Raw genomic sequence first — 236305 nt, 5'->3', positions numbered from 1 at the left:
GGATTCTGTATGCTTTGGGATCTTTTTTGTCACTGTGCTTGTAGCTTTCTGTAAAACACTCACTGCTTTTCCATTTAAATTTTCCATCACTTCTGCAATCCATTTGTGAGAGTCTCATTTTTCTGCCCCGGTGGGAGGCAAGAGAGGATCTGCCTGGCCTCAAACCGGGACAGACTGACATTAGAAACATATTAAAGGCTTCTAGTCATCTATTATAAGGTGTTAGGCATTATTAGCTATTAGCTAATTTGCACTTACATGCTAGTAGCATGTAGCTATTATAAATAGCACTGAAGATTGCTCTTCAGATATACACACGGCAAATAAAGCAAATGGAAATAAGGCTCACGCAACCACAGTAGTCCAAAACTAAGTAAATATTTTACCAGGCTTATCAGTAAAGATAATAATGATGAAATAAGGCAAAATTGAGATTTGTGGCTGGAAAGGGAATATGAAAGTCATACTGAATATATAAATAAACCTCCCAAGAGCTCAGAGGGACTGGTGCTGACATTCATGTCTTCTTTGAGAACCAGAGTATGAAATTCCAGGAGGAGAGGCAAGCAAGTTAAAGATATGTGTCATATAGATTTATGGTGAGTGCTGTGAACCTAATGGCTACATTTAGTGAGAGGACATGAAACTGAACTGGACAACGACAAGATTTCCAGCCATTTGAAAAACACATGTCTGGATTAGAATCTCAGAGTCTGAAAAGAAGAGTTGTGACACCTTCCCATCCTGCCAGACACCGGGTCATGATAAATAAGGACAGTGTTTTAAGTTTGGCACACGTCACTGTCATGGTTTAAATTTTTACCAAAAGTATGTTTTCCTGAAATTTGAGGAGAAAGTAAATCTTGATCCACTGTGCTGATAAATATCTTCATTTTTCAGCAGTCTGTAGTATTGCCATCAACAGTTTGCTTTACTGAAAGATTCACCTGGGAGCCTCTCATTTTTTGAGTTTCATAACTGCAGTTATTAGGTGAAAGATATCCTATTCCTGAATTCAGTCTGTGTGTGGTACAGAAAGAGACACTAGAGAGATATTAGGTGATACAAATACTAGACAGAAAAGCATACAACATGCCATCTGAAACAGAGATTTGTTTGAGAATAGTAAAGGAGAAACAACAGTAAGTCTCTTTCTGGGACTGTAAGTGCTTCACAAGAAGTAGTCTTGCCTCTTGTACTAAAACAGCATCCAAAACTTGAGAAAAGCCTGCCTCTACACAAAAGTCTTGGAAAATGACAGTTAGTGTTAAATCTGTATTTTTAAAATAAGCTTTCTCAGCTAGCAAGGAGTGATTTCCAAGTACCTAGACAGTGCCTGAGGATCTATCTTCAGGTTTTAAAACATCTAGTGAAGAGAAACAGCACTGGAGATATTGATAAATGACCTACTCTCTCTGATGAAAAAACAAGCATTGGTAATATAGATTTGTGTCTTATTGCTATAACTGAATGCAGGCCATTGTAAAACTAGCAGAGGTGGCAGGCTTTCCAGTAATCATTGGGCTTCCATCCTTACCTGACTTCACTGCTATTGGATGGATTTTTATAAACATGTTGGGGTTTTTTTTGGTGGTTCTAAACATTGATCCTAAAAAGGATGCAATTACTACCACGTATAGCTGCTCAGACATTCAGCAAATGGGCTGCAGATAACAAACTGTGTACACTGGTAATTCTATTGATTCCCAATACAACATAAAGTTTAAGCTCTCAGTTCTTGTTTTCAAGTCAATTAGTGGACGTGGCTAAAGAAAATTAAAACATCACTTGATTTTTAGGTATATGAAAATGTCTACTTCTCAGTAGTGGAAATGTGTAGGAAATAAATTCTGTAGAAATATCAAGACTACTCTAAGTCTCTGTGATTCTTAAAGGCACAGCCTCAAACAGTCACAGTCCCACTCGCAAGTACTACAATAAAAATTAACTTCACCACCTTTTGTTTTCTTCCGTATTTGTACACATAAATGTTTACACCAGGTTTATGAATTTATGGAGGGGGGGGGGGAAGAACTTCAAATTCCCTTCTTCAGCAGACTTTTCAGATGTGGGAACCCAAGGAAACGTGGGGTGAATGATGGACAGAAGCAGATAAGGGTACACATTTTTATTATTTTTTTAAAGAGAGAAAGAATCACAGAATGTTAGGGGTTGGAAGGGACCTCAAAAGGTCATCCAATGCAAAGGCCCTGTCAGAGCAGGATCACCAAGAGCAGATCACGCAGGACCACATCCAGGTGGGTTTTGAGTATCTCCAGAGAGGGAGATTCCACAACCCCTCTGGGCAGCCTGTTCCAGTGTTCTGTCACCCTCACAGAGAAAAAAAATTTCCTCATGTTTCCATGGAACTTCCTATGCCTCAACTTCCACCCATTGCCCCTTGTCCTGTCATTGGGCGTCACCAAGAAGAGCCTGACTCCACTTGGCACTCCACTTGGAACTCACCCTTTACATAAACATGAATGAGGTCACCCCTTAGTCTCCTCCAAGCTAAAGAGCCCCAGCTCCCTCAGTCTCTCCTCGTAAGGAAGATGTTCCACTCCTTTCATCATTTTTGTGGCTTTGTGCTGGACTCTTTCAAGCAGTTCCCTGAGCTCCTTCTTGAACTGAGGGGTGCAGAACTAGGCACAGTATTCTAGATGCAGCCTCACGAGGGCAGAGTAGAGGAGGAGGAAAACCTCTCTGTACCTACTAACCACAGCCCTTCTAATTCACCCCAGAATGGCATTGACCTTCATGTGCTAAATCATAGAATCATAGAATTGTTAGGGTTGGAAGGCACCTCAAGGATCACCTAGCTCCAACTGCCCTGCCATGGGCAGAGACACCTCACACTAGATCAGGTTGCTCAGAGCCACATGCAGCCTGGCCTTAAAAATCTCCAGGGCTGGGGCTTCCACCACCTCTTTGGGCAGCCTGTTCCAGTGTCTCACCACCCTCATGGTGAAGAGCTTCTTCCTAACATCCAATCTGAATCTACCCATTTCTATTTTTTTCCTATTCCCCCTAGTCCTGTCGCTACCTGACACCTAAAAAGTCCCTCACCAGCTTTCTTGTAGGCCCCCTTAAGATACTGGAATGCCACAATAAAGTCTCTTCAGAGCCTTCTCTTCTCCAGACTGAATAGCCCCAACTCCCTCAGCCTGTCTTTATGGGAGAGGAGCTCCAGCCTTCTAATCATCCTCCTGGCCCTTCTTTGGACGCATTCCAGCACGTCCAGATCCTTCCTGTAATAGTGGCTCCAGAGGTCCAGGTGGGGTCTCACCAGAGTGGAGTAGAGGGGGAGAATCACCTCCCTCAACCTGCTGGCTATGATTCTCTTGAGGCAGCCCAGGATGTGATTGGCTTTCTAGGCTGCAAGTGCACACTGGTGACTTCTCATCCACCAGCACCCCCAGGTCCTTTTCTTCAGGGCTGCTGTCAAGCCAGTCGCTGCCCAGCCTATATCGGTGCCTGGGATTGTCCTGACCCAGATGCAGGACTTTGCATTTGGTCTTGCTTAACCTCATGAGGTTGTCGTGGGCCCACCTCTCCAGCCTGTCAAGGTCCCTCTGGATGGCATCCCTTCCCTCCACTATGTCTGCTGCACCACATATCTTGATGTTGTCAGCAAACTTGCTGAGGGTGCACTCAATGCCACTGTCAAATGTAGGACCAGACATCCTTGGATGAACTAAGTCAGAAAGTTCATAGGACTGAATATAGGGGAAAAGTTCAGTGGAATGAGCAAAGGGTGTCCCAGAAGTCTTCCTAATTTAACAGCAGAAAAGCCAGTGTTTTCTCATTACTCCAATTTTAGAATTTTTAAATACAAATAGAGAATAGAACACACCCCCCACCCCCCCATGCCCCCCACACCCCCACACCCTCCCCATGATTTGTTTTGGTTTTAATTTTCTGAAGAATTACTTAAGAAACTATACAAATAAAAACCCCCAATAAGCTAAATAGGCTATGTAGAAAGATTAAAATGATATTTAAAATTAACTGTGGTTGAGAAATTGATACTTCTCTAGATTAAGCATTTCTGTAATATACACTGAAATATTCAATTCTAATAGCTTAGAATGCTTGAAAAATAGGGGCTTTTTTATATTATTTGATTTTAATCTGATACTAATTTAAACAATAATTACTCATTTTCAACAAGATAAAAATTACTTTCCACATCCTTAACTCCACAAACTTAACTGCACAAAAGAAGTCTATTTTCAAACTATCACAAATTATTTAACCTTTGTATATCTCTTTCAAAAAATGTTTTTCCTTCAAGAATTATAAGGGGAGAAACTAATTTAAAATAATGGAATAGAATTAGCCGGGTTGGAAAAGGCCTTTGAGATCATGGAGTCCAACCTATCATCCAACACTATCAAATCAACTAAACCATGGCACCAAGTGCCTCATCCAGTCTCTTCCTAAACACCTCCAGTGGTGGTAACTCTGCCATCCCCCTGGGCAGCCCATTCCAATGGCCAATCACTCTTTCTGTGAAGAATTTCTTCCTAACATCTAGCTTAAACCTCCCCTGGTGCAGCTTGAGACTGTGTCCTCTTGTTCTGGTGCTCGTTGCCTGGGAGAAGAGTCCAACCCCCACCTGGCTACAACCTCCCTTCAGGTAGTTGTAGAGAGCAAGAAGGTCTCCCCTGAGCCTCCTCTTCTCCAGGCTAAGCAACCCCAGCTCCCTCAGCCTCTCCTCATAGGGCTTGTGCTCCAAACCCCTCACCAGCTTTGTTGCCCTTCTCTGGACACATTCCAGCAAGTCAACATCTTTCCTAAACTGAGGGGCCCAGAACTGGACACAGTACTCAAGGTGTGGCCTAACCAGTGTGGTGTACAGGGGCAGAATGACCTCCCTGCTCTTGCTGGCCACACTGTTTCTGATACAGGCCAGGATGCCATTTGCCTTCATGAGGAACAGTATAAATGTACAATGGCAACAGGTTTTAGCCACGGGTGACAAATATGTCAAGACTTTTACCAACTTCTATATTTGATTTGCAAATCAGAATGGATCCAAATTTTCTCCCATATGGTTGCTAAATAAACTCTTTGCTATTTAAGGCAAGAGGTAAAATCAAATATATTAACTAGGTAATTCAAGAGACATGAGTTTTAGAAGGATGATCCATAATGTAGAGTTTAAGCACTGGCTGCTGAAGATGCATGAAATCTAAACACTGTGCAGAAGTTAAGGTTTGGAAGCTTTGCACTGCATGTGCTAAAAATAGGCTGCTGTTTGATAAAAATAGTTGGTGGTTAAGTGGAAGGAGATAATACTGAGATTTATAGCAGGACCTAATGCAGACAACAGACAAGTTGCAGAAATCAATGCTGCTGGCATAAACACACTCGTTTCAGCATATTCCTACCATTTGGCTGTCTAAAGTATGAATAAATTTGCATTCATGTAATTAACTGTCACTTAAATCCAAAAGAACATGCAGCAATATATGGGTGTGGGATATATTGGAGCAACTTCAGATTTTACGTGTGCAAACATGCATGTGTATGGATGACAGCCATTAAGGAAGTGCTTAAGGTGTATTTTTAATACGTGACATGTAAAATCGCATGAAGAAATACTTCAATACTGTGCATTTAAGATGTGTGGTTTTCTGCTGTTACTGCAGAATCTGGTCTTATTCTAACCTAAAAAAATCACAGAATCATAGAATGGTTTGGGTTGGAAGGGACCTTAAAGATCATCTAGTTCCAACCCCACTGCCATGGGGGTTCCACTAGACCAGGTTGCTCAAGGGCCCATCCAACTTAGCCTTGAACACTTCCAGGGAGGGCGCATCCATAATATTCCTGAGCAACCTGTTCCAGTGTCTCACCACCCTCACTGTCAAGAATTTCTCCCTAAGATACAGTCTAAATCTACCCTCTTCCAGCCTGAAGTCATTCCCCCTTGTCCTATCACTACAAGCCCTTGTAAAAACTCCCTCCCGAGCTTTCTCGTAGGCCCCCTTATGGTACTGGAAGGCCACTGTAGTCTCCCTGGAGCCTTCTCTTTTCTACAGCTGCAACTTGAACAGCCCCAACTTTCACAACCTGTCCCCATGGGAGGCAGTCCTCTGATCATCTTCATGGCCCTCCTCTGGACCTGCTCCAACAATATGTCCCTCCTTTGTTGGGCTCCTTTGTTGTTGTGATGTTTATGTCAAGACAGGGGTGTGAATCTCCTTCTGGCAGCCCCTGTGGGGTTTCCTTATCAACTGGCTTGTACCCTCAGCAAAGGGTCTTCCTCTGTCAAGAGGGAAAAGAGTCAGCCTGCTCAGTGAAGAGGGAAAGAATGTTTCTGCTACCTCACCTGGAGAAGACTGCTTGAGTTACAAGAGGCATTTTCAGTGGGTGATACAAGTAACATCCAAGGAAATATATTTGTATGCAGAGCAGGTCTCATTCGCTGTCTGTGCCTGGAAACAAGAACAGTATCTTTTCAGTATTTGAGTTGAGGCAAAAAGCAAAATAAAAATATTTAGTGCTAGCTGGTTTAGAGACAAAATATTCTTGAGACTTTAAAAACTGTGTTGTCAATTTCTATTGTTGTCCATTTCTCTGTTGACTTTCTATTTTCTTGAGTAGCAAGTATACTTTTATGAACTGTGGGGTTGGTGGCCAGGTGGGGGTTGGTCTCTTCTCCCAGGCAACCAGCACCAGAACAAGAGGACACAGTCTCAAGCTGCACCAGGGAAGGCTTAGGCTGGGTGTTAGGAAGAAGTTCTTCACAAAAAGAATGATTGGCCATTGGAATGTGCTACCCAGGGAGGTGGTGGAGTCACCATCACTGGAGGTGTTTAGGAAGAGACTGGATGGGGCACTTGGTGCCATGGTTTAGTTGATTTGATAGTGTTGAGTGATAGGTTGGACTTAATGATGTTGAAGGTCTCCAACCTGATTAATTCTATTCTATATGACAAATAAGATAAATAGGAGTTTGTATAGCTGAAAGAATCTGGATTACACTTTTAAAAAGATAAATAAATAAATCTGTCTCTGTTGGGTTATGGGTAAGATCCTGATGTCTCAGAACTCAAGACTTCTACTGGAACTGTTTGGCAAAAAACCAATGTTTGCCTCTGTTTCAAGTGCCCCAATAAGGATTTGCTCTGACACAAGTTCAGAAATAAAATAATAAAATACTTGGATTTATTAAAACAAGAGATACAATGCACTAACATCAAGATGGTCTCAGGTTAATAAATTCTGGGTAGTATCTGACACAGCTGGAGATGCAAATCTTTGCAATAGCTCTAATACAGAATAGAAATGCAGCAAAAGCTAAACTGTATATTGAGGGTGTAATTCTTCTCAAGAAGGGTGTCCCTGTCTTGGGTGGAATAAAAGGATCACATCCCATCAACCATCCTTGACCATGCTGGTACAGATGCCCCTGCACACACCTGCTGCAGCTGTTGTTCCCTCCATCAGAGATGCTCCTCTCACGGGTTTTATCCCCTATATCAGGTTGCCCCTGCCTTCAAGGTGATAATTAATATGGTTTGGTAGAAGAGCTGAATAACATAGTCATATCTGTTTAGCATGTACTCAGTTTTGTTCATTAGCATACTGAGGGTTGTCAACTTTCATATTAAAATTGCAGTTAATTAGGCAAGGTCTTTCTTTGAATACTCTGGCCCTAAAAATAGGTTTTGAAGCTGAGTGTTCATGTTATTTTAGCCTTGCTTCATCAGTTTTTGCCAAAACAGGTTCATCTTATCTTCATAAGACTTCCTCTTTCAGCTCTTTTGCAGGCAAACTTCACAGATCTTTATTTAACACAAATACCTGATTGGAAATGACCTTGTTCCTGAAGTGTACTAAATCAAATTGCCTTCCTGTCCCACAGTAAGCTAGGCAGTTATCACAGAACTGTCAGGGTTGAAAGGCACCTCAAGGATCATCTAGTTCTAACCCCACTGGCACGTTCTCTCATGCCTGATATTACCAAAAGCTGTGCTGTGCTGAGGTGTCAGGAGGATGGGGACAGTCTTTTTTTTCAGTGGTGCCTTGTGACAGGACAAGAGGTAATGGGCAGGAACTTGAACACAGGAAGTTCCATCCAGATATGAGAAGGAACTGCTTTACTTTGAGGGTGACAAGACACTGGAACAGGCTGCCCAGAGAGGTGGCAGTCTCCATCCTATCAGTCATTCAAACCCACCTGAATGCCATCCTGTGCAGCCTTCTCTAGGTGAACCTGCTCTGGCAGAGAGGTTGGACTAAATGATCTCCAAAGGTCCCTTCTAAACCCTATTATTCTGTGCTTCTGTGAAAGAAAGGACCAGACTGACACAAAAAGGGTGTAAACTCTTATAAACAGCTAATGAACTTCAGAGGTTTTAATATTTCCTTGAATTCTTCAGTGTAAATTACCAGTGATTGCAAAATTGTTACCTAAGTATGTTGATTCAAGAGCTTTTTCTGGCATATTTTTGCAGCCTATACGTAATGCAAATCTGTATACAACCTAAGGACTCTTGAAGCATTCACTGAGCTTTAGGTTAACTTATGCCAATTCTGCATGACATTGGACAAGCTGGGGTAACTTTTTCTGAATACTTTTTGTCAGTACTTTGAATGAACTTGGTGATGTTTAACTACTTGAGAATATGTATAGCTCACAGAATCACAGAATTGTCAGGGATGGAAGGGACCTCAAGGATCATCTAGTTCCAACCCCACTGCTGTGGGCAGAGACACTTTCCACTAGATCAGGTTGCCCAGAGCTACATCCAGCCTGGCCTTAAAAACTTTCGGGGGTAGAAACATATGTTTTAGTTGCAAAAGCCCTCTAAGATCATCAAGTCTGACTGCCCACCTAACACTACTATGGCTATTAAATGATGTCCTGAACTGCCATGCCTACATGTTTTTTTGAATGCCTCTAGGGACAGTGACTCCACCACCTCCCTGGGCAGCCTGTTTCAGTGTCTCACCACCCTCATGGTGAAGAACTTCTTCCTAATGTCTAATCTAAATCTCCCCTCCTCTAGCTTGGATCTATTCCCCCTAGTCCTATCACTACGTGACACCCTAAAAAATCCCTCACCAGCTTTCTTGTAGGCTCCCTTCAGATACTGGAAGGCTCCTCAGAGCCTTCTCTTCTCCAAACTGAACCCCAACTCTCTCAGCCTGTCCTCCTAGGAGAGGTGGTCCGGCCCTCTGATCATCCTCATGGCCCTTCTCTGGACATGTTCCAGCATGTTCATATCTTCCTTGTAATAGGGGCTCCAGAACTGAACACAGTACTCCAGATGGGGTCTCATGAAAGCAGTGTAGAAGGGGAGAATAACCTCTCTTGAACACACTTCTCTTGAGGCAACCCAGAATGTGTTTGGCTTTCTGGGCTGCAAGTGTACACTGGTGGGTCATATTGAGCTTCTCATGCACCAGATACATAGATATAGAGAGTTGTTTGAATCTCCTGTGCATAGATGTGTTTAAGGGTTAAAGTACAGTCATATAACAGATAAAAAAAAGTGGTTTGTGTTCACAGAAGATAAACTTGTTAAGCTTCTGTGCCATGAAGAGGTGTGTCAAACTGTCTGAAATGATGACTGAATCTTCTGTTCTGCCTACAGTTAGACCATATAACCCAAAACACAGGAAAACCCACAGTAAGATTTTGAGTCAACGGGAATCATAGGTGTTTGGTGCCTCTTGAGCCTGCCTTTTAGCTGTAAGTTGCAACTGTTTCTTCAGATTTTCAGTTGACTTAAAATGCAATGAAAGAGTGGACATACTGTGAAAAACACCTGCCCCCCAGCCCCACAGTGCTTTGGTATGAGAGTAAGAAGTCTATTTATCCACCATATGCAAGATTCACCTAATCTCACTTTAATGTCTGCTTGGATATGGTCTTTCCTTAGTCAATAGAGACAGATGGCCTCCCTAAAGGATGATTCTGTGTTAAGGTGAGACAAACTGCTGTTTGGAGATATTTTTTTTGTTTGGTTGGTTTTTGGTTTTTTTTGTTTGTCTGTTTTAAAAGGGAACCTGGAGGATGAGTTGTTAGGCAGCTTGCAGAGGTGAATCCTGCCTTAAGTGCCATCTGAATTGTGAAATCTGAGACTGCAAAGTGGCAAGCACCACCAAGATGATTCAGAAGCTCCTAATTAGTGATCATTTCATGATGGTATTGTGGTTTGCATTCTTTCTATCATAAAAATAATTGCTTATTTTAAAAAGCAAGACCTGATGTATTATTTTCCTGTAAATCATTAAGAATTCTCTCAGAAGGATGCAATATCTATTTTCTGTCTCTGAACACCTAAGCACCCTGGTTGAAGTGCTGTTCCTCTGGAAAAATCCTACTGCCACAAAGACTGAAGTGCTGGCTTCTCTTGTTTTTTAATGAAACTGACTTATGTGCTTGCATTCTGCACCAGGATTATTTCTTGATGATTGTGGTCCTTTTGCTTTTATAAGGGAGGAAAGCTTTATAAGCATCCATTTGTAATCAGCTGGAGAAATTAGAAACTGATCATCATTTATAGTAGCTTGGAAGCTGTTTCTGGGTGAAGGTGATTTAAATTTATAAATAAGTTGTTTGTGAAAGAGAAAGGAAACAGTGACATTAAGCAGCAGCCTGACAAATTCAGGTCATTACTACTAACTGAAAAAGCATTAGGTCTCTTTGGCTAGAAATAAAAATTATGAAGAAGAACAACCAAAGCTACCTCACACAAACATTTAGAAAACCTGAAAAGTTAAGCTGAAGTTAGGGACTAACCTTTTCAGCCTGGAAAACAAATGAACTTGTGCTAGCATGTTCATAAATTAGTTACTTCAAGTAGCTACCAGCTGAACTTCAGATATCACCTTTTGTTGTATAGTTATCCATTGGGAAAGGAAATTATTAACTAATAACTCTCAATGTAGCTGTTTCTTGACCTCCCTTTTTTCTCATGCAGTATTTTCCATCCTCAAAATTCTGAAAAGTGCTGGCATGCACACAAACACATCAAAGACAGAGAATACCTCCAACAGGGAGGGACTCTCTTCTCCAGGTTCATCTGCAGAAAACGATAGGTATCCTCTCTCTGCCCATGCATAGAAGTCCAGTTGGATGGTGAATTAATGAAATAGTTTGAAAAATAGTTTCACTCCATTTCTCAGGGATTCTTCCCAGCATTATAGCTTCACAACTAAAGTATTAATTGTTTTAGCCAGTAAAGGGTAAGTGCTCAAGGTGCCACTTCATTTCCCAGGTCTTGCTCATAACGTGTACTTACAAAATGTTCAGTTACTGAAAGATTTAAAAGATAAAATTATTAAAGGTTAGATTTGGGGGGAAGCATGGGAATTTCAGGGTATGTTGCATGCACTTAGCATCAAGGCTAGGTCCTGAGTCTCTTAAAAATATCTGTGGAGGGTTTGCACCCAAGAAAAGGGGTTTCAGAATCCATTTCAGACCCCCTTTCCTGAGAATCCTGAGCATGAACACTCTCCTGGAGGAATGTGCTTAAACCAGATCACTTTCCTAGTTAGATTTTTGTTTGGTAACCCTCCCTACCCCAGCCCCCCAGGAGAATAAGACAGCCAAGCTATACAATAGCTAGGACGCTGATCTTGAATATTAGGGTTCTTTTTAAGTCTCTGTCCTGCCCAAATGTGGCAGTGAACTGACACCTCTTTGGTCCCAGGGAGGTGCACTGATGCTCTCTGTATGGTCTTCCAGTGGTTCAGTTCCAGTCTTCTAGCTGTGGGGTAGCACAGGTGATGACTGTTTGGTGCTTCATGAGCAAAGGGCACATGTGTGGAGGTGTGCAGACCTTGCTTTATTCTTGCTATTTGCCATATGGCAGGATTAAGGCTCTCATTGTGTGATGGGCCAGGCTTACTGGCATACTGGTTTATATGAGAGGTTTTCATGGGCAAGTAAATAAGGGAGGGCCCAGGCCACTAGCTCACTGGTAGGGAATGTATCTCCTGCACTCAGTGGCACCAGCAGATGTGGAATTATCATGTAAAGAATTGGAGGGGAGAAGTGGCTTATATGGTGTCATGAAGTTTCTCAAACCAGATTAGGCAGGTACTTTAATGAAAATTGTTTAGCACTCCAACATTAGCAAATTTTAGAAAATTACAGGTTTGGATGTCTGTCAAATTGAACTAATATCACATAGCTGACATAAACTTAAGTTTTAGGGAAAATGACCCAAGAAGTGCTATCACCCAACCAACAGGGCAAGAGCTCTCAACGTTGAGGAGTTACCTTGGATGGTGTTCCAATCACAGTATCACAGTATCACAGTATAACCAAGGTTGGAAGAGACCCCAAGGATCATGAAGTCCAACCTGTCCCAACAGACCCCACAACTAGACCATGGCAAATCCAAAGAGAGTCTTCTCTGACTGCAGTACCACTGCTTTGAGGAGGACTGGCTTCAGTTGCCCTCCACTGGGGCTCCAATCGTACCCTAACTGAATGTGATCTGTGGTTGTATATGGTCTGCAGTCCAGAAACCTATCTCAGCTGAGGTGTTTCATTGCCTGAGGGCTTTGTGTGCTGACCAAAGGGCCTTGTCTTTCCTACCCCTTGACAGAGGAGTGCACATGCTCACAGTCACCAGAAGGCTGGGCAGCTCAACCCCCAAAATGTGGCTTCAAGTTTTAACTTGTTCCTTTCAGTGACCAAGAAGTTTTGGTCTTTATCAAAGTGGGTGCACCTGCCATATGTTGAAAGTAGAAAGGTAATAGTAGAAAGATAGTAGAAAGGAAAATAAGGGCCCTGTCAAAATACTGCGTAAGGCTCAGCAGTTGTGACTTGGCAAGCTCTTTCAGCTTTGGGTGTCCTGGGTTTTGGCATAAATTAAACCTCTCAACAGCTTCTTAGCTCATGAGCCGTGTCACTTTCCAGTTGCTGAGTGGCAAAATGATAAATGTCTAGGGGCTCAGAGAGCCAGGAGTGCTAGCTGTGCCTAAATTATAGATTTAGTAGAGGAAATCCAGATGAAAGTGAGAATGAGCATTGTAGTCTTCATGTTTGTGGTCAGGGATTGGAATAGGCTGCCCAGGGAGGTGGTGGAGTCACTGTCCCTAGAGGCATTCAAAAAAACATGTAGGCATGGCAGTTCAGGACATCATTTAATAGCCATAGTAGTGTTAGGTGGGCAGTCAGACTTGATGATCTTAGAGGGCTTTTGCAACTAAAACATATGTTTCTATATTCTACAGGTATGCCTATGCCAAACAGTAGACCTACATGTACCAAGCAAAGTGCCTAACTTATTCCTTCTTGTGGTCTAACAGGGACTTGGGCTCCAACTGACCCAAAGTGCTGAGGAAAAGCCTAAGGCATTCCTTGCAATGCATATGAATGATCCAGTCTAAAAGCAGGTCTAAGGCACAGGATTGAGGATTTATGAGGGAGGAAGAGGGGGTAGGAATGATAAGGTCTGACTTTGAGAATGTGCTTATCCATGGAGCTGGACTCCTTGGTATATATCAACAGAAGTGTTTAAGCACCTGTTTTAGCTCTCCAAATACCACTTTGACTTGTGCTGTAACTCCAGTTCACATCTAAACCTTCTGCTTGAGACAAAGTTCTGGTGCTGCTCTCTGCTTCCGAGTGCAAACATTTGTTTGTTTGTTTTGTGTGTGGTTGTTGTTGTTGTTGTTGGGGGGGGTGGGTTTGCTAGCTGACACCAGAAGATACACAAATTGTGTTAAAATGAGACACAAGAGCAATGGAAAAATATATATATATATGCTGCTTTTTATTTGGGAGTTTAATGTAAATACTGTAGAGATTCAATACCCCTTGAAATAAAAAGCATGAAGTACTTCACAAGATGGTCAGGCAGTGCAATTTGGACTCATGCCTTGTTCAAATACTGACAATATTATTTTATTGTTGATATTTGGAATGACCTTCAACCTCTAATGTAATAAAAAGGATCACTGACTGACAGCCAACCCAGTAAAATTAAATTATTTCCTTTTGAGTTTACTAGGATCTTCAAACAAATACATAAAACACCTTGTTGTATTTTTTATGAGGTAGTGGTGAAGCAGGAGAGGTGGTTTGAAAGAGCTTTAAGTCAGAACTGGCTGAGAACCAGCTGAGGGGTCCTGGTGTTGCTCCTGCCTGGCCCACACCTCCCCATCCTCACTGCCCCACAGTTGCCTGCAGCATTGAAATTACAGGTGAGGAGTGAAAATGAAAAACAAGCTTACCATGACAGAGAGAACATGCACTTGGACAGGGGTGTCAGAGTGGAGGCGAACTGAGTAAGCAAATGCTGTGCCAGTGTGGAGAGGGGGAAGGGAAGGCTTGTATTGGGCTGTATTATATTGATATTACATTACTTAAAAAACACCACAAGAACAACCAACCAAACAAAAAAACCCCAAAGCAAACACCAACACTCACAAATTTAAGTCCAGGGAATTTATAAGGACTGTTTTTGAACAAGTGTCATTATAATTTCCCAAACTGATTTACATAAGGAGTGAATTGGTTTCTGTGTTATGTACAGTTTCACAGAATTATTGAGGCTGGAATAGACCTCTGAGATCATCAAGTCTAGCCTATGACCTAACACCATCACACTGACCAGACCATGCCACTAAGTGCCACATCCAATCTTTCCTTAAACACCTCCAGGGACGGCAACTCCACCACCTCCCTGGGCAGTCCATTCCAGTCTCTAATTACCCTTTCCATGAGGAAGTGCTTTCCAACATCCAACCTAAACCTCCCCTGGCACAGCTTCAGGCCATGCCCTTTGGTCTTGTCACAAGTTGCCTGGCAGAGAGCCTGACCCCCACCTTAACCACAACTTCCCTTCAGGAGTATGATAAGGTCCTCCCTGAGTCTCCTACAGGCTAAACAACCTCAGCTCCTTCAGCCTCTCCCTCAGACTTTCCCTCCACTCCCTTCACCGGTCTTGTCACTCTCCTCTGGACGCAGCTAGTTCCAGCTATACTTTTAAGAAGTTTTGCTGCCTATGCCTCCCATGACTGAACCTATAACTGTGTAGCTGTGTTACCAGACACTGAAATGGCTCTGAATCTATCTGCTGAGGATATTTTCAATGTGAGGATATTTTAAATGTTGTTTAACCTATCAGTCATGTAAAAGTTTGTTTAGATATACTTCCAAGTTTTCACAGAATGTACCTATTGATGTAAACACAGAGCAAATGGATGATTATTAGAGATTAATAGAGATGAGTCCACATGGCTATCATTCATGCTTCATAAAAATACCATTTAATTTTTAAAAGCTGTTGCTAAATTTTAATGATGCAATATAATCTTGAGTCAAGAAGGATAACTAACCATTGCAATACAGCAAAACCAGCTTCACAATACAAAGGGATTCATTTAAAGGCATTCGCTTAAATACAAGCTAATAAAATCAAGCCTATGTACATTTTAAGAGCTAGATTAATCAAAGCTTAAAATGTGGTAGGATAATAAAGTAAAGCTCATCAATTAGGCATAATAAAAATACATACACTCACAAAGAGCTGGAATAAGCACAAGTTTGCAGTAAGAGAAAAGTGCTGAGCATGTAATCTTGTTCTTACTGAAATCACTGCAGAAATTCAGAGCAACTTCAGCTGGAGTCACAACACACTCGTAGAAGGCCAATCTATTCCCTTACTGTTATCAGTGATGCCTGTTTGGCTGTGCTGCAGGAATGTGGAAACTATGTAAAGGATGGCATTTCATGCTACCTACTCTCTGTTTGGAAAAGAAGGGAGACAAAAGGGAGAAGAGGTAACCCACTAACATGCAGCCAGGGGAACGAGGCTTTCATGAGCAAAGATTGATGGTTAATCAGGAGCATTTCTGTATATTTCTGCATGGATGTGCTCCTGTGTGATCTGCTCCAGGTGATCCTGTTCTGGCAGGAGGGTTGGACTGGATGGTCTTTCAAGGTCCCTTCCAGCCCCTAACATTCTGTGAGTCTGTGATGGCGGTAGGTTTTTTTTTCCACAGATCTTGAACAGAAAGTAGTAAAATGTAAATAAATCACTATTGGGTGTAAAAAGGAAAATGATGATAATTCTAAAAAATCCCATTGGAAAGATAACAGACTTAAGCTAGTAATATAAACAATTTCTCTCTCTTCTTGCTTCTTCAGTCTGTGAGAGACTAACTTGCTTCTGCTTGACCTTGGCTGCACTGCTTTTGTTGTGACCGCTATTAACTTCTCTGCTTTTGTCTCTTGCCCCTTTTGTACAGGTGGTTAAGGGGGAGGCAGGGAGCTTCCCCTGGTTCTTGGCCAGGGGGGTTCTTGTGTTGTTTATTAATTGTAGATATCTGTAAATATTGTAAATTTGTACATATTAATTGCATTTCATTGTAGATTGTAGTTTTGCTTGTAAATACTGCTTTCACTTATTTCCAACTGAGCTGGTCCAGCAAATTTAGTGTTGGGGGGAATTTTCAACCCACCACAGTGATATTCCATACATTTATAATCTGATTAAAAAAAAAGAAGGCATCATCAGAATATTTAATAGAACATTTAAATTGCTAGTGCAACTTCAGGTGTTTAAGTAAATCTAGCAGAGTTATACTGTAAAATAAATGGCATCATTAATCTGACTGTTTAATAGATTAAGCTGTCCTTGCATTTTCTTTTGCTAGGTTTCCCACAGAAGAAAGTCTCGTGCATTTGGGAGCAACTTATGATTTCAACAACATCTGAGAGATAGGTAGTAGCCTTAAAGCTATTCCACTACAATAAGAAAAGATGCCTGTGAAGAAGAGAAAAAGCCACATGTGCATCTCTCTGAAAAGCTGTCTCTTGAGATCACCCTTACATAAAAATGAGAAAATCTCAATTTCCCCAGCAGAGAAGAAGCTTCAACCAACCATGGGGTAAAAATCCATAGGAAATGAGACTTCATTAGTTCAGAGCTCACAGAACTTGTTATTCTTCAGCTTGTTTAGCAACTTCAAATTTTATACAACTCCGTTTTCTTTGATATGTCACCCGAAGCTTAACAGTGTATTAGATCTCCTGCTTTTTATCTGTGGAAGGCTATAATGAAAACAAAAAAAACCCAACCCAGCATTCCCTAAGTGATTTTCTTTCTGTGTGTATATGCATGTGTGTGACAGGTGGGGAGGAAAGGAGCAAGAAAGGGAAGAAAGAAAAGAACAAAAGGTTGGGTAAAGCAGTGTATTATTCACTCTGCATTCTACCTCCTGACATCTCGTGGCAGAATCTCTCCATTACAGTGCCTGCTCTGAATTTTTCAGAAAGCGTCCTGCCTCCTGCCCCCCCACCAACTCTATGGGCTTCTTTGACATTTGTGGGTGCTTAACACCAGTGAAAACCAGGGCACTTGTGGATAAGGAGTTAATTCTGGTGTCTGATAGAGAGCAGCAAATATGCCACAAAGCTTAAAGTGGGAGGAAACCAAAGATTTATGTATCGGGTTTATTGCTTTAGCAGCAGTATCTCTCTGCATCCCAGTGTATGATTTCTGTACAAAGCAGAGACATCTGAGATGCCTCTGAACTGCTTGGAAAAGCAAGTTTTTGCATACTGAGCTCTAAGCAATGAGCCTGCTTCCAGTTGCCAAACCCCAGCACACTTGCCTAACACCACAGCTACTACGGATGTGTACTCTCCCAACCACAAGTGAAAAAGCTCATTTTGCTCTTTGTGAATACTGAGTTTCAGGGCCAAAAGTGCATGAACAATTGGTCCTAAGATATGTTTTTAGAAGAAAACTATAAGCCATTAAGCATTGGTCAGAATGAAAACGTCAAAATGATTTTGAAGACCATACAAGATACATCCCCAAGGACCTGGGGCTCCCTCCATTATTGGTTATCTTCCTTTCCTCATATTTGGGCTGGATTTCAGAAAATATGTGTTACCTGCATCTAAGAGCAAGCTAAAATTTTTACATTACATTTACCATGCACCATGGGTGAGGAAGAAATGGAAATTAGAAGTGACTAGTTATGTGAGGCAATTTGGCAGGTAGTGAAGTTCTTCAGGTTGGCCTGAGTTGAGGCAGCTGGTCCCTTAGGGCAAATGTTGGATGCCAGGCAGGGGGTATGGGGTGCAGGGAGTCAGGTGATATCATTTCTGTCCATGCACACATGGCTGCTTAGCATGGGTAACCAGATACTAACTTCTCCTCAGTCAGATGAGAATGTACTTAGTTGCAACACCAGAGAGAGGCACAGGTAAACTCTTCTGAGCAGGACCACCAGGGCATCACAGCACTCTGCCATCATGCAATCCAAGCTTTGAATAAGACAAAGTTAATCTAAAAGACTGCTGACTACTTGCTTCAAATGAATCAGGTAACAAGAGCCACAAAAGCAGAAAAACTCAAGGGCACACACACTTTGGCATTTCTTACCATGTGTTTGATGAAGGAGGAAAGGCTTTAGAAGGAAGGCAGAGTTCGGTCAGTCCGAGTCCCTAGTCCTGCAGATCCTGAGATCTAAGTGGCAGCAATCCTCTCTAGGTATGTAGAGTTTTCTTTCATATTTACCACAAAGAGAAATTACTTATATTCAATCTGTTAACTCTTGTACACAGTTAACTTCCCATTTGTAATCTCATTGAAAGACACAGGTACTCTAAGTAGGAAATGTAACTTTTTACATATATGGAGTGGATATATACATATATTTTGATTCTACATTAATCTGAGGCATTTTTTTCATGATGAATTAATAGTTGCTTATCCTCAGTCAAGCCAGAATGTTCTTTGGATCTCTTTTAAGTGTTTCCCTTCTTTTTCCCTCCCTGTTGTTTCCCCCCCCCCCCTTTTTTTTTGTTGTTATTGTATTGAATATCTTTAAGGCTCCAATAATGAACATTAAAAAAAATAATATTCTAGTCTTTTTTTTGTCCCCACCCCCCCAGGGTTCATGCTGGTTTGGAATAAATTCAGTAGATAATAGTCTAACTAATAGTACTGCTCTTGGAAAGATTTGCTTTTTTCTGTACTTGATATGCAGAAAGATGGTATCAAAATACACTGTTGTTTTTATTACTATTAAACCACCATAACATACAAAGTCTGTAACAACCTTTAGGACATTGAGACACTTGAATGTGTCCAGAGAAGGGCAAGGAGGCTGGGGAGAGGCCTCGAGCACAAGCCCTGCGAGGAGAGGCTGAGGGAGATGGGGTTGTTTAGCCTGGAGAAGAGGAGGCTCAGGGGAGATCTTATTGCTCTCTACAACTACCTGAAGGGAGGTTGTAGACAGGAGGGGGTTGGTCTCTTCTCTCAGGCAACCAGCACCAGAACAAGAGGACACAGTCTCAAGCTGCACCAGGGGAAGTTTAGGCTTGAGGTGAGGAGAAAGTTCTTCACGGAGAGAGTTGTTAGCCATTGGAATGGGCTGCCCAGGGAGGTGGTGGAATCACCATCCCTGGAGGTGTTTAAGAGGGGATTGGACGGGCACTTGGTGCCATGGTTTAGTCATGAGGTCTGTGGTGACAGGTTGGACTTGATGACCTTTGAGGTCTCTTCCAACCTTGGTGATTCTGTGATTCTGCGACATCTTTTAATTTTTTGTTTCTTTGTTTCTTTCTTTTTTTTTTTCACATACACAAGCCTACTACATTCTTGAGTGCAATTCTCTTTTCTTTTTCCTTCCCTTACTAAAACATAGATGATTCAAATTCAGAGGAAGGACTTAAAATCATAAAGGAATGGAACAACTTATTCCTATTTAATGCACTGTAGCCTTCACTAACTTACTAACTTATTTACTGCAGTTTGGATGATGTTATTTGAAAGGGTGTGTTGCAACTATAAAACAGGCACAGTATTATTTCTCTAGTTAAAAATAAGTCAGGTAAGTTCACAGTGACTTCTTTTCTTGCAGCAAACAACACATCTGACAACCCCCTAATTTATCTCCCACCGTGAGAGAACTTGAGTTACAGGGCTAATAAGCTTTGACACTTTTGTTACCAGAATTTGTGATGCCTGTTTTTAAAATGACACTACACAGATTAGAAAGTGCTACATCATGAGATAATAAATGGCACCATGAATCTCTACAGTGAAGTCTAATCCTTCTTGTAGATGAGTTCTCAAGCCTGCCAACGTGTTACTTTCGGTAAAGAGGTTTCAGAAACAAAAAACACTCATTCTGTGAAATCAGCTCAGTCCTTACTTATCTTTACTATGTTTAGTTTGCCTAACCTCCTGTTTTCACAAGGTCTCCTCCTCATTAATATAGTTTAATTACATAAACATTATTAATTCATGAAAGTAATTCAAGACACAATTTTGGAAACAATTATAGTTACATTAAGATTAGTCAGAAACCTCATTAGGTAAGGAGGTCTGATTTTAGAATAGAATCGAATTAACCAGGTTGGAAAAGACCTTTGAGATCATTGAGTCCAACCTATCATCCAATACTATCTAATCAACTAAACCATGGCACCAAGCACCTCATCCAGTCTCTTCCTAAACACCCCCAGTAATGGTGACTCCACCATCTCCCTGGGCAGCCCATTCCAATGGCCAATCACTCTTTCTATGACGACCTTCTTCCAAACATCCACCCTAAACCTCCCCCGGCACAGCTTGAGACTGTGCCCTCTTGTTCTGGTGCTGCTTGCCTGGGAGAAGAGACCAACTCCCACCTGGCTACAACCACCCTTTAGGTAGTTGTGGACAGCAATAAGGTCTCCCCTGAGCCTCCTCTTCTCCAGGCGAAGCAACCCCAGCTCCCTCGGCCACTCCTCATAGGGCTTGTGTTCCAAACCCCTCACCAGCTTTGTTGCCCTTCTCTTTTTGTTCCCTGTTCTGTCTATAATGCAACCTTTAATGTGAAATTGAAAAAAAAAAGAAGAAAAATTAAAACACATTTAAGCAAAAAATGGAGTTCTTTGTAGAAGAATTTGCAAGAGCTGATGCTATTTGACACACAGGGAAATGGGGAAATGGGTACTACCATACTGTATAAGATTAACACAAACAGAGGCACAAATGAATTCTCTCATAAAGTAACCCAAATTTAGGCCAGATGTGTGTGAACACTTCTCACACTTCTCATTTTATTTTTTCTTACTCTTCTCTCCCAATTTCTTTCTCTGGATGCCTAATTTAGTGATTGTGCCTATTTTCTGCTCGAAGTGTCATAGATGTGGGTAGAGGAATAGCTGGAGATTTTCCTTTTAAAAAAAAAGGGAAAATGGCAAGTGCTTCTGTTTTTTTTTTTCCCCTGAGTATAGCTTGGTGTTTTCTCAAGGTTCATAAATAATACATACTGTACCTCTAATAAACCAGCACTGCACCTAATATTACTGTAATTTTCACCTTTCTTGTACAACAGAGTACAGCAGAGTCCCCCCAAATATCTGGACCCTGGACACTTCCTTTTTGGTGTATTACAGCACAGACCAGTTGCTTGTTAAATATGCAATATAACAACAACAACAACAACAAAAATTACTTTTTAAAAGGAAAAAATATAGGACTGTTTCCAGAAGCTGGGGAGGCCAAGTATTGTTCTACTTTGGACAGGAATTTCTCTGGTGTTTTCTTGCTTTTCACATGTATCGCAGCTTAGGTTCAAACCCAAATTTAGGAACCACAGCACAAAACATTGATCCACCTGACTTCTTGGTATGTGCTTCACTCTGAGCAAAACTCAGAAGCTGTCTGGCACTGTAGAGCTTCCAATGCAGAAAGAACATAAGGGGGGCACTACAGGTCAGTGTACTGCAAGATTATGGAGAAAATTATCCTGTAAGTAATTTCCAGACAAATGAAAGACAAGAAGGTGATTTGGAATAGTCAATACAGATTTTCTAAAGGCAAATTCTGCCTGATCAACCTGGTGTACCTTCTACAATGAAATGACTAGCTGTGTGGGGAAAGGGAGAGCAGAGGGTATTGTTTATTTTGACTTTAGATAGGCTTTTGAAGTGGTCACCATAACATTTGCTAAATGTTTATAAATATCTGAGGGCTGGGTGTCAAGAGGGAGGGGACAGGCTCTTCTCAATTGCACCCTGTGATAGGACAAGAGATAATGGATATAAACAACAGCACAGGAGGGGTTCCACCTCAACATGAGGAGGAACTTCTTCACTGTGAGGGTTACAGAGTACTGGAACAGGCTGCCCAGAGAGGTTGTGGAGTCTCCTTCTCTGGAGACTTTCAAGACCCATCTGGATGTGTTCCTCTGCAACCTGTGCTAGATTCCATGGTCCTGCTCTGGCAGGGGGGTTGGACTAGAGGATCTCTGGAGGTCCCTTCCAACCCCTAACATCCTGTGATCCTGTGACCATGGGATCCTGTGAACATCCTTGTACTCAAACTTGGCAGATATGCTGTGGATGAGTACTTTACAAAATGGGTACAAACTGGTTGAAATGTGAGGCTTAAAAAGCAGTGGCTGGTCATTGGTGGCATTCACAGTATCTCCAGAGTTCACTACTGGAGCCCATACTGCTTACAGTCTTAACAATCTAGATGACAGTGACAGGTAACATCAAAATGTGGGGAGCAGTCAATACACTGGAGGACAAAGCTGTCACTCAGAAGGATCAAAGCAGGGTGGAGACATGAGATCTCACAAATTCCATGAAGTTCAACAAAGACAAACCTAAGTCCAGTACCAGGGACAGAATGACCCCATGCAACAGGACAAGTTTGGCACTGACTAGAAAATAAATGTCTTTGCAAGAAAAATTCCTGTAGATGCTGATGGACACGATGAACTTGGGTCAGCAGTGTGTCCTAGCAGCGGTGAAGGCACAGCACACAAGAAATGTGAAAGCTGTGTTTGTTCAGCCCCTTCGAGAAGGCAAAAGGGAGATCTAACTGCTGTATTCAACTACTTATGGATGGTTACAGGGAAGATGGAGCCAGAGCCTTCTTAGAAGTGCGCAACAAAAGATGAGAGGCAATTGACACAAAAAGTGAAATTCTGAGAAATTTTGTTTGGTTGCAAGGAAAAAAAAATCCTTCATGCTAAGGGTGGTCGAATGCTGGGAAAGGGCCAGGGAGGCTGGTAGGTACAATCTTTATCCTTGGAGATAGCTGAAATTGCAGGACACAGACCTAAGCAACCTGATCTGACTTTGAAGTCCGCCAGCCCATGACAGGGGTTGGCATCCTCTGCGCAACCAGACCATCAAAGATGCCTTTCAACCTTTGGTTTTTTTCCCTCCTCCTCATTTCCCCCTCTCTAATTTCTGTCTTTCTCTCCTCTTAAATAAAACCAGCAAATTCTTGCTCCTAACCTAACATTGAATATGTACATGTATCTATTTTTTTTTTTTTCATCCTGGCAGATGTCATTACTCTACAAGCAGCATTCATGTTTAGCAACCCATGTAATTTCATAGCTTAGGAGAATGATTTTAAGTCATAAAAAAGAAAAAATAAATCATAGTGTTTATCTGTATCACGTGCTGTAGAAAAGAAAGAATGGTTACTTCTGGTATTTTTTTTGCAGTCAGCTTTCCTATTTTATGTGGAAGCTTTGAAAGATCAGTGATAATTCCAGTATTTCCCAGCTGCTAAACTGAACAACAATGCCACAGCTGCTACTTTTGGTTCGTTTAAGATAGTGGCGTGGTGACGTACTAGAAGCAAAACTGTTGGTAGACATTGGTGAACTCATCAGTTCTTAGAGATAAAATCTCCAAGTGGCTACCAAAACAGCGATGTTGTTTTTCTCTATTTAGCAGCTCAGAACATTATAGGATGTTAGGGGTTGGAAGGGACCTCTGGAGACCATCAAGTCCAACCCCCAGCATGTATGCTCTGAATAAAACCCAGTGTTTTAAAAAAGTTACACCCCAGATAGAATAGAATAGAATAGAATAGAATAGAATAGAATAGAATAGAATAGAATAGAATAGAATAGAATAGAATAGAATAGAATAGAATAAACCAGGTTGGAAGAGACCTTCAAGATCATCGTGTCCAACCTATCATCCAACACCACCTAATCAACTAAACCATGCAACCAAGCATCCTGTCAAGCCTCGCCCTGAACACCCCCAGTGACGGCGACCCCACTACCTCCTCGGGCAGCCCATTCCAATGGGCAATCACTCTCTCTATAAAATTTCCTCCTAACCTCCAGCCTAAACCTCCCCTGGCGCAGCCTGAGACTGTGTCCTCATGCACATATATGTGACTATTCAGAAACAAGTTTTTATATTGATGGGGGTTTTTTTGTGGTGGTTATTTTTTTCTCTGCAGTGCACCTTGAAATGGCAATGATGAAGTTGTTCTGAACATTGTCTCTGTTACGAGTGCCAATGCTCATTTTCATACTTCACACTCTTCTTTTAGTGTGTGGAAGAGCCCTATAAATTGATGAAAAGCAGGCAATTGTGACACTAACTACAAATAAACAAGCTGAAGGAATAAAGAGAGAACATTGATATAATAATTGTGGTTTGTAACTGTGTTGTGTTGTAAGGCCACAGTATTCAGCTGGCAATTTTTCAGTCAGAAAGACATAAATATAGGTAGCACAGGACAAAGACTGCCAATCTGATGTTTCAGAAAATGGTAAATTAATCATATTGTGCATGTGCAAAGGCATCTTTGGAGATGACCCAGACTTACTGAGTAAGCATCCGTAAAACCAGGTGCAGTATATAAGCGCAGTGGCTCACTTCAGTTTGTCACAGGAGTGTTGGCCATACTGTGAAAACACGAGAGAAGTTTCCTAGAAGCACATCTTTCTGCAAGCTGTGACACAACTTGTGTGTGGGTGCTGCAGATTGGTTCAGATTTTCAGGTGTTGTGTAAAGGAATCTGGAATGATTGATCACACAGCAGCATTGCGCAACACACAAGTGATGCCCGCATTTTCCAAGACTTGCACAGACAAAAGTCTTGGGTTTCAAACCAGGTAAGTTTTGCTATTGCTTTGTCTACTGCTGCTTCTTCTGTTGTTTGCATGTGATTCACTTGTATTTTTTGAGCCAAGTGATAACAGTTCTGTGGCTTCAGATGCGTTCAGCTCATTTCTGTAACAGCAGGGCACTGATATGAAACTACCAAGTATCCTCTGGTCTTGCAACGCAGAGTCAACTTGAGTGTAATGATATATGCAGCTAATATAGGTATACGTGCTCTTATAATTACAAGGTGTTTGTTATGTCTAAAGTGAAACACCTAATGCAGTTGCATTTTAGCAACTGTAATTACATTTTTAATGTGCTTTGACTGCTTTTAATCCAGAAACAATACTTGTGATACAGTGACCCGTGCAACGGGAAAGGTTACCCATTCCAGTATGTATTCAGGATCCCTGGTCAGTTTGCCTTGGTGGAGCAGGAACGTCCAACCCCTGCAGATCCAAAGTAGTCTAAGTCCATCTCAGTGCACTGAAATTACCCTGCTGATATCAGCATGGTCTTGATTGTTTCAGTTCCCTCTGCGTTATTTTTAACCATCTGCAAATGCAGAAACACAGTTACAGACTAGGGAAATTGTGATGTTATTGCATCAGCATCCAGTCAATGAGATAAGACCACATTTGTCTCTACAACCTGCAGCCTTTTAATTTGGCTGCAGTCCACATCCAGGCATACACATGTATACTGCAGTGCTTGCTGCAACAGCAATTGTAACAAATGCACCACAGGCTGCTGTTAACTTGCCCTTCCTGTAACAGCTTCTTTGTATTTCATTCTACAGCTGCATCGCTGTGTGTGCACGAAGCTTTTTCTTTTTGCCCTCCCCTTTTTTTCCTTTATTTTCTCTTTTCTTTTCCCTTTTCCTTTCCCTTTTCCCTTCCCTTTCCTTCCCTTTCTTCTTCTTCTTTTTTTTCTCTCTCTCGTTTTTTTTTTCCCTTTTCAACTGCATGGGCCTTTAGGTCTGTATTTGCTTTGAAAAAAAGTGATTCAACCACTTTACAGATCATTACTTGCATGTAGGAACTCTAGCATGAACATTAACAACTGAGGAAGTGTTTCACTTCCCGCTTTGGTTTCTCACAGAGCTATCAACTTGGTTAGGATGCGATGACAGTTAAGGACTCAAGAAAAGCTTACTTTCAGAAAACTTGCTGTTACACTAGATGGTAGAAACGAAGAATAGACAACAAACAATTCAGTACATCGGTACTTCTAAATGCTGCATGTATTCATCTCCATTTAATCTAGGAATAGGAAATAATTCTAGGAGAAAACTGAGAATTTAACTGTTTGGTATTACTGTAATGAACGAAGGACCCTTCTCGCCTTTGGCTTCCTCCCCATCTCTTCTCTGCCTCCCATTTCAAATAGCACAAACCACACTGAAATAAATCAGCAAGCTACAGTTTTATTTATCCTCGCCCATCAACATTTCCCGCTATTAATCAACAGCTGTGCCAGACTACTGCGACCCACAATCCGCCTTTAAGCGGAGGAAGATGAGGTCCCCAGGATCCGACACGTACCACGTTCCTCCTACCTCCTTGGACCAAAACCTACCATCCCACCACTGGGGACACCTCTCTGGAAAGAAGGGCTCTGTCGAGGCCGCGGCTGTTCCTTCGCCGGAGCCACAGTGCGTGACACCCTTCTCCCTCTGGAGGGAGACACAGTCCAGCTTTTGTGTGCAGCGGCGCCACCTCCCTCCTGCCCCTGCCCCTGCTCCAGCCGCCGCGGCCCCAACCCCGCTGCCCCGGCGTAGCTTCTCGGCCCGGCCTGGCGGCTCCGTCCGTCCCTCCCTCCCCGCCCGCTGCCCAGTTTCACGCCGGGGGGCAAAAGGAGGTCCCGAGAGAGCGGCGGCAGGGCCGCCCAGTGTCCGCAGCGCAGATCTCGCCGCGGCCACGTGTGTCTGTGCGAAAACTTCGAACCCCTCGCCTCGCCGCTTGGGAGGGAAGCGGAGAGGAGGGAGGAAAAGAGGGAGGGAGGGGAGAGCTGCGCTGCGCTGTGCCGCGGGGGCGGGCTGGGCGGGAGGCGGCCCAGCCCCGGTGTGCGTGGGGCTGCTGGCGGAGCCCCGCTCCTCATTCAGACAGTGCTGCGGCCGCGGGGACCTGCTGCCTCGTAAAGGGGCTAGGAGGAGAGCAGCGAGGAGGCAGATAAAGCGCCGGGGAGGAGAAGGGCGTCCTTCCCTCCTCCCGCGCAGGGTGCGCGTGGAGCTGCCTTTGCTCGCCCCGCCGCGGAGAGCTGCGCGCAGGCTGGGAGCGGGTGATGCTGCTGCTGCTGCTGAAGGTGAAGCTCTCACTCTCCTATTAGTTTTCCCAAGAGGGAGAAGAAGGCAGCGAGAGGAGGACGTCGTGCTGTGTGCGAAAGGCAAACCAATCAGTGATGCTTTAACGGAGGGATTGCTGCAGGACGCGACGGCTTTTCTCCCTTTGCCGGCGGGGCTGAATCGGGACCGCACGCAGCTGGCGGGAGGGCCAGAACCGCACAGGGCTGCAGGACTTCCGCACCCTTTGCTTTTCTCATAGCTAATCCATACTTAGTCCTCTTTTATTTTGGTTGATACTCTAAAATCGTGTGCGAGAAACACTTTAAGTCTTCCCACCCTTTCCACTTGCTCATCCTTCCTCTAGCATCTCTTAGCCGGATTCCTGGTATATTCCTAAAGAGGCGGGGGCAGATCCGGACCCCGGCGGGACGGCTGCCTGCCACAGCCCGGCCGAGTCGAGAGGAGCCGCTCCATGCCCCCGGGCGCTGGCGGGGCGCGGGGCGTTTACCGGCGATGCCTGGGCGGTGAGGCCGGAGCTCCCCCTCGACGGGAGGCGGCCGATCGCTAGGTGTTTCCCGCAGGAAGCAGGGCTGCAGGTAGGTGCTTGGAGGGCTCTAAGGGCTTGTGTCTGTGTGTTCGTCTCGGCGCTGGTGGGGGGGGCCGGGAGATGCCCTCTGCGGCTGGCGGAGATCCCGCGGGCCGGTGAGCGGAAAGCGGCCGCGGCTGGCCGGGCGCAGAGTGTGTGAGGGAGGATGCTGCGGGCTGCCGCTCTCTCGCTGCTCAAAAGTTGTAGAAAGCCGTGCGTGAGGAGCAGGTGTTTTCGCCGCCTTTCCTGCTCCTACCCCACTCCCGGGGATCTGCAAGGCTTTAAAAAAATATCTTTTAAAATGTTCTTTTAATTTTAAGTGATTTTATTCAAAGGAACACTTCAGCCGTTTAGAGGAACCCACTCGTTTTTCAGCCTGCCTGCTGGTATAGGAACCGTGGCCGCTAACTCGCAGTACCTCCGGGCACTTGGGGCTTTAGTCTGCATTGGAGCCCGGACGCTTTATCGGTCGCCTCCAGAGATCGGCTGAAAGAGCGAGGAGTCCTTTTGTCAATCCTTTTAAATAGAGAGCTATAAAGAGACAGTGATGGTTTCCGTTCTTTCCGTGTGTAACACTCCCCAAGTTGTGGTGTGCATAGTATGAAACGTATCTTGTCCATCCACGTTGCTTCCTTTGCATTTCAATGGACGCATTCACCTACTAAAATCTGTTGCAGGTTCTGTATGCTACAGTGAGAAAGCTTTTCCCTTTTTTCACCCCATTTAGAGCTTTGCAAGAGAGAGTTTTAAAATAACCTGCCCTGTTCCGTGGAGCCATAGGACCGGGCACCAGGTTATCTCTGCAAAGAATAATGAGCAATAGCTCGCACTGCCCTGTTAGAAGTTGCCATGCATGTTTCTTCTGTATGTTTCATACTTACGGGGACTTAAAATAATTGCTTGAAGCATTTAAAATTGTATGTGTAGTTAAAGTTGTCTCTTTCCAGCTTTTTTTTTTCTTGAGATCATCAGTATTTTTTTAAGGGTACCTCACTTCTATCACAACCCCCCCAGTAGACGCTGTCTCAGTATTTAAAGAACCGTGCTTTGATTCATGCAGAACTGTCAGTTTAAATAATAAACATACTCAACCCCTTTCCCTGAAAGCCCTGTAAAGTGTTCAGGGTCTTAGGGTCTTTGCACAGCAGTGGATACATTTAAATTACTATTGACTAAATGATAATTGTTATCTGGTTTCTCCTTCTTACCAACTAGTTCCAGACATTAGCATTCAGATTGCCATGTATTTAACACTTTATAGCTACTTCGTGGGCTTATCTAAGTGAAGTCTATTTAAGTCAAATAGATAAGAGTCTTTTCTGTAGGGTAGGATAAACTCTGGAAAAAATAGTTCAGTAGTAATAGGAATATAGCTTAGCAAAAGTTGGGAAAGAGCATGCTAAGGCATTTTTATAAAGGTGGTAAAGGCTACATTTTTCTTTCACTTTTTCACAGTAACTGGGCAGTCATTTCATACTGATGCCTAAATTGTTTTGTGAGTGCGTAGTTAACAGTAGTAAAGTAATTAAGTTGTGTTTCAGTATTAGCATTTCTGAGAGCTTCTGAGGAAGTACTGAAAGCTATGTGGTTTTCTGTTTTATAAACTGCTGATGTCCAAAACTACAGCACTGTTATTCTTACGAATGTAAACTACCAAAGTGTCCTAATTTCAGTGGAAAGCTTTGATCAGTTAGTTGACAGCATATCAGGACTACTGTTCGTGGTTCCACATGTTGTTTGAGCATAATCAGAAATGTGGGGTTAATTTTAGATATACTGCTGGTAGTGGGTGACTTTGAGATGAAATCTCAATTTCTGTCATGCTGTTTTAATGAGAGAGTGGTGACTAATCTATCTGTGTCTTTGTCATACTGGACATATGGGGTAACATTTTTACCTGTCCATTCTTATGATGGGAGAGATCTCAGCTTTATGTGTAGATGCTTGTAATGCACTTGATAATTTTAGTGGAGAATACCTGAAAAACTTTTTCTGCATGGAAGTAAATCGATGTATCTACAGCTGTATATTGGTGACAGCTTTACTGGCAGGTTACAAAGTGACAATTCATTGAACTCTGTCTAGATTTACATACAGCAAATGATATTTTACACTGAATTGTGGTGACAGAGAAGCGTGTAACAGCCAAGAACTTTCATCACAGGTGATGACAGACTTGATAAAGGACATCTTTACAAATGCAGACTGTATGTTTTTGGTGAGCAAAACATACCATGGGAATGCTCAGATCTGAGTGTCTTCACACTTAAATTTGTTGCTGTCTGTGTTGCTGCTTATCAGCCTGTGTAAAGTCTAAATAGTCTATTAGAAATATGTTGCATTTATTATCTTGTATGGTTTACTTATAAGTAATAGAGCAATGCTAACTAGTTGCCACAGTAAAGGAAACCACTGACTTTGGATGGTAGGAGTTCACATTACCTAATACTCATCTACTCAAAAGTGTAATCACCATCTTGAAAGATTATTCTGCATAATAAAATGAACAGTGAGCAAACAGTTCTATATCCCTGTTTCAACTTATGCAGTATTTTATTAGAAATGCTTCATTAAGTCACCTTATTCTGCAGCTGTTTGTTCACTGAAAATGGAAATAGAAATCAGGAAGTTTATGCAGCAAAGCAGTCTCATTTCCTTTGTTAAGTAGTAAAAGTTCAAAGAAACAAACAAAAAAATCCTTTGGCATCAGTGTTCCAGAAACACTGAATAGGTCCTATTTTTGTGATACATGGATGACATTTACTGATGCAATTCATCAATGTATTTATTAGTCAAACGTCATCAAACAAAGAAAGTAAACAAAGACTGCATGATGATGCAGAGGCTAAAGCAGGAGAAGACACTACAAATCTAATTAATGTACAGTCTCATATTTACAGTCTATATTTAAACATCTCATTTAAATGTCTTTCATCGATTTTCTACTACAGCTCCAGATAGTTCAGGAGCATTTTTCTATTTACCTTTTGAAACGCTGAATTTGAAAGGTGTTTAAGCAAAATTTGTCTTTGGATGAATGTAACAGAAGGGTTCTATGGCAGCAGAGCTGAATACTGACCTGCCTGGGTTCATGACCATTTTTATGTGTTAAGAGGGGCATCCCCAACTGATGCAGAGTTCCATTGCTCCATTGGAGTATTTGAAGCTCTGACATTTTAAACCAGCTGGAGATTTGCTCTATTATCCTTAGATCACTGATTTGAAATGTGCACTTTAAAAGGATTTTTTATTTTATTTTTTTTTTTAGGATGAGAAAATGTTTGCATAGTATACTGAGATTCACAGAATCACCTCCCTGGATGCGTTCCTGTGCAGGCTGCCCTAGGTGATCCTGCTTTTGGCAGAGGGGTTGGACTCGATGATCTCTGGAGGTCCCTTCCAACCTCTAACATTCTGTGATTCTGTGATATTGCAAGTGCACATCTTCATATTTGAAATACTTCCTAAAAACCAGAGGAGTTATTCCAACAGGAAGTTTGGCCCAGTGATTGGGTTTTGTAAACTGCTAATACATACTTAAAATACTCCTCCTCATAACTGTTTAGATTTATAGAACTCACCAGACATCAGAATAAAAGTGGAAACATCAACTATAAGGTGATTCATTTCTCCTTTTGCTGCTCTTGGTTGAACTTGAGAAAATAGTGAATGTTGTGCTTTGATTCTGTGTATGTTCTCACCAGCCCTTCTTGCTTATCATAGGTAGTCAGTTATTTATCAAAAGATGAGCAAAAATAGAAATGGCCCCTCAATTTTTCATACTGCTCGTGCAGAACCATCACATTTTTAGGATAAACAATTCAAGGCATTTATTTAATAGAGCTTGTTTCATTCATTGTGTTTTGAAAAAAACAAACATTTGGAGACAGCAGGGATCAAAGCAGACATTATGCATTACAGTACTAGTTATGCCAGGACACCACATACTTACATAAAATGGGACAGAGTCACTTTAAAAAAACATTCTTAGCTTTTGTTCTGGTTGGATGCATCAGGACACTGATTTTTGGAGTGTGTTGTAGCTGTAGCTACTGCTGGAAGTAGCAGTAGAAAATGCTTTGTATGGGTTTGATCCTTAGTCTTCCTGTGAGCAAGCACTTAAAGGAGTGTCTTTTGCAATATAGAAAGATCACTTGTATAATTGTATGTATAAAAAGTGGGAAATAGTTTCTTTTCCCTCGTTTAAAGCTTATCAAACCTCATAATCTCTGCTGTGTTAATAACTTACATTTTCCAGTAACCTCATTTCACATCTTGGTGATCTTATAGTATGAAACTTGACCAGAGGTCTCTTGGCACCAGGACAGCATTGTATACAGCTGTCTCTACTGTGAGTATCCCTTTAAACAATGCCAAGGGGAGAGCCATAGTACAGGGCAGCACAGAGGTGAAAGCACACAGAGGTTTCTAAGACTCATGGGTGTCTGGTAATTTTCTGTGCTTAAATTACAAATTGGAACTAAGGCTGCATAAGGTGCTTTAGATTGCCAGACATCAACAGTAAATAAATGTGTGAGTACAGTTCAAGAAACCTATTTTACTGTATAAATAGCAGAATAATAAGTAATGGGTTGGTAAGTGTGAAACATATTTGAAATAGATAACTGAGTTTTTACTTTGGTTGTATGCCAGCTTCTCTTTGTGTGGAAGATTTCTCACCTCTGTTGCAAAGTTAACATCCACTATTTGAAGATGAGCTTGTAGACTCACATTCACAATATTTACTCCTATGTCGTATTTTTTACACTCCCCTACTGCAGTTTCTGCATCATATATTGATAAGGCAGAGCTGTGGCCTCTTGTCCATCTTGCCAATCTTGCCACAAACTAGTTTGTTACGCAGTACATGGCACTCTACTCACCTCTGTCCAACATGTTGTGTCATGGAATTAGGGAGAAGGTATGGTGAAGCCCTTGAGTCACCAGATGGCTTTTCATGTTCATCTGAACGTGTTTACACAGCACACTTTTCCAGTCATCCTGTGGCTTCTCCCTCACCACGTGAAACTACACATATGAGAGGACTTGACCGAAAGGCTCTGATACATGTTCTCAGACTAGGTGCCTTCTGCCTTGTGATCATGCAAGTGGGAGATCTGTGAGCATTGTGTTTCAACTCTGTGCTCCAGATCCACTTTTAGCTGAGACTTTTTCAGTGTTTGTTTAAGACACCTCTTTGGCCTTTTGAGTTTTAGGCTCAACAATAATTTGTTGTTGGCTGTTTCATTGCACTTAAAGGCACTGCAAAGTAACACAGAATGGCGTGCTGATTTTGAGGAAAGGTAATGTCTTTCTGTGCCATTTTTACATAGGAAACTGAAATTTGGATCTTCTCCAGTAAGGGATGAGAGTCATTACCATCTGGAGCTTGTCTCATGGTTTATCTACAATGTGTTAGTAGTCTTAGTACAGTTGTTGCTGTAGAAGTGTACACCACTAGTGAAAATTAGGATGTGCAGAGAGAGGCAGAGCCTGAGGTCTGATCACCCAAGGCATTTCAGATGTAAGTGTGTGGCTTCTGTGGGACTAATCAAATTAATAATGTGCTTGAAGACTTTTCTGAAAAGAGCCTGAATAAACACTGCTAACTCCTTAGAATGATCCATGTTGAAGGCATGTAGGTGGGGTGCTCTTGAGATGACTGTGTATCTGTGTTCTAGATATAAATGTAAGACTTGAGCTTTGTTTTGATGTCCTGTCAGTCCTCCACCTTTTGTAAATGTTCAGTCCCTTAAATTCAGAAGAGAGGCTATATAAAAGCAGGTAAATTTCAAAGAGATGCTACAAGTAGCTAGCCTGTATTAACTGCAATTACAGTCATGTAAGTTTCCAAATGTGATGTTACTGGTGTGGCAGTAAAGTAAAATAAGTCTTTCTGGCAAAGTATATCAGGCTATAGTATTTCTGCAAGACATGAAGTCATGTTTACAGTTTAATTGCAGGGGCAAAAGAAATCTGTTTCAGAACCACAACATAGAAGAATACTTTCCCTGGACTGTGTTACCTGTGTTTATTTAGCTTCAAAATATTTTATCTATGTATTGTAACAAAGAAGCTATACTTAAGATGGGGAGTTTCATCTTGAGGTCTGGTAACAGCAGCAAATAAAGTGAGATAAATTCTGATTTATAAGCTTACTGGAATCAAGACAGAAGAAATATTGTATTTGTATGTTAACATAACATGCTATAAATTCAGATGTGATGCTATCAGCCAATATGCTGAACATTTCCTGACACTTCTCATTATATGATCCTTCTTTTTTCTATTCCATCTAGAAACATGAGGGATGTCCCTTGCACTGTAGTTAAGGGGATATGTAAGCCACATAACTACCAAAGTGTCCAAACCTTCGTAAGCAAGGCATTACGTTGGTATTTGTGCAATGGATGTTCAGAGAAAGACGTGACTATGAAGCTGGGTTCTGGTTGAGCTTCTGACTTAGAAAGTGTTTGTGGTTTTGGTTTGTGTGTTCCCCCCCCCCCCCCCCATGCAGATTTATTTTCCTTTATGTAAACAAGATTTTATTATTTTCTGTTTAAAATCATTGCAGTTTGATTGTTCTGGTTTCACTCTTGATAGGCAGCTCAACCCCATTCAGCTGCTTACTCACTCACTCCCCCTCAGTGGGATGGGGAAGAGAATCAGAAGGGCAAAAGTGAGAAAACTCGTGGGTTGAGATAAAGACAGTTTAATAGGTAAAGCAAAAGCTGTGCAAGCAAGCAAAGCAAAATAAGGAATTCATTCATTGCTTCCCACTGGCAGGTAGGTGTTCAGCCATCTCTAGGAAAGCAAGGCTCCATCACACATGCCTAGGAAGACAAACATCTTAACTCAGTTGTTAACCCTTCACCTCATCTTTTATTGCTGAGCACAATGTTGTATGGTATGGAATATCTCTTTGGTCAGTTGGAGTCAGCTGTGTTGCACATCTAATCTCATCACTTGTAGGGCAAGGTGAGGGTTTGGAGCACAAGCCCTGTGAGGAGAGGCTGAGGGAGCTGGGGTTGCTTAGCCTGGAGAAGAGGAGGCTCAGGGGAGACCTTAGTGCTGTCTACAACTACCTGAAGGGATGCTGTAGGCAGGTGGGGGTTGGTCTCTTCTCCCAGGCAACCAGCACCAGGTCAAGAGGACACAGTCTCAAGCTGCACCAGGGGAGGTTTAGGCTTGAGGTAAGGAGAAAGTTCTTCACAGAAAGAGTTGTTGTCCATTGGAATGGGCTGCCCAGGGAGGTGATGGAAACACCATCCCTGGCGATGTTATAAAAGGGATTGGATGTGGCACTTGGTGCCATGGTTTAGTAGTCATGAGGTGTTGGGTGACAGGTTGGACTTGATGATCTTTGAGGTCTTTTCCAACCTTATTGATTCTATCCCATACATCCTGATTAACCATCCCTCTCCCCTTTTTGCCCTTTTATTTATACACAGATGTCATTCCCTTAGTTTATAGATCACCCCTGTATAATGTCCATAAAATGTTCATTGAATTTATTTAGTCCATAACTTGGGTTCTATGTTTACTGTGGTCACTCAGGATAGAAGTAATGTGTGGCGTAGAGTTAACTGGACACCAAAGCCAATTCAGTTTGGGTCACTGCTGTAATTGCACTATTTGTGAGTCTCATCCTCTGTTGGTTGGGATGGTTTGTGCTGTAGTAGTTCCTATAACATGCAACTCAAATAATGAGTTACAGCAGTTTAAGTGTATGTCTGTTACAGTCTCCAGCCCTGGTCCCTTTGGATCAGGCCATAGGTTTAACACTGCAGTGGACTCCTCCCCATGCTCCTGCTCCAGCATGGACTTTCCCAGAGACCACAGTATCTTCAGGGTTATGCCTGCTATGTTGTGAACTTATCCACAGCTCCAGTCAGTTTGAGACATACCTGCTCTGGCGTGATGATATCCATGGGCCACAGACCCTTTAAGTGATGCGCCTGCTGTGATGTGGCCTCATTCATAGGCTGCAATGTCTTAGGGGTGTATCTGTTCCAGCATGACCTTATCCATAGGCTATAGTCCCTTTAGGGGTGTACCTGCTTTGTTATGTCCCTATCCATGGGTGCTGACACTTCCAAGGTCACAAATGCAAACCACAGCGCCTTATGAGCTACTGTTAAGAAAATTAACAATGTCCTAGCTAAAACTGGTAGATTGATAGAAGTGTTTTTAGTGATTGTATCTGAGATTTTGTTTTACTACATTGATCAACTTGTGGTCAAAACCTAACAAAATAAAAGAATGTAACTCTGGGTAACTTTTTTCTCCTGTTAAGCTGCTTGTGCTTTTTCTGAGAATCTGAGCCCAAATGCTGCAGTACTTCATACATCACATTGTGCTTTTAGATGACTGTATGGGGTTTTAAGAGGCTTTAGCCCTTATGTTTGTGCAGGCTGGTGTGGCATGCATCTGGTTCTGACCATGCAAATGCACAGCTGCCTTCTCCCATTCTGATCACGTTTGTGTCCTCTCATGTAATTGTTGACGTCACTGCTTGTGAGAAAATGTACCAGAAGAAAGTTTAATCTTAGGTCAGTTGTTTTGAGCTTCTTTGGCTTTGAGACTGTGGGTTGTGGTTTGTTTTTTACTTTTTTATTTTATTTTATTTTTTTTAACCAGTATAGTTATTGCTAAATGCTTTACAATTTCTCTGGCATTGCTTTGATCTGTTGTGTTGTTCATGTGTGCGTTTGACTCCTGGTAAATATACACTTCGTGCTTTTAAAAAGTGAAATATGCTTTTAAAGTCATACTCAGGGCAATGGTTACATAAATTACTTTGTTTCCTTATCAGCAGAGAAATTTAAAAAGTACTAATTATTCATTTGTGTGAATTCTACATAAACTCCCTCTGTGAGGAAAGTGATGACACAGCTGTCACTATAGCTGCATGAATGCATCAAGTCTTTTTAATAAAACACTTTCTTCTATTTCCACTTAAAAATTGAATTCCCAGCAATGACACTTGTACTCTCCTCTTCCTCATCATCTTCCCAGCCACTCATAATCTAACTTTTTCTCCAAGCTTTCCTTGCCCTTCTCTTTCTCTTCGCTGTTCACCTCATCTGCATTGGTGTCATATGATCTTTCTGAATGTCAAGTAAATGCAGACTGCAGTCAGCATTACCAAATTGCTTTCCTGCCACAAGTCTCTCTTCATGTGCCGTGACCCACCAGTTAGCTCTGAGTTAAATGCAAGTCATTCTGATTCCCAAATTTTCAATATATTTTCTATTTAATGAGCTATTAAGCATTATGCACTTTTATACTTCATCTTTTCCGACTAACTGCATTCTTCCTGATAATTGTAGCTTTAGAAAGAGACAATTAATTTGAAACCAATTCTGCCATTGAAGTGACATTATTTAGGTAGCATTTCTCCATATCCATGCTCTAGGGATTATCCCATTAGAATATATTTATATTTAGAAACTCCTTGACACCATTATATCAGTCCAATAGCCACCACATTGTCATCAGTAATAGAGATAAAGCTATTGCATATGCTGTTGTAACAAAACACAGAATGAAAAAAAAAGATACACAGATGGATGGATAAATAGTTAATTTTTGCTTTGATTACATAAGAAAAAGTAAATTATGCTCTTTGGCCATCCTAAGAAACTGTTTTCAGTAAACTTAAGCACAAACACAAATAATACTGCATATATATTGCATAGATGTGGACATTTTGGAATTGGTATGTTATTCCCACGTGTTTCTTTTGGCAGTGGTAATACTCAATTTGTTAGAATTATTCTTCAGACTAAATGATTATCCAATAAAAAGTTTGCAAAAATTGCAGATGACTCAGTAGTGCTGAGTTCAACTTCTGTTGCTGGCAGGTTCCATTACATCTGAGTATTTATTAAATAGTATCTGCTAGCTCAGGCTCTGTAATTCTGATTTTGTCATTATGGTTAATTATATCTAGTTAATGGATACAAACTAAATGTATTTGCATTCTGCTTGTGGTAAATCCCAGTTACCTTTCCATGAATTCTAACATTTTTATTATTTTCTCTGCTACTTAGAGTTCCACTTTAGCAAAATATGGAAATAGAATAGAATAGAATAGAATAGAATAGACTAGACCAGGTTGGAAGAAACCTTCAAGATCATTGCGTCCAACCTATCAACTAATCCAACCCATCAACTAAACCATGCAACCAAGCACCCCATCAAGTCTCCTCCTGAACACCTCCAATGACGGTGACTGCACCACCTCCCCGGGCAGCCCATTCCAATGGGCAATCACTCTGTGTAGAACTTCTTCCTAACATCCAGCCTAAACCTCCCCTGGCACAGCCTGAGACTCTGTCCTCTTGTTCTGGTGCTGGTTGCCTGGGAGAAGAGACCAACCTCCACAATGATTCACAGAAGGAAATTTCGTCCCTGACCTTGCTATGGTAGTAGACAGAAATGTGCATTTTAAAAAAGCCTTAGCCATTCAGCTTTGAACCTTATGTTCAAGATGTTGTAAAAGTAAGTCTCTAATAGACTTCCTTCATTCATGTTGTGTATTGGAGCTTACACGTAGTTCTCACAGTTACTTTGTGGGAGCAATATTGAAAATGTTCCTGGGGGAAATTTTTCTTCCTCTCAATCAGTAGATGTTAAATGCTGATTTAGAATGAGTGCAACAGACATATGATTGAAAAATATGCTTAGAGGTTTGGGAGCTATGGAGAATACTTGTCATTTGGGCCGAGGGGTTTAATCATAGAATCATGGAATCATAGAATTGTTAGGGTTGGAAGGGACCTGCCATGGGCAGGGACTCTGCTCTGTTGGATACTGCAAGTTCCTGATTTACTTGTGCCTTACACACCTTTGCACCCCTTTGGAGTAAATAGCTAAGTATACAGATGAGTGAATAGTTAAGCGGATAGCTTCATTTCTCTACTCATTCTCTTGAAGCTGGAATTACTGGTTCAGCACTGGTTCAGCACTGTTTCAGGTTGCAATCTTTTCTGGTTTCTTGGCATAGTAACGTGGTAGGCCTAATTCTGTCAGCTGAAATAAAATATTTCTCACTAGTAAATGATTAAGATGATTCAAAGCCACATTTTGAAGGCAAAACATCTTTTATTTCCCCAAACCTCCTTCCAGTTAAACAAAGAGATAAAAGTCTGTGTATACCCAATGCAAAGTAAGCATTACTATTTTATTGGCAAACGTAACAAGCTATGATTTAATGCTATGGTGACAGCTGTTTGGAGTTGCATATTGCAGTCTCTCTCTTTCTTTCAGTGTCTCAACTCAAGTAGTCGTTGATAATTCGCGGCCTTCTTCTTGAGGAGGTGATTTGTAGCTGTCCAGTTCTTTTCATTCCTATATATATTCTGGTTCTGACCAGAAGATCTGTCTAACCTTTATCTAGCACCTGAAAAGAACATTTTTCTGATTATTGCCCAACCTATTGTAGCTAAAGTTATTGTCTCTCCACAGATATATTTATTCTCCATATTTCCACTTGCATGTAAAATACATTTAAATCCCAATAAGTACACCAATTGAAAGTATGAGCTGATTGTATTTCAGCAGTTCTCTGACAGTTGGAAAACTGATGTAAATTAGTCTCTATTACCAACAGCTCACATCAGAGATATAGCAAATTTTGCAACTGCTAGCAGTCCTGTCGTTAATGCTGGGTATTAAAATAGCATGGTATCACTTCATGGTTAACTCCATGTCTTGAGTTTCTCTCAATACTATAAAGCTTTCAGCCTGGGTGTTGCATACCTCTGCTTTTTAATTTCGGTCTCTGAGGTGGTGAAGGAAGTTTAAAACTTGCTCAGGTGGCCTAGATCTGTCAGCAAAAACAGACTTGAGCACTTCACATAACCACTGCAGTTACTCTGAAATTCGCTCTGTGAATCTTGTGTAATAAAAGCTTTTTGGGTGGGTGATTGTGATTGAAAAGGTAAAGGCGGAGTCACCTTTCAGCGTTTTCAACACTAATAAAACTTTTAGTTCTAATTTACATTTGGACTTCAATCAGCAGTTCTAGAAACTGGAGAAAAGCTACAATTGTGTTTTGTTACCACCTTGTATTACTTGATTATCCAGAATATCTTCTTCTCAGCAATTAGATGTTATGATTTAGAATGATGCAGCTAGGTGTAGCAGTAGTCTCTTGGCTCTCACAGTATTGTGTTTCTTTCTCTGTTCAAAAGCGTGGTACTGATTTTATGTTTTGAAGTTATTCTTTTTTAATCTTGAAGCTTCTGCTCAAAAATGTATTAAATCCCCTGTTATTGGAAGAAGAGTAATAATGGTGCATCATCAAACAATATTCCTGAGCCAGCATACAGAATCTGAAAAGAACACCTTTTGAAACTTCTCCCTCTCTTCCCCCCTCCCCCCGCCCCCCAATCCCCACAAAACACAAGTGACACAAAATAAGTCTTGCTTGTAATTCAGTTTGCTGTTAGACAATAAAGCTTTGCAAAGCTAAAGTCAAGGTTACAATGTCCTATTTTAATGATAATAGAAACTCCTTCAGAGACTTAAGTGATGTGCAAGAGGTAAAACACTTTGTCACTTTGTTGCAGCTCTGTGAAGTTATAAGTAAAGCCCAATGCTGCTTGACTTTTGCTGTTGGAAATTAGGTCATACCCTGCCAAAAAGGACAGTAGGGGCAGGATTCAGCTTGAACTGACATCTAAAATAGGCTTCCAATTGTAACTGTCTACATGTGAGGTAGTTGGTTTAGCTGCATACTCAAGGGAAATCTAGGGTAGGGTACAGGTGCATTATATAATTTAAAACTCTAGGTATCTTGCTGGCCCTTCAGATGGGTGCAGAATCTGATCTGAACCAGAATTAAGATGCCTTATATCATATCTACCAACTCCTTCCCTTGGGCATCTCGGATGGTTCTGGGTGGCCCCTGAATCCTGTTTCTGTAGAAGGAATCTGCTTGCTCTAAAACAGATACCTACTTTGGATCAGCTGAACTGTACTTCAAGTCATAACTGTTAGTCAAGTTGAATAACTTGCCTTAAAGGTGTATTTTAACTGTTTGCAGCAAGTGTTTTAAATGTGTTAAAGGATCTAACATACTTCAAAGGGGTTTGTAGTATCACATCTATGATGTGTCAGACATCATGTTTAGTCAGCTGAACTGAGTACTTCTATTTCAATGCCTAAATTTAGGTATCTTAATCATATCAGTACCTCTGTTATTGATAAATAACAGGAAGGATAAGAACAGTTATGAAACTGATTAACCTTGGAAGCAATTTCTGTTGATCTCTTTCTTCATCATTTAGTGCTACAGTTCTAACATGAGAAAACATGTTTGAACATAGAAGATTTCATCTCAACATGAGGAGAAACTTCTTTATCGTGAGGGTGACAGAGCACTGGAAGAGGCTGCCCAGAGAGGTTGTGGAGGCTCCTTCTGTGGAGACTTTCAGAACTTGCCTGCATGCGTTGCTGTGTGGACTACCCTAGGTAGTCCTGCTCTTGGCAGTGGGGTTGGACCTGGTATCTCTGAAGGTCCCTTGCAATCTCTAATGTTATGTGATTCTGAGATTCTGTGAAAAAACATCTCTGCTCCCAATTAAAAAGCTGGATCTTCAGCTGAGGGCTGAAGAAACCTCACAAGGTGTGAACTTGTTAGTCAGACTGGGTAAGCTGGGTCTGATAATGTCTCTGATAATTCTAAGAGAAATAAAAAAAGAGAGAATAGCTTTATAAAAATGGGTCTAGAAAGGGAGATTTCATGTTCTAAATCATAAAAAGCATGGCATTAAATTTTATTTTTCAGGTCAAATTTCATTGCTGAGAGCATCATCTGGAAGGTTAGTTAATTTTGGGACTTTTGACTATGTTATAGTAGGGAGAAAAGAGGAAGAATTAAATGCCTGTAGGAATCTCCTTACGGAGTTTCAGAGCAGTAAACCAAAATGCACAGTTCTGTTAGAGGTATAGTTGGTATTAATTATTTTTGTGAGAGTGGCACTTAGCATAACCAGTCAGGTGTGAGGAGCTGAACAAAGATAAACCAAAACATTTTTCTATCCTTTACTGGCTGACCCTTGCAAGAGAATCTTTCAGCCTGTAGCTGCCTGCCGTTGGGTCTACAACTCCTAAGCCTGAATGTTGTCCTTGCTGTGGCAGTGGTCCATGTGCTTGATCTACAAGGAGTGGGATATATATAATTTCTAACATCTGCTGGTGTTTTATCAAAAGAAGCAATGAGAATGTTATAAAGATCTCCAGGAGCAGGGAGGTCATTCTGCCCTTGTACACTGCACTGGTTAGGCTGCACCTTGAGTACTGTGTCCAGTTCTGGGCCCCTCAGTTTAGGAAGGATGCTGACTTGCTGGAACGAGTCCAGAGAAGGGCAACAAAGTTGGTGAGGGGTTTGGAACACAAGCCCTATGAGGAGAGACTGAGGGAGCTGGGTTTGCTTAACCTGGAGAAGAGGAGCATCAGGGGTGACCTTATTACTCTCAACTACCTGAAGGGAGGTTGTAGACAGACGGATGTTGGTCTCTTCTCCCAGGCAGCCAGTACCAGAACAAGACGACAGAGTCTCAGCCTGTGCCAGGGGAGGTTTAGGTTGGATGTTAGGAAAAAGTTCTATACAGAGAGAGTGATTGCCCATTGGATTGGGCTGCCTGGGGAGGTGGTGGAGTCGCCGTCATTGGAGGTTTTCAGGAGAAGACTTGATGGGGTCCTTGGTGCCATGGGTTAGTTGTTTAGGTGGTATCGGATAGGTTGATGGGTTGGACGCGATGATCTTGAAGGTCTCTTCCAACCTGGTTTATTCTATGTATGTATTCTATGTATGTATTTGTGGTTTTGTTTTTCCCATGAGTCACTTGACTGGGATTCATTGTTTCTTTAGTTTTGCCTCTTAGTAGACTATGGGTCTACTGGCATCAGTCCTCAAACTCCCAGTGTGCTCATTAGGACTGGATAGAATCAATTAGAGAACTGGAAAAAACCCACACCAACAGAAAACAAAACAAAGCAACTCTCCTTCCTTTGTCTAATGGGAACAAGTAATACAAGAAGTACATCTGCCTTACTGCTTCCTAGATTGTTAAACTCTTTACTCCAGAGTTACAGAGAATCTTAAACACAAGAAGGTTGTGATTTTTGCTTATCATTGGTTTTGTGAAGATATTCTTAATGTAGTCAGCAACAGCAGAAGTCAGTAGGTAAACAAGATACTTTTACCCTACCTCTGATATCACTAAGTAATGTACCCTCGTCTCCTCATCCCATATCCCCCCCTTTTTTTCCTTCTTCTTCAAAATTTATCTCTTCACTCCTCCTCACTGTCAGGAGAGTAATTTTGGGCTGTATTTTAATTTGCTGAGTGTTGACAAGGCTCTTTTCTATTTCTACACTATGAAGAACTCGCCTTGATTCTTCCCATACCTGTATTTGGGAAGCTATTCTTACAGGACACTTGTATTAGCCAGCTATATCTGACTAATTGGAGATGAAACATCCACAGAGTATTGAACAATGCAGTTTTCTAACTTCCTAATTCATTTCAAAATACATGAAAATATTAATTATGTTTGGAAAGATCATGTGTACATTTTGTGAAGAGTTCTTTTAGTTTTAGTTGCAAGAAATGATGCAAATAACCAAAGATGTAATATTTGGGGTGGGGGGTGGAGTTTATCATGCTAATTATGATACAGACATAAAATATTTTATGACAGGTAAAAATTGTAAGCTCCTGCAGGAATTTGAGGATTATACTTCTCCCAGTGAATAAACATCATCCTTCTTATGGACTTAGCTGCCTTCTTTTATAAGAAAAGAAAACAGGAAAAAAACAGTTTAAAGTTTTTCTTTTCAAATGCCTAGGCAGTGAAAAACCCCACAAAAAACAACCTCCACCCTCCTCAGTTTCAAAATTCAAAGTACATGGTTTGTGATAACTGTTATCTGAGGTTTCAAAGCTAATGACCTGGTCTGTCTTTAAATGTTAGAGTGGATGTAGATGTACTTAGATTGATGGATGCAGTTTAAAGCCCAAGGACCTCTCTATAATAGGAAGAATTAGCAGCAGCAATTCGTACAACTGAACTGATGGTGAACACTGTTTAAGTAAAAATGAATGAAGGATGAGCTTTGTGCAGCCCTATTTCAGTGTGACCATTACCTACTGAACTGGTTTTGACCAAACCTTGAGTTTATGTAGGGCTAGAATGGCCACGAGCTCTGTGGTAATATCCTTAAAGCAACAAGGCAATACTACTTGTGCTCTGGGCTTCTTTTTTTCTTCCCCTCCCTGCAGTCCATGCAAATGCATTTCACAAAAACAAGTGCAAACAGCTGCCCAGCAGCATTTGTGCAAAGTGGAACATTTCTGCAGAACCTGTTTCATTCCACTCTCTCTATCTCTTAGATGGGATAGAAGTACTCTGAGGTTGTAAGACAGCATGGCCTCAAGGAAGCAGCTCACATGGTATATCCATGCATATCTACCTGCTGTAAATAAGCACAGATTTGGAAAAAGAACAGAAAATAAATCAGATTTATCTAATTTTAGATTATTTATGTGCTGGCTTTTGTGGGACCTATATTAATCAGAATTCATATCACAGAATCACAGAATGTTAGAGGTTGGAAGGGACCTCCAGAGATCATCCACTCCACCCCCCCTGCCAGAGCAGGATCACTTAGGGTAGTCTGCACAGGAATGCATCCAGGAGGGTTTTGAAAGTCTCCAGAGGAGGAGACTCCACAACCTCTCTGGGCAGCCTGTTCCAGTGCTCTGTCACCCTCACTGTAAAGAAGTTTCTCCTCATGCGAAACCTTCTGCATTCAAGTTTGTTCCTTTTCCTATTACTGCACATCACTGAAAAGAGCTTGGCCCCCTCCACTTGACACCCACCACTCAGATATTTATAAACATTGATCAGATCCCCTCTCAGTCTTCTGAAGACTAAACAGCCCCAGGTCTCTCAGTCTCTCTTTTTAGGGGAGATCCTTAAGTCACCAAGTCATCCTCCTGGCTATCCATTGGACTCTCTCCATTGTAGTCTCTCTTGAATTGGGAAGCCATTTGTGGATGTAAAAAGATTATGTGCCTTATGTGCATACAATTCAGCCCATATGCTGGAAAAGACAACATTACTTTAATCAAGGCTTTTGGTGTAGTCTGCTATAACATCCTTGTAGGTAAACTCAAGAAATGTGGGTTAGATGATTGCATCGTGAGGTGGATTGGTAACTACCTCAACAACAGAGTTCAGAGAGCTGTGATCAGTGGTACAGAGTCCAGTTGGAAGCCTATGGCCAGTGGTGTACCCCAGGGATCAGTACTGGGTCTAGTTTTGTTCAATACTTCATCAGTGACCTGGATGAGGGGATTGAGTGTACCCTCAGCAAGACTGCCAGTGATATGAAATTGGAGGTGAAGGGGAAGGGCTGACACACTGGAAGGCTGTGCAGCCATCCAGTGAGATCTGGACAGGCTGGAGAGGTGGGCAAAGGTGAACCTCATGAAGTTCAGTAAGGACAAGTGCAGAGTCCTGCATCTGGGGAGGAGTAACACCAGGCACCACTAGTGACTAGGGGTTCTCCTGCTGGGAAGCAGCTCCATGGAGAAAGATCTTATAGTCCTAGTGGATAGCAAGTTCTCTATGGGATGGCAATGTGCCCTTATGGCTAAGAGGGCCAATGATATCCTGGGGTGCATCAAGAAAAGTGTGTTTAGCAGGTCTAGGGAGGTTCTCCTCCCCCTCTACCTTGGTGAGACCACACCTGGAATACTGTGTCTCGTTTTGGGCTCCCCAATTCAAGAGAAAGAGGGATCTGATGGAGAGAGTTGAATGGAGATCTGTGAGGATGACTGAGAGACTTGAACATCACTCCAATGAAAGAGAGACTGAGAGAACTGTGGCTGTTTAGTCTGGAGAAGAGAAGGCTGAGGGGGAATCTTACCAACATCTATAAATATCTGAGGCGTGGGTGTCAAGATGAAGGTGCCAGTCTCTTTTTGGTGGTGCCCAGTGATAGGACAAGAAATGAGTACAAGCTAGAACATAGGAGGCTCCACCTCAACATGAGGAGACGCTTCTTTACAGTGAGGGTGATGGAGCACTCGAACAGGCTACCCAGAGAGGTTGAGGAGTTTGCTTTTCTGGACCCACCTGGATGCATTCCTGTGCAGCACGCTCTAGGTGATCCTGCTTTGGCAGAGGGGTTGGACTTGATGATCTCTGGAGGCCCCTTTCAACCCCTAACGTTCTGTGATTCTGTGATCAGATTTCCTAATTAAATTTAAGCTACTTGTCAATCTATCTGCCCTGAGGGGTGCTGACTCAGATCTGTATGAAACCCTTCTCTTAACTAATGAAGCAGGAGCTACCAGGTCAAAGTTATAAAAAGATTCTGGAGATACAGCTTGCTTTAAAGGCACTCAGGAAGATGAACCTTAGTAATGTTTGCATTCAATAATTTACTCAAAGAAACTACTCCCCATCTCCAAACAATCTTTCTAAATAATGTTTTTTGCATACCTTTACCACAATGTTTTATGTCCAAAGATTTCTGCAAAACATTCCCAAGAGAAACCAGTTTGCTGATTGCAAGTAGTGTGTTGTCTGTTGAATTTCTGCCCCCACCTTTCTTTCCCTAACATTTAATTGAAATTTTTGGCTTCAAGCCAAGCGTGATTTAAAACATTTTAAAGTCTTGATCACCAAAGAAACTTGTGATGACTGCATCCTCATTGCACAGAGGATGAGTTGGCGTTTCTACTTCAGATTATTTAGTTCAATGATCGAAGCTATTATGCAGTACAGGTGACAAGAAGGACCTTCACCTTTGTGCTTCAGTTAGAAAGCTTGGTTACGTGTCACCTACAAGGTTAGACTCACTAAGGGAGATGCCTGGGAGAGCTATTACAGCCTTGAGGTAAAAAATGTGGCCTTTGAGTGCAAGAACTGATACTGAATTGAATTGTTAGTTGTGCCTAGTGAAACAACCTGGAAACAATAATCACACTAGGTAATTGAAACACAACTTGAATCCCTTTTTCTGATCTGGACAAAGATGTGTGTTATTCTGAGGACCAAAAATGAGCTTTCTGCAGATGCTTCTGATTGATCCATAACCTTGGGCTGCAGGTAGAAAATTTTTCAGTTGAACAAACTTGTGTATTTTTTTGTATTTAAGGACTAATAGGTTTTAGTCCTGCATATGTACCGATTTGTATTTAGTTATTTATTTATTAATTCTACAAAGGAATGCTTCTATGACCTTGCCTGTAATTACTGAAGCTGCTGTACTTATTTCCACATCATAATTTGGAGAGAAGTGTTCAAAATGGTGGAAAATGAGGGCTTGAATAGCTATCAGTTATCTGTGATGGCCTGGACAATCTGTATTGACCTGTTTTAATTTTAAAGAGAAAAGTTTCTCTTTTTATAAGCCTTATGTCAGACATTCTGTTCGATTCCATGATACCTTTCTATTGTTGATGCTTCTGTATGTAGGAAATTGACTGTCCTCTGTTGGGGATGAATAATGTGTCTCTCATACCAGGTGCATTATGGTGCCCTAGTGATCACTAACTCAAATTGGAGCCTGGTAAATCAGGTTTCTTCTGTTTGTTTTGGGTTTTGGGTTTGTGTTTTTTTTTAAGGTCTGGGCTGAAGGTACTGTTTTTCAGCCTTTCAATTTGAAGGACTGAAATTTCTCGGTGTCCTAGTTTTGAGCCATAAGCTGCCCATGGCAAAAGGACAGAAAAGATATTTTACCCCTTCCCAGGGAGTAAAATAAAACTGCTCCACGCTGGATTGGAAGTTTAAATGGAAATTCTATTTACAAATATATACAAAAGGTATTCATGTAAAAGGAATACATTAATGAATTAGGCTCAGTTCTTCACCTGGGCCAACCAGGCCAAAACCTTCCAGAATTTTCCAAAACCCACCACCCCACTCAGCCTCAATAGCAGCCAAACTGCCTTCTGCCCCCACTAGACCCAGGCCTTTAATAGGCTCAGGGGTGTTACTGGAAATTCACTGCCAGCCAAGGCCAGGAGAAAGCCTCTCCCCCACAAACCCACAAAGATAAGGGGCTCATGTCCTGAGATGGAGAAGAGAGAGCGAGCTTTGGCTGTACACTCCCTTAAATAGAGAAATACAGGAAAATGGAATAGAATAACAGATTACAATATCCTGGGACAAGCTGCCTGTCCCCCTGACCACCAACAGAACAAGAGGACACAGTGTCAAGCTGCACCAGGGGAGGTTTAGGCTGGATGTTAGGAAGAAATTCTTCACAGAAAGAGTGATTGGCCATGGGCTGCCCAGGGAGTTGGTGGAATCACCATCTCTGGAAGTGTTTAAGAAGAGACTGGATGAGGCACTTGGTGCCATGGCTTAGTTGATTAGATGGTGCTGGGTGATAGGTTGGACTCGATGATCTCAAAGGTCTTTTCCAACCTGGTTAATTCTATTCTATCCTATCCTATCCTATCCTATCCTATCCTATCCTATCCTATCCTATCCTATCCTATCCTATCCTATTCTCTAGCCTCTGGTGGACTTTTCTTTATGGTTATACCAATTAACTCTTAATGTCCCTTAACCTACAATACTCAGAAACAGTACAGATGTTCTTTGACATAGGACTAGTTGAGGCTGAAGGAAAACCTACTTCATGGGAATAGGCATCCTTCATTTGGGAGTTGCTTGTGGGTAGCAGACTTTTGGGAAAAGGATTTGGTACTCTGAATAAACACCCAACATTGATGAGTACTCCAGTGCAGTATGTAGTTCTTAGCTCTGTCCAAAAGCAAGTAACTGCTTTCAGAATCTTTATGTTGTGAATCAAAATTACCCACTTCAGTTATATTATGTCCTTCAAAGACCTTATGGAGTGCCAGTGTTCATGAGGTGGGAAGTCTGTGGAGAAAGGTCATCAGCATCATATCAAAAAGTGCTTTATAGTAAACATAGTGGCCAAGGAATTGAACCTGTCCATCTTGAAAGGAGTGTTAGATAAAGGAGTGTGATAACATTGACAAAAATAAGGAAACAAACCCCACCTCAGTTCAGAGCTCAAGACCTATTTGTAGAATAAAATCTGCCCCTGATGTTTAACCTGAGGTAGAACCCAAAACATTTAAAGGTACCTTTCTCTTTTTTGACCTTTCCCACTTCATACATCTCAGCATAATGTTGTTTACAATGTGAATGTCTTAATGTATTTTAGGAACAAGAAGCAAAATACTAAGTTCTGGAAAGGAGCTGAAAAATTAAGTGAAGCTTCTGGCTGCCCTTCAAAAACTTCATAAAGTCATGGATCGATGAGCTTAGCTCATCTAAAGACTTCTCAAAGGAAGTGTTGTATGTATAGATCTGTGGCCTAAGCACAGATGTTTTCTGTACCATGCCTGTGAAAATGAATCCAATACTAGGTTTCATTATCTACTCTCCTTGGTTGCCTGGAATTGAAGACTGTTCATAAAAAAAAATTCATTTCTGTCTTCAAAATAAATCTGTCACAATTCTTAGGAGATGACTTACATTGAGTTTATTTGGTAATGTCCATGAAGAAGAAGTAATATGTAGCCTTTTTTTTTTTTGCTGTATTTGGATGTTTTGAGGACTTTTAGATGTAACTGACAAAAGAAAAGTAGCATGCTACTATAAGTGACCAATAATAAGCTAATTTTGATTAGATTTCTTTATTGCCTTTTGAAATGTTGTGGCTCATCTGCTTTGATTATTACAACAGGGTAGAGTCAGCCTCTCTTTTGAGTGATCATGGGATATTTAGTCACAATTCAGCATCTACCCAATACTGTAATTCGATGTGTGCAAGAAGTGATTTCCGAAGTGATGAATGGCTTTTGTCAATATGTGAAGCCAAACAGATGCCAGAGGCCTTTTCATTGTCACACTGAGAACCCACTGAGAGCTGTTGCAGGGTAGTATCATAGAACCAGCTCTGACACCAAAAGTGCTGGTGATCACGTCCAAATTCAGCTCCCTGTTATGTGGGATGTTGGATGCTCAGGACTAGGCTAATGGTTTGAATAGGCAGTACCAGTAGCTTCAAGGAACACAAGAAGGTTAAAAAGAGTGAAAGAGGATTTGAGTGAGCAAGAAGTCTACAGGGTCCAGCACATCAGTAGTTTTTGCATGGAAGTGTGTTTCAAAGTCAATGAAATTTATTAGTAAATAGAGTGGAAAGGAGTGGTAGGTGACCCAGCTTCTGTTTGCAGTGGTTTTAGTCCCATATATATAAATATGTAAGACTTGTATTGACACATAAGTGAAAATCAGTCTAAAGTCATAGCTGGCTGTAGAATTTTCTGGAAGTGTATGGGTGTTCTCTTCTCCCTCCCATAGGCCACTCTTGTCAGTATTTAGCTGCTTTGCTTGCTCCCCACACAGAGCTGACCTTGTTCTGGCTGGCCTTGTACTTTCTCATTTCTTTGTCTGTGTTAGAGCCAGCTGGTGCTCTCTATGGAAATTCACAGCTAGGACTCTTTCAGCAGATGTCTACATGGCTTCAGCAGCTCTTTTCCTCTGCCCTTCTGTGGCATCATTAGACTTTTACCCTCACATTACAAAGTGAAAGTTGGGTTACTCGACTTTCTTGAAGTGTGTAGCAATTTGAAGGCTATTTATAGGTGGACTTCAGAGCACGTGGAGTGAACATAGCCAGAATATTTATGACCTCCAGATCACTGCCCTTTCTTCACTCAGCCCTCAGATTTACGTAAGGCATTGTAGCCTTTTATTTTTGAACCGGGATCTGTCTTGGTGCATATTGCAGTTATACAAGAATGTTTTCTTCTGGAGACTGCAGATAAGTTAGGCTGCTTTCCAGCCTAACTTCACAGAAGTTTTCACTTGCTTTATAACAAGATTACAACTGTGAGAAGGGCACTGTTTGTTCAATGTGTAATGGAGACTAAAGTTGAGCTTGGGAGATGGTATTGCCTGCAAGATATGCTGAGAAGTCAAATAATAGTGTTGTCAAAGGGGTGCAGCAAATGAAGTCTCTCTCTCTGCCAGCATTGGTAAAAATATTTGACAGTATGTGCTTGCTGCACTTCTTTATTGCAAGAGAATTCTTGCTGCTTTATCAAAAGGCAGACTCAATTTACACCAAACCAGGTGCTGAGACTCCTTTTAGAACAGTGACTGTGCCTGTGACTGAACAGAATTTTGCATGACTGTTCAGCCTCCAAGAAAGGCTGGGAAACTTACCCTGTGTTTTCATGGTGAAAACAATGGCCTTGGCAAAGCCTTCTGCCTTTTACAGCTCAGCTTTTAAAACTATGCCTTCTGGCACCTTGTGCATTCTAAAAGACCTCAGACCTGTGTTTGAATCATTAGAGTTCCAAACCTCCATCAAGGGCTTTCAAAATGTTCTGTTTGCAGAAGTGACAGAACCTTGAGATCTCTGTACAAATACAAAGGTGAGCCAATTTTGTCTAGACCTTTGTTTACTTTAAAATAAAGAATGTGCATAAGACTTGTTAAAATTGGGAAGAATCTTGGTAAAGCTTCATGTGACAGTTCTCTGGGTACTTGCACACTTCTGAGGAACAAAAATCATCTTTGTAAATGGACAGTAAACCCAACAGCATGCTGTACTAGTGACTCTAGTCACTAGTCATGCCCACAAATTTGGTGGGCATTTGGTGTTTCTTATTCAGCATTTGCTAAAAGGTATCTGGGTGAAGAAATTACCTGTATTCAGGATTTATTATGAGATCTTCTTTCCTCTGTTTAGGGACACATTCTTAAGGGCATTTTTCAAACAGGATAAGAAAATGGGTGAAAATTCCCTACCCTAGGTAGAAGCCAAATTCCTCTTGGGGTATTAATTGACTGAGATGATAATTAAAAGTGAAAGAAACCCACCCAAACAACTTAATTTTCATGCTCTTGGAACTTGGCATTGTTCTGGTAGGGAACTGAATAAAAAACTTTTTCTTTAAGTTTTTTTTCTCCAAATCCAGGAATGTGTGTTGGACTTCAGTATGAGCTTTTAGAGAGAACAGGTGTAATGACTAAACTGACCTTTGGGTTGTGGAGGGTACTTAGGTTCAAGTTAACTTGATGTGATCATTCTGCAACAGGAGACCACATAAAATTGTCAAAAAAGTATTGTGGAAGGACTTCTTCATTCCCTGGTTAGTTCCTTGCCATCTGTCTGTGGTGTTGTGACCATCTCTTGTTAATTATTCCTTCAGGCTCACAACAGATCCTGTGCCTTCCAAGATGATGCCCTGTGGAGGTTATGTTTTCTTTTCAGGCACTTGGCAGAGCATGTTCTCTTAGCTGGGGATCTCACTCAGACTCCAGTAATTGAAAATTATGTTGTGACTCCTAGTTATTTGTCTCATATGCTTAGCAGTGTGGGTTGTGGAGAATGTATTACAACATGCTTCTGAGATTGAATAGGGTTTTTTTGTGTGTGTTTATCATAACAGGTTTGGTGTTATGATTCAAGGTACTAGTGATCTTTGTTTAACTGAACTTGTATCTTAAGTACATGAGAAACCAGTAATAGGCGCAATAGATTGCAAACATTCAAGCCAAATAAGGTTCTGTTATGACCTACAGTTTCTTCATATAATAAAACTTGAGAAAGAGGGTATTAGAAAGATGGAAGCCATAGTGTTCTATTGGGAAGAGCCCTGAAATATTCTTGGTCTCAGGATGAATATGACAGCCAAGTCGCATATGTAATTCATAATGTTTGGAGGACTCAGAGCAGCTCAGAGCAGATCATCTCTCTTCTGTACAGGACTGATCAGCTAGGGATTGGGAGATTTTGAAGTGCCCTAGGTTGGACAGAGTGCTGAAGGAGAATGAAAGAAACACCAAAGTCTGTGTGGGAAGGTAGAACTAGAGAAGAATTAGGCTGAGTCTTGCAAGGAGTGCATTCTTTGCATGGTTTGTGCTTGAGCTGCAGATCTGCTTGCTCCATGTTTACATGGCTTCAGAAATGGGCACTTCCATGAATAAAAATCCCCCAGGTTCTTATTAAAGACAATAATGCCCTCATTTCCTGAGTAATTAACTGAGATGCAAATTGCTAAAGGTTGGGAGCATGTTCTGGGGAAATTGTCACTGCTTACTTTCACTCTTAAAAGCTCTGTATAAACTTCTTAGGGGGCTCCTGCTGTTGGCAACTGTTAGAAAGTACTTACCAGAGGAGATGTGCTTTTACAACTTCTTTCATGAACAGGCAGGCTGGGTTTCAAGAGTGATAAGCCTGTGAAGAGTAGATTGCTCTCTGGTAAGGGGAGAGACTTTCTGTCAGCTTTCTGTGGATTATGAAGTAAAGTAAAAGTCCTCAGAGAACATGAATTGTGAATGTTGCCTTTTCTTGACAAGGGAGGTGGCAAAATGCCTTTAGTTTTTTACTTAGTAAGGACAACCCTTGATATAATTACAGGTCACTTGGACCAAATTCACTTTCTGTAACATCTCAGTCTGAGATTTGGCTGTAGGAATGGTCTCACTGGCAGGTTTGTGAACTTGCTGTGTGAAGTAATAAAACAATACTTTTGTTCCTCTGAATAAGTGTGAGTGTGAGGAATAATATGAAGGCCACACAAGACCTCTCCACCAGCTAGGATAAAAAGCTTTATAATTCTTTATTAATGTTTCAGTTGTTGATTTTCTCTGGAAATAGAAGGTGAATTATTTAAAAAGAATCATGCTAAGCAATTCTATTTCACAATGGATTTAAAAACCAAATTAGTTTGCTCATTTAAACTGACAAATCCTTGCTGTTTCTTCTCTGTAAACATGATTCACATTATTTACAATTTCTTCGAGACCTTGCATTGATCTATTTTTCAAGAGATCAAAACAAACTCAAATCAGAAAGTATCAGCAACAGTGGCAGAAAGAACTTTCCACTCTAGACAGAGGAGAAATACACCTGAGAAACAGAAGGCAGAAACTGATCTTCTGAAGCAGAATGCTTAGCGTATTAAAAGGTTATCAGTCTCAAAAAAGGTCTCAGAAGCTTACATGTAAGTTTCTGTGGTTCCCAATCAGAAGTGGATGCCACAAACTCTTCAAAATGTTTGGGTTTAGTGAGTGGGATTTTAAATTTGGGCTTAGTCAGTGGGGGGTTAAATTTTGGATTATTATTTTTTTTAGAAGCTCATTTAATGTGTTGCATGTAGTTTGTTGAAAGGGTTACAAGGATAATCTCAAAGGTCTCTTCCAACCTGGTTAATTCAATTCAATTCAATTCAATTCAATTCAATTCAATTCAATTCAATTCAATTCAATTCAATTCAATTCAATTCAATTGTGTTCTATTCTATTCTATTCTATTCTATTCTATTCTATTCTATTCTATTCTATTCTATTCTATTCTATTCTATTCTATTCTATTCTATTCTCTACAAGGATGATGAAGGGACAGGAGCACTACTTTATGGGAAAAAACTGAGAGTCCTGGGGCTTTTTAGTCTGCAGAGGAGAAGACTGAGAGGGGATCTGATCAATGTCTATGAATAGATGACGGCTAGGTGTCAAGAAGAAAGAGACAGCCTCTGCTCACTTGTGCCCTGTGATAGGACAAGGGGCAATGGATGTAAACTACAGCACAGGAAGTTTTGCTGCAATATGAGGAAGAACTTCTTTACTGTAAGGGTCACAGAGCACCAGAATAGCCTCCCCAGAGAGGTTGTGGAGTCTTCATTTCTTGAGACTTTCAAGCCCCATCTGGATGCATTCCTGTGTGACCTGTGCTAGATTCTATGTTCTTGCTCTGGCTGGGGATTTGGACTCAAAGATCTCCAGAGGTCCCTTCCAACCCCTAACATCCTGTAATCCTGTGAAATATGGATCTAAGTTATCATTATATCTAATATAATCTAATATAATCTAATATAATGCAGACTCAAAAGTAAGCAGTCTTCAAATACTTTAAATGTATCCTTGAGATTTTTATTGCTGCCTCTGGGATTTAGCCATGTGGCTCTTTTGGAAATCTTCCAATAGGCTTTGGAAATCAATACTATGAGAATGACCAGATCATGCAGGCATACCCATGTGCATTTCTTATTTATGCATTATACTGGAGTGGGCTGACTTTTCCCATCTCAGCCTACTGGCTGTGAGTTCTGTTCTGAGCTACATTTGGCTGAAATTTTCCACCGGTCTTTCCCTGTTTTCTGTCACAGTTTTGGTTTGTCAAATACTAGATTACCAGTGTGGTTCCTCTATAGATGCCATTGCAAGAGTGCCATTTACATGTGACATTTTGCTAATCTTTTATGAGTCATTACACTTGTTTTGACTTTCTCTCTGTATAATCATTGCAGAATAGAAAAACACTGTGGAGAATAATGTTTACCTCACTTCTTCTGCAGCCTTTATGCGCAGTCCTGCCAAAAGGGGATGACAGAAGAAGTCAGTAAACAGCGGTATGAAATGATGTAGCACTGACATTCGAAGATTATGATGTACCCAATGTAACCTTTTCAGTTCAGATGTCCTGAAATACATTTTCACCTGATTCACAGGTTCAGAGAAGATGTTGTAAGGAGAGGCTGAAATGTGAGATGGGATGCAATCTGAGAAACAGATTAGGTTGGGGATAGAAAGGGATTTTTGAAAACATGAAAATATTCTTAGACTTTTAAGGCAAGCTTCAGGAATACATAGAATATTGTAATAGAAATGAAATTACTTGATTTTCACTTTGAAGCAACATTTTTCTTTTTGAGTGAGTTGAATTCTGAAATGATTGAGTAACATGACACCAAAATTGTAAAAAATGCCCTTTTGAGTCCGATGAAGCAGATTTAAACAGGACTGGATGATCTGTGGGGTCTCTTCCAAACAGATGTATTCTGTAAATTATTCCTGGTTTATTTAAAATTTTCTTACCTCTTTATTATTTCAGCTGCAAATTCCAATGTTTGTACAGGTGCTAGAGCACCTCTCCTATGAGGACAGGCTGAGAGAGTTGGGGTTGTTCATTTTGGAGAAGAGAAGTCCCCGAGGAGACCTTATTGTGGCCTTCCAGTATCTGAAGGGGGCCTATAAGAAAGCTGGACTTTTCAGGGGGCTGAGTAGTGATAAGACTAGGGGAAAGGGATCCAAGCTAGAGGAGGGGAGGGTTAGATTAGACATTAGGAAGAAGTTCTTCTCCATGAGGGTGGTGAGACACTGGAACAGGTTGCCCAGGGAGGTGGTGGAAGCCCCATCCCTGGATGTTTTTAAGGCCAGGCTGGCTGTGGCTCTGGGCAACCTGATCTAGTGGAAAGTGTCCCTGCCCATGGCAGGGGGGAGGTTGGAAAGGACCTCAGGGATCATCTGACAATTTTGTGCTATGTACTGTTCCATACATTATGCCAATTAATCTTATTTTATGAAATACTGTGGGATTTCCTCCCCCCCCCATATATTTGAAAATCACATGTCATTCTTTTTTATTATACTGGTAGGTAGTGATGCAGTTGCTTGGGAACTAGATTACGTACCCTAGCATTACCTTGCAAGTGAGTTCTCTAGTTCTGATTACCAGCAATCTCTTTTGACATTTGCTACTTCATTGCTGGAGAAGGAAGGGTCAGAAGCATCTTCTCCTTCCCAGGGAGCTGTTCTGCATGATGAAAAAGAAAGTTTTGGGAGGACATTTCTACCTGTTCCTCTTCTTTCAGTCTGCACATTGTCCTGCAATATGTAATACCTTGCGGTGCACAGCCCAGCATTTCCATCCATGTCAACTTACCCTGTAGAATCCAGATTTTTCTTAGCATTATTTTGGATTAAGACAAGTTCTGCAAATGTTATAATTTTACGTAGTAATAATTTAATCTGTGATCAAGAATAGATCCTGCAGGATTCCACTAGAAACAGCATCACTGGAGAAGAATTTATTTTTTTGTTTTTAGATCTCTCATTTAATCACTTTTTAATCCATTCAAGATATGCTAAATTGATTTTTGTGCAAGGCATTTTCATCAGTATGTCAGAGAGTGCTTTGTCAAAGGCCTCATAGATGCCTAACTATGCTGTATCAACTGAATTTTAAACTATCCAGCTTCTGAGGATATATTTCTAATCTATGAGAAATTTAATTTTCAGCTATTTAATGAGATTGAGTCTAATGAAATCTACTTTCTGTTTCAGGGCTTTATCAAATATCTCTAAATCACTTCCAGGCAGATACACTTTACCATGTCAGCTTATGAGTTCTATAGATACCTTTTATACAGAAGTACTAGAGAGTCTACAGGCCTTTTACTTTTCTACCTGTGTTGCTTCAGCCTAACTCACTCTACCTTAATGTGAAGTAGCATCATGTACTGAAAAACTGTTATTATTTTTGGTGAGTGGCATGCTAATTTTAAGCATGGTTGTAGGCGGGAGTATTTCATATGATGTGCATTGGCTAACCTGTATTACATGTTCCTGTCATCTGCCTGTTTTAGCAAGTGTTTCACCTAAGATTGCTTCAAGCCTGGAAGATTTTATGGTAGGCTCCTACATTTCCTACCATACTGACATTCCCTGGCTTTAATCTGATGTACCACTAATTATGGATTGCTCTTATGTTCTGTTTACGGAAGAAATGATTGAGGAACACTTGAAAATCATGCTTATTTTAAAACATAGAAGACACCTAAAATGCATAGAGCTTCCTGTACAATTATTTTGAAACATGTGCATGAGTGTGTTGGTGAACAGATTTAGAAAAGGCTTCCACTTGGACACTTGCATTTACTGAATGGCAGAATGAGATGCCTCTGTGGAGGGGGTGGGGAGGGCAAGCAGATATATTCCTCTGCAAATTATCTGAGCTGACAGAAGAATCACTGAAGAGACAAAACCTGTCACATCTTATATGAATTTAGACTGATATCTATCCAACCCATCTGTACCCATATCTGTATTAAATGATTCATAATACTTATAGACATTCTGGTTTTTAACTAATCTGTCTTCAAAGCTTTCTGTTTCCTTGTTCTCTAAACTTGAGAAATTCTCTGAATTTTCCTGACATAATCCTAGACATTTTGAAGAGTATAAAGCTGCTGATTACAGAGGCTGCATTCAACTGCTTCTTTTGTCTACCTTCATACTGAGGCACTGCCACCAAAACCTAAAGAAATATGTTTGTAGTCCCATACAATAGATGAAAACTATCTGCAGACTAATGTTTTCCAGTGATAGCTTCAGTATTGTTGTGTCAGCATTGTTATTCTAGTATGAAAGATAATCTCATCCTTCCTGAAACTTCTGACATACTAATAAAAGAAAACCAAGAGAAAGGAAAAATTATTTACTCTCCAGAAGGCTTTCTATATCCTATAAGTTCTGTTTAATTTGTGAGGTGGTTTACAAAGATAATATGCATCTGTGCAGGCCGGTCAAGGAGTTTTCAAGTAGTGGCCTGTACAATCTATTTGAATAAATCTGCATAGTGTATGTTGCTAATGTCAACTGATTATAGTTATCCAGGGAGGGCACAATGAGTGTTAAAAACTCTTTAACAGCTGAAGTTGCATTGTGTTGTTTAAAGTATGTAGTTAAGATTAATGTTTTTATCTGTGAGGCTGGTTTTCCACTTCTCTGTCTCCTTAATTTTTCCGGTTTAGAATGTGGATTTGCTGCATAATCTCCTGTTTCACGAGACTGGGGAAAGCAATTAAGAATACTTTTGGAATGGTTTGGCTCACAAAAGCCTTCCCTTGAGGTAATTTCCACATGCGGAAAGCAAACTCTGATTCTTGGCAGCAGAAAGAATTGAACCTTTTAAAAAGCAGGCTCCCAGTAAGCGCAATTAAGTTATTCGACCAAGCGAAGGTTGCATTTAGCCTCTGAAATAAACAACACTGCCAGCTGTATCAGTACTGCACTGGTCCCAAATTCCCACTTCTTTGATCTGGCATGGCAAATTCATGAAGAGGAAAAGGCAAAATTCTGCATTTATCTTACAGCCTGTCAGATGGAGCATAGACTGAGCATAACCTCCACAGTTCCTTGCAATGTCAGGGAAACTTTTGTGGAGATCATGGAGAGAATAAAACATTTCTATGTGTTGTCACTTGGACTCTCTGCTGCTTACCAGCCCAGTCTTCTTCCAGGAAAGGCTTTTGCTTTCTTTTCTTCATCTTTCTCTCCCTTCTTCTGTGCTGTGACTCCCACCATACATACTTCTGGTGCTTTTTCTGCACCCTTTTGCAGGATTTTTATGTAGATGGTGCCATGGTTTAGTTGATTAGATAGTGCTGGGTGATAGGTTGGACTCGATCTCAAAGGTCTTTTCCAACCCGGTTAATTCCATTCCATTCCATTCCATTCCATTCCATTCCATTCCATTCCATTCCATTCCATTCCATTCCATTCTATTCTCTCATCCCATCGACTCACCCTGCCAGATCATTCTTGTTATAACTTGTTATTCCACCTCTGGGTTTTTTTTCCACACTTGTTACCTAAATAAGGGTAAAATTCAAATTCCTGGATTTTTTTTTTTTGTTTTTAGTTTTTATTTTTTAGATTATGTGAAAAAGCAGAAGTTTGCCACAGACAGACATTTGTAAGTTTTATTTCAAGTGTTCATTGAATGTTTTGTGCAGGATGGAATATAATAGCAGGCCATTTTCTGATGGTACATGGAAGTGAATATTTAGTGGCCTTAACAGAGCCACTGATATTTCCCTTTGATTTCTGCAGCCCATAAAAAGAAGCTGACCTCATCCTGGTTCATCTTTATGGCAGTGCTCAGAGTTGCTGAAATGACCATTACAGGGATGCTTCAAGGGCACATGGTAGATCTAGGGAGAGAAATAGGATCCTTTGTCACTAAGGACAAGGATTAGTCGAGAGTTTCAGAGAAGTGAGAACTGAGATCTATCAGATCCTATGATGAGGTTGGACCTCACCAGCAAATTGAGGACTTAGAAAAACCGTATGAATAGTCACTGTATTATAGGGGACCTTTCAGTAGGAGCATCAGAGCAGTGCTGTTTTCTTGGTCTGAAGCATCAACAGCTCACCTCTACGTGTCACCCATCCAGGAATATAAGAGGATCTCACATTTAAGCAGTCTATAGCTGTGAGGGAAATGCAAGCAGATGAGTTTTGAACTGTATTTCCAGAATGCATATGGTCCACATCAAGGTACTGTAAATGTGGTTATGTAGGTACTAAAATATTTTGTGTCCATACATCATTTCATTCCATGTAGTTTCATGGAAATTGCATATTACAGAGAAAAAATGTCTGAGGTCTATTGGCTTAGACACAAGGAGGCAAAGGTAGAAGGGCAGATACGCTGTAAAAATTTTTACCTGGTCGAATTTCTTTCTAGGTTGTGATTTTGGTGGTGATTGTGCTCTAATATCTGTTTAAAAGTCAGAATGCTCCAGACAGTGGGAAGAAGATTTGCAGTTTCCAAGATGAGTGAAAGATGGTTTTCCAGGAATTAATGAAGATTGCCGTAAAGCCTACTATAGTTTATGTAGAAGTAGTTTCTTAATTACTCACAGATAAGATGTGTAGTGGTGCATAAAATTCTAGCATGTATTCCAAGAATGCTTGAAAAATGTTGATTGCTAATAGATATCATAATGAGGAAAAACCCCAAGATGATTAATGAAGTAAAATCTGTAGTGACTAATCTTTATGAATAAAACAAAATTTAGAGAGAAGTTCTGGTGTGATTTGAAACAGAACAGATGTCCACCTTAGTAGTACAAATGTTCATATGCGTTGTCCTGCTTTTAGCTAAGAAAAAGAGTTGGTTGAAAAGGGCATTGGTTTCTTTGTGATCAGTGAATCTTCAGAGTGTGGAATATCCAGATGTTTTTGAGGGTTATCATTATTGTGCAGCTGCAGTAATCCATTATCTGCATGACTGTTTTCAAATTAGCAGCAAAACTTCATTAAGAATATTTGGAAATGCATAAAATGCCAGAATGGAAGTATTTGAGCGCTGACAGTGTATCCTTATTTGTATTTATTAATGATAATTTTGACATGGATAGACTTCACTCTGCTTTCAAACTAATGGAAGTGATTTGCTTTTGGTTATGTAACCAGTTTATATGCTCCATCCTTTAGGAAGATAGAGAGGTAAGTTATCACTTAGTCTTAGGACCACAGAATCAGAGTAATTCAGGGAAGCGGGTCTCAGAAGTTTATGCCTGTTCAAAGCAGGGTCAGGTCTGAAGCCAGACTGAGCTGTGCAGAGCTTTATGTAGTCTTGAAACATCCAAGAGAGGAAACTGCACAACCTTTGTAGAAAAATTGCTCCACTGCCTGCCCTCAGGGTGAAATTTCTTTCCTTAAATCCATTCTGAACCTCTCAATATATCTTATGTCTGTTGTCCTCAGGCCATGAGGCTCTGGGCTTGGCTGCCCAGCCTCCACTTGGACATGGACCTATTGACAGCCACCCTTTGGGTGTGGCCCTCAAGCCAGTTCTGTATCCACTGATGGTCCATCTCTCAAACCCATTCTGCACCAGCCTGGAGACCAGGATGTGGTGTGGGGCAGTGTTGAAGGCCTTGCTCAGGTCCTAATGGTGTGACCTTGTCATAGAAGGCCACCAGGTGTGTCAGGCAGGATTTGCCCTTGGTGAAGCCGTGCTGATTGTGCCAAATCACCTCTTCATTATTCGTCTGCCTCAGCAGTGCCTCTAGGAGGATCTGCTCCATGATCTTACTGGGCACAGAAGTTACATGTTGAAACTTTGTAGAGATCTTTCCTATGAGGACAGGCTTCCAGAGTCGGGGTTGTTCATTTTGGAGAAGAGAAGGCTCTGAGGAGACCTTATTGTGGCCTTCCAGTATCTGAAGGGGGGCTTCAAGAAAGCTGGTGAGGGACTTCTCAGGGTGTCAATTAGTGATAAGACTAGGGGGAACGGATCCAAGCTAGAGGAGGAGAGATTTAGCTTAGACATTAGGAAGAAGTTCTTCACCGTAAGTGGGGGTGAGACACTGGAATAGGTTGCCCAGGGAGGTGGTAGAAGCCCCATCCCTGGAAGTTTTTAAGGCCAGGCTGTATGTGGCTCTGGGCAACCTGATCTAGTGGAGGGTGTCCCTGCCTGTGGCAGGGTGGGGGTTGGAACTGGATGATCATTGAGGTCCCTTCCAACCCTAACAATTCTGTGATCTAGGTATGGATTGTTGGTATGATGAGCAGAGTGCAGGTAGAGCAGGTATGCTGCTTCAGGAGTCCTGTGCCAGTGAGTATTCTGTTTTCCTTCCTATTTCTCTCAATGTTTGATATCTTGGGGAATGGAACATGTCGATTTCTAACTCCAGTTCAGCAGCAAAACTAATATTTTCCCTATGTAAATGGACTTGAATAAACTGCAAATACCAACCAAATAGTGATCCTGTTAAGGCTGAGTTTCAGACTGATTTTAGTTGTCCATGTGAAGAGCTTTATGAATAGACTAAAACCCCCAAAATGTACTAAAGCTGGTAACTAACATCTAGAATTATAAATTGAAGCTCATAATAAGGTAATTATATGTTTGAAGGTGGCAGAATATGCTTTGGAGAGAAACTGCATGATGCCAATGACATGTCTGTTCAGAATCTCTTGAAACATAATATTATTCATCATCTTTATTCATAAGAGGTTGTCACCATATTCCCTTGTTAACATCTTAACTCTTAATCTCACTCTAAACAATTCCTGGATTCATTGCTGTTGCTAATTTACTTTATTATTATTTCTTAATAGGAAGTTGTTATTACTAGCTAATAAATGTTTCATGTTTAGAAACTTGCTCTTTTTGCTGGTCTTTTCATTAAGTGAAGCGGCTGCTTTAAAGAGGTTTTGAAGAGCATCGGTTTTCACAGGGTGATGGTTAGATTATTAGTCTTGTTGAGCTACATAATTATAGGGGATTTGAGTATGAGGAAGGCAGACATTTGAATAGTTTTCAGGGTTCTTGGATGGTTATGTGTGTTGCAGAAAAGCAGTAGCTCCAGTGAAAGTTTGAAGAAGGCTTCTAGACCTCCATGTGTTGTGAAAGCAGGATGCTTGATTATGTAAGAGCATTCTTCAAACAACAGAGATTTTGTAGAACCCCCTGTTTCACTCTAAGCAGAACTTGGTAGCCTGGCATGAATGGATCTTTATGTGAGTTCTTAGGGTGCATATTTAACAGTCTCTTTCTCTTGAGTGTAGGAGTGTTTCAGCTGTTGGGCAAAGCAAGTTCTTTTTTTGAGAGAGAAAAAATTCAAGAGGCTAAGCTGATGACAAGCCAGACTTGTACATGGCACTGCTTTATGGGCTCAATTGTTCCTACCGCTTGAATATTGACTTAATTTGCCCTTCACAAATATGCACTTTGTTAATATGTTGTTTACAATGTACTAATGTTCCCTCAAAGCCCACTGAAGTAGAGCAAATTGTCCCATTTCATTACTGCAGGATTCTAACTTTGAATAATTTTGTTTCAAGCCAAATAGCTTTTTAGCTCTGCATCGTCAGTGTAATCACAATTTATTGTTTTGTAGAACAAGTTGTTGCTGTTTCCCATTTGTCATCTTTCTGCCTTGCTGACTCACTCTAGCCTTTTATTCTGAGGGCTCATACCATTCACATTCTAGTCTTAAAGGGATTGCAGTGAAATGTAACAATCTGCCTTTCTGTTCAAATTTCCCTCTTTTTAGAGATCATGAATAAGAGTCATGCAAAGGAGGTCAGTTCCAGATACCACCTGAATATGACTTCTGTCTTTATGTAGAGAGGAGTAAGCACAATATCCCCTCCCTTCCCCCCCCCCCCCCCCCCCTAGACTGCAGAAGGGGAGAAAATGGTGTTTCTTAGATTATTACATGACATACAGGAGCTGTGGGCACAGTCCTGTGCCAGATGTGTGGTCAGCACACTCATAACGAGTGATGCCTTCCAGTCTGGTTCTCTGTCTTTACTCCTTTGGCAACGGTTTACAGCATCAATATATCAATACCCTTTGGAGGGGAGCTCATCTGATCTACATCAGTGATTCACATGCTTAAAACTAAGAATGTGTTTAGATGAAATGAAGAATTATGAGTTTGTTCAAGCGCTGGGATGAGATGTGTGTGTGTGACAGACTGAAGAAATGTTTCCTGCCGGCCCCGCTCTCGTTGTGTGCGTCCGATGGTCCCGTAAAAAGGGAAAAAAAAATATTAAACCAAACACATGCCGGAGAGTCTAAGTGTAATGTATGCATTTTACCACTAGATGGTGTTGTTATATGAGATTAAGTGCTTGGTGTGAGGCGATGCTGAAGGGAAGAGGACCTTTAATGGCTGTCATGAGGAAAGGTGCCAATGGCTGCTTTTGAGCAAGTGAAGATAGCCCCAGGAATAAGGCTTAGCAGTTAATTAAACCTTAATTTGCCTTTTTTTTTTTTTTTAAATGTTCTTTTTCTTTCCCCTCCCCCTCCCCTCTAACTTGCAGTGTTGTTTGAATAATGCAGATCTTTGCAAGTGAATAACCTCAGTGTGTAAGCTGGCAATACACGGTGAAAGTAGGGAAATGTCTTCAGCTGCTGTTATTGTTTCCCACATTATTTTACTTATTGTTGTCCACTAAGGATTTAGTTTTCGTTAAACACACATCTGCTTGACAAAGAATGTTTTTTTTCCAGGAAGGGAAGATACCTGTCTGAGCAGGAACACGGGAAGATACGACTTTTAACCTGTGCGAGGCAGTGAGACTCGTGTGCTGCTTATTTGCCAGTGAATTGCAACTTCCTAAAAATCCAGGCAGAAAGGAATGTGTGAACACATTTCACCATTTGGCCCAGTTATTATGCAACCCATTTCTTATAGAAAAAGATTAACAAGAATCACCAGCTTCTAACTGTTTAGATTCTTAGGATGCTTTGCTTTGTGGTATACCAAGAAAGTCTGCATCAACTGTTTTGTCTTGCTGTTGTGTTAAAGACATTATTTACTTAGACTGGGATAGGGAAGCAGTTCTGAACAGACTGCTGCCTTGATCTGAAAAGCCCTACATAAAAAAATGGAGACTTAAAAAAAAAATTGATTTATTTTCCTAATGACTTTGACAGTCTTACATCTTTGTTTTATTAAAAATATTTTATTGTATAGTTCAGCTGATTGGGAAATTAAATTACTTTTTCATGTCAGGCTTTCTTTGAAAATATGCTGGTTTCCTGCCTGAGTCACAGGCAGATGCATTGTGAGATCTCAGTGCTGTGACTGACATTTGTGTTGCTCCCATGTTGCAGCTGTGACAGTGCTACACTGCCTGTTTGCCTGAGAATTGTGTGGATCCACAACAAAATAAGGTGCCTGCCCCAGAGGTCATATTAGTTAATGTACTTAGAGACAGATTTCACTACAGAAAAGTGTCAGTCAATGGAATATTTGTCATGCCAAGCCCTCCCAGAGTCGTCCCCCAGCCACCAGCAGTTGACTCTAGTCCTAGGGGAGACACATGGACAGAACTTGCACTATTCCTGTGAGGAAGGTGATGCTTGTTTCTCAGTGATGTTCTTTATTTTTCTTAGACTTGAAGGAGTATCATCTTTATAATCTCTGCAAAACTAAAGCCTGGCTTTTCAGACTGTCTCCCTGGGTGGATGGCAGCTGGCTCAGGAGCAGTCCTTAGTAGCATACAGTTGGTTGTCTTCCCCTTCTGGCATGTGGTGCTGTCTTGAAGGGTCTCTTTTGTCTGCAGCAAGCATCTGCCAGCAGGTCAGGCAAGGTGAGCCCCCGTGCTGGTGCACAGCATGCCAGCTATGGTGATGGGACACTGCAGGCTTCTTCTCTGCTTGGCAGCCTGGTCTGATCTTGAGAAAAGCCACAAGAACACTCCAAGAGACATAATCACCTCATGTTAAAAGCGAGGTAAAACACGATTTGAAGGACTGGGTTCCCAGCAGGTATAAACCACTCTAGTTCTTATCCCAGTGGAAGACCTGGCAGAGGAAATTTGGTATGAGGCTCAGAATAATTACTAGGTTCAGGTGACCTGCAGGTAGCAAAATCCAAAGCAGAAATGCTGCAACGTGCAACATTGCCAACCAACCTGTAACAGAGAAATATAAAAAGTATAACATCTAGAATATTTTAAAAGAACATAAAGGTTCCTGGGATTGTAAAACACCATCATACGTCAGTTTCTTGCACTTTCTTCCTCCTATAGTCTTCCATTCATTGGATAGTGCTGCTTCTTTATGCCTGGATTTCATTTTGCTTTTTGTTTCAGTTTACTTCATGATGCTGTTTATAAACATTAGAGAATGAACATGAAATCTACCTTTTTTTCCTGTGGTTTTCTAACTTCTTTGACAGTTTTCTAGCATGACCCCTTGGAAACTAGCAAAGCAGTTTTGTTGTAAGTGAGGGGAGTCTCTATTTGAGATTTTCTTCTACTGTGGATGCCAGATGTAAATGGAGTTGGGGAGGAATGTAGCTGTTTATGAATGTGTGTTTGTTCTCTAAATGAGTGAATTCTGGATTGATATTTGTCTTTTAAATTTGTATCTCTGACAGGAAATGTTAACAGATTAAGTTTTAACCGAAATAACAATATACATAGAATATACATAGAATAAACCAGGTTGGAAGAGACCTTCAAGATCATCGCGTCCAACCCATCAACCAATCCAACACCACCCAAACAACTAACCCACGGCACCAAGCACCCCATCAAGTCTTCTCCTGAAACCTCCAATGATGGCGACTCCACCACTTCCCCAGGCAGCCCATTCCAATGGGCAATCACTCTTTCTGTATAGAACTTTTTTCTAACATCCAGCCTGAACCTCCCCTGGTGCAGCCTGAGACTGTGTCCTCTTGTCCTTACTAGCACAGTAAGTGATTAGTGAGTAATATGATGATACATTTCAGTTCTACCTAAATAGTGTCAAGGATGCAGGTATTTTACGTGTATTGCAAAAAAACCAAACCCAAACAAACAAAAAACCAACCCCCCAAACCCCTAACCTCCTCCCCACCAAATCTATCCAGAAAGGTTTTCTTCTCTCCTTCAAAGTGATGTTAAACAAACATAGTTGTACATGGTAGACATGAAACCTGTAGAAATGTCATCTATGAACATTCAGCCCAGGATTTCTTAATCTGCAGGGAAGTGCAGCACTTTGATGTTAGACAATACTAAACTAGGCTGTAGTGTAACTTGTATGTCATCAATGCTATTTTAAAGGGATCTATGCTGGGCATATGCAGTCCGGGTAGTTATGAATTGGATCTTCAGTGACCTGTAGGGAATTTAACAAAGACTTTATGAGAAAAATCCAGCAATTTCAGTGACTTGTGGCTACTCATTAATTAAGACTGGAGGGCACGTTAGAACTGAGCAAAAGCACATTTTCCTTATTTACCAAAATTTGCTGGCAGATGTTGGAAAAAATGATCAAGAAGGACAGCAATTGTTACAAAGGATAGTATTTTATATTGAAGGGAAAACTCACTTGTAGTCCTATACAAGCAGTTATGACCTTCTATCATGGGGTTCTTAGGGGTGCTTAGTATCAAATGTTTCTTTTACCACTGTCTGATGGCAGTGGTAAGCTGCTCATGTCATGAGGACAGGTGCCAATGGCTGCTTTTGAGCAAGTGAAGATAGCCCCAAGAATAAGGCTCAGCAGTTAATTAAACCTTAATTTGCTTTTTGCAGTGTTCATGTCAAAAATACAGAATAAATCTAAAGAATCAAATTGATAGTTGGAAGGATGTCAGATACTGCCTCTGACTTCTAGTTTGATTCACACTTTACTGTTAGTATTTCACAGGATCACAGGACCATAGGATTACAGGATATTAGGGGTTGGAAGGAACCTCTGGAGGTCTTTGAGTCCAACCTCCCTGCCAGACCAGGACCATAGAATCTAGCACAGGTGACACAAGAACACATCCAGACAGGTATTGAAAGTCTCCAGAGAAGGAGAATCCACAACCAGTGCTCTGTGACCCTTACAGTAAAGAAGTTCTTCCTCATGTTGAGGCAAAACTTCCTGTGCTGTAGTTTATATCCATTGCCCCTTGTCCTATCACAGGGCACAAATGAGGAGAGGCTGTCCCTTTTTTCTTGACAGCCAGCCCTCATCTATTCATAGACATTGATCAGATCCCCTCTCAGTCTTCTCCTCTCCAGATTAAACAGCCCCAGGTCTCAGCCTTTCCCCATAAGGCAGTGCTCCAGTCTCTTAATTATCCTTTTTAATCACCCTGTGTTGGACTCTCTCAAGTAGATCCCCATCCCTCCTGAACCAGGGAGCCCAGAAGTGGATCTAGCTATTTCATAGGTCTTTTGTTCAACCTGCCAAAAAGGAAGCTGTATTTTCCTCTAGTGTGTGTGCACTTAAAATGTACCATGTGTTCCCTCTGCAACTTTAGGTACTGTGCTATGATTGTGATAATATCTACAGCTTTGATTTATATTCCTTTAGCAATAATACCTGACTTGTTTGCTTTCTTTACTACATCTGGATGCTTGGCTAAAGGCTTTAAAGGATTTTTCTGTAATAACTTCCAATCTCTTTTTATTCTTCAGAATCTTTCTATTAGGTGATAGTCTGTCTGTTTGGTTCTTTGTTCCAAAGCTTGTCAGTATGAATTCATCTACATTTGCTTTTGGCAAGACCAGGGTCTTAAATGATAGAAATCTTTTCCTCTTCAGTTCTGGTTTCTATATGATACGTTGTGGCTCCTCATTGAATAATGGATACAGGGTTTGAAAGCTTCCCCTCTAACACTCTTGTTTGGATGTTTTAACAGGAAAAAAAAACAAAAAGCCAAACAAAAATGAGAGGGGAAAGCAAGCCAATCAAGGACACATCTCTGACTTTGGTAGCTTCTTTCCCCTGTATTCTTGTTAGCATTTTTGTGTCTAAAAATTGTCCAAAATATTAAAACTGATACAAGCTTCTAGATAAAAAACATGCACTTTGCCTACTAGATTATCTATGTCTTTTGTGTAAAAAAAAAAAGGACATCTCAGTCAAGTATAGTTTTTCATCCTAATTCAACATAATATGTGAGTCCCTTCCTCGCTGACTGAAATGGAGAACAACGTTTTAACATTTCTTGGAGTGAATGAACTTGGTTAAAAAGCAGAACATTTGCCTGGAGGTCCTTCTGGTGCTTCCTTTGAATCCTTGTAGTTTTCTGGCAGAGAAATACTGTGGCTGCTTCAGGTGGGGAGCACTGGACTCAACAGTCCTTGCAAAATCCTCACAAGGATGGCTCTGATGTCCCTGTGTGGTGCCTTGCAGCCCTTGAACACCTGGCCCATGTCAAGAAAAAGGTCTTTGGCTCCATCAACCTTGGGACTATTCCTTATTAAGTGTAATCTTTTCTGCCAAATGGGGATTTGTGAAAGCACCCCTGGTTTTCTGAGGAGATATCAGTGCTTGCTTGCATTCTCTAATGCTTGTTTTGTGGATGCAGCTCTTACTGCCAGAGCCACGCTAAACAGAAGTACAAGAAACTTAGGTTAATTTCTCACTGTCTGGAGATGTTACCTTTCTTAACACAAGGCATTAAACAAGTGTGCTGAATGACGTGGCCAACATCAAGGCAAAACAATAATCATCCTTAGTTTCTAGGAAGGTGTTTTAAATAACCTGAGCACAAGAAAGAATACAAACTGTGAGAGGTCTCTTGCTCAAAGGTATTTTCACTTGAATTTTTTACCTCCCTTCTGATTCCTGCCCTTTGGCCTCCTTCCAGTTCAGTGGATATCCTAGTCCCACGCCAGGGAAAGCTTCACACTGTTCCATCAAACTTTTGTCAAATGATTCTCTAGATAAAATGTAACTGACATTTTTTCCCATGGCCTCTTTTTTCACTCTGTCAGACCAGTCAGAGCAGTGATCAAACCATCAAGCCAGTGATGTGGAAACACGCCATGCTGGTATTTTTGGCATGGCCTAGAACATCCTTTTGTAGGGAGATGTGTGGAAGGGACATCTGGGGATAGAGATTTCTTCCCATCCCTCCCTTGGAAGATAACAATGGCACTGAAGAGGACTGCCTGCAAATGGAATCTCATGTCTCTAACATGACCATCACATGGAAGGCCTGACATGGTTTGGGCCCCTTCTCCATGTTTATCTTCTCCTACCATGTACCTCATTGCTCACTTTAGGTCATCTGCCAGATCACCTCTTGGGAACAGCTGTTTCCATCAGTCTTTGGTGGGAGGGTTGAGCAGAGCATAGGTAGTGCCCAAGGTCATATTAGCTTTTAAAATGTTGCCAGTTTGTGCTGTGCATCGAGCAGACATTGTCCATCCTGCTTATTGCTCCACTGCCCAGTTTAATCTACTGTCTATCACTCTCTGGTGTCACAGGACTATGTGGGCAGGACTCCAGGGATTGTGGAGGTGGACATGCCACCAGGTCTGTGCTGAATTCATTGTTTTGGCTTGTGTCAATGTTAGTTCAGCATGTGACATGTTTTCCACTGGATCTGTTCAGCTTGGTTAACCTGACATGTCTCACTGTGACTTCACCTTGTCATAAAAAGACACCTCCTCCAACTTGCTTTTGCCTTCACAGGGCTTAACCTTTATTTGAAGATACTGTATTACATGGTGGAGAGCAAAGGGGAGAAGGTGGTTGATAGCATTTTAACAAAGAACAGAATCTGAGAAGGAGGTTTTCTTGAGGTCTCTTTTAAGTCACCTAATCCATTCCTGCCTGATACAGGATTAACTAACAGAAAGCACCCTGGGCCATATTTTTGCAGCCTGTTTGTTCATAAAAACTGGTAGTATTTAGGCTGGCCATCTTTCATGGGCTTCACTAGCCTTCATCACAAGTAACATTCCTCATGCCATCAAAAAGAGGAAGGCAAACTGCAGGGTGGCTTTGGGTAATTTAAACTAGAATCTGAAACTTTCAGGCATGAGATGAATACTGAGTTCCTTGCTTGACTGAAAAAATTATCCCCTTAGTGTGTTAGAGTTAGATAGAGTTAGAAGTCCAGAGGAGCACTGGTTATGGCCATAGTGGAATCAAAATGAGAGCTTCTGTGTTGTGGGAAAATGGTGAGATTCCCGTGGTGCCTGTGTATCACAGCCCTGCAGGGCACACTGGGCTGGGGGTTGAGCTGGGAAGTGTGCTTCCTCCACTGCGGTCCCTGCCTGCACCGCTGCTGCTCCAATCTCTTCAGGTACCGGTGTGGAGTGTGCCCTTTCTCTGTGTACCTGACCCCTTTTCCCATCAGCCCATGTTTTGGAAAATCAAAACACTTTCCCCATGCCCCTCTATTTCCTCTGCTTTCCAAGGTGTCTTGGTGGGAGGCCTCTACTCCAGCTTTCCTTGAAGTGCCAGTGGTTTCTGGATCTCCAGGTAAATTAGCTGATTGAAGAATTCCTGGCAAATGTTATGCAGCACTAAGCTTCTGAGTTTTGCAGGAAAGGAAGAGCTGGAGGATGATAGTAAACAAACTCTTCTCTTGTAGTCTGTGCTATCAGTAAATTTTTATAGAGAGTTGAGATTTATTCTTGTGTCAGCCTTGTGTAGCTGTATATCGTGGAGCAGGATGCAATAGCCTGCTTAAATAAAAGCTGTTTGGCAGTGTGTAAAACCCACCCTTCTTTTTTTAATCCTTAATGCATGTTTTGTCTCTCTTTCATATACTACTCTTTCATTGTTAGACCCTTTCATGCTGTTCGTCATCTGTGCATGTTAATGTTTCACAGAGGAAGAGAGTGGGAGACATATTTAGTCAGAACTCCCTTTGTTTGGCAATGTATGAAACTGATGTGTCAGTTAGGAGAGAAAAAATATTACAACTACCAGTCCCTTGCTCTTTTTATTTTCATTTTTTTCCCCTTGGTATAGTTTTTGCTAGCTGATTGATGTCTGCAGCTAGAGAAAAGCCCACCCGGCTGTTAGGGTGCTTGATGTGTTGCTCAGGCACATGCTGTGGCAGCCACCCTGCCAGCCACTGACAGCCTGGCCCAGAGGCAGCATGAGGGACCACTGTGGAGGGAGGCAGAGCATAATGTCTAATGTGACATCCCACTGCTCCACACAGCAGTGTGTGGTTCCTTCTCACTGGCTGCGTGAGGCCATGCAGGGAGTTTCTGGGAGCCTGCGGTTGTGGAAATGGTTTCTTATGGAGTGCAGCCCTTCTGCTGTTCTACAAACACAGGCTGGGTAAAAGGAAGATGCTTAAGAATTAAAGCAAGCTGTACTGCAACAGAGAGCTTTCCTTGTGAAAGCTTACATGGTGCTTGAAATAATACAGAGGAAATGCATAAAGCAGCCAGATCTGGCTGACGGGAGAATCTTCAAACAAAGAGGGATGTTTGTACATAATTAAGTCAGATCTTCCACATCAAATATAACCAGAGATTTTCATACATGTTGAGATTTTGAAATATTTTCAGTCTAAAGTAGGACTGCATAGTGTAGACATACTTACTAAAAGACACTTGGTAATTATGGCATTTTAAAAATGTTTATTTCAGATTCTCTGCAGAGAAATGCTGTAACAGAAGGTAATGCATAGTCAAAAAGTAATTTAGGGAGAAAAAGAGAAAACATTGAAAGTGGAAGGGCTTGGTATTTAAGTAAGGAAATCAAACTATGATGCCATTGGAGGAAGATATGATTTGCTCGGACGAGGAAATTATATTATTAAAAAAATACAAAAGAGAAAATAACCTCAAATTAAAATCAGCATTGTTCAAGGCAGAATTACAAATAGAAAACTAAGAGGAAGCCATTAAAAAACCTGGCATTACAGTGATTTATTTTCTTTTTAATTAGCTGCAGGCTCACAGAAAATGAATTCTCAGATACGATGTTGAGAAGGAAAAATAACAAGTTTTGATTAACTTGTGTTGGTGCTTTCTCTCAGCACCACCTCCAGAAAATACCTAGCAGGAGTGTTAGAAGGCATCCTCAGCAAGTGTAACTAATTTGTTTACTCATTTGCATGATCAGATGATCAGGTCTCATACTATGTGTGTGTGCAGTGTTTGTGTGCATATATAAAATAACAATTCCTTTTATAGGACATTGATTTTTCTCACAGTTTTATAGTGATCACAGCTTTTATTCTTGGGGGAAAAAATGTGCCTTGCAGAAAGACAGAATAACTGTGTCAAGTAAGATTTATTTCAAGGAATGTAAGTGCAGCTGCCTTTACTCACACAAAATAAAGAATAGAAAAGGAAAGAAGAGAAGAGAAGAGAAGAGAAGAGAAGAGAAGAGAAGAGAAGAGAAGAGAGGAGAGGAGAAGAGAGGAGAGGAGAAGAGAAGAAGAGAAAAGAGGAGAAAAGAGGAGAAAAGAGGAGAAAAGAGGAGAAGCTTTTGCAAACTCTCTTTCTTGCTTTCCTGACCAGAGCTCAGAGCCAGCCAAAGACCCCCACTGATTGAAGCAGCTGCAGAGGCTAAATGAAGTTTTTAGGTGAGCACTTCAAATTGAAGCTGGCTAGGAGGTTCAGAAAGTAATTTGAACTCTCAGTATGTATGTGTGTAGTACACAGGTGACTACTTTACCCATTATCACCTCAAAAACCCCCCCATACTGGAGCTGTGGATGTTGGGGAAGTTTGTTCAGACATGTTCTTACAGAGGGTTAGGGCATAATATATCTGGATTTTCTCTGCTCTACACTCCAGAAATCTTGGAACATTCTGATTACTTTAGGGACACCTCATAACATGAGCCCCAGCTGCTGCATATCAACATTTCATAGTAGTTTCACCTGGGATTCTGGATATAGATACAGTCTTATTTGGAGCCTCTGAACATGTGTGCTGTGTTGTAGAGGCACACATTTTAAGTCTGACACTTCTGGGCCTGATTCATCTCATTGGTTTATGCGTCTACAGTGGTTATGGTTCCTGTCTCTGAAGCTTAATGTGATGTGCTTTACACACATTTCAACCTGGAAAATAGGATGTCAGGGGTAGGAAGGGACCCAAAGAGATCATCAAGTCCAACCCCACTGCCAGGGCAAGACCATACAATATAGCTCAGGTCACAGAGGAATGCATCCAGACAGGCCTTGAAAGTCTCCAGAGAAGGAGACTCCACAACTCCTCTGGGGAGCCTGTTGTAGTGGTCTGTGACCCTTACAGTAAAGAAGTTCCCCCTCGTGTTGATGTGGAACCTCCTGCCATTGCTCCTTGTCCTATCCCAGGGAGCAAGTGAGAAGAGCCTGTCCCCTCGCTCCTGACACCCAGCCCTCAGATATTTATAAACATTTATTAAATCCCCTCTAAGTCTTCTCTTCTCCGGATTAAAAAAACCTAGCACCCTCAGCCTCTCCTCATAAGGCATGTGCTCCAGTCTCCTAATCATCCTTGTTGCCCTCTGCTGGACCCTCTCCAGCAGATCCCTGTCCCTCAAACTGTGGAGCCCAAAACTGAATGCAGTACTCAAGATGAGGTCTCACCAGGGCAGAGTAGAGGGGGAGGAGAACCTCCCTCGATCTGCTGGACACACTCTTCTTAATGCACCCCAGGATCCCATTGCCCTTCTTGGCCATCAGGGCACATTGCTATATGCTGTATACACAGGCTGGTTCTGCCCCCACTGTAGTCCTCTGACATTGTTGTCAATGTTGAGGGTCAGATACAAGGACTGTACTTTTCTTGGATAGAAATGTGGGGTTTTTTTTCTAATTAGTCTTTAATTTAGTGTGGCATTTTAGTCCTGCTCACTGGGCACTCAAGTTAACAATATAGTTTCACAAAGAAATTATATTCAGCAGAGCTTGCATATTAATTCCTATGACTGGATCATTCTTTTCTGGTCAGCACCCTTCAGATGCTTGATTCCTTTTCCTAACATAAAACTGATCTGCTTTTCTGGTGTTTCCTTACATGATGTCAGTGCTGCTAGTAATAAAAAGTGTTCTATTCCCCCCTGCTTAGCCTGACCTACATGGCCTGCGTTTTACTTGACCTGGAAAGGAAGTACTGAAATTAAAGTATGAATTTTGTAATGAGTTAATGTGCTGGAGATTCGTTACTATTTTTGCAGACATTGTTCTCACTTCATTAGCTTGCTCTCCACTTCCACCCATTTTTATAAGAATTATTATAAAGCCAGAACTTGATTAGTGCTGCCTTTGTCAATTCAAGTTATTAACGATTAGTTAATTCTCTCAAGGAATCTATTTTTAGTGTGGTAATATTCATTTTAAGCCATTGAATCTCATGTTTAAACATTTTTAGTACTTACTTTTCAATTATGTAGTCACAGTAGTGTAAAGAAAAAAACACTTAAGTACTTCCTTAAAGATGACTTGTGAAATGAGAATGATTTATGTCTGATTTGCACAGAATCACAGAATGTTAGGGGTTGTGAAGGGACCTTGAAAGAGCATCCAGTCCAACCCCCCTGCCAGAGCAGGGTCACCTAGAGCAGATGACACAGGAACACATCCAGCAGGTTTTGAGTATCTCCAGAGAGGGAGACTCCACAACTCCCCTGGGCAGCCTGTTCCAGTGTTCTGTCACCCTCACAGGGAAAAACTTTTTCTTCATGTTTCCCTGGAACTTCCTATGCCTCAACTTCCACCCATTGCCCCTTGTCCTGTCACTGGGCATCACCAAACAGAGCCTGGCTCCATCCTCTTGCACTCACCCTTTACATATTTACAAACATGAATGAGGTCATCCCTCAGTCTCTTCTTCTCCAAGCTAAAGAGCCCCAGCTCCCACAGTCTCTCCTCATAAGGAAGATGTTCCACTCCCTTCATCATTTTTGTGGCTCTGTGCTGGACTTTTTCAAGCAGTTCCCTGAGGTCCTTCTTGAACTGGACACAATATTCCATATGCAGCCTCACCAGGGCAGAATAGAAGGGGAGGAGAACCTCTCTTGACCTAAAAAAGTAGTACACAAAGTTAAACACTGTATGTGATGCAGCTCCTAAGGAAAATAAGAGATAACTAAGTGCAGAAGAGCAAGTCACTTCTTACTTAAAAAGAAACTTGGTATTTCTTCACTAGTAATGGAAGTGCAAAATTATTGAGGTGATTTTCTTGTTGATAATTTAAGTCTTGTCAACATATTCTCAGCTCTTCATAGTGATTTTTTTCTCCCAAAATTTGCAGATGAGAGTGTCTGACCTGACCTAGTATGTAAAAATAACCGTTCTGTGCCAAAAATGACTGGAAATTTAAATATTAATTGGCGGGTGCAAGATGTAGGACAAAGTAAATAGGTCAGCTGCTAGTTGAGTTTTCTTTTTCTTACATCTTTGTGGAACTGCAGTCAAGAATAAATAAGGTATGTATGCTTTTTGGAAGTTTAAGGCTGCCCTGTTTGCATTTTGTATACTGTGTGTGAACGTGCAGATGTGACAGAAATAGAGCTCCCTGCAGATTGTGCTTGAGAATATGCGTCAGGTCTCCGGGGAGTGTTTGTGTGGCTGTAGGAGCTAACTGTGTAGTCTGTGGACTAGGACTGATGTCTCAAGAGAGTACTTTCTCACTAAGCCTTTGCATGGCAGTGCAGAAATACTGGCAGTGTCTCAGAGAATCACAGAAATATTCAGGTTGTAAAAGACCCTCAGGATCACCAAGTCCAACCAATAACCCTACTCTACAAGGTTCACCCCTGAACCATATCCCCAAGCACCACGTCCAAATGACGTTTACACACATCCAGGGCTGGTGACTCAACCACCTCCCTGGTGACTCAACCTCAGCCCCTTCCAATGCCTTGCCACTTTTTCCCTGAAATTTTTTTTCCTAATGTCCAGTCTAAACCTACCCAGTTGCAGCTTGAGGCCATTCCCTCTTGTTCTATCACTTACTAGCTGTGAGAAGAGGCCAACACCAACCTCTCCACAATGTTCTTTCAGGTAGTTACAGAGAGCAATGAGGTCTCATGAGGGTATGCTATGGATAAGAGCAGTTGGAAGTGTCTTGGCTCACAGCACTAGAGTAAGCAGCCCTGTTAGGGAACATATAACTGTATTTGAAATACAACAGTGTCTGGGATAGCCAGTGTAAGACTCACTACCTCTTGGGCAACCTGACTGACTAAAAGATGAGGAAGGAGCACTCACTATGTGCTTTAGAAGCTCCATCCTCTGCCCTTTCCCTGGTTGAGTTAAAGTCTCATCAGAGCTGAAAGCTCTAGCTAGGATTCTCTAGAGTCACTCTCTGGAGTCCCAGGGCTTTTAAGCTCTCTCAGTTTGTCTCTGTCCTTTTTTGTTTTCATCTCACAGAGAGAAATTAAATAAGTAATTAAGTGTGTATTTTTAGTTGCTGACTTGCAGGATCAGGTGAGAGGTTGCCTGGTGGTTTAGGAGATTGTCTGCTTGCTGCTATTGTTAAAAATATTTGTCAAAAACTTGTTAAAAAAAACCTGATTTCCACATTTTTCCAGGGTTTCTCATATCCTTTCTACAAGCTACATTCTCACAATTGCACCTTGTAATTTTTCATGAATTAGTACTCAGTGTTAAGAATGTTCTGCTGGGAAGCTTTGTTGGTAAGGGTTGGCTTTGTAAGGGTTCTTCAACATGGAGAGTGAAATTACTCAAAGGGCTGATAAGCTGCTAATCCTTTTCTGTCCTTTACTTGTTGAGTGTTTATGTCAGGTTTTTGGATTTACCAGCCAAATTGACAGAACCCCTTTCTGCACCAAATCACAGATTCACAGAAATGTTCAGGTTGGAAAAGACCCTTGGGATCACCAAGTCCAACCGAGAACCCTACTCTACAAGGTTCACCCCTAAACCATATCCCCAAGCACCACGTCCAAACCACCTTTAAACACATCCAAGGTTGGTGACTCAACCAGGGCAGCCCATTCCAATGCCTGACTACTCTTTCCCTGAAAAAGTTTTTCCTAATGTGTGTGGGGTTTTTATCTTTTCTGTTTGTTTTTCTTTTTCTATTTACATGCAGTGTAGCTAGTATCAGAGGACACAGTCTTAAGCTGTGCCAGGGGAAGTTTAGGCTCGAGGTGAGGAGAAAGTTCTTCACAGAGAGAGTTGTTGGCCATTGGAATGGGATGCCTGGGGGGTGGTGGAGTCACCATCCCTGGAGGTGTTCAAGAGGTTATTGAACGTGGTGCTTGGTGCCGTGATTTATTAGCCACGAGGTCTTGGGTGACAGGTTGGACTTGATGATCTTTGAAGTCTCTTCCAACCTTATTGATTCTATGATTGTATAAAATTTCATTCATTTTGTCAAATTAACCCAAGTTTCCCATTCCAAATTTGTTAGCCCAGTAGACTGTCACTGCAAGTAAGACTTTGGTGTTATATTTCATAGTATAGTATCAGTCAGGGTTGGAAGGGACCACAAGGATCATCTAGTTCCATATTTGCTATAGGATGGTGGTAATATCCAACATGATTTTCCATTTGTGAGGGTTTATGTAAATCCATTAAATGCATCTAGGCAAACAAATTATGTTGTCAATTTTTGACATCGTGGTGTTAAATCCACTGGAACTGGGTTGACTGTTTCTGAAGAATGGTTCCATTACTTAACCAGGCTCTGGAGATTAGGTATGCTGAATGGCAAAATCTTTTCCTTTTTCTTTTTTTTTTTTTTTTTTTTCTTTCTTAATTAATTTCCATTTCATAGTTAAATAGACTATGTGCTATCTGAACCAATTCAGATTTCCCAAGTATTCCCAGCATGCCTTTTATCAATAGGTACACTCTACAAAGTTATCACTGCTTCTTAACTGCTTCATCACTTTCTTTCTAGTTATTAGTTGGGATAAAGTTGTTCCATGTTCAGGATTTGTCTTGACTCAAGTCTCCTTTGTAATGGTCTTTGTTTTGTTTCCCTAGTCATATTTTAAAAATGAATCCCTCTCCTTTCTCAGGGATTAGTCTATTTGGTTTTCATTCGCTTTTTTTCATCTCTCTCGTGGATGTTTCACAACCGTGCGTATCATTGTCTATATAAATCACCACTTCCCATTTTCATCAAGGTTTCTTTTTATCCTCCAACCCCCAATCAATCTCTCTGAAGCTGAACTGGCTTTCTTGGTGAGCGCTTACAGAGTAAAATCCTCTCCCCGTTGAATTCAGTGGGAGTTTTGTCATTCGTGTCAATGACTCCAATGCTTTACTCACAGTTAACATGCATTAGGTTTTAATTATAGTGCCTTTTAGGCACCTTCAGCCTTCTTCCTGCTTCATGGCTTTTAATTGCTTCCCAGTGAGTGCACTATTTACTCCTCCTAATTCTACTCAGCTTGCGTTTTCAAAGTGTACTTTTTCTCATTGCTTGTCAGGACACAGGAGAGGGATGATACCTTAGGAAAACATAAATATAGCCAGAAGGGAATTATGGTAAATGTTAAACACTCCTTTTGCTAATCATTCTGATGAGGTAGCAGGCTTATTGATTTTGATGAGCTTCACGGGAAAGATGGACTTCTGCATACTGCCCAGTGAAGGAATAGAGCCTCACAGGAAATGGTTATCACACCTCAGCCACAAAGTGGTAATCTGTTTGAAAATAAAATGACCTTGTGGTATTAAGATAAGGAATTTCTCAGCTTTTTTTCTTTTTTTTCTTTTTTTTTTTTTTTTTCCTAGGGAGCACACAGTAACAAGGATTAGTAGCAATTGCATATCAAAGTAAGACCAACTCTGACCAATTTGTGGTCAGCTGCCTCTCATCAATGTGCTGCTGACAATGTCAGGCTTACCAGTGTACCTGTGGCTTTCAAGTATTTATTGACTTGCTTCCTTTTAACCTTTTGAATGCTGGTTATACAATTTGCCAACTACATTCATATATACATGTTCCATATCCAAAGAATTCATGTCCCCAGTGCCTCCATAAAAAAACTGGAATCACTGTATTGTTGGTGGATTCTTATGGCTGGTCTGCAGTTTCAAAGTTCTATTAATTAAACTAGTAAGAGAAAGAAGGTGGTTTTCTAAGTTCATCTGTGTGCCTCATGTTCATACAGTTTATTTCTTAGATAGGAGAGTATTTGCTGCAGATGTGTATAACACCTTGAAGAGTAAGACCTGATCTTAGTGCTCTGGTGTCCATGCATCTGATTGCCCATTGGAATGGGCTGCCTGGGGAGGTGATGGAGTTGCCATCATTGGAAGTGTTTAGGAGGAGACTTGATGGGGTGCTTGGTGCCATGGTTTAGTTGATTAGATGGTGTTGGATGATGGGTTGGATACGATGATCTTGAAGGTCTCTTCCTACCTGGTCTGGTCTGGTCTGGTCTATTCTATTCTATTCTATTCTATTCTATTCTATTCTATTCTATTCTATTCTATTCTATTCTAAGGTCCTTCTTTGCTGCAAGAAACAATGCTCTGCTGGGTCATGAACAGGACAGCAGTAATGGTGTTCTAGTACTGCAAATAGCAGCTTCAGTATCATGACCCCTGGCTTATTGTTATGACTAGCAAAACGTAACTGATCAGTAGTATTTGCAAAGAAGTTGTAAGTGCATCTGCAGGCTTCTGAAGGAGAGATCAGATTGAGTTACATAAGTGCATGAGTTTCTTTCACAGTGGAAGCATGTGAAGTGGAATACTGCATCATCAATCAAATTCTGAATAGATGAGACTTAAAAGTGTCTGTATACTTCTTCAGAAATAATGTTAAATAACAGTACTAAGAGCAGAGGAAGAGAATATGTTGCCTGCAAATGTCTATGCAGCAGTAATGACATTGACTCGTAGTCCAATAGTAATCCAATTTGGTTATGTTCTTTTCAGAGCAATGATCAGTTTCAAAAGATTTTGCCAGCATCAGCCCCAGAGTACTGAAGGGTTTTTTTGACATCAGCATGTATGTTTCAGACTTCAGAATACAGCAAAGTAATTCTTGAAGAAAAGTTTCTTGTGCAATATCGTGAGCAAGTATCCCCTTGTAGAAGTATTTGTTTTTCACTTTGAGGTATTGCTAGTGACTGGAGTCCCACTGCCTGTAGCCGGTCAGCCATCATGGGGTGTCCTGTCTCTGTGCTGTCCACACATTGGAAGTGAAGAAGGAAGTACTCTGATGATTCAATCTAAAGATAGTTTTTGACAGCAATAAGCAAAGATAGCTATCATAGTAGTGGACAGGGCAATAGTGCATTCTTACTGTTTCTTACTGTGGCTGGTGCACCCAGGCTAATTCATATTTTATCAAAAGCAATCCCCTTTTTTCTTCATATCTTTGCAGAATTTAGATTTTGACAGCCATGAGCCATACATCAACCACTGTGGCTCTTAAGTACTAAAAACATCAACATCAATATTCTGATTCCAGATTTCTCTTTGACCTTTGGTAACACTAGCTGAGTCCTCTTGAGTTGCAGTCAGTCTGTAGTAACAAGTAAGAGGTCATTTCAGAATTTGTAGATACTCTTACTGTCTAACAATACTAAGGAACAGTTTCTTTTTTTCCTGGCCCAGCTGAGGATGCCCCTGATGACTGCAGAGTGGTTTGACTAGATGATCTTTGGAGGTCCCTTCCAACCCAGACCATTCTATGATTCTATGATTCTACTACTAGCTTTTCCATCTTGGTGCTAGCATGTAGAATGGGAACAGATGCAAAAATAACCTTGTTTGCTTTGAATGTGATATTTGCTTTTTAAGTGTTGCTATCCAGCTTCTGTGTAACAGGCAAGAGCATCTTGATAAGGAAAGCAAAAAAACCCAAAGCAACCAAAAACCCCCCAAAGCCCCCAAAACAAAACAAACCCAAACTAAATCCAGGAAACAAACCTTATAAAAAGAATCTCAAATCACCAACTCAACCAAATTGCCTTCCGACAGAAAACACTAATGTATTTCCTACTTCCATAGCTAAAGTTAGTGCTGGCTGCTTTGGGGAAGCAATTCTGATACTCTGAAATTCCTCTGTTTGCCTCTTCTAAAGTCTTCCTGGTGTCTGCTGTTGTGATATGTGGTAAGGCAAACTGCAGATTTGCTGTTCTGAACCAGATGAGCTGGGGTTTAAGGGGAATAAGAGAAAACTTAAAGCCTCTGGATGTCACTCTCTGCTTCAAAGTCATCTGGTCCTCCATCACCACCTGGTGGATGCTGTGTTCTGCGTATGAGGCAGCAAGGAGGAGTGTGCTCTGCCATGACTTGTTTTTCAAAGGCTTTGTATGAACATTCTGGAGATTAGACTAATTCACTGCTCTGTTGCCTTCTGAGACCTGAGGACTTCAGCATACTTTCCAATTAATAGATTGGCTAGAAATAATTCTTAATAGTGGGAATTAATAATTTTTTTTTATTGCAAAGAAGGAATTTATTACACAGAGGTGAGACAGGGCAGGTATAGGGTCAACTCTGTCATTGAGTCTAATCCCCTGTAATTACTGAGGATTATTATAATTGTTACAACAGATGTCTTGTTTAGATGCTCACAGAAAGGCTGTCTCATAGGATCTGATGTTTGCAGAACATCTGGCACACGAAGAGTCACATATCATTGACCACAAAGTGATTCCTACTGCTCTGTGAACAAAGTAGTGAAGGGCCAAAAAGAGACAACTGCAATGTCATAGTAAAGAAAATAAAAGAGATTGAGGGAGTTGCCTGTGTCCTGTGTCTCTGGGATGACAAAGATTTAGCCAACTATGACTCCTGTGTGATGCCAAGAAGCAATCTTGTCAAAAGTCCAGTGGCCTTACATGATTTTTCTGGAGGAATAGTTCAAATTCCTTCTGATATAAAATCTGAGAGTCATTTGAAATTGCAGTGAGACAGTAGCATCCATACCCCTATTCCTTGCTGTCTTAATTTTAACTAGAGGTAAACCCCAACGCTTCAGAATAACAATGAATAAATTAAGTTGTCCCTCAAAATGAGTCCAAAGTCATACAGGAGTAGGACCCAGCTCCCTTGATGTGCAGTGTTTTAACTTCCTACCATCCCTCTGCTAATATAACATCCATCTTCATTAGTCTAAGCTATCTATGGTTGAAAGCTGTCAGAATTACCTAGCAGCACAGTTTCATTTGAGAAATTACTAATATCAGCTCTTTTATACCGTTGTTCCAAGTCTAGATCCTTCATAATGAAATGAGTAAAACTTGTTGGTAATGTCAGCACTTTAGTTTGTGGATTACTTGTTTGCATTTTTTTCATGAAATTTGTGGAGCTATATGCACTAAATCCTACTCACAGAAAATGACCTGAAAGGAGCTTGTGAAGGAAACAGTTGCATCTAGCACCATTTATTTGCCCAGTGAGCATGGACACTGCTGCATACCTGTAATTCCCTACATATTGCATGTCATTTGACATAATACTTGGTTCAGTAGCCATTTTTTCTGTTGCATATAAACAAAATAGCGCATGAAAAGGAGTCTGTTCTATTTTGTTCATTAAGGTTCTGAAAGTTTAAATACATTGAGGAAGATTTTTTTATAAGATATGCACTGGGGAAGCTATTTCTCCTGCTTTGAGTTAGAACAGAAGTAATTCTTTTTGGTGTTTTCTCTTTTCAACTCAGTCTCTTCTAAGTGGCTGCACTTTCTGAAGTTAATGACACATTTTTGCAAACAGGGTTTGCTTCTAAAAGTGTTAGTGCTTGACATTTATACTACTAAGGATCAGTATGCTGAAGGGCACTTGCTTCTACTTACTCCTATAGAAACCAAGGTCACTGCTAAATCTTGTGTACCACATTGAGGGTGCAGTGAGTAAGAGGAGCAGACAGGCCAGGTGACCCTAAGCCGACCAACAAGGTGTTCTGTTCTATATGTGTCATATTTGATAAAAAGTTGAGGGATTACGAGGGTCAAGTTCTCTTCTTCAATGGCTGGTGTCCCAGGAGGGGCTTTGATCCCAGTCAGTGTGCTCCCAAATCCAGCTTCAGAATCCAGTTCCTGAATCCTCTCTGCCACTGAGTCCAGTCAGTGATTGCCCTGCAGCATCAGTGATGAGAGTGAAATAATTGGCCATCAGGGGACTGGGATTTGATATTGGTTGTATATATTTAACTTTATTGTTATTACTGTCATTAAAGCTGTTTTAGTGGGGTTTTTTTCATCCTCCCCCTCCAATCCTGAAGTCTCTCTCACTTATTCCCTTTCTCTTCCCCTTTGGGAAAGGAGAAGGGCTAATAACATCTGTCATTTGTCTAGTGGCCAGCTTGGCCCTAGCCCTTGATAGATTTATTGGCACTTAAAATAGGCAGTTCTATGGCCCCTTTACTAAATTCTGTTCTCTTAGTAACAATTAATAGAAGAAAGTTTCCAAAATCTAGATTTTATTTGTGCTTATCAGGTCAACAAAATTTCCCATTTGGTGACACAGCAAATGAGATTGTGTTAAGTGGCAACTTCTTCCTGTACTCAATTTGGATGTAATAGCTGTAATGATTAAAAGCATAAAGGAGGATTTGATGATATTCTGGTACAGGAATAGGAGTTACTCCAATGTAAAACCTTTTATAAGATCTAGAAATAGCTAAAATCAGTAAAATTAGTTATATGATAGGCTCCTTTTTGAACAGTGGGGGCTAATGAGGTGTTTTGTGTGTGTTTTGTATAGCGTTTGTGATCTTGTTTGTTGCCTTATTAATGTCACTCTATAGTAGGAAGCAAACATTAATCAGTGCATAATTTACAGTAATAAAAGCAGATACTTGGGTGGTTAATCAATTTTAACAGAGGATTTTATCTAAAGCTGTTTGTGGGATTTCCCAGTACTGCATCTTTATGTGCTGTGTTTTCACTCTCATCTCAGCTGATGCTATATGAAAAGTGTTCATAAAGAATTATTTTAATGTCTTTAAAAGTGTGACTTAAGATGTAAGAGGCAGTACTCAGAAGCTTTAAACAAAAGCACAGTTAATACCAAATTCAGAAGAGCCTTATCATTGTCCAGTTCCAGGTGGATGAGTCCTGCACCTTACTGATTTTATGGTCCCTAAAGATACCATGCTGCCTAGTATATTAATAAATTCTTCAGGATAATGGTTTGTCCCAGATTTTTAGGATGGACCTGGGATTTCACCTGTCCTTCTTAAGGCGTGATTGTACAACTAACCTATTAGCCACATCAGTGCTTTTGCAGCAAACAGGGCCCCAGGTGCTACTGTTGCATCTATCAGTATGCTTCTGGTTTCCTGTCTTCATGACAGTTCACACAACCCACTAAAACCTCATGCCCTGGTGGGCAGCTGAGCCTGAACCATCTACGTGTTCTGGCAACTTGGACAGCAAGGAGCCTCCTGGTCTGTGTAAACTGGCATAGCCAGCAGGTTAAGGGGAGGTATCAGCTTCCCATATTTAGGGCTTCTTGGACTGCATCTGGATACTGCATCCAGTTTTGAATCATGAGTCATCCAGTGCAAGAAGACATAGATAAATGAGTTTAGTGGAGGTCCATGAAGCTGTTCAGGGGATAGAGCATTTGTCCTGTGAGAAGACAGTGTGGCTGGGTACGTTCAGCTTGGAAAAGAGATAGCTTCAAGGGAACCTCACAGCAGTCCTTCCACGGCTAGGAGGAGGTTAACCAGAAGACAGACTCAGGTGCTTTGCAGGAGTGCATGGTAGGAGTGCAGGAAATAACTGACATAAGTTGCAGCACAAGATGTTCAGACTGGATATAAGGAAAGATTACTCCTGTGAGAACAGTTAGGATGTGGAGAAGGTTGCTTGGAGAGTCTGTGCAGTATCTGTACTTCAAGACCTGCCTGAATAAAGCCTCGCCCAGTGTGGTGTGACATCAGACCTGACCCTGCTTTGTGCAAAAGGCTGAACTAGAGATTTCTTGAGGTTCCTTCCAGCCTGTGTCTGCTGAGATGGAAGTAGAGATACACACAGTCCTTCCCTGGACTTAAATACCTTTTTCATCCTTTTCTAGACTAAAACTTTTGTAATTTTTTATTTTAAAACACAGTCAGATGTTGTCGGGGCCATTTTAGGATGCCTTTTGTTGTTAAGACACTACTCTAAAATTGGGAGACCTTATTTCACACGAATGATCTCTCCAGGGTGGGGAGGTTCAAAGTCACATCTATGCCTTCCTAAGAGGGTATCCGTAACTTCCAGTCTGTGTACACCTCCTTTCTTCCTGAAACAGTGTAGCTGCAAAGCTGACAATGAAAAATCCAGGGGGTTGGTGAGAGAAATGGCAAGAGTGGGTGAGGTTTGCAGGTGAGTTAACAGCACAGGAACTGTCTGTTTGGGATTGGTCCTTTGTTTCAGACTTTCTCTAATGCTGCATGTGACTTTTAGCTGATAGCCATTTATTTCCATGTACATGAACATTCAGGGAAGAAAAATCCACTTCTAATCCCAGTAAATGCCTTATTTGTTCAAGCAAGGAATTACACTTGCTTGTTCACTCTTCCCATCAATTTTACATTCCTTACTAGACAGCTGGAGCAAAAGTGACAGAGTATGTCCTTAGCATTGGAGGGAACTCCAGTTCCACAAAAAAAAAATCCATACTCTGAGGGCAAGAGCCTTGTCCCTGAGAGATAGGAACACATTTGTATATCCTCATGTTTCAGGAGTTTCAGAACCTTGCTGGTATCTCCAGCTATGAGGTAATATGAATCTTTTCCCATTCAAATTGCAGGGTTTTTTTTGTTGATAAAACCCATTATGGCTCTTTTGCTTTGACAATTTTCCTGCCATTACTGTGTATAAAGTTTGCTATAGACACTTTCAAGATCAGACCTCTGACAGGAGCATGACTGCTGTTGTTACAGAAGCCTTGCAACTTTCATTCAAATTATGAATTTTATATCCTAAATTATTGCTGATGATCAACAGTGACTAATGTTCAGGCTGCCTTTTCATATGTATTGCTGGTTTTGATCAAGAAAAACTCTCTGCTAGGAAATATGTAACAATGTCTTCAGCAAATGTCTCCACTCTCAGTGAAGTTACTGAAAGGCAGGTAGGAGTTTATATATGTTTTAAGTTGTCAAACACTGCTCATGGCTTCAGCCCTTGACCAATCCATGGGGCTGTTTGTTTTGCTTGGGGAAGAGAATGTCACAATTTACTCAGAAGAAATACAAGTACCTCATTAATATTTATAAATATGTAAAGGGTGAGTGCCAAGAGGATGGAGTCAGGCTCTGCTCGGTGATGCCCAATGAGAGGACAAAGGGCAATGGTGGAAGTTGAGGCGCAGGAAGTTCAATGGAGACATGAGCAAAAATTTTTTCACTGTGAGGGTGACAGAACAGTGGAACAGGCTGCCCAGGGGGGTTGTGGAGTCTCCCTCTCTGGAGATATTCAAGACCCACATGGATACGCATCCTGTGTGATCTGCTCTAGGTGACCTTGCTCTGGCAGCGGGGTTGGACTGGATTAGGTCCCTTCCAGCCCCTGACACTCTGATTCTGTGAAGTTTCATTAGTGGGTGTTACATTGTATAGATCCTTATTCAAATATATCAGATTAATAGAAAGAAAGTGTTCTAAATAGTTGACTTAGAAGACTGAGAAGTCTAGTTGACAGAGAAGTCTGCCAGCAGCCATAATCCATTTTTGGTGGTCATGTGTTTTAAGTTAGGAAGAAGTTACTCATTTATTCTTAATAATGTTCTCATTTATTGAAGTTTAATCTATTTGGAAAAATACTAGTCCTAACGGTCTGCTTCACAGAGTATGAATTATGTTGCAGAATATTTAGAATAATTCTTTATTTTCTAGTTTCTCCCTTCTGCTTTTATATTCTGTAATTTCTCCCTTTTGCTATTACACTCTGTAATGCTTTTAGCATCATTTGATACATCTGATCACATCTGCACTTAGATTTACCATTTTGTATTTGCTTCTGTTACAAAGGCTCCTTTTTTACAATCTCTGTATCATTGGCAAGTTGAGACCTTGATCATCAGTGCAGATGCAGAGATGCTGATTAATGCTTTTGTCATCTCATGGGCTAATTACTGCAATTCACTCTTTTAAGGGACTTTCAGCCCATGCTGTTAAGAAACTGCCATTGACACATTATGCTGTCATGACAATTCTCTTCAAAATGAGATTATTTGAATGTATTACACTGGTTATTAACTTAAAAAAATGCAATTTGTTAATAGAAAAAAATAATCATATTGAGGGATTCTTAGAACATGACTTAGAGTGTATCATGTGAGTAATCATTTTGCTGTTCTGATATTTCCTATGGCTCATCTAATTTACTGAGTTGTCTTGCTGAAGTTTATTAAGATCTGTACATCATCAAGAGAGTAATTTATCTGTTGAGAGTCTCTAAGCTGAACTTGTGCTATTTTTCAATGGGAGATGCTTTGTATTTACCTGAATATCTGAATTGCAGGTTTTTCTATTTCAGTTTTCAGTTGGCAAATGTATATAATTATGGGCTTGGATGAGTGTTCCTGAAAGCTAGTTAATCACAGATACCAAATTCATTCATCAAATGACAGCCCAGATTTAAGGATAGTTTTTCATGTCTTCATAGAAGAGATAAAAAGTGTTATTTTGAAAGATTTTCTTCATCTATTTCCAGTTTTGACAGAAAAAGGAGAAATAATTATCTTTCTTTTTCTTCTGAGCAAATCTTCTTTTCAATGTTGTATAGGTGAGAAAATCATGATTTTTAGCTGTCCTCAGCAGAGTAATCAGAATGGATGTGGCAACATGGGTAATAGTGCTAACCTGTTTATGTATGCCAGTCAACACTGTCTAATTAGCAACCTCATGCTAGTGAAGTTATTTTTCCTGCTAAGAGGAAGCCCAAACCTCTAAAAGTCATTTTAAAAGGTCACTTTCAAAGGGAAAGCAACTTATGGTCTATATTACGATGACAAACGAAGGATTTCCATTCTAACAGACATTTTGTTGCCACTTAAAAAAATAATGGTCTAGAGCAACACAGACTATGGAAAAGCTCAAAAATTCCAGTGGAGCAAACATACTTCTGACAATTTAGATTTTAGCCTGGACTGTATAGCATTTCACTTCAGTTTACTGTACCTAAAGAACACCTTCCAATGCATTCTCTTGCTATTTGAAACATATTATATGATACTATTGAGCAAAGGGAATGTAAAGGGAGACAGGCTCCTGACCTGGGCAGCTGAGGCCTGCTTTATGCTGAATAACTATTACCTAGGTTTTTTTTCCACCAACTCCAGGTAGTGCAAGGCGAGGACCCAACAGAAAATGATGGCTGTTTATCAAGTCTATTGCCTGTTGAAGAGAAATAACATTATTTGCACTGAAATGAAGAAGGAAGTGAAGTGTAGGAGCTAGGTTTGTCATTTGGCTGAGACTCAGATAAAGGGTACAGGCTGAGAGCCACACTCAGAAGATGAGGTGTTGCTATATACAGATTTCTCTTCCAGCTTATAGCTCTGAGACAAGCAAGTTAAAAGGATTTCCACATGAGATGCTAAAGTAGCCAAGAAGGACTCTAGAATATTTCCTCCTAGTGACCTGGTTTCTGCCTTTGCAATTAAGAGGTTGTTGAATTGTCTTGTTAAAATAAACGTGTTCTATTTTGTAAAGCACTGCAAGAGTCTCAGGCTGATAGATGGGCTGTATTTTGTCTCCAGGGGTAACTAACTCAAGTAAAACCGAATATGTGGATGTTTACATCTGCATAGATGCATGTAAGCACCTATTGAGCTGCATGGAGCTTGGAGCTTGAATGTGTCCCCTTGCTGAGCACCAGGGCATTGTGAGACAGGGTTAGGTGAGCCCAGCTGTGGGCCAGAGCTGCTGCTTCTCCTGCAAGAAGCTGACAGCAGAGAGATAAACATTCAGCCACTGCAGTGAGGAAGACAAAATAACTTATTTCTAACTCGATGATCCTCCAAACACAACAGAAGGATTTTCTTCTGTTGGACTTATTTGTAACTTACTGCAGAAAGTAAAAAGGCTCCTTGGGGGGCCCTTTGACTGGGTGGTTGGTACTTTGGTGCTTGGCCTGCATTTATATTTTTGGGCTGTAAATTCTTTAGGGTGGATTCATCTCTTCTCTAGGGAAGCCTGTTTTCCAGCCAAGTAAATCTGGATCTTGGCCTGTATAAGAGCTGTGGGATTTGAGCTGACAATGTAATGTTTTGGTGAACGTCAAGATTTACTGTCAGAGATTTATAAGATGAATTACTGATCTCGGATGCACCTTGATCATTACCTGTGTTGTGAAGTTAGTGACTTTTGATCTGTTTGTCTTACTGTTTTCTAATTTGGCAGTATTCCTGAAGCCATCAGAGTTGAAATAAACAATTTTTCATGTCCTGACGTCTTTTTCATTTTGACAGTTGTTTAGAAGGGCAGGATTAAAAATTGAAGGAGTTTCAACATTGTCAAGGTATTGTGCTTTACATTGTAAGCTTGGAAAGCAAGATCCTCAAGTCCTCAGTAAACCTGTCAACATTTATGTTGTTGAAATCTATTAATGTGCTATCAAAATTCTGGAAAATGCTATCTTATACCTGACATCTGACATTGTTCTATTTATTAAAGTGTATTTTTTGATGTTCTTCCTATAGCCTATAAATGTAATCTCAGAAAAGTTAACTTTTTAGCTCAAATGCTGTGGTAATGCTCGATGAGAAAGTTTTTGAGTTTTTTTGCCTGCATGAAAAGTTTTGAGCAGGATGCATTCAAAGTTATAATAAATTGCTGTAGAGATATATACAGGATAATCAATGCAGAACTAGTTGAAACTTGTCTCCTAAAACAGACAGTTTGAAGGTGTCTTCAAATAAACTCTTCTTTGAGATCATGTTCCTCGCTACTGGCTGATTTACCAAGCCTTTTAATCTCAGCTTCAGTTCATTAGACAGCAATGCGTGTTTCCAGTGACAAAAGCTGTAGGCTTGACTCCTACTGACAGTAGTGGTGCATCAGTACATGACTTTGTAGCTCCTTACATAAATGAATGAGGCAGTTGAAGCAAGAAGAGGGGATTGTGACTGTTAACTTTCCTTTAGCGTGTCCAACTCTTTACTGTTTTGTCTTGGTAGAACTTCCTCTATATTGCAATTTATAGCATTGAATTAGGGAGATTGGACTATGCTGAATCTCATAGAGAATTATAATGTCAAAAGAGGTCTGATTGCAGCTGCCTGACTGAAATGAAATTCCTCTTCAGTTTACACAGCATCAGTGGTGCTGAGAAATCAGTTTTGTGCTGAGAAATCAGTTTTGTACCAATAAAGGTGCTATTTTCCAATAGTGTAGCAGATAATGTCTAGCTGCCCTTTCATACTGAGATCCCTGTTTGGGAGGCCTGGCTCCCAACGTGATGGACCAAATGTGGCCTGAGTTTTGCTTTTCTGCATTTCTCTTTCTCACTAAGAGGTTGTTCTTCCATCCTCTGAATGTATAGAATAATTTTTGTGTAGCCATTGCTGCAATTGTAGATCTGATAGGAGTCTGTTTTACTTCACTGAATGATGAGATTAATTTAGAACATACTCAGACACTTAGAAGGTGGGGTTCTTAAAACAGTGTCTCTTTTGGATTATGTTACATGAGACTGTTTGGCAATATTCAGCTATGAGTTCTTTTATTCTAAAATCATACTTTTTTAATCCTTGTGAAGAAGTCGCCTCTTAGGGACTAGTAAAAGCAAACTGGATTAAAACCTGGCCCCAGTGGGGTACTCAGCACAGGAATCTTATGTTTTACAGTTCACTTGAAGCTGGTGAATTTCAGGGTGTGCAGGGTAGGCTAGCTGGTTTTGCAGGTATATTAAGGGTACAACAGGACAGGAGCAGCCTGTAGCTGGATGGTTTTATTATTTAGTCTTGGATTTGGGCTAACAGAGCTGTTCTGCTAGTCTGTTTTTTACAACATTATATCTTAATGGATATAAAGATAATTTATTTTATAGTAAATAAGGTTACCATGTTTCTCTAATGTTCTCAAAATATTCCTACGTCAAGTAAATACGTTTGAGGTATCTTTTGAAGTTACCTATATATAACAAAATCATCATTTCTATAGCAGTATGAAATAAAAGCTACTATAATGTTAAATATTTTTTCAGTGTTTTCTAATATGCCAAGCAATCATTTGGATCTCCTTGAAATAATACTTTTTTTGCAACCATAGTTTTTCCATTTATTATACATTGGTATCTACAGTTGAACCATGGCAGCCTGAGGGCTATGGATGTCATCAGGCACTATAGATGAGGCAATGAGGTTAGGAAGCTTGGAATTTTTAATGGAGTTTAAGGTTTGTTGTTTTGCTTTTTTTTCCATATTAGAAAAGGGAAAAAAAAAGGCATTGACATAGAATAGAATAGAATAGAATAAACCAGGTTGGAAGAGACCTTCAAGATCATCGCATCCAACCTATCAACCAATCCAACACCACCTAAACTACTAACCCATGGCACCAAGCACCCCATCAAGTCTCCTCCTGAACACCTCCAATGATGGTGACTCCATCACCTCCCCGGGCAGCCCATTCCAATGGGCAATCACTCTCTCTGTGTAGAACTTCTTCCTAACCTCCAGCCTAAACCTCCCCTGGTGCAGCCTGAGACTGTGTCCTCTTGTTCTGGTGCTGGCTGCCTGGGAAAAGAGACCAGCATCCTCCCTTCAGGTAGTTGTAGAGAGCAATAAGGTCACCCCTGAGTCTCCTCTTCTCCAGGCTAAGCAGCCCCAGCTCCCTCAGCCTCTCCTCATAGTGCTTGTGTTATGAATTACTAAATGCTGATAGAAAATGTTGGTACTGCTAAAGTCCCAGTGCTACAGGGACTGGATAACATGCCTCTTTCCTAAGACCAGCACTTCAGAAATTTCTCCAGTTCCTTTTCTAAATGACCCTGGTACTGCCAGCCCACTCTTTATTTTATATATTATAATTATATTATATATTTTAAAAATTAGGTTTCGAAGTTGTAAGCATGGGAATGTTCTTGGAGAAAAAAATAAGCTAATATTTTAGTTGGAGGGTAGATCTGACATAATATCATAACAGCCTCTTCAGTTTTATTGAAAAGACATTCCTGAATATTTATGTCTCAGTTTGTTTATCTTGAATAAACTAGGGGTCAACTCTTTCAGCAGTTATCTGGGATTCACTGGCACTCTCTTTATTGTAAATAATTATTAATAAATAGTGACTTGTGTTTCAAGGCTTCTGACTGCTTAGTAATCCATTGATTAGTCATATGACAGCTGTCAGCATTGAACATGCTGTGAGGTCAAAGAGATGTCAAGCTTCTGTTAGTTTGGCCCTTATTAGCAAGTGCACAGTAATTCATTATGATGTTTCTATAAGTACCTGAAAAAATAATGAAGACAATCAAGAGAAACAGGTTTTAAAGAGATCAATATGTTATACTGCTCTTTGAATGGAGGACAAATCTGAGACAAAGAAGACAGATAATTCATTCCGCTAACTTAACAGGACTTTGGATTAAACTCTTTGAGGCTCTGAAGTTGTTGCTGTAAAAATCACTCTGAAGCTTTCATCGACTTTCCTGGGATCAGCAGCTTCCGCAGACTTTATTTATTTATTTTTTTCCCCTAATATTTTTGGGATTGCAGATAATACTGGTGTATAATTCTTCTATCTTGCAGCACTAAATATTTACTGCCTTGTAGAAGTGTATAGATCTATTTCTTAGGAAAGCTCTGCTATCAAAAAATAAAAGCTGTTTAAAATGCTTGGTGGGATGAGTCCATTGCAAGTACTATCTTCTAAATGCTTATTACACTTTGTGAAGTAAATAAGTGTTATCCAGTGGCTAAAATATGATTTCAAAGCACATACTGAAAATATAGACTAATAAGGAACACACAGAGTATAAGAAAATTTCAGGATAGCTTTACTTATTTGTGACTATATTTTGTGAGGAACTTGTTTGCAAAACTGAACCTTATGATTGGAGCCTAACTTTACTTGTGTCACATAAAATTCTTCATTTGCATCATCACTTTATGTATGGGGAAACTTCTGACTTGTTAGTCAAGTTGACATCTGAACAGGGGATATAAGAACAGTTCCATATTTTTAAAGGTGCAGTTCCTTGCATAGGCTAATAATCATGTTCCAAATACAGTTCTGACTGATCTTTAGTCATTTATAGTTCCTTAACACTTCTTTCAGCACACTAAAATCTTTGGCCAAATACCTGCTATATTAAGACAACGTATCTGAGTCTGTGTGTGTGTTGTGGTTTAGAGTGAGACAGATTAGTCTTTTAACTCTTCCAAAAGGGGCAAAAGAAAAAAGGATTGGATAGGTTTGGAAAGTTTAAATGGAAAGGCTATTTGCAACTATATACAACAGTACAAAGCATATAAAATGTACAAAATCCATAGTCTGGGATTAATACAGAACCTCATTAAGCCAAAGCTTCATAAAAACCTCCCTTTAAACCAGGCTAACAAACCCAGAACTTCATGCCCCCAAATACCAAGCCTCTCTACACTCCATACCACACCATTGTGATGTAGTACCAGCTGTCTTGGCAGCTCCAGGCCTCAATGAGGCTGCTCCAAGCCTAATTGGCAGCATTGTCAAGGTCAACACTGGGTGTCCTAGCCTCTAAACAGCCACAGTGAGAGACAGAAAGAGTAGTAATACATTTCTGTAGCTCAGGTAATCATCTGCCACAGCACATCTTGGTGAATATTCAGACAATTGTAGTAAGTTGTTAGGACTTTTAGTTTGTTGTAATTTAATTCACAGCAGTCAAACATGTGATGAGAGACATTTTACGTGACAAGGCCCTTCCTATGGCAAAATGATCTAAGTTGTACCATGAGGTAGCTGCATTGTCATAAGGATGAGGGGAAGAAATGCTGAGGGAAACAGGAAATTTATTTTTGTGATGAGGAGGTCACTTCTGGAGTTGAAAGCATAGGATATTCTTTGGCTGAAGCACTTGACTGGGACTTGGGAATCACCCCCAAATCCTCATAATCAACAAATTTATTGTGCAGTCCTTGATGTAGGGACATGAGGGGGGCAACTAGATCATGAGGCAAGCTCTAACATTCTTTCTGTCAGTTGATTCATCTCAAGTGGAGTGCTTAATTTCCCTGTCCTGTGACTCCTCAGCTATAAAATAGGATAAACATTTTCCTCCCTTATAAAAGAAAGGGGTGTGGGAGGATGCTGTTATTAATTACAACATTATGCACAGCAGAAGAATGATGGAAGTCAGACCAATAAACAAATTAGTAGCACCTGTTAGTAAAAGCCAAGTTCAACCAATTCAAATACATATAAAGTCAGACTCACAGTTCTAGTCTCTCTGCCTTTTACTGAACTACTGGTTTTGGGTGATAACTTTAAATTCACCCAGGAGTCTTGTTGTGTATTGAGAACATGGTAACAGCTGTACTGGGTCCAATCCAGCCTTGATTTCTTGGTGGACAGAGACCTGCAGAATAGCAGAGAATAGGGCAGAGAACAGGCTTTCAAAGACCCTGCCTGCTGGTTATATCCTTGCAGCAGTATGCATTTAAGGACTTTTTGAATTAGAGGTTGCATCTTTGTGTTTAATAGACTGTGGTAGTTTTCTTGCATGAGTTCATCTAACTGAACCTATACTTTAGATATCCCACATCCCAAACTTTAGGATCACCCATGACAGTGATTTCCACAGCTATGTGGTCTGTACAAGCATTGCTATTTGTTTTGTTTTTTAAACTTTGTCTTACTGTGATTCTTCTTAATTACCATTTATTATATATAATGAAAAACCAGTGGATGATAATTCCCTGCTCACATTTCCATGTCATTGCAAGCCTGTCATTCTTATATTGTAACTGTTATTTCTCATAAATCACATATTAATTCCCACTCTTTTTTTTTGTTTTTTCCCACTGGAGAGACTGGAGTGTCCAGAAACTACAGAAGACTGTCCTGTTAAGCTGCTTAGATTTTTGACACAACAGAGGAAGATGCAGTTTTAATATTTCAGGGGCTGAAAGGAGATAGTTCAAAGAGTGTAAGCAAACAATGGTGAGAATGTGTTGACAGCGCATGAAATCTCTGATGTGGATTGCTTTATAAAATAACATGATTTTGCAGGGATGCAAAGGTGGCTGTTAAAACCTCCAGTTGTAAGCCCTGAGGAGAAAAAAAAAAACATAGAATACATAGAATAAACCAGGTTGGAAGAGACCTTCAAGATCATCGCGTCCAACCCATCAACCAATCCAACACCGCCCAAACAACTAACCCACGGCACCAAGCACCCCATCAAGTCTTCTCCTAAAAACCTCCAGTGATGGCGACTCCACCACCTCCCCAGGCAGCCCATTCCAATGGGCAATCACTCTTTCTGTATAGAACTTTTTTCTAACATCCAGCCTGAACGTCCCCTGGTGCAGCCTGAGACTGTGTCCTCTTGTTCTGGTACTGCTTGCCTGGGAGAAGAGACCAACATCCGTCTGTCTACAACCTCCCTTCAGGTAGTTGTAGACAGCAATAAGGTCACCCCTGAGTCTCCTCTTCTCCAGGCTAAGCAACCCCAGCTCCCTCAGCCTCTCCTCGTAGGGCTTGTGTTCCAAACCCCTCACCAACTTTGTTGCTCTTCTCTGGACTCGTTCCAGCAAGTCAACATCCTTCCTAAACTGAGGGGCCCAGAACTGGACACAGTACTTGAGGTGCGGCCTAACCAGTGCAGTGTACAGGGGCAGAATGACCTCCCTGCTCCTGCTGGCCACACTGTTCCTGATGCAGGCCAGAATGCCATTGGCCCTCTTAGCTGCCTTCCTTTTGCCATCCTTTTGGTTTTAGCATTGCTCCCCAGCTGAAAGAGTGATGAATGATTTTTGATAAACATCTTGTAGTACAAAGGACCATAGCAGAGGCTATCTTGATGCTGGTATTCTGTACTGTTTTATTCTAATTCTTTATTCACTCCTTGTAAGAAATTAAAATGCATTAATAGAAAGGGGCATTTGTGGAAGAAAAGAGTAGGATTAAGGAAACAATATGGACAAAACTGGTATTTAGAGAGTCATATTTGTCAAAGAAGAGTAAAGTATTTTTCTACGCCCCAGTAAAGGATTAATTATCTGTAGAGTGAGAGCCCCAGTGGAAGCAATGAAATTCCTGACTTGTTATGCACACCTGAGGAACAAATAAGGAATTAAAATGTTCAGTTTGATTCCATCTTCTAGACACGATTTTGTACAGGTTGTGTTGTACTGTGTGCTGCAGGAAAAAAAGAGAAAGCACTCGGCCTTGGAAAGTCTTCTGCTATTCATGAGAAAGGAACAAAGGTGCTGAAATCTGCGTGCTGCTTGCTGAGGCCCTGTATGAGGTGTTCTAGCACTGCAGAGACCATGACCTTTGAGAAACCTTCCTAGTAGGCCTTGAGGGGACAGTTGTGTGGCTTCCTGCCTTCTCAACTACTCAGAAAGCCAGCAACAATGTGCATTCTCATAATGAGCAATTGTAAATAATCTCCTCAAAAATTCTCCCATCAGTTGGCTGGGGGTCATGGTAAAGAGGCAATTAAGTAAACCCCCATCCCAGTCAGATTGCTTCTGGCACTTAAGGGTTGATAGATGTTTGTGATTCATTTCATAGACCACTTCATAGAGTGAAGTGGTCAAAAAACAGGGAGCTTTTCTTTACTTAAAAAAAGAAAAGGGATAGATACTTCAAAGTGGTTTTATGACAACTGAACACTTCACATTAAAATTTCTATTCTTGGAACATCTCCATAAAAACACAGCTAAGATGTAGGGATGGACTGATCTCCTTGGAGAATCTGATACTCTGCATGAAGCTTGTGAGATGCCTCCTTGAAATACGGCCACACACAAGGCCTCACAGTGTAGCAGCCAACACAATGAGCCCCCAGCACCTCCGACTCCAAAGAGGAAATAACTGCTGTGGAAATAACTGTGAGTGCTAAGAAAGTGCTCTCAGAGGAATAGTAGTGTTTTTGTTGTGCTTACAAGTAGACATCCATTAGGAGTGTATAGGAATGGTGCTGCAAGCTGTAACTGTGATATTGAAATGATAGTCTCTTCAAAGTATGAGCAGCACTTGGTCCCACAGAATTCACTGCAAATCTCCAGAATTATATGGGTGGAGATACCATTTCCATTGCATATTCATTGTTTTGTTATCATCTGCCTGATTTTTGCTAGCACTTGCCTTTTTTTTCTACCTGTAAATGTTGCTCAATGTTATTAGGATATGGCTAATTCAAATGGTGAGAAATTTTTGTACAGTTCCATGAACAGACAAGCTCTAAACCACATTTCTTGCTAAATGTGATGCCCTTGTTCACATGGGTTCTTTAAACAATGCCAGCCCTTCAGCAAACATCTCAAAACAAACACAAATACTACAGGGAGCTCTGGCCCTGGCATTTCTGATGTTAAAAAGAAAGCACACTGTAATGGGTTGGGGCAGGTCCCCTCCCCACCACAGGCAGAAATAACGACTCAGGCAAACGGATTGCAAAAGTGATGAAAGTTTAAATAGAAAGCAGTGAATGTTACAGAGAACCCAAAGCGCAGTGACAAAGAAAGATCCCATCCCCACCTGAGGGTGCATCCAAAACCCCCAGGGCTCCTTCTTCCCCCTCCCTCTGCTGGGCTAGTCTCAGCTGGCCAGGCCTGAGACTGCCCATCCCCCTGTGGCCTTGGGCCCAATCAGGCCCATGGCCGGGAGATCTCTCCCCCAGTTACCAAGTCTCGGAGAGGGAAGGAAAGAGGAAGTGCCAGACTCCGCACTGGATCTTATAGTGGTGCAAAGAATTATGGTAGGAAATACACAATTTCCTGTGTCCATCCCTCTGGGCTGGACTTCTGGACACAGGAAGTGAATGCACCAGGGGGGCACCCAGCTCAAACTACAACACACACAAACAGAATCTGTTTTCACCTCTTGAAGATTTGTTTTGCAGCAGACTTGATTCACCATTATAAATGAGTTTCCATTCCTTATTTCTCAATATTTACATGTCTGCTTCACAATGCATCACATTTTAAGTCAGTTGGAAGATTATATATAAATAGTACTTTCATGATCAACCTTAATTAACATGATATCTGAGTATTTAAAGATGTGACTTTATACTGTAAGATCTTACTATGCCTTCCAGTATTATGGATGCAGTCTCCATATAAGAAGACTGACTGGATTCCCTAAGGTCCTGTAGGAAACTTACAGTAGTTTAGATAACTGAGGCAGATTCTTCTAAATTTGCAGCTGTTGGCTCAAGCACTACACTCTCCTGTCTCTTTGAAATGTTTGCTGCTCGAGAAAGCTAAAATGGCACAGCTGTTACAGAGCATTGTGTGGTTCTGAAATTAACATACAGGGAAGGATTCATAATATGTGACTTAAATTATTTCTGTATCAATATCCCTTGTTCACAAGGTTGCACATATTCTTGCTTTTGATAAAAGGCACACAGAGGTACACGCACAGAACTGCTTCCTTTCAAGCATGCAAACAAGCATCAGGCATTCAGTATCTCTGAGAATAATTGTATAGTGACAACTTAATTACCCGAAGGAAAAGGACATTTCACAGGCTGAGAACCCAAGTGGCTGGAACTGGCAAAATCTCTTGCTGAAGAGGTACTGAGCAATCTCTGGATAGAGGAAATGGTAATTCTTTGAAAGATGGGGCTGTAGAAATTAGTGGTTATAAGGGGGCAATGTCCTTGATATAACCCTTTCGCTGCAAAGATGGAGAGGATGGGAAAATTGTGTGTGCAAGTGTGTGTGACACAGAGAGAGACAGATTGTGTAGGTGCAGCAGGACACTTAATTAAAACATTGCAGGTGTTCCACTATTATTTCACCTTCAAATATGACTATATTATATAATGCCTATTTAAAAGAAGCTTATGGCTCTTAGGATCACAAGGTCACAGATAATTCATACTGGAAGGGATCTTAGGTCAGCCAGTCCCTCCACAGGGAGAGCTGCTGCAAGGGTTCTTCCTTCTGAGGGGCTGTGCTTTGTATTTCTCCTTACTGCATTTCATGAAGGTCCTTAAAACTTCTGTCAGTCTGTTCCTTCAGGATGTCTAGGTCTCTCTGAATGTCAGGCTTACCCTCTGTCATATCAGTTGGATTCTGCAGCTTTGTGTCATCTGCAAACTTCAAGCAAGTGTACTCCATTACCTCCTCCAAGTCACTAATAAAGATATTAAATAGGACAGGTTTGATAATAGACCCCTGCAGCTCCACTCCTTACTGGCCTCCAGATAGGGTATGACCCATTAATCAGAGCCACATCATCTCTGCAGCTTTTTTACCCATCTGGTTGTCCTCCCCTCCAGATGATTGTGTCCTAACATTTTTAAAGGAACACTGTGTGAGGCATTGTTGAAAACCTTAAGATAAATGACATTCACATATGCAGATATTTTGATCTTAATTCTTTATGAAACTTTAATCAGAAAACAAAACTGTGATGGACTTACAGCTGGGACAGAGTGAGGAGAGAAGCAGTGAGGACACAGTGACAGGGAGCTCCTTTTGCCAACACATCAGCAAGTTCCATTTCCTGTCTGCTTCAGTTCAGCTGGAGAATCCACACATGGGTAACAACACTTAGCACCTCCATATATTTTTAACTGTTGTGCAGATGTTAAACATATAAGCTTAAGGGTTCTGCAAATATTAACTCATTCTTCTACTCAATCTTGCTGGCTTCCTGTAGACAGCATTGATATTACACAATGGCCACAGAATATGTTTAGTGCATGTATGTGCAGAAGACCCAGTAGCAGCTGCACAGCTGTATTGAGTTGTGAATCAGGCTGCAACACTACTGGAGTTGTTTCTAGAGTAGATGTAACCCATACTCAGAGAACTGACCAACTCTGGGACTAAAGGAATCAATGTCAAATAGAGAGAGGCTGCATTGGGGAATTGATTAGCTCGATTACGGCTGGTATGATCTTTGAGTAGCAAGTGGTATCACATCAATATTTTTGTGGCATATTGTTGAAGAGAGAACTTGCAATTGTAACCCCAGGATTTAAAAAAAAAAAAAATTAAATTAAACCAAGGAAAACCAATAGTTTTCCTGGGTTATTGCATTACCAGGAAACAGCATACAAATTTTTTAACTAGGAGATGGATTTCTCTTAAAATAAAAAAGTGGCCAATGTGTAAGTGGTTGGTTTTGTCACATTATATTGGGATTTCAAATATGGATGGTTTTTGGTACCAAAAAGTTTTCTCTCAGAAATGGTGAACCCTTGAATACTTCCCAGAGTAGGATCCGTTCAAAGTACATTAATCGGACAGCAAATACTATGATATTTAATATAAAATGATAAAATACCATGGAAGGTAGTCTTCTGAAGGAAGGGATTATGCCTGTTTGTTCATAGGATGACCTAGGTTGTTACTAAAAGAAGCAAGAGGTGAGTTTTTTCTTTTAGCCTTCTTAACTGAGTGGCAAAACTGGACAATCCATACAAGAACTGGTATAGAACAAGAAGGGAAAGGTGAATTTTTGAAAGGGCACTGGGACCTGGAGATCCCTGCTCATTGAACAGCAGGGTTACCTCCGTGTCAGTCCACAGTCACTTTGTGTAATATTGGGAAAACGTTTGCAATTCCTCCAAACATCTGTGAAGATGATAATTTGCTGGCTTAAAATGAGTCTTCCATTCAAGATGTCAGTTTTGTTCTGTATAAATGTGCCCCTGAGGTGGTGTGAGGTGGTTGTTAAAGACCAGTGTGCTGTGTCTGCTTGGAGAATGTGAACTTTGCCATACTCCACTGTTACGTGTCTGGCTCTTGTATTGCTTTTCACAGCTGACTGTGCGTTGCTGTGTGCAATGATATATTAATTTTGATACAGCTGATGTGTTTTGAAAGGGAAAATGAAACAAAAAGTTATACTTCTGCTTAATCAGGCTGCTGTAAAATTCTGGCTCTTTGGGACAGAGATGTGGTACGAGTGAGAATAAAATATATATCGCCTGGGAAATGTGTGAGGGTGGCATTTGGAATCTTTTGTATGCTAGAGAGGTTTGTACTTAGCAGCTGGAAATGTTCTGTATGTCCTGATGAGAACTAAAAGGCTGAACTAGTGACTAGGTTTCTTTTCACTGTGTCTGAAATAAGGGAGATTAAGAAAAGATGTACTGTGAGTTCGAGTATGTGTGGAAAATGTAATTAATTGTCTTGGTGGTGTGCAGACAGTACCTTACAGTAATTCTAGTGCCACTGGTGGAATGTTAATAACATGCTGCTTTGGCCTGCTAACAATCACTGTTATTTGCATGTAATTTGTGTGATACTTGCATATCACTCACCTATAACTCGCTATAATTTATACTACTACAATGGCAGATTAAGACAATGACTGTAGTAGCATTGCTTCAGAGAAAGGGATTTTCTTCTAAATTTCTCTTTTTTTTCTTCTCTTTTCCAAAATAATTTATCATTATGCTTTTTAGAATATAATTTTGGACCATGTCAATACTGGCTGACACTTCCCCATTCGTCTCTCATTCATAATTTTGCCACTTTATTTGAACTAAGTATTTATTTAAACTAAGCATGACTGGTTTACTTTGTGGTCAAAGCTGTGTGTGTTGACTGTGACTACTGAAATGTTTAGCGTATTTGTCACTGAATACAGAGAACTTAAATGCAGTAGTTGAAAAAAACTTAAACTAGACATAAAAGCTATTAATTTTTTATCAGTATTTAAAAGTATTTGAAAAATATTGCAGTACAGATATTATGACAGCTTCTGACTTGATTGATAGCTGGCACAGCTAGAGGGGAAGGTTTTCATCATAACATGTATTTCCAGCGTTTCTACAGTGTTTCAGAGTGTGTAGGACTCACAGAGGCAAGAGACAGCCAGGGAAGTTATTAAACAAAATGGGTTATTTCTGGCCAGGAATAAACCTTGCTGGTTGTGTATGGAAATATGGAAACATACTTGCCAGGCAGCTGTTTTGCAGTTCCAGTGTGCTATTCAGCCTCAAGTTGATTATTCTTGAAGTTCATTTTTATTATTTAGGTTTGTCTTTCTCTGAAGTAACCTCTTGGGATAGATCTGTGCTCTGAAACAAAGAGAGTTTTTAACCTTGTCTAGCTTCTGGAGTTGCTGGCACACTTCAGTCCTCTGAATGCTGACCTTGTGCTTTGGGAGAGCTGAGTCTGGCCCTGTTGCTCATGGGCTGATCCTTGGTGCACTTTGTCATGACTCTACCTCATCTGTCCAGACCTCATAAATAAGAATCTGGATCTGTTACAGCTGTATTTAAGTTCGTTCTCTCTCTACTGATGTACACAGGGTGGTTTTGTTGGTTTGTTGGGTTTTTGTTTGTTTCTTGTTTTGTTGCTTGACAATTGGAGTAGCTGTTATTTAGTATGAGTTGAAACCTGAATATAATGGAAAATGCCATTATATGCCTAGAAGCTTGGTCTTGAAATATCAAACTCAAGAACAGCTTTTACACTGGGTTAAGTAGCAGTAGGGTGAAAGCCTTGTGTGTCATACTTTGACCTCATACACCTGGACTTTTTGCAGCGATGTGTGTAGGTACTGCATAGAAATCCAGAATGGCAACAAATTTCCTTTAATCTCAGTATGCTGGAGGATTATCACTGTCAAAGTGTCTTTCTTCCTAACTTCAAAAGGTTGTGATATACAGCAAATTTGAATTCCATTGGCCTGTATTCCTATCTGTGCCAAGTGACTGCATCAAGTTCCAAGAATGTATGTGCTGAGGAGAGCAACAGTGAAGTGTTTGCTTCTTTTTAATTGAAATGTTACATACGTTTGCATTGACATGGCAGGGTTTAAGTTAAGGTAAGTGCTGTTATGTCAGTAGACTTTCCCCCTCTGCCCCCCCCCTTTATTTATGGATTCCAGAAGAGCTATTCCAATTCTCAGTAGAGCAGTCTCCTTGTGTTCCAGTGACACTGAAGCTGTTTTGTTGTTACTAAACATTCCTCACAGCCAGAATCTGGCATCACAAGAGTTCCCAAAGAGCTTTTTTCTTTTTTCCTTCCAATGGAAGATGTACATTTAATTTTTAACCCCATTTTTTTTTCATCTTTGTCTAAAGAAAATTCTTTTCACATATCCCAAAAGACCTCTTCTCAAGCATTGTCTCTGCACGTTTGTTTGAGTTTGTGAAAGAGATGTGTTATGTAAAATCTTCTTTGCACTAGTTAATAATAGACATTTTACAGGGTAGTCAGCTATTTTTGGTGCCCAGTAATGAAAGCACTTTTAGCAGACCATATGTATACTTCTGCTGCCCTTATTCTTAACTTAATTGGGAGCTCACTAAACCCTCACCTGTCAGTTTCACACTTTCCATAACTGTTACTGGCATAAGAAAAATTCTAGGGGGAAAATGAGTAAATTTAATCCCAATGTATATGTATGAATTGAAATATATGAACTACATATGAATTCAAATAGCCACTGGCTAAATATAACTTGCAAGAATGTAAGATGGTTTTCTAGATGGGTTTTATCTAGATTGTAAGTCTCCAACAAAGTTATGTATCATTATGTATCTTTATACAACTATCTGTTCTTTGAATGAAGGTTCATAGTACAATTAGAGACTAATGTATGTAAGTCATGGAAATTAAAGATTGAATTTCAGTCTTAATTCTAAAAATATTTAATGGAAAACTTATCCTAAGAACTTTTTTTTTATATACTTCCTCATATACCTATACCTCAATGTATGAAAATTATTTCACAGCAAGTAATATTGCATCTCTTTAGAAGTCTGTAAAGTAAGTATTCTGAGTGAATTTTCTGATAGATACATAAGGAAGGAATGAAAAATATTGCTCACCAGATACACTTGCAAGGCCCTTTCAGATAGAATCATAGAAATCATAGAATCAATAAGGTTGGAAAAGACCACAAAGATCATCAAGTCTAACCTGTCACCCAAGACCTCATGACTACTAGACCATGGCACCAAGTGCCATGTCCAGTCCCCTCTTGAACACCTCCAGGGACGGTGACTCCACCACCTCCCTGGGCAGCACATTCCAATGGCTAACAACTCTGTGAAGAACTTTCTCCTCACCTTGAGCCTAAACTTCCCCTTGCGCAGCTTGAGATACCAACTTCAGTTTCCACTTGTAGTTGTTTCTGTTAGGGAACTGTGGGCTGCTGTGACTGGACTGCCTGAGAGACTGAGGCACTAAGGAAATTCAAACCTTCAAACAAGCCTCTACTTATGCTCAACTGACAATCAAACATTAGTCAAACAAGTTAGCCAAGTTTTTAGTTCAGAATATTAGAAGGCTAATGTTGTGTTTAGTCTTGATAGTGAAAGTGTTTCGTGGTTCTCAGCTGTCTGAGGTCAAAAATGTACTGACTCAAGAACTCTTCAGTGAAAGAAACTGGAGCTGAAATGAGTGTTGTCTTTTTTTCCCAAGCTCCACTTGCATCACTGGCTTCTGGATAAGCATTTTCCATGGATAAGTACAAGTTTGGTCCTCTTTTTACAGTGGGAAAGAATCTGTTCCAGCTTGTCCACGCAGGTGGTGTCTCCCAACTCCTGTCTATCCTGGCCTTTTCAGATGGGTATGTGTGTTTACAGACTGACACAGTTATCAAATACCTTCAAGTAGTTGTAGACTGTGTGCTGCTATCTTAGTTTTATTACTTTTATACAACTATGCCAAGCAGGCAGATGTCATCAAGTAATTCACCCTCTATCCTAAATCAAATAGTCTTATGGTATGCCTGGATGCAAACCAAACTGGATATGCAACATGTCCTTAAATCCAGCAGGCTTGTAATACAATGGCAGTGAAAGGAGGGTGTGTTATGTTTCACATGTAGGCCTGCTTCCTGCACAGACACAGACTATATTGATCATTATGTTAATTATGATACCATTTTGATTGTTATATTGAATTTGCATTTTCATTTGGACTTTCAGCAATCATACTAAAATGATAAAAGCCATATAGCAGCAGACAGACTGGTGGGTTTTTTTCTTTTACATGACTGCAGTTTTGCAAATCAGTTTCTAGTGAGCCATCTAGAGATAAGAGTAGAAGGAAAATAGGTATGACAACAGTCAAGGTAGCTTCAGAATTTAGACTGTTATTTCAAGATCTGGTACACACAGTGGATGTGAAGCTTTTGTATTCGCAGCATAGTAAAATAGTTTTTCTTAGTATTAAATAAAAAGTTGTATGTCTTATAACTTAACTGATCAAAAGTCTCCAGCCTGCTCCCACAGGGTTCATTCTTAAGTCTTAGCCATTTATTGCCTTATTTCAAGATATTATAACTATTACAAGGTCTTCTTTGCTTTACAGACCCAGAAAGGGATAAATATGAGAAAAGAAAATGACACATTATGTGATTTTAGAACATAAGCATGCCTTTTTTTAACCATTAAAAATTGAAAAGGTATGGGCCTCTGCTTGTATCAGGATGGATTTTCCATTCAGATGATACTGTAACAGCAGAGATTAAAGTAGTAAAAACATTCTGGTTGGTTTTTTTGTTTTTTTTTTTTTTTTTTTTTAGTATAGAATTTCACAGAATTCATACCATGGATTTGCAGAGCCCTGCTTTGCTGACATAATAGACTTTTATTCAGATCCATTATTAACTGAACCAAATGTTATTAACAACGCTTTAGAATATAAATGCTAATTTAATAAAGAGCGATGGATTCATTTAAGTCAGCACGGTCATTCTCTTTGCTGAATTTGCTCATTTGCCTTCAGTTTGCAAAGTCTCATGGCACAAATCAGGAATAGGTCATGCATGGTTGCTTAGTGGTTTCTTAATTAGTATTATATCCCATTTGCTTTGTTAATAGCTTTGCATTTGCAAATATTGTATCCCATTTTGCTGAGGGATCATCATTGCAGCTATTCAAGAATAGGCCTGTGACTGAACCAACAGAAATGAAATCCTATAAAATCTTGCAAAATATGTTTGTCTTGTTCTGTGATCCAAGTGAATGTGTTTTTTTTCCCTGTAGTTTTCCTGACTGTCGTTCTGTGAAACCAGTGCTGACATATAACCTGACTGCTAGACTGTATCTATAAAGGTAGCACTATCATTCATTGTGACTTTAGCTAGAACACATTAAATGAAAAAGTTTTTGCTACATGTGGGCCAAATGTTGTTTTTTTCATTTCTGCTGAAAAAGGAAAACTATGTGTTACAGCAAAGAAAACACCCCTAGAGTGGAGAGATTACTGCCTTGGTTGCTGTTTAAAAGCTTTCTTAAAATGTCTTGCATTGCATTGCTGAGAAATGCAGATGTTGATTTTGCACATTAAGGAGAAGCCAAGGGTCGTGACAGACCAAGACATACATCTTATGATCAAGCATACACCATAGCTTCATGATATACTGCTGTGCTGGATCAGTGGGGTCAGTGGTACTACAGAGTGCTCTGGCAGGCAGGCAGGAAGCACTAAGCAAAGCTAAGGGAGCTCTGTGAGTCTTTTTGGCTGGTGCTCCTGGGCACTGGCAGCAAAATTGGTGACTATCTGATTCTGAAAATGACAGCCTTGTTAACATAGATGACAGTTATCAGTTTAAATACTTTAGGAAGAAATCTTACTGTAACTGTTCAAATTACTGGTATTTATTAACTAAAAAATTGTTTAATCTCCTCTTCTCTTATGACAGAGAAATAGGCTCACGATGTACGTTTTTTGCCCTGCTTTTGCTGGAACAGAATTGCAGTCCAGCCACAGGCTGCAGGCCATGAGCAGTTTTGAGTCAGCCAGGGCAGCTGACTTGAGTTGGCTCACAGGTGTATCCCAGACCATAAACTTCATGCTCCTTACAAAGGGAGAAGTTGGCTATGTGGGGGAAGCTTTGGCTTTCTACTCCTGGGGACAGCTTTCTCACTTCTTGCGACTGTCATACCTTTACTAGGCCAAGTAAAAGTTTGTATTAGCATTGGTGTTATTTTTGCTGTTTCATTAAACCTGTTTCCATTTTAACCCATGGGTCTTCTTTCCTTATCATGATTCTCCTTCTCTGCTGAGGAGGGGTCATTGGATAACAGAGCAGCTGCTATCTTTAGTCCAAGATAGGGGCTAAATGTAGACAGATTAGAACTAGCATCAGTCTTGTTTAATGATTATTAATTAATGAAAGCTCATGAAAGAGGCTACAGAGTATAACAAAACCAGAGTATGCCCACTCAGCGCTTGGTTGAAAGTTTATTTGCAGTTCATGCTGTGCAGATGGGTAATAGTTTGAAAGCACAGATGGAATTTAAGGAACAGTGAGTTCAGTGGAAAAACCACTGTATTGAAGAGAGGGAGAAAACTGAAAGAACTAACAGCTTGAGAGAGAAATATTGAGATCCAGCTGGATATTACACAAATTATTTTAGCCTTGACTAGTGTGTAAACCGTGAGGACAAATGGCAAATGTTTTTCAGGAATTGGCTGCTTCCTCACTCTTCTCTTAGATAAGAAGTGCCTCTCAAACCCAATTAAACAATTTTATTTTTTAATTGAATGATATTTTATTGGAAGTGAGTGGAAGGGAGTTAAGGATCTATCTAAAAAGCAAGGCAAAACTGAAGGAGGTGAGTAGAGTAAAATCAAGTATCTGCAGATTTTAACCCCAGGGTGTTAATCCCAAGAGAGGGCTTGAAAAGCCAGCCTGGTGAGAAGAGAAGGGCCAGGAGAAAAGGCAGCCTGCCAAACTCATCAATCTACAGGTCGTGCTTGCATTGCATGCCTGCTTCTTAGCAGGACTTTGTTTCTGTTGAGGTCCTTCAACAGCACTTTTCTTGTATGTCATCCTGGAAAAGACAGGGCACGCAAAAGCATCTTGCTACTCTTCTCCCCTTGCTCCATGCCCCTACTCCCCTTCCAAAACCAAAATAACAAACAAAAAAACAAACAAACAAAAAAATAAAAAAAAAAGTTTATTTAAGTTTCAGGTTTATTGAGAAAAACAAATTAACTCAGAGATTTCAAGGTTATTTACTGACTATAACTAATTTTGAGAGCAATTTTCATTAGAAAGGATAGATAGTAATTGCAAAAGCTTCAAATAATTCTCCATCACAATGTGGCAATTTTCCACTTAAAATAAACCTGACCATGTTTCAGTGGAGCTCTGATTGTGAGCTTTTTCTCATGAATAAGAGGAAACAAGTAGTAACTTGTTAGAATAGGATAGGTTAGGATAGGATAGGGTAGGGTAGGATAGGATAGGATAGGATAGGATAGGATAGGATAGGATAGGATAGGATAGAATAAACCAGGTTGGAAGAGACCTTTGAGATCATCATGTCCAACCCATCATCCAACACCATCTAATCAACTAAAACATGGCACCAAGCACCCCATCAAGTCTCCACCTAAACACTTCCAGTGATGGCGACTCCACCACCTCCCTGGGCAGCCCATTCCAATAGGCAATGTTAATGGCTTCTATGTGTGTTTATTTGATCCAGTACTTGGGAATAGAATTAACTATTTCTGTTTTCTCTCTTTGCCTGAGCTGGGCTATTTCTTCAGAAGAATGTTGAGATTTACTGTCCTAGCCTAAGATTCTTCTGTTTCTTTCATTTTATAAACAATGTGGATTAGAGTTTTGCAACTTTGAAGTAATAACCATTTTTGTAGGTTTATTTTTTTTGGCAGGGCCATTGCCCTAACTGATGTTTGATGGGAAAAAACCCTCTTTTTTTACATATTTACATTACATATCAGTTTTGAGCACTTTTTAAAAGGAAAATTGATTTCTTTTTCCAGTCAGAGGAGGATTTTTTTTTTAATGATGTTTATACATCCTAGAAGACAAAGAAAGTGAAGGTTTTTCTTCTCTTTGAAGGAAATGTTGATGCTGGCAGGATCAGAGAAGAGCTTCTTTTTGAAGGGATCGCAGCATGTGATTGTACCTTCCAGCTAAGAGTTGGTGATTGAAAACAACTGGAGAGGACCTTGCAAGGTCATCCTAAAGGATTTAATAGAGAAAGATCCAAGTACTTTTATCAAGGTTCTGTTGATTCATCTTCTGGACACAAGGTAGTGTGTTTTCAGCTCTCACATATGAAGAGTCCTCTGAGCCTCTGGCAGGAGTTTGAAAATGAAGAAAGTGCTAGTACCATCCAGGGAAGAACATAAATTCTCCAAGGTTAGCTGTTCATGCCTTGTAAAGATGCATCTGTGAAGCAGTGAATTGCCTGCAGTTCTACTCAAGAGGTGCCAGTGGGCCATACAGTAAGTGTTTCCCTGTGCAGGTACTGAGAAATTGAGTATAATAACTCCTGGAGCGCTGTGCTAAGGCAGTGGCACGCCTTCTAGTACCTAGGCTATTTTCTCTGTGCTAACCTGAGTACCTCTGTGTCAGACTACTCAGAGCCGTGCAGTTGTACCTTTGGTTAGTAAAGACATCTTCCCTGAGTACTTAGACACAAGAACTATCTGGAGCTGAACATGAACAACATTAGGCCCCACCATCTCCTACTCCCTCTAAGTGTTCCTATGGAAAAGTCCCATCCTGTCCAATCTGGACTCAGTGGACTTAAAGACATAGATTTGATGGGGTGGTGGACTTGGTGGGTAAGGAATTGCCTTGATGGCCACATTCAAAGGGTCTTGATGTCTAGACAGAGACATCTGTCTAGTGATGAGTGGTGTTCCTCAGGGGTTGGTAGTGGGACCAGTGCTGTTTAACATCTTTGTTGGCAACATGGACAGCGGGATTGAGTGCGCCTTCAGAAAGATTAGCGACATCACTGAGACGAAGACAGGTTAAGAATTGGGGTTATTCATCTTGGAGAAGTGAAGGCTCCTAGGAGACTTAATAGCAGCCTACAGGATAGCTGGAGAGGGCCTTGTTAAAAAGGCATGTAGTGATAGGATGAGGGGTAATGACACCAAACTGGAGGAAGCTAGATTTACATTAGACACTGGAAAGAAGTTGTTTACCATTAGGGTGGTAAGGCACAAGAGTAAGTTGCCTAGAGAAGTTGTGGAGGTTCCAACTGTGGAATTGTTGAAAGCCAGATTCAGCAACTTGGTTTAGTAGGAGGAATCTCTGCCCATGGCAGGGAAATTTGAACTAGATCATCCTTAAGATCCTTTCCAACTCAAACCATCCTATGATTTTATGATCCTATGGTTTCATGGGTTTTGGTTGCATTGTGAAAGAACAAGAGGACACAGTCTCAGGCTGCACCAGGGGAGGTTTAGGCTGGATGTCAGGAAGAAGTTCTATACAGAGAGAGTGATTGCCCATTGGAATGGGCTGCCCGGGGAGGTGGTGGGGTTGCCATCATTGGAGGTGTTCAGGAGGAGACTTGATGGGGTGCCTGGTGCCATGGTTTAGTTGTTTAGGTGGGTTGGACTGGTTGATGGGTTGGACGCGATGATCTTGAAGGTCTCTTCCAACCTGGTCTATGCTATGCTATGCTATGCTATGCTATGCTATGCTATGCTATGCTATGCTATATGACACCGTGTTGTTGGTCAGTGGTTCTTACGACTCAGAGCAAAAGTCGTTTCATGTTAAGCATTGTGCCTGGCAGAATAATTTATGGAGGTCCTACAGTGTGAATCTGCATCAGCCTGACATTTAGACAACAGACACAAATAACATTGTTTAGCACAAGGTGACTATCCTGATCTCATTAGTATTATTAGATAGCACCATCACATATTAATTATGGTCATTTAATAAGGAAATACAAAGGAATTTCTATCTATTAGAAAGTGACTGACCACATTTTGGTAATGACTAAACCAACAGCTTTTATAGAGAAACCTGACCTTCACAGACCTGTTTATATCTGACTGTAAGAAGGGGATTGGGTTGAATTAGGTTAAGAACTTTAGCAATACATTTACATTGCTGGGCTTTTGGCATGTCAGGTTCCCTGTATAGCTGGCAGACAGTTAAGCAGCTTATGAGGGAAGTGAAAAGCTCTGATGCTGATTAGGCAGGGACTACAAAGAGTTGACTTTTCCTTTTGGTTGTGCAGCTCCGATAGGGAGTCAGGAGCCCAATATTAGATAGCATGGATGGGCAGAGCTGTTCCTGCCTTGCTTGCTGTGAACACAGCACTTGTGACTGCAGCATCCTTGCTTTACAGGAATATTGGTCTTAGTGATCAGTGGCTCTTTAGGTGAACCACACAGCCTTTCTGACTTCTGCATTATTTTTTTTTACTAATTTAATTTCTTTGTAATGATGTAGAGAATAAAATGGGCAGTTTCTCTGCTGTTTCTGGCCTTTTGCTTCAGATTTTAAAGATCCTCTTATTTCGTCAAGGTCTTTAGTAATAGGGGAAGACTGAAGGAAAATGGATATACATGAAATGTAGAGGTTCATTTTTGCTGACCTTTTCCCCTTGGTGGTAAAATGTCTCCCAGTGTAATTTCTGAAGTCCTGTTTTCTCTTTGCTCTCCCAATCCACAAACAGAAAATACAAGTATGTGCTTTTGGCAGAGGTTTGATGTGCCCTTAAGGTTTATTAATGTGGAGGAACTAAATTTAAATGTCATAATTCTTTTTAATTGCTTTAGGCTTACAAAGAGAAGGCCTGGACTCCCCAGCATGTGTGAACTAACAGTTAAGAGGGTGTATGAGAAGCTTAGGTGATGGTCTGTCCTTGACCTTTCAACCTAATGAGCATTTTCTGTCATATTTAGTTCAGATTTGAGGGCTGTGGACAGGAGAGGGGCACATCAGGGCTCCCATTTTTGAGGGCCTCCACAAACAGTGTCAAAATGCTGTCACTTCAATGGTCATGTCTTTGCTAATATCCCCATTGAACAGCAAGTCCTCTGGGAGAGGACATTAGATGATGCTTTTTTGTCCTTGCCTCCTGTGTTTTTCAGAGGAGTGCCAGCCAAATGCTGTATATCTTCTGTCAAATCTATATTTAGTCTGAGTAGCTAAAAAATTACATGTGTTTAATTTTTTAAATTTCCTTTTCTGCAGAGATAAGTGCATCACACTTGAACTATGTGCTGTCAAGCTTCTGCCAAAGCATAGAGAAAAAGATGAAAAAAGCAAAAGGGATAACTTTTGGTCCTCATCTTCTGAGACAAGTGCCAGCATTTTCCTCAGTCAAATTTCTGTGATTAATTCTTTTAAGGAGAAGAAAATGTTTTATGTGCTTTGAAGTGAATTGATAAATCAAGGAGGATGGGGATTCAATGGAGTTTAACTATAGGCATTGAGGAGGTCAGTAAGGATTTTACTGAGGGTAGTTTTAGAGGAGTGCAAACAGCAGATGATGTAATTGGAAGGGGTTACACAAGGATAACATTTTTCACAGACATTCAGCAAATATAAGATTGGGGTTTTAAAAATATATTTGAGATAAAAGGAAGTGTGACAATCATAGCAAATATTGAAATATTCTAAGAAGGTCAGCAATCCATAGGTAATTATATGTAAACTAAAGCCTCACTCAAAGAAAAAGGGCTAAATATTGTCTGACCAATTTATGTCACCCTTCTGGTGTGGTTTGCTGTTCTTCAATTTCAGAAGTTGTAAGAAAGCTTACAGGGTGGCATTTGGAACATAATTGTAATAATGGTGTTAAGTTTATTATTTATGAATCTTCTGCCAGGTACTGATTTGCCATGGCAAAGATGAGACTCAAGGAGTTGTTATCACAGTGCACTATCTTGTGCCCTGCTAAGATAGGCACTGCTAAGCCCTGGGAAGTTGAGTAGCACTGTGCAAGTGTTTGAGAACTACTTGCCCGCTTACCAAATGAAACAGGTTTGTGCTAACAAAATTTTATTAGTTAGAGAGAAAAAGAAAACAAAAAAGTGAACCTTCACTAAGGAATATGCAATAACTGTGCTCCATCCTCCTCTGTAGTAGTGGTGGCTGCTGTCTTACCATGCAAGCATGATGATGCTCTGGAGACCTGGGCTTGGCAGAGTCCAGTACATGGTTTTAAAGTAGTCTAAGGTTACAGAATCACAGAAACATTCAGGTTGGAAAAGACCCTCAGGATCACGAAATCCAACCAATAACCCTAGTCTACAAGGTTCACCCCTACACCATATCCTCAAGCGCCACATCCAAATGACCTTTAAACACATCCAGGGCTGGTGACTCAACCACCTTCCTGGGCAGCACATTGCAGTGCCTGACCACTCTTGCTGGCTGTAAAATTCTTCCCTAATGTCCAGTCTTAACCTACCCAGTTGCAGGTTGAGGCTGTTCCCTCTTGTTCTATCACTAATTACCTGTGAGAAGAGACCAACACCAGCTTCTTTGCTTCTTCACAATGTCCTCAGGTAGTTGTAGACAGCAATAAGGTCTCCCCTCAGCCTCCTCTTTTTCAAACTAAACAGCCTCAGCTCCTTCAGTTGCTCTTCATCAGATTTATTCTCCAGGCCCTTCCCCAGCTTTTTTGCCCTTCTCTGCACTGGCTCCAGCACCTCCACATCTCTCTTGTACTGAGGTGCCCAAAACAGAACACAATAGTCGAGGTGTGGTCTCAGCAGAGCTGAGTACAAGGGGACAGTCACCTCCCTACTCTGGCTGGACACAGCAGTTCTAATCCAAGCCAGGATGCCATTGGCTTTCTTGGCCACCTGGGCACACATATTCAGTTGCCTGCCCATTAGAACCCCCAGATCCCCTTCTGCCAGACAGCTTTCCAGCCACACTTCCCCAAGCCTGCAGCATTGCTTGGGGTTGTTTTGTGACCCAAATGCAGGACCTGGCATTTGGTCTTATTGAAGCTCATCCCGTTAACGCTGGCTCATTGATCCAATCTATCCAAGTGCCTCTGTAGTAATCCCAAGCCAATAGCTAAAAATCAGGCAACTCTGGAGAATGGTTCATCATCTAACCTATTTTGAATATATATTTCCCTCTGATTTGTCTACTTTCTTCTCCTTTTTTTCCCCACTCACTGGCTGTATTAATTGCTTACCCTTAACCAATTAAGTGATTTTTAACTGATTAACACTATTTTCTCTGTAGTCTTAACCTAAATAATCTAAATCAACTTCTAAATCTACTTCTAAGTAATCTAAATCTACTACTCCAGTAAATTTGTGCCACTCTGTGGAAAGGGATCTATGACAGGCCAACGACCAAGCTGGAAGCCCAGCTGGAGCTGGCTTGACTAAAGAGAATCCAGTAAAGTTTACATTAAAAGCTTCTGGTAAAGTTTGCCATAAAACTATTGCTGCATAATAAACACTGGAAGCTGAGACTAGAATCCAGAATTGATAAATTTTTGTTAATATTTGCTTATGGTAGAAATTTGCATGTAGGAATTTTGTAGATGACCTGTTTTGAGTAAGCTGAGTAAATGGTGCCTAAGTCCTGTTGTTCACATTGGCCACCAGCCTTTTTGGGAGATTCAAGTAGACATTATCCTTCAGGCTGCCTGCACTTTTAGGTAATTAATCTTCTTAAAAGAATCTTACATGCCTGTCTTACAAATGTATTTATCATCATGCACAATCTAACTCTGCTACTCCGTTTTTACATTGTTCATTTTTATTGACCCATTTTTAATTACACAAGATCGATCCTCCTTTATGAAGAAGGTGTTTTTGGTTTTTTTTTAATAACCCACTGGGACAGATGTTTTGAAACAACTTCTGTGAACATTATTAACTTATAAGAATGAAGAAAATGATAGCTTTTTATGTAGACTTCTTTACAGTCAGAAGCAGTTTTTCCCTAAGAAAAGAGCAGTTTTACTTCTTACTCCAGTTTTTACGTGTGTTTTTGAGATACATCATATGTTAAAGGAGATAATAAACTGCCCTGTTTCTTAACACTATGATGAGAACAATGTGCTTGGTGATAGAATGGAATTTGTGCTTTGGCCTGCTGAAAAGTAATGTCTCAGAAGCCATGATTATGCAGAAGAATATGCAGTGCATGCTGGTCTTTTTTGAGTTGTTTTTCTGTTGACTTTCTGCTTACACAGAGGCGAGCTGAACTCAAGTCAGAATTACTTCAAAATGCAAAATACCTAGCAAAGTAGTCTTTAATCATTACTGAAGTACAAGGGAGACAAATATGTCGATCTGTTTGAAAATACAGCATTCCTTCTATTTAACTCTGCACTGTGACCTCTATGTAAACCTTTAAACGGCTCTCCTGTGTTTATGGAAATTGCTTTGTGCTAGCCATCTTTGCAGTACTGTATGTTGCCTTTGTACCCCAATTGTTTAAAATACCTTTCCCAAAATAAAACTGGGAGAAAGAAATAGCTATCAAATCCTTGCCCTAGAAAGGTTAGGAACCTATATTCATTCAATTTTCTTAGCATGCCTTATCCGAACTGGATTGTGCAAATGGTTCTTGCAGACTCCAGGGTGCCAGAGTGGCAAAACAATATACCAGGTCTTAATCTTTTTTCTTATTATGAAACAGTTGTAGCTATTGCACAGTATAGGTTGAAGCTGGCTTCCATTACAAGCCTTATCTACAGCTCCCATCAACCACTTGTCCCCAGAACAAGCCATTTGCTGTGAAATTTTGTATGTCGCATCTCATGCAGAGTTAAATGTCTATGAAGGCTAAGGAAAGAATAGAGAAAAGGGCTTTTAAAGTTAAAGCTTTATTCTCTGTTGCCATGAACTAGTTCCAGTTGTCATAAACAATGAATGTGTCATGTACCATATGTGTTTATATTAATGGGATTGCTATCCCTGCCTATTCTCTAATAAGTCCTGTCACAGGACCCCTTCATCAATTTCTTTTAGCTTTGATGAATGTTTACTGTCTTGGGGTTTTATTTCAGCCTGATGTTTGCCTTCATGCATAGAGGTATGTATAACATGTAAGTCAGCTCAACACAATTACTGAGAAGACAGATACTTGTGCAGCATATCAGCCCTTGGTGTCTGTAAAATATTAAACTGTATTTCAGTTTATGAAATGGGTTTAAGCCAAAAAAGTAGAATGAGATTTCAGGGACTGTTTTAGAGGAGGAAGAAATGTATAGCAATCCTCAGGTTTGTGGGTGTTGGCACTGGCAGGGAATAAGCATTATGATCTACTTGATAAAGTCGCCCACAGCATTCTTTTTCATAAACTCATGGCACAAGGATTGAAAGGCTTGGCCATTGGAATAGGCTGCCCAGGGAAGTGGTGGAGTCACCACCACTGGTGGTGTTTAGGAAGAGACTGGATGGGGTGCTTGGTGCCATGGTTTAGTAGATTAGATGGTGTTGGGTGATAGGTTGGACTTGATGATCTCAAAGGTCTTTTCCGACCTGGTAAATTCAATCCAATCCAATCCAATCCAATCCAATCCAATCCAATCCAATCCAATCCAATCCAATCCAATCCAATCCACTCCACTCCAATCCTATTCTATTCTATTCTATTCTATTCTATTCTATTCTATTCTATTCTATTCTATTCTATTCTATTCGCATATCTTGTATGACAGATGAAAACATAGCAGAAGCTATGTCTCCTGTTGTTTCAGATCATTTTCATGCCCATATCCATTCAAAGCACAAATAATACACCAAACTGAGTATTTTATGCCCCTTGATACATGGCTACACTGTGGTAGTCCAATTACTGTGATAGGTAATAGCAGCTGCTCATTGCATGTCTTAGGGCAGCTGTACAATGTGTAGTGCTTTTTTGCCCATAATAGTTACTAAGTAGAGGTCCACATTTATTTCTTGGGAATGATCTAGTGGTTTGAAAGGAGATGGTCTTATCAGGGCTAAGATAAAACCAGAGCTCAAAGTGTAAGGTGTAACAGACTGTGTGATTTTTCTCAGGATCAGACCACTGTCAGATTGGATGCTAGGAAGAAGTTCTTCACCATGAGGGTGGGGAGATACTGGAACAAGTTGCCCAGGGAGGTGGTAGAAGCCCCATCCTTGGAAGTTTTTAAGGCCAGGCTGGATGTGGCTGTGAGCAACCTGATCTAGTGTGAGGAGTCCCTGCCCATGGCTGGGGGGTTTGAACTGGATGATCCTTGATACACAAAAGGTCATCTAGCCCAACCCCCTCTGCAGTAAGAAGGGACATCCTCAACTGCAGTTCCTTGTCTGGGAAACTGAGGGATCTGTTTGACCTGGTTTGGGTGTTTTTTTGTTTGTTTGTTTTTCCATTACTTTTGCTATTGCTGTACATTAGAGTGGAGCAGTAAGTTTTTAAACATGGGAACACTAGCTATTTTTTTATTGAACTGATTTATGTCTTAAGAAATGTATTAACCACTTATGTCGTTACCATGTAAAGTTTTTAAGTCAAGATGTGAGAATATAATAGATAGGTGGAAGTATGTTTTCAGAGATCAGTGGATCTTCCTCAAGATTTCAAAAGCTTGAGCTAATTCAATATTTTCTTGTAAATTGTAATCTTGTTTAATTTACTGGCCTATATTTTGGTTGCTTTTCTTATTTTTGCAGATAGTCCCAGTGAAGCTGGTAGGAGCTTGACAGTGAAATGCAAACATTTAACAACAGGCTTAATGTGCTTCACAACACCTTTAGATAATCTAACCATTTCCTTTCAGAACATGCATAGCTTTAGTAGTAGGAAAACCTCCTGGGCAAAGAATTAATTTGCAACATTGTAATAAAGCAGTGTGTGTCAAGGATATGCAGCTCTTTTGTTAACTGGGAAAATTTTTACTGCAGTGTCTCTCTGCAGCAGTACACTTGCAAATCTGTTCTGCAGTGAAGGTGCAATTCTCTCTTCAGAGTACAGGTTTAAGGTTGGTTGTTTTACTTATTTATTCTCAGAAATGTGAAAAATTTAAAAAGTCTGTCTCTAAACCAGAACTCAGGGCCATTGTTTATTTTTTAATAGTTGGAGAACCTGTCATAGAATCATAGAGTCAACCAGGTTGGAAGAGATCTCAAGGTTCATCAAGTCCAACCTGTCACCCAAGACCTCATGACTACTAAACCATGGCACCAAGTGCCACGTCCAATCCCCTCTTAAATACATCCAGGGATGGTGACTCCACCACCTCCCTGGGCAGCACATTCCAATGGCTAACAACTCTCTCTGTGAAGAACGTTCTCCTAACCTCAAGCCTGAACTTCCTCTGGCACAGCTTGAGACTGTGTCCTCTTGTTCTGGTGCTGCTTGCCTGGGAGAAGAGACCAACCCCCTTCCTGGCTACAACTTCCCGTCAGGTAGTTGTAGACAGCAATAAGGTCTGCCCTGAGCCTCCTCTTCTCCAGGCTAAACAATCCCAGCTCCCTCAGCCTCTTCTCACAGGGCTGTGCTCGAGGCCTCTCCCCAGTCTTGTTGCCCTTCTCTGGACACGTTCAAGTGTCTCAGTGTCCTTCTTAAACTGAGAGGCCCAGAACTGTCATGGTCTTCAGTCAAGCATTTTATGTAAGGCAGGGTGAAGAAGAATCTAAAGTAGAACCACTGAAGATATAAATACAACTGGTTCCTACTTTGGGCAAGGAGAACACTTAATGGCTTTCTAGTCTTGTCTTTTCTGTGAAAAAGGGAACATGTCTCAGTGGGATCTGGGTCAAGATTCATGTTTGTAGCTATTTCAGGTTTTGGTTATTTCAGTATTTAGACAAGATTACTTTGGTAGTGTAAAGGAAAAATACCGGCAAAATACTGTCACATTGGTTTTGGTATCATGAAAGATGTAGTCATTGCTTTAAGAGGCATCCAGGTCAATCTACACAAGAAAGCAGTTTAAAGGATAAAGCATATAATAAAGGAAATTCCTTTAGATTTAGGGTTTTTGTTCTCCAGGTCTGTAAGCTGGAAGCATGTGGACTGACCCAGATTTAAGGGAACAAGTGCCTGTACGTATGGAACAGAGACAATATATACATACATATATACATACAGACATGTATAGGCATGTATACCTATCTATCTGTCTATCTATCTATCTATCTATCTATCTATCTATCTACCTACCTACCTACCTACCTACCTACCTATCTGTCTGTCTATATCTATATCTTTAATTTAGGTAACAGGCTCATTTTTGAAGATGTTTGAGAATTTGTGAATATGGAGTGATGTTAGCATTTCAGTTCCTAATATTTAGGCATATAAGCCACACCTTTTTCTAGGAAGGTATATTGCTAAAAGTTTTTCATGCATATCTAACAAACTGTACTTTAAAATTCATTCTTTCAGCAGAGTTCAGCTACTTGGTGCCAGAGGAGCTCTGCCCTAAAATGTGATCCCAAAATAATGAGGGCTCAGTTCAGTTGCTCTTTTGTGGCTTTCTCTCTTTTCCTCCTCCATGCAAGGCAAATGTTAATGCTGACTGAGCATTTCCACATTTAGCAAATAAAAGGGAACTTCTATTAGTAAGCCTCATCATGTTGTGTGTAAAAATGTGATAGTGGTGATTACAGCTTGATTCAGCTGTGTGTGCCTTATGATTCATGATAATGGAACATGCAAATGCTCTGATGAAGAGGAACTTAGTGCAATTAATTGATTAAAAAGATATCCTCTGGAAGTGTCCTGTTTTTTCAGTCCATGAAGGCTTTTGGCTCAAACAGTGAAGATAAAGGCATCTTCTCATCTGGGACAAGTCAATTGGCAGCAACTTATCAAGCCATATGAACAAGTGATCAGTGCTCTGACACCCCTGCCAAGGCTGCTCTAGGCCTCATCCCACACAAAGATAAGGGAGCAGATTCAGGAAGGAGAGAGAGGGAGGGAAAATGGGCAGAAACTAGCTATGCAGCCAGTTTTAGAATAGAATAGAATAGAATAGAATAGAATTAACCAGGTTGGAAAAGACCTTTGAGATCAAGTCCAACCTATCAACCAACACCATCTAATCAACTAAACCATGTCTCATCCAGTCTCTTCTTGAGCACTTCTAGTGATGGTGACTCCATCACCTCCCTGGGCAGCCCATTCCAATGGCCAATCACTCTTTCTGTGAAGAACTTCTTCCTAACATCCAGCCTAAACCTTCCCCGGTGCAGCTTGAGACTGTGTCCTCTTGTTCTGTCACAGGTTCCCTGGGAGAAGAGACCAACCCCCACGTGGCTACAACCTCCCTTCAGGTAGACAGCAATGAGGTCTCCCCTGATCCTCCTCTTCAGGCTAAACAACCCTAGCTCTCTAAGCCTTTTATATTGGCGATGCAGGCTTTATGGGAATAAAATAACAAAACAATTACAATTTCCTGTCCACCTCTGGACACTCTGGGCCTACTGGAGGTCCTCAACTTTATGGTTCTTAAAAGCACCCATTCAAACCATGACACTGCCTTTTGCCTTTAACATGTCCTAAAGAACCAGAGAGGAGAAAACTGGAAAGGCTGTTAGCTGATTCTGAGTTGTGGAATTATTTTGCAATATTTGACTTTGCCTTTAATTTTTAAATAATCTAGTAGTATTTTAAAGCATTGCACACAGAATATAAATAGAAGCAGTAGCTTTTTTTTTGAACAAGGCACATAAATTAATGGGTGGTCCTTACCTTTATTTTAACTGATTGGATGGCTGTGATTCTTTGAGATTATCGAAGCAGAAGGTCTTTAACGAAGAAGTAATGGGGTGGTGGGTAATTTGGACTATGCAGAGGAATGGGGAATGCTTGGCAAGAGGTGTATTCTTGATTGACAGGGTCTATGGAAATTATAGAACATGTTGGAAGAATTGCAACCCAAAACATTGTGGTTTTGAACAAAAAAATAACTATTGTGTTTTGACATGAAATAATTTTTGGATGTTTTCAATATGTATTTTTGTGGATGCATTTGTCCTGGTTTGAGGCCAGGCAGATCCTCTCTTGCCCCTGAAAGGGGCAAAAGAATGGCACTCACACAAATGGATTGCAGAAGTGATGGAAAGTTTAAATGGAAAAGCAGTAATCATTTTACAGAAACTTCAAGCACGGTGACAAAAGAATCCCAAAGCATACAGAATGCCCTACAGCACACCCAAAAGCCTTCCAAGCTGTTCCTTTCTCCCCACCTGAGGGTATACCCGAAACCCCCAGGGCTTGCTCTTTCCCACCACTGCTAGGCTAGTCTCAGCTGGCCAGGTCTGAGACTGCCTCTCCCCCTTCTCCTCCTGGCATTAGGGGTTAAGCCTAGCCAGGCCTAAGAGACCTTGAGATAACTCCCCACCGTTACCCAATAGGGAGCATCTCCCATGAGAGCAGAGAGGGAAGAAAGAGGAAGAGAGAGACTTTGCAGCTGGATATATAGGGAGCAGGACATTATGGGTATGAAATACGCAGCTTCCTGTGTCCACCTCCTGGGCTGGACACTCGGGACACTGGAGGTGTATCTTGTATGGCAGCAGCAGGAGGCACCCAGCCTAAACTGCCACAATAATCTTTAAAGTTACAAATTGAAGGAGCCTTTTGTTTAAAATGTTTTTATTTATTCAACATGAATTCACAGACTGGTTGGTTTTCTGTTTAGGAAAAGCTTTGCAAAGTTTTCCTGGGAAGTTTCATGGAGCTGTAGTTATGCTGCAGTGCGTTTTTTCATCCTGTGTACAGCACATATAGCTGCCACATTCCAAAGCTCATGGTAAGAATAGACTCAAACTAAATAAAGTGATGAGATTTTTATAGCTGACATTAATTCCTGTAATCTTTTTGCAGTTGGATGGCAACCTGCATGGGTGGATATATCCTTCTGTTTGATACGTGCAGACAATCGTAATCAGCTGGCCAGTACAGGATACTAAAGGATGTGTGAAAATGTGTTTTTCAATCTAGGTTGTGTTATTGCCTTGGTATTTCCAACTCCCAGGGATGCTCGGGATGGGAAAATGGATTGTTTAGTGAAATAGTAACAGGATTTGAAGGCTTTCATCTCTAGGGCTTTGATTTATGTCCCAGGCTAGGTTGGTGCTGAGTGGAGTTATCACCTGAAAGCTTTTGTTTGGATTACGTGAAATAGAAGTTTAAAATGTTTAGAGGACTTGTTTTGCACTGATTATAGTCTTTCAAGCTTCAGTAAAGGGACAGGTATTAAGTAGGTGTTGAAACTTCCCTCATATCCCTGGTGAGCAATCTTTGTTAAGTCTCTTTATCAGTCAAATGCTGCTGTCACCATGCCAAATACCTGTTTAATCAGCAATAAAGAAACCTTCAAATCTTAAAACCCCACAATACTAGCATAAGCCAAAGAAGAAGTTCAGGATGCAGGTTTCTTCTGTATAGAAAAGATGTTCCTCAGATTGGGATGGCCAGCAATTTCAGTCACCTCAAATGGTTGATTATTGTATGTCTGATTTCAGTGAGGAAACAGTGAAGTTGTGTGCATGAATCACATCTGTATTTTTGCATCTGCTGTGCTACAGACTGATGCAAAATAGAAGGCTCACTGGAGAGAACCAATTCATGCTGAAATATGGAGAAAGTTCTCCAAAGCAGGATACTAAAAACAAGAATAGTGCCTGGCCCACTGAAGAAAGGTTTGCATCAATAATTCAAGTCAATAATTTTGTGAGCGGGATATTAAAACTTTGTTCTGGATTTGCTAAAGATGAATTGGCTTGGGAAGAGAGAAATTGCATGTGACTAGATAAAGTGCAAACACTCTTTTGATTCATTATTGTTTTGTCACAGATTTCGCTTATTCCTACTCTTGCCCCCACATACTCAAAAGCATTAAGAATCTGTCAAAGTGGTTTTGCCAAGATGACAAAGGACATGGGATGCTGGGTACTGAATCCTTATAACAGCATTTGGTGGTTGGGGTTTTCTGTGTTTTTTGTTTGTTTGTTTGTTTGTTGTTTGGTTTTGGTTTTTTTTTTTTTTTTAAAGTTGATTGATGGTGTTCTGAGCCCAGGTATTTTGTGTCCTTCATGATTAGCAGTTACTATAGCAGGATCCTTTTGTTGCGGAACTTTGCTTAGTTTAGCCACCATAAATTGTAGGCAAATTTGCTGGACATTGTTTCCTGATATTTGGGTATCTGAGCTGTCACCTGTCTTCCTGTTGGGATTGCAAGAAGACAAACAGCTCACCTGACATGTTGTAACCTTGCCATCCTCCTCCTTTTTCTTAAAGTTTAGGGGCCTAACATGTAGAGTTGTCTGTGATGTGTTCTTAACAGAGCATAGACCCCAATCATGATGGAAACATTGCATCCCTCAGCATTTCAGTGCTGTTTGGGTCCTTGGTAGTGCAAGCAAGACATCCTTCTAATCCTTTCTGCTGTTTCCTCTGGTGCTTTCTCATGTATATTTGCATTCCACTTGTAATGGTTTAGCACAAAGGCTAAACTCACCCAACACTAAAGTAACAAAAAAAAGTAACAAAAAAAAGTAAAGGGGAAAAAGTAACACATGAAATTCAGGGTTCACATAAAGAGGTAAGAGTTTAATATAACATGAGCTGTCATCATCACAATGCATAATTACCTTAGCTAGTAATCTAATTAATCTAATAACACAATGATTACCTTGGCTTAGCCTGTTTGCAGAAGTGCAATGAAATACAGGGGGAAAAACCACATAAACCAGAAAACCAAACCCAGCAGCTACCCAACTCCCACCCATTCTGCGACCATTGCCTGCATAAAAGGGCCAACACCCAAGAACCCAGAACCCCAAAGTAGCAACTGGGACAGGAAACCTCCCATGTTGCAATCTGAACTTCAAGCCCTATAATATTTTGTTCCAGTTAGCACTTCCACTTTTTGAAGCTGGCATGACTGCAGCATGGTGTGAATAACAGCAGCAGGCTCAACTCAATCCATGACAGCATTCAACAGAATTGTGATATTTTGGTTCAGGGCACATCCATTTTGCTGGGTGAGAAGTTAAAATAGACAAAAGGATAGGAAGTGCAGAGTTTTGACAGGTCTAACTCTAAATTTTATTCATGGTTGTGATATGTAGAAAGGGATTCTTACATGATAAACAAGAATAGGGAACAGTTACTGAGTACAGGTCTGGCACAAAAACCTCGGTACTGTGCAGGGCGAATTGAATATGTGCAGGGTGAATTGAATATGTATCTGGGACTTGACTGACTTCCATTGAACATCAGTGACATTTTTGTCAGTAGAATGGGAACAGAGTAGCAATAATGTTTCTCGTTGCAAACCAGAAAGGAGCCCTGCACCCTACACTTGAAAAATGCTGGATTTTTACAGTTGCCTCTCTAGTTGATTCATTTAACCAATTAAATGGTATCTTGTAGATGTAGCTACACTATATTTACATTATCATGTCTTAATTCTATAAGGTACTAAATCGCTGATTGGTTCTTTGAAATTAATTGCCTCGTTTGGCTTCTTCATCTTACTCATTCGCCAAGTCAACAAATTGCCTCATTTTCGTGAAACCCAGCTTTTAACATAGGCTAGTCTGTTGGTGTCATTAAATAAAAGACATTAAATGATTACTGCAGTTGTAAGGAGTTATACCGTGTAGTTTCAACCTTTGAGCAAAACTCACTACATTAGCAAAATTTCGCTGCTGAAATCTGTTACTTAGGTTCAGCTGGCACAGCAATGCACTAGCAAAAGGGAAACATTCACTTGGAGTAGTGCAGTGATTATGTGGCATTGTCATTTAGAATAGAATAAACCAACCTGGAACAGACCTTCAAGATCATTGTGTCCAACCTATCATCCAACACCACCTAATCAACTAAACCATGCAACCAAGCACCCTGTCAAGCCCCATCCTGAACACCCTCAGCGATGGCGACCCCACCACCTCCTCCGGCAGCCCATTCCAATGGGCAATGACTCTCTCTGTGTAAAACTTCCTCCTAACCTCCAGCCTAAACCTCCCCTGGCGCAGCCTGAGACTGTGTCCTCTTGTTCTGGTGCTGGTTGCCTGGGAGAAGAGACCAATTTGGAGGAAACAAAGCTCAGTGGGGAATAGTCTGTGGCTTCTGTCGCTCTTGGTTCTCTTTCTGCTTTCTTCCAGGTTGGGTGTTAAATGCTCATTTGGTTGTTTATTTAAATGTATTTTGAGGGTCTTTTTGGCTCTACAGTTTGGATTTTCCCTTCCCATAAGGGATTTTGTTGCTGTTCCACTCTCCTCACTGAGCAATGTGAGAGGTGCCAGGGCCAAGTGATGCTGGAGAGAATGGTTGCTGCAACAACAAAATAAATTTAGGCATCTGGGGTTCCTGTAAATTGTTTCAGAGGCAGCTGGGTTGAATGAGTTCTCCAGGGCACTGTTTTGCACAGTTGAAGATCAGCTCTGTGGGCTCAGTACTGCTGTCACCTCTTTATGCTGCTGCCCACAGGCAGTTGTCTCCTTATGGATTTGTCCATGTTGCCACTTGTGGTCTGGGCTATTGCTGGGACATGCTAGGAAGAGCAGTGGCATAAGGGAAGGGGCTGGGTTGTGTTGCCATGTATTGCTAGAAATGGGAAGGATGCACTGCTTATCTGCTGCTTGCTGAGCAGACACAAGCTGCTGTTTGTGTATGCAGGATCTAACATTAGGATCTAACTCCATAGGACTGGTTAAGAAGATTTATCACAGGAAAACTTGGTCCACAGCTTCCGGATGGAGAGCTTGTATAGCATATGAGCAAGGCCAGCCTTTGCCTGCTTGCAAAATAGGTGTTTCCCTTACTGAAAGAGTACTTACCTGTTTTGCAGGCTAAGAAAAGACTTTAATCTTCTTGTGAAGTTGTTAGAGTATTTCCTGATTGTGCAGAGGTACTTCAGAGTAATTGATAATCATGTTCAGTTCTCAGGATGGGCTCTGTGTTGCTCTTGTCAGATTAAGGGCTAATAAGATGATTGCTTTCTCCCTTAGCTACTCATTGGACTCTGCTTGTTGAGACTACCATTGCCACTTCATTTGATAGCCTTAAGCAAGTTGCTGTCTGTACCCATCATTGGTTTGCCTGAGCCAGTAGGTGCAGCGACAGCAATTGGAGCTGATTCCATGGGTGCTGCTACTGTGGCTGCTGCCATACCAGTCCAACAGGCACAGAGGCTGCTCTCATTGCTCTGGATCTGCTGAAAATGAGTGATTTTGTTAGGGAGTCAGCTATTGCAAGAGTTTCGCCTTCCTTCTCCTTGTAATGGTCTCAGTTACCCATTTTAACAGGGTGCATAGATCCATATTAATTGAATGAGGAGAAGTAACCCAGTGCTGCCCCAGGGAAGGAAGGGGCTGGGGTAGGCTCTCCTGGAGTCCTGATGGGTAGCTGAGCATGGGATAACCATGTGTCCTGGCAGTACAGATACCAGCAGCCTCCTGGACTGCACAAAGATGATCACAAGCAGTAGGCTGAGGGAACACATCATCCTCCCTTACTAAGCACTAATTGGATCTTGTCTCACTATGACCAGTTTTTGGCCCCTCCCAAGACATACATTTCAGCAGAGGGCCCCCACAGTGGTCAAGGCTTGAGCATTTGCCTTGCAAGGATAGCTTGAGGGACCAGGACTTGTTCACCACCTAGTGAAAAAGTGGCTGTGGGAGGACCTAACAACAGCTTACCTGTACCTGCATGAGAAGATGGAGCCAGGCTCCTTGGGAGCTCGTGGTCATGGACATACATTGAAAGAGGAGAGGTACAGGTGAGGAAAAATTTTCTCCAGAAAGCAGTTGTGCTTTCTGTCCTTGAGGGTTTTCAAGATACAACTGGATAAAGCCCTGAGCAACCTGGTCTGAGATCAGAGATGATCCAGATTTGAACAGGAGACTTCACTAGATACCTCCTGTCTTTTGTTTCACTCAGCCTTGCCTGAGTGCAATAACCTTTCCTTTGATGGTAGGAAGGGATATGGAGGATGAAGAGAGAAACTGTGCTTGTATATCCATTCTGTTTTTACCCTATGCCACCAGATGTGGCTTTAATACATTATTGCTGTTTGGAGTGCCTTGTGCTGTAATGCTGGTCTGCCAGACCAATGCATTGCAGGGGGATTAACCCTGTGGCTGGTTTTGTGAAAGTCTATTTCTCAGAGGATTATTTGCAATCCAGGGGAAACCAGGAACTAATGGACTAATATAAAGCATGACATGATTTCTGTACTTCTATCCTTCATCAGTGTTGTGACTTTCAAGTCAAACAATGCTTCCAGGAGAGGTTGGCTGTTCCTGTGCCTGGGACTGACTCTCTGTGGCTTTTACACAAAGAGGATAGTAGCTTTTCTGAGCAAGAATTTGCCTCCAAGACAGATGGGGGTTTTGTTCTGGTACTTTATTACCTGCCTGTGCTCTATTCTGCTCCTTATATGAAACATTTTTGTTCTGCAATATGTTCTTTTGCATGCCTGTGGCTCAAAAATATACCTTTTACCTGATCAAATACTTCTCAGCAGTTCCCTTAATGCTTATGGGTCATGGAACATTAGGCACCAAATAAGGGCTGTCTCTAACAGCACAGAATGAATGGTCGTCCTGCTGCAAGGCCTCACTTATCACTGTCATAAAAGAAACAAAACAATGTAGTGTGGTGGGCACTAGGTTTTGCTGCTCAAAAAAATCAGCAAGGAACTAAGAGAGATTCTTGCAGCTGTGTTACAGGTGTTGTGGACTATGTGAAGATCTGCAGCTCTTTTTACAGGGGAATGTGACTACAGGGCTTTGGCACCTGTATCCTGTGAAACCTCAGCTGCTCTTGCTAAAGGCCTGGATTCAGAAAACAAGAGGCTAGGGAAGAAGATGGCTTTATTTTTTTATTACATAAAAATCTCTCAGCTCAAAAGCCTTTTTGGTTTTGATAAAAGACCTCATCACTCATGGATTACTGCACTGAAATTCAGAAAATGAACTAATAAGCTAGATTTATTTTGAGGGCTTTTTAGTAAGGTTTTTCAGCAGTCCTAGGAAACAGGTTGTGCCATGACATGGCTTGCACTAGAGGATGTAGTTTATTTGCACATGTTCCAAATGTGTACCCTGAGCATAATTTTCTCTAATTTAAAAAATCTACATATGGATCAGAGGAAAAAAAACAACACCCCAGCTATAACTGTGAACTTGTGTGTCAGTGCTCACTGAACCCAGATGCAATTTTTCAGTGATCAGTTGACCAGATTAACTCAAGCAGCAGTACAAGCCCTACGAGGAGAGGCTGAGGGAGCTGGGGTTGCTTAGCCTGGAGAAGAGGAGACTGAGGGGTGACCTTATTACTCTCTACAACTACCTGAAGGGAGGTTGTAGACAGATGGATGTTGGTCTCTTCTCCCAGGCAGCCAGTACCAGAACAAGAGGACACAGTCTCAGGCTGCGCCAGGGGAGGTTCAGGCTGGATGTTAGGAAAAAGTTCTGTACAGAAAGAGTGATTGCCCATTGGAACGGGCTGCCTGGGGAGGTGGTGGAGTCACCATCACTGGAGGTTTTCAGGAGGAGACTTGATGGGGTGCTTGGTGCCGTGGGTTAGTTGTTTGGGTGGTGTTTGATTGGTTGATGGGTTGGACGCGATGATCTTGAAGGTCTCTTCCAATCTGGTTTATTCTATGTATTCTATGTATTCTACCTCCCTGTGAACTGTATTAGTGTTCCCTTCAGATTGCTTGTTGCTGAAATCAACTTCATTTGGTAAATGTTTTCTCATTTCACATTTTGTTAAATGTAAGTGGTGTGTCACAGAATGTTGGGGTTTTTTTCTTTCTTTTATGTAAACAAAATTAATTTAAAGGTTGCATAATTTTGGAGATATCTCTGTAGGTGAATTTTTAATCTCTCCCCTGAATTAGGGACAAATGAGTCTGTTGCTTTATTTTGAGATCTTATTGCAGTTTAGAATAAAATTAGAATAGAATAGAATAGAATAGAATAAATAGACTAAACCAGGCTGGAAGAGACCTTCAACATCATGTCCAACCTATCATCCAACACCACCTAATCAACTAAACCATGCAACCAAGCACCTTATCAAGTCTACTCCTGAACACCTCCAATGATGGTGACTCCACCACCTCCCCAGGCAGCCCATTCCAATGGGCAATCACTCTCTCTGTGTAGAACTTCTTCCTAACCTCCAGCCTAAACCTCCCCTGGTGCAGCCTGAGACTGTGTCCTCTTGTTCTGGTGCTGGTTGCCTGGGAGAAGAGACCAACATCCGCCTGTCTACAACCTCCCTTCAGGTAGTTGTAGAGAGCCATAAGGTCACCCCTGAGTCTCCTCTTCTCCAGGCTAAGCAACCCCAGCTGCAAAACATATTTACATCATTTACATGATTTTCTGATATAATTTTGTAAGAGTTCAGCATCATTTTAGCAAATACTCGATTGCCTCAGGGGTCTTTCTTCTTGGAGAGGCACAGAATAACTACCTTCAGACACTGGTTATTGCTTGTCATGCTGCAGCCTCCAAAATTGTCTCTTCAAGTGAAAGTGAAATGAAAACAAACACTTCAAATTCCTTCTCTAAAAATCTTCAGCATAATACTTAAATTCTCTAAGCTGTGTAAGTGGTCTGAACAAATAACTGAGAGCAGAGAGATTTAGAATACTGTGATGGATGTGCAAATGCCTAAACCATTTGGAATGAATTCTGCTTAGGCAGAATATTACTGTTTGTTGCATGAGAAGATCTTTGTCTTAATTTTGCTTTTTATTTTATTGTATGTATTCCCTTATATTTGATCTTAATCAAATGAAGTAATACAGCCTTTATAAAGAAACAGGAAACAGTGTCCAAGTTTCATTTTTATATAGGCCATGAGCCAATGGTATTACAATTTCCAGATTAATTTACACTGATTTCCACTGACTTAATATTTAGAGGAAGAACAGATTAGTCCTTGATTACTAGAGTATGAACAATTTGGCAAATAACTTATGACTTAGAAGATTTTTTCCCCCTAAATTAATTTATTGCATGTTGTATAGGGGTTTTAGGTGAACAATGTTCAATCTGTAGATTATTCGTAAGTAGTTATGCAATTTCCATACTTGCATATATTTGTGTACTGAAAGCAAGATAACAAGTTATCTCAGTCTCTTTACCCTGTTACTGGATAGCCCTGCTAAGGCAGAGGCTTAGCAAAACTGGAAGTCTGTGAGAAACCATAGGAATTCTGGAATTTGGTGCCAAATACAGAGTGGCTGGAGAGCAGCCAGGTGGAAAGGGACCTGGGGGTACTGGTTGACAGTAGGCTGAACATGAGCCAGCAGTGTGCCCAGGTGGCCAACAAGGCCAATGGCATCCTGGCCTGTATCAGGAATAGTATGGCCAGCAGGAGCAGGGAGGTCATTCTCCCCCTGTACTCAGCACTGGTTAGGCCACACCTTGAGTCCTGTGTCCAGTTCTGGGCCCCTCAGTTTAGGAAAGATGCTGAGTTGCTGGAACGTGTCCAGAGAAGGGCAACGAAGCAGGGGAGGGGTCTGGAGCAAAAGCCCTATGAGGAGAGGCTGAGGGAGCTGGGGTTGCTTAGCCTGGAGAAGAGGAGGCTCAGAGGAGACCTTATTGCTGTCTACAACTACCTGAAGGGAGGCTATAGCCAGGTGGCAGTTGGTCTCTTCTCTCAGGCAACTACCAACAGAACAAGAGAACACAGTCTCAAGCTGCTCCAGGGGAAGTTTAGGCTGGATGTCAGGAAGAAATTCTTCACAGAAATGTGATTGGCCACTGGAATGTGCTGCCCAGGGATGTAGTGGAGTCACCATCACTGGAGGTGTTTAAGAAGAGCCTGGATGAGGCACTTGGTGCCATGGTTTAGTTGATTAGATGGTGTTGGGTGATAGGTTGGACTTGATCTCGAAGGTCTTTTCCAACCTGGTTAATTCTGTATTCTGTATGTTTGACTTACTGCTATTCCAAGCATGTATTTTTTTGCTAGCAAATACTACTTTGAACTTGGATCTGGTCAGCATGGATAAATGTTATTGCAGATGTGGAGCTATGTGATATGCTTGCTGATGTCCTAAGCACTACTTTACTACCAGTATTGAACAGCTTTTCTAGTAGTTTTGGCAGCTGCTTGTAGTGGCCAAAGAAGCAGTGTAGTGACAGAGAGCAGTGACAGCATGTGAAAGAGGAGCACACAGATATGTATCTGAAAGTTTGTGTCAGCTCAGTTTTATTCAAGGCAAAACATATTGCTGGAGGTAAGCATGGCCTGCTGGGTGGCAATGATGGTGTAGATCTTGAATGATTAGCAGTGACTTCCAAATTTGAAAATAACACAGACTGCTTCTTTGACATTTATGGAGCTCATCATGAAGCCATCTACTGCTATAAAAGCTCTTCAACCATTTAGTACTACAATGTAACCCTGTCCAGAATTGCTACCATTCATATGGTAGACGGACCATTTAGGATCTTGGAATGAATATACACACACACTGAGAAGAGAATCCAGTACTTGGGCACTGGCTCAGATGAGAATGTGGGATTGCAGAATTAGAGAGGCTGCTGATAAAAATACGTATTTTGCTTTGTTTCTGTCCCTGACATCTGAGTTTGATAGCGGAAGGAAATAATTTTCCATTGAGCTGTTAAGTCCAGACAATCACAGCAGAAGTCCTTTGCTCAGTGGATGTTAAAGTGATGTGATTATTGCTGCTGTCCTGGGAGATTCAGTTGATCTTCCACTATGCTAAGAGACTCACTTGTTAACACAACTGGATTAAGGAAGAGAGTTGTATAACTGACTTGCATGCTGAGCAGCTGGGATACTGTAAGGGAAATGGCGCTGTCTCATGACAAAGATAGGGTTTGCTGAACAATAGTTACTGGATTTGTGTCTGGCTGTGTGCTGCAAAATATTTGGCAGAGCAGAGGATACCTTACTGCAGTTTGAGCAATATTTGGAGACTTCCCAAGATTTACAGGTGTCCAGGGAAACAGGTGCAAAACTACAATCTCTAGGGATATCTCATTCGGGATATTTTGTATTCCTGTTCTGAGAAAATAACATGATTGAAAAAAAATCAGCTAAAAATTCTTTCATTTGTAGTTCTGATTATTGAAAATTTCTGGAATTAGTTCATGAGTGCTTCATGGGTTATCTCATAAATTTGCAATGCACGTTGTCTTACACAGTCACTAGATGCCATTCCTTGATATCACCCAAATATGGTTGCAGTGTGCTACAAAGCTGGACCTTGGTTTTCTTTCCTTTTATTGACCATTGTTCTTATTCCTGGAATTAATGCAGTTAACACTGGATTAAAAACCAAATGGACTTTGTTGCAGGCTTGCAACAAAATTTGCAGTGAAAGTTATTACTGCTTTTAAAATTACACCTTGAGAAATCAACTGAAGAAAATCCTTGGTTTATTTTGGTGTGATTTTGGGCAGAATTAATGCACTAAATTCTTAAAGAATCTTGTAAGTAAATTATTTTTTTGCTGTGGAAACCAAGAGAAACAGAAAGGCAAGTCTGCTCTCTGTTCTGTTCCATGTCATTAAAATACTCCCCCCCCACCCCGCCACCAGTGTCTACACCCTTTTAAACCTTATGCAAATTACTGTTCGGCATTTTTTCAGTCCCTGAACTAAAGTGTTCTGAACTGCACTGTTCCTTTTTTAAAGGGAGAAAATGGAGCAGTTAAGTTCAGTGGTGGTTTGAGAGGAATAGGTGAATAATTGCACTTGAACCTCTTCAAGTGTCTAATAATTTAGACACTATGTAGCTAATCCCTGTAGTGTGAAAGCAAGGATGGTTCTCTAGGAAAGCAAAAGGAGACTTGGGCACTGATGTTATTAACCAGAACTGTTCTTCCAGCTTCCCTTTGTAGTTGGAAAAACTGTGTTCTGGACTGAGTGACGAAGTTAGTTTAACCTGTAGTGACTCAAGCACTATAAAACAGTTTCTATTGCCAGAAGTTCTGAATTTATGTGCAAGAACTGCAGCTGTCTTGCAGCAACTACTGAAATTAGTTATTTGCCTTGTAACAGAGAGTGCAAGAGAGCAAGCTGACTAAACTCAATTTGTTCATTGATTAGGGCTATAAAGGCTGTCTGTGACCAAGCAGAAATGTAAAGTTGTACTACCATTTTATCTTCCCTTTGTGATACTTCAGTGACTGAAAGAAATGTCTGCATCCACTTTTACAAATCATATTTATATCTATTTATAAAAACTAGTGCTGCAGTTTCCAGCCTCCTTTAGCTGCTTATGTGAAAAGCAAAATTGCAAAGAAGCCTTACATTCACAGATTGCAGTGTGCCCAAGAAGGCCAGTAGCATCCTGGCATGCATCAAGAATAGTGCGGCCAGCAGGAGCAGGGAAGTCATTGTGTCCCTGTACTCAGCACTGGTTAGGCCATACCTTGAGTCCTGTGTCCAGTTCTGGGCCCTTCAGTTTAAGAAGCACATTGAGGCACTTGAATGTGTCCAGAGAAGGGCAACGAGGCTGGGGAGAGGCCTTGAGCACAAGCCCTATGAGAGAGGCTGAGGGATTGTTTAGCCTGGAGAAGAGGAGGCTCAGGGGAGACCTTATTGCTGTCTACAAGTACCTGAATGGTGGTTGTAGCCAGGAGGGGGTTGGTCTCTTCTTGCAGCACCAGAACAAGAGGACACAGTCTCAAGCTGTGCCACGGGAAGTTTAGACTTGAGGTGAGGAGAAAGTTCTTCACTGAGAGAGTCGTTAACTATTGGAATGTGCTGCCCAGGGAGGTGGTGGAGTCATGGTTTAGTTGATTAGATGGCGTTGGACATGATGTTCTCAAAGGTCTCTTCCAACCTCTTCTGTTCTGTTCTGTTCTGTTCTGTTCTGTTCTATTCTATTCTATTCTATTCTATTCTATTCTATTCTATTCTATTCCATTCCATTCCATTCCATTCCATTCCATTCCATTCGTCCTGGGTCTTGATCACTACATGCCTTTGTCTTTGATAAAGTGTTTTCAACTATGATCTACCATCCTATTAGTAAATGACTTAGAAACAATGATAGTGTACAGACTGGTCATTCCACTGTGTAGAAATTGAAAGCACTGGGAAAAACTGTATCCACTGTCATATAAGCAAACTTCATGTTTTTGTTTTTATTACCTTACTGCTTGCCCCAATCTATAAAACATTGATTCTTGTGAAGTATTTTCTTAAAGTTCTTAAATGGATGGAATCACTTACAGATGTTAAACTTTGATCAGCTCAGCCATTGGTCAGTGTGATTCAGCAGTTTACTTCCAAGTAGTTCTATTACTTGGCCATCTTAAAAAAGAAACAGGCAATGTTGAACTGACAAAAGATTTTAATCTGGGCATTAGAAAAGAGTAACTGAAAATTCTTATTCTTATTAGCACACAATGCAATTAGCAGGAGTATTTGGTCCTGTATTGTGAATTATTCAAATGCCCTAATGCCACGCTGCACAAAACTGTAAAAGAAGGTCATTCTGAGGCAGCAAATTAAGGAAAAAGAAAACAGAAATGAAAATGATCATTAAAAAAGGAATAAACTTACGTAATTTCATGGAAAATTCATTTGGTTAAAAAAAATAAATCAACAATTCAAGTTCATAAATTTACTTTCACCAAAATCACAGAATATTTGCAAATTATTTCTCAGCTGCATTCTGAAGAGAGGTTTCTAGGAAGATCATCACAGCTAGTGAAAAATCAAGCTGCAGTGACATGAGGGAAAATCTTCTTGGCCTAATAAGTGATGAAATGGCATGGGAAAAGAAATAGTAGTTTGGGTGTTTTTTTTTTTTCATTAGGAAAAGATCACTGATGGAATCCCAAAGAATCTGTGCTAAGACTGTCTGTTCAAGATGTTCATAAATGATCTGGATAAAGAGATGAATTGAGAGGTGACAAAGTGTGCTGATACTAAATTATTCTGTGAAGTGAAAATGCAGATTAACTGAGTTGCAAAAGATTTCACAATACAGAGGGACTGATAAAGTGCCAGATGAAATTCAGTGTTAGTGATGCACATTTGGAGAAAAAGCTAACTCTACATATATAATGATGGGCTCTGAATGAGTTGTTTCCACTCAAGGAAGAAATCTTAGAATTCTAATAGTTCCATTAAAAAGTCAGTTCAGTACTTAGAAATAGCCAATGTGCTGCACAAAGGCAGCACATGAAAAGAATTGCTGGGAAAGGAATACAGAACAAAACAGAGGCAACATCATTATGGCATTGTTCAGATTTCTGGTCTGTCTCCGTAGAAGCATAGAATCAGTCAGGGTTGGAAGGGACTACAAGGATCATCTAGTTCCAACCCCCCTGCCATGGGCAGGGACACCTCACACTAGATCAGGCTGGCCAGAGCCTCATCCAGCCTGGTCTTAAACACCTCCAGGGATGGGGCCTCAACCACTTCCCTGGACAACCCATTCCAGGGCTTCACCACTCTCACGGTGAAGAACTTCTTCCTCATGTCCAGTCTGAATCTCCCCACCTCCAGCTTCATTCCATTCCCCTTAGTCCCATCACTACCTGATATCCTAAGAAGTCCCTCCCCAGCCTTCTTGAGTTCTAGTCCTGCAAATCATATAAAAGCATTAGAAGAGGAAGATGTGACCCATGAAAGGTGGCTCATGGCTTCTTTCAAACACATGAGAAGTGACTTTCTGTGCCAGTGTACTTCAATCTGAAAAGAGACATAGTTACAAATAAAGTCCTGCAGAAGTCCATGCTGAGCTTGTGCTGTTCCTCATATTCATAAATTTGAATTTCACAAACTCATTAATTATTCAGAAAATGAGATGAGCATTGTAGCAACAGTTTGCAAACAAAAACAAAGGAATGCCTAGTACTTAAAACAGTTTGTGATGAGATTCTAGTGGTACAATATTGAGTTGTTGGGTAATAAAATGACAAATAAATTCAATGTCAATAAATAGCAAGTGATGCATGCAGAGGAAATTATCTTAACTACACTCACAGAATAATGACCTCAAAATTACCATTACTATTATAATTTAGCAAGATTAGAGTCACAGCAGATATTTAATGGAATCATAGAGTCATAGAATGGTCTGGGTTGGAAAGTACCTTCGAAGGCCAGAGTCCAGCCTCTTCTGCAGTCAGCAGGGACATCCTCAACTAGATCAGGCTGCCCAGAGCCCTGTCAAGCCTCACCTTGACTATTGCCAGGAAAGGGGCCCCAACCACCTCCCTGGGCAACCTGTTCCAGTGTTTCACTACCCTCATGGTATATTGTAGTGTAAAGAACCTGTTCCTAGCATCCAATCTAAATCTGCTCTTCTCCAGTTTGAAGAAGCCATTGACCCCCACAGGCCTTTGTAAATAGCCTCTCTCCATCCTTCTTGTATCCCTCTTCAGGTACTGGAAGGCTGCTATTAGGTCTCTCTGGAGCCTTCTCTTCTCTAAAGTGAACCACCCAAGTTCCTTCAGCCTGCCTTTCTAGCAGAGGTGCTCCAACCCCCTGATCATTTTCATGTCCCTCCTCTGAACCCTCACCATCAGGTCCATGTCCTTCCTATACTGAGGGCTCCAGAGCTGGGTGCAGTACTCTGGGTGAGGTCTCACCAGAGCAGAGTAAAGTGGCAGAATCACCTCTCTGGGTCTGCTGGCAATGCATCTTTTGATGCTGTGCAGGATGTGATTCATACAGCATGTCTGAAAAGGAGAAATAGATGTTGACAATACAGAGGTAAGGTTTTGAGAACAAACACCAGAACTTCAGACCACTACAATTACATGTTGCAAATCTCATTTGAATGCTGCATGCAAGATTCATTAATTCTACAAAAGAAAGGTGTAGCAGAGCTAGAAAGGGTGAAGAGAAAGTAACTGAATATGAGCCAGAGACGTGGAGCAGCTGTGCTACTAGAAAAGGCAATGTAAATGGAAAATGTACAGCTGGTAACAAACCTGAAAATATGTACAAAATCAGAAACGATCACTCTTGTACATTGCAACTAAGGAGCACCAACTTAATTTAGCAGTTTAAGACAAAGAAATTGAAGGGTGGGTTTTTTTTTTTTTTTGCCTGTTCTACAACTGGTAAATAAATTCTAAACCTCACATCTATAGGATAAATAAATTCTAAAACTCACACCCATAGGCTGTTTTGAAAGGCAAACAGATCATTTCTGAAAATGCTTAAACTAAATTGTAGAAAATGGGAATTTTATAATTATTACTTCTAATGGTCTTGGTACAACATTAAGACCCAGCAAGTCCCTACAGTGCTGACTGCAACGTAAGGGAAACATTCTGTGTGAACTTTGTCCTCTGTTGGTGATTTTTCAGTACAGGACAGTGGCCACACTGAGCAGTTCTAAAGCTGACTTGTCTCAAAGCTCACAAATTAACATAGATGACCTCAGGGAGGAAGTTCTTCACCATGAGAGTGGTGAAGCCCTGGAATGGGTTGTCCAAGGAGGTGGTTGGGGCGCCATCCCTGGAAGTGTTTAAGCCCAGGCTGGATGAGGCTCTGGCCAGCCTGATCTAGTGTGGGGTGTCCTTGCCCATGGCAGGGGGGTTGGAACTAGATGATCCTTGTGGTCCCTTCCAACCCTGACTGATACTATGATACTATGATACTATGTAGTCATCAGCACTTATACATAGAACATCTAATACTGTACCAGTATTTGGAGGCATATTTTGGGGCAGGAGTGTTAATTTTCTTCATAGTACCTTGTAAGTAGATGGGTTTTGGAATTGTGCTGAAAACAGGGCAGATAACTCAGGAATGTTTTTATTATAGCTGAAGAGCTTGCATAGTCAAGACCTTTTATGCTTCTCACACCACCTTGCCAGCAAGTAGCCTAAGGGTGCACAAGAATCATAGAATCGTAGAATTGTCAGGGTTGGAAGGGACCCCAAGGATCATCCAGTTCCAACTGCCCTGCCATGGGCAGGGACTCCTCACACTAGATCAGGTTGCTCAGAGCCACACCCAGCCTGGCCTTAAAAACGTCCAGGGATAGGGCTTCTACCACCTGCCTGGGCAACCTGTTCCAGGATCTCACCACCCTCATGGGGAAGAATTTCTTCCTAACATCTAATCTGAATCTACCCATTTCTGTTTTTTTTTTTTCCCCACTCCCCCTAGTCCTGTCACTACCTGACACCCTAAAAATTCCCTCACCAGCTTTCTTGTAGCCCCCCTTAAAATACTGGAAGCCCACAATAAGGTCTCCTCAGAGCCTTCTCTTCTCCAGACTGAATAGCTCCAACTCCCTCAGTCTGTCCTCATAAGAGAAGAGCTCCAGCCCTCTGATCATCCTCCTCTAGGAGACACAGCTGACCTATAACCAGCCAAAGAGATACCTCATGTGTTATGACGCTGTGCTCATCAGTACACGGTGGGGGAATGAAGAACCAAGGGAGGGCATTTGGCTTTGTGGTATTTTTACTTCCAATAAACTGTTACTTGTGATGGAGCTCTGCTTTCTTCAAGACAGCTGAACATCAGCCTGCTGATAAGAAGTAGTGAATGAATTCCTTATTTTACTTCCCTTCTGCATACAGCTTTTGCTTTAGCAATAAACTGTCTTTATCTCAACCCATGAGTTTTCTCCCTTCTAACTTTTCTGTTTCTCTTTCCTATATACCGGTGGCAGAGTGAGAGAGCAGTTGGATGGGGCTGAGCTTCCTACTGGGTTTAAGCCATCACAGGCAGCTCTACAGTACTGACACACAAGTAATAATGTTTCCAAACATCAGTCTTGAGTCCAGTATCTTGTTTTCTGTGATGACTCAGGTACTTAGACACACTGTTCATTACATAGGAGTCCCTTCAATAATGAATCCTTTTAGCACTGTGCAAATTATTTTTAAACGGTTCATTGTATGGAGGAGCAAATTAATTTTAATTAACCAAAAATATCTGACAGTATAGGTTCAGATTCAACATGTGTTTTACAGTTTTACTCCAGCTAACAAAGGATATGTAAGGCAATGATTTCTCACACATTACAGAGTTATCATGTATGTATTGTTTACTTGTAGAGTAATATTACTACTTAATTATGTGTGAAGCAGTGACAAAGCTGGGTAATTATGCTGAAAGGACAATGTAATTATCTGGGCTCAGCCCTCTCCTCTCTTTGAGGAAAGTAATAGAAAAACTGGAATATTTGTAGTCTGACAGATGTATTTTTATCTGTGAGGAATTCCTCTGTGCTTGGACTCTCTTTAAACTTACCAAGGGACTTGGCCTTCAGTCTCTTTTGTGCAAGGTGGAGAAACTTAATCTTCTACTAAATGAACTAACTGGAGTAACAGAAGCAGTCTGGCTGCAGTGGCTCAGAGATGTATTTAGGTTGGCTGCTTCATTACATACAATATACAGGTCTGCCCCAAGCACTGGGATTGCTGTTTCCAGATAGACAAGTGAGACTAGGCAAGGTAATTATCTTTTGCTGAGTGCTGCTTTAGCAAGCCAAGGTTTTCACTATGTTGCTTTTAAATTACAGGAGTGATCATTGAGAATATGACTTTTAAAAGGGAATGATTATGTTTAGAATTAATTCCATTGGTTAAATTGAAGTATTTATTTTATCCTGATGTATGGTATTCTCAGGCTCTCCTGGAATGATATCTAAATTACACATTCCAAACAAAGAAGGGATAAGAGGCTGAAATGAGTGGAACATGCAGGAGGAATGCTTCAGGCCACCATGTCTGTATGGGGTTTTGTCCATTAGAAGTCATGTATGTCTCCTGCATCGACATGTAGATGGGTTAATTTGAATAGGAGTTTTACAAGGTAGTTTATGTGAAAGAGATTTCCATGAATCTTGTTTAAAATTATTTTCCCTAATAGTAATCTCACATTCAAAATTTCCAGTTCATACACACTGGTGAAAGAAGATGCTTACCTTCACCCCTAAAACCTAAGCATTTAAGAAAAGTAGTATATGAAGTGACCAAGTCCTCTCTCTGTAACTGTCTAGTTTGTGTCTCAAATAGTATTCTCAGCTCCTGTAGACAGATCTACTTGAGCTTTAAGCATTTGTATTGTTCAAAATAAAGAATTGTTATCTGTCAGACTGCCTCCATTGATAGAAATGGGGGAGAATCCTGATTAGTCTGAGTATACTCTTTGTGTCCTTCCGAGTGTAGGGGAGGAGGCTGACTAGATTTAACTGAATTTCTGGAGTGAATGGATTGTGTTCCCTAAGCTTTTTGGTTATAGCGATTTTGGCCTCCCGGGAGAGGATAATCAACACAAATGAAAATGTTCAGATTTATTGGTTAGACACAGGACTAGTCCACATCCAATCTAGCTCCACTGCAGTGTTATGGTGGTACTGAAAGAACAATAATGAGAATGCAATTTGCTCTCTGGGACCAGAGTTTTGTCATATGAGTTCTCAAAACTGCAAACTGAGCTTTGAACTGAAACGTGATGTAACAAGCTAATTTCCATTGTATCACACCCTGGGCAACTTCGATTTCTGTGTAACTAGAGAAGATTTGACGCTAGGCAGAGATACATTTTTGTTTTCCATTCAGGCTGTGAAGGAAAGATTTCACATTTTGAACTGGACATTGTGTATTTTGGCTCATTGTCAAGCTGCATGCATTTCTTTGCACTTAATTATTTAGGTAGTGTCTTTGATTCTCTTTTCTCTCTAATTTAAATGTTGACATTTCACCTAGATTTTGCTGAGGTTGGTATTTCCCTCTTTGATAATAATTCTTGCTTTTGAATGTTTCATTCCTCAAGCAGAAGCAATGAGCTCAATTACACATCAAAATCAAGGATATTTGCTTTTTTAACTGTCAAAACTTTTTTTTTTCCTTCCCTATGAAGCCTTTAATTTGTTACATTATTTTTTTTTTGTGCATTACAGTCTTTTTTTATGGCATACCACAAGCCCAAAGAACCATTCTAAGCACTTAAGAAGCAACTGGTACAGCTCTTCCACTGATTTTCTCTGCCTGTTTTGCAGTAATGGCCAAATTTAAACCGTCTGCTTAACTTTTTGCCCAATGAGTATCTTCAGTGAAGCTGCTGGGAACTGGTTGTTAGAATCCATCCCATAGATGTGGAAATTCTGTGGCCCCTAAATGTAGATGCAACCAACCTCTGATATTGCTTCACTGAAAAGCTGACAGAGCTGGCATGTCACCAATGCTGCCGTCTTCTACTGCCCCACTGGGCCAGGTACTGCTTCTGTGAAATAATAATACTGTTTAGACTGAAATAGAGTTTTACTTTGTAAATAATGAGCTTGTAGTATTCTGTGGTTAACAGGCAGCTGAAAGCACAGATCACTTCATTTGAAATCCGTAGCTGGCAGTTTTGAGGGTTGCAAGTCTCTTTTAGGCAGTTATTTTGATGTCTTGTTCTCTCTGGATGTTCATATGTGAAGACACGATGCAGCTAAGATAGCGTTGCTCTCTGGACGCACAGGTTGTGGTTGTGATCTGGCATTTGTTCAGATCTCCTGACAGATGTTGTGGCAGTTTACATTTACAGGACCTAATGCATTCTGAACATGTAATTGGCTGCGTGGATGTTCTGTCTTTAGCATTATGTTCATATACAGCTTTCCGTTTGACAGAATATTGCTATTGTAACAGCTAGGGACACTAACTGGTAATAACTGATGCTATTACCAGGCACTTAATTTGCAAAAGGCCAAGAATTAACAGTTTTGCTATTTATGTGGCACACTAATTTTTCTACAAAAGGAAGTCTGCATTGATGAATAATTTAAATCCCAGTCTCCCTGCAAATCTATAATCACGTGCCCTACAGAGACCGGAGTACATTCTGCTGTGAGCATTGTGCAAAAGATTAGTAGCTCTGCAGTGGCAGTGCTGCTATAACAGTGTGAATTGCACTTTTAATTTGTCTCCCCATCTGACAGAGCACCTCATTATACTTTACAAAATCTATTTTAAATTATGCTTTTTAAATTCTCAGTAGAAGGATATTTACATAAAAAAGGTGAAGATTAAATAAATTGTTTTAAGTCATATCAGTAAATCATTTTAATGAGAACGTTCCTTTCTTCTTGCATTTGGAAAAGAATGTGCATTTTATTCCCACTGTGTTGAATTCCAGTCAGTCAAACCCAGCAATGACTGGATATAATTTATTATTTTATTTTTTTTTTTAAACAATACAGTCTAGATATGAAATGTGTGATAAACTCTACTTTGTGCTATAAAATTATGCAGGCTCTCTAATAACTAACTTGTTAGCTATCTTGAGGTTGAAAAGCATTTTATGCAACCTCCTATATAAGTCAAAACCAAGCAGCACTGGGCAGAAAATTATTACTTTCTGTTAATCAGACTTAACAGTGAAGGAGTACACACACAAGGTCCTCAAGCTCACATTTTGAATAAAAACATTACATTTCTTTCACTGCTTCATTTTGCCCTATTTGCTCTTTCTTAACTACATTATTAAAATTTAGGAAGCATAATAGCTGATCTCTTTAATGGCACACCATTATCTTCCCATAGCACAATACATACTATTCATTCTCTCATATTATTCATTAATCCATTATAATTATTATTTCCTAGTCTTTGTGTGACTGTGTAAGGAATCAGACTTTCACTGTACAGAGGAATAACATTTTGCAATATTCAGTGATCCCAATTAATATTGGTGACCTGTTCATTTGGTAGTTCAGTTGTTGGTAGGATTTCATGTTACTTGGGCAGTATTTGTTATAGCTCCTGTTTATTTCTCTGGGCATCATCTGTTGGAGTTTGTACTGTGCTCAGCACAATGGAAAAGTTATGGATTGACAGTCTCAGAAACATTGCAAACTTACTGAGTGGTTTCTTAAGAACCAGTGGACATTATTTAAGGCTTCTGTATGAACAGGATTTTATTTATTTGAAACAATTGTATTTAATGCTTTCTCACATATGGGCCAGGTCCTTCAAAGAAATGGGAGGTTTAGGAAGCTGTTGCCATGGCACTTGGCTTCTGGCAGTTATTTTCTAGCAGAGCGCACCTTGTAGGCTGCAGCTGCAGCTCCCAGGCGGCCAGTACCAGGACAAGAGGACAGTCTCAGGCTGCACCAGGGGAGGTTCAGGCTAGATGTTAGGAGAAAGTTCTATACAGAGAGAGTGATTGCCCATTGGAATGGGCTGCCTGGGGAGGTGGTGGAGTCGCCATCATTGGAGGTTTTCAGGAGAAGACTTGATGGGGTGCTTGGTGCTGTGGGTTAGTTGTTTGGGTGGTGTTGGATTGGTTGATGGGTTGGACGTGATGATCTTGAAGGTCTCTTCCAACCTGGTTTATTCTATGTATTCTATGTATTCTATGTATCTTTGGCTAAGGGCTGCTCATGCCTCAGTGGGGTGGTAGGAGCTTGCTTTGTTGGGGGACAGAGCTCTGAGATCAGGGCAGGGCAGTCAGGCTGCTCCAGCTCATGTCTCTAGCCATATTAGAATGGAATAGAATAGAATAGAATAGAATAGAATAGAATAGAATAGAATAGAATAGAATAGAATAAACCAGGTTGGAAGAGACCTTCAAGATCATCGTGTCCAACCTATCATCCAACACCACCTAATCAACTAAACCATGCAACCAAGCACCCTATCAAGTCTCCTCCTGAATACCTCCAGTGATGGTGACTCTACCACCTCCTCATGCAGCCCATCCAATGGGCAATCACTCTCTTTATGAAGAATTTCTTCCTAACCTCCAGCCTAAACCTCCCCTTGTGCAGCCTGAGACTGTGTCCTCTTGTTCTGGTGCTGGTTGCCTGGGAGAAGAGACCAACCTCTGCCTGTCTACAACAGGCAATATTCTAGTGCTGTATGTGGTTTGACAAGAGGTGGTTCTAATCCTTTTTAAAATAGAGCAACTATATAATACTACTTATTAGTGATTGGCAAAGTACTGTGTTTGGGTTCGGAATCAGATTTGAACTTCAGAGAGTGCTGGGAGATTCTTTGACCTGCATTTCTAATTTATATAACTTTATGCTTTTTTGTATTTCTTGCCAAGCCACAATAAATGAGTTAATGTAAATCTCTTATTTTTTACACCACTGTTTTAGGTCACTCCTCATTTTGCAACACCCATATATTAAGCTTGGCAGTTAAAGTAGAATTAACTTTAAAATGAAGTTTTTGTTCTATACCTTTCTGACTTGCATTGCTTTAAATTACCCATATGTAATATGAATAAGAGAAAGTAATATATAATGAAAGGGTAAATAATAAAGTCCAAAATGGACAGCAGTGCTAATTAACACCTTTCATCCCAGGTGCAGCCCCAGTTCCACAGATACCAGAACATGTGTGGAGTTTTAGATACAAAAAAGTTGTCCCAATGCAGAGTTCCAGGCCCAAAGTGGTCAGCACTTTGCATATTCGTCCCCTAGCTGCCTACATGCTCATGAGCTGATCTTCTGTGTGTGTACTGAACAATGATTTGACTTCATAAAGCTATGCAAGCATTTTGGAAAAGAAGTCTCACTACAGTTTTAAAAACAGCTTCAACCATCTGTTTGGGAAAAGCAATGGGTCGGTTTCTTGTGAACTTGGCAATTAGATATGCTGAAATATAGTTGTAGCAGGATTAAATGATTGCCATACCTATTAAAAACAAAAACTAAAATCCAGCTAAATAACACCAAAACTGCAGACACAGAGCTGCCATCTGGTTACCAAGTGAAAACAAAACTCTCGATACGCGTAAAACACCCTCACTTGAAAACATTTTTAGTGGGGAATTTTGAAGCAACAGGAATTAAATTCAGATTAGAAAAGCAAATTTCTTACTTCAGGTCTTTAGAAAGCTTTAAAAAATATGTAACTCTGTGTATTGTGTGCCCCTTTATTTAGCCTGTGGTTTTCTGGCTCTGAAGAGGACAGCAAAAACTGCAGAAATTTTAGCAGTTCTCTGATCTGATTACACAGACTGAGGCTGGTGCAGAGACACAGTAGACTTCGTGCTCCAGCTCTTGGAATACTGAAATCACAGCTTTCACTGAGTGAAATGTGATTTCTGCTCCTTACAGTAATAATAGAAAGCTAGCAAACATAGAATACCTTTTAATGCTATTTAAGGACTTCAGATATTCTGGAAAATGGTTGATTAGGTGGTGTCGGATGATAGGTTGGACATGATGATCTCGAAGGTCTCTTCCAACCTGGTTAATTCTATTCTATTCTATTCTAAATATCAGTGGGGGTGTTCAATTTCCAGAGTCAGTGCCTTGGGGTAGTCCATCATGAATAATTTCAGTAGAGAACTCTGTGTATGACAGAAGAAGAAGAACAGTGACATAAATCTCTCAAACAAATATATCTCAGTAGCTGGCATAGATGTGCAGTTCATTACTGTAGCTCCTACCAGGAGGAGGTAGTTGTCCTAACTGTGTGAAACAGCTGTTTAATATGCTGGATGAGTAAAGGACTCCATAAGTGAGCTTCATCTCATCGAGCCTTAGATTTCTGACTAGCAGATCTGTCTGCCAGTAGTTTCTCTGACTCCTTTTGTCATGAATGAAGGGAAACTTGCAATTGCAGGGGTGATTCGGCAGCCCTCAGATACCCTTGTTAAGTTGCTATGAACCAGCTCCTGGATCTGACATTTCCCCTCCAGAACTGTGAGACATTTGTAAACATTTTGATACTTAATCTTTAAAATGTTTTATCTAAAACAGGTGAAATGTGGCTAAAACTATGTTGGCTCTCATACTAAGAGCAAGCTATTGAGTGGCTGAGACTGCAACTACATTTCCAGCTGTTTCTAAATGCTCTTTCCAAACTTTTCTTCCTGGAAAATGTTTAATTGCTATGTGAAAAAGGGAAGGGGTTATTTGTACAGAGCTTAAGTTGCTGATGTCCTTAAGTGCTTTGAAACAGTTCATCTGTTCTTCCCAGTTCTAAGATATGGATCATTTTTGGTGCTGTGACACTCATAGAATTAATGTTCCTTGGGGAAGGAGATGGAGGAATCTGTTGCTACGTTCAGCTTTTCTTCTGGATGTTCAGCCCCTGAAATACTCTTCTACAGTCTCTGAAGTACCAGATGTGTCCACATTTATAGTCCTGCCTTCTCTCTGGCATATCAAATTCTGTATGGCACTGAGATCAAATCCATGACCTTGGCTTGGTTGGGAGAGGGAGCAATCTTTGCATTCAAAATGTTGCACATCATAGATACTATCTACATTTTCTCACTATATTCAGAAATTAGTCTGTTGCTCACAATCAGCAATAGATCTAGTTTCTTTACTTAGAGATGATTTATTCAGTGTTTTTGGGTTTACTCTGTGGTTAGCTCTCCAGTTTAGCTGAGCCAGATATCTTATAAATGCCTCTAATTGCATATTTACAAACAAGGCATCAGCCTACTTAAGTGAAGACACACTGAAGGTTTAGATACTTTAAAATGCTTCCATGTTGTCTGTTATACTGCACAAATAATTTATGGGTGCTTATTTTGAAGCTTCAGTCTGCCATGTAGGTTCTGTGCAGCCTTCTGGACAGTAATCTTTCTCTCATCCTGTGGAGTGTTGAAAATTTCTGCAATTTTTTATAAGAGGCTCATACTCACTGGGTATGCTTTCAATTTATTTTAATACTGTTCTGACAATGGCACAACAGAAATCAGAGATTTCCTTTTCCCAAACCCAAACAATGTTCCTCCAAACTGCTATCTACAAAATATCTAGATGGACTTTGAGAGAAATGACAACTATATGCATCCACCAGATTGGGAAATTCAAAGCTTTGTTATAAATACCTTCTCCTTGCTCAGCAGATCTAGCAAACAACATTTAAGGCTAAAATGAAGTTCAAAGTATTTGCAGAAAAGCTGAACAGTTCAGATTTATTGAAAGCATAATGACAGCATTTTTTTTTAATTATTATCCTGGAGAAATAAAAAGGGTCATAGAATTGAATGTCTTCTTCTTCAAGTTATGATAATGTAATATTTTATTTTGTGTCAGTATTAAACTTTGCCCTCCAGAATGTCCTAGGTTGAGTTAAATCTGCTGGTGGATTTTCAATACCATGCTGATGTCATGCCAGCTTCAAAATGAAAGTGCTGGCTGCAGCAAAGTATGGTGGGGCTTGAAGTTCAAATTGTAACATGAGAGGCTTCCTGTTTCCGGTTGCTGCTTCTGGTTTCTGGTTTTGGGGTGTTGGTCTTTTCCACTGGACTGACTGCTGTGTGCTTGGGTGTTTTATTTCTGGCTTGTACTGCTGTTATAGTGTAGCATCTCGTTAAAGTCCTTATTCCGACCCGGAGGGTTTTTGGTGTGTGCTACTTTCTCTCCCCTCTGTGTGTGTGTGTAAGCTTGTGGGAGCAGACAGTGTTAAGCCAAGACTATACAGTTAAAAGTACAGCATGAGAGATGCCAGAATTCTGCATGGTGTGGTCATCAGAGGCTTGCATTATAAGATGTCAACTGATACGATCAGACTCTCTGGTTGATGAGAATTTTTTTAAGGCCATGAAGAAAGGTCACATTTGTTCTATGACCTGTATACCCTGGTAATTGCTACGATGGAAGCAGGATCAATGTTCTGCTCTTTCCTGGTTATGATGTTAGTAATTCTGAGCCATTTCACATTGTATTGAATTACATTGAAGAGGATAGGTAGATGTGCATGGCTCAGATTGCTTTTTATTAAGTCTAAACATTTGGCTCACTTTACTTTGATAATTTCTGGAAAGCCTTTATTGAAAAAAAAAAAAAAAAAAAGAACCAAAAAGGGAAAACCCAAAAGCATAGATTTTTCCTCATGCCACTGGGAAAAAGAAAGTGCTAGAAGCATAACAAACCTGGTTCCTCTCACTTTTTTAATATAACAGCCATTATAAACTTCAATACTTTTGTGTAATCACACTGACTATTTGTCAAGAAGCAGAATTTGAAGAGACCTTGAGTAGATTTTAAAATCAGCATTGCACAGCACATCAGCTACATCATAGGCTCCCTGTAAATAGAGAGATGAATGATTCCCTTGATTCTTGGGTTATAATGGCATTTTGGTGTGGTGTTTCTTTTTTTTTATTTCTTTGATTAATTGTAGCTAGATGATTCTTTTTCTGATGAACTGTGAGGTAGGCAGTTGCTTTCTACTGATACTTCTATTGATAGAAATACAGTACTTTTGGGAATGTCAATTTGAATAATTTCTATCATCCTGGTACTTTGATTTCTTGGTATGCCTTACTGAACATGTAGTTAAAGGCTATTTTTTTCTTTCTTTCTTTTTACTGTGTAGCTGCAACACTTTAGTTCTTGAAGTACACTGTGCACTGACTTTTAAAAGGTATCTCTGAAATTTGCTTAGCTGTAGCCAACTAATTCATAATTCTACAGGTGCTCTAGAGTTATGCAAAAATACAGCAAACTGCATATGAGATTTTAGAAGGAGTACATTAATATGTATATAATATCACTTGGCGTTTGGGGTAGATCAGGCAAAAATTAGAAGCTAAAACTTAGTCTTTGGATCTCGTTCTGAGAGATGACAGTGGCTTCTTTTCACCACTAGATAGTGCTTTCATGTCTCACTTTCTTCCTTTCCTTATGCACAGCTACAAGGGCCATAGCTGTGGTTTTCTGTAGACAATTCATTGGTCCCCTAAAGTGCTGAGGAAAGAGAGTAGGATGCATAAAATCAGGACAGCCAAAGAATCCTGCAAGACAGTTTCATCCTAAGGCTCCTTTGTTGCACCATGCAGACTGAAGGCTTTTTGTGACTAGTTTTCTCTCATACTTGAAGGGACTTGAGTACACTTTTGCATGATTCTGTCATTATCTTAACGACTGCTGTCTTGCCCAAGGCAAAGTTGAACCAAGACTTTTACCTGAGGTCAACGTCATAATCACCAGAGCAGAGGGTCTTCTGAGATCAGTCTCCTGCAGTTATGTCTTCATGGTGCTGGTCTACTACCTATTTATAAAATAATCTTTGAGTGAGGGACTGACTTTTAGTGTGATGGCTTCCTCACTCAGATCATTCAGCTTCAGTGGAATACAGGTCTTTTCTGTCCTGATAAATATGTAATCATCTCCTCAAACTGGAACACCTTCAACCAGAAAATATGAAAAGCTGCTATAATTGAGGAACAGACTGTGATCAAGAACTGAACTGGAAGTAAACCTGTGTTTTATTTCTAAAACTTGCCTCTTAGAATACTTAGAAACCATGTTCTGCAGTGTGCCAGGACATTCAAATACGACTTCAAGCTAACTGACACTAAAGCACAGTGGCTGTTTTTTTATCACTTCGTCCATGTAGATTTCAAATAGTGTGGTTTTCATAAATGGCCTTTAAGATTAATTTCACCTGCACTGCACAATACTTTAGGGGTTATAAAAGCTTAATTTTTTCATGATTAGATAATTTTCAGAATCAAGGATTTACCTGCAATGGGATTAAAGTAAAATGTGGAAATACTGAGACAGTCTCAGGTTGCTGATGGACTATTTACTTGCCTCACCGGTTACACTGCCTCATTGAGACTGTTCCTCTGCTTCCATTCTACTCTCTGATTTGCAGATCCTCCCTGTCTGCATTATACAGTTTCCATGGGGCTGAACAGTCATTATGTCTTGTGGGAATATTCTACCTGCAGATGCCAGAGTCTAAAGGATAATGTGTGGGTGAAGGCAGCGTACACACACCCAGGGCAGTGTACATATGTTTATGTGTATATACATATGAGAACAGGCAGAAAAGGTGAGGTTCTGTGGAAGCTCAAGATATCATTTGATTTCCAGCAAATTTTTATTTGACAAAACCTTAAAGAAAGTATTTTTCTGTTTCTCTCTTGCTGTAATACTTATTTGTGTGTTTTCTTTGGCTTTTCGTGTGTGTGTTTGTGTGTTTACATTCAACAAAATATTTAATTGAAAGAAAAGAAACAGTTTACTTGTTCTACAGACAGTATATAGCAAAACAAAGGCCTAGTCTTTGCATTGCCCTGATTACAGCAATAACTGGAAGGGGCACCCACTATTACCTTAAAAAATAACCAACCAACCAGAGGAAAACAAAAGAAGCAATCTTATTTAATACACTTTTAGTTCAATTTGTCTCAATGGCTTTGTGCTAAAGAGATGTATCTCTATGGTAAGTAATTATAATATTTTAGGCAGCCTTTTTTCAGTCACTAGTGGCATAACTCATCTTGCCCTTGAAGTGTCAATTTCATTTTTCTCCATGAAGTTTCAAAACTTACATAGGGAAATGAGGAGGCAATTACCCTTTCCAAAATCTTGACTTGTTTTGTGTAGATACTCTATTTTTTCCAGTTGGGCATTTATATTAACTAGACAAGAACAACAATGATGTAACTGAATTTGTCATAATTAATGTCTTCAGAATACATATCCGTCCAGCATCTGTGGACAAAGAACATAAACCAAATACATAACCTCCATGATTAGTTCCAAACCAAAAATTTGGCCATACTTTCCAAATCTGGTCATCCAGAAATTTAGGTTCATCTTTCTCACATTCACAAGACATACATAAAAAATGGATCCTTTTATTGCCTTTAGAAATCACATTTTCTCAGTAAATACAGAGTATAATTAAAATTGCACTTCTTATCTAATTATTGGACTCTGGGATCTTCCAGAGAAACATCAAATATCCACAGGCCTCAAGAAAACACTGGAGGATCTGTGCTTGATTCACTGTGCAAAAACAGGGTACTGAAATCGAAGCCCATTGTTAGCAATCACAATTGCAAATTATGCAAGGAAGAATAGAATAGAATAGAATAGGTTGGAAGAGACCTTTGAGATCATCGAGTCCAACCTATCATCCCACTTTATCTAAGCAACTAAACCATGGCACCAAACACCCCATCAAGTCTCCTCCTAAGCACCTCCAGTGATGGTGACTCCACCACCTCCCTGGGCAATCACTCTCTCTGTGAAGAACTTCTTCCTTACATCGAGCCTAAACCTCCCCTGGCTCAGCTTGAGACTGTGTCCTCTTGTTCTGGTGCTGGTTGCCTGGGAGAAGAGACCAGCCCCCACCTGTCTACAATCTCCCTTCAGCTAGTTGTAGAGAGCATAGAAACAGCAAACCTTTCCTGCATCAGTGTGGTAAGAAGAGTTTTCACCTTTCACTGGCAAGGAAAATGGAAAATGTAAGGTGTATAGCTGTTAAAATGAAATAGAAGGAGGAAATACAGGCAGCAGCTTAGACTGGGCTTTGTTTCTCTTCAGGTTTTGAAAGCTGCAGTGATTTGACAAAATTAACATATAATGAACTGCTGATCTCGCTATCATCCATACTGTTTTCTGCAGGTCTGGCAAACACATAATCATTTCTTTTGATGAGGATGGCAATGCAATATCTGTAATTGTGACTGAAATGGTATTGAAATGTTTTATCTGGTTTTCATTAGGAAGTATTATACATGCAATACTAAACCTGTGCTCTAGTAAATTATAATGCTCTGTTATTAAAATTAAGTCATGTCTTCACAGAACATTCTAAACCGTTCTGTCTCACCATTTATCTTTAGAATTTTGGGTAATTTTCTGCTGTCTTTCATATATTGTGCTTTCTGTGTTGTACTAGCTAATGCTTATTCTTATCTAAAACTCATTTAAGTCTTGACCATTTAGAGAATAATGATTTCTGAATACAGGAGACATTCAAAGCCTTCCTAGGACAGCACTAAGAGAATCATGGTGGACTGTGCTGCTTTTGTATGTTACCAAATTTAGAATGCTACTGAACAGGCATTACTGAACAGGCATTAGTTGGCTTAGTTCCTAGGCAGTTCCAATTATTATAAAATGAAGAATGAAAATGAAAATAAAAGCTCTTTTTAATTATAAATACTACAAGCACTGGCTGTAACCCCTTCTTCTGGAAGAAGAGGCATGGAGTCCTGAACATCATTGTGTCTAATACTGATGCTGTTAATGCAATTGTTATGAAAGTAGAATGACATAACCCTCTTTAATAATGAAATACAAAGGAAAGTAAATAATTGTTTTGTTCCACTGGGCCTGCATAAAAATGCAAATACAGATGTTTTAGAAACAGTTAAGGCTGTTGTTAAATGTGGTAACATCTACAGATTTTTCTCAGACAAATCTGTATTAGGGAACAAAAACCCACATGAGTCAGTTTGAATTTCCTGCAGTTCTGGGCCCCTCACAGCAAGAAAAATATTGAGGTGCTGGAGTGGGTCCAGAAAAGAGTGAGACTGGTGAAGGGACTGGAAGGAAAGTCTAATGAGGAGAGGCTGAGGGAGCTGAGGTTGTTTAGCCTGGAGAAGACTCAAAGGCGATACTCTACAAGTACCTGAAGGGTAGTTGTGGTAAGGTGGGGGTCAGGGCATGGCCTGAAGCTGTGCCAAGGGAGGTTTAAGTTGGATGTTAGGAAGCACTTCCTCATGGAAAGGGTAGTTAGACACTGGAATGGCCTGCCCAGGGAGGTGGTGGAGTCACCGTTCCTGGAGATGCTTAAGGAAAGATTGGATGTGGCACTTGGTGACACGGTCTGGTCAGTGTGGTGGTGTTAGGTCATAGGCTGGACTTGATGATCTCAGAGGTCTATTCCAGCCTCAGTAATTCTGTGATTCTGTAATAAGCTAATTTGAGGACATTTTCCATTGCTAGGCTGGAATAAAATTGTTTTGATGTAGTTTTGAATATGATCTGTATTTTGTCAGATAAAGTCAGGTGCTTAGCATGAGTCCTGAATTTGTGTCTTGTTGGGGAACATAACTGTGATGCCTTCCCTCTGGGGCCATGGAACACAGGGAGTTGGGCAGGGCAGGTCATTGCTGGCCAGGGCCTGCCCCACCTCATTAGTAATTTCTCAGGCTTTTTCTTTCAGTCAGTCTGTACCTAAAAGGGTCAAGCTATGCATCTTTAAAGCTGTAGCTTGGCTACCAGAGGCAGGGAAAAACAATCAATTGGCAGGTATTGAGCCAATAAAGTATCCAATTTGACAGTTTTGCAATGAGTTGTACTTCCTACAGCAGATTTGCTTGTAGATTAGGTAGTAATCAACGTGAAAAAAGACAGCAACCCCCTTGCCTTTAATTTCCTGCATTGAGAAAAAAGGGTTTTGCTATTTCACAATGAGGAACAATTCACTAAGTAATTTGAAGTAATTTGTTATGTACTCTATGATCTAAATGAGGGGGGATGTACATCAGGTAGCTGTGCCCTGGTTTTTGGCATCCAAGCTGTGCTTCTCTTTTCTGTGGTGTCACAGTAGGAATAATAGCCCTAAAATGCATATCAGAACTTGTTTGAGGGCCTCCTGAGTGACAGATCTCTTTCAATATGCCATTGAGGTTTCCTGATGTTCTGGAAGTGCTTTTCAGATTAATCACAACTAAAAGGGCATCTTATCCAAGTATAAAATAATGATGATAATTATCTCCTTCCTCATGAGATTATAGGGCTGCATCTACATTAGCAAATAGTTTATCCCTACAAAATGGATATTGTAGAACCAAACTTGTTGCTCAGGTCACTGTGTTCACATTATATTTGTTTAATGAAAAATAAAGTTGTTTTCAGCTGGCTGTTGTCTCCTGATCTGAACACTCCTAAAGTGTTGCAGTTTGTTATGCAAGAGTGTGTTCTCAAGCTCATCTTCTGCTTTATTTTAATCTAAAAGGGACTAATTTTGTGTCCTCTGGAATCATTCCATGATGTGATCAAGATGATAATAAATGGAGACAACTCAAAAAATGTGATTGAAAATTTAAGTTCATCTCCAGACTCAAATGCTAATATAAAAACACCTGTCTCTGTTCCAGGGTATTAGAGGAACAAAACACTGTTTACTTTTGTCATTCACTCTCCTGCTGTGCTCTACCTGCAAATGGCAAGCTACATATCATGCAGCAGGAAGCTGTGTATAGACTTCTAGGAACTTTAGGTTATAGCTAGTTATTCAATGAGCTCCTGGCCGTATTAAGATGCCATTGCAAGGCTGGCATAGTACAGTGATGGGGATGAGGGGATTAAATGCACCCTCAGTTAAATGTGCACATGACATGAAGCTGGGAGGAAGTGTTGATCTGCTTGAGGGTAAGAAGGCTCTTTGGAGGGACTTGGACAGGCTAGATTGATGGCATGAGGCAGTTGTATGAAATAAAGAAGGCCAAGTGCTCTCAGGGCTGAGTGGCTGGAAAGCTGCCCGGCAAAGAAAGTCCTGGGGGTGTTGATCAACATCAGGCTGAACATGAGCCAATGGTGTCCTCAGGTGGCCAAGAAGACAAACAGCATCCTGGCCTCTATCAGGAGTACTGTGACAAGCAGGACTAGGGAAGTGGTTGATCCAGTACTCAGCACTTATGAGTACTGTGTTCAGACCTCTCACAACAAGAAAAATATTGAGATCCTGGAGCAGGTCCAGAGAAGGGCCACAAAGCTGGTAAAGGTCTTATGAGGAGCATCTGAGCCTACTGGAGTTGTTTAGTCTGGAGAAAAGGGAGATCTTACTGCTCTCTAGAACTATCTGAAAGGAGGTTATAGTGAGGTGGGTGTTGGTCTCTTCTCCCAAGTAACAAGAAGAAACTGCCTTGAGTTGCACTAGGGGAAGCTTAGTAGGAGAAAATTCTTCACTGAAAAGATTATCAAACATTGGAATCAGTTCCCTGGGGAGGTGGTTGAATAAGTTCCCTGAGGGTGTTTAAAAGACATATAAGTGTGGTACTAAAGGATGTGGCGTAACACCAGACTTTGTAGAGTTAGATACTGGTTGAACTCAATGATCTAAGAAGTATTTTTCAAGTGAAACTGTTCTATGATTCTGTGAATGTAATCTATGTGACAGGTTAGATAGATAGCATGCTGGGGCCCCAAACCATTTAAAACCCTCTGCATAGACAGAAAAGCTGCTGTACTCTTCTGTCAGTAACTTAAAAATTCAGAATTTCCTTGTGTGCCTACGTGGGCATATCTCTGCTGAGTACAAGGCTCTGTAGCTGATTTAGCTGCTGGACTTCATGTTCTACTTCCCAGCTGATAGCTAAAGGGGTTTTTTGTGCATACTGGCTTTCATTCTGTAGCATCTCCCAGAGTGCAGGAAGTCTTTTCCTATGCATTAGCTCAGGAACAGAGTTTTTTATTTTGTGCTACATCCTTATTTTGGAAAAACATGGTCTAACTTTGCCTAGAGAAGTTGTGGAGGCTTCAATCCTGGCTGTGTGCAAAGACAGATTGGACAGGGTCTTGAGTAACCTGGTCCAGTAGAAAGTGTGCCTACCAGGTACCCTACCAGGAGGTTAGAAGCAGATGATCTTTAAGGTTCCTTCCAAGACAAACCATTATATGATTCTATGAACTTTGATCTCACTCTTTTCTTTCCCCTGGAAGCAGTGTCTGTGGTGATTGTGAAGAAGGAGCATGTGTTAGGACTTAAAAGAGCAGAGGAATGTGTTCCAACTGTTTCAACTGGGTTTATTCCCAGCTGACAACTCTCCTGCCTTTCTATTGTGGTATGTCAGCTGTCAGAGCTATTTTGGCCATTGCAAAAGCAAGCTTCATATTTGTAAGTGATTTGAGCAATCTGTTGGTTTTCATTTAGACTTGATCCTTTGCCTTCCAATGTGGCCCAAACTGTGTAGGAGTCAGGTATAAAACCATAGTTTGGTCTCAGACCTATTATTTGTCAGAAGTGCCTGTTGACAGAGATAATTGTCATGAGCATAGCAGGGGGGATCTTGGTCTGATCCTTGCTTCCCTGTTCTTCTTCAAAGGTCTGTCACACTGTTACTCGCCAGAAGAATTCTTTGGGGAAAAAAAGTTAAGCTTCAATAGGGAAGCTATGCAGTAGAATCTGAATGGTTCCTGTGAAGATATTTAATTTGAGGTCTGGCAAGATTGTGTAACACAACCATAGCTCTTCATCCATAGTCTTATACCCATGTAAGAATCCCAAAATAAGCCCTCCTGTATTGCTTGAAAGATATTCATAGGATCACAGAAACATTCAGGTTGGAAAAGGCTCTCAGGATCACCAAGTCCAGCTGATAACCCTGCTCTACAAGGGGTTATCCCTAAGCCATATCCCCAAGCACCACATCCAAATGACCTTTAAACACATCCAGGGCTGGTGACTCAACCACTTCCCTGGGCAGCACATTCCAGTGCCTGACCACCCTGAAAATATTTTTCCTAATGTCCAGTCTAAACCTACCCAGTTGCAGGTTGAGGCTGTTCCCTCTTGTTCTATCACTAATTACCTGTGAGAAGAGACCAGTACCAGCCTCTCCACAACATCCTTTCATTGTAGACAGCAATGAGGTCTCCCCTCAGCCTCCTCTTTTTAAAACTAAACAGCCTCATCTCCTTCAGTCGCTCTTCATCAGATTTATTCTCCAGGCCCTTCCCCAGCTTTGTTGTCCTCCTCTGCACTGGCTCCAGCACCTCCACATCTCTCTTGTATTGAAGTGCCCAAAACTGAGCACAATACTCAAAGTGTGGCTTCACCAAAGCTGAGTACAGGGGGACATTCATCTCCCTACTCCTGCTGGACACAGCATTCTAATCCAAACCAGGATGCCATTAGCTTTTTTGGCCACCTGGGCACACTGCTTGTTCATATTCAGTTGCTTGTCCATTAGAACTCCCAGGTCCCTTTCTGCTAGATGGCTTTCCAGCCACACATGCCTAAGTCTGTAGTATTGTTTGGGTTTGTTGTCACCCAATATTTCATTTAAGATGGTAGTCAGTTCAAATGCATTTGATAATAACATACATTTTTAATTCATATATTCACACTCTTTAAAATACTTATGCTATTGTTTCTTATATTTTTCTCTTAAAATTCTTCATTAATTCTTGAATGTATGTCGGTTTTGCTTTCTACATTTGGACACTTGTGGAAAATGAGGTTCCTTCATATCTTGACAATTGTGATACTTGCCAGTTTTATGTTTCCATGATGTCACTCTTAAAAACAGGATGATGATAGGAAGATTTTCAATTTCAAGCAAGAGTGATAGGAGAAAAAAAAAAAAAAGAGTGACTTCTAAAAAAAAAAGAGGGAGACTTAGTCATGGAATAGTCACTCATGCTTAGCAGTGCAACTGTAATTCACTGAGGTTAGTAAAAAAAATGCTGGATGGTCCACCAATACAGTACTGTGGCTGTTTGGGTTATCTTTCAAATTTATGACACAGAGATGGTGATGATGTCTTGAAAATATCAAAAAATAAAGAAGTGTGTTCATTTTAATCAGATGTTCAGCAGCGTGGCCAATTTTGGGATGGAAACTTGTGTGGGTTCAGCTCATCGGTGAGTACACTTTTTTTTCAAGGATAGAAATGCTGGTGAGGTTTTTTAGGGTTTTTTTTGAGGAGAGTGAAATGACTTGGAAAGAAATACTACACTAATGCACTTGGAAAGAACTTGCTTATAGTTTTCTTCATGAAAAATCTAGCACTTGACATCCTATTCTAATGTACAGAAAAAGGAACCAGGATGTTGATGTAGAGACAAGACTGGAAGAGGCTTCCTGAATCACTAAACTGGGTGCCCTGACTGTGCCTGCTGGCAAGCTATCATCTAATTAATTTCTTACAGACATGCTCCTTGGCCTCATTGTGTTTATTTCCTTTCCTTCATTTCTGTTTCCATTCAGCCTTTGCTTTGTTTCACAAGTCAAGCTCTTTCAAACTCTTCGTGTGGTATAAGTCTTCATTCCTGTGACCACAATAGAAGACTGTCCTTGTGTGTTTTGTGGGTTCATTTTTTCTTCCATGAAGATGGTTGGCCAGAATTGTGTAGATAATTCTGAATAGTAGCTAAAGAAAATTTGTAATTTATATGATTTACTTTTTTTCACAGCTTTCTCATGCCATATTGATACTGGTGTGCTCTTGATGATTTTTTACACATGTTGTTTCAGATGATGAATTCTCAATTTGCAGCACAAATGCCATTAATCCCTGATACTCCCTTTCAGTACTGCCTGCTGTTATCACACCTGAATCCACCTTACAATTCTTGCAGTAATCCACAGTCATTGGCTTAATGTGTAACTTCTGGAGTGACACTGCAGAACATACTTTATCTAAATCCAGACAAATTATATCTACTTCATTTCTTTGTAAAATCACTTATCTTATCAAAAAAGCTGTCAGGTTCGTGTGGCACAATCTGCTCTTGGTAGCACTGCTACGTTTTATCCTATGTTCTATTTACTTCCTTGTGTGTTTAATTTATCTTTTTCTTCAAAGCCTGCTCTAAGCCCTTGCAAACTGAAGGGGTCAGACTAATAGGCTTATGCTTGCCCAGATGATTTTCAGCCCTGCTTTTAAATATGGGCACTTCAGTTGTCATTCTCCACTAATATTTGATGCTTTCTCTGCCTTGATAGATTTGAAGGCTTATCTTTGCCACTGCAGTGGCCTTTCTGAAATCACAGTGTATTTAGTGATTCAGGGCTCAGTGAGACATTTTGTTCAAAGGCAGTTGAACTGTTTTCTTCCAGTTAAACTTTTCATTGGTTAATGAGATATGAAAAAAGAAAATTTAAATAACCATCTGCAAGATGATAACGTGTAAGATATAAGCAAATATTGCTGCCACGATGGTTAAGTGAATAGACAGTACCCCCTACAACTTAAAGCTCCCTTAAGCAGAGAAACTGAGAGTTTAAAGTGGCATAATAATATCAGAGAAAATCATGTGAATTTGAGCCTAAGTACCTTCTAATACTGAACACTTTAACTGTAAGAGCTTATTTCACAAGGCTGTAGGACATCATTGGGTAGATTAAAGAAGTTAGAATATATTGGATGTTTAAATATTCTGTAATGTTTGATTGTTAGCACTTCAACACAATGAATGACATGTGCAGGCCTAATGCTAGATTATTACTACTAGTTTTATATTTTCATCAATTCATAGAAGTACAGAATTTAAACCCACAAAACCTGATGACATTTTCTTTCTGTGTACTTAGTAACGTGTCAGTATTGACATTCATTGTGTGAACACTCTTGCTGGTCCTGAATGAACACACACACAAAAAAGTAATAAATTCACAGTGAAATACATCTGTGTTGTTTGAGTTGAAGCTGGCTAGGAGGACAGTGCATTTATTGTTTACTTTTTCTTTGCTTTCTTTATTGCCTTCAGTTAGGTCTTGCATCTGAAAATTAATGAAGGTGAAAATTACAATCAATTGTGTCTGCAAAGAACTGGTGTTAATCTGGAAGCAGGGGAGATTAACATTGATAGCAGTTTAGAGGGGAGGCCATTCATCAGTATCATCGGAGTTTTCAAGACAGTATCATCACCACCATCCATGCCCTTTTGGAAGAAAAAAAAAGCTTTTCCCATAATCTCTCAGGGTTTCTAGCTGTGAGGTAGCAAGCAGCTAGGTGGCTGAAGCATTTTATGTCTTTGGTATTTCAAGCATCTGTGCTTATCTGATTTTGGAAACAACAATATATATGTAAATTTCACATCCAAGTGCTATGAGAAACTGTCAGCAAATGTAATTACCTGTATGTGCATCTGTCTCCAGTTTCCTGCTACTGGGAAACTAATTGCAATATGTAAAGAAAACAATTTAATGCATTCCATAACTTTTTATTTTTCAGATGTCTGAGATTTTGTTTTCTTCACACTATCTCTTCTTACAAAAACTCACTCACTAATAATTTTTCAAGAATAGAATAGAATAGAATAGAATAGAATAGAATAGAATAAACCAGGTTGGAAGGGACCTTCAAGATCATTGCATCCAACCCGTCATCCAGCACCATCTAATCAGCTAAACCTCGGCACCAAGCACCCTATCAAGTCTCCTCCTGAACACCTCCAATGATGGTGACTCCACCACCTCCCCGGGCAGCCCATTCCAATGGGCAATCACTCTCTTTATGAAGAATTTCTTCCTAACATCCAGTCTAAACCTCCCCTGGTGCAGCTTGAGACTGTGTCCTCTTGTTCTGATGAACTCGTGTGCATACAATTGTTTGGGAAAGCATGTGCTTAAATTTAAGTTAGTGCATAAGTCACACTGATTTAAATGAAAGAAGCATGGGCAGGAACCTCAATCATATACTTGAGCACTTTTGGGAAGAAGAATGAATTTAGCGTAGTAGCCTTTCAAAAGTCTTCCTTGTGGCATTAAGCCAAAAATTCTTCAGCCTGCTTCCACAGGTACACTTCAGCAGAAACTAACAGTGACAACCTTACTGTATTGATCTGCCCACAACGCTGTATCTATTTCCAAGTATTTCCCCATAGCAGGGCTAAGCTCTCTAGCATGACTTAATCTGCTATTGAAAGATCCACATTGATAAACAACACCTTTTGAGAAGAAAACCTAACAAAATCCATCCCTTTTGCTTTGCATACGGTGATTTCCCATGCAACTCCTACGTAAGCCCTGTGTGCTTTGCTAGACTAAATGCCTGTTCTCTCTCTTTCCTTGCCCACCTAGATCAAAGAAAGTCGCCTGTAAGAACAGATCTGTGTTTCCCCCCCGCCCAGCTTCATTTCAGAATCAGAATGCGCTTTGTGTCTGTAACAGTCTGTGATGTATGAAGCAGAAAGAAGATTGATTTTCACAAGCTACCTTGTACCTCAAGTAATGAGAGCGGAAAATTACTTGTTCACTGAGCAAACATGACAGGAATGTCATAGAGGGAATTTATATATATGCAAACACACGGGGGTCATATCGGTGTTACTTCTACAAAGTGACCTTATCCACCACGGGTGCATTTTTAAATCTGCATTAGCTTACACAGGAAAGGCTAAATAAAACTGCAACTACCCGCATTGCATGGGATGTAGAAACTGACACAACTAATAAATAATGCAGGATTCAGCGCAGTACAGGAGATAATTTAAGTGGCTACATTATTTCTGTACAAGAGACTGGGGGTCAGAAGTGATTTCTGCTCCTCACTCGGGGTGTCTCTGAAGTGGTGACCAAAGTATTTGTTGTGAAAAGAAAAGCAAGAGAACGCTGGACTCATTTTCTATTGGGTTTGGTCTCAAACATTTCAAGATAGAGCTGAGAAGCAGGCTTATGCTTCTCTTTCTGAACACTTGCATTCACAGGATGTGTGTGTGTGTGCAGAAGACAAATGGGTCTTCCTGACACCAAAAGTTTCTACATATGTAAAGCAGGACTGAATGAATTTTGAACAGCTTCACAGAGGCTGATGTTCATAATGAAAAGAAAGAAAAGGAGCAACAGAGAAAAATGCTGTTACTTCTGGGAAACAGATGAGAATTTTATTTATGTGTAAGCTCCAAGGGGAAGAAGGAAAGGCAGTATTTCCTTACCTTTTTTTTTTTTTCCCCCTTCTCAAAAAGTAAAGATTACACTTCACTTAAAATGGGAAAGCAAGGCATTTTAGCACTGGCCTTACAATTGTAAGGTAATTTCCATGTCATTCTCTACTTCTGAACTTTTGAAGGGTGGCTGATCTCAAGCTCAGAAGCAAAGCAGGAAGAAAGCAGAAACTCAGAAGCTTGTTGGTACTTCAGTACAAATAGTTGGGCCATATTTGCTGTTGGGAGGGGCCTGACGGTGAAATGGAGCAGTAGTGAGAAGACCCTGTGCAACCTATTAGCTAGCCATTGGAATGGGCTGCCCAGGGAGCTGGCGGAGTCACCATCCCTGGCGGTGTTCAAGAGGGGATTGGATGTGGCACTTGGTGCCATGGTTTAGCAGTCATGTGACAGGTTGGACTTGATGATCTTTGAGGTCTTTTCCAACCTTACTGATTCTATGATTCTATTCACAGTTTGCTTCTCATAAGCCTTGGAAGCTAGGGAGAGAATTTCTGCTGACACAGCAGTTTCTGAACCTTCTCTGCAGCATCAGATGCCATTTCAGCCTGAGTCTATTCTTGAGTCCATGACACCAGACTGGTGAGGGTCTCATGGAGTGTGTTTGAGAGAAAAGGAATTGTGTGGAGCAAGAGTAACAAGTCTTATTAATTTATTCATGGTGTTAATGAAGAGGTGGTTACAACAGAGTTTTCTTGCACTCAGCCACTGGCCTGTGTTATGTGAGTGACCCCTTTTTGGTTTATATTGAGTGTGTCTTGGAACCACCTTGCCTCTAAGAACATTTAAAAATGACCTTAAACCTGGCAGCCTTTTGTGGCCTCTTTTGTGTGAAAGTGCTGAGAATTCTTTGGTTTTATTTTGAATGTTGGGGTTAGAAATAGGAAGAAAATTTTGTTGCATTTAAAGTTTGCATTATTTTTATATAAAGTTTTTGTGTAAGATTGACTTTCAAATATGGGCATCTCCTGTAGCATGACTGTTCTCAGTTTTGATCACCTTTGGCTTGTGTGGTGTTACTGAAGTTTGTAAGGATCACAATGAAAGAGAGGTTCTGCAGAAGGAATGTGAGAGGAAAGGTCTCACAGAGAAAACCATTCAGGTTAGTAGCTGTAGTTTGTGAAGCTGTGCATCACCTGTAATAAAAATAGACCTCATTTCAGAGCTCATTTGTTTTATTTAACACAGCCTGTTGTTAGTGTAATAACAGTACAATAATGGACTGAATTTTATTTCCTGGATGCTCTTACTTGGCATGGATCAGGGTTGCAAGGGATGAATAGTCTGTTTCAGAGTTGAGGTCAATTGCTATCTAGTTCCAGTGTCTTCTTGGTTCTATATCATGAACTGTTTTTGCAAATCCACAAGAAAGAACCAAAATCACAGTCTCTCAGCCCAAGCAGTAATGTTGATTGACTTTGATACTGGGCGTATTTCCTGGCCACTCCTTGTTATTTAGTTGCTTGTCTGCTTTGCTGATAAGATGCATCCATCCCAACCCCCTGAGTTTCTTGGACTCAAGAAACTGCCATTTTTTTATTTCTAGGACTGTACTGCTACAGTGTGCCCTCTGTTTATGTGGCAGGACTGCTTGCAAGCAGTGTACCTTGTTTGTGTTCAGGCAGCTTCTCATCTGTCCTTGGACCGCCTGTTCTGAGTGGCTGATTCACACAGCTGCTGGTTCACATTCACACACCATAGTTAATTTGAAATGTAATTAATTGAAACTTAACATTATCTTCCAACTTTTTCTTACTTGAACTACTGGATGTCACAAATGCTTTAACCACTGACCTGGGAGTCTTAGTGGACGGAAGGTTGACCATGAGCCAGCAATGTGCTCTTGCAGCCAAGAAGCCCAATGCCATTTTGGGGTGTATTAGAAGAGCTGTGGTTAGTAGGTCATGAGAGGTTCTCCTCCCACTCTGCTCTGCCCTCATGAGGCTGCATCTGCAAGATTGTGTCCAGTTCTGGGCCCCAGTGCAAGAAGGACCTCAGGGAACTGCTTGAAAGAGTCCAGCACAGAGCCACTTAAATGATAGAGTGGAACATCTTTCTTATGAGGAGAGACTGAGGGAGCTGGGGCTCTTTAGCTTGGAGAAGAGGAGACTAAGGAGTGACCTCATTCATGTTTATGAAAATGTAAAGGGTGAGTGCCAAGAGGATGGAGCCAGGCTCAGCTCAGTGATGCCCAATGACAGGACAAGGGGCAATGAGTGGAAGTTGAGGCATAGGAAGTTCCAGGGAAACATGAGGAAAAAGTTTTTCACTGTGAGGGTGCCAGAACACTGGAACAGGCTGCCCAGGGGGATTGTGGAGTCTTCCTCTCTGGAGATATTCAAGATGTGCCTGGATGTGTTCCTGTGTGATCTGCTCTAGGTGACCCTGCTCTGGCAGGGGGGTTGGACTGGATGATCTTTCAAGGTCTCTTCCAACCCCTAGCATTCTGTAATGTCTGTTCAGTATTCAGTGCTGGCTTACTCCTCTTTGGTATGCTGGGCTGTGGGCAGAGGTTTTGTATCTTCACTCTGCTACCTACCCTGAGGGGCTGCTGTTCACAGGCAGATAGGTTGGTTTTCTCTCTTTCACCCTGCTGCTACTGTTTTTCTTTATGTGTTTGAATTTTCTACTGTGTGTTTGCTGCCAGCCTTGCAGCACAGCAAGTGAATCTGGCATCAACAGAGTTCAAGAAGGAGCTGTATTAGATTCAAATTTGCTTAGTGGTGCAAGTCCCATGGGGTTTTGAGCTGTGTTGGGTGAGGAAGAAAGATTTGACTTTAATGAGAGATGACTCAGCAGCAGCATCATAATACATGCAGCATGAGAATCCAGGAGTGAGAGAGTTAATTCATACTCTGTTCAGAGGTAGATGGGAAAGAGCATATGCTGAATGTGATTCTTTAAAAATTTTATTTCTGGTGTTCTTATTTACAGTGACAAATAATATATTTCCCTTTAGCTTTGAGTACTTTATAAACCTAGAACTGATGATGAATATGCAGTTTACACTCCAAAGGGATTGGAATCACTGCAGGAAGGCAGAGCTTGGTGTGGTTCATAGCACACTGTGACCTTCACTGTGATTATTAATCAGTAAGGCTTTCAGGGGCACTTCTGCCATCCCAGAGACAGCATTTGCTTACTTCCCTCTCTTTTTCCATGATGAATGTGGTATCTGAACCCCTGGGAAACATAGCGTGGATGTGTGACGTGTGTCAAAATCTGCTGAGTTCTGTTTGCACTGAATTCATGCTTAAGAGAGTTTGGAAAACTCCTCAGTTTGTTTTAATTTGAGTCCTGGTGTTTGGTTATGCACAGGCTGGTGTGGAAACTTACCCAGTGTTTAATAACATCTCATCAATCTCCTGGAGAGCAAGATCGACAGTTCTAGGGGAAGCAGTCTGGTCACAAGTGTGGAAACCATGAGTAGAATTGCAGGATGTATATGGGGTTGCCTTTTCAGCATGTGGTGTTCTGTTAGAAAGCAATTTGCTCAGAGGAAAGAAATTGCCTTGAAGGAATGGAAGGAGGTTTGGGACTTTGAATAGGCTATTGGTTAATTCTATATCAGAGCAGTCTGCCTTTCACAGACTTGTGGTTGCTGAAGGTAATGTACATGAACCAAACAAAAGAGATGCTCTTGAATTCCTTTGAGTTTCTTAAGAACATAATAGGAGACAAATGTGCAACCATACTGGAGCAGCACAGATTTTTCTGCTTACAAAGTCATTCTAGTTTCAGGCATTAGAAACCAACAATAATTTGATTCAAGTGATTAAATTGTAAGCTTTTCTAGTATAAGTGATTTGAAATAGGCATTGGTGCCCTATTGACCTATCAGCAGAAACACTGCCGTCGTGCAGAGCCCTTTCTTAACATGCTCCCTAGGGCTCTTCTACAGAGAATGAAAAGGGAGAGTAGGTTTCATATTTATATTCCTTGCCATTCTCTGCACAACTGTAATCCTTAAGTGCTACAGCCTACATTCCTGACCTTATCTTTTTGGCATGTGGGGGGGTATTTTGTCTTTGGAGGAGCTTACTGGGAAATAAGTCATTTGGTACCTTGTGCTTGAACCACCACAGTATCTTGCTGTCACAGTGAAAACATCACTGAGCAAGATGAGGGGAGCTACATGCAATTTCCCTTGGTGCAGTAAATCAACCCTTTTCATTATCCAAAGATAGAGAGGAGAGACTAGTTAGTCTGCCCTGCTTGAGTCCATATTTCCAAACTACTCATGTCTTCCTAATAGGATTTCTCTGTGGGAGGATAGGTGTTTGTGTTGGAGGTCTATTCAGTTGTTACCTCCTGATGACTTGTGGACAGAATCCAAAAACTTCATGACACAGAAAGGATCCCATTGGCCATGGCTGGCCACAAATACAGTAGTGGTACTGCTCTGGTCAGCAAAACTTGTTCCATAGATGCATGGATTCGTCCTTCTGGAGTCTGCTGTGGTTATGAACATTGATGGTGCCTCAAGAAAAATGTGCTGAGTGGAGATGTTGATTTCTCCTGGTGCTGACCAGTGTGGGGGAATGCTGGCAGACTAGGGAGGTAGGTTATACTGATGCTCTATGTGAAGTGCTTCATTTAGAGCTAAGCAGAATTGAAGACTTAAGATCTGTAAACAACTCACTGAGAAAAATTGGAATCTCCTTTAATAAAGACAAAAATGTTAGTTTGTTTTTTTATGTTGTTGGGTTTTTTTAAAGTCTCAATTTTTATGTTGGTTTGTTTTGTAAGTCTTAAGATCAATACATATTTCTGTGTATTTTTGTTTTCAGGATGAATAAGAGATACTTGCAGAAAGCAACAAAGGGAAAACTGCTAATAATAATATTTGTTGTAACGCTGTGGGGGAAATTAGCATCTGGGGCAAATCATCATAAAGGTAAGACATTCTGTTCTGTTCTATTTTACTGCTATGTCTGGGACATCTGTCAACCAATTCAGAAGTGTCCACTCTATGTGACCTTTTTTCCTTATCACAGGATCACAGGATGTTAGGGGTTGGAAGGGACCTCTGAAGACCATCGAGTCCAACCCCCAAATGTGTATTACTTGTATTTGTGTCTCCTGGTATTGGTTCATTAATGAGTTCCAAAGGAGAAGACTTTTCAGGGAATAGACTTTTATTAATTTATTGAGAATATAAGTATTTCAGTCCTATTTTCAGTATTCTCTGATTGTAGAGATGGCAAAAAAGAGAAGGTAGTAAAGTAAAAAAGTCAAATAATGAATACTACTTGCCTCATAAAAAACAGATACCTAGGATAGCACATATGTGTGCTACAAATTCTTGGAAATGAATGTTGGAAAGAAACAATTTTTAGTAATGGTGCTACTGTGTGCAGTTCTCTTAAAGGTTAACTTCATGGATAATCTGAATATGATTATTTAATCACCAGAAAAACAGTTGCTTTGCTGTGTTACACAGAATCACACAGAATCACCAAGGTTGGAAGAGACCTCAAAGATCATCAAGTCCAACCTGTCACCACAGACCTCATGACTAAACCATGGCACCAAGTGCCACGTCCAATCCCCTCTTGAACACCTCCAGGGATGGTGACTCCACCACCTCCCTGAGCAGCCCATTCCAATGGCTAACAACTCTCTCAGTGAAGAACTTGTCTGTCATCTGTGCTTAATTCTTAGCACCAGACCAGAAATGAGAGTAGCATGAGAAAGTGAGATTTGTTTCCTCAAACATACAGCAGAAGCTGTCAGTTTTAATGAAGTTTGTAAAAAAATATCTTTTTTTGTGTTTGTGTACATGGGGTTTTGTAACCCCCTAATGCAGGGAACAAGCTTTCTGGATTTTTGTACTAATTGCTTATAGGTGGATATAACTTGAAACATGTTCTCATGATCTGCAGTATATCTTCATATGGTGTCTGGGACATGAACATTACTGAGAGCTTAGGAGTTAAATACTGGAGAAGGACACCACCAGGCAGTTCATCTCTCTGTCACAGAATCACAGAATGTTAGGGGTTGGAAGGGACCTCAAAAGCTCATCCAGTCCAATCCCCCTGCCAGAGCAGGATCACCTAGAGCAGATCACACAGGAACACATCATGTACATTTTATTGTGTTTTATTCTGATAGGATTTCATGAGCAGGTATTTTATATATCTGGCTGCCAGATATTTTTTTCTGCTGTGTGAAGATAGCTTTCTTCAAAATACCTCACTGATTAAGGACTTCAGGATGAAGCAGAAACACTTTCCACAAAATCTTTTGAGAGCTGTTATTCAGCTGCAGACAAAACCAGATTCTTATATGGTCCTGCAGGCCACCAAAGATGGGTATTGGGCCAGACAGGAATTGTGCTGGCATCTTTTGCTCAGCCTTTGTTCCTCCTCTGACCAAGAATATGGATTTCTGCAGTGGCTTGCTAGTTTAGTTGCCTATTGGAAAAGAGCCAAGATGTTCTAGCCTGGATTCAGAGTCCCTTTCTCTTTGATCACCGATCTTTAAAAATCAAAAAGCCCGTCTCCAGTTCATTTTGATTCCATCCACAAAAGCTCGTCAGTCCAATTCAAACTTTGCCAAAGCATGCTTGTTATGGGTTTTGAAAAAAAATGATGAGTAAAACCTGTCACCAAGTATTTGATGAAAACAAAGTATAATTCTAATGACTATTTGGGGAATTACAGCTTCATAATTGAGAATCAAAGGATCCCCCTCCAATTGTAGCTTTCCAGATATATTAATACATGAGAAACCCCAGCACAGCTATACCTTTAACTATCTGGACATTACTTGGTGTTTGAGCCCCAGTCTTAAAGCGGAAATAACTTGAGAAATTATGAAATTGATATTTTTAGATACAAAAAAAGATGTGTGAACCCCTTGAAAAATCAGGTTATTAGCTGCAAAGACTTCTTTACATTCCTGCAAGTTAAAAAAAAACACTTTAGTTCTTTTTCTTTAAGTTGTTATTTTCCCTCCTTTAGCAAAATGCGTAAAGTCTTGTAGAGAACAATAAGAAACAGTGACCTGGGTGTTTAATAAAGAAAAGCAAATATACATGTTCAGATTCTTTTGGAAAGAGAACATATTTGAAAGGATTTGGGCTTGTGGATTTAGAGCTGCAAAATCAGCTACATTCACTGTATACAGGAGATTAGTTTAAAAAGCATGAATCAGAGGTACACTCAGCTCAGCTACCATTGCTTTAGAATAGAATAGAATAGAATAGAATAGAATAGAATAGAATAGAATAAACCAGGTTGGAAGACACCTTCAAGATCATCGTGTCCAATTAAACCATGGCACCAAGCACCCCATCAAGTCTCCTCCTAAACACCTTTAATGATGGTGACTCCACCTCCTCCCGAAGCAGCCCATTCCAATGGGCAGTCACTGTCCCTATGAAGAATTTCTTCCTAACATCCAGTCTAAACTTCCCCTGGCACACCTTTAGGCTGTGTTCTCTCGTTCTGGTGCTGGTTGCCTGGGAGAAGAGACCAGCCCTTGCCTGTCCCCTGAAGGGAGGTTGTAGACAGCAATAAGGTCTCCCCTGAGCCTCTTCTCCAGGCTAAGCAACCCCATCTCCCTCATCCTCTTGTCATAGGACTTGTGCTTTCCAAAGAAACTGGGAGTTTAGGTTCTCTGTGTGCCCAAGAAAATCTTCCTCCCCTACTCTTATAGCAGAATTTGAGCTAAGGGGTACAGTTTAAGAAAACCTGACTCTGTTCACCTTTGCATCGAGTTTCCAAATACTGAGAAATGTGAATTTCTTCAGTGATAATCATTCCCAGCATCATTAATCTTAATTTATAGAAATCCTTGTTAACCTATTGACACAACAAACATTAATTATGTTGAAGGAGCCCTTACAATTTCAATGATTGATAATTTACATTTGAAGAAAAATCTTTACTTTGCTATTGACTTAGTTATGTTATGCATCAGTTGCACCAACTCTTAAACCCATCTCTTTCTCTGAAGGCTATTGTAAAAGAAAAGAAAAACAAAAAGCAGGAAAGATCATCAATGTGTGAAAAATTGTTTAATAAGCATCTTTCTCTCCAGACAGACTTCAGCAGGGATATAAACAGCTGACTTTTGACAGGCAGTCCCTAGGAATTGTCGTGCTTATTTCAAGGATATGACACAAATGAGAAATCCCAAATCAGCAGCAAGAAAACCAGGGGCTGAGGCAGGGTGTGGGGAACCAGATTCTGAGGTCCAGTTGAGCAGCCACCTAGTTTACAACCTGGGATTTCACATTAGAGCTTTTCAGCATCAGGTGCATAGACATCAAGTCCATCTTTCTTCTTCTTGAGAAGACTAGTTTGAAGACATGTCTGCTCTCTTTATGTTGGCTCATGGTTAAAAGTTTCATTAGTTTGGACAGGAAGTCCAAGAGTTAAAATAGATAAACACTCACAGCATTTAAAGCAAAACACAATGCTCACTTTTTTTGCTGCACACAGGGTTTTGAGTTCTCCTGTGTAGTTCCTGGATGTGCACATAGAGTTATAATCCATTTATCCTGTCTTCTGAAATGAAATAGGAACTCTGCTCTTCTTCATTTTGCTGGGGACCCTAATACTATGGTGATATGTGCTGTACCAGGACACATACACATGTGAATCAACTTGCAGTGCCAAATCCCGTTGTGCTGCAGTATCTGTGGATGAGAAGACAAGTGTAGAGTGGTATATCAATCTCCAAAAGGATGTTGTCAAAGTTAGGAGTCTAAAAACTGATATACCTTGAGGGTGGCTGGAAAAAAAAATCCATAAAAGTATTCTATTATAAGACTGATCTTGATCCTCCTACTCATTGCTAGCCTGTGGAAAGCAAATAAACCTGTGCAAACATATAGTGTTAACTGACAGATATGGCAGGCAGGCATCAGTTCAGCATCACTGCCTGTTTGCTATTTCTGTCATAGGGAACATGAATTGATTTGGTGAGGATTGTGTCACACTCCATGTTAAAGGTTTCAAGTGCTGGACTGGTCCTTTTGAGAAAGAAATACACTGATAGCCCTTAACAAGCACTCCTTCATGGATGAGAGGCTACTACGAGACAGTTTCTACCCTAAAACTAAACCCTCAAAATTCAGAATTCTTTGGTCCTTTTTGTGATTATTAGGCTTTTAATTTTATTTTATTTTTAACACTGATAATTCAATAAAGTAATCTAAATTAAAGGTGCTTTTGAATCGGAGCATAGCTTAACATTCCTCAAAATACAAACCAGTAAACAGCATATTAATATTTAATACCCAGAAAAAATAAAAAGCTACTTAAAGTGATGAATGCTTGATTCCCAGAAGGAATTTTCTGTGAAACCTGGGAACACGGCAGGTAGATAGATTGCCTATTAACTATGAAGCAGGTAGATTTTTGACTATTTACTGAAACAGCATGATAATTTTTCTTTAAAAAATTTCTCTCAGAAGCTGAATTTGTTAATTTGATGTCTATCATATAGTTAAACTAAACTCTTGTATCATTTGGCATGCAGAATTACTGTTTCCACTTCTCTGTGAATTTGCACTAAATTAGAAGTCTGAGAGAATGTCTTGCTATTCACAAGGAGAAAATGAATCTGTTTCTCCTTGGAGAGGAGTGCCTGTTCTAAAGCCTACCTGAATGAAACAGCCACTGATCCTCTAGAGCTGCTTGTCAGATTTCCCTTCCTGGATGAACCTGCCCTTCTCAGCTGCCTTACTGGGGCAGAAACATCGCTGGCACCAGTGTTGTGATGTAGCCTGTGCCACACAGAGTCTGGGAATGGCTATGACTATGTGAAGCTACCCAGTGGTAGCAGTGGCACATTTTCATGCTGTGGTGTTGTGTTTATCCATGGCTAGACATTCAGCAGTGGTCATCATCTTCCCTGTTCACTGTGTCTCTGTTCTTCTGTTTTGTGGAAAGAGTTACAATTAAAATGTGCAGAACAGTCCTGGAAAGGGTAAGAAGCTGTCTGAAATTTTAAGTCTTTGTGTAACAGAGTTTAGGAATGCAGTTTAATTGCAATCATTGTCCTTGAGTATCATGCTTTCTTTATAGAGTTTAGAATAGAATAGAATAGAATAGAGAGAATAGAATAGAATAGAACAGAATAGAATAGAATAGAATAGAATAGACCAGGTTGGAAGAGACCTTCGAGATCTTTTGTATCATTTCTGTTTGCTCTGGAGGAGCTTTTAAGTCTTACACCTAGATTTGTCATGTTTTCACTCAGGAAAAATGAGTAAAAAGAATAAAAAATGAATCAAATGAGTCAAAAGCCTTGAAGAGAGTGTGTATCTTTGAGAATGTAATCCTTTTTAGGAAAAGAAATCTCTCATAATGAACAAATGTAATCAAATGTGGTACTGTAGGCCAGTATGAGCAGTAGTATCCCTGGTTCTGGAGAGTGAGTGCCAAGGACTTGTAGCCCTTGCAGATGAGGTGGTGTGACATTGTTGTTTTGACTTCTAACATTCAGCTGGGCTCTCTCAGCAAGTGCAGTAATGCTAACGCTGCACTGAATAAGCATGTGACAGGCTTCGGGCTCTGCTTAACCCCCGGGGCTGTGGAATTGATTTGTTCTGAAGAGAGATAATATAGCACTTTGTTAAAAGCAATGGTAATAGCCTATGTGCTTTGTCTCAAGGCCTTCATGCCTGTTTCATACACACAGGGTGAAATTCACTGGTGAGTTAGGACAACTGTTTAGATGACTCAACAGGTGATTTGTTTCATATTTGTTCTTTTTTTATCACTAGGGCACTGCAAAGGTACTCAGGGCAAGCTGATGAATCGTGCACAGTGCTTTCTGAACTTGCAGTGTTGTGAATTGTGCCCTAAAGATACCACTCTTACACTGATCCTTGCATTGGTTTTCTCCTAAACACACTTCCTCCTTACAGTTATCCACTGACTGATATTCATCTAGTCATCTATATGTAACTCTATCCCTTTAAGAGGTGACTTCATGTTCAGATGTCAGTATATATATTGGCTTGCACTCCCTGCATTCCTGGATCAAAACTTTATTCTCACAAGCATTGTGTATTACCAATTTGGGTAAATGTACCTTGAAGTTTAGTAAAGACAATACCTAAGCTGGAGATGGTCCTGAGAACCAATGATTTGCTTTGCTTGTTTTTCTTCCTGATTGGCTGATTTCTCTATGTTTAAATCTGAAGCAGTTGAGCAGAAGGCATCATTTTTCTTGTGCTGACTGCTTGCTGTAGACCAAATGAAACTGTCTTGAGTGGACTGGGAGAAAACCTCCAAAGCGCATGGGTGGTCAGGTAGTTAAAGACAGAAACTAGCTTGCAGGAAGCCTGCAGCAGGAACAGACTGGAGGATAGCTGAGAAAACTGATGAAGAGATGAACACTTAGCCTTTGGAGGTGATGGAAAGAGAGGCACTTAAGGAGCCAGCTGTGATTCTGCTGAGGGATTCTGTCTGAGGGCAGTCTTGGAAAAAGAAATCTGTTCCACGTACAACAGACTTGTTTACAAGATCTTTTACCTCTGTTCACCTTTACTCAGAATCACTGACTTTCCTGTTTTAAAATATGTTTTATATGAAAAATCATATAAAAAGTTTTTGACCATTGTATATCAACTGGAACATTGCACAGTATCTGTAACTAGTTCTAGTGCTGGCAATCATGCTGCGATACATACTGTCATTCAGAAGGGCTAGTGAAGGGCTGTATCAGTCCTTCACCCAGGTCTTATTGTATTAAGTCTACAGGTTACTAACAACAATGTTCAGAAGCTTGTGTCAATACATACAACATATTGCAGTTAAAAAATGCTGTGTAGGTGATGTACTTCAGAAGGATTAGAGAGTTGCCTTTCATTTCGATGTCTGAGATCTACATTCGTAATATTTAGAGACTTAGTGAATAGAGAAGAATGACCCTAACAAATACATTTTAGACCTCTGAAGTACTCAAACCTTCATCTTTCTGTAGAAGTGCCTTCATCATGGTGTTAGTGTTAGTACCCTAAGTGCAGAAGACAAACTAGATAAAAGACATCCCTTCTTCCAGCTAAGTAGCCACTAGATAAGTGCATGCTCCCTCTTGTTCTCCTTTCTTCCTGAAGAAGTCCTCTTAGAAGTAATGGCCTTCTTTGGAAACATAAAACATGTGGTGTGAACCTCTGAGCTGAAGATAGCACAGAACAATGTAGCTCTCCCAGTTCAGTGATATTAGCTCTGATGTAAAGGGTAAGCAGTAGCACTACAAGATTTTCTTCAGTTTGTGGGTTTTTGAAGTGTGTGTATCATAACATTTGGTGAGGGTAAATTCTCCGGGTACCTTCTGGATGTGTGAGCCTGTTAAAGGATGTAAGAGTTGTTCATCATATTCCCATGTTTTTCACTGTAATTATGCAGGAGAATACTGTCTAATATTAAGATGAGGGAAGTCATAGGCATGCCAGTGCGTGTGTATGCCTCAGATGAGAGTGGAAAATATGGGGGTCTGTCAGAATATTAGATGGACGCATCCACTCATCTGTTGCTGAACTGCTTGTCCTGCTTCATTATTTAGCTACATTTGCTAAATGTCTCTTGTGGAAGTTTGTCACAGTGGTAGATTCTCTGAAATGAGAATGCTTGGTGTGCAGCTTTCACTAACTTAATTCTGAGTGTAATTAATGTTTAAATATAGAAACAAAGGAGGATGATAATTATTTTAGCAGACATGGGGAAGAAATGTATTAGATGTTCTTATCTAGCTTGGGCATTAATTGGAAGTTTCACTTATATCAGGATCAGAACTTGATCCCAAAATTGCCATTTGCTTGAAGATAAAGTAGAGGAGTCAGTCAAACACTTTCATATCAGTATCTGTCATTGCAATCTAAAATGTTAATGCAATATCTATTAGAATTCTGTAGATAACATTCCTTGGCCTTCTGTCAGAGTATAAAGGAAAATATTTTTCCCTGATTGCCAATGTGCCTGTGGTTCTGATGGTTCATGGCAATATGGGTGCAGAAATCATGGCAATAGCAGTCATGCCTATTTCTTCTCTGTGCTTCCATTGCTATTACAGCGAAAGGCTGCCTTAATTTTTTGCCCCCATTCCCACTGCCTCATTGGTGACCAAACATGGTTGTCCTTGAGGCAGTCATGGAGACAGAAGTTGGAGAGTCATAATGAGATATCGTGCATTTTCCAGTAGACTGACCACTCAGAACCATCTCTGTTTACATTTGGTAACTATTGATGTTTTCTAAAGCAAGTAAAAGGGAAGTGCTTAGCAGTTCTTTATTTTGGGCATGACCTGGTAATCACAATGTCAAATTTTCAATAACTTTCCATGAGTGAGTATCTAGGATTGTTTCCTTAAATATATTCACATTTTATGTTGTGGTGGAAAGTAGATACTTGTGCAAAAGATTACGTTCTTGTGAAAGCTGCATAGTTAATTTTACACATAGAATAGAATAGAATGGACCAGGTTGGAAGAGACCTTCAAGATCATCACATCCAACCTATCATCCAACCCACCTAATCAACTAAACCATGCAACCAAGCACCCTATCAAGTCTCCTCCTGAACACCTCCAATGATGGTGACACCACCACCTCCCCAGGCAGCCCATTCCAATGGGCAATCACTCTCTCTGTGTAGAACTTCTTCCTAACATACAGCCTAAACCTCCCCTGGTGCAGCTTGAGGCTGTGTCCTCTTGTTCTGGTGCTGGTTGCCTGGGAGAAGAGACCAACCTCCTCCTGTCTACAACCTCCCTTAAGGTAGAAATGCCAAATGTTTTGACATTTCCTTTTTTTTTTTCATTTATTAGTAATGTTATCTTCCCTTGGATAGCTGCCTCTGGGTTGTAAGATTAAGCTCTTCTTTGTTATTTGTTTGTTTGTTTTGTTATGAAAATATTGTAAGATTCTAGGACTGGAAAAACACCCAGTAGTATGCTTACTGTGTTGTTACTTCTTCCTATCATCAGTAAATGTTGACATTTCCTTAATACTGGAATCAGATCTACTTTCCCAGTTTTGTAATTCCCAGTATGACAGCAATTGTGTTGATTTGTTGTGTATGCTAAGTAATGCATTCTGCTAAATGCCTTTATTCTTGTACCTAGGAACACAAAGTTGCATTTGCATGCAACAGTTCTAACTAATCCCATAAAAATAGTATGAAATAAATTGCTAGCTCCCCAGATAGTCATCCTTACTAAATTATTCTTGGTTTAATAGTCCCACTGTCTTGGATCTTTGATCACTCTTGATCATATTCTTGATCAGAATTTTCCTTGTTTCATTAACTTAAGTGCCCAATTAATGTAGCATATAGTAGTATATTTTTGTTAGCTTAAAAATAAAGTAGTAGATTCTTGTGAGCATTATTTTCTGGGCTTATGGATATATTCTGAATTTTTAATGTACATAAATGTACATCTTACCATAGATAATGTCTTAAATAAACTTTCCCTCATAGTAGAAAAGGAAAGCAATGGGTGTTAGATGCAGCTGTGATCAGGGAGGAAGAGACCTGGAGACTCTTATCATAGACTAGGAAGCAGGGTGCTGTGCCACAGTCAGCCAGTGGGGTTGCCTGTGCCCACATCCCTCTCCCTTTCTGGAAACCTTTTTTACTCATTGACTACATTGGTTAAACTGTCTTTAAAGAGAGTCTTTCCAATAGAGAGAGGGAGTATAAGAAATGGGAAAATTATTACAAAATATTAATGGTAAACAACACAGTGACTCTACACAAATAAAACCTGTTGAGGAAATGCCATTCTCTGTGTACATAAATGGTTTATGCTAATAACAAGAGTCTATTCACTAACTCCAGAAGTATGGATCCTTAAGTGTAGGAAAGCTCTAAATGTGCCTTCTAGTTGAAGTTTCCAGCTTTGGAATTCGACATTTGTTGTAGAATTGTCTCCAAGTCTTCTCTTGGTTTTGGAGCTCAGGTGGTTGGATTATCTTTAGGTATATTGGAGGGTCATGACTCCTGCAAAGTTTATTTCCAGGACCCTGAAACCAGCTTTTATTTTGTGGAGAAACCAAGCAGATATTTGTCCACTAATGTAACAGCTTTGATTTTTCCTCTTTCCTCAGAGAGAAATGCTTATGAAATTGTATTAATGTCTGGGACTATTAAAGAAGAATATAAATGAAAAGAAAATTTGAATAGTTGACAATTTTCCTTACATTATATTTTCTCCAAAGTCAGCATGTTAAGATTGTCAAATATAATGGGTTGATACTGCATTATAATTAGAGTTTGATCCTTAACAGTACCTGGTAAAATTGTTGCATCCACAGGATTAGGGCCAATTCTATCTTCAAAGTCTCAGATATAGAGGCCATATATCCTAGTGCTAGTCCTAGGGTCTCTCATGCTTTCCCAGTATACATTCTATGCACCCAGCATACATTCCTTGCATGCAGTGATATTCTGATACCTACTGCACATCTTTGTTATCCAACTAAGGGAACTTCAGATATGCAGGCTGGGAAGCTTGTGCCTGGAAAATCACATCCCATGAAGGGATTATTTCTACAGCATTCAGAGATATATCAATCTTTCACCTGCATTAATTTTCTGCTGGTGATGTCTAAAGACTATGAACTTCTGCCTTGACACTCTTCACTGAATTTACTCTATAGCAGTGTTAAGTGATTGCTTGTACTATGTCATATTTTACAACAGCTGTTCTTTAGTCATACAATAGTGTAAGAGTCTACTCCTGGTGTGACTCAACAAAGATAAAATCACTTGCTGCTTGCCCAGACAGTACCAATCCTGGATGCAAATCACCTTGTGATTGCATTGTGATAACACTGGACTGCAGCTGGCCTATAACAATGACCCAAGGACCCAGCCATCACGCCTTCAAGACAGCTATCAGATACCCCCAGGAAGGGAGGGTGATGAGTCAATGGACTCTCCACCTGTCTCCTGATGTGTGATAAGTGGGTAGGCAGGGAGATGGAGAGGAAGGAGGCGGAGGCCCCCCCCCCACTCCATCCAGACCACTGTCCAAACTCACATGAATACACAAAAAAGACTTCCTGGGGAATGATATCTGGATACTTATGATTTCCTGGCTCCTGAATTCCTGAGGGACAATGCTTGGACACATACCTAAGGACTAAAAACTGTATAAAAGACTTGACCACTACTGGCTCAGTTGGGAAGAAAACCGCAGAGGAAGAAAACCGCAATGGAGGGAAGAAAAACGCAGAGAGAAAAACGCTGAAGGAGGACCATGCTGCTGAGAAGGAAGGAAGCAGACTGAACCCTCTCTCCATGTCCTCTACTCATGGAGCTGACCGACGCTGCCCAGAGGGACCTCATCTGTTCTCCAGCCAAAGCCTCAGCACCCTTTCTCTACAGACCCAGGCTGCCCAGAGGGATCACATCACATCTCCAGCCAAAGCCTCAGCACAAACCCAGCACCTCATGCAGCACCTTGCCTCCACAGACTCAAACTGTCTTGGGGTGGGTGAGGGGTGTGGTAATATGATTCCTTTCCTCTTCTCTCTCTCTCTTCTCTCTCTCCCTCTCTATCTTCTCCCTCTCCCCTTCTTATTTCCATTTTATTTATGTAATAAATAGTCTAGCTGTTGATATTTTGGCCTCGTTTGTGCCGATTAATTTCACAGCACGGGAATATTCAAAAGAGCTAGTCTCCTTCCCTCTCCGGACCGAGACAAATAGCCAAGGAAATGTTCAGAAACAGTCAGCTATGCTGGGGAATAGCAGGAGAAAAATCCCTTATCATAGAATCGATAAGGTTGGAAAAGACCTCAGAGATCATCAAGCCCAACCTGTCACCCAAGAGCTCATGACTACTAAACCATGGCTTCAAGTGCCATGTCCAATCCCTTTTTGAACACCTCCAGGGAAGGTGACTCCACCATCTGCCTGGGCAGCCCATCCCAATGGCTAACAACTCTGTGAAAAACTTTCTCCTCACCTGTAATGGGTTGGGGCAGGTCCCCTCCCCACCACAGGCAGAAATAACGACTCAGGCAAACGGATTGCAAAAGTGATGGAAGTTTAAATAGAAAGCAGTGAATGTTACAGAAAACCCAAAGCGCAGTGACAAAGAAAGATCCCATCCCCACCTGAGGGTGCATCCAAAACCCCCAGGGCTCCTTCTTCCCCCTCCCTCTGCTGGGCTAGTCTCAGCTGGCCAGGCCTGAGACTGCCCTTCCCCCTGTGGCCTTGGGCCTAATCAGGCCCATGGCCGGGAGATCTCTCCCCCAGTTACCAAGTCTCGGAGAGGGAAGGAAAGAGGAAGTGCCAGACTCCGCACTGGATCTTATAGTGGTGCAAAGAATTATGGTAGGAAATACACAATTTCCTGTGTCCATCCCTCTGGGCTGGACTTCTGGACACAGGAAGTGAATGCACCAGGGGGGCACCCAGCTCAAACTACAACATCACCTCGAGTCTAAACTTCCCCTGGTGCAGCTTGAGACTGTGTCCTCTTGTTCTGGTGCTGGTTGCCTGGGAGAAGAGACCAACCCCCTCCTGGCTACAACCTCCCTTCAGGTAGTTGTAGACAACAATAAGGTCTCCTTTGAGCCTCCTCTTCTCCAGGCTAAACAATCCCAGCTCCCTCAGCCTCTCCTCATAGTGTTCAAGGCCTCTCACCAGCCTCATCGCCCTTCTCTGGACACGTTCAAGAGTTCCTTTCTAAACAAAAAAAAAAGTTAGTTCTACTATTTTCATGGTTGAGGGTAATTTACCATTTTAAGGCTTACTGGGACAGTTGTCCACTGGAGTAGACATCTATAAAAGAGTATCATCTTTTCAGCATATCAGGGAATTGATCTCAGCCCAAGCTTCACAAACCAACAGCTCCAAAGCAGCAAAGCCTCAGTCTGTATGCATACATGTGTGCATGCGTATGCACACAGAGATTTGAGAGACTTGGATGAAAGAGAAAAAAGCAAAGTCATCCCTGATGGAACAGCTTATGCAGACTATTTTTGTGTTTTTAAAGCTTATCATTTATTTATAGGAGCTTCACAAATTACTAAGTGCTTAACAAACATAACTGAAAACTCAGGGAATTTTCCACAACATTCAGTTTTAGGCATCTGTCTTAGGTTCTCAGAAACACCTTTGGAGTTCAATACTTTCACAAAGTGGTGACTTAAGGTCTCATTAAGTGTTAATGACAGAATCACAGAATTGTCAGGGTTGGAAGGGTCTCCAAGGATCATCTAGTTCCAAATCCCCTGCCATGGGCAGGGACACCTCTCACTAGATCAGGTTGCCCAGAGCCCCATCCAGCCTGGCCTTAAAAACTTCAAGGGATGAGGCTTCTATCACCTCCCTGGGCAACCTGTTCCAGTGTCTCACCAACCTCATGGTGAGGAGCTTCTTCCTAATGTCTAATCTAAATCTCCCCTCCTCTACCTTGGATCCATTTCCCCTATTCCTATCACTGCCTGACACCCTAAAACATCCTTCAGCTTTCTTGTAGGCCCCCTTTGGGGAGCGAGGGGAGGAAGCCTTCTCTTCTCCAAACTGAACAATCCCAACTCATAGCAGAGGTGCTCCAGCCCTCTGATCATCCTTGTGGCCCTTCTCTGAATACTTCTCTAAATCCATATACCAAAAAGTTTCCAACCTATTGGAAACCTTCTGGAGCTTTTGGAAAATCTCATAGCAGGACGGCTCAGTTTGGATATTGTTCTTGTATCTGCCTAATAATACTTGTATCAGGATCATAATATATGAATAGAATTGTTAAGATCTTACTGTATTTCTGCTGTTCCAATGGAGTCTCATGTTGCTGTTCAGAGGGCAATGAAATGTGATCGATGACACATTCATTTAGATCTGGATAGCATTCTGCAAATATCACTCTGTTGTGTTAAAAAAGGTTTAATTGTAAAATTGAATTTGGTGTTTGCATTGTTTCTCCTTGTTGAGCTAAACTGCATAGGAAATCGGGAAGAATTCTTGACATTTGCAGAGCGATGATATGGAATTTTTGACCTTCCCATTAAAGTACCATATAACTGTGGCCAAGAAAAATCTACTTCTCCAAATAGATGGAAGCACAGCCATGGCATATGTATTGAAGAATGGAGGCTAGCTTGGGGGGGTTAGATGACAGAAAGCTGGGAAATCATAAAAGAGCAGTCTGCTTTTTGCAGCTCTCTACCAGGCTGAGTAAGAATTCTCTCTGTAGTGATGAGGAGGCTGAGGCAGGAGCTGCCAAGTCTGTCTTGTTCTTTTTTTTCCCCATAGAGTTGTATAACTCTTGTACTCAAATTGTTCTCAAGTAAATGCAGCAAACAGAATTCTTTTTTTTTTGCAAAATACTTCTGGCTTCAATATCAAGTGTCCTCAAATGACTGAAGTATAAAGCTGAATGCGTAGGTTGTTCTGGGTGAATGCAGAGCTGGGGAAAGGATATGCCCGAGAAAAGTGTTAAGACCAACACAAATCCTGGGTGTATTGTGCCATTGTGTTTTTAGGTGCAAGTTATCAGAATTGCTTTGGCTGAATTTATGTTCCAGGACAGTGTGTGACAGGAGAGCTCGGGATTGTAGGAGACTGACTGACTTGCTGGGAAGGTCAGGATTGTTCTTGATCCAGAATTTGAGCCCAAAAATGTGTATGCCTGTGATGAGAGAGGTGCAGGGATGAAGCACTTAAGCCTGTAATTCCATCTCAGTGAAAAGAATGCATCATAGGAAAGGCTGAAATCATCCTTGGATTCCTTCAGTGAGCTAGAAGACTGCATAAATCCAAAGTTAAGTTTTAAAAGGATGCCAGATAGCAGAAAGTACTGTACCTGTGAGCAATCAAATAATTGTGTTTTAAAGGAAAATACTTATTTAAAACTTTACTCAGTTTTGCTGTGTGATGTAAATTTACTAGTGATTAAAAAGAAAAATAAAGAAAAGATTACTGATGCTAAACTTTCATCTAAGATGCATTGACATGTGTCAGATTAACTATGGAAATGTTGTGAAATGGAACCCAGAAGGTGTGCTAACTGCTAGACACCGCAGAGTGGAAAGTAAATATATTTCCAGTGAGTGAATACTGAGAAAACAAGCATCTGGAAGAAATGGGAATTTTGGATTCTTAATTGCATCATTCACCCCAGAACATCTGCCAGAGGTATTAAGAGCAAATATAACTGTATCTAAGAGAAGATGTAAGTTTAAATAAGGAAGGGAGAAGAGTAATATTGTGCCATCTTGTTACGCTGCTGCACACTGTGCATATGAATGCTGTGTAAATCTCTCTTCCCCTTCTAGTTTTGGCTCCAAACCACCCTGGGAGCATGAAAGTACTGTTTACATGCCTATGTTTACCTTTTCAGAACATGGGAAAATTCAGAAAATCTCATTTAGAATAAGTAAATAGTCCATATTTTTGCATATTTTACCCCTCATCATAGCAATACATAGTGTACCAGAAGGCTGAGTTGCAGAAGACAAAGGGCATCCTGCAGAATATGCTCTGGAAACATGTGAGAAAAGAATTAACCCTGCATCCTACTTATGCCGCTCATGTTCATAAGTATAGTTTAGATCACAAAGGCTTCTTTAATCTTTGCTGTTACGCCAGCCTGGGAAACTGCTCTTTCAGGATTGCAGGAATTAAGTCCAGTCTGGCCCTCTGCCTAATGTTAGGGAAGAAAATGGGGTGAAGTGGAATGTAAACAGCTAAAATGTGGGGTATTAGGAGGATCCCTCTTAAACCAGTCTGAAGACAGGGCTCAGTCTTATCTCATGCCTTTCTTGACTTTTCTCTTTTTGCTCTGCATCATTAGAAGTGTTTTCAGCTAAGGAATTTAAGGACATTACATATTTCCCACCCGCTGTCACAACATTATTGCCATTACATTTTCTTTGGTTTACTCTGACAAATAGCTTATGGAGAAGAAAAAGACTGAAGAAAAGAGCTTAGGTACCAGAGAGGAGTTAGATATAGTGTATTTCACAAATATAGAGTAAGAAAGAATTTATAAAGTGGTGTAATTATAAATTTTTATTAAAAAAGAAAAACATACCAGAAACACTTCAGATACAAATGCATCTTCTGGAACAGCTGTTATTTAGTTACAGTTCAGAAAATGTTTGGAATCATAGACCGGTCTGGGTTCAAAGGTAATCTGACCAACCCCTCACTGCAGTCAGCAGGGGCATCCTCAACTAGATCAGTCTGCCCAGAGCCCTGTCGAACCTCACTTTGAATATCTCCAGGGCTGGGAGATATTCCCTCTCTCTCAACAAACCCCCAAAACACAGATGCACAAAATACTCCAAACCCACAAGTGTAAAAAGTCTTACTTCTCAGACTGATTTTGGCTGCCGGAGAAGCTTTAATAAAAACCTGTTATATCATCCAAACAGATCTGTATATGTGATTATAAACTACTGTGCTGTTCTTCTGGGTGTCAGGAATGCAACAGTCTACACTTAAACAGCATTATGACACACACACAAAGTATGAAATATGCAAAATTATGTCTTGTCCTAATACAGACATTGTAGAAGATTAGTGTTAAACTGTAAAGTATCAGTCAATTTCTCATAACAATGATCCTTACAGGGTTACAACTTGAGTTATTTTAAAGAAAGTTTTTATGTTTGGCCTTTATTTCATATTTTAGCTTATGGAAAAATCTCTTAGGTTCATGCATAGCAAAAATGAATAATTAAGGAGGAGACAGATGGGACACATGGGACAGCCTGGAGAAAAATGTTATTTTCACAGCTATAGAGTGCAATTTGTAAACTGCACACTGGTTTTGTGTCCCTTAATAAAGTGAATTGCCTGTAATGAAATAAATCAGAGAAGTTTTTTTTCCCCCTGAGTTCTGTAAGTTTCTTTCTTTCTTTGTTCTTCTTTTTTTCTTTTCCCCTCTTAAGGAGAAAGTTCACTGTTAAAAGAGAGCTTTCAAACTCAGTCTACATATGCTGCTACCATAAGCAGTGACATTATGAAAGCTTCTGAAAGTCACTCTTTTGCTGAGTCCTGGCAAATGTCTGAAATCATAGAGGTCAGCTTTACAGTAGAGGAAAAATCAATAAATATGCTGTAAGTTGGTTTAGTTGTACACATACATTATCAGTGCTAGAGCAGACATGGTTGTAGACCTCTGACCTTCTGTTAAGCACGTTTCAGTATTGTGGTAATGTCAAGATTCTCATGAGGGCAATTTCCCCAAACAAATGACTAACTAAGAACCAAGTAACGTTTCTGCTGATGTAGCTCCTTCCCTTAGGGAGGCATCTAATCTGCACACTAAAATTTGGGTATTACCTCCTGTGGGTGCTTCTTTCTCTAGCTCTGCATTGATTATGCAGGGCCATCCACCTTAGTCTAATGTCAAAGCCATAAACATCCAGTGTGTGGTGAGAAGTGTCTGCTTTTGTAGACAACAGTAGAAACCCCACCTTCCTCACTGTTACACTAGTATAATAAATGTTGGTATACAGATTCAGAAAATGAATAAAAACATGAAGATTCACTGCTGTGTTAAAGTGTTGGATCCTTCTACTTAGAGATGCTTTCTTATGACTGTGTATGTATGTGTGCATATGTATAATACTTGGGGGAAAAAAACCAGGGACAAAACTCCAGTAAGTCTCTCAAGTTTCTAAGTTCAGACACTGCTGTACATTGCTTTTGGGGCTCTGACCCATGCACTCACTGCTCAGATTTGATTTTTGTTCTCTCAGCTGACAGTTTATTCCTGTGTGTTGCTAGACTCTACAATTGACTGTATGGGAAAGGAAAAGTGGCTAAACATTCCACTCCCTTGAAGAAGTGAGACACAGGATCAGAAATAGTAAGATAGCATCCATGGAACAGGCTGCTGGGGGGGGTTGTGGATTCTTCTTCTCTGGAGACACTCAAACCCACCTGGATGCATTCCTGTGCAGACTGCCCTAGGTGATCCTGGTTTTGGCTGGGGGATTGGCCTTGATGATCACTGGAGGTCCCTTCCAACCTCTAACATTCTGTGATTCTGTGATCTTGTGCAGCATATTTGCTGAAGCAAAAATCCAAGTGAAGAGCAGTCACAAACCACACGCATCAGACTGGGTGTGTGTGAAATAAAAAGAAACTCATCGTGTCCATATTTAGTTTTTTATTGTGAGTCTTGGTCCTTAGAATTTGTAATTGCCCAGTTAGAACTGCTAGGCAATGTGGCTCTTTAACACAAACAATCAGGTGTTAAAGCAAGGCTGTACCACTGAAGTGAGGAAAGGCTGTCTCACTCCACTGCATCTTCAGTTTCTGATTCCCCATCTTTTTATTTTGTTTTATAACGCTCTGCTAACTACAGCTATGCCTGGAGGATATGCACTAGGATTATTATGTTCAAGATTTCCCTGACTTGTGAGCCCTGTGAAGATAAAACTCTCACTAGGTTTGTGTATGTGATCAGACAAGGTATCTCATGAATGGCATTTTGTCAGATCCTACAGTGTGCCCCCTTGCTCTTCAGCTTTTAAGGTGCTGAATCAAAGGGGAAGGCAATTCTTGGTTTGTGACAGTCTTCCACACTCTGAAGAAGATTACCTTTGGCTCCCTTCACAAAATATCAGTGCTGCTGACCTGGACAGTTATTTAGCCCTCATCTATTTTCTTTTTCTGGTGTGCATTTTGGAACTAAAGCAGTAAAAATATTTGTTTTGAGTCTGTAGGTGCTCCCAAGAATTGTGAGGGATTGGCTGTTTCCCCATAATAATTTAATCTAACCTTGAAAAGAGGCACAGCCCTGTGAATGTTTGTAAATGGTCACTCTTCTGTTTTGACCTGGGTTTTGGCACTGGAAGACAAATACACTGCACTGCTCTGTATCGTGCATGCCATTCAGCTTCACACTTGGGGCTTTAAAAAAGAGTATATGCAGATAACAGCTGCTCCTCAATCTGATCTTTCACTTACTTAACTAAAATTAACTCTTCAGAGGGATCTGAGAGTTGAACTTTTTGGGTTCTACTGTTCACTTTGTGAGGAAAATGCCACATTAAAGTAGCAAAAAGGTCAAAGAATATGCAGCCATAAAAATGTATACAGCTAGGATATGGATGCTATCATTTTATGTGCAGACAATCATTTGCTTATATATGAAGTGATCCCTTGGAGGTTCAAATGTTTGATTGATTGATTGATTTATAAATTTGCACTGCTCCCTGAGGGCCCACCCTTTTCACAGTGGTGAGAAGGAGGTGAGAGCTGTAGATGCTCTGTCTTTGGTATGAGCTGTCCTTGGCACTGGCACATCTTGGAGGATGCCTCATTTCACATCACTGATGGATTATTGGCCCAGCTTTTGCTGGGGAAGGATGGATCTGGGTGCTGGGTAACAACAGCGGAGGAGCTGTGGGAGCTGGGCCTGATCAGAGGTGGGAAGCTTTCCTTCAACAGTGGCCCCTTTCAGCAGCACAGCCCAGTAGCCTTCCTTCTGCGTGATGGTAAGATGGTAGGATTCCTTGGCTGCTCTGTGAGTCTCATATTCAATGCAGAAGATCTGACCACTAAAATTAGTCAATTTTACAGTGAATCATTTAAAATCAGTTTACTAATAATACTTATACCATTCTCCAGGTGTGCTTTTTATGTCACTGCAGAGTTCATGGCCAAGAGCTGCCCAGTGAGCTCTGCTCCATCCTGCCTTTTCATCTCACTAGTGGTCTAGATACAGGAGGTGCCTGGCCTGATTGATGGATGAACAGTGATTATCATGAGCTGGCTTGGCCTGGCCTCTCACATCCCTGGATGCACTGTATGAGCTTCTGTGGACATGTAGGGTGTAGAGTAAAATACCAAGAGTGAAGCCATGTCCTCATTGTCCAAGTGCCTGAATAATTATAATTTTATTTTTTTTTCTCTTTTCCTATATCTTGGGCTTTTAAAAATAGATTTCTCTTGGAGGAATGAATCACTTCAGATGTTTTCATTACCTGACAGTTTTTACAAAGCATGTTTCTGGAGTTCTGGGAACTGTGATATTTTTACAGCTTCTGGCTTTGGTTAGCAATGAGAGTGGTGTATATGTTTCCTATCAGCAGCTTCTATTAATGAGAGTTTCTTCAGAAACAAGTGACACAGAGTCTGCTAGAAGCATCTTGCAAAGATACCTTTTCAGCAGGAATATTTATCTTAAAGTATTATCTTCTGGGAATCCCAGAGCAAAAGCGTTCTTGATTGCACAGCTCTGAATGGTCCTCCTGGCAGTTACTCTTTCATTTTGCTTGTTGAAATGTGCTTTCTTTTCCTCTGTCATGAAGAATAGCCAGCCTCTTCCCAGGCCACCAAATTTCAATTCATAGACTCTGTCTAGATACTCATTGATTCATCATGCCCATGGCTTAGGGACTTGCTATTTATATGGAATCAATAATGTAGTGGGAAGGTTGTAGCAGGGGATATCACTCTAAAAGATGGGATTTCACAGGACTAGACATGTGCCTTGTTAGCAATTTCTTTCTAGGGGCCTGAGTTAAGTTCCTTCCCCTGACTCTGCACTTCAAAGAGCTTGCCTGGGGGTCTACAGGAGCAAGCTGAAATTTAAAACGCAGATCTTTCTTTCAGATGGTGAACTGTAGGCTGCTACATCCTACAAAGTTTCTCTTAACATATGTGGGGGAGTCTGAAGTACTGTGGGGAAGTCACAGAAGACAGGGGTGGAAAAGGAAGAAGGAAAAAAAGCAACCATGAGTTATCTGATTTTCAGAAAGGCAACTATGAATATATGTGCCTGCAGTTTGTGGGAGGAATATCTCAAGGTGTATTTGATAATGGGATTTAATTGACAGTAAAGTAAAAATGTATTACAGAGCTGCAAAATAGAAAGTAATGTATTACAAAAATATAGAATAGAATAGAATAGAATAGAATAGAATAGAATAGAATAGAATAGAATAGAATAGAATAGAATTAACCAGGTTGGAAAAGACCTTTGAGATCATCGTGTCCAACCTATCATCCAACACTATCTAATCAACTAAACCATGGCACCAAGCACCCTATCAAGTCTCCTCCTAAACACCTCCAATGACGATGACTCCACCACCTCCCCAGGCAGCCCATTCCAATGGGCACTCTCTCTATGAAGAACTTTTTCCTAACATCCAGCCTAAACCTCCCTTGATGCAGCTTGAGACTGTGTCCTCTTGTTCTGGTGCTGGTTGCCTGGGAGAAGAGACCAGCCCCCACCTGTCTACAACCTCCCTTCAGGTAGTTGTAGACAGCAATAAGGTCTCCCCTGGGCCTCCTCCTCTCCAGGCTAAGCAACCCCAGCTCCCTCAGCCTCTCCTCAGAGGGCTTGTGCTCCAAACCCCTCACCAGCTTTGTTGCCCTTCTCTGGACATGTTCCAGCAACTATAGTACAGACTTAAAGACATTTAAACTAGTACAGAGCTACCATTCTATTCATCCATGGAAACAGCAAAACAAAGCCGAAAGTGGGGGTGGGGATGGAAAGTTTACATGCCAACTAACACTGTATCTGGTAATAAATAGCAAACCAGCCAAAACTAATTTATTATTTTTTTAAAAGATAACTTACATTTAACTTAATTACACTGATGTGATGAATGTACACACACAGAGGAATGTAAAAAAATAAATAAATCTTTTCAGAATCTTGCAGTATGCATTTATTTCAATAGCCTTTCTGGATGAATGGATGCATAGGTACAAAACTACTTTTCTCTCTAGAGGATGCATAGAGAATGACTCAGTGATCTGAATATTATGTTTGGAAAAATTCTGCATAATGAGAATCTTGAAATTGACAGAACAGCTGACAGAAGTCCACCTTAACCTCATTGAGTGATTTCTATCATGTCATCATGCCTCTGAGGAGAGGCTGAGGGAGCTGGGGTTGCTTAGCCTGGAGAGGAGGAGGCCCAGGGGAGACCTTATTGCTCTCTACAACTACCTGAAGGGAGGTTGTAGACAGGTGGGGGTTGGTCTCTTCTCCCAGGCAACCAGCACCAGAACAAGAGGACACAGGCTCAAGCTGTGCCAGGGGAGGTTTAGGCTGGATGTTAGGAAGAAATTCTTCATAGAGAGAGTGATTGGCCATTGGAATGGAATGCCCGGGGAGGTGGTGGAGTTTCCATCACTGGAGGTGTTTAGGAGGAGACTTGATGGGGTGCTTGGTTGCATGGTTTAGTTGATTAGATGGTGTTGGATGATAGGTTGGACTCAATGATCTCAGAGGTCTCTTCCAACCTGGTCTATTCTATCCTATCCTATCCTATCCTATCCTATCCTATCCTATCCTATCCTATCCTATCCTATCCTATCCTATTCTGTCACTAAACATCCAGACTGCTTCTGTCATGGTGTATACTCTAGGCTTGATCAGCTTAATAGCTCTTCAGTACAGATATTAAACAAACAGTGATGGAAGAAAACATCTCTGTGTTTCTTACTTTGAAAGTCATTGCTTTCTCTTTATCCGTATTTATTTGGGGGATGGAATTTATTAAAGACTTTCTAAATCAGTCTAGACTGCTGTTGTTTTTTTAATCCTGAAGAATCTCAGCATGAGATGAACAAGCATTTTCTTTTTTTAAAAAGAAAAAAGCAGAATAATACATAAAGGCTCTGGTAATGGAATTCATGGTGGCACTCAGGTGCTTAAATATGAATCAACTTTCTTATTACCAAGATCTATTACCTAAATAAATTTCTGCAGTTTAATAAAGAAATGGAAGCAAGGCCACACATAAGGAGCTAGATGTGTGTTAAGATGGAAGTAGAGCACAGCGATCCAGCTGCATCTTTCTTTGGGGAAACTGGAAACCATGATTGTCCTCTTGGCTTCCTGTCCTTGCTGTCTCCATAGAGGCACCTCATGTCCACTGAGGTTCTTGAGCTACTTTCTAGCAAGCATGAGAAGCCTGAGAGCAGGCTGTTCAAAAGAGCTATTGAATTTACCCCTCTTTACTTAGTTACATTAATGCTGTTTTGTGGAGACTCCCATACACAGCACTTTCCTTAAGATGTTATTTCAGGTGAGGGTTGTGTGATAGAGGGTCATTAAAATAGGTGGAGGTGTCCCTAAGGTGTCCCTGAGATGTCCCCTGATGTGTCCCTAAGAACATATTAATTTGTCATCTAGTACACTGTACCCTGAGACCATTTGGATGAGCTGGTAAGGAAAGAAAATTAATAATGAAAGTAATCTTAAGGCAAGAGGGGAAACACATTCCTCATCAACTCTGTAAACTGCAGTCTTCTGAAGCCTTGAGAGTGAGGAAGAAATGTGGGGATTTTTTTGTATTCTGTCAGATGCTGAAGGCTGCTCTGAGACATGTGCTCCTGCTTCTTGCTGAGTCGAGATATTTGGCAGAAGGCCCACAGAGAGAGTAGGAGAGAATAAAAAGTCTTTGTGCCAAATGTTCTTTTGAGTGCCTGAGAGCTGGATTGGTCTTTTTTCTCTATGAAATCACATAATTAGTAATCTCAAGCCTCAGCCTGTTAATTTCAAAAATATCTACACACTTTAATGTATCGTTTGCTTAACATGTTTGATAACAGCCTCAGAGATCCTGGGGCTTTTGACTTCTTGTATTTATAAACTATGCCTCGCCCTGGGTGTTTCTCTGCCAGCTCCACACAGGCTTGTCTTGTGGATGATGTCAGCCTGCAGATGCTAGAGAAAGAAACACGGGTACTGTCTAGCCTGTGAAAAGCAAAGCAGCTCCATTTCAGGCCCATGGGGAAACATGCAGCCTTTGCTACCAGCAGCCTCCTCCCCTCTCTGCTCTGCTGCTCAGCAAACCAAGTGGCTGTGCTGCACATAGGGGCATCCTATCACCTGTGGTGGTAGACAGTGAATGACCTAGTGGGCTGGCTGCAGCCAGGGAGCTGAGCCTGAGAGGACTCTGAGAACGCGCAGAAGCCTCTTCTCCTCTTTCAGCAGGTGAACATATAAAGAGCTGCAATATTCCAAATGATCAGTGCTTGTGGTCTTGCTTCTTAAGCCGTTGTGGTTTCGTGAACCTAGTGATCATCTGATTTCAAAACTGAAAGCAGGATCTAGGGAGGACACCCCTCTAGGCTGAGAGGAGATCATAAGAAGACAAGAAAATTACAGAATCATAGAATTGTTAAGGTTGGAAGAGACCTCAAAGATCATCTAGTTCCAATCCCCCTGCCATGGGCAGGGACACAGCACACTAGATCAGGTTGCTCGGAGCCACATCCAGCCTGGCCATAAAACTTCCAGAGGTGGGGCTTCTACTACCACCTCCCTGGGCAACCTGTTCCAGTGTCTCACCACCCTCACGGTGAAGAACTTCTTCCTAACATCCAATCTGATTCTACCCACTTCTAGTTTTGCTTCATTCCCTCTAGTCCTATCACTACCCAGCATCCTAAGAAGTCCCTCACCCTTATCCTTCAGGCTACCTGATAATGAGCTGTGTTTTTGAATTCCCATCTTTGACTAAAAGTCTGGTGTGAAGGTGTCATTTTTAGTCATTGCCATAAAAAGGTTCTGACTTTTGTGGGAGAGAAGACAAGCTTATTTGAGTAAGACTGCTTTACACCTGCCAAAGGACTGATTGAATAAAATTAGCCTCAGGATAAAGGGCAGGATAAAGTCAGATGGCTGCAAGCTCTCAATGTCCAAGAGATCCTACATGAAATGCTCCATCTGTGTTTTTATGTTTGTTAAAATTGTGTGACCAACTGAGACTGTGCCAGGTTGCTGTGTTATTCCACTAAGTATTTTTCTCCCTTGGTGGAGATAACTCAATCCTTCAGTCCATTTCAGTGCATAGGTTTTGCTATGGGAATATCTGAAGCTTGATCTCAGAGTCATTTACAGTGTAGTTTTCCTTGATCTTTTTCCAAAAGAGAAAAAAATCTTCCCACACAGATGGTTGTAACTGGTGGCTGGCAGACAAGCTGATGGATGAGATTTTTCTTTGGCACTGTGCAGAAAAGTATACTTGGCAGTGTGACTGTGGTAAATCATTCATTAACTTGGTTTTTGAAAGGCTACCAGTGATGCTGTCTGTGTATTGTGGTTGTATCAGCTCTGCCTACCATCGTTCACCCAAGTGGACTAGCTGGGTTAATTGCACAGTAGAGGGAACCCAACAAGAGAAGCTGGGCTAGTCTCTCCAGAGTAAACACTTATCAAGGATTACTTTTGTCATCTTAAAATGGTTCTCCCAGAAGAGAAGACACCACATTGTGTCCAAGAAGCCTGGGAGAGGCTGCAATTAGCAGGATATTTTGTGTATGTGCTGCTCACAGGTGGCACTACAAAAATAATCTGTCCAAGTGATCTGCTCTGTTTTTTTACGCAATGCATAGAACTATAGAATGGCTTGAGTTGGAAGGGGCTCTAAAGATCATCCACCTCTGCCCCCCCTGCCAGGGGGCAGGAACACCTCCCACCAGACCAGGCCACTCAAAGCCTCATCCAGCCCAGTCTTAAACACTTCCAGAGATTCCACCATGGCCATTAAACTGTGTCCCAAAGTGCCACATCCACACATTTCTTGAATACCTCTAGGGATGGTAAATCAACAGCCTCCTTGGGCAACCTGTTTCAATGCCTGACTACTCTCTCATCCACCATCACAGAGCTAAATGCTGCTCAGGACCTACATTACTTCATAATAGAAATAATATTAATATACATTCATTAATATAAATGTTCTGCTAGAAAAACATAGAGAACCATATGCTTTTGCATTATTGGATTAATCCAGACCTATATGGTTCAGAATATGAGACACCAAATTACCTGAGAATCTATCCCAAGATGCAAGAGACAGCAGAGTAAAAGAGAGATGAAAAGCAATGCTGTGCATTTAAGCTAAACCAATTCTGCACTGGTAAAAGTAGAACACCTTATGTGCTCTATCTGGACTTTTTTCAGTGCTTAAGGTGAGCAAATAACTTTTAATAGATGTAGCTGAGGTGCAAGGCATGGAAATATGAATGCAGTAAGTACTCAAAGCTTTCTCAATAAGGTGTATTTCACAGAATCACAGAATGTTAGAGGTTGGAAGGGACCTCCAGAGATCACTGACTCCAACAGCCCTTCCAAAGCAGGATCACTTAGGGTAGTCTGCACAGGAATGCATCCAGCTGGGTTTTGAACGTCTCCAGAAAAGGAGACTCCACAACCCCCTTGGGCAGCCTGTTCCAGTACTCTCTCACCCTCACTATAAAGAAGTTTCTCTTCATGCTGAGATGAAATCTTCTATGTTCAAGTTTGTATCCATTGTTCCTTGTCTTACTACTGCACACCACCAAAAAAAGATTGGCGCCATCCACTTGACACCCACCCGTCAGACATTTGTAGACTTTGATCAGGTCCCCCCTCAGTCTTCTCAAGACTAAATAGCCCCAGGGATCTCAGTCTCACTTCGTAGGGGAGATGCTCAAGTCCCCTAATCATCCTCGTGGCTCTCTGTTGGACTCTCTCCAGCAGATCCCTGTCTCTCTTGAACTGGGGAGCCCAAAACTGGACACAGTATTCCAGGTGTGATCTCTCATCAAGGCAAAGTAGAGGGGGAGAAGAACCTCCCTAGACCTGCTGGACACACTTTTCTTGATGCACCCCAGGATACCATTGGCCCTCTTGGCCACAAGGGCACATTGCTATTTGTAGGAGTTTAGGAGGTACTGTGTGGGAAGGAGTTGTCCATATCACAGCATCACCCAAATCAAGCAAAAAAAGAGGTTTGCATGTCCTCTGGCACAGGATAGACTGTTCTGATTGACTTTTACTTGACTCATGGCAGTGTTTTGGCATATGCCTTTCAACAGCTATTGATCTGCTGATCTAGCAGGTAAGCTGCTTAATTTGAGAGAATCATGTACACGCACTGTCAAGATTTCTTAGAAACAAAGGCTTAGAGTTAAATGTGATTTTGCCAAATGCCCCCTCTTCCTTCCTTATTTTTCCTTTCCAAAAGGTTTATAAAGCTCACATCTCTTAGAGGTTGCTGAATAGATGTAAAGCTCCAATTCCGTATCCCCAGGGTCTGCCAGTAGTGAGGCTGAGTATGTGTTCTCCTTAGACACATATAGATGAATGCATAGACATGCAGAGATACAGACACAAGTAGACACAGAGCCAGTCATGCAGATCATTATGGACAGAACAAAATGCTTCTTCTGACACCAACATTAATGCACACAGCAATCCCACAATGGATGGCCCAGTTCTCTTTCTCTTCACTGGCTGATCAGTATTGATCAGACTTGATGGGTGCTTGGTGCCATGGGTTAGTTGTTTAGGTGGTGTTGGATTGGTAGAGGGTTGGACGCGATGATCTTGAAGGTCTCTTCCAACCTGGTTTATTCTATGTATTCTATTCCATGTATTGAAGTCTACTAGTGGAGGGAGATACATATATATATATTACAGATATATATATATATACTCACACAACAGCACACAAAATGAACCACTCTAGTAGCTGACTGGTAGCTGATCATCCAAGGTGACCCTATATTGCCAGTTGCTTTCACTGGATTCATGAGCCTATGAGGTTTATGATCCCTTGTCCAGTTGCGGGTAACCAGATCTCTTAATCTATCACTAACTAGTCTGGCTTAAACTTCCCTGGCATACACACATGCCCACTCACAGAAGACAGTTCAGTCACACACACACACACACAAAGATATAAATGGAATTTAATGAGAATGTAGTATTTGAGTACAAGGCTCAGCCTTGTATTGTTCAGTTGCTGTTTATGCTTTGCCTGCCTCTCTTACACTGACGCCTTTATTCACTCATGCTTGTTCCTCTTCAGTCCACTGTGATCACCTCTCATTCCTTGCCCATGGTCCTTCCACATCCCATGATGACTCTCACACTTTTCCAAAAAGATTTTTGCTGGTAAATTTTACATGATCTCAAAGCTGTGTCCCCTCTTCATCTGAAAACAAGTTCTAGAGCAGTGTATGCAATAAGTCCCAGAGTCTGCAATCTAGGGAGGCTGTTTCTTGTGTTGATACATGGCTTTCCTACAATGCCCAGGGGCTGAGTGCTTCCAGTGGATGGTGCTGGACTGATTAGGTCAGAGTGCTCTTATGGTGCTCATTAGCATTCTGGGGCTTCCCTGGATCCTCTCAAGGGCTTCATGTTTAGCCAAGGGTCATTCTAAGGTGAGGGTTATTTAGCACATCCTCAATTCTAGGTATTTGGAAAAGGCATCATTGAATTAGCAGCTTCTCACTACAAAAAATTCTCTCTTTAAAAGTAAAATTTGGCATTTAAGTTGTACACTACATTGAATTATTTGAATGTTTTAAATGTGCATGGCATCAATGGGATAGATAGCTAAATAGGTTTTTAAGTAGCCATGTGAAAAGTAATGATAATGTAGAATAAGACAGCACAAGATTGTATTTTTTTTTCCCCCTGCTGATTCTGTAGCACAGCCCCATGTGTCATCTGGAAAATAAAGCAGCATAAGTGCCTTTCCTGAGATGCACCACAACTGTGGTATGCCTCATTGTCACCACTGAGGACACAGGAGCTGCAGCTGTGTCTGTAATTGATTTTTTCAGTTCACTTGCCAAAAAAGGAAGAAAAAAAATAATTAAAAAAGCAAGTTCATTATTTTCCCCCCAAATAAAATACTTTGCTTTGCTTTGAGAATTTGTTCCATTTAGAAAGAAACCTTCAGGTTGTCATAGTAATGAAAAAAATGGCCTGCATCAGGAACATTGTGTCCAGCAGGAGCAGGGAGGTCATTCTGCCCCTGTACACTGCACTGGTTAAGCCACACCTTGAGTACTGTGTCCAGTTCTGGGCCCCTCAGTCTAGGAAGGATGTTGACTTGCTGGAACGTGTCCAGAGAAGGGCAATGAAGTTGGTGAGGGGTTTGGAACACAAGCCCTATGAGGAGAGACTGAGGGAGCTGGGGTTGCTTAGCCTGGAGAGGAGGAGGCTCACGGGAGACCTTATTGCTCTCTACAACTACCTGAAGGGAGGTTGTAGACAGGTGGAGGTTGGTCTCTTCTCCCAGGCAACCAGCACCAGAACAAGAAGACACAGTCTCAAGCTGTGCCAAGGGAGGTTTAGGCTGGAGGTTAGAAAGAAATTCTACACAGAGAGAGTGACTGCCCATTGGAATGGGCTGCCTGGGGAGGTGGTGGAGTCACTATCACTGGAGGTGTTTAGGAAGAGATTGGATGGGGTGCTTGGTGCCATGGTTTAGTTGATTAGATAGTGTTGGATGATAGGTTGGACGCAATGATCTCAAAAGTCTCTTCCAACCTGGTTTATTCTATTCTATTCTATTGTTTATGTTCTTAGATAACACAACTGCAGCAACATCACCAGTATTACTGACAGAGTATGAATAAAATAAATTCAAGTTTTACCCTCTCAGCTACTAGGTGGATATAACAGAAAATACTGAAAAATATCAAAGTGAAGGAACTGGACTTTGTCTGATGTTTAAACAGAGAAAGCTTAGATGGAAATCCTGGCTTAGCTGTGCTTCCATACAATTTTGATTGCTTAGATGTGACAGCTGCTAACGCTTACTGATGCAACAATACTCTGAGTGTGTGTTTCTGTGTGTGAGAGATTTTGCAAGTTTATTTGTGTCCTTCCTATCTACAGTGACACACTGAGACTGATATGACATATTGAAATTGCTGAAGTGTAGCAGAAAGATAACCTACATTTGTTTTCCTTGTCAATCACTATGAACAAAGCAAACAGACTGCATGAACAAGAACATCTCTTTTTTTCCCCCTGGTCACTTAGGAGTAGGACAGTGATATAGAGCCTAATCAGGAAAATGATAACCACTAATTTGATTTATTTTTCTGATATCAATAACCCTCTTCACACACTTGTTTGAATATTGTGGTATTGAATAGTGACTAATCAGGGAAACAGATGAAGCAGGTTGATAATCTTCTGAAATACTATTTCTTTTCCTTGCAGATGGTTATTAAAAACAGTAGTCCCATTATAGTACTTAATGCAATTATTCATGTGGATGTAGTTTACATGAATAAAGCTACCTATATGACAAATGTTGAAAGACTGGGCCACTCTAGTATTTCAATATAGGACATTGTCCTGGTTATACTCAGGGTGAAACGAGGCCAGTTTGTGTAATAAGGATCATATAATGTGGATTGAAACTCATGGCTGAGGGGAATTTCCATTTTTCTTCTTATTGGTGATTTATTGTTTCTTGTTTCAACTAAAGCTTTGGTTTTGTGAGAAGCTGTAAAACCCACATAGCCACAAGCAAACAAAGCTTTGCACACTCTACCTAGTCTCTCTGACCTAAGAGGAATTACCTGAAAAGGAATAAAATAACATACATTTGTTTCACCTAAGAATGCAGATCTGCAGTGCTGGTAAGCCTGGTTTCAGCAGGAGGTAATCTTGTATCTGTGGCTGCCTGGTCCTCCTGCTGCTGTATGGCTGAAACTGCTTCTCACTAAGCCTCTGCACCCAGTTGTAGGTGCTAAACTGGTAGAGAACTATCCCTACAGAAACAGGGGATATTTTTTCAGCCAGTCGAAATCCCTGGCTTACTGCCATCACTATCAAATGACAGTGTTTATACAAGCAAGGGAATAGAATGGGGGAAAAGGGACAAGGTATCTTCTTTTCCTTCCAGTAGCTGTTAGTCATTAGGTGGCTTTAGTGGTATCACCCAGCTGTGGCAGTGCCTTTGCAGAGAGTACATAATGGAGCCCTTTTATTTTTAAGATGGTTTTTGTTTGTTTGTTTGGTTTGTCTTGTTTGTTTTCCCCCACACTGTTTGTATATGTCTACTGCAATGGTAGGGAACGTGAGGATAGAAACAGCCTGTGGCTATCTCTTCTAGTCCATAGCAACGTGATTTCTTGCTCTTTGCCAATGGCCAGTATGTGTTAAGGCATCTTTCAGGAAAGAAAAGATTGAACTGGGTGAGCAGATGAGTGTCAGAATTAAAAATGAGTGTTTATATTGCAAGGTCCTTCATAGAATAGAATAGAATAGAATGGAATAGACCAGACCAGGTTGGAAGAGACCTCTGAGATCATCAAGTCCAACCCACCATCCAACACCATCTAATCAATTAAACCATGGCACCAAGCACCCCATCAAGTCTCCTCCTAAACACCTGCAGTGATGGCGACTCCACCACCTCCCTGGGCAGCCCATTCCAATGGGCAATCACTCTCTCTATGAAGAATTTCTTCCTAACATCCAGAGATTGTCATGAAAAATGGAATTCAGAAGACTTTCCTTGGTTTGACACTACGTTTGTGTGTAACACTGCATCTGCTCTAAATACCTAGATTCATATTTGTGAGCTGCAAAAGAATAATCTTGTTGCCTTCTCCCCTGTGACAAACTTCACATGAAAATAAAGGAGTATGGGCCATTACTTTGTGTCAGATGCATTGTGTGACCATGACTTTCCTTTAACTGAAGGGAATTTAAACTTGCCCTGAAGGAACTGCAAATGCTACAATGTATATGTATTTAAAGGTCTTTTCCAATTCTATTTAAATACAATCTTTAAGTACATTCAATTTTATGTAAGATGGGCAATAATAATTGCCTAGCTTTAGTTTTTACAGGGAGCACAATTGTGAACACTGAAGTTTTTGGTGAACTAATATCATACTGATTTATGAGATAGCTGCTGGTGATAAAAATGCTATGAAAGTGGCAGGTTAATGACAGGATGTACCATTAATGGGTGAGATGAGGTTATGTCTCTTTTCTGAGTTAAGCTCCTAATACAGCGTTACATCACCTGGAACATAATATACACATATATTACGTTATGCATAATCATCAAGAAAACTTCACAGAATCACACAGATATCTCTGAGTCTTTCTGCAGGCCTGCTTCACATTGATTTCAGGAAGGATTACTTGCATTAGCAGAGACTGAGTGTTTGCAGTGGTTTTGAATAATGAATTTCTGTAGGATTACAGAAGTGACGTTCAAAATCAAACATTTTCTGCAAAGCAAGCAGCATACTTTGAAGTCTATGCTAGGAGGAAAAGGAAACAAAACCAAAATGTGAATCTCCTGAAGTACTATGCTCCTTTCATGGAATGGTTCAGTGGCTTAATGAAGTTAATTTGTATTAGGTTGTGGGAAATGCTTTATCTAATTTACAAAAGGTTTTATTTCACATGAATGTGACAGATACTGCACTTACTGCACTGGAACTTAATTATTTGATAGCATGAGGAGCTGAAATCCCCACATTTCCTCTCAAAGAATATTCTTTGCAAGGTCTAGATGGTGAATAGAAGCCAGAGGATGGCTGGCCTAGATTTTCAGTTTTTAAAATATCTCTGTGTACTTTTCTAGGTTGTTTAAGCCTTATACCTAGAAAATGTCAAAGCAGCTTTATTAAAGATCTCTCATACTTTGCACTTATCTTTTCCCCCTTTGAAATGCTTTTCTGTTTTGTACATGAAGGTAAGTGACCATTTAATTACACTGTTTTTACATTAAAATGCACGATTATTTTTCTCCCAAATTACTACCAAAGAAGTCTTCCAAAACTTTTGTTTCAGTCTGAACATTTCCCTCACAGAATTTTGCAACAGCTCTTTTTACTGGCTCCCATTCCATATGTCTATTGAAGCACATTGTGCTTCGTTTTCTCTAGCAGTTACATTATGTCATTTTTTTTCAGACCTGGTAGAATAGAATAGAATAGAATGGAATGGAATGGAATGGAATGGAATAGAGTGGAATAGACTAGAGTAGAATAGAATGGAATGGAATGGGATGGGATGGAATGGAATGGAATAGAATAGTATGGAATAGAATGGAATGGAATGGAATGGATTCAAATGGAATAGAGTGGAATAGAATAGAGTAGAATAGAATGGAATGGGATGGAATAGAATGGAATAGAATGGATTGGAATGGAATAGAGTGGAGTAGAATAGAATGGAATGGGATGGAATAGAATGGAATGGAATAGAATAGTATGGAATGGAATAGAATAGAGTAGAATAGAATGGAATGGAATGGGATGGAATGGAATGGAATAGAATAGTATGGAATAGAATGGAATGGAATGGATTCAAATGGAATAGAGTGGAATAGAATAGAGTAGAATAGAATGGAATGGGATGGAATAGAATGGAATGGAATAGAATGGAATGGGATGGAATAGAATGGAATGGAATGGATTGGAATGGAATAGAGTGGAGTAGAATAGAATGGAATGGGATGGAATAGAATGGAATGGAATAGAATAGTATGGAATGGAATGGAATGGAATGGAATGGAATGGAATGGAATAGAGTGGAATAGAATAGAATAGAATAGAATAAACCTGGTTGGAAGAGACCTTTGAGTAGAACAGTGAAAAGCAAGGAGACAAAATTTCAGGATCAGTGCTACACATAAGAGTACAAATAAGGACTGAAAGCTAATATAGTGAAAAATTAAGTGGGGTGAACTTTACATCCTGCCACTAAGTTTACATTCTTTTATGGATTCACTGCCTGTTTTTTTTTTTTAATGAACCTTTCATAAAATACAAATGAGTGAATTTCTGTTAACGTGTGTGGGTCTACCACATGTAATTGCCTATCGAAATAAAAATGAATGTGAACTTACAAAAGCAGCGTGTGTTTATTCTACTGCATGTTATACATTCTAAATATATCCTGGAATAATTTGTCTACCATATTCAGAAATAAAGAACTTCACCTTGTAACTTACTGCGAAAAATTAATGTGGTGATTTAAATTGTTTTATTGGCATATGTACCAGTGAAATTGTTTGGAAAACAATGAAAAGTCTTTTTGTGGTGGTTTGAGGTTCAGGTGCCTTTCAGTAGACCATAAAGACAAAGTCCTCCAAAAAATGAGAGGCCTAAGGGAGGGACCTGGCCATCCCAGGATATTGTAACGTTGTTATGATATCACACTTTTTAAGGTAGTGCCTAGATGATATTACTCTGCCCTCCTCTCCTCTTTGAGAAGAGCTTGCATGCCTCCTTATTTCAGGGTTTGTGTGGGGTAGATGGCAGATTGTGGCCTGGTAGACTCAGCCTTATTTGTGAATGTATTCATTCTACCTGAATGCCTTCTGTATGTACATTTGTAAATGGAATTTCCATTTAAACGTCTATGTACTTGTGCAGCCTTTATTTCCACTCCCCATAAAGAAGTAGAATATCTTTCTGTCTTCTGGTCCAGAATAGCTCGTGGCTCTAAACCAGGACAATTTTTCACAGCATGCTGCTAAAAGGTGTAAAAATATTTGCTGATCATCAGACAGGAGAATGTCAGAGATTGCAAAGTTCAGGCAGATAGTATGAATTGCTTTCCTCATCCTGAATTGAATGAAAATGTATTAGTTAAAAAACAAAACATTTTTGCACACAAAAAGTATTTTTTTTCTCCTACATTCCTTATTTGTATGTAACTTATAGTATGTTGCAGTGTGCTGGATCGTGGGTTAATTGCTTGCATTGTGTTGCATCATTTCAGCTGTAGTGCAGCATGATGTTGTGGTGGAGTATGATCTAAGCTGACATAGTACAATGCAGTGAGTGATGACAGAGATGACAGGCAGTTCAGTGGAGTTTGTTCTGCTGAAAAATGCATCATTGCCTGAATGAAATGTTTAGTAGTTTATGTTTTGTTGATGAAGACCCAGAGTCTAATTACTGCCTGTGTTTTTTGCCTCCAGGCTCATTCTTTGGGTCTATAGACTACATCAAATTAATTTTCCTTTCTCAGGCCTTTTGGGAGTCGATACTGTGAAATAACAACTGGTTGGATCCAGAGATCAATCTTGGGCTCCTGAAAGCCTGTCAGTAGAACCTTCTCCTTGTGGAAGCTCTTGTTTGTTGTTTGCCATTAGGGATATAAAAGGTAGCTGAAGCATTCAACATTTGGGCTTTGCACAAAGCATGAAAAAGTTCAACAGCAGCAGAAATAGCGGAGTTAGGGGTACTGTTCAAACATATTGATTTGCATAATTTATATTCCTTCTTGAATAAGGTTATAGGTCAATACCAACTAAAAGTTCAGATTTCTCTCTCTCTTCCTTCTCATGGAAAAGAATTGTCCCCAGAAATATCTCTCCTTGTATCAGTAACCACTGAAAGTTCAGTTAAAATTACTCTTTCTGAATTCCATGTTCTTTCATAACTGGTTGATGAACCAGGAGGGGTAGTTTGGTAGCTCTCCTCCCTTAATAAATTGGTCCTCCGGTAGCATGATTCTGGTGATCAGTTAGAGCAGCATGGGTGCTGGGCACTGTTTATTGGATAACAAAGATTGTCCTGTGGCCTTCCAAGTTTCAAACATTTGCAGTGCCAGGCAAGTGTTATTTCTTAGTAGATTTTATTTCTAGATTTTACTTGAGGGTTGTCCCTGTATCCTGCCCATTCTTCTCTGTCCATCTGTAGGAAGGTTTTGGAATATCATATGAGAAAGTGCATCTGCCCTGGACATGAAGTTTGGAGACATAGATTCTGAAAACACATGTATGTATGAGTATTTAAATATTGATGCACTTCCATATCCATATCTCTTAGGAAGCAGAAATAAAATGTGTTGGTAGGGACAAACATGTGTTTATAGGAGTCCAGGAATTAATACAGTTTCTGGGTTAGTTTTATAACATTTCCACTTCCCACTTTGCTGAAAAGTTCTATATGGAGCCTTTTCCAATTGTCCTTCTTTAGCAGTGTTTCCCATCCAAGATAGATACACTACATTTGGAAAAGAAATCAGTTTATATTCTAGTGTTGGTGCCACTGTAATTCTAGTCTCATACCTGCCAGATTGCCTTACAGAGCCAACTTTAAAGCCTTTCTAATTAAAAAACAAAAGCCAAACAGTATGATGCTACCTCACAATGTTCTCAAATTGCTCCTCTTATTTTCACAGCTCACCATGTTAAAACTGGGACCTGTGAAGTGGTGGCACTCCACAGATGCTGCAATAAGAACAAGATAGAAGAAAGATCACAGACGGTGAAGTGCTCCTGCTTCCCTGGGCAGGTAGCAGGTACCACGCGGGCAGCTCCTTCTTGTGTTGATGGTGCGACTACTTCTGTTGTTTCCTCTTGTTGCATGTTCCTGGGGGGTTTTGCTGGCTTAATGTCATCAAAGAGAGCCACTCCATTACAATTAGCTATCTAAAATAAGCTTCTGTGTTTTAAAGGGCATGCCCAAGGTGAATGGGTGGAAGACGGGAAAAATGAGTTATTTGCTAAGCAAAATTACTAGATGCCAATGAAAGAGACCTCTAGAGAAGCTAAATTTGATCTGAGTGCCCTCAGAGCTGTATGAAATTCACTTAATTAAAAGTGTTTATGCAAAGTCTACATGAGCATATGATTTCAATCATATAATTTAAATCATATCATACAGGAAAAAAGAAAGAACACAGTTCTAGCTGGCTTTTAGTGTTTTTAGACCAACACTATTTTCCCTGCTCACAGTGAAATATAAAAGTTTTAGTTAAATCTGGCACAGGTTTATATGTTTTAGCTGGGAAAACACTAGCTGTTTTTTCTCATCTCTTTCTCTGAAAGGGGAGCAGAATGGATTCACCCTTTGAATGATCTCTTTACTGTTTACTGTTGATATGTTGTTGGCTGTCAGAGACGCTGTAAATATGTCATCTTTCAGGAATAAATTTAATCAGGCTATGCTAGAGTATGTAGTAGATCAAGCAAAATATACTAACTCAAATGATGAGGTTCTACTTAAAACTTCAACATCTGTCTTGGCAAGAAGAAATGAGGGCTGGAAAAAATGCAGTGAAATGAGTTCCTAACTGTAGTAAATTAGAAAAAATAACAACAAACCCTGGTAAAGAGATTGACTTTGAAGCACACAGCACCTTGTGCAAATTGAGACCTAATTTCTTATAAAGGTTCAAAGCTGGCTGAAAATCACAGACTAGCTGTCAGTCAATTTCTAGCATTTTCCTGGAAAATAATGAAATGTTGTGAAATAGAGCAATCTGTTAGAGTGTCCATTTCAGCAACACAGAAATGTGTGTCTTCTCCTGTCTTGTAGCTTCAATAGTGGAGCAGAAATGGTGGTGCCACATGCAACCATGTCTTGAAGGGGAGGAGTGTAAAGTTCTTCCAGATCGTAAAGGATGGAGCTGTTCCTCTGGAAATAAAGTGAAAACAACTAGGGTAGGTATGATACCAACCTGACATGTTACCAACAAGTTAAAAATAAATAAATAAATAAAGAGAACATTCAGGAAATTGGGTGCACATCGAAGACTTTAGCTGACAAGACTAAAGAAGCACGAGAAGACTCCCTCATCCTGCATACTTTTCTCAGCATACTTTACCATTTCTTGAACATGGTAAGCAGTGTGTCAGACCTTTTCAGGTAAGCAGTGGAGATAGTAGAGCTGGCCCCTTGTTGAACTAGCAGTGTATTATAATATGCATTTCTCTCTGAAACCAGTTTCACAAAGTCTATTCTCCTTGCTAAGCTCTTCATTCACAGGACAGCAAATGTGCATTTATGTCAAATAACTTGGAACTGCCATGTTCCTACATGGAAACTGCTGAGTATGGTAAGCATTCAGTGTGTCATTGCAGTATGATCTGGTTCTTTCTGTCTCATCTGACTGGGATTTACTAAAAATTGTTGAAAGTTTCAAGGAGTTCCTTCTCTCCATTTGACACTTTTTATATCATAGTTTCAAAATTACATTAACAGTAACACCTTGTACATTCATCCTATGCAATGCCTGAAAACAAATTAAACATGCTGTCATCTCTCCTTTTCAGCAGCTAAAAGAAACAGGGGATTAAAAGATTCTTCAGATAAGCATTAAGCACACAAACTTCCTAAACCAGCAGCGTTGTGTCTCTATAGGTCAAGTAAGTTCTTCAGCACCATAAACCAAATTCAAACACGCTCTGAAGACACACATGCATAAACACCTGCACCCACCACACATACTGATAACTGGGTTTGCTTGTAAGTATTTAGTAATTGTTTTGAGTGTCAGGCCATAATTTTGCAGTGTGGTGTTTTACTCTATGCAGGTGTTTGAGTGTCTTATGTCGTTTGACCGAAACCTTGGTTGCAATGAAGTGTAGAATACCAGTACACCTAAGTTCTAGTGAAATGTAGTGTGCACTGTATAATTGAATAATACTGCTTCTGTTCCACAGATGACTATACATGTCTCAGTTTCTGTATGTATAAGTCTTTAAAACATTTTAACATTCTTTGAAGGAAGAGTGCTTCCTAAATGTTTGATACACGCTGCTTCTTCTGAATCCTCTTTCAAATGTCTTTCATATGAAGCTAAGCTTGCTTGAATGCTGCCCGTACTTAACTCTGTACACAGAATCACAGAATGGTAGGGGTTGGAAGGTACCTCTGGAGATCATCAAATCCAGCCTCCCTGCCAATCCAGGTTCACCTAAAGAAGGTCACACAGGAACACATCCAGGTGGGTTTTGAATGTTTCCAGAGATGGAGACTCTGCCACTTCTCTGGACAGCCTATTCCAGTGCTCTGTCACCCTAAAATTAAAGAAGTTCCTCCTCAGTTTTAGATGGAACTTCTTATGCTCAAGTTTGTGCCTGTACCCCTTGTCCTGTCACTGGGCTCCACTGACAAAAGTCTTGTCCTATCCTCCTGATACCCATCCTTTTAAAGTATTTATAAGCTTTTATGAGATCTTCCCTCAGGCCCCTCAGACCAAAAAGACCAAATTCTCTCAGTTTTTCCTTGTAAGAGAGATGTTCTAGTCCTCTAATCACCTTTGCAGCCCTTTTTTGTACCCTCTCCAGCAAGTGCCTGTCCTTCTTGAACCAGGGAAGTCTGATTACATGCATGTAAAATGTGTGTTTCGAAATTTGTCCTGGCTGCTGCTACTACATAGCACTATTACTGTTAAAAAAAATGCATGCCATTTTATGCTTATTGTAAGTTTTTAACAAGTAGTAAGTAAAAATGTGGGTTTGGATTTTGTTTCTGTAGGAAAAAAAGGTCACAAAAGGTGGAGATATTAATTAGAATCGTCTTGAGGTGATTTTTTCGTAGCATGTTGTGAGAAGATACATTTTTCTGCATTCATCAAGGTTATAAAGTTCTGTCCACTGTTAGGAATGTACAGAAGCCTACAAGGGCTTATGCCTCTGTTGCACACTCATAGGTCTGACTTTTTGCAGAACTTAGACTTTTCTTGTCCTCTGTGAATGATGGCAGTTCTCAGGACTCATTTCACACCTCTTCAGAGAAGGTGTTACAAAAAAGCCAGTCCTTTTCTGTGTTTGCCATCTTAGGCACTGATGCAGGAGAAAGCTGTCATAAACTGCTTGCAGACCTACCACCACTAAAAGGAAAATGCTAATTCCCTTAAATCCCCCACTATTTTTTCTGCTTTCTGGTTTGTATAGATTCTGTACCTTGCCCCCTTCTTCCTTAATTTCCCACAGAGCACAAAGTTGCTTTGAGACAACAGCAAATTTGAATTCGGATTTGTGCTTGGTCAAAGTCATTAAAATTGGGTGGCAAGAATGAAGGATACATGGGGCTAAAAATGACAGATGTCATTCTGTTGCTCAGAAAAATATACATTGCTATTGGAAATGTGAGTGATTCTTTGTATTAAGAGAGTAGTTCATTATCAAAAAGCAAGCACTTTACCCTGATAGGTAGTGACTACAATTTTTTTGCACATCTTCTTTCTTCTCTCCAAAGTCTATATATACAAAAGGAAAAATTCTTAAGTGTTCTGTGGTTTCAAACCCTTTGTTGTTTCTTGTTTCTTTTCTTTTTTTTGGAGAAAAATGAAAAGAGTTGTACAGAGACTCAATATTAAGTCATGAATAATAAGTTTCTAATTGTCAAGTGAAATAACCCATGTGTTATTATCATATAAAATATCAAAGCATAAAAAAACCACAGAGAAACTGAACAGCTTGGGTGATTTAAGTGTATTGCAGAAAAGCCTTGAGACTGTTTTCCTGAAAGGCCTAAGAAAGTCTGTATTTACCTCCAAACATTTTCTGTAAGTTTGCCTCCTTCACATGCAGAAAAAAGAACCCAATTAACTGCTGAAGTACTGTCTTCTCTTCTACCAAGTTCAGAAGCAGCACCTATGTTTCTACATTTTCAGCTGTTAAGCTCAAAGAAGTTAAGCTAGAGATAAAATCAGTGAAGGAAGGAGGTAGCTTGTTTGTCCACCTCTGTTAACATACTTGATCTAACTACTGCAAACAAATTATGATGGAATAGAATGGAATAGAATGGAATAGAATAGAATAGAACAGAATAGAACAGAACAGAACAGAATTAACCAGGTTGGAAGAGACCTCCAAGATCATCGAGTCCAACCTGTCATCCAACACTACCTAATCGACTAAACCATGGCACCAAGCATCCCATCAAGTCTCTTCCTAAACACTTCCAGTGATGGTGACTCCACCACCTGCCTGGGCAGCCCATTCCAATGGCCAATCACTCTTTCTATAAAGAACTTCTTCCTAACATCCAGCCTAAACCTCCCCTGGCACAGCTTGAGACTGTGTCCTCTTGTTCTGGTGCTGGTTGCCTGGGAGAGGAGACCAGCCCCCACCTGTCTACAACCGCCCTTCAGGTAGTTGTAGAGAGCAATAAGGTCTCCCCTGAGCCTCCTCCTCTCCAACTTCTTAATACTTAGGGTGTTAAGCCTTTGACAGTCTCCCACAGCATCCTCCTGGAAAAGCTGGTAGCCCATGGCTTGGACAGGTGCATCTTTCTCTGGGTTAAAATCTGGCTGGATGATGGGGCACAGGGTCGTGAATGGTGCAGCATCCAGTTGGTGTCCGGTGACCAGTGGTGTCCACCAGGGATCAGGGATGAGGGGATTAAGTCTACTGTTAGTAAACTGACAGATGACACCAAGTTGTGGGGGAGTGTGGATCTGCTGGAAGGCAGGAAGACGCTTCAGAGAGACCTGGACAGGCTGCGTATGGGCTGAGGCCAGCGGGATGAGGTTTAACAAGGCCAAGTTCAGGGTCCTACACTTTGGCCACAATAATCCCATGCAGGCTGGAGGATGAGTGGCTGAAGAGCAGCCTGGCAGAGAGGGCCCTGGGAGTGCTGGGTGACTACTGGCTGAACATGAGCCAGCAGTGTGCCCAGCTGGCATGGAAGGCCAATGGTATCTTGGCTTGTAGCAGGAATAGTGTTGCCAGCAGGACCAGGGATGTAATTCTGCCCCTGTGATTGGCACTGTGTGCAGTTCTGGTCCTCTCACTGCAAGAAAGATATTGAGGTGCTGGAGTGGGTCCAGAGGAGAGCGATGAGGCTGGTGAAGGGACTGGAGGGAAAGTCTGATGAGGAGAGGCTGAGGGATCTGAGGTTGTTTAGCCTGGAGAAGAGGGGAGTCAGGGGGGACATGCTACAAGTACCTGAAGGGAAGTTGTAGTAAGGTGGGGGTCAGGCTCTTCTTCCAGGCAACTTGTGACAAGATGAGATGTCATGGCCTGAAGTTGTGCCAGGGGAAGTTTAGGTTGGATTTTAGGAAGCACTTCCTCATGGAAAGGGGAATTAGAGACTGGAATGGCCTGCCCAGGGAGGTGGTGGAGTTGCTGTGCCTGGAGGAAAGCTTGGATGTGGCACTTAGTGACGTGGTCTGATCAATGTGGTGGTGTTAGGTCATAGGATGGACTTAATGATCTCAGAAGTCTATTCCAGTCTCAATAATTCTGTGATTCCATATCATATAATAAGCAAAAAGGCTAAGTGAATAATGGGAAACCACTGATTTTTAGAATGTGGTCTGCTTGAGGTTTTGCATGTTTTTTCCAGTTTGAGGGGCAAACAAGGTAACACATGAGTAATGAGTTAGAAATAGCTGAATGTTTTGGTATGCACAATTCAAATGTTACAAAAAGTCAGATGGAAATTGTTTACCTTCAGAATGCAAAACCAGGTATTATGGAAAGGTTAAACTGCTTTTCCTAATTTGTCTGCAAAGTAGTGAGAGAGGGCAAGTTAACCATGGAAAAGGAATAAATACGGGGAGGGAGGATGTGTGGGTGAATATGCTGAGTACTGAATTAATTTGTGCTGGTTTAGAACTGACTATTTTGGCTCTATATAGCAGAAGGAGAAGGGCAGAAAAGGCAATGACAATTTAGCTAAAACAGTTGTTTTATTTACTTCATATAAAGGGATGCTTGTTTGTGTTCCAGGCATTATACCACAACAAAAGAGGATGTTCAGGACCATGTTAGGAGAATTATGAAATGATTATGTGCATAGCTGAGATTTACCAGGCACACTGTGGCATTTTCCTCCAGACAAACTGTTCTGAAATGAAATAATTGATTTTTTTTTTCTGTATAACCAGCCTGAATGTTTTGATAAATAAGCACAAAATTTTATCATGATGTCTTCTTTAAATGATGGCAAAATTGTGGTTTGCTTTGTTTTTTTTTTAAGGGAAAATCCAGAGAATGTTTTTCTACCTTTGAGATGTTTTTCCTTCTTACAGCCTTTCTGCTGATATGGATATTTTCAGTTCATAAAGCTTTCTTGCTTGTGTTTGCTTTCATTTTTTGCAAAATAAGGAAAAAGTTCCTTTAAAACATCTATGCAATTGACAATGATATTAAAAAGTGTTATGAATTTGTATTAACCAAAGGAGCTCCATACAAGGCCTGGAAAAAGCACATTTTGAAGTTACATAAAGTCAGAGGAGAAAGAATTTAACCTTTTTTTTCAGTTATGGGGTATATTCCACACCAGATATCTCTGCATTTTTCGAGGGCCAATTCAGAAGATGCCAGACTTCTGTTTTTAAGAACAGTACATTGCTTGTTATCTTCATAATAGAGGCTGACTTTGAATAAGAGCACTACAAGCCACATCTAACCTGTATGAAAGTGTATGTTGCTGTGCCTCCTGGGGTCTGAGTTTCCTAGGCATCTGCTGTGGAACTAACTTGGAGCCTGTTGTGGTTCCTGGACAGCCCATAAACCTGTATGCCTTTCTTGCAGAAAGTAGAGCAGAGCACCGTAAGATAAATGGTGCATCCTGGGTCTCATCTTTAGATCCTGGAGCTGAGGCATGACTGAAGAAGACTGCACTTGTTCCCAGGAGTGGGGAAGAGTCCCTGGGTGAATATTCTATGAAGATATAGAGAAATAGGCATTAACATTTTTCATGTGAAATATAATAGACTATTTCAGTTGTAAGGAACCTACAATGATCATCAGGTCCAACTGCCTGACCAATTCTAAGCTGCTAAGTTAAAGCATGCTATAAGGAGCATTGCCGAAATGCCTCTTAAACACTGATGGTCTTAGGGTGTTGCCCAACTCTTTAGGAAGCTTGTTCCAGTTTTTGACCACCCTCACAGTGAAGAAATGCTTTCTAATGTCCAGTGTAAACCTCCCCTGGCACAGCACTGCACCACTGTGTTAATGAAATGGTAGCTTGTCCTTAAGTTTTTTGCCTGAGTTGGTAGAACTGCTTGTAGAATGAGGCATAGTTTAACACCGCACTATCTTTTGGTTAAAATGCGTGGGATGGAATTTACAGGACTTTGCTTGGGTTAAGGCTCTCTAGAGTGAGATCACTCTCCTAAGCTCTAGGCTATCTTTTTAGTATAGGAAAGAACTATTCAATTCCAAGGACAATCCATTTTGTCCTAAGATAAGTCAGGTGAATTATCCTATGGAGGTGCTTATGTCTCTAAAGGAAAGCAATGATCACTACCGTAGAGCCTAACATTTAGATACTTAATTGTAAATAGGAAGATGCTTGCTTAGAGACTTTCATTAATGTGATCTCAGCAGGAAAATGATCAAAAAAGCCCCTTTATTCTTTGCCAATTTGGGAAGCTTTGAACTTTGATCACTAACAAGTGCCAATTTATTAGGACAGAAGTTTTAACAATATTGATATTCTGAAGACACATAGCTATAAATACAAATACTAATAGTAAAAATTAACCAAAAAGATCAGGTATAATGCAAGTATCAATTATTAACCTCTGAAAATCTCTTGAGGCTGAAAGTGAAGATTTTCCTGTAAACAAGTGAAAGTAGTTTCAGACAGGTCATAAAGGGCCACCTTTTGGAATGAAGATCCAAGTTCTGGAATAGTTGAGCACCCATACTTTTATGAGAGGCAGAAGGAACTGCAATTGTCACTCTGGAAACAGGCTATTATATTTAATATGTGAGGAAAAGCAGAGTGCAGAACAGAAAGAAATCGATATCTAATATATTACTATGTAACTATATGCCAAACCAATTTTAGAAATAAAGTACTGGGGGAAAAAAATTACAAGGACAGAGAGAAATAAAAGAGAAATATTACAGGGCCAAAAATAAATCCATATCGAGTGTATTTATCTACATTCCAAATCCAGATCTGCTTTCCAAATCAATATCACGGATAGATGGACTAGTGTGAAAAGAACAGAAATATTGCCAGGATGGAGAGAAATTCAGATCTACATTCCAAAATAATATTGGAAAGAGCCTGAAGTCAGACATTTGTAATATTCAGTTTAATCTGATTTTACATTATGGCATCTTGGAAGAGGAGAAAGTGTACCGTCCAAACACACATGAAGCCAAATGGTGCTCAGTCTGTGCATTCCAATACTCTGAATCAATGGAGTTCTGTTGCTGTCTATAAAGGCTGCCTACATTTTTACCTTATCTCCTCTCTTTCACTTGGAGATGCTGGATTGTTTCTAAATCAATTACAACTGCTGAAAGGAGAGGCAGTAATTTTATTAATGTTTTCATTTACAAAACAATGTTGTTCCTAACCCTTTGAGCACAAGGAATGAAAGGACCCCTGTTAGGTATCTCTCCATAGTAATGCTTTGCAGATGGCTCCTGAGATTCCCGGTATTAGGAGGAAGCATTAGTGATGAGTCAACTGCTATCAGTGCTGCTGTAACTACTGCTTGAGTGAGACCACACAATACAGAACTGGATATGAGAAGAAAATGACATTGTTCTTGTAACTGAGCCTGACATCAGTGTTAGCAATGCAGCTGCATTAGTTCTTGATCTGTGCTTCTCTGCATGACCAACAGATTCATAGGTTTTTTAAGCAGCAGAGGGGGAAAAAGTGGAACAAGTATTACTGTTGTTTCTTCTGCCAAAGTTGAAAAGAAATACTGCCCTTGTGGAGGCCTCTCCCCTCACATCTTTATTCCTCATTCTCCTCCAGGTTTTTAAAAAACAGCTGTAGTAGTAGCAGGGAATTAGAAAGAGAAGAGATTCATCACATAAATCTTTTGTATAGGTTTTTCTAGGGTGTTCCTGATAGGCAGGATGTGTCGGTAGTTGTGCTCGGTGCTAAGACGCTGTGTTTCTCACATGACTGTCACATTTATCAATTTGCCTTTTGCTTCGACCACTGTGTAATACTTGCAATAGTAAATAATGACAGGAAGTGCTTTTCCTGATACTGTTTAAGTGGATGTGTGAAAAAATTAAGAAATGAACTCATTGTAAAACTCTTCTGTTCCTCTGCCTCACTTGAAATACATCTGTCTATAGACTTCTCACCTTCTACCTTAATTTCACATGAAGACTTGTAGGAATAAGACACATGTATGCAGTAACTGATGATTCCTTGTGGTTCATAAAAAGGATGTGATTACAATATAAGTAAGTGCACAGACTGTAGCAAAATATTACCCGTGGAAAAGAGTGACTGCACTTGTGAGAGCCTCTTTGTTGCTATGGTATCTCTTTCCATGCCTTTGGCTAATCTGTCACTAGGAGAAATTTGCAGCTGTCTCAGCATGTTTCTTATTGCCAACTCAGAGATCCACTATAGCAAAACTGCTGTTAAAATAGCAGTAAGTGGTATGTTCACATTTTTCTAAAAATACATGTGTGTTTCAGGGAGCAAACGAGCTGGTGATTGAACTAGGATGGAATTTTCTGGGATCAGGTTAGCTTCATATATTAGTCAGTAATTATTGTTTTGACCTAGCATAACAATTACAGAATCACAGAAAACTTCTGTTTGTAAGAGACCGCAGAGCTTATCCAGTCCAACCTTAGACCCAGTTTAGGGTCAATCCTAAACCATGTTCCTAAGCACCAGGTTCACATAATGCTTAAACACCTCCAGGGATGACAACTCCACTGCTGCCCTGGGCAGACCATTCCAATGTTTCATAACCCTCTCTGTGGAGAAATATTTCCTACCATCCAGCCTGAACCTCCCCTGGTGCAGCCTGAAACCATTTCCTCTAGTCCTGTCGCTTGACACCAAGGAGAAGAGGCCTCATCCTTCAGGTAGTTGTAGAGAGTGATGAGGTCTCCCCTCAGCCTCCTCTTTGCTAGACTGAACAACCAGAGCTCCCTCAGATGCTCCTTGCAGGCCATGTGCTCCAGGCCCTTCACCAGCCTCATTGCCCTTCTCTGGACACGCTCCAGAACCTCAATGTCTTTCTTGTACTGAGGGGCCCAGAACTGAACACAGATGTGGCCTCACCAGTGCTGAGCACAGGGGGATCATCACCTCCCTGTTCCTGATGGCCAATATGTTCCTAATACAAGCCAGATGCCATTGGCTTTCGTGGCCACCTGGGCACACTGTCTCTCATATTGAAGCTCAGTATTTTTTGTGTGGCACCTAAACACTAATTTTTTAGAACGATTGAACATTTTGATGGAAATATTTAGCATTCCAGCCAAGACATGTTAAAAAGACTCATCAGTGTTCAGGGCTATGTAGTTCACTGGTTTTCTTTAAAATAGCTACTATATACCAAATTTATTTCTTGAATATGAATTTGCAAGTCTCTATCTAACATGAGTTTAGATCAACAGCTTGATGATGTTCATTAGGTCACAGAAATGTAGATGATGTTCATTGTAGGTCACAGAAATGTAGATGATGTTCATTGTAGGTCACAGAAATCTAGAAAAATCATAGCCCTTTCCCCAAAGGTAAATGTACTTTAAAATACCCACAAAACACAAGCTCTGGTGAAAAGGATTCAAGCAAGAAGAGCTGTGGTGTGAAATGTTATAAGCAAAGTCATGGACTGAAAGGCCAAACATCTTGGGCGGTAAAGGTAATCCAGACAACTGAACTGAAAGTGAGCAACAGAATGCAGAATGGGTTAAAAGCAATATACATAGGTACAGCTGGTTTGGAAAAGACTCTGTTAATGTGTTACTTAAAATAATTTCTAGAATCAGAGTAGTTTCTACTTTTCCTTTTTTTTTTATTGTTTATTAGCAGTTTTTGCCTGGAAGGTTTGCAGTTTTTCCCTGACTGTTTGCAATGCCTTGCTGCATCTCCTTGTGAATAGTCTTGTCTCTAGCTATTCAGAAATGGTACTCTAATTTTTTTTTTTTTGTAAGACACATTGTACAAATCATGAGGAATGGAGTCTTTTACAATCCTTTCATCACACTCACAGAATTTTATTAATATGTACTGGGGTTTATACATTTTCATGAGGGAATAGTATTTCCTAAGGTAAGACCGCAACTAGCATCCATTGTAAAGCTTCATTTTAGCTTCCACGGAACCTGAAAACTGTCAGAATTACTCTGAAATGAAAGGAATATATTCCTCCAATATTAAAAAAAAAAAAGGCAAATATATGTCAGTTGCATTAATTAGTTAATTAACTAATCAGTGATTTTTCAAACATTACTTTCTTCTACATGGGAATCCTCCAATCTGTCAGTCCAGCCACAAGATTTTCTGCCTTTGTCCCAAAAGATTCATCTTGTGATTCATTATTTTCCTTTTTGTACCCCCCTTCCACCCACCCCCAATTTGTACCTTGCTGGCGTGTTTGAGATATTGATCTCATGTCTGACGAATAATTTTCTGCCTCTGTGATGGAAAATAAGAATGAATTCCGAAGGCTGTATGTAAATTACTGTTTTCGCCACTTCTCCAGGAAATATAAAAGAACTCTGAAATCAAAGATGTTTCCACTCTCATTTGCAAATCCAGTATGCCAATCTCCCTGCCCTTTCACAGCAGAGCAAGAAGGGCTCTTTGAATATCTAGCAGTTCTTTTTAGTCTCCCTGAAAAAATTCTTTGTCTTCTACTACCTTACAAATTGCCATACAGGAGGATGATATTGAGGTGCCAGTAGTGTGTGAGTCATGGTGCCATGCTCTAAAACTTGTGCTGCTTTTTTATCTCATCCTCCTTTGCAGTCTGTAAGGGCTTTTGGGCATCATTTCTGTAGATCAGAAACAATACATTTCAGCTCAGAGGGCCTGGAGTATTCTGAAACCTCACATTACCTAGTGCATAAATAGCTGCAGGCAGAACTCTTGACTCTTTCCATGAATATTTGGCACAGGCTTCAAAAACTGTGCATCACTGCTTAGTTGTAGAATTCATATGAGGGAGTGAAAAAGTGGCTCTCAACTGTCCAAAAAGTATTAGGTTCAGTTCTCCCAAATCTCATAGTTTTCTGGAGGTTTTTCCTTGCTCATTAGGAATGCTCATAGAAAACCTTGTAAGTACTGCCCTGTCACAGGCCTGCTTTTCTTCCTTCTACTAGGGAAGGAAAGAAATGGATAGTAATCAATATGAAGTAGAGAAAGTCAGTCATGCAGAGCATTATGCACAGTCACTGCTGAAGGAGTGAACAACTCTCAAACCAGTTGAAATCAGATGACTCAGATATTTATTCCCTGGCAGGGCAAAATGAGAATGGTTGTAAATCTAACTTGTTTCTCCATAAGAATCATGAAGATAATCCTGTCCTGTCTGAGGACTGTTCAAAATGAAGGAAAGATGTTTTTCAGGAAAGAATACGTGAAAGATTGTTGTCTAGGGCTGAATTAAAAAAAGAAGACAACATAAAATTATTTTCCAGAAGAATTTCAAAGTGTTGCCTTTTTTCATAGCTTGTGCTTGACTCCGTCTGCCTTGGTGAATAGTGGCTTTATCTTAGGAAGTACTCTACTGCTGTGTATGGAGACAAGACTCCAAAGGACTTGATATGTTCTATAAAATGAACTGCATTATTAGGATTCCTTCTCAGCTCTTGCAGTTCTGTCATTCATCCACTTTCGTAACTGCAAGTGTCATAGAGCTTTGAAGTGAAGATTCTGAAGGAAGCTACAATATATCAGTTCACCACGACTGATTTGTATGATGTGACCTGTAGAATTACACTGGCAAGACCTCCAAAGCCAGAAGGGTATCTCCAGTTTATGAGGATGAATATGATCTCAAGGAAACAATGGATTGTGTCTAACCAGACTGTATCTTCAACTCAGTAGTAACAGCAAAATTGACAGTTTTAATGGAGCTGCATATTTTAAGAAGTTCAAAACAGCTTTGCCACTTCAGGAATGCCAGAAAATATCTTGGTGATGCCAGCTAGAAGAACAACAGTTTGTTCATTCACCTTGAATTCAAACATTGTGGCTCAGGAACATGTCCCTGCCAAAAGAAGACCAGAGGACCTTATGTCTGCTTGTGCTGTTACCAATTCAGGCAAATGCACTGAAAAATCAAAGTAGTTCCTCTAGAATTCTGAGATATCTTTCTCCTGCCTCCCTGTCACCTTCTTAGAAAATTAGAGCATACCAAATGTATAATTTTCAAGGCATCATTCTGATGCCAGTTGTTAATAATGGTCAACATTTTCAAAGTGCAAAAGAGTAACAGGAGCCCTTCTCCTAAAAAAAATTCAACATGGCAAATTTGAAGCTGATACTTGCCAAGCCTATTTCTTTTAGAGAGTCATTCAAGAAATTGCCAGAGTCCTTTTTCTCCCTCGACCTCAAAGCACATCATTTGTATGCACATTCCTGAAATTTGAAGGCAACAAACTTTTCAGAGCCATTTAGTCTTTCCTTCATGATTTGAGATTTTAGGATACCAGTGACTAACTGTGATTAACCACTGATTGATTCATACGTGGGTCACATACTTGTCAGAAGATAATGAGAAGACACAGGTATGAACACAGCTGGTCATGTCCTTTAAGACAGGCAAATTAAATTGACATTAAGCAGGTTCTTGCTTAAATTTCCAGAAGTGATCTTCCCTCTTGACAGGAGACATCTTTTCTGTGTACTGTGAAGTTCTAAAACAGTATCAAGATGCTCCTCGGTACAGAGGAGTTATAAGCAGTTGTAGCTTTCCACTGGAAATCTGCATAACACTTAAGCAAGAAGACATTTCTAGTGAATTCAGGAATGATGCTAGCAACTTGCTTCAGTTTATCATGCATTCAGAAAAAAATGCCAGAGAAAAGCATCAAAGCCAAAATTTGCTGGAATACCTGTATGTTATGGTATCTTCTTCCAAGAATGCCACAGAAACCTGTGACCATTCCATGTGAAAACACAAGACTGACAGTGAACGTTTTTCGTCTATGTGGAACATCCAGCATGGATAGTGGATTCACTCTATGTTTCATGTTTATTAATTTGATGGCACTGGTTGCCCTTTCCCCTTCTTTTTCTCTGGGGATCAGCAACCATAATCTTGACTACTTCTTAATGAATCAGACTATATGTATTTTCTCCTGGGCAATAAGAAATCCTTCTAAATGATTGTCCATGACAGCTTTTCAGGTGGAAAAGCCATGAATCTTCCTTTTCCTCAGTTCTATTAAGACTTGAGACAGAGTGACAGGGATTTTTCTGAAATCCTCCAAATCTGCCACCTTTCTTCTGTTTCTTATCTGTGCTAGGCTGATGGCATGATGGGTACTCATACTGGAGAAAGTTACAATTGAATTCCCTTAAAATAATTTTAGATTCTCTGAATGGGTACCAACTCCTTGCCTAAAATTTATCCAAGCATGGGAAAATCTTTTCTTCATATGGAATAGATTCTAAATGGATGGAAAGAGAAAGGACAATGATCAAAGGGTTTCAAGTTGATGACTGATTCTTTGCTTTTAAACAGTTTTTTTTTTTCCTGGCTGGATATTGCTCTGCTGTTTCTAACTTGTTTTTTAGTTGTCTTATATTCCCTCAGCTGTGGCAGTTATTCCTGGAGCCAAATGTGAGTGCACTACCTCAAAATGCCAGCAGTGGAAGCTGGTAAGAAAGTGGGGAAAAATCACCAGAGGAATCTCTGAAGCTTGGGACAAAGGCAGAAAACACATCAGTACTGCACTAACAGAGCAGCAGGTACCCACATAGAGAAGATAAAATTTCAGGTAAGGAAATGATTTACATTTCTGTTTTGGTCTCATCAAAATGGCTCGTTACTGCCCATCCAAAATCCCAGAAAAAATAGCACACCCAAACATCTGAAGAAAAAAAATATTTCCAATGTTCTGAATTTGGACTACCTGATTTTATAGTGGGGATATTTTGAACTTCAATCTTACTCAGTTTTTGGAAAAATATATATTAAAAGATGAAAATCCGTGATACCTACCAGGCAATTTCAAGCCTCAACCTAGTTTTAAAGCAAGGCTGGGGTGGGGGGAACATGGTGTGTTTATTTATTTATTTATTTATTTCCATTTTTTAGAGTATTAAACACAGGAAACTTCTTGTCACAGGGTTTTCTTTCTCATTAAGAAAACCAGTAGGCTTTTCTTTAGGTAAGTGAGTTCAGACAAAGCCAAAGATGTAAGGACTCTGTTCCCATCCCTCCTTCTCCATTTGCTTTCTCACATTTGAGAGGGTGTAGCGTTCACTCTTTATTGTTCTTCAGTTCCCTCATCAGTAGAAAGTAAGGAGATTGTTTTTATCTTCCAGTTGAGATAACTGTGTGGGCTATGTGGTGTAATAGAGAAGAAAATTATATTTATTTAATTAATTTTCTTGCAGTCATTTATGCCGCCGTGCTGCAGTCCCACTATGGAGTTGTGATCACCACAAAACCTCAAGAAGATATATCCTTGTCTGAATAGCTACAGTAATTATCTGTTACAGAAAGTGAAATAAGGTTTATGTTTAAGTCTTCCTTTGATATAAAGCTGTTGTCAAGTTAAAACTTAATTTTTCTGCTGAGTTATAGAAACATTGTCAAAGTTTAGGTATGTGCACCGTAGTGGAGGAGAATAATCAGGAAGTCAGTTTGGAAGAGCAAATTAATTTGATTTAGCCTTGATGGAACTCTCATGTCTTCATCAGATATACACTATGATAATTGTCCCAGTTTATGTTGTAAACTACCAGGTTCAAGGAAATGGTATTTGAAAGCGTAGAGATTTTATTCAAACAACAAGTTATTGAGGAGATGAGTTTGTTCTTGTAATGTATGGTTCTAATGATCTACAGCATCACATGTAAGTTAAAAAAAAACTAAAGGAAAAAAAAAAGGGGGGAGGGGGGAAAGGTAATAGCCATTTTGTAAGCATTATTTAAAGAAATGTAGATGATCTTTTGAGGTACTGTGCAGCCCTTTTTGCAAGCAAATACTATCAGCAGGTCCAGAAACTACATCAAATATCTAGATAAGAAACTAGTTGTCTGAATTGAGTATTGTCTTTTGCAATGTGTTATTATTTTATGATGTTTCCTGTAACCTACTAAGCACAGAAATTGCTCTAAGTAAAGTTCTGCTCAGAATGCTCACATTTTTCAAGCTTCAAATGTTTATTTAACATTTACTTGGGGTTATTTACTTGTTTATTTGCTTTAAACATGTATGGGAAGAACACAAATCTCTAACTTAGAAGGAACTGTATTCTACTTCATTGCTTTTTTTCTGTACCACAGGTCTGTCCATGGACTTATTTACAGAAAACTTTTCAATTACTGTTTTATCATAGTTAAAGATTGCTGATATACTTGCAAAACTGAATCTTATCCATCACTCTCTATTGCTTGTGGTGACAAATCAATGAGTTTGATTTTGAGTATGTTTAAACTTTTTCCTCTGGGGTTACTGTTATTGCTTGAGAGTGTTTTTGAGACCATGCTCTTTTGCTAAAAAAATTGCTCTGATTCTGAAGTATGTTTTTTCCTGTCTTTTTGTACTTTTCCATGTTGGTTAAAGAAAGTTCCATCTCTCCCAGTTTTGTTTTCTGTAACGTAAGAGTGTAGTACTTGACTTGTGTTTGTTTCTTAGGCAAACGTGTAAAACTCCTCAAGTCCGAATGGAGAAGTAGAGAAAGGAGGTTTCTGCTGTGCCTGATGACAAATTTTGATTTTTCCACACACACAAAATATTCTGGCTCCATGTTGGAGCACTAGTTGTGATGAATCCTAGTCTTGGTCGGATTCTAAGGAAGGGCCAGAACGTTCGTTGAGGAATAAAGAGTCAAACCACTCCAGAAAATGTGTTCCAGTCCTGGTTTATTACTCACAGAGCAGCAGGTGTGTACAAATACAGGTTTACACAGTATTAAGAGGAATTGTTGTACCTTACTCCTCATTGTAGTGGCTTAGTTTGCTGCAGACACCCCTGAATCGTGGACAGAATTATTTGGGCAGAGCTTCAGGAGGGTGGTTGAAGGAAGAGTTTGCATTGCGCTCCTAAGCAGACTCTGTGTGTCAGTCAGATGCTTGTCGGAGCCTTAAAATGTCTTCACTCACCCTCCTTTAAAGGTAGACTCAGTTGATGAACTTAACTTACTATCATGGGAAAGCAACAGATGCTCTGGAGAAGTGAATAGCACTGAGAAAGAAGGCGTGTCTTGGTACATTGTTGAATGCCACTTTGTAGTTAAAAGCTCTGCCTCCCATATTGGATTTCTTAAAATTCAGGAATTCTACACATTGTCTGTCTAATCTTAAAGCCACATTTAGATGAAGAATTCTGTCATTTTCATGAATTTGTGCCATGCTCTAAAGTATTTTTCCTTTGCCTATTTTTCTATTGCTAACTTTAAGATTATTTAGAGCAAATGGAAACCTTGTTTTATGTGTGAAAGTTTTCTGAATCCTTCTAGTTTTAATTACAATTTTTAACACTGACTGTCTAGGTCCTCACTTTAACATCAAAAATCTCCTGCTGAAATAATTAAGAGCAGTGGATAAACAAGAAATACAGAATTCTACTTCAAATGACACGGTGCAAAATCAGTTTTATGTCTTTCTAATGGAAGGTCTTGCGCACAAGAATTACCACAAATGCAATTCTGATTAGTTGCAGCGCAATGAAAGTGTGAAAGAATTAAAAGCTTCAGAGTCTGGTGGTTATCAAAGATGTGGGAAACTTCTGAGCCATTTAAGTGTACTGGGAAATGTCCTGTTTAATTAATAAAATGAGCTAGAGATGTTTGCCGAAAGACAGACCCAAACATCTAGAATTCCAAATTGCTCCATTACAGGCTTGGGAAGATTTAAATAACACTTTTCATATTAAAGTGACTAAAGTAAAGTGAAGGAAAACATTTAAAGCCCTTGAGTCTTGATATCAAAAGTAAGATAGGGTCAAAGTTTTATGAAATATCTGAAGAGTTCAGATATGTTTGTCAACATGTATATATAATCTTCTCTAAAGGTAAATGAAGTCATACAACTGTCATTAAATGTCTGTTTTCCTAAGTGTTCACAAATCACGCAAATTTTGCCATCTGTCATTACTCCAAGTCAAATGGTGGTCTGTGATACTGAAACAAGCATAGTTTATCAAGTATACCCTTGGAATATGGTTGAATCACCTTAAAATTTCTCATACTTTTGGAATGGTTTCTTGCTAGCCCAGCAACTTAATTATCTACCATGAACATCCAAATCCGCACCTCTCTGCTGTTAAGTGCATATGCATATGGACTCCTATTGTAAAAAAGTCTTTTACAGCTATTTTTTACCATCAACCTCACTTCTGTAGGTAAGAAGTCACAGGATTCTCAAGCTGTGAGGAAACTGTGAGCCTTTCTTTTGTTAACATTTGCAAAGTACTTTTGAGTATCACTAACAAGGCAGTAGTATTAGATCTGAAGCCCATTCCAAACTTGCAAGGTGAACTATTCAGTCAGTAGACATGCACAAGTGGCAATGCAAATTGTCATTTGCTTTTGTAAGCCACGTATACATTTTGAAGTTCAAGGAAACAGTGCACTTCCATCTGTTCAAAAGATTTATTTCCAACCTCAACTCCATTTGCAGAGTGCAGAAGTTGAATACATGCATTGGCAGGTATTTGTTTCTTGTTGCATGGGCCTTTCTGTCTCTTCACTGTGATATTCATATTGGATTTTCACTACCCAAACTGTTACTTATGTCATGGAAAAAATATGACTGACATAGCCCTCTTCAAGTCCATTCCTTATCAGGAAAGGTTTGCTAAAGAATCATGTTGTTGACTGTGTTTTGTTAGGGTTTTTTCCTGTGGTCTCTTTATGTACAGTGTAAGAAAGAATATAAGCATAGAGACAAAACTGATGGAAATGTGCTGCATACAAATAAGGGCTGCCTTGGTACAAGATCTTTGTTTTATCTCCATGTCTTCATGGACAATCCATAGCTAGGCATCGCTTCAAGTAATTTCTTAGACCTTTTTCTTAAAGCATTTATTTAAGGGATTCTTGCAGCATTACCTGTATTGTGTCATGTTGGTCATTAAATAGATTTGTGAGACCCTTTTTATTTTTCCAGAAAAAATCCCCACACCATTTGTGTTTCCCACAGACCTTTAATAGCTTATAGAAGTGTCACGATGGCTTTTCCTTGTCTTGAGGATATCAGGCGCAGTCTGCGTGCATTCATGAAAGGCGAGCCCGATGTCTTTCTATGAGAAGCTGACTTGTTTATTGAATGAGGAAAAGGCTGTGTATGTTGTTTACCTGGACTTTAGTAAAGCCTTTGACACTGTCTTCCACAGCCTCCTCTTGGAGAAACTGGCTGCACATGACTTGGATGGGTGGATGCTTCTCTGGGTTAAAAACTGGCTGGATGGCCAGGCCCAGAGTTGTGGTGAATGAAGTTAAATCCAGTGGGTGGCTGGTCACAAGTGGTGTTCCCCAGGGCTCTGTTGTGGGGGCACTTTGCTTTAATATCAATAGTCTGCACAAGGGGATTGAATGCTCCCTCGGTAAGTTTGCAGTTGACACCAAACTGGGTTGGAGTGTTGATCTTCTGGGAGGTAGGAAGGCTCTGCAAAGGGATTTGGACAAACTAAATCAATGGGCTAAGGTCAATTGTATGAGGTTTAACAAAGACAAGTGTTGGCTCCTGCACTTGGGTCACAACAACCCCTTGCAATGCTACAGGCTTGGGGGAGAGTGGCTTAAAAACTTCTAATAAGCTCTTTCTGTTACTTGTGTTTATTTATATTCTTTAGTGAAAACCTGGAACAGGGAGTCCATAATACTGATGAACAATCTGCAGATAGAAGAAACACTGGCTTTAAAATTTGCCCCTTTCTGCATTCACATTGATGCATAGTCCTGATGATATGCTAGTAGGCTTCTATCCAACACTACTCCTCCCCTCAACTTTGCTCTTTACTTTACATGATGTAAAAGAGAGACAACTGAAGTTTCAAGGGCACCCATAGAAAAGCAAGTTGCTAATTTTCAAGTGCTTGACTTTGCCGACTCGAGTCTGTTTTTAATGCAGATTTTGTGTATGGTTTGTGATGAGCATTGAAAAAGACTGAAAAATATTTCAGTCGCAAACCAAATCATTTAAAAAGTTGCATTACAAAATGTTCCAGAACACATTTAATTCAGCATACTGCTGTTTTCTTCTAACTTTATTAAGTAGTAATTATGTTCCTAATTTACATGTATAAACTACTTTGTAGTTGGCAAATAATTAGTGATTAGATGATTTGTACTATACCTATTTGTGATCCTGTAAATTTGATGCTTAGGTACAGGAAAGTAAAGAAAAGTGCTTCATTATTCAGGGAATATTCTCTCAGTCATTCATTACATTTTAGAGTGTTGCTTTTTCTCACTTCCTCTTCCAAGGCAGAAGGAATCCTTAAATAAAAATATCAGGCTGTAGTTTTATGGGGAATCTATTCTTTTGAAATAGATGATATTATTGGATGTATTCATCAGCTGTGGGGATTTCACCAGTCAGGACATTTTTCATCCATTGTCAGCGGCACCAGAATGGAGGCTACCCAGAAAAAATCTCTTGAGCTGATAGCTTTTCTAATGTGTTAGCTATGAGGTCTTTTCCTCTCTATTCCATTCTGGGTTACCCTGGCGAAATTGTTTTGCCCCAAACCTGAGTCTGTTCTGAACATTTAGCAAGCAGAAGAAATGTGAAAAACTCATTTGCATTTAATTACATATTGTTGTTTTAAAACAAAAAAGCGAGTTCACATGCAATTGCCAATTTTCAGCAGCCAGTCACTAATTTGAATTAAAAAGTCTACAACTGCAGAGTAATTGTACTTTAATTGCATATTTAGTACAAGAAAGTGAAGAGAGTCTGACGCATTGTATTTATGATATAACAACCATGTGCAAAAATGTATTACCATAAAGAGAGTAATTATGTTCCAAGAATGAACAAATTAATTCAAATCAACACCTAGGCTGCTAAAGGGTTTATGTCCTTTTTTGCATTTGTATTGCTAAACAGAAGCAAAGTTAATTTTCCATACATAGTAATTATTAACTGGAAAATTGATTAGAGTTGGTTTGCACCTATTCAGGTTAGACACACACTGATATCAATCCCCTTCTCCTCTAGTACCCTACTTCCCAGCCACTCAAACCAAATGACTTTTGCTACATCCAAAATGAAGCATATTAGCTAAATTTTCATTGCTACTTTATCAAACTGCCTCTAGCATCCAGGATGTTTATGCTCTCCCTAATGTGTATGGATATATAACGTTCATTAATGTTAACAGCGGGACAGTGTTTGCACACAACAAGTATTACCTTCCTACATATATGGAAATGTGGATCACCATGTGTGGTACTCAGAGCAGCACTGTGTTGTAGGTTAGGGGAAGTCAAGAGTTAATTGGTATAGCCACAGAGAAAATTACTCCAGAGGCTGGAGAGTCCCAAGGGGATGGCACCAGAACAAGAGGACAAAGTCTGAAGCTGTGCCAGGGGAGGTTTAGGCTGAATGTTAGGAAGAAGTTCTTCACAGAAAGAGTGACTGGCCGTTGGAGGTGGTAGAGTCACCATCACTGGAGGTGTTTAGGAAGAGACTGGATGGCGTGCTTGGTGCCATGGTTTAGTTGCTTAGACAGTGTTGGATGATAGGTTGGACTCGATGATCTCAAAGGTCTTTTCCAACCTGGTCTATTCTATTCTGTTCTATTCTATTCTATTCTATTCTATTCTATTCTATTCTATTCTATTCTATTCTACTTCATCTCAGGATATTGTAATCTGTTATTCTATTTAATTTTCCTGTATTTCTCTCTTTAAGTGCTGTACACTCAAACTTTATGGTTTGTGGGGAAGAGGCTTTCTCCTAGACTTGGCTGGCAGTGAATTTCCAGCTACAATGCTGCGTCTGTTGAAGCCTGTAGAAGGCCTGGATCTAGTGTGTGTGTGGCAGGGGGAGGACAGGAGCAGGGCTGGGCAGTTTGGCTACTCTTAGGCTTGCTGAGGCTGAGTGGGGTGGAGGTTTCTGGAAGGATCTGTAAGGTTTTGTCCTGATGAGCCCAAATGTATTCCCTTTACCTGAATACCTTTTGTATATATTTGTAAATAGAATTTCCATTTAAAATTCCAATCTAGTGTGGAGCATTTATTATTTTACTCCTTTGGAAGGGATAAAATACCTTGGACAAAATAACTTTTCTCTCCTTTTGGTCTGGGCGGCTTGTGGCTCACAAGTAGGACACATTGTGTGATTGTGTGACATGGAAGTTAACAGAAAGATGAAATAAAGAAAAAAAAAAGATGAAATAAATTGAAAAAAAAAAGAAAAAGAGGCAGGCAGAGTAGTAAAAAATCTGTGAAGGGAAAGCAGTTAAAAACCACAGTCATGTAATCATCCAAAAATTAGAAGTATGCAGCTTGACTGCTTGTGTATCTGTATAAACAAAATGACCTTGGTATGTGGTTAGCCACCTGTTAGAGAGCAGAGATTTGAATGGCTATCAAGGCTTTTTTTTTCTTTTCTTTTTTATATCACCTATTTATTCTATGTAAGAGTGTATGTTGCTTTTTGAGGGATGTTTTCACCACACAGTTACAGGGCTAGATGAGGGGGAGCAAAGAGGCCTGCAGATTGTAATGGTTCTGAGTTTGTGACTGAAGAGAGCACATTGACAATTCCAAACATCCATGTAACTCAGCAGTCACCTGTGTGTGAAAGTACTCTGCTAGCTGCAGTTTATCACCTTAGCCTATGCATTGACAGAGACAGATGTAATAGAAATAACAAGTCACAGGGTGGTTGTGGTTGGAAGGTATCTCTGGACATCCAAACTCCCTGCTCAAGCAGAGATCCACCTGGAGCTGGTGGCACAGGACTAGATGGCTTTTGAATGTCTTCAAAGATGGAGACTTCACAATGCCCTGGGCAACCTGTGCAAGTGGTCAATCTCCCTCACTGTAAAAAGCATGTTTTCCTGAGAGGGAGCCTCCTCTGCTTTAGTTTGTGCTCATTGGACCCTTATCCTGTCACTGGGAACTACTTGAAGAGAGACTGTCTCCCTGTTCTTTGCACCCTCCCATCAGGTATTTACATGCACTGATGAGATCCCCCACTTCTACAGGCTAAACAGTCCCAGCTGTCTCAGTCTTTCTTCATACGAAGATGCTGTAGTCCCTTATTTGCTTTAGTGGCCCTTTACTGGCTTCTCTCCAGTAGTTTTATGTATGTCCTTTTGCTGGGGAGCTTTCAAGAGAAGCTAGTAAAATCCACAACTGACCAGGATTAGAAGATGTGTATTTTGCAGTATATAGCTCAGTGGCACCTAGGTCCCCGAGTAGAATTCCAGCTGTTACAATATGACAAAAATAAATAACAGCCTTTTGAGCTTTGGCATAGAAATATGTTCCCCGATTTTAAAATTAATTCTTAATTAATTTTTTCAGGCAATCTTCCTCTATGGAAGCGGCTCACGTGGGGCTGTTTCTAACAGCTGGAACAAAACAAACTAAAAGCAGTGGCATAAATAAACCCATGTATCATAAAAATCACAAAGCACACTTTCGTTATTGCCTTCTTAAATGCAGCTCATAGAAACAACTGCTGGGGAAGGCAGAGTGAAGCAATGAACACCTTGAAGAGTCTTTTTAATATTCTGCTCTATGTCCATGCTCTGCAGAGCCGACAAGAGCTGTATGCAAACAGTTTTGCTGAAGGCAAAAAGAATGTTCCACCATTAAGGAGCATGACCCTTCTTTCTGTGACCAAAATTAAAAGCATATGCCCCTTCATGTCATAGAGTGTTCTTGTGAAGTTCCACTGGCTTGTTCCTCAAGAGGTGAGATGTGGTACCTTGATACAATTTGATATTAAAATACAACATGATCATTAATTGTATCCACTGACACAGCAGAAATATTCCTCAAAGTTGTTTTTCTTTGATATGATGGATTTGTTTTATTTTATTTTATTTATTTTATGTGTAGAATCCAAATCAGACACAGGGAAAGTCTCATTACTGTGAAATGCTCTGTCTTACACTTTCTCTGTGGTCCTGCTGTTCCACTCTTGTTTCATGTTAGGCTAGGTCAAACCACTCTGCCACTCCTTGGCAGTTTTTTTGTACCTTGCAAATAACAGGATATATCTCTCTTGTTTATGTATGCATGATTTTGGTTCTGTTTCTCCACTAAGTGATTGTTGCTTGCTAAGATGCATTTAGCCCTTAGCAGGACATTCCCTATTCCAACCTAAATGATTCAATCATTCTGTGGTAGTGTTTTAAAGTATCATGCAAAGAATGGAAGAATACATCTCCAGTATCAGTCATTGTAATACTCAATTGCTAATATTTTAAAAGCATAGTTGTTGCCATACAGAAGTTCTAACACTGAAAAGGATGAACATAAATTTTCCTTGAAACCAATGCTCTTGATATTTGTGGGTTGGTAATTTATGACCTTCAGATTTCAATTTGTTAATTTTGGTTTTTTACTTTCAAGCCTGGTCATGTTTCAGTTTCTCCTGATCAAATCCAATTCCAGCAAAGCACCAAAACATGTAATTTAAGATGGGGAGCAACCCCATGTAAAACCATTGAGAATTATTCACTTATGTAAAAAGAATTGCAAGAGCTTTGCAGGATAGAGATCTTACAGTTCAGTCTCAGTTCCCAGTACTTTGGAAGTACAGTTTTGATTTTCTGATTTTCTTTTTCTTTACAGGTAACCCGATAGCTAAAGACAAATCAAGTCAGTCTGAAGGCTGATAACATTAAATGCAACACATAGGAATTTCATTCCTTCAGGCAATCCTCGAAGTGAAATTTTATACTGCTGGGGTGTATCCTTCAGAACCAATTGTTTCTGTGAGAACCTGACTTGCAATCAGCGACAGCCTTGAGATCAAAACTACTGGAAAGTTATTCTGAACTTCTGTGTTCACAAAGATTTCAACTGATTGAACTGTGTACACCTGTAAAATTGCACTTGCTGAGGAATTTGCAGCTGTAATCACAAGAACTGATATTCCAAAGGTGCAGAAAAGCAGCAATCTTTCGGATTCTCCATTCCAGACTGGTGGCTTTTCATCTTGATGAAGTCAACCTCCACAATAAGTGGGTTCCTTCTCTCTAAAATGATCCCAGGTCCACCACTCAGATTGCTAGTGGGACTGCACGCTGCTTTAATTACATTTCCGTTGCACAAATTGTCCTCTGGCATGGCGCAGTTTTAGACATTTTTATTTGTATCCTAACCTTGGAGCTTTCAAAGGTACATATTTAAACATCTTGAAGTTGTTTTTGTTATAGGAATGGAAATATATATCCATTGTTAATAATTATTGTTGACAAGTAATAGTTACCCGAATACATCAGTCATACTAGAATGTATAGTCAGGTTGACATGTTTCCCTAAGGCTAACCAACTACTGCAGCTCTTTGGCAGTTTAAAAAAGCAGTGGTCAAAACTCAATTACCACTTCCATTATCTGGCATTTTATAGCTTAAGATACACATTTCTATTCAGTCTGAAGGAGGTGGCTGTTCCCAATACGTATTTTGCTTTCCCAACCTTGAATTCATTGAAATTCACGGTAAGGAGTCAATGACAGTGTTTCATCTATTATTTTGTTGGGTTTTTTTTTTTTTTTCAATAAATGTAGGCAGGGATGTAAATGAGTTTTGCAATTATGAAATTGGATGGTAATAATTCAGATATTTTGTCTTTTTATTAAACAATAAAATCTCTTGCTTGACCCTAAGTACTGTTGGATGCTTATGTAGATGTCTGCTCAGTCTGTTTGCTACAAAGGAAAAAAGTCCTAGTGCCCTCCCAGGTTTACTTTGTGGGAATTTTGCTTGCTTACAGTCATCCAGTTTACATATGATCCTTGCCAACATCACATTTACCTTTCTTTTTGTTTGTTTTGTTTCAGTATCAATTTTTGAACTTAGTGATGTGCTGTTACATGAAAAAACAAACAAAACAAATCCTCAATATTTAAAGGCCTTAAGCATCTATGAGCTTTTTTCTAAGTTGTTACAGAATGTATAATTTTATACTCCATTTAATGTATGTTGTAGCATCTCTGTAATATCAGTACAACAGAAATTTGGCAATTCCTTTTAGTGACCCTGCATAAGCATGCTGACTGGAGAGGGAGAGTGAGTTCTGACTGTGTACTTTGATGCATTGAAAGGGACAACCACACCACAACTTTATGGCAGTCAAAAATATAGCGGGGCAAGCTCATTTAAACGTCCTGTGTGGTTCCCAGACTCCCAGAAAAAGAGGGAAATTATTTTATCATTACAAGCCATTGACATGGCTAGGTAATTACATATGAAGTTCTATGATGGATGAACACCCTGGGGTGCTCTGCCTGTCACAGTAGCCCCTGCTGATCCCCAAACCATTTCATTACCTCTGCTGTATCATTGTACAGGAGAGCTTAAATAAAATAAATGACTGTTGGGAATAAAATTGAGAAGTGTATCCTATCATTCTGCTGAGAAATAATAAAAAATGCTGGCAGGGAAAGATACTCTGTTCTGATTAAAATTTAATTGGGATAAACTGTTTGTAGCAGCAGCTAGGTATCTCAGTATTTTAGGATGGATTAATATTGTATGAATTTACGTTACCAGGTGCAGGACAGAAGGCAGCATCTTAAAGAGAGTGTCTGGAACAGAGCAAAGTGTAAATGTGCTGTTTTGTAAAATCTGAATCTGACCTCCTGTTGGTCAAAAATCTACATCATGCTTCTCAATATTTGTTTACCTTGTTTCTTTGTTCTTAAGCCAACACTGAAAATACTGTATCATATACAAGTGTAACACATGCATATCAATACGTGACAATAAATGGATTTTCAAATATGCTGAATAGATGATCTGCAGTAGATGAATGTTGTGAATATTTATAGCAAGTGAATAAAATTGTAATATAAAAGAGAGCTCCACGTATGGCTGTTTACCCAGGGAACAAAATAACTTCTTTTTTTTTTCAGTTACATGGCTTTTGTATTTCTTCAGATCTGAGAAGATCTCCTGCCACTTTGAAAAGTCCTTTTTCTGAGTGCATAGCTGCCTCGGTCCAGAGAGGGAAAGAGACTCAGTTCTTTTGAATATTCCCATGTTATGAAATTAAAGGCACAAATGAGGCCAAAATATCAACCGCTAGACTATTTATTACACAAATAAAGTGGATGGGTCAGAAAGGGAGAGCGAGAAAATAGAGAGGGAGAGAGAGAAGAGGGAGAGAGAAGAGGAAAGGAATTATGTTACCACACCCCTCACCCCCCAAGACAGTGTGAGACTGTGGAGAAAGGTGCTGCAGCTTTGGATGTAGATGAGATGTTGTCCTCTGGGCAGCCTCTTCAGCTCCACGAGTTGCCGCAGTCCGAACTTAGGACACGGAGAGAGGATTCCCCTTGGTCTGCTTCTCCCAGACTCCATGGAGATGTCTCTGTCATTTTTTCTCTCCTGGTATTCTCACAGTTTTTCTTCAGAGCAGCATTGCCTCGGGCTTTTCCTTCTCTCACGTTTTCCTTCTCAGCGGCATTGTCCTTCTGTGTTTTTCTTCTACCCAGCCAGTAGTTGCTCAAATCTTTTATACATTTCCAGGACAGCTGCAGTCCAGTGAGCTATCATTATCCTTTGTTGTTGCACATCTCAGTTCATGATACAATCACAAGGTGATGTGCATCCAGGAATGGTCCTGATGGGTGGAAGTGATCTTGTATGCATATTACTGAAGGTATAGATGGCAGTGGCCTCGGTCCATTGTTGTTCCCCAGAGTCGTTCCAGTGGCTCTGCCCAATACACATCAGCTATTGTCTGGGCAAGCAGCAAAGGTGATTTTGTTGAGTCACATCAGGAGAGATAAAATTTAGTCTCTCACAATAACATACATTCTGAATGTCTAGCATAACTGTTCCCCTCACAGAATGGTGAATCCTGAAAATGTCTCCTTTATACCCTTCCAGTAGCAGCAAAACATGATGGACATTCCCGAAAAGGGCACGTTTCAGGTTAATTTGTCAAACTGTTTAAAAGAAAAAACAAACAAGCAAGCAAAACCCCAGTTCAGCAATGAACTCTTGAAACAAGCTGTGAAGCACAGCTCAGCTGTCCGTAGTACCTGTTTTAGCACTGCCTTTGAAAATTGAGTTCAGGTGACTAGAACACCTATGGACATTCATTGTATGCATGCAAAGATGACACTCCTCTATTCCATATATACTACTTCCCATATTATTTGGTCCACCCAGTTTATTTTTATTACACAGATGACCAGGCATTATGATCAGAGGGAAATCCATGTTACCCTTTGAAGTCAGTAATCATCAGGAACTCTTAACTGCAGGGGAATGTGTATTCCTGTTCTGCAGTTCCATGTAGCAGCACATTGATGAAAACTCACTGCTCATTCCAAAATGTAATGTACTGGATCTGTTCAACAAAGCACAAAGGAAATCCTGATATGAATCTTGATGAAAATCCAAAGAAGAGCTTCAGAAATGTTCAAGATTATATTTTGGTTGTATCTGGTTTATTGATCATAAGTGAGCACTAACCTTTGAAACAGTACCACTGCAGATACCACTCTTATAACCTTTAAATCCTCCTAGTATCCTGTATGTTTTAAATCATAGAATCAATAAGGTTGGAAAAGACCTCAAAGATCATCAAGCCCAACCTGTCACCCAAGACCTCATGACTACTAAATCATGGCTGCAAGTGCCATGTCCAATCCCTTTTTGAACACCTCCAGGGACAGTGACTCCACGACCTCCAATGCACCACCAGTACATTCCAATGGCCAACAACTCTCTGTGAAGACCTTCTTCCTAACACTCATCCTAAACCTCCCCTGGTGCAATTTGAGACTGTGTCCTCTTGTTCTCATGCTGGTTGCATGGGAGAAGAGACCAACCCCTATCTGGCTACAACCTCCCTTCAGGTATTTGTAGACAGCAGTATGATCTCCCCTGAGCCTCCTCTTCTCCAGGCTAAACAATCCCAGCTCCCTCAGACTCTCCTCATAGGGCTTGTGCTCTTCCTATTTATCCAGTATCTTTTACATCTTGGCTCCTCCAGCTCTACTCAAGAGCATTGCTGGTGTAGTGTTTCAGTATTTCACTAAGCCAGTGCAGCTCTTGTTTCATGAGGAACATACATGCCTTAAAACTGGAGACAGAGTGGATGAGATAGCTTTGTTTTGAAACTAAAAATCTGCTATGAAGCATGTTCCTTTGTTATCTTTCCTAAAAATATAGGCAGGGGGATTTTTGCTCATTATAATTGTACAGATGGCCTTTATAGTTTCCAGGTAATGCATGGACGTCTATAGTGACAAGCCAGAAAGATGTGGTTGCCATCCTTTTCTGTTCGTTTACTGCCTCCTCCTTCATGCCTTGAATTTTACACATCTGTTGTTAACCAAGATACTGGCAAGCAAAGGAGCACAGTTTTTGCTTCTGAGAGAAATGTTGCCTTAATCTCTAGTTTCTTTCTGCAGATTGTTAGATAGCTCTGTATCAAACATGCCACACCTGAACAATGTGATGACAGTGAATAAATTCTCATGGGATCAGTGGCATTAAATTGAATAATGAGTTATCTGATCACTTTTGTTACTCTTTCTAATGCAGTTTGTACCCTGAGAAACTTTTCTGTTTATTCTTGTATAGAATGAGAAAAGATTTCCAAATTGCATCTTTGATCTCATTTCTGTAAGAGGTTATGTGACTTTCTGATATTACTTTACAGTCAGTCATTGCTAATATTTTAGCAAAAAATATTTTCCATGGCTGTGGTTTTGCAACTTTTGTATCCATCTGCATTGCTCATGCAGTGATTACAAAAGGCGCTGTATGAAAAGGCTGAATTCCCCACAACTTTGTTTTGACAGGTGATGACAAGCGTTGCCAACATCTCTTAATCCAAAACTAACTGAAGACCATCTGGCAGGAGGACCACTGACAGAGACAGCTGGGAACTAGTGGTTAAGGGAGTGACTATTCCTCTTTCTCAGATTGCTGTTAGTGGGATGCCAGGGTAGTCAAAACAGTGGGTACGGCATGGGAGTGCTGGGATATAGTTGGGACCTGGCAGTGGTAACAGCAGATCACAGGATTTCACAGGATGTTAGGGGTTGGAAGGGACCTCTGGAGATCTTCTGGTCCAAGCCCCCTGCCAGAGCAGGACCATAGACAGTAGAGCAGGTTGCACAGGAAGACATCCAGATAGGTCTTGAAAGTCTCCAGAGAAGGAGACTCCACAACCTCTCTGGGCAGCCTGTTCCAGTGCTCTCTGACCCTTACAGTAAAGACGTTCTTCCTTGTGTTGAGGTGAAACTTCCTGTGCTGTAGTTTACATCCATTGCCCCTTGTCCTATCCCAGGGCACAAATGAGAAGAGGCTGTCCCTTCCTTCCTGACACCCAGCCCTCATGTATTTATAAACATTGATTAGATGCCCTCTCAGTCTTCTCCTCTCCAGACTAAACAGCCCCAGGTCTCTCCACATTTTTTCATAAGGCAGTGCTCCAGTCCCTTAATCATTCCTGTATCTCTCTGTTGGGTCCTTGTACCTGTTCTCTAGAGTAGTGGAAGGGTCTGTCTCATGTGCCTCTGGGATTTGTTCTAAAGCTGCACAGCAGAAATGACAAGGTCCTTTGTGATTTCAGTGGGGCTTGGATAAGGCCTTCAGGTGTGGTTCTGCATTAGTAAGTTCATTACATTTTACATGCCTGTCCTTATTCAGGTTGATGGTTAGAGAACCTCCTCTCTATTTTCAGTCCTTCCTTGTTACTACACAGGTAATTCTGTGTGGCAATGGAAAGTGAAATGCAGTTATTCCTTAATATGAAATTCTCTTAAGTGTCACTAATCATATCAGAGTGAGAGACTTGAAATATATGTGGTTTTCAGTTCTAGAAACCGGTTTGTTGCCCAACTTAGTTCAAGAAATAGTTTGTGTAAAACAAATATTATTGTCCATATGTAACACTATCTGTAAAAGTTCTGCACTAGCTCTTTGCATTGTTTTTATATTCATAACTGTAAAATTCTGTCTAGGTACTCTGTCTTTTGTTGTTGTTGTTGTTCTTGTTTGTTTATTTGTTTTTCCTCCTTGAATACTGAGGTAACCCAAAGAAGCTGTAGTTTGGTATTTATTGCTTTGCTTCCACTGCTTCAGCTGGGAAAAAAACCCCAAACATATAAAAATGTTTATGTTACTTGCATTGCTGAGACATTTTTCTTGACTATGATGAGCAGACGGAGTTGCAAGTTGCCTCCATATCAGCATATTGGTTGAATCTCTTGGTGTCTTTTCTCCTTTCTCTCCTAACAAACATGCCAAAAGCTGCTAGTAAATTCTCCAGCCTTATTTCTTAGCATTTAGATCTGATATCCAGAATTTGCAAAAATGTGTCATAGTTGTTTTAGTCACTACATCTCTATATAAAGAAACCTTTTTTGGGTCTGTTTCTTTATGATTAGTTCTGGATACCCTGCCAAAATTTAGCTGTTGAGAATATAAACCTTCCCTTTAATCATTTAGAGTTTAAGTCTCTCTGTTGTTGTCGTTGTTCTTTTTACTTGCCTTTGGTCATCTACTCATTTTCTGGGATTCAGTCAGTTCTTGGGAAACTTCAGTAGTGTTGAGAAAAGTTTTCTAATAAATAATGACCTGGAACTGAACATAGGCTCTTCATAGTTCTTGGAAAGAAGAGAAAGAGATGTGATGTGTTTCTCTCATTTGCTTTTAAAATGGTTTCCAGCTGGAACTATTCTGTCTGAATAGAAGCATTTTCCCCAACTATAAATGGTCTGTGTTTCAATATGCTCTCTGATCATAAAGCTGATGAAATGATCCTCTCTGTATGGCAGATTACCTCAGCAGAATTTACAAATGGAAGATGATGATTTTGCTAATGTCCATGGGCAGGTAGACAGAATTTGGTCCCAGATGCTCTACCTAATGTTCATGGCAAAAGCAGCTCAAAAACAATGCCTCCATATGCCATAATTGCTGGAATTATTTCTCAGGCATATTCCCTTGTCATCCCTCATATGTAGAACTCATTAGATTCCTAGTGGGAAAACATATGGAGAGGAGAGATGACAGAAAACATTGTAAAACAGATTGTGTATTTAAATTTATATTATAAAAGACCTCTGTGCACAGGCAAACTTAGTGGAGAAGGTTCAAACCCTTTCTTCCTGCTTAATATGGAAATTGACATTTGTGGGGCTGTTATCTCAGTGCATTCAAAGACACCCATAGGTGATGGGTTAAAGACTTGCTTCAGGGATATTGGTTAGAATTTTGCTGCTAATTTGAGGCCAGCTCTGTATTTCTTACATTACTTTTCCAAATATTTAATTAAACTATAGTTGTGTAAGATCTTTTTGCTAATGGGAATGATCAGGAGTCAAAGTCCTGCCCATTCAAATCTGTTGGCAGGATCAGCTCTTTGGCTATGGGCTTGTGATTTTTATGATTAACTTGTCTGTGTTTCACAAAATAAAGTGATGAAGTTCCTTTCATCCAGCTCAGCTGACTGATGGATGGGGATAAGATCCAGTGCAGAGTTCTTCTAATGAGTACTGAATATTAGTAATTTATTCTTTGTTCTTTCTTATGGGTAAATAAAGCAACAGTAACCTAATTATACATAAATTCAAAATATATGCCGATGTCTGTGATGCTTTCTTTTAATGACACTTACGAGTCTTTCTGGTTTATGGTAAATTTTGGCTATGCTTGTTTTTAACTCGCTGCTGGCCATGAAGCTGGTTTCAACAGGGACCATTTTGGGTACTCTAAAAACTCCCAGTGGTGGAGGTGGCCACTAGCAGAAGTTACCCATCTGGCAGGTGGGAGGTGGATAGACAGGTATCTGCGTACACCATGACTTTACTGCAGTGGCAGGTGAAATACAACCTATCACCTAGAGGAACACTTCTGCAGACATCATTGTTGCCTAGCTCCCAGAGGAACAATTCTGACAGGATATCTTATTGTATGCATCTGAATCAAATGTCATGCCTAAATGAATATTGGAAGGACACAGAGAAACAGTGTGGACATCTCTGAGAGTGCAGCTCTACAGGCTTTTCAAATGTCAGATATGTCCACAGGATGTTTCTGGCTATGTCTTTGCCTTTCCAAAAGGAGACACAAAATGACTGATTAGGTAGCACTTGTAGTAGAGCCGTGTGTGTTTCTGCTGGCAAATAACTCTGTGTAAAGCCAAGATTTGGTGTTGTGATGTCATGGTTTATCATTGCCTGGCATCTAAGCCCCATTCAATGGCTTACTTACTCTGGTGCAATGGGGAGAGAATTGTAAAAGGGAGAAAACTCATGCTTTGA

At 40.4% G+C, this 236305-nt stretch overlaps 1 protein-coding gene across 2 annotated transcripts; it reads left to right on the top strand.

The window, feature by feature from the left end:
* The first annotated feature begins 27421 nt into the window (after positions 1–27421).
* On the top strand, positions 27422–229910 carry TAFA2 (TAFA chemokine like family member 2). 2 transcript variants are annotated; one of them, XR_008463121.1, is made up of 6 exons: positions 27422–27745; positions 166328–166434; positions 202404–202556; positions 203543–203667; positions 219516–219763; positions 227641–229909. XR_008463121.1 is itself a non-coding variant. In XM_054179065.1 (5 exons), exons 2-5 carry the CDS (start codon positions 166329–166331, stop codon positions 227650–227652), a joined length of 396 nt encoding a protein of 131 aa, XP_054035040.1. In that variant the 5' UTR covers positions 27422–27745; position 166328; the 3' UTR covers positions 227653–229910. The 2 variants fall into 2 exon arrangements, 1 of the variants encoding a protein (XP_054035040.1); XM_054179065.1 differs by lacking the exon at positions 219516–219763 and having other exon boundaries at positions 227641–229910.
* Positions 229911–236305: the final 6395 nt, after the last annotated feature.

The sequence above is a fragment of the Dryobates pubescens genome, chromosome Z (assembly GCF_014839835.1).
Source record: "Dryobates pubescens isolate bDryPub1 chromosome Z, bDryPub1.pri, whole genome shotgun sequence".
Taxonomy (NCBI): Eukaryota; Metazoa; Chordata; class Aves; order Piciformes; family Picidae; genus Dryobates; species Dryobates pubescens.
The sequence above is the reverse complement of the archived record's forward strand: the minus strand, read 5'-3'. Positions and strand labels throughout refer to the sequence as shown.

Excerpts from the sequence above, each read along its gene's own strand:
- TAFA2 (XM_054179065.1), top strand. The coding sequence starts at position 166,329 with ATGAATAAGAGATACTTGCAGAAAGCAACAAAGGGAAAACTGCTAATA. Across the intron at positions 166,435-202,403 it reads TGGGGCAAATCATCATAAAG|CTCACCATGTTAAAACTGGG; the intron begins GTAAGACATTCT and ends TTATTTTCACAG. Across the intron at positions 202,557-203,542 it reads AGCTCCTTCTTGTGTTGATG|CTTCAATAGTGGAGCAGAAA; the intron begins GTGCGACTACTT and ends CCTGTCTTGTAG.